Source organism: Cetorhinus maximus, chromosome 4, assembly GCF_964194155.1.
Source record: "Cetorhinus maximus chromosome 4, sCetMax3.hap1.1, whole genome shotgun sequence".
Lineage (NCBI taxonomy): Eukaryota > Metazoa > Chordata > Chondrichthyes > Lamniformes > Cetorhinidae > Cetorhinus > Cetorhinus maximus.
The window spans coordinates 127,359,612-127,631,982 of record NC_135882.1 but is presented as its reverse complement, the minus strand read 5'-3'; the positions used below and the strand labels follow the sequence as shown (position 1 = coordinate 127,631,982).

The 272,371-nt window shown below is 44.0% G+C and overlaps 2 protein-coding genes across 6 annotated transcripts; one reads left to right on the top strand and one right to left on the bottom strand.

Annotated features, from left to right (window-relative positions):
- Positions 1–9,117: 9,117 nt before the first annotated feature.
- Positions 9,118–10,732, top strand: gbp (glycogen synthase kinase binding protein). Its single transcript, XM_078540781.1, has one exon. It carries the CDS (start codon positions 9,400–9,402, stop codon positions 9,895–9,897), a length of 498 nt encoding a protein of 165 aa, XP_078396907.1. The 5' UTR covers positions 9,118–9,399; the 3' UTR covers positions 9,898–10,732.
- A 102,455-nt stretch (positions 10,733–113,187) lies between these two features.
- On the bottom strand, positions 113,188–242,642 carry esrp1 (epithelial splicing regulatory protein 1). 5 transcript variants are annotated; one of them, XM_078540777.1, is made up of 16 exons: positions 241,974–242,300; positions 241,692–241,820; positions 240,300–240,413; positions 239,812–239,926; positions 234,140–234,238; positions 234,007–234,061; positions 229,698–229,808; positions 220,740–220,872; positions 209,121–209,163; positions 207,931–208,232; positions 199,066–199,284; positions 195,462–195,660; positions 168,299–168,473; positions 140,486–140,627; positions 116,864–116,990; positions 115,025–115,156 (listed from the first exon to the last, which is right to left on the bottom strand). In XM_078540777.1, the coding sequence occupies exons 1-15, from the start codon at positions 242,103–242,105 to the stop codon at positions 116,901–116,903; spliced, it is 2,058 nt and encodes a 685-aa protein (XP_078396903.1). In that variant the 5' UTR covers positions 242,106–242,300; the 3' UTR covers positions 115,025–115,156; positions 116,864–116,900. The 5 variants fall into 5 exon arrangements, with proteins under 5 accessions (XP_078396905.1, XP_078396902.1, XP_078396901.1 ...); XM_078540779.1 differs by lacking the exons at positions 116,864–116,990; positions 241,974–242,300 and adding an exon at positions 242,534–242,642 and having other exon boundaries at positions 113,188–115,156; XM_078540776.1 differs by lacking the exon at positions 116,864–116,990 and having other exon boundaries at positions 113,188–115,156; positions 195,474–195,660; positions 241,974–242,302.
- Positions 242,643–272,371: the final 29,729 nt, after the last annotated feature.

The following is a 272,371-nucleotide window of genomic DNA, read 5'->3' as shown; positions in this document are numbered from 1 at the left end:
ACCCACCCCACCCCCACTAGGGCTATCTGTGCCTTGCTCGTCTTGCTTTCTACCCTTAATGTCACCATTAGCACATTTCTTAGCTAATATCACCACCATCAACACCTCTTTGTCCTTTTGTCTATGACATCTTTTGGCAATCTCCACCTATCACTGGCCCTCTATCCAGCTCTACCTGTGTCCCCCACCCCTTAAACCAGCTTATATTTCACCTCTTTTCTATTTTTCCTTAGCTTTGGTGAAGAGTCATACGGACTGGAAACGTTAACTATGTTCCTCTCCGCAGATGCTGTCAGACCTGCTGAGTTTTTCCACGTATTTTTGTTTTTGTTTCGGATTTCCAGCATCCGCAGTTTTTTTGCTTTTACTTCTTGTTATGAAAACCATTGAGGGGTGGAATCAATCACGCAAGAACAGTTTCCTGACTTGATTTTCCAAAACTGCTTTTTAACTTTTTTTGGAATAAACTTCATTGTGTATTTAACAGTAGTATTTCAGTCAAAATAAATCCACACAACTCATATTTAATTTATAATGTCTAAAGCCAATTTTCAAACATGTTTTCCTTTTCCTAAAATTGCTACCTTAACTCTCCCATATTCTGGTGCCACAATCCTAAATTTTTAATAGATTTCTTTCACAATATTTGTCTATTTTGAAAGGCTTGATATTAACTCTGTGTCCCCCTATACAATCTATTTTTTAAAAATTCTCAGAGGCAGTATCCAGCCATGACCTGCACCTGACCCACTGCATTCCAACAGAATTTTATCTGTATCCAGAGTAATCCATTTCCCATTTGGAATTTTCCAATATATAACCACAGCTTGGCCACATCATTTGTGGTTCTCTCTGCAGAGATGTGAGCAACATGGCACAACAGTTTACACCCTTTCTCAACAGAAAACTCTTGATTTTTCATTGTTTTAAACAACTCTTCTCCCTCCATCAGGAGCAAGAGCTCCCCAATTCCTTAATCAAATACAAATATTTCTGGATTCCCTCTTTTTCATACAACAATTCCACACCCACTTTTCTCATCTTTCCACCAAAATTGAGTCACAAACATCAACAATTTACAGATTGCCTTGAGTATTTTTTCTACATTAAAGGTCATATATAAATTGCATGTTGTTTTTAAATGTTATATAAAAGAATTAAGGAGCATGAGGGTGTTTCTCCTTTGCACTTGGGAAATTTCTGGTTAAGTAATATAGTGTTTATTTCCTTTAATATTTACTTGCAGTACATTAAATTCAACAGTGTAACTCAATCAAAATTGCAACATTTATGTCAGTTTTAAATAAATACTTCCAAGACTCTATCTCTTGCCTTATTCAAAATTCACTTTCTTTTGCTGGGCTCCACAGTCTTTCTCTCTCATGTGGCGAAGAAGAGCACTACCTGCCAGGGGCCCTCCAACAAGCGATCTGAACTTCCTTTTTTTTAATGAGGCTATAAATCTCAATACTTATGCATTTTAGTGTCTCTGGAAATCCCCAGATTATGAGTAAAATCTGTTTTATGTCTAAACCCACCTTGAGGTTAGTCATTCAGCCTCATTACCTATAACCAAGGATTTTTTATACCTCAGTTTTCACCACTTCCTAAATGTATAGCCAGTCAGTTTCCAATTTACTCTCTCTTTCTCTCCCTCTCTCTCTCTCTATATATATATATATATATATATATATATAATATATAAAACCAGCTGGAAAAATTGTTGTTCTCTCAACTCTAAACTGTATTACTTGATGATTTGAAGAAAGATCCTTTACCTGAAGTGTTAACTCTGCTTCTCTCTCCGCAGATGCTGTCAGACCTGCTGAGTATTTCCAGCATTTTCTGTTTTTATTTCAGATTTCCAGCATCTACAGTATTTTGCTTTTGTGTTACGTATTTGCTGTCCTGATTTTCACCTATTAGACTTTTTAAATTTAATTTTGAGACAGAGGGAAAAAAAGACTCAAAGATACAGTTGAAAATATTAGGAAACAGTGATGATGATTCCAAAAGAACAGACACTTGCAGGTGAAGTTTAATGCAGTGAAGTTGTGCATTTTGGAAGATAAATTAGGAGAGACAGCATAAACTAAATAATAAAATTTTAAGGGGGTGCATGGAGGGACTAAGTATGCATTCACATATCTTTAAAGTTGGTAGGACAAGTTGATAAATCTATTTTAAAAAATACAGGATCCTTGGCATTATAAATAAGAGACGTTGAGTACAAAAGCAAAGAAGTTATACTAAAACTCTATCAAACACTTGTTAGACCTCAACCTAAGTAATATGTACAATGAGCATCAAAACTTAGCAATTGTGTCCAGGCTAGGGGAGGCTGCATACAAGATTCACCAGAATAGAACCAAGGATAAGGGAATTTGGTTATGAGTAAGAACTAGAGACCATAAGACCATAAGACATAGGAGCAGAAATTAGGCCATTCGGCCCATCGAGTCTGCTCTGCCATTCAATCATGGCTGATAAGTTTCTCAACCCCATTCTCCCACCTTCTCCCCGTAACCTTTGATCCCCTTACCAATCAAGAACCTATCCATCTCGGTCTTAAATACACTCAATGACCTGGCCTCCACAGCCTTCTGTGGCAATGAATTCCATTGATTCACCACTCTCTGGCTAAAGAAGTTTCTCCTCATCTCTGTTCTAAAAGGTCTTCCCTTTACTCTGAGGCTGTGCCCTCGGGTCCTAGTCTCTCCTACTAATGGAAACATCTTCCCCACGTCCACTCTATCCAGGCCTTTCAGTATTCTGTAAGTTTCAATCAGATCCCCCCTCATCCTTCTAAACTCCATCGAGTATAGACCCAGAGTCCTCAAACGTTCCTCATATGTTAAGCCTTTCATCCCTGGGATCGTTCTCGTGAACCTCCTCTGGACCCTCTCCAGGGCCAGCACATCCTTTCTGAGATACGGGGCCCAAAATTGCTCACAATATTCTAAATGTGGTCTCACCAGAGCCTTATAAAGCCTCAGCAGCACATCCCTGCTTTTATATTCTAGTCCTCTCGAAATAAATGCCAACATTGCATTTGCCTTCCTAACTACCGCGTCAACTTGCAAGTTAACCTTAAGAGAATCCTGGACTAGGACTCCCAAGTCCCTTTTCACTCCAGATATATGAATTCTCTCCCCATTTAGAAAATAGTCTATGCCTCTATTCTTCCTACCAAAGTGCATGACCTCACACTTCCCCACGTTGTATTCCATCTGCCACTTCTTTGCCCATTCTCCTAACCTGTCCAAAGCCTTCTGCAGCCTTGCCGCCTCCTCAATACTACCTGTCCCTCCACCTATCTTTGTATTATCTGCAAACTTAGCCAGGATGCCCTCAGTTCCTTCATCTAGATCATTAATGTATAAAGTGAAAAGTTGTGGTCCCAACACTGACCCCTGCGGAACTCCACTAGTCACCGGCCGCCATCCTGAGAAGGACCCCCTTATCCCCACTCTCTGCCTCCTGCCAGACAGCCAATCTTCTATCCATGCTAGTACCTTGCCTCTAACACCATGGGCTCTTATCTTACTGAGCAACTTCCTGTGCGGCACCTTGTCAAAGGCCTTCTGGAAGTCCAAGTAGATAACATCCATTGGCTCTCCTTTGTCTAACCTACTCGTTACCTCCTCAAAGAATTCTAACAGATTTGTCAGGCATGACCTCCCCTTGATGAAACCATGCTGACTTTGCCCGATTTTACTATGCACTTCCAAGTTATCTGAAATCTCATCCTTAATAATGGACTCTAAAAACTTACCAACAACTGAGGTCAGGCTAATCGGCCTGTAATTTCCCATCTTTTGCCTCACTCCCTTCTTAAACAGGAGGGTTAAATTAGCGATTTTCCAGTCCTCTGGGACCCTCCCTGACTCCAGTGATTCCTGAAAGATCACCACTAATGCCTCCACTATCTCTTCAGCTATCTCCTTCAGAACTTTGGGGTGTAATCCATCTGGTCCAGGTGATTTATCCACCTTCAGACCTTTTAGTTTTCCTAGCACCTTCTCCTTGGTAATGGCCACCATACTCACCTCTGCCCCCCGACTCTCTTGAACTTTGGTGATGTCACTCGTGTCTTCCACTGTGAAGACTGACGCAAAATACCTATTCAGTTCCTCCACCATTTCTTTGTTCCCCACTACTACTTCTCCAACGTCATTTTCTAGCGGCCCAATGTCCACTTTTGCCTCTCTCTTACCCTTCATACATCTAAAAACTCTTACAATCTTCTTTTATATTACTGGCTAGTTTACCCTCATATTTAATCTTCTCCTTCCTTATTTCTTTTTTAGTTGTCCTCTGTTGGTCTTCCCAATCCCCTGGTTTCCCACTGCTCTTCGCCGCATTGTATGCTTTCTCTTTAGCTTTAATGCTATCCCTGACTTCCCTTGTCAGCCATGGTTGCCTCGTCCTCCCTTTAGTAAGCTTCTTCTTCCTAGGGATGAATTTTTGCTGTGTCTCCAAAATTACTCCCAGAAACTCCTGCCATTGCTGTTCCACTGTCTTTCCTGCTAGGCTCATCTCCCAGTCAATTCTGGCCAGCTCCTCCCTCATGCCTCTGTAGTTGCCTTTATTCAACTGTAATACCGTTACATCTGATTCCAGCTTTTTCCTCTCAAATTGCAGGGTAAATTCTATTATATTATGGTCACTTCCTCCTAAGGGTTCCTTCACCTTAAGCTCCCTTCTCAAATCTGCCTCATTACACATCACTAAATCTAGAATTGCCTGTTCCCTACTGGGCTCCACCACAAGCTGCTCCAAAAAGCCATCTCGTAGACATTCCACAAATTCCTTTTCTTGGGATCCACTACCAACCTGATTTTCCCATTCTACCTGCATATTGAAATCCCCCATGATCACTGTAACCTTGCCTTTCTTACACGCCTTTTCTATCTCCTGGTGTATCTTGTGCCCCACATCCTGACTACTGTTCGGAGGCCTGTACATAACTCCCATTATGGTTTTTTTACCTTTGTGGTTCCTCAACTCTACCCACACAGATTCTACATCATCTGACCCTACATCATTTTTTGCTATCGATTTAATTTCATTTCTTACTAACAAAGCAACCCCACCCCCTCTGCCAACCTGCCTATCTTTTCAATAGGATGTAAATCCTTGGATATTTAGCTCCCAGTCCCGATCCCCTTGCAGCCATGTCTCCGTAATGCCCACCACATCATACCTGCCAATTTCAATCTGCGCCACAAGCTCATTTACCTTATTTTGTATACTGCGTGTATTTAGATACAACACCTTCAGTCCTGTATTTCCCGTCCCCTTTCTCATTGTCGTCCCTTTATCTGATGTGCTTGAAGTTAGATTCCTAGCCCTTTCCAAACACTCTGTCCTATTTTGTGTTCTGAGGACTTTAATAGCCTCTCCTGGGCTCTCCTTTCTTTTCAGTTTTTTCATAATTTTCCATGAAGTTGAATCCACCCCCCCACACGCTAACCTGCTGCTTTGTTTCCCATTAGTCATACTTCTTGGAGTTTTACCCTTCCCCCCCCACTTTCTAGTTTAAAGTCCTGTTGACCACCCTATTTACCCTTTTCGCTAGAACATTGGTCCCAGATCGGTTCAGGTGGAGACCGTCCCAACGGTACAGATCCCTCCTGTTCCAATGCTGATGCCAGTGCCCCATGAAATGGAACCCCTCTTTCCCGCACCACTCCTTTAGCCACATGTTTACTTCCCTTATTCTCGCGTCCCTATGCCAATTTGCACGTGGCTCAGGTAGTAATCCGGAGATTATAACCCTTGAGGACCTGTTCTTTAATTTAGTTCCTAGTTCCTGATAATCCCCAAACAGGTCCTCTTTCCTAGTCTTATCTATGTTATTTGTCCCGACGTGGACCACAACAACTGGATCCTCCCCCTCCCTCTCCAATATCCTTTCAAGCCGGTCAGAGATGTCCCTCACCCTGGCACCGGGCAGGCAAGGTACCATGCGGGACTCTCGATCCTGCTTACAAAGTAAGCTATCAATTCCCCTAATTATAGAATCCCCTACAACTACCACTTGTCTTTTTTTTGCTCCCCCCTCTTGAATGGCCTCCTGTGCCACGGTGCCGTGATCAGCTGGGCCATCGTCCCTACAGCCCTCTTCCTCATCCACACAGGGAGCAAGTACCTCGTACCTGTTGGACAAGGTCAAGAGCTGAGGCTCCTCTGTTCCTGAACACAGGATCCCTCTAGCTGCCTCACTTGCAGTCACACCCTGCTGACCCTGACCACTGACCGGACTTGAGGTACTTAATCTACCGGGTGTGACCACCTCCTGATACAAAGCATCCAGGTAACTCTCCCCCTCCCGGATGTGCCGTAGCGTCCGGAGCTCGGACTCCAGCTCATCAATTCTGAGCCGGAGTTCCTCCAGCAACCAACACTTGCTGCAGATGTGGTCACTGCGGCTCACAATGGGATCTGCCAGCTCCCACATCATACAGCTACAGCACATAAACTGAGATTGAAGCTGAGGTTGGAGCTCAGAAGCTGAGATTGATCTCCTTAGAAAATGTTAAGAGGAGATTCAATAAATGTATGATGGGTTTTGATAGAGTAGATAGGGAGAAACTATTTTCACTGACAAGAAGTCTTGTAACCAGGGGACAAGGAGTTATGATAATTAGCAAAAAGCCAAAAGGGAGATGAGAAGAACTTTTTAAACTCAGCAAGTGTTATGATCTGTAGCGCACTGCCCGAAAGGAAGGTGCAAATGTAATAGTAACTTTCAAGAGGAATTTGGGTAGATGCTTAAAAAGAAAATAAATAGCGAAAGAGCAGGGAAGTGAGACCAAATGGGTAGTTCTTTCAGTCAGAACAGCCTCCTTCTGTGTTGTACGATTGATTATTGGACAAGGAAGTGAAACAAAAAGAAATAACACTTTGTGCACATATATGGTGTTTCCATGTATTAAAATAACCCAAGGCATTTTACCAAAGGGATTATCAAACAAAATTTGACAGCAAGCCACAGAGGAGATAATAGAATAAGTGACAAAGGGCTTGTCAAGGAGCTAGGTTTTAAGGAGTGTATTAAAGGAGGAGAGAGAAATAAAATAAAGTGTGGAGGTTTAGGGATGGAATTCCAGTTTAGGGCCTATATGAATGCGTGGCCACCAATGGCTGTGCAAAGAACATTGGGAATGCACAAGAAGCCCAAATTGACAGATCATGGAGGTTTAGGGCTGGAGGAGGTTACAGAGATAGCGAGGGATGAGGCCAGGGAGGGATTTGAAAAGAAAAATCAGAATTTTAAAACCGAGGTATTGTTTGGCCACAATTCAATGTAAGTCAGCAAGCACAGCAGTAATGGATGAACAGAGTTCTGAAATACAGCCAGTAGAATTAAGGATGAGCTGAAATCTATGGAGTTTACAAGCTGAGAATTCAGCCGGGAGAGCATTAGAATGAAAAAACAAAAACAGAATTACTTGGAAAAACTCAGCAGGTCTGGCAGCATTGGCGGAGAAGAGTTGACTTTTCAAGTCCTCATGACCCTTCAACAGAACTGAGTGATATTAGGAGAGGGGTGAAATATAAGCTGGTTTAAGGTGGGGGGGTGGGGGGGAGAGAAGTTGGGGGGGATGGTTGTAGGGACAAGCAAGCAGTGATAGGAGCAGATAATCAAAAGATGTCACAGACAAAGGAACAAAGAGGTGTTGAAGGTGGTGATATTATCTAAACGAATGTGCTAATTAAGAATGGATGGCAGGACACTCAAGGTACAGCTCTAGTGGGGGTGGGGTGGGGTGAGCATTAGAACGATCAAGTCTAGAGGTAACAAAAGCAAGGGTCAGCAAGACCAATGAAAAATGGAGGATAATCATATTTTCTTGATACCTCATACCACAACATTAATTTCCAAACATAGTGCAAATAAAATAGCAGTTGGGAATCTGTGTGCATGATTATATTTTTAAAGTTATATCTCTATATTATATTCTCTTGGCATTTCCTTTTTCCTCTCTTAAGATTTTGACCGTTCACTTGTGTACTTTTCTGATGAAACATTATTGACCCGAAATGTTATTTCCCTCCACAGATGCTGCCAGACCTGCTGAGCATTTTCTATTTTTATTTCAAATCCCAGATGCCCTTCAGTATTTTATCTATGTTTGAATCTGTTGCTAATTGTAATGGAAGAACAAAACGAGGAAGAAATTGGATTAAATGTAAAACAAGAAAGACTAGATTTTCTATTTTGTAAACATATTTTAAAAGTTGACAGTAAGCCCTCATATGGTGCTTTATTATTCATTCGAAAAACAGGAGGCATAGGCAGAAATTCATCATGACTAAGAAGAACCTCTGACTTGTTTATTTAGGTCGGTTATTTTATTGATAATTAGCAGTGCCTAGTTTCGATTTGAGTTATTCGTTGAACCACATAGGCCAATTACGGGAAGGTTAAAAAAAACCTTTAACCGATCGCTATCTATTTCTGACTAAGCCGCAGTTCCGTCTACTGACCATAAATATTGCATAAATTACTGGAGCAACAGTATTTATTTCTTGTATCTGTGTGCGCGTGCAAAACGCTTCCAAATTTTGTTTTCGTTCTCCTTTATACATGTTTGTGCCTTAGAGAGAGGAATAAACGCTTTTTCTGCACCCATACGCATATATTGGTGTTGCGCACACGTATGTGGATTCCAACGGTCCAAGTCTTCGAATAAATACAATCGCAGCCCATTCGTTGCAATTTCCCAATCATGCTCTCTGTGTTAGTAAGCTCAGTGCCAGACGCCTCCCCATGCTCTAGTGTAACATGTGGCACATTATTGTTTCAAACGTAGTGACGTAGGCTGCCATTCATTCTCTTCCACTGAGCCGAATCCACTATGGAGAGAGGGAGGGGGGGGGGGGGAAGCCTAGAGAGGTAATCGTTCAATTGCAAATAAGATCACAGACAGCACGAGCTCTCGTTAATTAAATGGCAAGTTGATCAAATTCATAATTTACATAAACAGTCCAATGTGAACAAACTCTACAGAATTAACAATTTATAAAGAGGGTGATATCTGGTTTCCCCCATGCTGAGGAATGGGTGTTTCTGAGTTGATGTCAGCCTTTGTTTACACCTGAAAGGCTGGGTGTGTGTGTGTGTGTTTGTGGGATCGGGACACGGAGCGAAGGCTGTCTTCCTGCTTAACATAAATACCGTCCTTCCGCAGCCTCAGTGCCTTCCTTTACAATTCGTTTTTTATTGAAATTGGCAATTTTATTTACCTACCCCACAAAAAAAACACCAATGTTTTCAGATACAGTATAAGCTAATGTGTTCGACTAGCTACTGTAAGAGAAACCGACAGAGAGAGAGAGAGAGGGCAATTACAACCGCCAGCAGCAGAGAAAAAACAAAGCACAGATAAGATGCCGCGACGGGGTGAAAGCTTCCTGCTCCTAGAACAGGCCGTCACCGTCGACTCGAAGGAGATCGACGCTCTGGTGGCTAAAATTGGGGAGACTTTGCAGTTCCAGCGGATCCCCAACGGCAGCAGCGGCGGAGGCGTGAAGCAGCAGCAGCAACAACAATATCAGCAGCAGTACCCACAACAACAACAACAGCAGCAGCAGGAGCCGCGTGTCTCGGCCAAATGTGGAATGTGCGGTATCGAGCGCTGGAAGGTTCCCAGCCGCAACAAACCGTACAGCGTTCCGAGCCGAGCCCGGGAACCGGCACCGCCAGCAAACAGCAAGAGCAAACAGCTCGTGAGGCCATCCCCAGAGTGCGCCCCACGATACCAACAGCACCCCCACCAGAAACTCGAACAGCTCCTGTCGTCCGGCAACCTGATCAAAGAGGCAGTGAGGCGCCTCCATACCCGACACCACTATGCACACATCTACTCCGAGAAGCTGACCCTGTAGCGGAGACGTTTCTTCACCAGAACACTGGAGATCGCAACGAAGATTTTTAAAAAAAAAGAGCGAAGAGAAAAAAGAAAGACCCCAATAATATCTTTATTAGTGTAGGTGGCTGACTGTGGGAAACCGTTGAAACGATCACCACTCCAATTGACGCAGGGCTACCGAACATCCCTGTGAAATTTAAAAGCATATTTTTTTGAAAAAAAGATGATTTGTTTTAACGCACTGTACGATATTCTTAGGAAGGTTAATAAAACCTGAGGGATCCACTTTTGCACCAGTTCTATGACTAACAGTTTTTTTTTCAAACAAACGATGCAAAAACAAAAGGTAATCTTTTGGATGTTGACTTTATTTTTTGAACGGGTATTCCTGAGGTTACACAACACACCATGTTTACAGCAGAGAATCGCACCGCCTGGTGCTTGTTTTTGAAGTCGGACACCACAAGGTCGCTATCACGTCGACCTTGATTTGTTTTTTCGTTTCTGTTTGGACTCCGTGTTTTGACTGACCCTTTCCACAAATGTTTGAATTCCCCAAACCGTTTTTTCAGCGGTGAACTGAATAACACATGGCAGCTGAGCCGAAACAACCCCGCATTCCAACTCTAGACACAGTACACCAGGAATTCCGCGAACTGTTTACAGTACGTGTCGTACCCCACTGGCTTTGGGACCTGGTTGAATGGAAAAGTAGGGTTAAGTTCGCCGTTATTTAATAGCCACATATATTTTAGCTACAATAAATACAAGTGTATACTTCGTAACGGAGTACTTTGTTGTTCCTGTTATCCAGGAATTGATGTGTTGAATAAAATAATTCAGTTAAACCACAGTTTTTATTTGTTTCCTTTAAATATAGTTTGCATTAGTTCTAATTTGCATGGGTTTCTTCAGTTACAACGGAAATATGTGGTTTGGTACATGATACCATACCACAGGGACTGATTTTCTAATGCTTTCTGTACTAATTAGGAAGTCGTGAATGAGTCGTGAGTGTGTAATATATATTCTGATGTGTGGAGCAGTCTTCAACCATTTGTATTTAGGTCAGGTCCACGCAGCATTGTTAACTAGTGAATATTTGCATGAAGAGGGGTCTTGAGGGAAGCCTCAGGCTTAAAAAAATGCAAGTTCTTTTAATGAACCACACACGTTCCTTTAAGTATTTAAATATTTTGCCATTTCTTGAAGCTTTCAGTGGATGTTGTGCATCACAATTTGCTGTAAATTTCTAGTGATGGCTATGGATTAGTAGAATTAGTGCTGGAATGGCTGAAACTTAATTTGTTATTGCACTTTAGGTAGATAAATCTACAATCTAGTGCAGATTACTGGAAGAGGAATTTACTAAAACAGCAAACTTCAATGCTCCTGATGTACTTTAAACATTAAAAATCATAACAAAATTAACTAGTATTAACAATTTTCTATGTGCTGTAATTACAAACATTGTGCAAATGGCCTATTGGAAAAAAGGCCAATCAAATATTCAAATTTCTCAGGAGTGCTATCAATGGGTTATATTATTGGTGTTTTGTTTGAATCTGCATAAGCCTACAATCAGGTTATTCTGAGTAAGTTACACAAATTAACTTATATCGAAGAAAAATTGTGTATTTGATAAATCATTTTTATCTTTGGAGAAGTTCCTTCTGTCTCAAAATTTGTCAAGAAATTAGCTCAAAAAAGCATTGAATTTAATAATTAGAGAGGAAACTATAGTCCAACTTTACATTGCTTCTAACTCTCTATGGCCTTTCAGTGCTATTTCAAAGACTGAAGTTGTTCACAAATCTGACTGGGTCTGCCATTTTGATGCAATAGTATGCAGTTGCCACTTTTCCAACACTCTAGTACAATTGAAATTGGTAAATTTAGTTAATGGGATACGTACAGTGAGAATAGTTTTGTCCTTTGTCCAATTCCCTGAAGTTTGTTTTCAGAAGTTAAATCATCAGTTTCAGGAAAAAGGAAGGAACTGAATTAGCATCGAGACCTTGAAAACATGGCCAGTTTCAGGATGGTCATGTAGTTATTCTTAGCTATTGAAAAACAGATAATGACTAATGGGTTACAGGAAGACACAAGAGAAATAGAAAGCATATATGAAGATTAGACAATAAATCAAATAAATGTAGAACAGGCTGGGGGATCATAAAGTCAGAAGAGAAAATAATGAGACAGACAAATGAAATTAAGTTATAGAATGAGTATTCAAAATTCAGACAGTATAGCAAAATTGAAGAGAGCAATGAGAAAACACAAGTGAAACAGGAACAAATAAAGTAAAAATAAATTTTATTTCATTGCCCCTATATTTTTGCCCCAGTCCTGCATTTCATATACTCACCTCTCAGGATTGAATAATGACTGTGGATAAATTGCTTCTACTTCAGGGCGTGGAGTTTAAGGTATCTAAGCCTTCCTGTGGGGGAGGAGTTTGTTGCCCCAAACATGTTCACATTTGTCAGTGTTTATATATCTTTATCGTATAAACTATACTACATTTAGTATATGTCTATTGTGTTTCAGGAAATAAGTTATTAATATATTGCAGGTTCTTGCATGCTGAATAATATGGTGCCTTGTCTTATCCCAGAGGTTTGTAGGGCAAAAGTATCATGACTGATTCAAATAACTACTCACCTATCAATCAAATGTACAAAATGTGAACATATAAACCCAATAGGGAACAAATAAACAAAAGACGAAACCTTCATCTGCTCATCCAATTAGATAACCAAGGGTGTAACAGGAAAACACCCTTTACCTGGACTGTAGCTCTGTGTGTTTTGCACATGTATTTCTTCAATCTCTATAAAGATAGACTGAGTAAACAGCAGAGCAAGCCTTGGTTTGAATTGTTAACCTTTTATTCTATGCCACGCCAATTTATGCAGGTCATCTGGCTTGGCTTAAACAGGAGGTCTTCTAACTATCCTCTAGCATTTTAAATTCCTTCCCTCAGTGAAGGCACTCACAGCATTTTCCTGAACTAAAGAAAATTTGACTGCCATTTCAGCTATCTTGTTTTAAAACTCTGTTTTACTTTCACATCTTTATCCTCACTCAAAGACAGACAAAAAATAAAAAGATGAGTGAGTGTGAGTGAATTACCCAGACATACTATTGAATTGCATCTTTTTAACTTATGATGAGCATTTTAATCAAATTCCATCTGACTACTAACATACATCCCATATGGGATGGTCCTTAGAAATTCCTTCAAAGCAAACCTTAACCTAAAAGCAAATTTTGAAAAATAAATCATATCTAGATCCTTTCTGTAGAAACAAATGGTCAAAAAGTCCAGAAACATAGTTGTAATAGCGTGCACTATGTCACATTACGCTTAGATTGAACAGGACCAGGGAGTTCCCATAGAGAAATTGTGTGAGAGAGAAATGTATCTTGGGAATTGTAGTTTTCCATTGCTAAATAACAACACCCAGGAATGTACTGAACATCAGATTTACACAAATAACAGCTGAAAAAAATAATAAGTAAAGGATTAATATAATTCTGTGTTTTAAGTAGTTTAGATGATTACATAAAAACCATGCGCTTGTTCGTGATGAGATTTGTTTTGCATTGTTAAAGAAAACAAGTGCTTGAGCTGAAGCTATAAAGTGTTGACAAAGTGGTTTGATGTTAACCTTGGACATTGCAGTCAGTAAGTCAACAAGACTCAGACTATAGAAAATTACTGCCTGTTCAGATGCCAATCATTGGAGACTCGGCTATGCAAACCACCGCCGTCACCCTCCTCTCTGTACTGCTACACCAACAAGAACTAGAAATTCTCCATGGGAGATAAAGAAAAGTGTAAATGTTTGTGTTGTAAATAATTGGGAATAAGATGGTTGGGGAAGAAAACAAGTTTACTATCATAAAGTTTGGTCTGAATATCAGTAATATATTTAATACATTTAACTCAAATCAGTGGTGTGATATATTCTTATTACTCTATTACAGTGATAGGCAAACAGCTGTTACATTTAGTCTGCAGCGAGACATGATAAAGGTCATAAGCCACACTCCAGGTCCCACACTGCTTGCTGCTTGTAAGCAATGCCATAGGAATAGGATTGCCAACTCTGAATGCATTCCTGAAGGTTCCATCTCATGACATCCTGCTTGCAATTGCCCAGCCTAATCAAACAGCCTTTTCCCCCAAATCACTAACGGTTTTAAAACTAAAAAGGTGAAAATGTTCAAAGAAAATGAAAAGAATTCTGCTATTATTTTCCTCCAAGGTTGCTTGCATCAGTGTCCTGGAGACTAATCTTTATCTTTTGGCTAGCACAGACACCATGGGCCAAATGGCTTCCCTCTGCACTGTAAATTTCCATGATTCCTGGAGATTCCAGGGCATACTTAGTAAAGTCGACAACTCCACGTGGGAAATCCAGTTGGATATTAAGCATTAATTACATGTTTTAACTAATGTTCCTTTTAATTATGTGAATCCTTCATTGTATGTTTTTGTCCTTTCTGATCTCACAATTGATTGAAAGAAGTATGTAGGTTATTTAACATCATGCAAATGAAGGTTATTGTTCAGATTGAAAAGAGCAATGCAGAGCAGTTTGTATGTCACCATGTTCTTCATTTCATTGGTAACACCTTTGCTGCTTTCTGGGCTTTTTAATATAATGTTTATGTGTGTTGTCAGGTGTGGTGTTCTATGAATTGGCTAAGGGGTTGCATCAAACCCTATGTGGCATGGCAGAGCAATTTAAACAGTTCAATCATCTGGTAATCCTGTGTGGCAGAATCAGTTTGTAAATGGAAATTATGGGAAAGGATAGCTTCTGGGGGAATGCTTTTGTTGCCTTCTTTATGATAACCAATTTTACAGCTGTCAAGCTTTTAAGCATTGCAGTAAGGGTGATCTTTTCTTAAGCAGTAGACGAAAAATACTACCCTAGACAGGATAATCTAATGCAGGGAAAGACCAAGGGTCTGTAAATTATTTTTGCGTGCTCATTGCCTTTTAAGAACATTTATCTAATGATTTAAACTCACTTTGTGTCATGTCTCCAATTCAGAGTGGTATTATTTATGACATAGAATTATAATGCTTGTAAAAGTCCTTGTTATTCTATAAATATATGGTACAACTAATAAAAATACTGTGGGTTAGAGGAGTGATACATTTGAATGTATAATATAGTCAATTTTACATGCCACATGGAGTCAATAACAAGTGAAGTCTTCAGGTGAAATAGGGTAGAGGGTAGGAGATTGCTGCACCAGGGAGTGAGGATATAATTTGACTCCCATTTTAAAGATACACAGGGGTTTCTTTTGGTGAAAGGGTAAAAGCAGGCTCTAAACAGGTGCTGTGCTAATAAGACATTCCTGTTTCAGGGATCAAGTGAAAGGGTGCACAAAACCTTGAATGCAGCACTCTGAGTCCAGGTGGAGGAGGTCCAGAGGAGGAGGGATGTCCTATACCTGCATGGGAGAGGGGAGGGAATTGTTTACTTCTCTCTTCCTGTCCTTCTCTCCTGCAGCAACTGATGTTTCTTTGCCTGGCCTCATCTCTTCTTCCCATGTCTCCTGCAGACCAAAGGGAACCCCTAGAAAGATGCAGTGACCCTTCCTCCTGATGATTCCGATGAAGTGTCCAATAAAGTAGAGTAGCACAGCACTATTTTTAGCTGAAGTCCTCGGAGAACTTCCAGAATAAATATTGACAGGCTGTTGATGAAGTCTTGACAAAGTGTCCCAGGAAGTCTCCAGCTGTGTTTGAAGGTACCCTTCAAGCCTCCAGCAATAACTGAGCAGCAAAAGTTGGATATACTTTTAGTACTTGAAATTCTCAGCAGTGACCTGTTTACTCAGCTCAGTTAGGAAATGTTCTTAAACGATGTACTCACAGTTAGGAAATGTTCTTAAATGATGTGCAGCCTCTTTAATGAGTTCTAGCAGAAAATTTACTTGTCTCTCAGCCTGTCTTCTTTACCAAGATGGCATCTTGCGCTAAACACTGGCTAAACCTGTGTTGCAGCTGAAGGGCACATTTTTGGTCACCTTTTTAACTCTTTAGCACCTAAAGTATTCGACCAAAATTGTCCGCACACTCTTTCTACTTCTACTGTTAATATCTACATTTCCAATAAAGCCAATTTGAAGGCCCTCAACTGCAATCCTGGCTGAAATCAGTTTAACCTAGTACAACACCTCATCAAAATCCAGACTTTCCACTCTATACGATGCTGTAAAATGACGCCTGTATGAAAAGTGCTATCAGGGAAGCATGGTTCATACATTTAAAAGCAAATAAACATGATTTCTCAAGTCATTCCAATGAATAAAAAAGCCTACACCTTAGATAACAGGTGGGTAAACTGAGTGACCTGGAAGCCTCTGCCCCAAAAAGCTGTTGAGGCTGGGTCAATTGAAAATTTCAAAATTGAGATTAACATATTTTCACTAGGTTAGGCTTGAGGGACTAAATGGCCTACTCCTGTTCCTATGCTCCTTGAGTATGTTTGATTCTTTTGCACTGTAAAAAGTCAGTATTTAATTAACAAGTTTAAAAGAGTAATAAACACAGCACTGCAGACACCATCTTGTCAGACCAAGGATAAACTAGATCATTGGCAGATTTAGCTTCCAGGCATCCAGTCCTATACCTAATTTGGGCAGACATGATGCATGTATTTCAATAACTCCCCACTCCTCTCCTGAAGATGTTGATTTGTGTTGGTGTATGGATACCTTCTGATTATCATGCATAATCCTACACAGTGAGTGTTGCAGCCATTTGAAGGTAGGGGGATCATAGCAGAGCCTAATCCCCTTCTTACACAATCTCTACATTGCACACAACACAGCAGGAGCCACTCTGGGAGTAGGACTCTGATTTCATTTTCCCTTCGTGATGCTGAGACAAATTTTAGCAGCCATATGGCTGCACTAGCTGAGATAAGATAATTCATCACAGGCTTGAACTTCAAAAAAATAGAAACAAATATAATGGTGGTATCAGTTGCACAGTAGATAGCTCTCAGATTTCCTGTTAGTCACCAATGATTAAAAATATCTGACAAACAACCTGATGCAGTCTGATATTAATCCAAGATCATATTACTAGAAAGATAAGTTACTATTAATTCAAATGTAATCTTCATACAGTGTTATTGTTATTGTTTATACCACAAGTGCAGCTATACAAATACCATAAACCAATAACTATAAAGGACAGAGAACATATTGCAAACTAACACAATTTTAGATGTGTTTGTTATAGCCAATGTCTTTTGATTTAATAAAGTAGAACCTTTAAGGCTAGTTAGAACAGATTGTAACTACAAAGGTTCATGTAAAATTCATCCTAACATTGAAAATGTTTAAAAGGTGGTTTGTGTAAATTTGATTTTTTTTCCCCCATAAAGTAGATCGCACATGCACAGACAGTTGATCATACTTTAGAACTTCACTTTCAGCTGACTCAGACTACTTCTGAGAAAACATGAGTTCTTGGTACAACTGTCTGTTGCATAGCTGGTGATAACTTACTAAACCATACAGGTCAGCTAGTTTAATCTTCAATCTATGCTGTTATCTAACTTTAGCTGGGGAGGGGTGGGAGTGTCTGGTGTGTACTGCGATTGGGCTTAGTCCTGGCGAATGAGAGGAATATTTAGCTATCATTACCACTCAGATCCCGAATGACATGTGTGAACATATATAGGCTCATCTAGGATTCTGGACAAGGTCCAAATCTGTTTGGACATTCAAGTTTGACATAGATACCTTCTTGGGTTCAGTGGCCTCAGTTGCTCCTGTAAATGGACTGAGTATCTTACCCTTATAGAAATTGGCTCACTCTACCCCACATATACTTGTATGATAACGTAACCTGGGATGTAGCAATAATATTCCCATGTGACCTGAACTGGATATTTGTGGCTTTTACACATGCACTGCTTCAATCTTTCCAAAGCGAACCAAGCAAACCAATACAAAAAGTACAACTTCTGTTTGAGTAATTAAAAAAAAGAAAGAATGCAACACATTTTCTCGCATCATTCGGACATGTTGCTTGGCTTATTCAAGTATTATTGCCCTCTCCACCCCCTATGGGCTGGTAAAATTCAGTCCAATGTTTCAGGACTATAATCTCCTACTTCAAATTCTTCCCCAGCCAAGAGGAGATATGCTTAACCCTGGCACCATAAGGAAACACAAACTTGAAACCCCTGGTTGAGGTTGCAGAGAACATTATCCCCTGGCTATATTGTCCCGTATCACTACCACATTGCATTTCACTCCGCCCACTTGTACGATCTCCTGTACCAGGATGCCATGGGTAATTTGATCATTCACCCTGCAGCCTTTGCCCTCTTTCATATAAGAAGCAAGAAGCTCATTAAGATTAACAGTTTTTAAGCAAGTACAGAACCAGGGAAAAGGAGAGGGGGAGAAAGAGGACAAAACTGAGAGCTCTGATAAGGTGAAGGGCAGGAATGATTAAATGACAAAAATGACAATGGTGCAAGGCAAAATGAGGTGATAATGAAACAAGTATACCTGGGAATCACCAAACACTGATCCACCCCTCCTCCATTCCCAGTGCTTCTGGTGCAGGTATTATGCATTACTAGCACCAGCTGTCTGAGAGAAAATGGGAGCAGAAGCTAAGATCTAAAGTTGTTAAATTCAATCTTAAGATCGAAAGGCTCTAACATGTCTAGTCAAAAGCTGAATGTTATTCCTCAAGGTTCATTGGAACAATGCAGTAGGTCAAGGACAGGGGTATCAGAGTGAGAATGGGATAAGAATTAAAGTGGCAAGTGACTGGAAATTCAGGGTCACGCTCATGGGCTGAATAGACGTATTCAGGAAAGTGTTCACCCAATCTGTGTTTGGTCTCCTCAATTGTCTCACCACATCATGAGCAGCATACTAAGTTTGAAGAAGCACAAATAAATCAATATGTACTCAACCTGCCTGTGCTTGTAAAGCTCAGAATATAGTGTCCGACATTGAATGTGCTTCTGCGATTGGACAGCATTTACCGAACAATCCAGGGTTTGCCAAGAGTTACACGAGCAACCAATTTAAGATTATCAATCGGGCTTGCAGTGTGGCTCACTTACACTTGCTAGTAACTACATACGCTGGGCTCTATCTCCGAAAGCAGAAAGAACATTGTGCCTTTTTCAACTAAACAAAAGCATGGGGGAACAACTGTTCCCTGGTGCATTCTCCATGGTAACTCCTCGACCAATCAAAATCCACTTGCCAACCAATCAGTACCCTCTTTCTCATGCAGAATAAATTGCTGTCCCCTTTAAAATTTGATATTATTGCACCTGATGAGTGCAAGACAAAAATCTTCAACAGCATGACTCTTTTTTCAGCAATACTCAAGTTCTGCACTACCAATGGCCTGAATTTTTCAGGCAGCGGACAGGCTCGGCGGGAACGGGTGGAGGCAGTCACGGAGCCGATCACCACCTGTGATCAGCTCCATGCTGCCATTTTATGTGGATGGGCCAATTAAGGCCCACCCAGCATAAGACACAACTGGTAGCACTCAGCGCTACCTGTGCGGGCGGGGGGAGGAGGGAGAGTCGGGGCCAGCGCTCTTTCGTGCATGCACGGAAAAGAGTGCTTCAATCTCCCTGAGGCAAGGAGCTGCCTCAGGGAGATTGAATTGATATGGAAAAAATTAAATAAATGGGTCAAAAATTTATTTAAACATGTCCCCTCATGTGACTGTGTCACTACCACATAGCTTTTCACTCCGCCCACTTGTACGATCTCCTGTATCTTGGGGATTATCATTGACCAGAAACTTAACTAGTGCAGCCATATAAATACTGTGGTTACAAGAGCAGGTCAAAGAGTGGGAATTCTGTGATGAGTTACACCTCTTGACTTTCCAAAGCCTGTCCACCATCTAGGTGCAAGTTAGGAATGTGGTGTAATACCCTCTGTGTCACATGAGATGGGACATATTTTTATATTTAGGTAAAATTTTTATTTATTAAATAAAAGCTTTTGGAAACCTCATCCCGCTCGTGGTTGAGGTTTCCTAAAAAACGCAAAGGCTGCTTGGACTTTTTGCCTGACCGCCAACCGTAAGGTTGGACGGGCAGCGTTAACAAGTACTTCAATTAATTTCCTAATGGCCTTAATAGGCCGTTTACATATTGGTGGGACACTTACTCAAAGTCATCGCGTGTCATTTTACACGTCGGCGTGTCAGGCCCACCTCCCGCACACCGACTGAAAAATCCTGCCCTATTTGTCCTGTTTTTCATTGTAAGAATTTTACCTGTATTTGTCTTATGATATGGTTAAATTTAATAAAAATAGTCAAGCAAAACTCTAAGGTGAGGCCTACAATGGGCTCATCCTCAAATATTTGTGAGGAAATATACCCATTTTGCATTTAATTTAAAAATAATTTCAAGTAAAAATTTAGGAAGTTCTTAATTGGCATGATTCAGTTGCAAAAGGAAATTGGTCCAGCCTGTCTATTGATAAACACCAACTCCCCTCCTCCACCAACAGTCATCCTGGGAGAGGGAAAATACATCTTGTGACAGTTTGCTAAACTGTTATCAGTAGCACCACGCACTACTAAAACTTCTGTAGGAAGGCTGCACAATTTAATCTATCAAAAATAGTATCATTGAATGGAGAGATTGTGTGTGACTTATAGTTGGTTCCATGGAACATAATAACAGGTTAGGGAGGGTGGTTTGGTTAGAGCATGAACCTTTGGCTTGTGAGGCAACAATCCAAGAGAACATTGTATTGAAATGCTTCCGGAACGTATTGTATGTGGTCAAAACTGAAAATATCATCAGCTTTAAGGCTGCTGCATCTAATAAGAAATATTATGGAACTAATGTATGGCATAAGGATGCTTTCTATCTGTGGCTGATAAATGTCATTTTGCTTTTTACAATGTACCTTCCCTTTCCCCTCCTCCAACATTACTCCTTTGTGGGCTCAGTGAATGATTATAGACAGACTATTCACTGTGATGTGGGGAAGGGTCAAAACTGAACTCGCCCAAAATACAGACACATAGCTGTTCAAGCAGCCATCAGCAGAAAGCAATGAGGAGTGGAAGCCCAGGATGATAACTTTCCTTCCTTAGTCGAGGGGCTTTGAATTCAATTCTAGCACCATAACTGCCAACCTGACAGTGACCATCTAACTCAGTGGAGACCAGGAGCTAAAACTGCAACCTTCTTCATTTGCACAGTTTAGTAACCAGCTTGTCCATAAAGGGAAAGATCCAGTAAGTGTTATTTCACCAAGTGAAATAAAGAGAAACCAAATAACATTAGGCCCATTATGTCCAGGGGCTGCCACTTCATTTTCAGCCACAAGTTTTTTTTTCAGTATCCTCTACATTGAATGTTTGGGTCTGATGCTTTATTTTTGTAGTAGGATGGAGTAGTTTACAATCTGAGACAAAGGGCTGAATAGTATGTTCCTAAATTTGGAGCGTTCCCCATCCACACCGACATATTATCAGGCGTGATGATGTTAGGTCGCATTCCCGATGTTATTACACCAGTTTTGAATAATATGGCAGGCGGGTGGGGTTAAAAATTGGGAGCCCGCTTGCATTATTCAAATTTTATTTAAGGAGATATTTAAGCTCATTAACGAGCTGATTGACTGGAATATATGTAGTGTCTGTAATAATATGCTTGCTGAGTCTGCTTGATGCCATGTGGGGTTCCCATTTTGTAAATGAGGCAGCTTGTTAGGGCAGATTTAAAAGGTTCAGCTGAGCCCTGTATCTCATCTTATCAGTTCAGAGGCATGATACTGTTGGGAGTGCTTTGTTCAAGTGGAGTTTCCACTTTAAACATATTAATTAGAAACCTTTTATCCTCCTGCTGAGTGCTCCATTTAGTTCCTGTCCATCTCCCCAGGCTTTAAAGTAACTGGAAAAAATGCGCATTGTGGTTCTTGGTGAGAGACACAACCTCCCGTGAGGATGTTGAGAAGGAGGAGGAAGACAATGAGAGGAAGAAAGACAGATCAGGATGTCCAGGATGCACTGGTGGTACATGAAGGGGCCAGAGCTGTGTCAGACCTGGGTGGGGGGGGTGGGGGGGCGAGCTAATGAATCTGTCATACATCCTCAGCGGAGGCGTAGAAGGATGCAGCCCCTTGAATATGCAGGCAGAGTTTGAGCTACCTGCAAATGTCAGAAACTCAATGCAAGAGAATGCTCAGGCTTTCAAGTCTCATTACGCTGTAACATGCTCACATGGGAGATCTCCTCCAACTGCTTTGGGGAGGGGATCATCTGATGCCTATAGCTCTGAAGGTCACTGTCCCTCTCAACAACTTTGCGACAGATTCCTTTCAGGCAGCATGTGGAGACCTCAGTGGCTTAACGCAGCCTGTTGCACACTGAGAAGAACAAGGGCAGCATATGCACAGGAACACCACAAACTGCATGTTTCCCTCCAAGACACACACCATCTTGACTTGGAACTGTATTATTTTTCCTTCACTGTCACCGGCTCCAAATTCTGGAACTCCTTTCTTAACATCACCGTGGGTGTACATACACCACATGGACTATAGCAGTTCAAGAAAGCGGTTCACCGCCATCTTCTCAATTAGGGATGGCAACAAATATTGGCCTACCCAGCACATGAAAGAATGAAAACAAGGCTTCAGTCCAACTTGTCTATGGCTTCCCTTTTGAAGAGGCAGAATGCCATTCTGAAGTTCCAACTGGTCAGCAGGGTGGGAGGCCCCATACTGCCTTCTAGTATGGGTCTCTACTTGTGATGGGTCAGAATCCTGGAACTCTCTTCCTAACAGCAGTACGGGTGTACCTATACCAAATAGATTGCAGCAGTTCAAGAAGGTGGCTCATCACCACCTTTTCAAGAGCAATTAGGGGTGGGCAACAAATGCTGGCTTAGTCAGCTCACATCCCAGGATGAGCACACTTGGAATTTGGAATGGGATCATGGCCAGGTAAACATTGCGCCCTGCTGCTTCTGGTGACGCTGTTGTAACACTGGAGTTTTGACCAACTAAGTTAAGTAGGTAATGATGGTGAAACTTTGGCTCAAAATTCTCTCAAGGGAAAAATTCAAGAAGAAATTGGGGTAGAATCTGTCTCTGCTGAGCTTCTAACCCTTGATAACAACAATTGCATGTCTGGTTTCTTCACCAGAAACTGTTCCAAATACATTGGCAAGGCAGTCAATAATATATGCAGCACTGCAGAAAGCAAACATCTGGGTCGCACATGGGCTCCATGATGTCAGGTATCAGTTGCCATTAGAATTGTGGGCCCGCCATCAAGGGAGATTCATGTAAGATTTTTATTGGAGTTTTGTTCTTGTTTTCATTTTGACACTCTCCCATGGGGCAGCAAGTATTCCTCCAAAATTCAGCCAGTTCTGCTAAATGGTTGTCTCTGTAGCCTTGCTACTGGCATCAGTGCCCACTCCTAACATGGTAATGCCTCAATTCCCAAGGCTTGGGACAGGATCATAATGTTATCCTTCCGGGATTAAATTGGCACCACCAGAATTTCCACCCTCCCACTACAGGCAAACTCTTCATCGCTTCTATTATAGAAATCATGCATCAGGCTTTCCACTATAATTTATTACATAGAACTGCAAAGCTGGGCATTCCCATATTGGTAAAACTGAAACCAAGTAGTGTGTGCCAGTGTTTGAAGCAAGTACGTTATTGCAACAGCTATCAGGAAAATATCACTCTTTCCAAACACGTGGAGGTTATATTGAACACACTAAAATCATTTAAATATCTGTCAAAGTTCTGTTGGGCACTTTTCAAGGAAACACATACACACATCCGGCCAAACAACAAGTTTAAAGCGCATTTTCTAAGAAGGCACCACATTAACCACATTCAGTACATAATCTTTAAAATTTTGTTTTCATCAGAAACAGAAAATAAATTGGGTTTGTTCTTGCGTGGTAATTTAGTTTTGGAATGAAGATGGGAGTCAGTGATCATTAACTTCTTTCTTATTTTAAATTCTTATTTTCCAAATGCTTGATGCATAATGCAGATGCCATGTTAGCTGATTAATGGGGAATTTCTATTTGTACTTGTGCCCAGTAAGAACTAGACTAAAATAACTCAAAGTTCATTTCATAACAAGAAGTCCCAGCAGCAAGAGATGGAATTATTTTCCTATCAACTGGAATGGATTTGAGCCCAGAGCAGAGTCAGCAAACAACCTCAGAACATGCATCACACCCAGACCTCAACTATTCAAACACACTCCTTTGTGGCCTCTTATCTTTCAAACTTCTTACACTCCAACTTGTCCAAAATTGTGCAATACACATTCTGTTCCACAGTAACTTCCCCTCGTCTATCAAGCATGTTGAAGCCTAAGTTTTCCATTCAATAATGCTGATGGCAATCCATTTAAAAAAAACACAGCAATCAAAAAATCTGTTTTGAGAATCAGTAAACTATTCAACAGTGCAGCATCATAGCTGACCATTATTTATCCTAACCCAGGGTACATTTAGTCACATTTTTTTCCACAAAGAGCCATTTTAAAATAACTAGAAGCAGGGTCTTTAGTTGATTCTCCAACTTACTCAAAATGCTGAAGCTACTTACAGCCCCACTATTACCACCCCAGTAGAAATCTGGTCACTTAACAGAGATCAGAGATTGACCCTGTATTTGAGCTGGTCGGCTCTGTAAGACATTATGTAGTGAATTTCCTCACTGAGCTTTCAGGGTGTTCTGAAACTATATTTGCTGGATTGCTAATTTGCTGGTGGTAATGTTGCAGTATTACTGATTTCACCAAAATGCTAAGTCATAAAAAAAGGTGAAGAAGAAAAATGACTCAACTCTTTCAATGAATGGAAGAAAATGGGTTAGAGATTGATTGTCAAACACATTATTCTGTGCAAAAAAACTGTTAAGGACTTTGGACTTGTCTGTCAGTAAGTTTATCAAATGAAAATCTGTTGGTTCACAACTTGATACAAATCAAGCTGTTGTGTTACTTAATTTGCAGGCTGAGAAATAGGAGTTTTTTCTTTCCTGAACACTAAAAGGAGGCTAATGGAAAATATTGGAGAATTACATTAAAAACATAATTATGGGTTCTTCATGGGCCACCCCCCAGCCTAAGTCCAAAGAATCCCCCATTGAATTCCACTGCTTCCTGTTTGGATACACCTTATTTAGTACACCGTGTCACCTGCCAACGCAAGATGGTCGTCTGTGCATGTGCACTGGATCGTGATTGCACAGAAATCAACTGACATCATTCTGCGGCGCCCAGACTGCCAGTATCGGTCTACCTCTGTGCATGTGTTATTAAAGGCTGTACGGTGTTGTGTCAGAAGGATTGCACATGCGCGAATTTCAAAATTCGGTGATTCCCAGGGAGTGTGCCAGTTGGCATAGGGCATCCATAGGGAATGTTAGGCAATGTTTATAGGGTCCTCATCCACTCCTCCTCACCCCCAACCCCTCCATCCTCTCCCTGGGCAAGCACTCTCGGGGAATCCCCCGTCAATGCTTGCTTATGTAATGACTATTGTGATCAAGTGCATGATGCCATATGTTTTCTCCAAGCTTTATGGATGGCAAACATTGTACAGTTTTCACAGTGAAACCCAGTGATTTACTATCACTTCTTGTTCCACAGGCAGCTCTGCAATTATTCCTTGAAAAATGTACTTTTATCAAGCTAACTAGTTGTATGAATTCTGGTTACAAGCAGCTGTGCTTCATTCCAGTATACTGGTATCTATGACAGTCAGAGTGCAGTGTCTTGCCTTAAATCTGCACCTTTCCTTTGGGTATTTTATAATTTAAATAACCCACAATGGACGACTACAAATTAATACAGTTTCACATTTCTTTCCGAGTGCCCGTTAAAAGGACACCGCCAGCCAGCTGTGATTTCAGCAGCGCCACCTTGGCCTTGGCCACTGCCCAATCGGGGGCTCTGAATGACGTCCCGGAGTAACATGTTTGAACTGTGCATGCTTGGAACATGCACAGTGTTGGCAGGAAACACAGCTATTTAGTACCATACCACAAAAAAAGCCTCCCCCACAAAACGGTTGTGACAGTTTTGACATTCCACCTTGAAATACTATCCACAATTTCATTGACCTTCAGCAGATAGGGAGTTTTTGATCTCCTATATCTAATGCCCACAGAACTATGATGCATACATTCATGATATTGGCAATACTTACTGCTGCAGGCATTTTTTTATTTGACACCATTTCTGTTCTGGTTTCAGACATTTCGATTTTCTATTTCAGGCAAGCACAGAAGCAAAGAATTATATAGTGAGTTTCCCAGAATAGTTTAGTTAACCTCCAGCCTTAATGAATAATTAATCCTGCAGTTAAGACAGCAAATGAAGGCAGATTACATTATCTCAGAATCATGGTTCCAGATGATGAAAGCAAAATGTACTGTTTGAAATGATCAACTTACCATCACTTTACAGTCAAAGCGATGTTGCTTACAGATTTACTATGCTGAGTATTTCAGTGTGCATATTAATCATGTGCTGACTATAGGTGGTACATGATGTTAGACATTCATCAAGGCTGACATCAGTATAGTTTGTAACAGTTTACTGATAAATATATACAGCATGCTACTGCTAGTCTATTTTCCAACCAAAAGAAGAGAATCTCATATAAACTAAATGAAAGCACTAAGATCGTTTGGGATATGCACTGGTCATTGTGGATTTCAACCACGGTGACCAGGAAGGTCCCAGGTTTAATCTGTTCTGTTAACTCAACGTGATATCAATTTCTGAATTTCACAGTCGGCGTGTGGGCTCGGAGGGAGTGGGCGGGGGCAGTCGGGAAGCTGACCGCCGCCTGCGATTGGCTCCGCAACCGCCATTTTACGCAGGTGGGCTAATTAAAACCCACCCAGCGTAAGACGCGACAGCAGCAACAGGGAGAAGGGTCGGGCGGGGGTGGGGGCGGGAGCTCAATGTCCACTGGGTCCAATGGCAACCCGGTGGCTGATTCAAAAGCGGCTGTGGCAGACATGTGAAGGCTGCCAGTGAAGCAGATGCACCTCGTCATGGAGCTCGTAAGTGCTGAATGCGGCAGGCGGGAGGGCAGGTCAGCAGGGCAGTCGGTCCCGTGTTTTTCCGATGAGTGTCCCTCTGCCCTCCTGGAGGAGGTGGCAGCACGCAGAGAGATCCTTGCCCCAGGGACGGGAGGAGGAGACCCCCCCACATCACCAAAAATGCCTGGGAGGAGGTGGCGTCCAGGGTCAGCTCCCATGATGTGGTGAGGCGCACATGGGTGCAGTGCCATAAGCGGTTCAATGATCTCCTGCAATTGGGAAGAGTGAGTATCATGTTGGCGTGAATCACTCAGCACAGCAGTTAGGAGCGGCCCCCATTCATCACCCCCCCTGTGCCCCCCCCCCAACCTGACCTCAGAGTTCTTAGAGTGTGAGTGACAAATGTCAATGAGGCAGCATCTGGTTAAGGGGGCGAGCCCTGGCTGCTTGGAATGAGTGTCTTGCGGCTCCTGGGTCACGAATTGGCTGAGTCGTGTGAGGTGTTCCTCAGGTGGGGTTGGCCAGGCTGCAATGGCAATGCAGGTACAGGGTGGACTAATCAATGCTCCTCTCTCCTTTCAGGAGAAGACAGACCATAACAATGCCGAGAGGTTGCAGACTGGCGGAGGACCATCCCACCTTTTAATCCTGTCCAGATATGAACAGGAGGCCGTGAAGCTGGAGAGGCGCCATGCGCCGAGGTCAACCGGCCACGGTGAGATTGGGGTGCCACAGGGAGGTAAGCGTGCAGTGCACTGAGGTCAGAATGTCTTTATAGCAACTATTCCACTGTTGTCTCTATATTGATGTGAGCCTCGAACATGGAATCCCTATTGATAATGGAAAGATGAGGGCACCATGATCCGGGTGCCAGGCATGCACAGTAATAGCGTAACAACTTCAACTAATGACATGTCCTTGTTCTTCCTTTCAGGCTCAGCAGAGGCCTATCAGCGTCAGGAGCCTGAAAGCCCACCACTGACCCCAGAGGACAGCAACCATGAAAACGCACCTGCGTCACACTCTGTCAGCCAAGCAGGCACCAGCACAGATACCAGCACCTCAGTGGCCATTAGATCGACGGATAGTATCTCAGTGCACAGTAGTAAGGCCATTTCACACTCGCTTGAGGCAGGACCCCGGCAGTCAGAGGGCTGCTGGAGACCAGGAAAATGCTCAGTCAGTGGCTGATGTTGAGCCTCTGGAGTCATCCCTGAGGCAGCAGACACTGGAAGTCCAGCAGAGTGTTGGAGAGGATCTGGCGGATATAAATGAGGGAATGCGTGCCATAGGCTCCATTGTGGAGGAGTCGTTGCGGAGCATGAGCAATGCAATGACCCTCATGGCCGAGTGCAATCCCTCCTCCGTGGAGAGAGTGGCGAGTCTCATGGAGATGTTGCCCCAGGAGCTGAATCAGGGCTTCCTGGGGATGCGATCGGACCTGCAAGCCCTCACAGTGGCAATGACCTCAGGTGGTCACTGTCAGTGTGGGAGATGGATTGGAAATCCAGTATCCTGGTTAGGTGTCCGTCCATCAATGGTGAGCAGGGAGGTCCAAAGTGACCTGACGTTGGCACATGAGCTACTTGTTGTCTCTGCGGGCTCCTTTCAGGGCGCTCCAGATGATGGCAGCAGCTCCTCCACCCCTCTGCCAGTGACCGTGGCATCCGATGAGGCTGCAGCGACTGGGGAGATGCCAGCCATGGCACTGGCCGCTGCCTCCCAGGTGGGACCAGCACAGGCTCTATGGGCCAGAGGACGCCCGCCAAGTCATCAAGGCCAACAGGACAGCAGAGTAAGCAGGCTGTATCCAATGCCGATGCCAGCAATAGGGGAGCACCTAGTCGTAGCACCCTCAAACGCAAACTTAAAACACCTTAAGCACAACACAGGTTTATCACTGGTGATATTTTTTCCCCCACTTTTACGTTAATTATTATTTGGTGTGATGGAGAACACCTTTCCATTTAATTTGTTTTATGTATGCCAGGCACCGCAGCATTAAATGTGTTTGTGTTCAACAAGCCTCTGGGTGTTTCATTAGTTCTGCAGGTGCAGGGTAACCCATGATGAGTGACTTGTTTGTCATTGAACTTTATTGAAATGGCACATAGTGTATGTTGTTCACCAAGCAAATGTTCATGTCAGGTATCGAGTATGGAGCCTGCAGCCCTGGCATGTGGTGGTGGTTCTTATTTGGTAGGCTAGCTGAAGGAGCATTGGATCAAAGCCTCCTGGGTGTCCCTGCCTCCCTGGAGGTTGCCAAGGTCAGCGTCTATCACCTCAGCGTTCTCCTCACCGTGCTCGTCCGCGGACTCGCTACTGGAATCATTGTCTGTTGCCAGAGCAGCTGCATTAACATCTTCTTCCTCCACTGCGTCCCCCCTTTCCAGTGCCAGATTGTGGAGAGCGCAGCATGCAACCACTATCATGGTTGATCTGGGGGGTACTGGAGTGCACCCCCTGAATGGTCCAGACATCTGAAGCGCATCTTGAGAAGACCAATGGGTTCTCTCTACCACAGCCCTTGTGGAGGCGTGGCTCCTATTGTACTCCTGCTCAGCCTCTGTTCTTCGATGGCGGAGAAGCGTCATCAGCCACCTTCTGAGGGGATAGCTCTTGTCACCCAGCAGCCATCCATCCAGCCGGGCTGGAGCACTGGATAGCCTCGGTACCTGGGAATGTCTGAGGATGTAGGCATCATGGGAGCTGCTTGGGTACCCTGCACAGATTGCCAGAATCTGCATCCTGTGATCACACACTATCTGCACGTTCATGGAGTGGAAGCCCTTCCTGTTGACGAAGGCACCAGGCTCACCTGCTGGCGCCTTGATAGCCACATGTGTACAGTCTATTACACCCTGGACACGGGGGAAGCCAACAATGGCCGCAAAGCCTCTGGCTCACTCTGCCTGGCTGGCCTCGTTCATGCCGTAGTGAATGAAAGTCAATGCACGTTTGTCACCAGCTTGACACAACTGCGGACAGCTGATTGGGAGGCTCCATAAAGATCACCCACCGACCCCTGGAAAGAGCCGGAGGCATAGAAGTTGAGGGCCACAGTGACTTTCAGTGCCACTGGCATGGGGTGCCCACGCACACAGTCGGAGCTGATCTCAGGGCCAATTATCTGACAGATGGAGGTCACTGTTTCCCTTGAGAGGCAGAGCCTCCTTTGACATTGCACCTCAGACATATTGAGATAGCTGCATCACCGCCTGTAAATCCTTGCAGCAGTAGCGTCTTCTGCGGCCCCTTCAGCCTTGGACATCCTGTTGGCCCTGTGCCCCTTGTGCCTACACTTGCCCTCCCACAGGTCACTCCCCTGGAGGATGAAAAGGGACACCTGGCCTCCTCCCCCTTCTGGCCCTCTCTTCCTCCTTAGAGAAGGTGCCTCTAGCGGAGACCACAATCCCCATTCCCAGGGTAAGGGAAGGCTGTCTGATACCTGGAAGGCTCCAAGTGGTATGACTCCTCCAGAGTCCTTCTTTCTGTCAAAGCAGCTCTGAAACGAAATGAAGTTGTTCTGTTCACACAAGCAAGCAGCATTAAGTTATAATCTAAAGCACTAACAACTCGCATTAGCGAGCCCACTCACCCCTCTTATCCCGCCTATGGATGAGGTTTTTGAAAATGTGGCCTACCTGCCTTCCCATTGCGCTCGTGCAACACCCTAAAAATCACACGGGCTGTGTAAAATCACAGACAATTGGTGCCTCAAGGGCCTTAACTGGCCCGTTAATTAATGGCGGGCGTGCCTCCGTTTTCATTGCATACCCACCTAGCGAAATATTGCGACGGTATGCGGTTACATTGGGACACACGCCCGACGTCATCATGCGTCATTTTACGTTCCAGCCCGTCGGGCGTGCGCCCAGATGCCCGAAGGTAAAATTCTGGCCCAAGAAACGGCTGAAGGCACTGGATACTGCAAAGCCCTGACAATATTCCAGCAATAGTACTGAAGATTTGTGCTCCAGAACTTGCCGTAACTCTAGCCAATCTGTTCCAATACAGTTACACCTTAACAGGGCTGGGACTAGTGTCCTTGCGGGGAGGTTTGCTAGTGCTGTTGGGGAGGGTTTAAACTAGATTGGCAGGGGGATGGGAACCTGGGGGGAATTCACACCTTTGACCACAAGTCCATCAGGCAGTGGTCAGCACGTAACGTCCTAGAGGCCCTGAGGGAAAAGGAGAGGGTGGACCCTGTGGGATGGTTCCCCGAGCAGACTGTCAAAGTCATTTGGCAGAATGCCTCATCGCCAGAACTTTCCAACAAGCACCAAGACGTAGCTTGGCTGGTGGTGAGAAAGGCCCTCCCCGTCAGATCCTTCCTACACGCCAGGAGGCTCACCCCCTCTGCACGTTGCCCTCGAGGTGGCTGTGGTGGGGAAGAGACCGTTGTTCACCTCCTTGTGGATTGTGCCTTTGCAAAGAAAGTCTGGAGAGAGATGCAGTGGTTGCTGTCGAGGTTCATTCCGAGCAGTTCTGTGACACAGGACTCTGTGCTCTACGGGCTGATCCCAGGGACACACACCGAGACAAACATCGACTGCAGCTGGAGGATCATCAACTCGGTGAAAGACGCGCTTTGGTCTGCCCGAAACTTGTTGGTCTTCCAGCGCAAAGAGTTGTCCCCGACCGATTGTTGCGGACTGGCACAATCCAAAGTCCAGGACTACATGCTGAGGGACGCACTAAAGCTTGGGGCAGCTGCCGCAAAGGCGCAATGGGGAAGGGTCGCTGTCTAAGACCTTTCTATCACAGCGCACCGAGAGACTGGGAACTGTTTAGAGCCCCTCGGGCTGTACAGATCAAAATGAAAGGCTGTAAATGACTGTAATATTGTTTGTACTGATGCACCTGGTGATACATTTTGTAAAAGTTTAACCTGGATTGTACCCTTGTAATGTTGTTTTTGAAATGGTTTTGAATGTGATTGAAGATATTTTATGAATAAAGTATATTTTTACAAAAAAAAACCTGGGGGGGAATTCAGAGTGCAGAGGAGAAAAACTGGCAGTGGGAGGTAGTGAAGTATCAACTGATAAGAAGGATATATCAGAGAGTTGCATCAAGGTAGATAGAATACTTGGAAAGTTTGGCAGAATTAGAGTAGGCAACAGTAAATCATTAGATGGGGTCAGAATAAGCGGGAAAGTAAAAAAGCCTAAATCAGGGCTAATGTGAATGTATGTGAATGCACGTGAATGTGATTAATGAGATTGGTGAACTGCAGGCACTGGTTGACAAATGGAATTTGATATTATTGCTACAAATATGGCTCAAAGAAGGGCAGGACTGGGCATTAAATATTCTTGGGTGCAAGGTGTTTAGGAGAGACAGGAAAGGAAGAAAAGTAGAGGGAGTGGCAATATTGGTTAAAGATGGCATTACAGTACTGGAGAGAGGGGATGTTCCAGAGGGGTTAAGGACAGAATCTCTCTGGCTAGAGGCAAGGAATGGGAAAGGTGCAATTACATTGATCAGTATAGTATATAGACCACCAGCTAGTGGAACGGATGTGGAGAAACAAATTTGCAAAGAAATTACGGAGCGGTGCAAGAGTTATAGAGTAATCATAATGGGGAACTTCAGTTATCCAAATATAGACTGGGATCGGAATAGTATAAAAGGACAAGAGGGGTGAGAGTTCCTGGAATGTGTTCAAGATAATTTTCTGCAGGAGTATGTTTCCAGTCCAACGAGAGGACAGGCACTTTTGGACCTGGTTTTGGGGAATGAGTTGGCCCAAGTGGATCAAATATCAGTGGGAGAGCCTCTCGGTGACAGTGATCATTGTACCATAAGGTTTAGGTAAATCATGGAAAAGGACAGAGAACAATCCAGAGCAGGGATAATTAATTGGGGAAAGCCAACTTCGTTGGAATGAGAATGCATCTGAGTCGAGTGAGTTGGAATCAAATATTGGCAGAAAAGAAAGTGGCTGAACAATGGGCCACCTTCAAAGAAAAAGTATTGCAGGCAATGTCAGGGCATATTCCCTTGAAGAAGAAAGGTAGGACAAATAAATCCAGAGTGCCCTAGATGATGAGAGAGAAAGAGGTAAAGATGAAAAGGAAAAAGTAGAATCAGGCTGAAGGACCAGAGGGCAAGTGAGAAATGCAAGGAGAGAGCATGGAAAGAGACTGGCAGCAAACATAAAAGGAAATCCCAAGGTTTTCTATAAGCATGTAAATAATAACAAGGTGGTGAAGGAAAGAGTAGGGCCGATTAGGGGCAAAAAAGGGGACTTGCATGTGGAGGCAGGAGAAATAGGGGAGGTGTTGAATGAATACTTTCCATCTGTCTTTACAAAGGAAGAACTTGCTACCCAGGCCCAGGTGAGAGAGGAGGTAACTGGTACAGTAGGCGAATTTACAATTGAGAGGAAGGAGGTGTTGGAAAGGCAATCTTTACTTAAAATAGATAAGGTACCAGGACCAGAAGAGATACATCCAAGGGTACTGAGGGAAGTAAGAGTGGAAATTGCAGAGGCACTAGTGATAATCTTCCAGTCTTCCTTAGACACCAGGGACACGTGCCAGAGGATTGGAGAACTGTGAATATTACACCCTTGTTCAAAAAGCGGTGCAGGGATAAGGCTGGCAACCACAGGCCAGTCAGTTTGACCTCAGTGGTAGGGAAACTTCTGGAAACTATAGTATGGGATAAAATCAATAATCACTTAGACAATTGCAGGATAATTAGGAAAGCCAGCATGGATTCATTAAGGGAAAATCATGTTTAACTAACTTGTTGGAGTTTTTTGAGGAGGTAACAGAGAAGGTTGATAAGGGAAACGCTGTTGATGTGGTATATCTGGGTCTTCAAAAGGAATTAGATACAGTGCCACACAACAGACTTGTGAGCAAAGTTCTAGGTCATGGAATAAAAGGGAAAGTAGGCATTGGGTAAGAAATTGGCTGAGTGACAGGAAACAGAGGATAGTGATAAATGGTTGTTTTTCAGATTGGAGGAAGGTTTGTAATGGAGTTCCCCAGGGGTCAGTGTTGAAACCCTTGTTCTTCCTGATATATATTAATGACCTAGACTGTGGTATGCAGGGCATGTTTTCAAAATTTGCAGATGATTTGAAAATTGGAAATGTTGTCAACTGTGATGGGGATAGTCTTCAACTTCAAAAAGACATAGACATGTTGGTGGATGGGGCAGACAAGTGGCAGATGAAGTTCAATGAGGAGAAGTGTGAAGTGATTCGATTTGACAGGAAAGATATGGTGAGACATTATAAAATAAAGGGAGATCCTCTAAAGGAGATGCAGGAACAGAAGGACCTTGGTGTAAATGTACACAGGTCATTGAAGATGGCAGGGCATGTTAAGAGAGCAGTTAATAAAGCATATAGTATCTTAGGCTTTATTAATAGGGTCATTGAGTACAAGAGTAAGGAGGTCATGTTGAACTTGTATAAGACACTAGTTAGGCCTCATCTGGAGTACTGTGTCCAGTTCTGGGCGCCATACTTGAGGAAGGACATGAAGGCATTGGAGAGAGCACAGAGGAGATTCACAAGAATGATAACCAGGATGACGAACTGTGGTTATGAGGATAGTTTGGAGAGGTTGGGACTGTTTTCCTTGGAGAAAAGAAGGTTGAGAGGAGACTTGATAGAGGTATACCTGAGGGGTATGGAAGGGTAAATAATGAGAAACTGTTCCCACTCAAGGGAACATCAAGAACTAGAGGGCACAGATTCAAAATAATTGGCAAAAGGAGTAAATGTGATGTGAGGAAATGTTTTTTTACCCAGAGGGTGGTTGGAGTCTGGAACAAACTTCCTGAAAGGCTGGTGGAGGCAGGTTCGATCGAGGTATTCAAAAGGGAATTGGATTGCTACCTGAAAAGAGAGATTGTGCAAGGTTACAGGCATAAGGCAGGGGATTGGGACTAGGTGGAATGCTCTTTCAGAGAGCCAATGCAGACTCGATGGGCCAAATGGCCTCCTGCTGCACAGTAAAGATACAATGATACTGATACTGCGAACACAGGCATATACCCAGCAATGTGAAAAATTAGTCAGGTATGACCTGTACACAAAAAGCAGGACAAATCCAACCTGGCCAATCAGTCTTCTCTTGATCATCAGGAAAATGATGGAAGGGGTCACCAACAGTGCTATCAAGTGGCACCTGCTTTGCAATAACCTGCTCACTGATGCTCAGTTTAGGTTCAACCAGGCCCACTCAGCTCCTGATCTCATGACAGCCTTGGTTCAAACATGGACAAAAGAGTTGAACTCCAGAGATGAGGTGAGAGTGACTGCCCTTGACATCAAGGCAGCATTTGACAGAATGTGGCATCAAGGAACCCTAGCAAAACTGGAGTCAATGGGAATCAGGGGGAAAACTCTCCGTTGGTTGGAGTCACACCTAGCACCAAGAAAGATGGTTGTGGTCATTGGAGGTCAATCATCTCAGCTCCAGGGCATCACTGCAGGAGTTCCTCAGGGTAGTATCCTAGGCCCAATGACCTTCCTTCCATCAGAAGGTCAGAAGTGAGGATATTCGCTGATGATTGCGTAATGTTCAGCACCATTCATGACTCCTCAGATACTGAAGCAGTCTATGTCCAAATGCAGCAAGACCTAGACAATATCCAGGCTTGGGCTGACAGGTGGCAAGTAACATTTGTGCCACACAAATGCCAGGCAATGACCATCTCCAACAAGAGATAATCCAACCGTCAACTCTTGATATTCAATGGCATTAACATCGCTGAATCCCCCACTATCAACATCTTTGGGGTTACCATTGACCAGAAACTGAACTGGACTAGCCATAAAAATACTGTGGCTACAAGAGCAGGCCAGACATTAGGAATCCTGCAGTGAATAACTCACCTCCTTACTCCCCAAAGCCTGTCCACCATCTACAAGGCACAAGTCAGGAATGTGATGGAATACTTTTCACTTTCCTGGATGAGTGTAGTACCAACAACATTCAAGAAGCTTGACACCATCTAGGACAAAGCATCCCACTTGATTTGCACCCCATCCACAAACATTCACTCCCTCCACCACCGATGCACAGTAGCAGAAGGGTGTACCATCTACAAGATGCACTGAAGGAATTCACTAAGCCTCCTTAGTCAACGACTTCCAAACCCACGATCGCTTTCATCTAGAATGACAAGGGCAGCAGATAGATGGGAACACCACCAATTGGAAGTTCCCCTCCAAGCCACTCACCATCCTGACTTGGAAATAGATTGCTGTTCCTTCACGGTTGCTGGGTCTAAATTTTTTTCTATTATACATTCACGGGATGTGGGCTTCGCTGGCTGGGCCAGCATTTATTGCCCATTCATAGCTGCCCTTGAGAAGGTGGTGAGCTGCCTTCTTGAACCGCTGCAGTCCATGTTCTGGAACTTTCTGCCTAACAGCACTGTGGGTGTACCTATACCACATGGACTGCAGCGGTTCAAGAAGGCAGCTCTCCACCACCTTCTCAAGGGCAATTAGGAATGGGCAATAAATGCTGGCCTAGCCAACAATGCCCTGACCCTATGAACAAATAATAAAAAAACTGACCTTGCCTGGGATCAGATCACTGAAGTTAGTCTTAGGGAAAATCAGCAAGTTGTCCATTCTGATCACTGACCAATAACCCCTGCTAAAATGTGTGAATTCAGATGTTGTGTGAGGACTAGGATGGACGTGACTGTATCATCTTCTAAAGGTACACTGTTCATGCCCAACCCAGACATTAATTGCTTTGACTTCAATGGAAAGCATAATTGGTCAGGCTGTTAAGTGATTCTGCCAATCCAACCTCATCAGTTTCCCAACAAGTGGCTTAGGTTAAAATCATTCCTTACTTAATCACTGCTGGGGATTGCTCCACAGTATAGGAATACACCTTCTTGGTGCTGAGTGATATCTACCTAAACGTGTGCTAGGCTGTGATTCCTTACCTTGCTAACAACAAGCAAAGAAAATAATAGCTTGGATCAGAAGGGTTTGCTAGGCCCAGTCATAACTTCAGGTTCTCTATCTGGAAGGTTGGAGGGTGAGACAGGACCAAAATATGTGCAGAGGTGTGCCTTGATGGCCATAGTTCTGCCAGCAGTCAGCTGCTAAAGTCAACTTGAGTTTTTTATATTTGTGTAAGATCAGGTATGTGTAGAGCAGGACAGTGAGTTGAGCTATTTTCATTCTGCAACAAGGCTGTCTCAGGGCCTCATTCTGTTCTTGTCCTGAAAGTGAATGACTCAAGTCAATGCTTCCAGGTTATATGAATGACTCCATTGCTGAATAGGTACAGTGGCAGACAACATTGTGCAGTGCCCTGTAGAGTAGCTCTGTGTTACAAGGGATAAACTTAATGGGTTGATTTGTATTGGATTTTGCAGCATTGTGCATTTCATTGAATGCCACTACTGCCACATCGTGAATGGTACTACAGTTGTATAGTGTTACATCATTACCTATACTGTAGTGTTCGCCAACTGAATACTATTGCTGTATGTATAGTTCCCCATTATTGAATGTTATTACACTTTGAATGGTGTCATGTGTTTTGTTGAACATAATTATAGTTTGTATAATGCCCCATCACTGAATGTTAGAACAGTTATATGTTATTGCATGTCATTAGTTTATAACATGGCCCAGAACTTCCGACCTCCAGAGGGTCGTACACCAGAGGTATTCCAGAAGATGCACTGGGGGATCCCCTGAAGTCCCCATGCAAGGACTGCATATGAATTGCCCGGGGAGTTTAAACTTCCGATGGATAATTACCCTGGACCTGGAATCATCCGATACTCTGATTTAAATTGGAGACTTCAGATGGTTCTGACTCCCTTATCAGAATAGTTACTCAGGAAAAGTTAGAAGGATTAAAGCCAATTCTAACTCCTGGGTAACTAGACTATTGACCCCCCCTCCCCCTGACCGCCCCACTGGACCCTCTAACTACACACCCACTGACCACCTTCCCAACCCACCAACTGCACGTTTCTCAGCAGGCCCTGGTCAGAAGTCTGGGCAAGAAATGTGTAGCTCCAGACTAAGGTAAGTAAAAAGGAGTGGAGTAGCAATCTGACGTGATTGCCACTCCATGGAAGTTCTGACCTATTATCAATAATGCCACTTCACAAAATGTTACTATTATTTTGTACCATTTTGTATTGTGCTGTAAGGTGTAGGCTTGGAGGGCCGAAGGGCCTGTTCCTGTGCTGTACTTTTCTTTGTTCTTTGTAACACCAAACATTTTACGGTCTAAATAGTGCCATTTTTTCTGAATGTTCTTGCAGCTTGTGCTGCAACATGTACTCTTATTATACTTTGTATAGTCTTACTTTGCTGACTATAGTACCACATAGAGTCATAGAGTTTTACAGCACAGAAAGAGGTCCTTCGGCCTGTCGTGTCCACGCCGGTCATCAAGCCCCTATCTACTCTTTCCAGCACTTGGCCCGTAACCTTGTGTGTTATGGCATTTCAAGTGTTCATCTAAATACTTCTTCGATGTTGTGAGGGTTCCCACCTCTATCACCCTTTCAGGCAGTGAGTTCCAGATACCCCCCCACCCTCTGGGTGAAAAGTGCTTTCCTCAATCCCCTCTAAACCTCTTGCCCTTTACCTTTAATCTACACCCCATGATTATTGACCACTCGACTAAGGGGAAAAGTTTCTTCCTATCTACCCTATCTGTGCCCCTCATAATTTTGTACACCTCAACCAGGTCCCCCCTCAGCCTTCTCTGCTCCAAGGAAAACAACCCCAGCCTTTCTATTCTCTCTTCATAGCTGAAACGCTCCAGCCCAGGCAGCATCCTGGTGAATCTCCTCTGCACTCTCTCTAGTGCAATCGTATCCCTCCTACAGTGTGGTGACCCAGAACTGCACATAGTTCTCCAGATGTGGCCTAACTAACATTTTAAAAAGTTCCATCATAACCTCCCTGCTCTTGTATTCAATGCCTCAATTAATAAAGGCAAGTATCCCATATGCCTTCTTAACCACCTTATCTACCTGTCTTGCTGCCTTCAAGGATCTATGGACGTGCACACCAAAATCCCTCTGATTCTCAGTACTTCCTAGGGTCCTACCATTCATTGCGTACCCCCTTGCCTTGTTAGTCCTCCCAAAATGCATCACCTCCCACTTTTCAGGATTGAATTCCATTTGCCACTGTTCTGCCCATTTGACCAGCCCGTCTATATCGTCTGTAGTCTAAGGTTTTCCTCCTCGCTATTCATCACACCACCAATTTTTGTGTCATCTGTGAACTTACTGATCATACCTCCTACATTCATATAAATATAAAAGCAAAAAACTGCAGATGCTGGAAATCCAAAACAAAAATATAAATACCTGGAAAAACACAGCAGGTCTGGGAGGGAAATCTGCGGAGAGGAACATGGTTAACGTTTCGAGTCCGTATGACTCTTCAACAGAACTAAGTAAAAATAGAAAAGAAGTGAAATATAAGCTGGTTTAAGGTGGGGGGGTGGTGGGACAGGTAGAACTGGATAAAGGGCCAGTGATAGGTGGAGATAGCCAAAATATGTCATAGACAAAAGGACAAAGAGGCGTTGAAGGTGGTGATATTATCTAAGGAATGTGCTAATTAAGGGTAGAAAGCAGGACAAGCAAGGTACAGATAGCCCTAGTGGGGGTGGGGTGGGGTGAAGGGAAGGGATTGAAATAGGCTAAAAGGTAGAGATAAAACAATGGATCGAAATACATTTAAAAATAATGGAAATAGGTGGGAAAAGAAACATCTATATAAATTATTGGAAAAAAAAGGGGGGGGATCGGAAAGGGAGTGGGGATGGAGGAGAGAGTTCATGATCTAAAATTGTTGAACTCAATATTCAGTCCGGAGGGCTGTAAAGTGCCTAGTCGGAAGATGAGGTGCTGTTCCTCCAGTTTGCATTGAGCTTCACTGGAACAATGCAGCAGGCCAAGAACGGACATATGGGCATGAGAGCAGAGTGGTGTGTTGAAATGGGAAGCGACAGGGAGGTCTGGGTCATGCTTGTGGACAGACTGAAGGTGTTCTGCAAAGCGGTCACCCAGTCTGCATTTGGTTTCTCCAATGTAGAGGAAACCACATTGGGAGCAACGAATGCAGTAGACTAAATTGAGGGAAGTGCAAGTGAAATTCTGCTTCACTTGAAAAGAGTGTTTGGGCCCTTGGAGGGTGAGGAGAGGGGAAGTAAAGGGACAGGTGTTGCAGCTCCTGCGGTTGCATGGGAAGGTGCCGTGGGAGGGGGTTGAGGTGTAGGGGGTGATGGAGGAGTGGACCAGGGTGTCCCGGATGGAACGACTCCTGTGGAATGCCGCCGGGGGGGTGAAGGGAAGATGTGTTTGGTGGTGGCATCATGCTGGAGTTGGCAGAAATGGCGGAGGATGATCCTTTGAATGCGGAGGCTGGTGGGGTGATAAGTGAGGACAAGGGGGACCCTATCATGGCTCTGGGAGGGAGAGGAAGGTGTGAGGGCGGATGCGCGGGAGATGGACCGGACACGGTTGAGGGCCCTGTCAACCACCATGGGTGGAAAACCTCAGTTAAGGAAGAAGGAAGACATGTCAGAGGAACTGTTTTTGAAAGTGGCATCATCAGAACAGATGCGATGGAGGCGAAGGAACTGAGAGAATGGGATGGAGTCCTTACAGGAAGCAGGATGTGAGAAGCTGTAGTCGAGGTAGCTGTGGGAGTCGGTAGGCTTGTAATGAATATTGGTGGACAGTCTATCACCAGAAATTGAGACAGAGAGGTCAAGGAAGGGAAGGGAAGTGTCAGAGATGGACCATGTGAAAATGATGGAGGGGTGGAAATTGGAAGCAAAATTATTAAATTTTTCCAGGTCTAGACGAGAGCATGAAGCAGCACCGAAGCAATTATCGATGTACCGGAGAAAGAGTTGTGGGAGAGGGCCGGAGTAGGACTGGAGCAAGGAATGTTCCACATACCCCATAAAGAGACAGGCATAACTGGGGCCCATATGGGTACCCATTGTCACACCTTTTATTTGGAGGAAGTGAGAGAAGTTTAAGGAGAAATTGTTCAGTGTGAGAACAGGTTCAGCCAGACGGTGGAGAGTAGTGGTGGATGGGGATTGTTCGGGCCTCTGTTCGAGGAAGAAGCGGAGAGCCATCAGACCATCCCAGTGGGGGATGGAGGTGTAGAGGGATTGGACGTACATGGTGAAGAGGAGGCAGTTGGGGTCAGGGAACTGGAAATTATTGATATGCTGTAGGGTGTCATAGGATTCACGGATGTAGGTCGGAAGGGACTGGACATTGGGAGAGAGAATGGAGTCAAGATAGTAAGAAATTAGTTCTGTGGGGCAGGAATAGGCTGACACGATCGGTCTGCCGGGACAATCCTGTTTGTGGATTTTGGGTAGGAGGTAGAAACGGGCCGTCCGAGGTTGGGAGACTATGAGGTTGGAAGCTGTGGAAGGAAGATCTCCAGAGGAGATGAGGTCAGTAACAGTCCTGGAAACAATGGCTTGATGTTCAGTGCTGGGGTCATGGTCCAGGGGGAGGTAGGAGGAAGTGTCTGCGAGTTGATGCTCAGCCTCTGCGAGGTAGAGGTCAGTGCACCAGACAATAACAGCACCACCCTTGTCAGCAGGTTTGATAACAATGTCAGGGTTGGACCTGAGAGAACAGAGTGCAGCAAGTTCAGAGAGAGACAGGTTAGAGTGGGTGAGAGGAGCAAAGAAATTGAGACGACTAATGTCACTCCGACAGTTCTCAATGAAAAGATCAAGAGAAGGTAAGAATCCAGAGGGAGGGGTCCAGCTGGAGGGAGAATATTGGAGGCGGGTAAAAGGATCTGTTGAACGGGGAGAGGACTCCTGCCCAAAGAAGTGAGCACGGAGACGAAGGCGGCGGAAGAAGAGTTCAGCATCATGCCGAGCCTGAAATTCATTGAGATGAGGGCGCAAGGGTATGAAACGAAGTCCTTTGCTGAGCACTGAACGTTCAGCATCGGAGTGGGGAAGGTCAGGGGGTATGGTGAATACACAGCCGAGGCTGGGATTGGAAGATGGGGTGGGGACGGAGGGACAGGCAGGGGTGGAGAGTCCTGGATGGGTGTTGGTGTCGATGAGTTGTTGGACCTTGCGTTCCTTTGCACCTGAAAGAAAGAGACAAAGTTTCTTGTTGAGGCGTCGGATGAGATGAAGAATAATATGAAACTGGGGGCATGCACAGCTTAGAAATAGGGTGCGGCGGCGCTGCTGGAGGGAGAGGTCGAGTGTGTTCATATGGTGGCGCATGGCACTGAGTGTGGATCTCAGAATGCAACGAGAAATGCAGTCCGAGGAGCTTTGTATGTCCCGGAGATACCTGTAATCCTGGGTGGGTTCGAAACATGAGGGATGGAACTTCAGTTGAAATCCATGTGGGTTGAGTCGGAGACGGAGACAGTCACTGAGAAAGGAAGTATGGCTGTGAAAGCGGGTTTTAGTAAACACCTTGTCAAACACCAGGAGAGAAATGGAAAGCAATGAAGGTGAAGAAGGCAAAAGAGAGATACGGAAATCCTGTCGGAGAGAAGAGCAATACTTCTTCAAGATGGGCATTCCTTGAAGAGAAGTGGCAGTCAATTAAACACTAAGATAAAATCAAAAAACTGCGGATGCTGGAAATCCAAAAGAAAAAGAAAAATACCTGGAAAAACACAGCAGGTCTGGCAGCATCTGCAGAAAGGAACACAGTTAACATTTCGAGTCTGTATGACTCTTCAACAGAACTAAGTAAAAATAGAAAAGAGGTGAAATATAAGCTGGTTTTAGCAGGGTGGGGGGAGGGGGGTGGTTGGTGGGACAGGTAGAGCTGGATAGAGGGCCGGATAGGTGGAGATTGCCAAAATATGTCAAAGACAAAAGGACAAAGAGGTGTTAAATATTATCTAAGGAATGTGCTAATTAAGGGTAGAAAGCAGGACAAGCAAGGTACAGATAGCCCTAGTAGGGGTGGGGTGGGGTGAAGGGAAGGGATTGAAATAGGCTAAAAGGTAGAGATAAAACAATTGATGGAAATACGTTTAAAAATAATGGAAATAGGTGGGAAAAGAAACATCTATATAAATTATTGGAAAAAAGGGGGATCGGAAAGGGGGTGGGGATGGAGGAGAGAGTTCATGATCTAAAATTGTTGAACTCAATGTTCAGTCCGGAAGGCTGTAAAGTGCCTAGTCGGAAGATGAGGTGCTGTTCCTCCAGTTTGTGTTGAGCTTCGCTGGAACAATGCAGCAGGCCAAGGACGGACATGTGGGCATGAGAGCAGAGTGGAGTGTTGAAATGGCAAGCGACAGGGAGGTCTGGATCATGCTTGCGGACAGACCGAAGGTGTTTTGCAATTCCTATATTCATGTCTAAATCATTAATGTACACTACAAACAGCAAGGAACCCAGCACCGAATCCTTCGCTATGCCACTGGACACAGGCTTCCAGTCACAAAAACAACCTTCGATCATCATCTTCTGCTTCCTGCCACTAAGCCAATTTTGGATCCAATTTGCCCTGAATCTCATGGGCTCTTACCTTCTTGACCAGTCTCCCCTGGGAGACCTTATCAAAAGCCTTACTGAAGTCCATATAGACTACATCAACTACACTACCCTCATCTACACATCTAGTCATCTCTTCAAAAAATTCAGTCAAATTTGTTAGACATGATCTCCCCCTGACAAAGCCATGCTAACTATCCTTGATTAATCCTTGCCTCTCCAAGCGGAGATTAATTCTGTCCCTCAGAATTTTTTCCAAAAGTTTCCCTACCACTGATGTTAGACTCACTGGCCTATAGTTCCCTGGTTTATCCCTACCATCCTTCTTGAATAACGGTACCACATTGGCTGTCCTCCAGTCCTCTGGCACCTCTCCTGTGGCCAGAGAGGATTTGAAAATTAATGTCAGGGCCCCTGCAATCTCCTCCTTTGCCTCCCACAGCAGCCTGGGATACATCTCTTCTGGGCTTGGGGATTTATCCACTTTTAAGCCTGCTAAAACCATTAATACACCCTCCCTCTCAATGTTAATTTGTTCAAGTATATCACAGACCCCCTCCCTGATTTCTATACCTACATCGTCCTTCTCTATAGTGAATACAGATGCAAAGTACTCATTTAAAACCTCACCTATGTCTTCCAGCTCCACACACAGATTGCCACTTTGGTCCCTAATGGGCCCTACTCTTTCCCTGGTTATCCTCTTGCCCTAATATACTTAAAAAACACCTTTGGATTTTCCTTTATTTTACCCACCAGTGTTTTCTCATATCCCCTCTTCACTCTCCTAATTTCTTTTTTAAGTAACCCCCAGCACTTTATATACTCCTCTAGGGTTTCTGCTGTTTTGAGCCCTCGGTATCTTTGAAGATTGTCACAGTTTGTTTAAGGGACTATCATTTCAGATTTCCAGTATCTGCAGTATTTTGCTTTTATGCTGTAAGTTGCATCCCACCATAATTTCCACTTCCCAGCTATTCCACTGCATTATACGATGACAATGCGCCAGTTCACTATGCACTACATCGTGACAGCACTGGAATGGGGGTGAGTTACCTGGCAGGTCTTTTAACATTACAAATTCTTTCATATTAACACCTACAACTGTAACAAGTACTGCATGTTGACACTTCTCATATCACAGGGGAGGCTGTCATTTCAGAATTTCCATTCATTTTGACTTGGGCCAGAATATTTAGTTCGTCAGGCGAGAGCGTGCCTGACCCGAATGAACGCAAAATGACGTGCGATGACGTTGGGTGAGCGTCCTGATGTCATCGCACACTCCCGTGATATTTCGGTGGGCGAGCTAGCGCAGGAGTTGGCAGCGCACCCGCCGACAATTAACAGGCCTATTAAGGCCATTACAACCCCAATCGAATTAAATTTTTCGCTGCCCATCCAAGTTTATGGTTGGCAGTCAGGCGAAAAGGCCAAGTGGCCTTTGGATTTTTTAGGAAACCTCACCCGCGGGTGGGATGAGGTTTCCGAAAGCTATTAAAAATAAAATAAAAATCTAAGCATTCCATTAATAACATGTCCCTGCTCATGTGACAAAGTCATATGAGGGGACATGTTTTTTAACAATTTAAAATTATTTACTTTTAATTCTTAAACTCTTCATCTCCTTGAGGCAGCTCTGTGCCTCAGGGAGCTTTTCTTGCGCACACCTTCATGCATGCTTGAAGCAGTTCCCTGCTTGTCCCCCACACCCCCCAACACCACCTCCCCCCCCCACCCCAACCACACACACACACACACACACAGGCAGCGCACATTTCATGCTGGGTGGACCTTAATTTGCCCACCAGTGTGAAATCCCAGTCGGGCCCCGATCGCAGACGGCGTTCGGCTTCCCAACCACCCCCGCTGAGCCCACTGGACGAGGACAAAATCATAGCCCTGGTTTTCTTCCACCAAGCTCCTGGGACATGGGAGAAAGCCGCCTTTGCTAGATTTTTTTGCTCCCATCTCCTTCAGCTGTTCTCCAGCAACCATTTACACCTCCTCTGGATCTACCTTTTGTTTCTAATCTTATATCATTATCACTTGTTTTTGTCTCACATCATCATCACTTTGTCATTTAATCACTTCTGCCCTCCACCCTCTCAGAGAATTCCCCCTTTTATTCTGTGCCTGCCCATCCTGGCTCTGTATTTGCTTAAAAACAGTTCATTTTTAACATCTTCAAGTTCTGATCAAAATGTGAAATGTTAACTGTTTCTCTCTCCACAGATGGTCTCCGACCTGCTGTTTGTTTCCAGCATTTTCTGTTTTTTATTTTAGACTCCAGCATCCACAGCATTTTGCTTTAGTTTTATTGATTGATTTTTTGATCTGAACAAAGGTGGCAACAAACAACCTCTCCAGACATGTCCAAACAAAGTACCTAATACAAAAAACTGCAATTTGCTTGCCAATATTAAATTGTGAACCAATTTTTGACAAGGACAAGAAAGTCTCCAATTGAAGATGTTAATTATGTTAAAAAACTATAGAAACATGAATATAAAAGAAACAGCTCAAAATATTTAGCACGTCTGGCAGCTTCTTTGGGGAGAGAACCAGAGTTAATGTTTCAAGTAGGACACTATTGAATCCTCTAGTATTGTGTTCAACACATTACACTTTGCAAAACATCCAACAGGATGACCATATCTTGCCATATGAAAGTTTATTTTAAGCAGTGTCTTATGACTAATGTTCATCTTGTCTTCTTCCAGGAGTCCAAGAGGAGAAGATGTAAGAAGTTAATATGCAGCCTAAATCAAACACTTCCTAACACCCTTCCTAACGCGTTATCCGTTCCTAGAATTGCAGGCACCAGCACAGATAGGAACAGGAGTAGGCCATTGAGCCTCTTGAGCCTATTCCAACATTCAGTGATATAAAAACAGAAAATGCTGGAAAAACTCAGCAAGTCTGGCAACATCTGTGGGGAGAGAAACAGAGTTAATGTTTTGGGTCCGTATGATTTCTTCTTCAATGAAATCATTGCTGATCTAAAATCTAACTCCATATTCCTGCCTTTTCCTCATATCACTCTATCAATCTCTGGCTCAAAAATTAACAATTGACCTAGCTTCTATTGACATTTGTGAAGAGTTCCAAATCTTTGTCACTCTTTGCATGTAGAAGTGTTTCCTAACTTAACTCTTATAAAATCATAGAATCATGGAATGGTTACAGGCCAACTGGGTCTTTGATCCTGTGGAAGGATCACCAGTGACCAATTAAGTGCCTGATTGTTTCTCTTGCCGGCTCTCTAGCTGGTCGGTGTGACCCCCATCGCCTCCAGTAAAAGCTGCTCAGTAAGTCTCCTGCTTCTCCACAACAGCTAAATGGAGATAATCTCAAAGCAGCACACAAGATTATTCTTTGAAAACAGAGATGCAAGGCAGGTGCAATACACTACTAAGAAGCTGTCAATAAAACTACAAGATATTTTGCAGCCTTTCTAACTGCCACAAAAGCAAAATTGCCATATTAATATCATCATTCTGATGGAATACAGTGTACAGCACAATTCTATTACATAAAGAAAACTTCAGTTATGTGAAGAAATTGGAGAAGTTTTCATTGTTCTTCACTGGATTAAGGAGATGTTGCTTCTTTATCATGAAATTGGTGGGAACTTGTGCTAAGTGAGGAGCACCCAAGGTGCCTGCCTGCTGAAGTGGTTGGAAAGTCAGAGGTGTCTAGTCAGGGGAAGGATGGGTTCCTTCAACTGATGCAAGTTAAACACCATCAGCAGAATTAATGGCCTCCCCCACAGTGAGTTTGTTGGCAGGGGGAGCAACTAGCAGGTGGGAGGGTGGCGAATGGGGCCTCATCTCCTTCCCACCGCTGCCCTGATTAAGTTCATGGTGAAAAGGCTATCCACTCTGCCACCATTTAGGCTGTTAAGTGGTCAATTAATGACCTGGCATGTTTGCTTGTGGACACCCGGGGGTGTGGGGGGGCAGGGCCAGGGTTGGAAGTGTCCCTTGTTGTCAGGCACTCAGTGCCAGGTGAGGACCTGGCATCAGCGAGCAGGGTGGCCCACTGAGAACCATCCCCAGCCCTTGCTGCAGACCAACCCTCCTCCACCATGACCCCCACCTGCGACCCCCTCTCCTGCCATCACTCACCTGTGCCTGGATCCATGGCAATCCTAGACCTGGGGTGGGTATAGTATCGACAGTAGCCACTGCCTCCCCGCTGGTGCTTCTGAGCAATGAAGCGTTGCCAGGCCCAGATTGGCCGGCAGCTCTTGACGGGCAGGGTGTCCACCCAACCCCCCTCCCTCGCACCCCCCTTCCCCCCACCACCACCCCTCCTCCTCCCCACACCCCTCCCACCGGGTCTTTGATCCTGTGGAAGTATCACCAGTGACCAATTAAGTGCCTGACTGTTTCTCTTGCCGGCTCTCTAGCTGGTCGGTGAGACCCTCATTGCCCCCAGTAAAAGCTGCTCAGTAAGTCTCCTGCTTCTCCACAACAGCTAAATGGAGATAATCTCAAAGCAGCACACAAGATTATTCTTTGAAAACAGAGATGCAAGGCAGGTGCAATACACCATTAAGAAGCTGTCAATAAAACTACAAGATATTTTGCAGCCTTTCTATCTGCCACAAAAGCAAAATTGTCATATTAATATCATCATTCTGATGGAATACAGTGTACAGCACAATTCTATTACATAAAGAAAACTTCAGTTATGTGAAGAAATTGGAGAAGTTTTCATTGTTCTTCTTAGAGTAGAAGAGGTTAAGGGGGGGATTTAATCCTCAAAATTATGAGGAGTTTTGGTGGAATAAATAATGATATACTGTTTCCATTGACAGGAAGGTCCATAACTAGAGAACATAGATTTAATGTACTTGGCATCAGAACCTGAAGGGAGATGAGGAGAAATTTTTAACATAGTGAGTTGTTATGTTCTGGAATGCACTGTCTGAAAGGGTGGTGGAAGGAAATTTCATAAAAGGTAAGTAGACACATAGTTGAATTGGAAAAACTTGCAGAGCTATGGGTAAAGAACAGGGAAACTCTTTCAAGTTATCAGCAGTCACAGATTGCAACCCTGTCGAGTACAATCACAGTTCTTGGTTTCCGGGAGTGGGACATGAACCCACAACCCTCTGATTCAAAGGCGAGGGTGCTATGAACTGAGCCACAGCTAACACAGTGGAACTAATTAGAAAGCTCTTTCAAAGGTCAATTGGCCACCGACTATATGGAAAAATGTTATGCTTTTATGAGCACACTTCATTTGTACCAACACTAGAGGTCAGTGGAGAGCTTCAGATCACAAAAGCAAAAAACTGAAGCTGCTGGAAATTGTGATAAAACAGATTTTTTTGTGTATTTATGGGGTGCGAGCATCGTGGGTGTAGCTAGCATCTATTGCCCATTCTTAATTTTCCTTGAGAAGGTGGTGGTGAGCTGCCTTCTTGAACCACTATAGTCTGTGGGTGAAGCACTTCCACAGTGCTGTTAGAGAGGGAGTTCCATGATACTGACAGCAATGATGAATGAACACCGATATATTTCCGAGTAGGAATGGTGTGTGATTGGACACAAACATGCAGGTGGTAATGTTCCCACGCGTCTGCTTCCCTTTTCCTTCTAGCTGATAGAGATTATGGGCAGAATTTTGCCCTTAACGGGCGGGCGGGCCCGACTGACTTGGCAGCAGGCAGGCAGCTGATCCCTGCCGCCGAAACAGGCCCCATTGCCATTTTAAGTGGGCAGGCCAATTAAGGCCCGCCCAGCGTGATGCCTGATGGGAAGCGCTTCCTGTGCGGGCGGAGTGGGGGGAGATTCCCCAAATGCGAGAGTGCTGCCTCAGGGAGATCGCTGAAAGTTTTTGAAACGTTAAAAATAGAACAATAAAAAAATCATTAACATGTCCCCCTCATGTGACAATGTCACACGAGATGGGACATGTTAATAAATATCACAAAATCTTTATTAAAGTTTTTTAAAACCGACATGAAACCTCATCCCACCGGTGGATTCATGTATTATCAGAAGCGCGCTGGGGCTCCTGGCCTTAAGGTTGGACGGGCAGGGCCTTTAAATCTTTTAACTACCCTGTCAATGGCCTCAATTGGCCATTGACAGGTCGGCGGGCGCACAGCTGATCTCGCTGCGCCCCCGCCTTCCTGAATATTTAAATGAGGCGGGATGACATCAGGGCTTCCGCCCAATGTCATCACGCCTCATTTTCACGTCGGTGAGCGGGTCCCGCCCCCAGCTCGACAACGGCAAAATTCTGCCCTATGTGTTCAGGAGGTGCTGTTGAAGGAGGCTTGGCAAGTTGCTTGTAGATGGTACACACTGCTGCCACTGTGTCACTGCTGGAGGGAATGAATATTTAAAGTGGTGGATGGGGTGCCAATCAAATGGATTGTTTTATCTTGGCTGGTGTTGAGTTTCTTGGGTGTTGTTGCAGCAGCACTCATCAACTGAGTGGAGAGTATCCCCCCTTCTGACTTGTGCCTTATGAATGATGGAAAGGCTTTGGGGAGTCAAGAGTTGAGACACGCAGAATACCCAGCCACAGAATACCCAGCCTCTGAACAGTTCTGGTAGCTACATTATTTATGAGGCTGTTGCAGTGAAGTTTCTGCTCAATGGTGATTCCAGGATGTTGATAGCCAAGGGGAGATTAGTTAGACTCTCACTTTTTGTAGATGTTCATTGCCTGGAACAACATGGCAAACATTTATTGTCACTTGTCAGCCCAAGCCTGAATGCTATCCAGGTCTTGCTGCATGTGAGCACGGATTAGTTTGTTATCTGAGGATTGTGATTGGAACAGATCACTGCGATCATCAGTGAGGACCCCCACTTCTGACCCTATAGTGAGAATTTTATTGTCCTGCACGAGGCAGGAACAAAACGGGGTGGCCGGTAAAATCAGGAGAACCACGGCAGGGAGGGTCCCCAATCATGTCCTGCTGTCGGAGAATTTTACCAATGCCGGCTAAGGGGTTGGAGAGCGTACCTGCCACGAGGAGCCGGAAAACCAATTTGAATACATAAAGTAAAGCAAAATACTGTGGGTGCTGGAGATCTGAAATAAAAACAAAAAGTGCTGGAAATACTCAGAAGGTCTGGCAGCATCTGTGGAGAGAGAAACAGAGTTAACATTTCAAATCAATAGGACTCTTCTTCGAATCTTTTTGTTTGAATATGTTAAGGCCCTATTGAGGGTCATTTTACCAGGCTATCGGCATTTTGCCGATCGCGGATCAACCCCCCCCACCACTTCCACCACCAGGTGGGGAGGCTGCCACCTAAATAGAGGCACCTTCCAGCGGCAGCCTGGATGGTGGGTGGGTGATGTTTTTCTAAGCAGGGAGCGGTTTGTGGGCAGGTAAGCCAGCCTCTACGGCCCTTGTACATTCCTTGGAGGGGTTCCCCCCTCCATCAGTGATGATTTTTAAAAAAAATTATCTTTGGCCTACCTTCTGTAGGGCTTCTTCTTTCTTCAGCAGTGACCATAGTTCCTGGTGGTGCTTCTGAGCTGCCAGCTGATCTGATTGGCCAACAGCTCACTGAGGCAGGACTTCCTCCTGAGTCCGGGTTGAAAATCTAATCTCCAGTCAGATTGTTAAATGGCTGTGGGTCTGCTGGCATCGGTGGGGATGCATACCCCATCGACTTTATCGGTGGCCAGGCAGGAAACCCCACCATCCAAAAAATCCCACCCTGTGATGGAAGCAAGGTCATTGATAAAGCAACTAAGGATGGTTGAGCCTAGGACAATGGCCCGAGGAACTCCTGCAGCCATGCCCTGGGGCAGTGATGATTGGCCCCCAACAACCATAACTCTCTTCCTTTGTGCTAGGTATGACTCCAGCCAGTGAAAAGTTTTCCACTGATTTCCATTGGCTTCAGTTTTGGTTGGGCTCCTTGATGCCATACTTGATCAAATGCTGCCTTGACATCAAGGGCAGTCACTCTTACCTCCCCTTTGGATTTCAGCTCTTTTGTCCACCTAGGACCAAGGCTGAGGTCTGGTGCCAACTGATTGAGGCAGAACCCAAACTGAGCATCAGTGATCAGGTCATTGTTAAGTAAGTGCTGCGTTACTGTGTCAACAGCACCTTCCATCTACTGATGATTCAGAGTGGACTGATGGGGCAACAATTAGCCAGATTGGATCTGTTTTCCTTTTTGAAGACAAATTTTACACTTTGTCGGTTAGCTCCATAAATTGCTGGAGACACTCAAAAGATTATTTTTGGGGGTGTGGGTCGGGGGTGGGTGGGTGTGGTTTATATCTGGGAGAAACTTATTTTCTGGACATAAAATAGAGAAAGAAGGGACAAACGCCTGTGATGTTGGATCTCCGCCCCTCCTATGTTGCCTCAGGATATCCTAGGGGACAAACTACTTGACATAAGTGCAGATTAAGTTTTACCATGACAATTAGACAGGAAGGGGAATTCTCAGCCCTCCTGCCTCACTTCCTCCCCTAACCCGAGACGGCTGTCTGGGGGTGGGGAGGTGATGGTGCTCAAAAGAAGTAGGTCTTAGATTGTTCTCAGTTTCTGTATGATTGGAGGATCAGAGAAGGACAGGCAGCAAAGTCCAGCAGAACCACAGTGATCCATTTTGCTCATCCAGGGACATGTAACAGAGCTAGATGTTATTAGGCTGTTATTTTTGGACATCGGCCATAAGGTCTTGCTGTTCCAGACCTCCCTTGCTTCCAGGCAGTAGGCCTTGCCAAGAGGTGGGACTGTGCTAAGGGAGTGTCGACTTGTGTAAGCATCCTGAACATGGAAATGCAGGTAGATTCATATCATTGCAGGTGGAGTGTACTTTGTGTGGGTAGGAGATAGGAATATTGGCCCTGCAAGCTTTTAAAATATCTGGTGTCACCTTATGCACATTCACAAATTTACAAGGTAAGTAAGGATTATCAAGAGCATTCAGGCCAGTTTAACTCATCCTTGCAGAAAGATCCTGCAATACCTCTTGCCCTGTCACAATATCCAATTTATTGTTAAATTATTCTAGCTTTTTTCATCTCCAACATTTGACCTGGAAGTTCCATTTTATTTGTTGATTTCTGTGTGAAGAAACTTCCTGATATCAGTCCTAATTGCATTTTGCTGATTGGAGCCAGTCCTCCCTGCTCCAACTCTCAGGGCTAGTTTGAAGTGATTTTCTGAAATTACCTTTATAATATCATTTACTTTCTTCTATAGGTCACATTCGAGTCACCTCCTGTTGAGGTTGGAAAGCACAAGTTTCCCTAGTTTCCTCATGTGTTACCTCACCTTTCTCATTAATTGCTACGAGATACCACCAATGCTGGCCATTTCGCCTTCATTAAATTCACACAATGATAAACATGACTTTAATTGGAAGTGATGAAAAATATAACAAAAGAACAGAATATAATAATACAAAGAATCAGAAGTAACAAGTCAACCAATGTGGCAGCGCACCTTCCTGAGCACATTTTCAGCTCCATCTGCCGAGGATTTGCTGGAAAACTGTACAGTGAAACCAGGATGCATAGGCCTTCTTTCATTTATCTGATGCTTCTTTCACCTGCTTTCAGGAAACCTCTTAAGATATTCTTCCCAATTTCCATTCTTTCCACTGAGCGATTGCAAAGGAAATCAAAGGGCAAGTCACCCTTCTGACCAACTGGTTCATGACCAATGTTGACTGAGGCATGGGACTGTATCCTGGTACTTCCTATTGATTAATAATTCCTTGTAACAATGACCTCTGAATTTTTACAAGCTCATTCCACAATGCTTTCAATTTAGGTCACAGCTAGTTTGCTTACTTTCAAGCAATCTGCAGTTACATTTAAGAGCGGGTTACTTTTTATTGTAATTCCTCCTTTTACAGGCAACACTGCATGCAGTTTAACTAAATTTTAATCTGCTCAATCTGAAACTTTGAAACTTTTCTTTCCCCTTTTGTTGTTCCAGAGCTGGCCCCATTACTCTGAGATCCGGTAAAGTTAGTTCCTCCTCCCCTTTCTTGTACATTCACTTTGTAGTCCTGTCCTGTGTTTTTATTCCATCTATGTATATCGTACTTTTCCACTAAAGTACGTGTTGCAGCTTGCAGGGTAGTTGTGAAATTACATTTGTTCATGTACTTTAACCATCTTAAAACTGTCACTTTAATCCTTTAAAATCATAACAATATGAGCAGGTGTCTTCATCTCTGCAACACTGATTATATTTCCTTCCTTATCCCACTTGCAAGAACTTCTTCAGAGGAGGAATAATCTTTAATACTTGTTTGCTGTGGAATTGTACATCAATGCTTCTAAAATGCTGACATTCTTTTCTTTATCTGAAAGTATGTAAACAAATTAGATGTAATTGCAGAATGTCAACCTTAATCCACTTTTACCACTAGAATAGAATTACATAGGGCTGAATTTTTCGCTGAGCGGGCGGGCACATGCCCAACCCGCTCGAGCGTAAGATGGCGCACGGTGACATTGGATGAGTGTCCTGATGTCATCGCGCAATATTTCGGTCAGCAGGCATGAGCGGAGGTCGGCAACGCGCCTGCCGAAAATTAACAGGCCTATTAAGGTCATTAAAGTATTCATTCAATTCAATTTTTCGCTGCCCGTCCAACCTTATGGTTGGCGAGCAGGCAAATCGGCAAAGCCGCCTTTGGATTTTTTATGAAACCTCATCCATGGGCGGGAAGAGGTTTCCAACAGGAATAAAAAAGTTCTTAAAATGTTGAAATGTCATTTATAACATGTACCTGCTCATATGACAGAGTCACATGAGGGGACATGTTTCTAACTTTTGTAAGTTTTTTATTTTTTATTTTAAAAATTTTCAGCTCCCTGAGGAAGCTCTGTAACTCTGGAAGCTTTCATTGCAAGTACCCACACACATGCACAAACTTCCATGTTCGCCTTCCTCCCAGTAGCGCTCAGCGTTGTAGTGCGTGTTTCATGCTGGCTGGCCGTTAATTGGCCAGACAGTGTGAAATCGATGTCGGGCCCCAATTGCGGGTGGTGGTCGGCTTCACGACCGCTCGTGGGCCTGCCCGCTTGACGAGGTAAAAATCCTGCCCAGAGAAATTGCAACACTAGAACATTTGGCCCAACCGATTCAAGCTCTGCACAAGCAGTAGTCCTAATGCCATGCGTCCACTTTGTTCTCATATCCCTTTATCCCCATTTCCTTCAACTATCTACCCAACCTATTCTTAAATGTTAAGATCCTGCCTCGATCACTGTTGGATGCCAGCCATCTCTCAGTGGCAGCATCATGAACTCTGAGTCCAAAGGTTATGGCTTCAGGTTCCACTCCAGAGACATGAGCACCTGGTATAGGCTGACACTCCAGTGCAGCACTGAGGGAATTTAGCACTGTCTGTGGGGCCATCTTTTGGATGAATTGAGGCCCTGTCTCATGTGGACATGAAAGATCTCATCATATTATTTTTGCAGAAGTACAGGGGAGTTCTCTCCCATGTCAATATTGATCTCTCAGCCAACACCACTAAAACAGATTATGACCTTGCTGTTTGTGGGACCTCACTACGCGCTTGCTGTGCTTCCCTACATTACAATAGCAACTTCACTTAAAAAAAATAGTCATTAAATGCTTTGGCACATCCTGAGGTCTTGAAAGGCACTATGTAAATGCAAGGTTCTGCTAATTCCGGTAGCCCACTCACAACATAAAAGAAGAAAAGATACAATCTCCAGTTGGGCGTTTTGGGGAGGATTCTAACCATTTTCAGTCTCTTAAAACAGAGTTAAGATTTTTTCTTTCCTCTCCTACTGAAACTGGGTGCCGTATTTAGCTCATTAGTGTCACTGGACTGTTACTGAAGTCGATTGCCGTCCTAGGGGTGCGCACTCTGCGTGCTGCCATCTGTTTCCATGCCTTCTCTGCAGTACATCATCTTCAAAACGGCGCTTGCCCAGGCAACCCCTCTGATTGCCATAAGCAACAGCTATTACGATGTCACACAGCCCAATGGCTGATTTGATGCCCATTCAGCAAATTTGGACCACACAGGTCCATTCAATGAATTCTCTGCCACGTACAAAAGATCAAGCATTCAGCTACAAGATGGTCTTTCCATGAGTGTTACTTAAAGGTCCAAGTACCCAACTCGTTAGGAAGGTAATTTTCAAGCACTTCTGTTATTGCAAAGTAAATGGAGGTATTCAGGAGTTTTGGAGGTGCTGTGATGAGTTCCTGGATTTGGGAAGAAGTGTTTCTGCATTCTGTAGTACCCCTATTTTTCAGGACGAGATTAGCTAACTTAGATAATGGAGGGAGTCAATTTAGGAATTTCCTGGGAAGCTTTGCAAAGTCAAATATGTGGGCCAGCACTCACCATCTGGGTTTGCACATGATGAAAGACCATGGGAAGAATTTTCTCCCTGTTGGGCGGGTGATTCGGGAGCCGCCCGCAATCGGCTGTGCGCCGCCATTCTGTGTGGGCGGGCCAATCAAGCCCCTTCCAGCATGATGCACACCCAGAAGCGCTGAGCGCTCCTTGTAAGGGCGGGGGGAGGAGGGAGAGTCGGGGCCTGCGCTCTTTCGCACATGCATGCGAAAGAGTGCAGAAATCACCCTGAAGCACAGAGCTGCCTCAGGGAATTTAATTTCATTGTGAAAACCTGAGAAAAAGGTTTGAAAAAATTAATCGGATATGTCCCCTCATATGACAGTGTCACATGAGCTGGGACATGTCTATGAATTTTATTTAAAAATTTTTGTTAAAGCTATAAAACCTTCATGAAGCCTCATCCTGCCCGTGGATGAGGTTCCATGAAAAATGTGAAGGCCACCTGGGCTCTTTGCCTGCCCAGCAACCTTATGGTTGACAGGCAGCCCTGAGAATCAGTTTAATTAGTTAATTAATGGCCTTAGTAGGCCTTTGACAGTTCGGTGGGCGCACAGCCAACTCAGCTGTGCACCCGCCAAACTGAGGATCGGAATCAGGCGCAGTGACGTCAGGGCTCACACCCGATGTCACCGTGCGTCATTTTACGCGTGGGTGAGCAGGGCCCGTCCCCACACGCCAACCTGAAGATTCAGGCCCATAGGTGAAGTCCTGTTGGGCTCCAGTGCAAATAACACAAAGGCCTAGAAACTGGACTGCAAACAAATTGGAGTGTCAATGTTTTCCCTTCATAAACTAGCTTTAATTACATGAGTTAATAGATGTTGCCACAAAACCCTAGTGACAATATTAGTACAAAATGCATACTATATAAATGCTGTTCATAATTTTAAAAGAATGTACTAATTCTCTTAGCTTTTCTGCGCACATCTAATGCAGCCACAGCAGCACCACACCAACCTGATTTGCCAGCTTCATTACTGTAGTACCAATCGGAGCTCCTGTTTCTCCTGGCTCTACTGATAGGTAAAGTATTTTTTTAAAAATGTACCTTTTTGGTAGTGTGGCTTCCATCACGTTCTGTGTTCAGGTCAAACCAATTTCTGGTTGGGCCCTAAAACAGGAGTTACACCACTTATTAGCATATTCAAGGTGCCAAATACTTGTTTTAGTCAGCTGCCAGGGTTGTCTCTACACAGTCTGGTCCAACATGGCACTAGGTGTGTTCCTGATGCAATATTTGGACACAGGTGTTTGGCCTCTTAAACTGGTCCCCTTTGCACCCATTTTGAGCAACTTCATCTCCAATGTGTCTGTTCAAGTAATCACCTCGAGGAAAAAGAGAAAAAGTTGAAGGAGTAAAAGAAGGCTACAAGTAAAGGAGCAGAAAATACTGGATTCGCATGAACAACTTTAAACTGCATTATTTACTGGAACAGTGTTTACCATATGTGTCAGCATCTATTCTGCAGAATTCTCCCTGTCTTCAGGGTTGTTGCAGACCAATTACTTCAGGACATTTCAGTCCATTAACTCACATGAATTAAAGATACAAAAAAAAGTTAAGATTCCTTATTTTAGTAAATATAATGCAGAGCTCAGTAACATGAAGATATCATGGCAATGATACTAATGGGGAGGACCACCCACTGAACCTGTACATCTGAGGGAGATGTATTTGGTTATGGGTTTGGTGCAGATGTTCAAGAAGAAATTAAAAGATAACTAACTGTCTGTAGGACTAAAACAATGTTTAGGCTGGTTAAAAAAAAGAACAAACAAAATAACTATGCCACAAGGAAAGGCATTACCTTTCTTACCCTGTGTTAATTGCTCTGCTTGTGGAAAAAACCTGTAGTTTTATTACCTGCACTAAGATAGTATACTCCTTCTATACTCAGTTCTGAAGAAGCGTCATATTGGATTCAAAATGTTAACCCTTTCTCTCTCCACAGACGCTGCTGGTCATGTTGAGTTTTGCTAGCACTCTCTGGCGGAATTTTCCCTTCCGGAGACTAAGTGCAGTGGCCAGCAGGTTTTGCAGCGCATTTCCCGCTGGGGTGGCGTGGTGGGAAATCGTGCCCAATTTCAGGCTTGGAAGCTCATTAATTATGCATCGGCGAGTTGCTCTCCAAATCACATGGCAGGGCGGGCACTGATTCATCCTCCCTGTCATCACCCAATGGGGTTGGGGGTCCGGGCACCATATTTAAATGCCACCCGTACACACACATTACTCTCCTGTAGGCCAGCTGTGTGCAGGAAACATCTTGAAATGGCTGCACCAAAGTAAAAAGCTGCTCACAGGTTCAGCAATGACCCCCTTGAGGCCCTCAGCCGTGGAGTCCTCCAGCAGTGGGGCGTCTTCTATCCGAGGGATGGCTCCAGGAGGCCCACCGGCCTCACTCACCTCGCCGGCTTGCGAGGTGGTTGCAAAGGAGGTCAGCTCATCGGGCAGCTGCCCGAGAAACGCCATCCAATGCAGGAACAGGGCGAATGATCTCATCCGCTCTGCCAGGGTGAGTCAACCTTCAGCTCACTCCAATCTCACACTCTCATAATGGCATCTTGCACTCAAAGGGTTGCACCGCTCAGGGGTCTCGCACAATTTTAGCGGGGGAGACATCTCTCACTGACACTTTAACATCACTAGCGTCTCATCTAAAACGCTGCACAAACTCCATCCTCAGCTCTTACTGGGGGAGGGCTCAGCACACACAGCAGGCATGCATGTTTCCCAACCTCTCCTCCATCTCTTCTCATCATACTCCATTCCATTAATCTTCATGCAGGCCAAGCTCGCTCACAACCGGAGGGTGATATTCCAGATGGGAGGAGGAATGGCAGACGTCCAGGAGCTGTCACACTTTGAGGAGGATGCTGCTGAGCTGACAGGCGAAGACAAAGCTGGCTCCTGTGAGGAAGGTGAGATCAGTCTGTCCCAGCAAGCCAGTACAATGAGCCCTCCATGAATTGACCACATCCTGACATTCACAGCATGCAATGTTGTATTATGCCTGCTTATGAACTAAATCTATCTTCTCTCTCTTACAGGCACCAGCAGGCCCAGACAGACCATCAGAGATAATGTAAGCCCCAGCCCCCAGCTCACCTCAGAGGAGGATGCTGAGGATGCATCAGAGGAAGAACAGCATTCACCTGCACCCTCCACCAATGTTCGGTCATGGATCTAGATTAGGCTCGGAGGTCACTATGTGGAGACCACCTCACTGACAAATCTCTGCAGCAGTTAGAGGCAGTGACAGCCCAGGTCTCTGGCACTCGGAGGTCTGCTGCAGCTCAGACCTGCTGTCAGATGATGAGCCTCTGCAAGAGGCCGCCTCTAACATGCTGGAAATGCAATGACAGGTGGTGGAAAATCAGGCAGAGTTGCAAGAGGCAGTCAACAGACCAGAGGGAAGGATGGAGGAGTCCATCTGCGTTCTGTCTGATGTCATGGCTCCGACATGCGAGCACCTCGAGCTCTCCATGGGTAGGGTGCCGGCTACGTTGGAGACCTTGGTTCAGCAGATTCTGCTGATATACGCCTGGACCTGCACTCCTATTGGCATTGGCGGGATCCATCAGTGACTAGGTAAGAGGGAGATGAGAAAATTCGACCTCACTCCAGGAGCCCCAGGGAGTCAGGCAGGGGCCCTCAGGCGCTCATAGGGAGGAGGACCAGCAGCTACAAACCCTGAGACCATCCACCCAGTTAACTCTGAGAGTGGTCCAGCCGATCCTAATTCTGTCTGCCTGTGACCCCATCACCTCCAGCTGCTAAAGTCATCAAAGAAAACAGGGCACACCAGTCAGCAGGCTGCCTCCACCTCTGCTGCGGATGTCGGGAATGCACCAATACATAGTGGTAGAGTTAGAAAAATTAAGAAATTTTGACATCACTTCTGGGTCACAGGTGTTCAATCACTGTTTATATCATGCACCATCGTAAATACATTTGCTGTTGATGAGAATGGCCTCATCATTTGAAAGTGTCATTCATGTGCATCTTATTGGGAGGCTGAAGAAGCTCCCTCTCCGTGATTACCTCCCTTTGTGAGCCTCACATTTATGTGATGTGTAGCTGAGTCCTGATAGTTACTTGACCCTCGTATATTGTCAGGGAGATGTGTTAAACTCTTTAATGGAAGTGTTTGCAAAAAGCATTAGTAATCTCTATTCCTTACAAGACAACATGGAGTTAGATGTGCTCAATAGCCTTGGAGGATTAGCTGCAATTGTTTTTCAAAATGAGATGGCTGTCTTCATTGGCAGTGCCAAAGCATAAAACCTGAAGCCATGGTGGTCTCTCCAACCCTGCAGGCATCTCAGTGTCTGCCAGAAGTTTCCCATTAAGGTGGTGATGACAGCATCAAGTCCTTTGCTGCGGCATTTGCACTGTTGTGCCGACTTTCACTTCCCAGAGCGCACGGATACAGGGCTCACCGCTGACCTTTGCAAAGATTAGGGCCTGGTGAATCATGAGGGTTGAAAGGACAAGTCTGAATGCTGAACTTGCTCTCGATGTTACTGGTTGTAAAGGCCTTTAAGTGCACTGGCATGGCATTTAGGGACAGAAGGAATGTGGCTGTGTCCCATTGCCTGCACCTTACTCCTCCCGGAATCTTATGGCTATCAGTGTGGCACGGGCAGGCCTTCCTTGTCGTGCTTCTTCAATGGCATCCTCACCTGGAAGCTGACCCTCATCTCCCTCTTCAGGTTCCTGCCCTTCCTGCTTTTCATCATCTGGAGAGCTCTCAACCTCCTCCATGTCTCCCTCTGGCAAGCGACCCCCACCCCACCATCCCCCTCAACTTTGAATCGCCAGGTTGTGAAGGGCACAACAGACTATGATTATGCAGGACACCCTCTGTGGAGAGTACTGCAGAGCCCACCTGAGCAGTCCAAACATTGAAAGCGCATCTTCAGGATGCTAACGGTCTGCTCGATGATGGATCATGTCAAGCTAGGCACATCATTGTATCTCTCCTTCAAGGCCCTCTGAGGATTACTCATGGGCATCATGAGCCATCGTTTGAATGGGCATCCCTTATTCCCACACAGGCAGCCCTGTAATCCATGAGGCCCTTTGAACAGTTGAGGCATCTGGGAGTGACTCAGAATATGTAAGATATGGGAACTCCCAGGGTACCTGGCACAAACGTGCATGATGTGCTTCTGATGACCACACACCAGTTGAACATTCAGGGAGTGAAACTCTTTCCTGTTAATGAACATCAGGGGCTGCTGCCATGGAGCTCTCAAAGCCACATGTGTGCAATCGATTGCACCCTGTACTCTAGGGAAGCCTGAGGTAGCTGCAAACCCCAGAAATCTAGCAGTCTGGCTAGCTTCATCCAGTGTGAACTTCACATAATGATGAGCCTTACTGCAGAGAGCATCTGTCACCTCCTTGATACATTTATGTGTTGACAGCTATGAGATGCCGCATTGATTCCCTGTGTACCCCCGGAATTATCTGCAGGCAAAAAAAAAGAGTGCAGCGGTGACCTACAGGGCCACTGGACTCCCAGTCCATGGGCGCTAGATCCTCCTGCTGAATGTGGCAGATATGATCTGCCGCATCTCTTGACAAGCAGCATTGTCTTTCGCTCATCTCCAGATAAGAGAGTCATCTTCAGTAAATTCTTGGTCATGCGAGTCGCCTCCATGGGATGAGCCCAACCTCCTCATCCTCTGGGTCTCGTTGGGGTTCCCCTGGACCATGGACCTAGGGCCGGGGTCTCCTCTTGAAGCTGTGCTCGGTGGCGCCAGGCCCTTCTCCTACTCAATCGGATCGTTGCCATCAAGAAGGCAGCATTGAGAACAGGCTCCATTATTCAATCCTCCTTCTCCCTATGGATTGATAGATGCAACAGACAAATGAATTCTGGGCAAGTATAGTAGACCTCCCACTTTCAAACAGAGAGCCACTGTCGTGCCCTAGAGCTGCATCAGTGCTACTAGCTTTTCGCTGATACAGCCTCGTAGCTGAGGTGCAAACTCACAAATCTAGGTCAACAAGACGCCAACCCTGAATTTTTTTAATTCATTCACGGTATGTGGGCTTCGCTGGCTGTGCCAGCATTTATTGTCCATACCTAGTTGCCCTTGAGATGGTGGTGGTGAGCTGCCTTCTTGAACCGCTGCAGTCCATGTGGTGTAGGTACACCCACAGTGCTGTTAGGAAGGGAGTTCCAGATTTTGACCTAGCGACAGTGAAGGAACGGCAATATATTTCCAAATCAGGATGGTGTGTGACTTGGAGAGGAACTTCCAGGTGATGGTGTCCCCATCTATCTGCTGCCCTTATCCTTCTAGGTGGAGTTGGTCATTGGTTTGGAAAGTGCCTTGGTGAACTCCTGCAGTGCATCTTGTAGATGGTACACACTGCTGCTACTGTGCGATGATGGTGGAGGGAGTGAATGTTTGTGGGTATAGTTTGTGGATCAAGCGGGCTGCTTTGTCCTGGACGGTGTCAAGCTTCTTGAGTGCTGTGGGAGCTGCATTCGTCCAGGCAAGTGGAATATTCCATCACACTCCTGACTTGTGCCTTGTAAATGGTGGACAAGCTTTGGGGAGTCAGGAGGTGAGTTACTCTGTAAGGTATGATGGATCTGTACCATTGGGATGGTCTCCACCTGAACCGATCTGGGACCAATGTTCTAGCAAAAAGGGTAAATAGGGTGGTCAACAGGACTTTAAACTAGAAAGTGGGGTGGGAGGGAAGGGTAAAACTCCAAGAAGTATGACTAATGGGAAACAAAGCAGCAGGTTAGCATGTGGGGGGGTGGATTCAACTTCATGGAAAATTATGAAAAAACTGAAAAGAAAGGAGAGCCCAGGAGAGGCTATTAAAGTCCCCAGAACACAAAATAGGACAGAGTTTTTGGAAAGGGCTCAGAATCTAACTTCAAGCACATCAGATAAAGGGACGACAATGAGAAAGGGGACTGGAAATACAGGACTGAAGGTGTTGTATCTGGATGCACGCAGTATACAAAATAAGGTAAACGAGCTTGTGGTGCAGATTGAAATTGGCAGGTATGATGTGGTGGGCATCACGGAGACATGGCTGCAAGGGGATCAGGACTGGGAGCTAAATATCCAAGGATATACATCCTATCGAACAGATAGGCAGGTTGGCAGAGGGGGTGGGGTTGCTTTGTTAGTAAGAAATGAAATTAAATCGATAACAAGAAATGACGTAGGGTCAGATGATGTAGAATCTGTGTGGGTAGAGTAGAGGAACCGCAAAGGTAAAAACACCATAATGGGAGTTAGGTACAGGCCTCTGAACAGTAGTCAGGATGTGGGGCACAAGATACACCAGGAGATCGAAAAGGCGTGTAAGAAAGGCAAGGTTACAGTGATCATGGGGGATTTCAATATGCAGGTAGACTTGAAAAATCAGGTTGGTAGTGGATCCCAAGAAAAGGAATTTGTAGAATGTCTACGAGATGGCTTTTTGGAGCAGCTTGTGGTGGAGCCCACTAGGGAACAGGCAATTCTAGATTTAGTTATGTGTAATGAGGTAGATTTGATAAGGGAGCTTAAGGTGAAGGAACCCTTAGGAGGAAGTGACCATAATATGATAGAATTTACCCTGCAATTTGAGAGGAAAAAGCTGGAATCAGATGTAACGGTATTACAGTTGAATAAAGGCAACTACAGAGGCATGAGGGAGGAGCTGGCCAGAATTGACTGGGAGATGAGCCTAGCAGGAAAGACAGTGGAACAGCAATGGCAGGAGTTTCTGGGAGTAATTTTGGAGACACAGCAAAAATTCATCCCTAGGAAGAAGAAGCATACTAAAGGGAGGACGAAGCAACCATGGCTGACAAGGGTAGTCAGGGACAGCATAAAAGCTAAAGAGAAAGCATACAATGCGGCGAAGAGCAGTGGGAAACCAGGGGATTGGGAAGCCTACAAAGACCAACAGAGGACAACTAAAAAAGAAATAAGGAGGGAGAAGATTAAACATGAGGGTAAACTAGCTAGTAATATAAAAGAAGATTGCAAGAGTTTTTTTTGATATATAAAGGGTAGGAGAGAGGCAAAAGTGGACATTGGGCCATTGGAAAATGACCCTGGAGAAGTAGTTGTGGGGAACAAAGAAATGGCGGAGGAACTGAATAGGTACTTTGCGTCAGTCTTCACAGTGGAAGACACGAGTAACATCCCCAAACTTCAAGAGAGTCGGGGGGAAGAGGTAAGTATGGTGGCCATTATCAAGGAGAAGGTGCTAGGAAAACTGAAAGGTCTGAAGGTGGATAAATCACCTGGACCAGATGGATTACACCCCAGAGTTCTGAAGGAGATAGCTGAAGAGATAGTGGAGGCGTTAGTGGTGATCTTTCAGGAATCACTGGAGTCAGGGAGGGTCCCAGAGGACTGGAAAATCGTTAATGTAACCCCCCCTGTTTAAGAAGGGAGTGAGGCAAAAGACGGGAAATTACAGGCCGATTAGCCTGACCTCAGTCATTGGTAAGATTTTAGAGTCCGTTATTAAGGATGAGATTTGAGAATACTTGGAAGTGCATGGTAAAATAGGGCAAAGTCAGCATGGTTTCATCAAGGGGAGGTCATGCCTGACAAATCTGTTAGAATTCTTTGAGGAGGTAACGAGTGGATTAGACAAAGGAGAGCCAATGGATTTTATCTACTTGGACTTCCAGAAGGCCTTTGACAAGGTGCCGCACAGGAGGCTGCTCAGTAAGATAAGAGTCCATGGTGTTAGAGGCAAGGTACTAGCATGGATAGAAGATTGGCTGTCTGGGCAGGAGGCAGAGAGTGGGGATAAGGGGGTCCTTCTCAGGATGGCGGCCGGTGAGTAGTGGAGTTCCGCAGGGGTCAGTGTTGGGATCACAACTTTTCACTTTATACATTAATGATCTAGATGAAGGAACTGAGGGCATCCTGGCTAAGTTTGCAAATGATACAAAGATAGGTAGAGGGACAGGTATTATTGAGGAGGCAGGGAGGCTGCAGAAGGATTTGGACAGGTTAGGAGAATAGGCAAAGAAGTGGCAGATGGAATACAATGTGGGGAAGTGTGAGGTCATGCATTTTGGTAGGAAGAATAGAGGCATAGACTATTTTCTAAATGGGGAGAGAATTCAGAAATCTGGAGTGCAAAGGGACTTGGGAGTCCTAGTCCAGGATTCTCTTAAGGTTAACTTGCAGGTTGAGTCGGTAGTTAGGAAGGCAAATGCAATGTTGGCATTTATTTTGAGAAGACTAGAATATGGGATAGGGATGTGCTGCTGAGGCTTTATAAGGCTCTGGTCAGACCACATTTAGAATATTGTGAGCAATTTTGGGCCCCGTATCTCAAGAAGGATGTTCTGGCCCTGGAGAGGGTCCAGAGGAGGTTCTCGAGAATGATCCCAGGAATGAAAGGCTTAACATATGAGGAACGTTTGAGGACTCTGGGTCTATACTCGATGGAGTTTAGAAGGATGAGAGGGGATCTGATTGAAACTTACAGAATACTGAAAGGCCTGGATAGAGTGGACGTGGGGAAGATGTTTCCATTAGTAGGAGAGACTAGGACCCGAGGGCACAGCCTCAGAGTAAAGGGAAGACCTTTTAGAACAGAGATGAGGAGAAACTTCTTTAGCCAGAGAGTGGTGAATCTATGGAATTCATTGCCACAGAAGGCTGTGGAGGCCAGGTCATTGAGTATATTTAAGACCAAGATAGATAGGTTCTTGATTGGTAAGGGGATCAAAGGTTACGGGGAGAAGGCAGGAGAATGGGGTTGAGAAACTTATCAGCCATGATTGAATGGCGGAGCAGACGCGATGGGCCGAATGGCCTAATTTCTGCTCCTATGTCTTATGGACTATGTCAGGCTGTTGCTTGACTAGTCTGTGAGACAGCTCTCCCAATTTTGGCATTAGCCCCCATGTGTTAGTAAGGAAGACTTTGCAGTGTCGACAGGGCTGAGATTGCCATTTCCTAGGTCGATGCTCGGTGGTCCGTCGGGTTTCATTCCTTTTTTGTGACTTTGTAGCAGTATGTTACAACTGAGTGGCTTGCTAGGCCATTTCAGAGGGCATTGCTGTGTGTCTCACGTATCGGCCAGACCAGGTAAGAACGACAGATTTCCTTCCCAAAGGGCATTAGTGAACTAAATGGGTTTTTACAACTTTTAATTCCAGATTTTTATTGAATTCAAATTCCACCAACTGCCATGCAAGATTCGAATCCAGGTCCCCAGAGCATTACCCTGGGTCTCTGGATTACTAGTCCAGCAACAATATCACTATGCCATCACCTCCAACATGTCTATCTAACAGAGGTTGGAAGAGGTTTGGATGCACTCATGAATTGTGTCACCTTACCAAAGGCACTCCCGCAATCTCTGATCTGGATGCTCTTTGGCCTGTTATCCAGGCCAACTGGAGAAAGCACATTAGAGGCTTTCATTGATGATCTGGCAGATATGCAGCAGCTGTGCTTCCTTAACGGATGCCTGCATTTTCCATTCTCACATTCCTCTCTGTTAATGCTCAAAATGGAGAAAATATATTGTGAAGCCAATGACTCCTGTAGGCTCTCATTAAAACACAGCAAAAGGCAGTGGCTCCAATTGGACATTCTCAAGGAAGTCTTCCTCTTTTCTCTCAGCTCTGACTCTATTTCAATGTTGTGACTCTAAGCAGTTTGAGGGTGCCCCCTGACAGGGCCCCTTAGTCCAACCGTGAGCTCCTCCCACACTGCCTCAGACCCCTCCCGTGCAAACTCTTTTCAGATTTGATTTTAAACTGCTAAAGAACTTTGAGGTTTCAAGATGGTGGTTCTGCATTTTTACTTTGAGGCCAGCTTCAACCCACCCCTGTCAGTGTTTGGGTCCTTCCAATTTTCCTAGAATCTCACAATGTGCGGGTAGGCCTCCAGTTATTCTCCATCCTCCCCCAGTAACCCTGGATCCCATTGTAATTGTGGTGGACATTCCAGCCCTCCCCCTGAACCCATCACTGTTGATGTCTCCACGTAGACCTCAGCTCTCCCCATCTCAAGGCTGTGTGCATGGTCACATACAGAGGTGAACGCCCCCTACCCCCGCAATAGAGCTTCGATTACTCCCCTTTATTATGTTTTCCCTGCAGATGCCTCCCCTAACCATGACCATCCCATCTACAGCCCAGTACTGAGCCAGACAACCCCATTGCTGCCGACTGTAAGATCATGAACACGCCCTGCACACCAATCCGTGTCTTATCCCAAATGAACATACAGGCCCCTCCCCTCCCTGGAGCGAGGCTATGATGCGTGTGTCATGCATAGCCCTGTAGCATGGCCTGCAAAGCCCCAGGACTGCCTTTAAACTGTCCCCCAGACTATGAGGTCCACAGAGGCCCCGGACTGTCTTCAATCTCTCACTCTGACCTCTTGGCCTCAGGCCAGGGACTATGACTGTCTATCAATGAGCTCTCCTATTCCTTCATGACTGATCACAACACAGTCTGCCTTCCCTGCCTCCTTCCATGAGTCTTAATGCAACCTATCCCTCATGTTCCCCACTAACACAACCTGCCCCTCAGATTCTGGAGTCTGTGTGTGTCCCCTCTCATTCATACAGTTCAATTCCTATTCACCCCTTTCTATGTCCACGTTCTAGTCTTCCATGTTGGGCTCCAGCTTCCCCTTTCTCAGTCTCCCCTCTGACTGCCATCATTCCCCCGCACTACCTCCAACCCCACCATACCCTATTGTCCCCCATATGTCTGGCATCCTTCCCCCACCTTTCCAATCCCACCATACAACATTGTCCCTTATGTGTCAGTCATCCTTCCCCTCTACGCCCCCACCCATGCCCAGTTGCAAAGCTGGTCTCTGTTTCAGAGTGCAGCACTGCCTGAGACCTGCAGCTCACACGGAATGCTGTCCTCCTGGAGCACGGAAGTAACCCACCATGAGGAGACTAATTCTACAGTGGAGGTACCCACCGTGAGGAGACCAACCCTACACCCCCAGTGTGGCGCCACACTAGCATTGCTGAGAACCTGGAGCAATGTTGTTGCAGCTAGGCTTTGAATGTTGCACTCACCTCAAAGTCATGAGTGAAGTGAGGGTGGAGAGCTGCACGCCACTAGTATCCGATTGTGATTTAGGCTGGTCTAATATCCCATTGGTGTGGTATGTAATAGGGAGGGGGAACGTGATTCCAGTAAGTGGTAAGTGTGGTGATTCATGCAAAAGGTGTTTCCGACATGGATAAGTGGGAAAGCCAACCCGCCATGAAAGTGGTGAAGTTAAAATTCCGATTTGATTTCCCACAAGAGAAATTCCAATTTTTGGCTCCTCACCAAATTTTCTGCTACCGCCTACCACGAAACCTGCCACTGGCAGGACCAGGAAATTCTGCCCTCTGTTTTTATTACTCCTTCTTTTGTTTTTCAGATTGTTGTCACTGCGATTGTACCCGCTAGTGTAAGAAGAAAATCTCGGTCTTAAGCTTTCCATTCTCTTCTCTAGTCCGACAAGCATAGTTTGACTTAATACTGGGAAATTAAGTAGGACAAATAACTGATGCAACAGTGAGAACAACTGGGAAATAGCAGCCAGCTTGGGCTGAATGTGAAAATAGAAAAGCATAATGAAGTCTCGAAGGCCTGGAAAAAAACAGGGCACTCAGGTTCTCCAGTGCCATGTCAGAGACCATAGTGCAGGCAGTGAATGGAAGGAGGGAGATCCTAATTCCCCCAGGAGGCAGGATGCCCTCTGGGCAACTTCTCAGCACCAGTGGGAAGAAGTTACAGAGGAGACTAATGTCAGGAAATTAGCTCCCAAGGTATAGCTGCAATGTTGGAAGAAGTTCAATGACCTTACCTGAGTAGTCAAAGTAAGAGTACTGCTCTCTTAATCTCTGCTCTTACCTCCAGCCTCAGTTCTCATGAAACTACACATCTGCTACTTCTCCACAATAACAACAGCACATTTTTCACACCTCCTTCTCCTTATAATCACACATTTTCCATTATCCAATCCTCACCTTACCACAATGACCATCTCCATCAATAGAGAATCTAACCATCTCCCCTTGACGATTCAACAGCATTACCATCACTGAATCCCTCACCATCAACATCCTGGGGTTTACCATTAACCAGAAACTTAACTGGAACCGCCATAATATAAATACTGTGGCTTTAAGAACAGGTCAGAAGCAGCGAGTAACTCATCTCCTGACTTCCCAAAACTGTTCCACCATTCATAAGGCACAAGTCAAGAGTGTTCTCGAATACTCTCCACTTGCCTGGATGAGTGCAGCTCCAGCAACACTCAAGAAGATTGATACCATCCAGGACAAAGCAGCCCACTTGATCCAACACCCGAAACATTCAATCCCTCCACCACCGTACAGTGGCAGCAGCGTGTACAATCTGCACAATGCACTGCAGCAACTTGTCAAGCCTCCTTTGACAGCACCTTCCAAACCCACGGCCTCTACCACCTAGAAGGACAAGGACAGCAGATGGGAACACCAGGAACACCTACAAATTCCCCATCAAGTCACTCACCATCCTGACTTGGAAATATATCACGGTTCCTTCACTCTCACAGGGTCAAAATCCTGGAACACCCTTCCTAACATCACTGTAGGCGTACCTACACCACATGGATGGCAGCAATTCAAGAAGATGGCTCATCACCACCTTCTCAAGGGCAATTTGGGATCGGCAATAAAACGCTGGCCTTATCACTGACACCCACATCCCAAGAAAGAATACAAGAAGTACTACAAACCAATGTTTGACCCTGACTAGCACATTCTCTAAACATCTCAGAAGATTGTGATGAACACTTTCTCTTCATTCTTGCAGGGGAAGGCCATGCATAACTCGGGTCAGGCTGCTACCTCTGGAGGAGGCTGAGCCTGACAACCTTCTCTCCCATTGGAGAAAATAATCCAGCCCCCATGGGCAGGGGGAGATCTGTGTTTGGCAAAACTGGAAGCAATGCCATGCATGATTTCTTTTCAAGTTATCTTCTTTCCTTTCTCACTTCTACCTCACCTTACACACTTTGGGCAGAATCTAATGAGGGTGGCGGGATGCCTGATGTCTGCCACTAAAACTGACAGCACCACTGCAAACTCGATCTCCAGGAGCCCCGAGGGAATTAAATCCCTAATTGGCAGTGGGAACCCTGCTGCCAGGGCTCTCAGCTCCACAGGAAATATTTAATTGTGGGACTTCTACCAGTAAACTGAAATCCCGCCCCCGAGATCCAAGAGCCAATCAGAAGATGGTATTTCTCCATTACCACCAGCGCCCCCAGTAGCAGTGCCTGCTGCTGGTAATTCACTTGGGCCTTTGCTAGGGTCTACCATGGGATGCCTGAAGAAAGGAAGTGACAGCGTGATGAGAGTTGCGGGGAGGGGGCACTGGCAAGGTGGGGAGCAGGGGTGGTCAGGGGAAAGGGCAGGAGGATGCTCTCAGTGGGCCCTGGCCTGCCTCGATCCAGATCCCTGCCCTGCCAGATCCCTCGATCTGGATTGCAGTAGTTCCAGAAGGCACTCATTACCATCTTCTCAAGGGCAATTAGGGATGGGCAACAAATGCTGGCCTAACCAGGAATGCTTACGTCCTGTGAAAGAAGTGTCTTTGAAGAAGGGACCCCTGCCCCTGCCACTAGACCGCAAGTGAACCTGACAGGGTTTGCTTGTGGGTCTTCCCACATGGCAAAGCCCCAGCCCAACCAGCGGCAGTGGATCACTTAATTGACCACTTAAGGGCCTCAACTGGCTTCTGGGTAGGAAGGCCCCCCTCCAAGCCCTACACCACGCCATTCTTCCTGCCCCGGACTTAATTAGGGTGAGGCGGGGAGGTGGCAAGATTCCCTAATTTAAATATTTTAATCAGCCTCTAACATGCATCCAGTGAGCTCCTGCGACATGAGGCAGCCCATTTCAATACAGTGGATAGCATATTTTTATCACATAATGATTGAGTGCACCCTGCCCACAAGCCTTCAATGTGCAAATTGTGCTGTGGAGCTGGTGGATAACCAACGTAGCAACTTTGTTGAAGAAGTGAACAAATGATAAATTAGGTAGCTATTGATCAGTGAGTCTAATTGTGGAATAATTCCTAGACTTGATAATTCAAGGCCAAATGAATAAGCATTGAGATGCATGTGGTGATCAAGAACATTTGGCAATGGAGTGATAGAGGTTTTGAACAGGTATAAGCTGATCAAAAAGTCAGCACGGAGAAGGAGTTGCAAAAAACGTACCTTCAATTGCGGTATTTAAGTCAACCTGATTTATAAGATGACCCCATTTATTCAGCTCCTAAAATCATATTTTTGCATGTACTCAGCATATAAGTCTTTCCATCCGCGACATGCTACACTTGCACTAGTAGCCGCCCTCAATTTTTCTCCCCACAAATGTATGTTTTACTTACTGGTACCTTATAACTGGGTACAAGGGATCAAGCAGGCTAGGCGGGCTGTGTTGTGAAAATGTGTGGGAGTTTAAGACATGCCCACCAAGAGCGACAAAAATGGCAACAACCCACATCCATACTGGCGACTCACTTTTGCACTTGGCGTCTAAGTCAACCCCCATTTTTTTGGAGGGTTTTTTCAAGGCTTTAAGTGTTGGCCTATACGCCACCATCTATGGTAAGCTTCCCTTCATCTATTTTTTTTAAAGACATAAATGAATGAACAAATTTGTAATATAGCAAAGATCATATAGCTTGCACTCCCCGTAAATGTCTACTTTTCTTCCTGTGAAATTAAAAAAACTCATTAAACTCTCATCATGGCTCAGTTATTAATTATGCTGCCATGTGGGCAATTAAGCAAAAACAGACCAGGAAAATCCTAACATTGATTGACAGTCTATGTTGAATTTACTGATCTTAACAGGCGGCACTACAGGTGTCATCAGGGTCCCTGAGATAAGGAGGGTTTTAAATGAGTGAACTAAGCAGCCATTTTCCTCTCCTGATCGCTATCCAGTGGTTCCTGATTGATTGATTAATGAATTGAAAAGAAAAAGGAACCTCTATTTTGAACTCAAACTAACATTTCCATGAATAACAGGGAAAATTTTACCTCCAGGTTTGGCTGTCAACATGCTTATTAATCTGCTGGTAATTCACTGTCAAGGCTTACAAATGAAGAATGGCCATTCATGTGGCCTGTGAGACTGCACTGTGGCATGAATCAGGCTTTCAGGAGCTGAAGGAAGAAAACTGAAGAATCTAATTCCAGAAAAATAGCCTCCTTTGTCCATGCACATTGCCTGGTCAAGAGACTAGGAAGGCAGACCTTGATTCTTTTCTAACATTAATCTTAGGGGTGCCAACCATGATTAAAGTATTCCTGGAGGCTTCACCACACGACTTGCCCACACACTCCAGCCACTCTGTTTCCCGCTCCAGCCACTCTGTTTCCCGCTCCAGCCACTCTGTTTCCCGCTCAGCCATTCTGTTTCCCGCTCCAGCCACTCTGTTTCCTGCTCCAGCCATTCTGTTTCCCGCTCCAGCCATTCTGTTTCCCGCTCCACAGATGCTGCCAGACCTGCTGAGTTTTTCCAGCATTTTCTGTTTTTATTTCACTCCAGCCTTTCGTTGGTTAACACATTCATCCTTGTGACGTATTGCCTTCCTGCGCCAATTGGAAAACAAAAAGACATTTGGATGATGCTTGACTGTCAGCCAAACAACCTTTTCCCCCTCCATTTTTAATATTTTTATATCTGGTAAGGAGAAATGTTCAAAGAAAATGACAAAAAAAAACAACCTTTTTTAATGTCCCGATGATTTTTCTCCAGGATTGCACAATTTCCGTGTCCTGGAGATTGATCTTCAATTCCTGGAGACTCCAGGCCAATCCTGGGGGGGTTGGCAACTCTAACTAATCTTGAACTGTCACTGACAGTTGGGTGAATGGCAGCTCAGGATGACTCACCCTCTATTTCTTTCCCACTCCATGGAAGGGAATGCTTGACAGCTCCTTCTGAGGTCACAAATACTGACAGGAACACACCCGTTTCACGAATCACAGTTGGTAACCACATATCCATCTGGATATAAAGAAGGTCATTCGGCCAATCATATTTATGCCACCTTGGAAGGATGCCACCTCCCAACCTCTCACCTTGAGGTTCTTTTATCCCCTGCCCCCCTTCCCCATCTCTGTACTTTCTTTAAAACCTGTTAATCTCTAATTTTTTCCAATTTTGGTGAAAGGTCATCGACCTGAAACATTAACTCTGCTTCTTTCCACAGATGCTGAGCTGCTGAATATTTCCTGCACTTTCTGCTGTTCATACTTGCAACATCCACAATGTTTTGCTTTTGTCCTAAGGCTTCTTATTAACATATTAACATTTCCCAAATAAACAAATATAGACTTGAAGCTCTTGTTACACAAGGATGTTAAGTTCTCCTTTAGGAGCGATAGAATAACAAGGAAAGGAGCTCCAGTGTGAACAAGTTCTGTCTCGTTACCAGTCAGATAATTCCTATTCACAGTATAGGGTGGATAGACAGGTTCTGTAGCATCCTGTTTAAAGTGGGACAGCAGGTTAATCCTGACTCACACAGGTTGCTTTCAGCAGCTTGGTTATGATTCTAATTGGGTCAGACCCTGATTCTGACTGACTCTCACTGTAATTTATTTTCAAATGGAGACTATGCATTGTGGCAGGGAATAGGTCCCGCTGTTGTTCAATAACTTTGCAACAGCTACGGAGAAAATCTCCCTTAAGTTAAGTTACCCATTTGTCGCTCTCCTGTTCAGCGAGAGTGACCTCTGCATCACTCTTCTGCATTGATGTTTAAAGCTGGGAGTTGAAGGCGCTGCACTCTGAAATGCAGGAGGGGGGAAGGGGGTGGAAGGGGGGAGAATGGGGGGGGGGAAGAAAAAGGGTGGAGGGGGGAGAAAAGCAGTGGAAGGAAGGGGGAAGAGGGGAGCGGGAATGGGAAGTGGGAAAAGGGGAGGGGGAGGAGGAAAGGGAGGGGGGAAAAGGGGAGAGGGAAAAAGGGAGAGGGGAAAGGGGGAGGGGGAAGGGGAGGGTGGAAAAAGGAGAGGGTGGAAAGGGGGAGGGGAAGGTGGAAAGGGGGAGGGGAAGGAAAAGGGGGAGGGGAAAGGGGAGAAGGAAGGGGAGGGTGGAAAAAGGGGAGGGTGGAAAGGGTAGAGGGGAAAGTGGAGCGGGGAAAGGGGGAGGGGGCAGGGGGGGTGCAGGGGGGGAGGGGAAGGGGGAGGGGGAGGGGGAGCGGGGAAAGTGGGGAGGGGAAAGGGAGGGGGAGGGGGAGAGGGGGAGGGGGAGGGGGCAGAGGGAGGGGGAGGGTGGAGTGGGAAATGGATGGCATGGGAGGGTTGGGAGAGGGGTTTGGGAGTGGGGAAGGGATGGGGAGGGGAGAGGAAGGTGGAGAAGGAGAGGGGGAGGAAGAAGGGGGAGGGGGAGGAAGAGGGGAAAGGGGAGAGGGAGGAAGAAGGGGAAAGGGGAGGGGGAAGGGGGATGGTGGAAAGGGGAGGGGGAAGTGGAGTGGGGAAAGGGGTGCCGGGAAAGCGGGTAGGGGAGGGGGAGAGAGGAGACCGGGGAGGGGGAGAGGGGAGATGGGTAGGGGGAGGGGGAGTGGGCAGGGGAAGGGGGAGAAGGGTGCGGGAGGGCGGAGTGGGAGAGGGAGGGGTGCAGAAGATTCAGCTGAGAGCCAGGGGAGTGGGGTGGGTTTGGTGCCTGGAGTCCTTCAGGCCGCCGGAGAGAAGTTCGAAGAGGAAAGCGCAGAAATGCTTAAACATCACAATAACTGGAAAAATGCCGTCCTGGCTCAAACAACCCCGGACACAGTGCAGCCCCCCAATTATGGGATGGTCCTGTAAAATCTTGGACGGCTGGTCACCTTGCCCCAATTGCTCCTGCTGTTTGTGCTCTGACAGGTAAAAGCAGTTTAAATGCTCAATCTCTTTGTTTCACTGTGAGTTAATGACATGAACCTGAATGAGGGTGCAAGTGAATAATCCCTGCAGTTAGATCCAGTTTGAATGTTGCATGACTGTTATTCTTTGTGATTTTGTGTGTTTCCATATATTGATGATTGCAACCTAAGCTATGTAAAGATTCATTCGTCACACAATTCCACTAGATTGTGAAGTCACATTTTATCTCTTACAATTAACAATGAGGCTTCAGCTCACCTAATAGCTCAGTGGTAAATGCATTACAGAGACACACCAGGAATGTTCCAGGTTTGATTTCTGTGCTGTAATTAATTAACTGATCTTGACCAAGGCTGCATTTTCAGGATTTGACAATGAACATCTATGTCCCTGAACTATGCAGGAGAAAAATTAGTGTTCTTGCTCCTGATTACTCTCTGATGACCCCTGTTTGAAAGTATATTTGCAAGCAAATGGGAGAAAGGTTCACTGAACAGTTTTTCATGAAAATGATGACCCTTTACAAAAAAGTATGTTACGATAATTCCATATCAAATGCATGATGAAATAACATACTTGCTTGAAAATCAAAATTTAAAAAGGTTATCTTTGCAACATGAGCAAAGACTAGAGCTTAGAAATTCAATGGTGTCACGTGCCTTTCTCAGGGACAAAATCGATGCCTAAGCATCACTATAAGGTGGGCAGGGTGTACATACTCATTATTTGGCAGAAGTGTGGTGCTCATCAAATTGGATATGGTTGCTCATAACAGGGCCAGGGAGAGAAATCATGGGCCCCAGTACTTCTCCTGTTTCTATGCCCTCAGGTGTCTCTGTGCAGCAGAACTTTTAAGGGGCTAGAGAACAAGACTGAAAGGTTCACAATTGTATCTGTTTTGTGATCAGCGGTCTGAAGACCCTGCTGATCGCTACTTCTCACTACAATATATTTTCAATATCTACTGCTCAACACAACTCACCATATTTCAATACCTCAAAAAAACTCATAAAAAGCACCAAGATAGAATTGGATAATAGATAAGTAGAAAAAAGGACAAGAATGCACTCAATGGAAAAGACTCTTGCAAATCATGTGCAGAGTAAAACAGTTTACTGATTCATAATGAGCCCATTACGCACTCCTGTCCTGGTGATCTCATCCCACAAAGCCCGCTCACAGTAAACTTTCATTAGCAACAAAGTAAACAGAACTCCAGCCATGATTCCACCTTCTGTTCATCAGATCATTATGGATGACAAAAGTCCATCTAGCCCAGTTCATCTCATCTATCCCAGAATGACATATAACCATACACATTAGGGGTAGGCCATTTGGGCCCTCGAGCCTGCTCCACTATTTGATAACATTACCGACTGTTATTAACAATGTAAAATGTTGCACCCCTAGCAAAGCTACAGCACTGGCATCTAGCCGGCAATGGGGAAAATTGCCCAGGTATGTCCTGTACACAAAAAGCAGGACAAATCAAATCTGGCCAATTACTGCCCCATCAGCCTTCTCTTGATCATCAGTAAAGTGATATAAGTGTTCGTTAACAGTGCTATCAAGTGGCACTTGCTTAGCAATAACCTGCCCACTGACACTCAACTTGGATTCTGTGAGGGCCACTCAGCTTCTGACCTCATTACAGCCTTGTTTCAAACATGGACAAAAGAACTGAACTCCCGAGGTGAGGTGAGAGTGGCTGTCCTTGACATCAAGGCCACATTTGACCGAATGTGACATCAAGCAACCCTAGCAAAACTGGAGTCAATGGGAATCAGGGGGAAAAGTCTCCGCTAGTTGGAGTCATACCTCGCACAAGGGAAAATGGTTGTGGTTGTTGGAGGTCAATCATCTCAGTTCCAGGATATCACTGCAGGAGTTCCTCAGGGTAGTGTCCTCGGCCCAACCATCTTCAGCTGCTTCATCAATGACCTTCCTTCCATCATAAGGTCATAAGGGATGTTCGCTGATGATTGCACAATGTTCAGCACCATTCGCGACTCCTCAGATACTGAAGCAGTCCATGTCCAAATGCAGCAAAACATGGACAATATCCAGGCTTGACCTGACATGGGGCAAGTAACATTCATGCCAGACAATGGCCATCTCCAACAAGAGAGAATCTAACCATTGCCCTTTGATGTTCAATGGCATTACCAGGCAGAATTTTCTGCCTGCCGGGCGGACAGGCCTGACCCAATCTCCGGCGGGCGGGGAGCCGATCCCCACCGGAGAAGCGGGCCCCCCCACTATTTTACATGGGTGGGCCAATTAAGGCCCACCTAGCGTGATGTCCGGTGGGAAGCGCTATGCGCTTCCTGTGCAGGCGGGGAGGGGTTTCCCCAAAAGCGAGAGTGCGCTCTTTCGCGCATGCGCACAAAAGAGCTCACATCTCCCTGCGGCTAAGTGCTGCCTCAGGGAGATCGCTTACACTTTAAAAAGATTAAAAATAGAAAAAAAAAATTCCCTAGCATGTTCATAAATAACAGTAAAACTTTATTAAACTTTTTAGAACCCTGCATGAAACCTCATCCCGCCGCTGGATGAGGTTTCATCTTTTTTCTATTCCCCGCCAGGTCTCCTGGCCTGCCCGCCAACCTTAAGGTTGGACGGGCAGGTCCTTTAATTGTTTAAATGATCCTGTCAATGGCCTCAATTGGCCATTGACAGGTCAGCGGGCGCACAGCTGATCTTACTGTGGGCCCGCCTTCCTGAAAATTTAAATGGGGCGGGATGACATCATGGGTTCTGCCCGATGTCATTTTATGCATTGGCAAGTGGACCCGGCCCCCTGCTCACTGACGGCAAAATTCTGCCCACCATTGCTGAATCCCCCACTATCAACATCCTGGGGGCTACTATTGACCAGAAACGGACTGGACTAGCTATATAAATACTGGGCCTATAAATGTAGGTCAAAGGCTAGGAATCCTGCAGCAAGTAACTCACTTCCTGGCTCCCCAAAGCCTGTTCATCGTCTACAAGGCACAAGTCATAAATGTGATGGAATACTCTCCACTTGCCTAGATGAGTACAGCTCCAACAACACTGAAGAAGCTTGACACCGTCCAGGACAAAGCAGCCCACTTGATGGCACCCCTTCCACAGACATTCACTCCCTCCACCACCAACGAATAGTGGCAGTAGTGTGTACCATCTACAAGATGCACTGCAGGAACTCACCAAGGTTCCTTAGCAGAATCTTCCAACCTCATGACCGCTATCATCCAGAAGGGATAGAGGCGAACACCACCTGGAAGTTCCCCTCCAAGCCACTCACCATCCTGACTTGGAAATATACCGCTCTTCCTTCACTGTCGCTGAGTCAAAATCCTGAAACTCCTTCCTTAACAGCACTGTGGGTGTACCTATACCACATGGACTGCAGCGGTTCAAGAAGGCAGCTCACTACTACCTTCTCAAGGGCAATTAGGGATGGGCAATAAATGTTGGCCTAGCCAGCAATGCCCACATCGTGTAAATGAATTAAAAATAATAATTTTTATGTTGAATATATATGTATCTGTGTGTTTTAAGAAAGGTAAGATGGTTTCAGTTTCATTTAGGTTGTTTGTGAGCCTTGGCACTTGGGAGTCTAGATAGAGTCCTGAATGAAAGGTCGGGTCTTTTAGGTTTGTTTGTACATATATGTATATTTTTTTAATGAGGTTTTACAACCCTGAAGTTAAAGAGATGGGTTAAAAGTTCAGTGATTGTGGGGAGGAAAACACAAAGTAGAAAAATCTTTACTGTTCTCTAGTGACAGTGGTCCAGGGACACAGATATAGAGAAAAGAGAGAAGAGAGAGTTCAGTGTGTGTCAGAGTGAAGACAGGGATTTTAAACTCTCTGAGAAGAAAACATTACAAGGCTATTTGGACAGTAGTTGACTGAATAGTCAGTTATAGAACTCAGTAAAGTGATCAGTCTAGCAGAGGTGCTACTGGAAGACTAAGTTTAGAATGCGTTTTTTTTGGTTGTCTTGGGGAGAGATACGAGTTGGGTGAAAAGCATTAAGTGAAAGCTCAGGAATTCACCAGAAGAAAACCGTTTGCAACTGTGCCAGTCCTAAGTGAGAAACCTTTGTATCAAGGTAATGGGTAACTCTCAAGGTAGTGGTTTATGTGTTTGTAAAGATATTGCTGGGGTGAAGGAATTGTGGGAATTTGAAGTGTGTTCTTGTGTTTGAATTGAGATCTTTCCAACCATTTTGTCAGGTGTAATATAGTTCATTTTTCTTGTTTAATAAATGTTTTATACTTTGTGTTAAAAGCTCATCAGACTCCTATGAACTTGTTCAGTAACTTTCCTCCACAGTTTCTAAAAAAAAAGTTAGGATCTATCAAGCCAGGTTTCACTCTGGGATCTGATTTGTCCAGTATTAAAATCAGTTGGGATCGTAATACTACATTATACCAGCAACTACAACTCAAAAGTAATTAATTGGCTGTAAAGTGATTTGGGACATTATGAAAGGCACTGTATAAATGTAGGTTTTGTCTTTCTTTCATTACACCTGCATGCAGTAGGCAGAGTGACTGTAGCAAATTGGAAGCCCAATGCCTAAGGATAATCAATCACAGAGCAATCAACTGATGTGAGGAAAGTGGCTACAACAAAATCACTACATTTACCGAAACAATTCAAACCTGTAGCCCCAAAGCTTCCCTCTAACCTCCCTCCAACCCTCCCCATCTTACCAACCACCACGCCAAACTCCCCCCATTCTCCCTCCAACCTCCCCCAACCTTCCCTTTAATGTCCCTCCAACCTCCCTCTAACCTCTCTCCAACCCCCCAACGTCCCTCAATCTCCACTCCAACCTCTCCCCATCCTTCCCTCCAACACGCTCTCCAACCTTCCCCCAACCCTCCTCCAGCATTCCCCCAAACCTCCTCTAATCTCCCTCCAACTTCCCAACCCCCATTCCAACCCCTCCAAAACCTCCCCTCCAACACCCCCTCCAAACTTTCCACCAATCCCCCTCAAAACTTCCCCTCCAATCCCTCCTCTAACCTCCCCCAACCATCAATCCAACCTCTCCCCAACCTCCCCTCTTATGCCCCCTCCAAACTTCTCACAACCCTCCCTCCAACCTTCCCCCTACAAACAGCCCTCCAATCTCCCTTCAACCCCCACAACCTCCCCTAACCCCCACTCTAACATCTCCCCAACCTCCCATCCAACCCCCTTCCAACCTTCCCCCCATCCTCCCTCCAACTGCCCCTCTAACATCCCCCAACTTTTCCCCCAACCTCCCCTCCTACAATCTTCCCCCCAATTGCCCCTCCAACCTTCCCCCAACTTTCACCCCAACCCCGTCCTCCAAACTTCTCCCAAACACCCCAAGACCCCTGACACAGCATCCAATTAGTTCTAAAATTACAGGGATTTGACTTACCATTTTTCAAACATAGAAACATAGAAAATAGGAGCAAATGTAGATCATTAGGCCCTTCGAGCCTGCTCTCCGTTCAGTATGATCATGGCTGATCTTCTATCCCAATGCTCTTTCCCCATACCCCTTGATGCCTTTAGAGTCTAGAAATCTATCTATTTCCTTCTTAAATATATTCAGTGACTTGGCCTCCACAACCTTCTGTGGTAGACAATTCCAAAGATTCAGCACCCTCTGAGAGTAGAAATTTCTCCTCATCTCAGTCCTAAATAGTCTGCCCCATATCCTGAGACTGTGACCCCTTGTTTTAGACCCCAGCCAAAGGAAACATCATCCCTGCATTCAGTCTCTCCCACCCTGTCAGAATTTTATATGTTTCAATGAGATCCCCTCTTATTCTTCTAAACTCCAATGAATACAGGCCTAGTCGACCAATCTCTCCTCATCCCAGGAATCAGTCTGGTGAACCTTCACTGTACTCCTTCTATGGTAAGTACATACTTTCTTTGGTAAGGAGACCAAAACTGCACACAATACTCCCGGTGTGGTCTCACCAAGGCCCTGCACAGCTGCAGTAAGACATCCTTGCTCCTGTACTCAAATCTCTTGCAATGAAGGCCGACATACCATTTGCTTGCTGCACCTGCATGCTTGCTTTCAGTGACTGGTGGATAAGGACACCCAAGTCCCTTTGTACATCAACATTTCCCAATCTATCAACATTTAAATAATACTCTGCCATTCTGTTTTTTCCACCGAAGTGGATAATTTCACACTTATCCGCGTTATACTGCATCTGCCATGTATTTAACCATTCACTCAACTTGTCTAAATCATCTTGAAGCCTCTTTACATCCTCCTCACCACTCACATTCCTACCTAGTTTTGTGTCATCAGCAAATTTGGAAATATTATATTTGGTTCCCTCATACAAATCATTGATATATATTGTGAATAGCTGGGGCCCAGGCACTGATCCCTGCCTGCCACTCCAAAAAAGACCCATTTATTCCTACTCTCTGTTTCCTGTGCATTAACCAATTCTCAATTCATGCCAATATAATACCTCTTATGTGCTTTAATCTTGCACACTAACCTCTTACGTGGGACTTTATCCTTTCTGAAAATCCCAACCCATTGGTTCTCCCTTATCTATTCTGCTAGTTACAACCTCAAAAAACTCCAGTAGGTTTGTCAAACATGATTTCCCTTTCACAAATCCATTTGTCTAATCCCATTAATATTTTCTAAGTGTCCTGTTATCACATCCTTTATAATAGACTCTAGCATTTTTCCTACTACTGATGTTAGGCTAACTGGTCTTTAATTCCCTGTTTTCTCCCTCCCTCCTTCCAAAATTCCCCTCCAATCCAGGAATACTCAGTTGGTGCTGCTGCTTCTTACCTTTAGGCCGATTCGTGGTTTGCTGGTGGGCTTTTCAAAAAAAAAATTGGCATTGTGAAGCTGCCCGAAGGTTGGAAGCGGAAGCGGAAGCAGCAGCTAGTGAAATTGACCTGACACTGACGGATTGGCTTAAAAAGTATCTGTTTTTTTTTTAAGTTGGTCTTTCAGTTCTACACATCTGGCTGCTCAGTATGGATGATGAGAAATTGTTTGAAACACCGAGACCCAGACTCCAGGCCCCCGTGTCTGACACCGTCTGCAGCCCTCTCGTCCAGGCCCTAGCTCATAGGCATCCAGGATCGCTGATTAAAATATTTAAATATGGATTTTACTCTTAGATCCTCTTATGATAATGGGCTGCCCTTGTGCCTGCCCCACTATTTGATAAATTTGGCCAGCAAGCCCACGATGCTAACAGGCAGGAGAAGCTTTTAGCAGCACTGTAAAGCAATAAGTGACTCATCCACTAAATCCAGGTTAAGAACATAAGAGCATAAGGATCAGGTGCAGGAGTAGACCATATGGCCTCTCGAGACTGCTGCCCCATTCAATACGGTTATGGCTGATATTTGGCCTCAACTCCACTAACTCGTCCATTCTCCTTATCCCTTCATTCCCTGAGAGACTAAAATCTGTCTATCTCAGCCTTAAATGTATTCAACAATGGAGCATCCACAGTACTCTGGGGCAGAGAATTCCAAAGATTCATAACCCATTGAGGAAAGAAAGTTCCCCTCATCTCAGTCCTAAATGGTTGGCCCCTTATCCTGAAGCCGTGCCTTCATGATTTAGATTCCCCAGCCAGGGGAAGCAACCTCACAGTGTTTACCCTGTCAAGCCCCTTCAGAATCTTGTATGTTTCAATTAAATCACCTCTCGTTCTCCAGAACTCCGGAGAGTATAGACCCAATTTACTCAGCCTCTCAGGACAACCCCCTCATCCCAGGTGCCAACCAGCTTTGTTACTGGCTTGTCCTTTGAGGCTACTGGTTAACCTTTATGTGTTCTTTGGCCAGTTTCTGACCTATAAACATTAATTCAGACTGCTGGATTCATAGGTCCCTAAAGCCAGTTATGCTGTACCATAATTGTCTGCTTTCACAACAGTTGTACTGCCATCATGAGTGATCCGTTAGGGCTGCCTTTAGGGCTGGAAAATGAGAGGAAGATAGAAGAGAGCAAGAGCAGGGCACTGTGCAAAAAGCCAAACCCACAGAGTCTTCAGGGAGTTAATCTCCGAGCTCAACTGCGCTGAGGAGCAATATCTGTGGTGCCTTCGCTTCACTGAGCCCATGTCCACTGGTGTAGCTACAACTCAAGCTGTGCACCAGGGCATGGACCACTGCCTCTAATAGTCAAGGTCACCATGGCCCTTAATTTATGTACAGTAGGCTCCTTCTGGATGGCATTTGCTTACATCAGCGACATCTCACAGTTTTCAGTCCATCGCTGTATCAGGGAGATCACCGAGGCTTTCTGTGCTAGAAGCACCATCTACATTGCTTACCCCATGGACAGAGTGAAGCAGCCTTTGCTCACATAGCAGGCTTCCTCAGAGTGCAAGGTGCCATTGACTGTTATATTCCAGAAAGCCAGGTGGTGAAGGATAAAACTAGGACCAATCTTTCTACATTTACATAACCATTTATCACAAACATACACCTCTGAACCCCAGCCACAATTTCGGTCTGTTCCTATTTATAGGGGCATAAGGGCATCCCCAGTTAAAGCCCACCACCTACATACAATTAAATATAATTAATATTCAATTATAACACTGGTTGCATCCAAATTGCCTTGGCTGCTTACCATTACCAGCTTAGCATCTTTATTAATCGAAAAGGATACCACAGCTTCATAGTGCAGTTGGTTTTTGATGACAGGCAGTGCAACATGTATACGCCCAGTTTTCGACCACCAGTTATGATTTACTAGTGTACTTTAGAGAAGGAAATCTGTCGTCCTTACCTGGCCTGGCCTACACCTGACTCCAGACCCACAGGTATGTGGTTGACTCTTAAAATGCCCTCTGAAATGGCATAGCAAACCACTCAGTTGTAACAAACCGCTACAAAGGCACGGACGTACCACCTGGCATCGACCTAGCACCGGAAACGACAACGGCAATCTCAGCCCTGTCGACCCTGCAAATCCTGCTTACTAACATCTGTCAAAATTGGGAGAGCTGTCTCACAGACTTGTCAAGCAACAGCCTGACATAGGCATCCTCACGGAATCATACCTTACAGAACATGTCCCAGACACCACCATCCCTGGGTATATCCTGTCCCATCTACAGGAGAGGCTCAGCCGAGGTGACGGCACAGTGTTATACAGTCAGGAGGGAGGTGCACTGGGAGTCCTCAACATTGACACTGGACCCCATGAAGTCTCATGGCATCAGGTCAAACATGAGCAACGAAACCTCCTGCTGATTACCACGTACTGCCCTCCCTCAGCTGATGAATCAATACTCCTCCATTGGAGGAAGCACTGAGGGTGGCAAGAGCGCAGAATGTGCTATGGGTGGAGGACTTCAATGTCCATCACCAAGAGTGGCTCGTTGCACCACTACTGACTGAGCTGGCTGAGTCCTAAATGACATAGCTACTAGGCTGGGTCTGCGGCAGGTGGTGAGGGAACCAACAAGAGGGTAAAACATATTTGACCTCACCATCGCCAACCTACCTACCGCAGATGCACCTGTCCATGACAGTATCAGTAGGAGTGGCCACTGCACAGTCATTGTGGAGACGAAGTCCCGCCTTCACATCGAGCAGACCCTCCATCGTGTTGTGTAGCACTACCACTGTGCTAAATGGGATAGATTTCGAACAAATCTAGCAACTCAAGACTCGGCATCCATGAGGCGCTGTGGGCCATCAGCAGCAGCAGAATTGCACTCGATCGCAATCTGTAACCTCATGGCCCAGCATATCCCCCTCTCTACCATTACCATCAAGCCAGGGGATAAACCCTGGTTCAATGAAGAGTGCAGGGAGAGCATGCCAGGAGCAGCACCAGGCATACCTAAAAATGAGGTGTCAACCTGGTGAAGCTATGACACAGGACTACTTGCGTGCCAAACAGCATAAGCAGCAAGTGATAGACAGGTCTAAGCAATCCCGCAACCAATGGATCAGATCTAAGCTCTGCAGTCCTGCCACATCCAATCGTGATTGGTGGTAGAAATTAAACAACTCACTGGAGGAGGAGTATCCACAAATATCCCCACCCTCAATGATGGAGGAGCCCAGCACATCAGTGCAAAAGATAAGGCTGAAGCATTTGCTACAATCTTCAGCCAGAAGTGCCGAGCGGATGATCCATCTCAGCCTCCTCCGGGGGTCCCCAGTATCACAGATGCCTGTCTTCAGCCAATTCGATTCATTCCGTGTGACACCAAGAAACGGCTGAAGGCACTGGCTAGTGTAAAAGCTATGGGCACTGACAATATTCCAGCAATAGTACTGAAGGCTTGTGCTCCAGGACTTGCTGTGCCCCTAGCCAAGCTGTTCCAGTACAGCTACAACACTGGCATCTACCCCGCTATGAGGAAAATTGCCCAGGTATGTCCTGTACACAAAAAGCAAGCCAAATCCAACCCAGCCAATTACCACCCCATCAGTCTACTCTCGATCATCAGTGAAGTAATGGAAGGGGTCATCAACAGTGCTATCAAGCTTAGCAATAACCTACTCACTGACGCCCAGTTTGGATTCCCCAAGGGCATCTCAGCTCCTAACCTCATTACAGCCTTGGTTCAAACATGGACAAAAGAACTGAACTCCAGAGGTGAGGTGAGAGTGACTGCCCTTGACATCAAGGCCGCAGTTGACCGTGTGTGGCATCAAGGAGCCCTAGCAAAACTGGAGTAAATGGGAATCAGGGGGAAAACTCTACACTGGTTGGAGTCAAGCCTAGCACAAAGGAAGATGGTTGTTGTTGGAGGTCAGTCATCTCAGCTCCAGGACATCACCGCAGGAGTTCCTCAGGGTAGTGTCCTCAGCCCAACCATCTTCAGCTGCTTCACCAATGACCTTCCTTCCATATCAGATCAGAAGTGGGGATGTTCGCTGATGATTGCACAATGTTCAGCACCATTCGCGACTCCTCAGATACAGAAGCAGTCCATGTCCAAATGCAGTAAGATCTGGATAATATCCAAGCTTGGGCTGACAAGTGGCAAGTAACATTCGCACCACACAAGTGTCAGGCAATTACCATCTCCAACAAGAGAGAATCCAACCATCACCCTTTGATGTTCAATGGCATAACCATCACTGAATCCCCCACTATCAACATCCTGGGGGTTACCATTGGCCAGCAACTGAACTGGACTAGCCATATAAACACTGTGACTAAAGAGGTCAGGGGCTAGGAATCATGCATTGAGTAACTCACTTCTTGGCTCCCCAAAGCCTGTCCACCATCTATAAGGCACAAGTCAGGAGTGTGATGGAATACTCCCCACTTGCCTGGATGAGTGAAGCTCCCTCAACACTCAAGAAGCTTGACACCATCCAGGACAAAGCAATCCACTTGATTGGCACCACATCCACCAACATTCACTCCATCCACCACCAACGCACAGTAGCAGTGGTGTGTACCATCTACAAGATGCACTGCAGGGATTCACCAAGGCTCCTTAGACAGCACCTTCCAAACCCACGACCACTACCATCTAGAAGGATAAGGGCAGCAGATAGATAGGAACACCATTACCTTTAAGTTCCCCTCCAAGTCACTCACCATCCTGACTTGGAAATATATCACCGTTCCTTCCTTGTCGCTGGGTCAAAATCCTGGAACTCCCTTCCTAATAGCACTGTGGGTGTACCTACACCACATGGACTGCAGCGGTTCAAGAAGGCAGCTCACCACCACCTTCTCAAGGCAACGAGGGACGGGCAATAAATACTGGCCCAGCCAGCGAAGCCCACATCCCGAGAATGAATAAAAAAAAATTCAGAGTCTTCTCGATTGGATCTCTCTTGTAAGCAATGGCAGCGGATTGTTTGGCATCAATGATAGGCTCTATTGCAGCGATGTTAACCTCAAACCAGTCAGCGTTTTTCCACTCTTGCCTCCCATTTGTTGAGGCTACGGCATTGTAAATGGTATCTCGAAGTATGTAGCACTTTTCTCCTGTATACTGTGTGGGAATGCCGCAGGGCACCTGTTCAATTGAGTTGAGGAATTGTTGATTCTTATCTAGGTAGGCAGTATGGCTGATGTTTACACGAGGATGGCTTTTCTGCTTTGAATGAGAAAGCTTCAAGTGTTGCATCCTAATCCTGGTGCATTCTGGAAAATGATCTGTATCAGTCAGCTCTGTGGTAGCTATGCGTGTTGAGCAGAGAGCCAAGCTTAAAGATGATCAGATACAGCTGGTGCCAATGCTTGACCTTTGATGTCTCCAGGACACCTTGTTGGCATAGTTTGTTCTGAAAGAATGTGTGAGCTATACAAAGCTCATGGTAGCAGCAAAGCTCAAGTAGTCTCTGTCCATTTTCATTTATCTTTCCCAGGCCATGATGTCCGAGACAGGAGGGCCATGTCTCATGATCCACACCCCACTCATGTTGAAATCCCTCAATAGCTAAGAATGTCTGTCATAGGGATTCTGCTGATAGCGGTGTCAAGCTCTTCGTAGAGCTGGTCCTTTGTCTCTGTAGTGGAGTACAACTTCAAGCGCCAACTCTAAATGGGAAACTTACCCAAGAACATTTCAAACAACTGCTCCTGCCCTGTGCTACTCAGCAGCTGAATATGCCTGCCCTGTTTGAGAACGTTCTCCACATGCCAAGAAGTTGGATCTCATCCCCAATACAGCTTGCAGAGCTATTACTGGCTGCCTGAAGCCCACTAAATCGGACGATCTGTACCTGCTTGCTGGCATTGCTCCACATGCCATAAGGAGGCAAGTTATATCAAGGGTAGAAAGGACAAAGTAGACTAGTGACCCTTATAACCCTCTCTTCCGAAAAGAGCCAGCAACAAACTGGATTAAGTTAAGCGGCAGCTTCTTGCATACTGTCCAGTCTGTAGACAGTAACCCCCACAGCAACCACCTTGCTGATTGGTCAACACATCTAAAGACAAAGGCACACAAGTTGTCTAATGATCCAGAGGAATCTGTCCCATAAGGGGACGGCGAAACATGGCCCACTTTGCTCTGTCTCAATTGCCTCAGGGCTGGTGTCGGCCACTGCATGGCCCTTGTGCCGAAGTAAGGATACAGCCAAATGAATTCTGTTGATTGTCACTGTGGAGAGGCATTCCAAGCAATGGAACATCTCCTAAAATGCCCTCTACTACTAGATCCACATAGCCCGGAAGATCTGAAGGTCTTCAAATCTCGAGCTAGAACCTGAGTAGAACAGTGGCATGGAAAGGTGTAGCGACATAACAAGAAGAAAAAGTGGAACACAGTGTTGGAGCTTTGATACTCATGATTTTAATTGGATCTGTTTGAGTTGAGCGGTGGATAGAGAGAACACATCTGTGGTGGGTTCTATCATTGAGAGCAGCAAGTTCCTTTCAGTGAAGTTTATACCCTGCTCATGTGTTTCTTCCAAACCCTTCCCTGCTAGCTGAGCATGTAATGTTTTTCTTTCTGTAATCCACTCTCAGCCAGCCTCGTCCCTTATAGGGAAGCTATGTCAATATTCATCCTATCAAGTTCCATGTCGCTCACAGCTGTGTTGTGCATGTTATCAACCGATCGCAAGTTGTCTGTCAGCCCTGTGCATATGGTCTTGACGGTCCAGCTTGCCAATCAAAGATTTGGCATCTTTTTTTCTTTTTGTTTATTTTGTTTGTTTGCCTGGTACGATGGATTTGGTCGACTTATTGAGCAGAGACTCTAAGTTCCAAGCACCCAATGAAGCAGGTGGACTGTGGTGGGTCAACACCTTAATAGTTGGGGACTGCTCAACTTAAAATGGGGGTTGGTTGGCCAATGGGACAGAATGGCCCCTCCCACCATCAAAGACATCCATTCTCCAAGTTATTCAAATTGGGCTTATCGCTTGTAACTGTTGTCTCCATGATGTGTTAACATCTGCGGCAAAACTGGAATGTCCTTTACAGAGCGCAAGCCTGTGCAAAATTTATGAGGACCGTGGGTTGCCCAAATGTCAGGGTCCCCCTCTTGGCTTCACCCTTTGGATTACTGGGTCCTGCTTGCCTGCTTGGCCCCAGCACAGTAAAAAGAAAATCTTACCTGGCCTTTGACGGTGTCTCAACAAGGAGGCATCCTCTTCTTCTCCATGCGGCCTCCGCAGTGGCTACCTCTATCAATGAGGTAGGTGAGGCTGTTGAGCTGCCGCACCTCTGATTCAGCAGCAGCTCTGAGAGATGGGCTGCCATCCGCAACTGGATGACATTGGCTGCCACCGATAAAATCCCACTCAGGGTCTCACCATTCGCCCACACAGGCTTGGAACCTGTGATGGCAGGACTATGAAGCTTTTGGAAAATTCCAGCTCTATGTTGCACTTTTCTATTTGTCTTTGTATCCTTCTCTAAATCTGTGGGTTAAGTTTTATCCATTTTCTCACCTATTCCTCAGCTGTGTTTATTGCTCTTCTGGGTATTCACGTGTCACTGTTTTATAAATGTGTTTAATTTCCTTAATACTTCTTTAGTTGCTTGATTGTGACAATCTTTTAAATAATTGAACAATTATTGCACCTGTACTTTTTTTGGTTGTTTTCTCCTTCACTCCCCCTTTTTCCTGATTCTATCAACATTCCTTTTCCGGTATTCATTTTTCAGAAATGAAAACTAACCATCTGTTAATTCCACAGATGCTGACTGACTTGTTTTGTGGTTTCAGGCTATGCTTTTTATTAACTGACTCCAAATAGGAAGGATTCTATTTGCCTTTTTTTTAATGGCTTATCTATTGTCCCGCCCCTTTAATGGCCTGTGCATCTGCCTCTCCACTTCATTTAAAATCTTATCATTTAAGCTCAGTGCTCGAAGAAGGTCGAGGAAAGAAAGTTACCCATTCAAGTGCAAAAGCAGGTTCACCTTAACACCAGCATCTCCTCCAAGGCATCCCAAACTCCTTTGTGAACAATATTTTCAAGCATATCATGAGTTACTCTTCCTGCCTAGCCTGTTACAGCAAATGCTCAACTATCATCTCGAGCGGGATCCAGACCAACGTCCACTTGCTGTTACTTGGGGGGGTTGGCCAGGGATACCATGTCAGAAGGGACAAGGATGTGACCAAGTAAGCTGGCACCAAGCATAACTCCAGGGAGTACTGGAAAAAACATACCAGGTGTTTTTCCAGGTAGTGCAATTGCTCAGTGAGCCTTGGGGGCAGTTGGTTTCCTGTTTTTTAAAATTTCTTTGTCCTGCATTTTCCCTATATCACACAATGAAGTATGCTTATTTCACACATAATTTGCACTTGCATGATGTCTACATAATTTCACAATGCTATCTGTTAAATTCTGTGCATATAACTTTCAAATCTGCCATCACCTCTCCTCATAACCTACTCTTGATCCTTGCAAACTACCACCACATCTCCAACCTTCCTTTCCTCTCCAAGGTTCTTGAATGTATTGTCACTGCCCAAATCTGTGGACAGATTCCCGGAACTTCATGTTTGAAGTTCCCTAATCAGGCTCCAACCCATACGAGCATATGAATTGGGAACAAAAGTAGGCCATTTGGCCTCTCAAGCCTGCTCCACCATTTGATAAGATCATGGCTAATCTGATTGTGGCCTCCAATTCCACATTCCGCCTACCCACTATAGCCTTTGACTCCCTTGTTAGTCAAGAATCTATCTACCTCATCCCAGGAATCAGTTGAGTGACCGTTCTTCTAATGCAGTTATGTCCTTTCCTAAATAAGGAGACCAGTACTCTAGATGTGGTCTTACCAATGCACTGTACAACTGTATCAAAACATTCCTACTTTTATATTCCATTCCCCTTGCAATAAACACAATAATCATCGTTGTGAGTCTTAGTTTAGGTTGTCCTCGATAAAGACTGCTAGAGATAAACTTTAACTTTTATTAAACATTCTTCTAACTATGTACAGGATAAAGCTTAGCACAAGGCTTCTGTTTTCAGCATACTCTATTGTCATGTGATCTTACATCACTGATGATGTAGACTGTCTATTTACATTAAATCTTTACACTACATCTCTCCCCAAGTCTCTGACTCTATCAAATGCATTACTAATATTATCCTGCACCTTCCCTCAAAGTCTCAGCCTTCACCCTGGTTCACAGAGATAGTCTTTGTAGTGTTTTCACCAATGTACTCTGCGTGGGGTACTTCAATGTCCATCACTAAGAGTGGCTCAGTATCACCACTACTGACTGAGCTGGCCAAGTCCTAAAGGACATAACTACTAGACTGGGGGTCTGCGGCAGGTGACGAGAGAACCAAGAGGGAAAAACCTACTTAACCTCATCCTCACCAATCTACCTGTCGCAGCTGCATCTTTCATGGCAGTATTGGTAGGAGTGATCACCACACAGTCTTTGTGGAGACGAAGTCCCATCTTCACATTGAGGGAGGCCTCCATCCTGTTACATGGCACTACCACCATGCTAAATGGGATCGATTTTGAACAAATCTAGCAACTCAAAACTGGGCATCCTTGAGGTGCTGTGGGCCATCATCAGCAGCAGAATTGTACTCGACCACAATCTGTAACCTCATGGCCTGGCATATCCCCCACTCTACCATTACCATAAAGCCAGGGGATCAACCCTGGTTCAATGAAGAGTACAGGAGGGCATGCCAGGGACAGCACCAGGCATACCTAAAAATTAGGTGTCAACCTGGTGAAGCTATAACACAGGCTACTTGAGTGCCAAACAGCATAAGCAGCATGTGATAGACTGAGCTAAGCGATCCCACAACCAACGGATCAGATCTAAGCTCTGTAGTCTGCCAGATCCAGTCGTGATTGGTGGTGGACAATTAAACAACTCACTGGAGGAGCAGGCTCCACAAATATCCCCATCCTCAATGATTGGGGAGCCCAGCACATCAGTGCAAAAGACAAGGCTGGAGAATTTGCAACAATATTTAGCCAGAAGTGCCGAGCAGATGATCCATCTCAGCTTCCTCCTGAGGTCCCCAGCATCATAGGTGCTAGTCTTCAGCCAATTCAATTTACTCCACGTGAAATCAAGAAACAGCTGAAGGCACTGAATACTGCAAAGGCTATAGAGCTGACAACAATCTGACAATCCGAAGGCCAGAACTAGCTACATCCTTAGCGAAGGTGTTCTAGTACGGCTACAACACTGGCATCTATAACTGCCCAGATACATTCTGAAAACTAAAAGAAGGACACATCCAACGTGGCCAATTACCGCTTCATCAGTATACTCTCAATCATCAGCAAAATGATAGAAGGTGTTATCGACAGTGCTACCAAGCAGCACTTACTAAGAAATAACCTGCTCACTGATGCTCAACTTGGGTTCCACCAGGGCCACTCACCTCCTGACCTTATTACAGTCTTAGTCCAAACATGGACAAAAGAGCTGAACTCAAGAGGTGAAGTGAGAATGATTGCCCTTGACATTAAGGCAGCATTTGACCTAGTGTGGCATCAAGGAACCCTGGCAAAACTGGAGTCAATGGGAATCAGGGGGAAAACTCTCCACTGGTTGAAGTCATACCTAGCAAAATGGAAGATAGTTGCGGTTTTTGGAAGTCAATTATCTCAATCCCAGGACATTGTTGCAGGAGTTCCTCAGGGTAGTGTCCTAGGCCCAAACATCTTCAAACATCAATGATCTTCCTTCCATCATAAGGTCAGAAGTGGGGATGTTCACTGATGATTGTACAATGTTCTGCACGATTTGTGACTCCTCAGATACTGAAGCATTCCATGTCCAAGTGTACAAAACCTGGACAACATTCAAGCTTGGGCTGATAAATGGCGAATAATATTCACGCCACATAAGTGCAAGGCAATGACCATCCCCTATAAGAGAGAATTCAAGCATCTCCCTTGACATTCGGTGGCATGGCCATTGCTGAATCCCACACTATCAACATCCTGGGGACTACCATTGACCAGAAATTGAACTGGGCCAGCCATATAAATACTGTAGCTACAAGCGCAGGTCAGAGGCTGGGAATTCTACGGCGAGTAACTCACTTCCTGGCTCCCCAAAGCCTGTCCACCATCTAGAATGTACAAGCCAGGAGAATAATGAAATACTCTCCACTTGTCTGGATATGTGCAGCTCCAACAATACTCAAGAAGCCCAACACCAGCCAGGAGAGAGCAACCTGTTTGACTGGCACTTCATCCATCACCTTCAACATCCTCTCCCTCCACCAGACGCACAGTGGCAGCAGTGTGTACCACCTACAAGATGAACTGCAGCAACTCACTAAGGCTCCTTCTTCAGCACCTTCCAAACCCGTGACCTCTACCAACTAGAAGGACAAGGGCAGCAGATGCATAGGAACACCACCATCTGCAAGTTCCTCTCCGAGCCACACATCATCCTGACTTGAAACTATATCACCATTCCTTCACTGTCACTGGGTCAAAATCCTGGAACTCCCTCTCTAACAGCACTGTGAGTGCACCTACACCACAGGGACTGCAGCGGTTCAAGAAGTTGGCTCACCACCACCTCCTCAAGGGCAATTCGGGATGGACAATATAAATGCTGGCCTAGCCAACAATGCCCATATCCCGTGAAAGAATAAAAAAAAAATCCCCGGCCTCGTTTTCAGCTCACTCAGAGGGTGTATAGGATTCAAACTGTCCATGTTTTCTGTTGAACTCGGTAGAGTAGTATGTGAATCATCAGAGACTACCAGCTTGCTGTTCAGGCCATCTTCCTGATGTTCTAGGTTACTGTTCCATTCCATTGAATACCTTCTTCTTGTAGATACAAGTGCACTTCTGCTTCTTCTTGCTATTCCATTTTAAGTCTCTGCAAAATAAGATCGCGGATGTAGTGTTTTTTCCAAAACCTGGTCTTTGCGATTTTGGTCAGGTGTCCATACTGACTCCCCTGCCCGGAGTTCTGGTAAGTTATGCACTCTGTTGCAATGATTATAGTTTCTGGTTTGATTTGCATGATACTCATCCTCCTTCTCCCTTTCTCTATATCTGTTGCTTTGAGGCATGGCATAGGTATGTGTGGAAGAACAGAATGTTGAGTCTGCAGTTGTCTTCCCATTAGAGGTTCAGATGGAGTCAGACCACACTGGAGTGGTGTGGAATGGTAGCTCAACAGTGCCATGTTGATATCATCATTTTTCTTCAACAAAGCCTTCACCATCCTTACTCCTCGTTCAGCCTCCCCATTAGCTTCTGGGTATCTAGGTGAGCTAGTCGTGTGGACAAACCCATAAGCTCCTGTGAACTGCTTAAAAAATTCATTGGCAAACTGCGAGACATTGTCTTAAATGACTAGGTCTGGAATGCCATGTGTGGCAAAAATTTCTATTCGTAACGTAATGACAGCTTCTGAGGTGGGACTTTGTGGCATGAACCGAAGACAATAGCTTCAGTCTTCCCAATAATTCATTGGAGGAAATTTCTGCTCATCCAGTGCTGAATGTCAGTCAAGCAGTGTGACAAATTAAAGACAGGGGAGGAGCCGCACCAAGTCTTGTTCAGCTCTGTGGTGGCTGCTGTAAACTGGCTTCTGGTCTGGTAAAGCATCAATTTTAAAATTCTCATCCTTGCTTCCAAATTCTACCCTGGCTGAATTGTCCTTACCTATCTCTGTAATCTCCTCCAGTTCGACATCCCTCTGAGATAACTGCATGCCTCAAGTTCTGGTATCTTGTACATCCCCAATTTTAATTGCCTCACCATTGGTGGCTGTGCCTTCAGCTGCCTAGGCCCTTGTTCTAGAATTGCATTCCTAAACCTCTCTGCCCCTCTACCTCTCTCTCTTCCTTTAAGGCAGTTATTAAAATCTACCTCTTTGACTAAGTTTCTGGCCATCTGCCCTAATATCTCCCATTATGAATGTGAGATTTTACAAGAGGGTTATGTTTTAAAATGTCTCCTTTAAGTTAAGGTGAAAATGGAATGTCCTGGAGAGAAGGGGATGGTGATCATACTAACTCTACCTGGAGTCAGGTCCATAGGATCTGTAATTGAAACTTTTTGAAAGTCAAGTGACAGGTTTCACGCCTGGAACACGGAGACACAGAAATATGAAGAGAGGAGACAGAAAAAGCTGCTGCTGTGAAGAAAATAGGAAAAGACTGTTTTGTGTCAGCAACAGCAAGATGCTGTTGAAAACTGGTTCTCCATTTGAAAAGCTGGGACTTGAAGTATTTAAGGAACAAGGAGTCTCTGGAGTGGGCCTTGTTACTAGAAGTCAGTTCGAGAATATTCAGAAGACTGAGTGCAATGATTTTTGAAGTACACTGGAAGATTTAACCTGGCGTGGCAGGGAGAAGGGAGACTGTTAAACAGCCGGGTGGAGCTTGGAACTTAATCTTTAAGGCTACATATCTGCTGGATTCTTAGTATAAAGTGAACACATGTCATAAAGTATATTTCGGTTGTGTTAGTTAATGGGGAAGTACCTTTTTCTTTAGTTTGGTGCATTAGTGGCCTGTTAAATAATGTTTAGTTTATGGTGATTTTAATTTGTTTGTTACAGTAAAAGTCTTAAAATGTGAAATCTTGTGCGTCAGCTATTTCCCTTGGTCACTGGGGAATTCGTCTCTTTTTAAAAGTTATCAATGTCTTTGGGGATTGTAACACTCCTTATGTGGCTTGCTGTCAATTTTTGTTTGATAACGTTTGTCTGAAGTGCCACAGGATGTTTGACTAAAAGATGCCATATAAATACAAGTTGTTGTTTAAATGAGAAAATACCCACTTAGTGGACGCTTCCAATTACAGGCATCAACTTCTGATTTTTTGATTAACGTCTGTACACAGGAAGTTGACAATAAGTGGTTAAAACAATGTTGATTTTAAAGGCTCGAAACGTTAACTGATTTCTTCTCCGCTGATGCTGCCAGACCTGCTGAGTTTTTCCAGGTAATTCTGTTTTTGTTTTTGATTTTAATGTACTATTGAAATGGTAGCACAGGCCTGAAAGGGTTAAAAGATATTTAGCTAACAACTCTATTTAACTAAAAAGCTCTGTTTTTCTTTAATGTTAATTTCTACCACCTGTAGCCTCAAGGTGCTTAGGAACACAGTTGGACCTGTTTTTGAGGTGGGACACTGTGTTCTCTTGGAATTTTCCCATTTTCAAGAGAATCAGCGTCAATCAACATTTGAAGTTTTCTTGAGGTGAGTAGATATGCATTAAATAAACAGAATTAGGTGCTGGATGACTACATCTAATACCTGAATACAGTCATCTTTCAGTTTGTGTCATTCCATTCCATTCCACAATTGTGGAAAACTTTGCATGTCAACTTTCACATATAAAACTATGGTTGCATAATGGAACGGAGAAGGGAATAGCTGTTTTGAGATAAACATATTCAAGTTGCCTTTGAATGCAATCCAACATCACAAATCCAAAAGCCAGTATTTCAAACAGACCAGTAATCTAACATTCCCATGTTAATCAACTTTATGGCCTTTTGTACATGCAATCACAGTATTGTGCACATATTTACAATCTACAGTTAACTGGCACTATATATAAATATATATCTTTTAAACAATAAAAATATTTTTTATGTATATGAGGTGCACAAATATTTTTGATTTGTCTTCCAAATGAATCACTAGTCCACACGGTGTTTGGTTCCAGCCAATTAAAATTTATGGCATTGTACTCTGTTCTGAGTTTATTGCCTAGAAATGGTACAATAAGTAGAGATTAAAAAGAAAACAAAAATAAATGCTACAAATTTGAAATACTAATCAGGACATTTTCAATTCTAAGATTGATAGATTTTTAGTAGATATAAAGTGAAGGCGAATGAATAGAGTTGAGGGACAGATTGGCTGTGAACTAATTGAATAGTTAAATAGGCTTGAAGGACTGAATGGCATACTGCCATTCCTCTGTTTCCAACATTCACACATGCACTCTCAGTAAGGCTTATTAGGCAGTGATCAGGAGCAATCCTGACTGATAGTTCCCTCTTTAGATTAGATAAACAATTGATGGCATGAGAAGAAAATGTATGAATTAGGATTAGAGTAAGAAACTCTGATATGGAACTAGCATGAGGTCAGGAACAATGGGTCAAAACATATCCTTCTTTGCTAACAGTTGAATGATTCAAGCTCACGGATGTTGCTTTAGCTAAAATGAGCTAATTCACAATAGAACACTGATGAAACTTGTAAGTCTCTGTTTTGAGCGGCTCATTGTCACAGCATTTTGTAAATTTATCTACTAAGGTTTGCTAACTGATCTCAGTCAAGATTTTGGACAGCACCATTGCACCGCATAGTCTAAGTAGAGTGAAAGGCAAACCTGCAGCATAACACTGTGTATTTCACTCATTGGCAGTATTTACCACCTGTACCAGAACAAGAATACAAAACAGAAAGGCACTCCCTCCAACCTAGACAAAAAGTAAACACGACCAATTCCTTTCAACACCGACTGAACTTACACAGGATCCTTGTTGATTTGCTGTGAAGACTTTCAGTAATATATCTAACAGTCTGTTCAAACAAATGTTTCAGACTGAAGTAACACTACTGCCAATAAGAACAGCTGTTTTAATATTTCATGTAATTAATATGATCTCTCATTACTGTAGCCTTCTGGCAATGTAGATCACATTTAGTAGCTACACAAAGGCTTTATCAAAATTATATATTTTTAAAGAACCAACCAACAAAAGGCATTATCACTATCTCACTATATGAAGGCCGTTTAGTTGAGAACAATGGGCATGATGTAAGTACCTGTATATAGCATTTTCAGAAGAGGGAAAAATCTATACATACAACTAATGCTTGTAGGGAATTGTTTTATCATGCTATGGGAAAATTATTTTTCACATCGGCAGTGCACACCAAGGCAAATCATGAGATGCCAGATAGTTCCCTGTCATGGGGGAATGTTATTGCCCTCATATTATAGATGCATATTTAATCTGACCACAGATATAACAATAACCCAACCTTCAGTGTTCTCTGGGGAAGGGAATTCCAAAGATTGACGACCCTGAGAGAAGAAATTCCTCCTCGTCTCTGTCTTAAATGAGAGAACCCTTATTCTAAAACCATGCCCCATGGTTCACGAGGGGAAACATCCTCTCAGCACCAACCCTGTTAAGTCCCCTCAGAATTTTATGGCCGAGATTTTCCAGCCTGTCGCGGGTAGGACCGGCCACAGGCAAGGCAGCGCCCCAGCCTGAAGTCCATTGCCTTGCAGCAGGACTGGAAGATCGCAGTGGTTGGTGGGTGCGGAATATCCCACTGTATATGTTTCAAAAAGATCATTCTTCTAAACTCCAATGAATATAGGCCCAATCTGCACCAGCTTTCCTCATAAAACAACCCTTTCATCCCAAGAATCAGCCTGGTGAGTCTTTTCTGTACTGCTTTCAATGCAAGTATGCCCCTCCTTTAGTAAGGACACCCAAATTGTACACGGTACTCTAGGTGTGTGTTATGTATTGAATGTCTTGTTTAGCTTGCCGTACTTTGAAAGCTAGTGCATTATGGGATCACAGAATCCATGTTGTTTTTGTTAGTTCTGTTACTGCAGGAGAATAAACGAGAGCTGCAATGTTCAATCACCTCCATGCCTCTGTGAGTATTGATTAGACTTTAAAAAGTTATTGGCCGTACCAATATTAAAACGTAACAGTGTGGTCTCACCATTGCCTTGTACAGTTTTAGCAAGATTTCCCTTTTATGCGGCATCCCTCTTGCAATAAAGGCCAACATTCTGTTTGCATTCTTAATTACTTGCTGTATCTGCATGCTGACCTTTTGTGATTCATGTACAAAGGCAACCATGTTCCTCTGTACTGCAACATTCTGCAATCTCTCTTCATTTAAATAATATTTTCCTTTTCTATTCTTCCTGTCAAAGTGGACAACCCCACATCTTCCCATATTATGCTCCATCTGCCAGATTTTATCCAACCCACTTAACCTCTCTATATTCCTTTGCAGTCTATTTGTATCCTCCTCACAACCTGTTTCCCTACCCATCTTTGTATTGTCAGAAAATTCAGCAACAATACTGTCAGTCCCTTCATCCAAGTCATTCACATAGATCATAAATAGTTGAGGCCTCAGCACTGATCTCTGCAGCACTCCACTAGTTACAGATTGCCACCTGGAAATCACCCATTTATTCCAACTTTCTAGTTAGCCAGTCCTCTAAGCATGCTAATTTATCACCGCCAACACCACATGCTCTTATCTTGTGTAGTAACCTTTTATGTGGCACGTTATCGAATGCCTTTTGAAAATCCAAATACATTGATTGCATCTAGTGGTTCCTCTTTATCCACCCTCTTTGTAACATCCTCAAAGAACTCTAATAAATTTGTCAAACACAACTTTCCTTTCGCAAAACCATGTCGACTCTGTCTGATTGTATTATGATTTTCTAAATGTCTTGCTACTACCTCTTTAATAGTGGATTATAGCATTTTCCCAATGATAGATATTACTCTAACTGGCCTATAGATTCCTGCTTTCTGTCTCCCTCGTTTCCTGAACAACAGTATTACATTAGCAGCTGTCCAAACTGCTGCGACTATTCCAGAATCTAGGTAATTTTGGAAGATTACAGTTGATGCATCCACTATCTCTTTTAGTATTCATTATCCATTTCTTTTAAGACCCTAGGATGCAGGCTATGAGTTCTTATGGACTTGTCAGCCTTAAGTTCCATTAGTTTTCCTATCACATTTTCTCTAGTCATTATGATTGTTCTAACTTCCTCCCTTCCTTTTGCCTCTTGATTTTCAACTATTCTTGGGATGCTTTTTGGGTCTTCTACCATGAAGACAGATACAAAATACTTGTTCAAAGTCTCTGCTATTTCCTTGTTTCCCATTATTAATTTATGTTATGACCAGGATGGGAGGAGTGTGCAGTTGATCTAGCCCCACGACTCCACAGGTCATACCATTAGTTTAAAAGTTTAATTTACTCACCAACGTGGCCAATTGTTTATCTTCACTACTGGTACCCAGAATAAAAGAGGCTTTAACCAGGCTTCTTTCTTGCATTTCCCTACACCTTGGGCAGAATCTTCTGCTCTCGCTGGTGGTGAGCTTGGAGGCGGGAAGGGCATGTAATTAGGGGGGATGGTAGTGTACCGCAACCTCACCACCTTCCCACCACCGCCAGAATCACCTTCTGTGCAGGAAGTCTCATGGTTGATCTTCCCACTCTGCCGCCTATTGAAGCACTTAAGTGGCCAATTAATGACCACTTAAGGGTCCTGTCCTACTGCTGTTGGTATTAATCCAGCTGGGCCTGTCACTATGCGGTGTGCATGGCGGCTAAGACTGTGCGGCCAGATTGACACCCCTTGGGCAATGAGGAGATGGTCCATTGATCAAAGGCACTCCCCCTTACACCCCTCTCCCCGTGACCCCCACCCTGTGAAACCACACCCCCTGCCACCCCCACCCCCTCCTCCTCCTCCTCCACCTCCTCCTCCACCATTATTTACCTGAGGCCTGGGTTGCTCTGCAATTCTGGAACTCCGGTAGCTGTTTTACCTGCAGCAGCCACTGCCTCCCTGGTGGTGCTGCTGAGCACAAGGGCTGCTTGCCTCTGATTGGCTGGCAGTTCTTAATTGGTGAGATTTCTTCCCCCGGGGTCTTGATTCCAGAAGAAGGTCCACTGGTGATCTTGCCACTGCCTGATTGGCTTGTGGTTCAGAAGGCCTTCCTGAAAAGAGGCAGCATGGGTCTCTTGCCAGCTCTCCAGCTGGCAGGTGAGACCCCCAACGCCTCAACAAGATTCAGCCCCTCTTTTCCCCAGGACACCATCCCAGCACTGATAGTTGGCTCCTATCCTTGCATTGAAGTCCCCATCACAATAAGCTTGTCCTTCTGTAGAGTATTTGCAATAGCTCTGAAGTTGTCCTTGAGATCTTCAGGATTAGTCATTGTTGGAGCATATGCACTGATGATAGTCACATGCTTGCTGTTCTCAAAAGGTAGGCATAGAGTCATGAGGCAATTGTTTATGCACCAGGGACAGTATCCATCCTTCTTGCAATATAATGCCTGGCATTACACCAGCACTGAAATTCATCCACACAATTGAACAATACTGTGTTAGGCAGAATGTCTTTTCAGATTGACAGCAGTTAGTGGAAAGTACCACTCAGTGCCTTCTGGCTGAAGATGTTTGTAAATGCTTCAGCCTTGTCTTTTGCACTGATACGCCCTGTTGCATCATCATTGAGGTTGGGATGTTTATGGAGCCTCCTCCTCCTGTTAGTTGTTTAATTGACCACCAACATTCATGACTGGTTGTCACAGGGCTGCAGAGCCTTGATCTGATCCATTGTGGGATTTCTTGGCTCTGCTTCTTTCACTGTTCAGCATGCATGTAGTCCTGTTGGCATGATCTCTGCTTCAAACACTCAGCCTAGTAGTGCATTTCACAGCCTCACAACTCTCTGTGTATAAGTTTCTCTTGTTCTCTAAGATAAGAGCAAAATACTGCAATTGGTGGAAATCTGAAATAAAAACAGAAAATGTTGAAAAAACTCAGCAGGTCTGTCAGCATCTGTGGAGAGAGAAACAGAGTTAATGTTTTGAGCTCTGAAGGAGTCATACGGACTTGAAACGTTAACTCTGTTTCTCTCCCCACAGATGCTGACAGACCTGCTGATTTTTTCCATTATTTTCTGTTTTTATTTCTCTTGTCCTCTATTTTTTTTAATTCATTCATGGGATGTGGGCTTCGCTGGCTGGGCCAGCATTTATTGCCCATCCCTAATTGCCCTTGAGAAGGTGGTGGTGAGCTGCCTTCTTGAACCGTTGCAGTCCATGTGGTGTAGGTACACCCACAGTGCTATTAGGAAGGGGGTACCAGGATTTTGACCTAGCGACAGTGAAGGAACAGTGATATATTTCCAAGTCAGGATGGTGATTGACCTGGAGGGGAATTTCCAGGTGGTGGTTTTTCCATCTATCTGCTGCCCTTGTCCTTCTAGATGGTAGTGGTCATGGGTTTGGAAGGTGCTGTCGAAGGAGCCTTGGTGAATTACTGCAGTGCATTTTGTAGATGGTAAACACTGCTGCTACTGTGCGTTGGAGGTGGAGGGAGTGAATGTTTGTGGATGTGGTGCCAATAAAGCATGCTGCTTTGTCCTGGATGGTGTCAAGCTTCTTGGGTGTTGTGGGAGCTGCACTCAACCAGGCAAGTGGAGAGTATTCCATCACACTCCTGACTTATGCCCTGTAGATGTGGACAGGCTTTGGGGAGTCAGGAGGTGAGATACTTGTCACACTATTCCTAGCCTCTGACCTGCTCTTTGAGCCACAAAACTTATATGGCTAGTCCAATTCAGTTTCTGGTCAATGGTAACCCCCAGGATGTTGATAGTGGGGGATTAAGTGATGGTAATGTCATTGAACATCAAGGGGCGATGATTGGATTCTCTCTTGTTGGACATGGTCATTGCCTGACACTTGTGTGGTGTCAATGTTACTTGCCACTTGTCAGCCCAAGCCTGGATACTATCCAGGTCTTGCTGCATTTGGACATGGATTGCTTCTTAGTATCTTAGGAGTCGTGAGTGGTGCTGAACATTGTGGAATCATCAGCGAACATCTCGCCGTTCTGACCTTATGACGGAAGGAAGGTCATTGATGAAGCAGCTGAAGATGGTTGGGCTGAAGACACCACCCTGAAGAACTCCTGTAGTGATGTCCTGGAGCTCAGATGACTGACCTCCAACAACCACAACCATCTTCCTTTGTGCGAGGTATGACTCCAACCAGTGGAGACTTTTCCCCCTGATTCCCATTAACTCCAGTTTTGCTAGGGCTCATTGATGCCACAATCAGTTAAATGCTGCCTTAATGTCAAGGGCAGCCACTCTCACCTCACCTTGGAAGTTCAGCTCTTTTGTCCATGTTTGAACCAAGGCTGTAATGAGATCAGGAGCTGAGTGGCCCTGGCGGAACCCAAACTGGATGTCAGTGAGCAGGTTATTGCTAAGCAAGTGCTGCTTGAAAGCACTGTTGATGACCCCTTCCATTACTTCACTGATGATGGAGAGTAGTCTGATGGGGTGGTAATTGGCCGGGTTGGATATGTCCTGCTTTATGTGTACAGGACATACCTGGGCAATTTTCTAAATAGCCGGGTAGATACCAGTGTTGTAGCTGTACTAGAACAGCTTGGCTAGGGGCGCAAGTCTTCAGTACTATTGCCAGAACATTGTCAGGGCCCAAAGCCTTTGCAGTATCCAATGCCTTCAGCCATTTCTTGATATCAGGTGGAGTGAATCAAATTGGCTGAAGACAGGAATCTGTGATACTGGGGACCTCCGGAGCAGGCCGAGATGGATCATCTGCTCGGCACTTCTTGCTGAAGATTGTAGCAAATGCTTCAGCCTTATCTTTTGCATTGATGTGCTGGACTTCTCCATCATTGAGGGTGGGGATATTTGTGGAGCCTGCTCCTCCAGTGAGTTGTTTAATTGTCCACCACCATTCACGACTGGATGTGGCAGGACTGCAGAGCTTAGATCTGATCTGTTGGTTGTGGGATCGCTTAGCCCTGTCTATCACTTGCTGCTAATGCTGTTTGGCACGCAAGTAGTCCTGTGTTATAGCTTCACCAGGTTGATACCTCATTTTTAGGTATGCTTGGTGCTGCTCCTGGCATGCCCTCCTGCACTCTTCTTTGAACCAGGGTTGATCCCCTTGCTTGTTGGTAATGGTAGAGAGGGAAAATGCCAGGCATGAGGTTACAGATTGTGTTTGAGTACAATTCTGTTGCTGCTGATGGCACACAGCGCCTCAAGGATGCCCAGTCTTGAGTTTCTAGATCTGTTTGAAATATATCCAATTTAGCATGGTGGTAGTGCCATGCAACACAATGAAGGGTATCCTCAATGTGAAGGCAGGACTTCACCTCCACAACGACTGTGCGGTGGTCACTCCTACTGATACTGTCATGGACAGATGCATCTGCAGCAATAGATTGTTGAGGATGAGTTCATGTATATTTTTCGCTCTTGTTGGTTCCCTCCCCACCTGCCGCAGCCATGTCCTTTAGGACTCGGTCAGTAGTGGTGCTACCGAGCCACTCTTGGTGATGGACATTGAAGTCCCCCACCCAGAGTACATTCTGCACCCTTGCCACCTTCAGTACTTCCTCCAAGTGATTTTCAATGTGGAGGAGCACTGATTCATCAGCTGAGGGCGGTACGTGGTAATCAGCAGGAGGTTTCCTTGTCCATGTTTGACCTGATGCCATGAGACTTCATGTGGTGCGGAGTCGATGTTGAGGACTCCCTGGGCAACTCCCTCCCGACTGTATTCCACTGTGCCGCCACCACTGCTGGGCCTGTCCTACCGGTGGGACAAGGATGGTGATGGTGGTATCTGTAAGGTATGATTCCGTGAGAATGACTATGTCAGGCTGTTGCTTGACTAGTCTGTGAGACAGCTGTCCTAATTTTGGCACTAGCCCCCCAGATGTTAACAAGATGGACTTTGCAGGGTTGACAGGGCTGAGAATTGCCGTTGTCGTTTCCGGTGCCTGGTTTGATGCCGGGTGGTCTTTCCAGTTTCATTCCCTTTCTGTGACTGTGTAGCAGTTTGTTACAACTAAGTACCTTGCTAGGCCATTTGAGAGGGCATTTAAGAGTGAACCACATTGCTGTGGGTCTGGAGTCACGTGTAGGCCAGACCAGGTAAGGACAATAGATTTCCTTCCCTAAAGGGCATTAATGAACCAGATTCTTACTGAATTCAAATTCCACCATTTGCCGTGGTGGGATTCGAACCTGGGGCCCCAGGGAATTATCCTGGGTCTTTGGATCATTAGTCCAGTGACAATACCGTTGCATCATTGCCTCACCTATCTCTTTAATGTTATATCCATGTCTCCTTAACCTAGATTTTTTATTCACTGGAAACAGTCTGTTTGATATACTGTGTGCCAACCCATCAGCATTTTAAGCTCCTCCAGCAAAGCACTCCAAAATTTCATCTGTTATAATGAAAATAACCCTGTGCTCTGAAAGAAAGATTTTCACATACTTTGGACAGCCATCTTCGCCCTCAGGAGAGCTTCTGACCTCCCTTTATTCAGCCAGATCTACTTTCTAACCATGCTGCTACATTTGTTCTTGTACCATTTCCCTGAATTTTAATAAATTTCTTGTAAAGCACCTTATTGAATGCCTTTCAAAAACTGATAGATACATCTTCTGGAATTTCTATCTCTTCAATTTGTCACCTTTAAAAAGCTATATTAAATGTCAAAAAATGACTTTCAGGGTCTGTGAGGAGGTCTCATTAGAATTCCATTTTCAATGTAGTAACATTCTGGAACTTCCTCAGCCTCAGTTTCAGTTTGAGCTGATTGTACCATCTTACTTAACTCCGGATCAGCTTGTTGAGCATCAACTAGAGAAGATTTACTAAACATCTCTTTTGAATTATCTAAGTATTTAAAGAAACTAACAGCTAACCAAATATCTGTTTGTGGTATCATTTTGGCTTCCGATGATGGATTTTGCTTAGTCATTGCTCGGGTCATCACACATGAAGGAAAAGTTTCCAGAACCTTTTCCTGTATCTGCTCCATCTCTTTAACCTCACATGGGCTTTCCATAATTATGGGAGAATCTACTACCTTTGCTCCAGCTGAATCATTTCCCAAAAGTAAGTCAACTCCATCTACAATTAACTTCTGAACAATCTCTACTGTCGCTATCCCAGACATTAGGTCACACTCCAAGTGCACCTGGTACAAAGATATGGGTACATACTCCCCACCAATACAATTTATTAAAACTTTGGTTTTGAATGCGCTTTCTGGTGGAAGTTAAGCCTTTCCCCAGCAAAAGTATTTGAGTGGCTCCCGTGTCTCTACATATGATTATAGGTTTAGCTGTCTCATTTGCGGGATAACCTTTCCTCTCAATAAGAATTCTTTATAACCCTCACGTATCTTATTCACCTCTCCTGAACTCTCAGTAGTGTTCACATTCAGTTTCACAGCTGCAGTTGGCGCTACAACTTGATCTGTTGTATTTTCAGGCAGGGTTCCTTTTCCTGAATCACCCTTACATACCCCAATAAGTCCCTTGGATTTCTCATGCAACTTCCAGCAATCTGCATGAACATGTCCCGCCTTGTTACAATGGAAACGCTGAGGCCTTCAAATATCACTTCCACCCTCAGCACCTTCCTTTCAGGTCTGAGGAGGAGTTTCCAGGGAATTCCCAGCTGCCCCTTCTCTTTCCTGGCTACTTGTGCTCCTTTCACCTTCCCACCTTCTATCCTTCTCAGGTTTGTGGGGGTGACGGAAAAAGGGTTTAGGTTTATGGGCCAGCTCATAATCGTCAACCATCTCCACTGCCTGTTTAGGTGCTGCAACCCTTTGCTCTTCAACATGGATTCAAACTACTGGGGGGACTAAATTTTTAAGTTCTTCCAGGAGAATTATTTCCACAAGAGTTTCATACATTGTATCTACCTTTAATGCCCATATCCAACGGTCAAAATTACTTTGCTTTACCCTCTCAAATTCAAAAAAGGTCTGCCCAGGCTGTTTCCTTACATTTAGAAAGTTCTGCCTGCATGCCTCAGGGACCAACTCAAATGAACTAAGAATAGCCTTTATTACCGCATCATAATTCACAGAAAGCTCTTCTGAAAGTGATGCATAAAGCTCGAGCTCTGCCCACCAATCTACTCCATAGGAGCATTGTCCAAGTTTCTTTTGGCCACTTAATTTGCTTAGCTATCTTCTTAAATAGAATGAAGAATGCCTGTACCTCCCTTTACTGAAATTTTGCAGGGGCTTGTACAAATTTAAACGTCTCCCACTGGGCTTTGGGTTGGGGGTGGTTTTTTCGTCGTCAGAACCTTCCTCAGCACCTGAGACCTCTTTTTTAAAATTCCAACATTATAAGCTGGTATACCCTTACTTGTTCCTTCTCTCTCACTCCTTTGCCTCACTCTCTTTATCCTTCTGCCTTTCCTCCCTTGCCAACTTCTCTCTCTAGAGGTCGTTTCCACATTTCTAAATCTTTTTCAAGCTTTTTCTTTCTCTTTCTTTCCCTTTCTCTTTTGCCTCCAAGTCTTTTCGGCTCTTCTTCGTGTTCAAACTGCTTCATTTGCAACTGAATCTTAGCTAACTCAATTGACTCATCCCCTGGAGAATGTGGTCTCTCTTGTATCCCTTCCAATTTCAAATACTGCACTATTGCCTCACTATATCCACTTTCCTCGCCCCCTATGTTTAATTCCAATTACAACTTATCCGCCAATGCCATTAACTTAGTCTTGGTTACTTTTTGTAAACCAGTCTTCTGTACTAACTGCTTTAAGGAATGTAGTGACTGTAGCTTTAAGACTTACTGCACTGTGTAGGATCATATGACAGTGTGAACGAATCAGCCTGAAGCGCGGGGAACTTAGGGGTGGAGTTCGTGTCTGGTTGTGGTTCTTGATTGAAGTATGCAACTGCTGCTGAAGCCCTGTAAATAAAGTTCACTGTTTCTTATGAGAAACCTGTCTGGAAAATCAAGTCTGTAACACTAGTGACAAGGAGAAATTGGTTCCGGCTCTGTCCCTCGCCCAGTGAATGTGAGTATCTTGTTTTAAACAGAAGAATGGGAAAATATATTCTGGTCAGATCACCACATTGACTCCTCCACAGACGTTTGGAGTCAATATATAGAATGCCTCGGTTTCATTTTCCAAGCAAACGGAATTATGGTGGAGGGAAAAAGGAATCGAGTGTGGGAGTAAAGTTTATAATTTAATCTGTAGTTTGACAGCCCTGAATGCTCCCGATTTGAAGAGCTTCAGCGAACTGGTAGACCTTGTAAAAGGTCATTTCCAAGCTAAACCCTCCATAACCATGCAGAGGTTCAAATTTAATTTGACAGAAAGAGTCCCAGGGGAGAGCATAGCAACATACATAGTGAAGTTGAAACAGCTAACTGAACATTGTGACTTCGGGGAGACCCTAAGCGATATGTTAAGGGATCGTTTGGTCTGCGGTGTGCACGATGATGCCATTCAACAACGGTTGTCAGCTGAAGTAAATATCGATTTTAAAAGAGCATTGGAAGTAGCGCTTGCAATGGAAAGGGCAAAGCGGGATTCGCAGGCCTTACAGGGTGTACAAAATGGCGCCATTTTCCAGTTGGGGCGGAAACAGACTGCCGGACGTGATGCGAAAACCAAGGAGTCAGCCGCAAAGCGGGAGGCAGTCCCAGCTACCCGAAGATTTTAAAAAATATACAGGAGACAGCTCGGCAGCAAATCTGAAAATGAACTGTTATCGAAGTAGAAGTAACCATATCCCTGAAACTTGGTGGAGTGCCATTATTGTCATAAAAGAGGGCACATACTGAAGCAATGTAAAGCAAGATTGAGACAGACTCCCAGGCAGCAAACTAAACTGATTGAAGTACATAATATGGAAGAACCCGAAACCACTAATTCCGATGTTTATTCTCTATTAAATGTGAAAGTAAGGAAAACAGAGCCAATCACTGTTACTCTGCAGGCCAATGGAAAACTTCTGATTATGGAAGTGGATACCAATGCATCAGACACTGTAGTGTGGGAGCATATACTGGTGAAGCCATACAAGTGAAAGGTATTACCACTGTACCTGTTTATTACAAGCATCCAGACAGCACAGCTCCCTGTGATTGTAGTGGAAGGTGAAGGGCCAAGCCTTCTAGGTCATGGTTGGTTGAGGGAAATTAACCTTGATTGGCCAGTGAGATTTCAAAAGGAAGCCGGAAGAGTTCCTGTTTCGGAAAAGGAACAAGGCTTCAGAAAGAGCCTGGAGAGTTCAAGGACCTTAACAGGATGCAAAAGGAATGTGTAGCCAATCAGCAACCTGAGGAAATGAAGCCCGTCTTAAACAGCAGCATGGAAGAACAGCAGAAGAAACTGAAAGAGACTCTGCTGAATTACAGAATTCAAAATGAAGCAAGTGAGCTTCGCAAAGAAAAGGAAAACCTGTAGAAAGATCTTCACACACTACAAGGACCCCTCAGGTCAAAGTTTGTACCTCTAGAATATTACGAAGAGAAGCAGAATGAATTTAACTTCACCCTGAACAAACTGAAGAACCAGTTGGCAGAGAAAACACAGCAATGTTCAAGGCTCCAGGAGGAAGTCAGAGGATACAAGAAGGAGACAGAAGAGCTGTAGAATCAGCTGAGTGAAACAAAAGAGGCATCAGAAGGAAATGTCATGGAACATTCCAAAATGCAAGTGGATGATGAAGCCATGGCAGCTCAACTCCTGAACTGAACCAAGTTGAGATTTCGCCTGAGAGAAGTCTGGCCGGCTGTGAAGTCAAAATGAAGGACAAGACCAAACTCTGTGATAGACATAAGACAAGATGGAAGATGGTTCAGAAAAGACAATGAATGAGCCCCCCACACTACTACAGGTTCAACACCTTCAGAATTACTTATGAAGCGCCATCTTTGTACGAGATTAGACCTGGTACTTGCAAATTTGGAGGGGAAGGTAGAGAACAGTCAATGACTTGGATTCAGGGATAGAAGGTACTATAGCTAAATTTGCAAATGACGCCAAAATAGGTGGGGAAGTAAGTTACAATGAAGAAATAAGAAATTTACAAATGGATATGGACAGGTTAGGTGAATGGGCCAAAATTTGGCAGATGGAGTTTAACGTGGATAAGTGTGAGGTTATCCATTTTGGTCGGAAGAATATAAAGCTGACTTATTATTTAAATGGAGAGAAACTTCAGAATGCTTCAATGCAGAGGGATCTGGGTGTCCTCATGCATGAATCGCTGAAAGCTAGTATGCAGGTACAGTAGGTAATAAGGAAGGCAAATGGAATTTTGGCATTTATGGATAAAGGAATAGAGTATAAAAATAGAGAAGTGTTGTAACTGTACAAGGCATTGGTGAGACCATGCCTGGAGTACTGTGCACAGTTTTGGTCCCCTTACTTGAGGAAGGATGTAGTTGCACTGGAGGCGGTTCAGAGGAGGTTCACTAGATCGATTCCAGAGATGCGGGGCTTGTCTTATGAGGAGAGATTGAGCAGTTTAGGTCTATACTCGCTAGAGTTTAGAAGGATGAGAGGAGATCTAATTGAGGTATATAAGATGCTAAAGGGGATAGACAAAGTAGACATGGAGCGGATGTTTCCCCTTCTGGGGCATTCTAGAACGAGAGGCCATAGTTTTAGGCTAAGGGGTGGTAGATTTAAATCAGAGATGAGGAGGAGTTACTTTTCTCAAAGGGTTGTGAATCTGTGGAATTCACTACCTCAGAGTGCAGTGGATGCCGGGACCCTGAATAAATTTAAGGAGGAGAAAGATAGATTTTTAATTAGTAATGGGTTGAAAGGTTATGGGGAGGGGGCGGGAAATTGGAGTTGAGGCCGAAATGAGATCAGCCATGATCGTAATGAATGGCGGGGCAGGCTCGAGGGGCTGAATTGCCTACTCCTGCTCCTAGTTCTTATGTAAGGGAATCAAAACGTGACTCATGATTTGCATAGTCGAGAGCGAGAATTTACTGTCAGGGAAACAGTATTTATATGAAATTTCGGTGGCGGATTGAGTCGGTTTCCTGGTGTAATAGTTTCTGTGACAGGATCGTTGTTGTACCACGTAGAAGTGGTGGCTCAGATCACCGAAAACACATGGATCATTTGAGAGGAAGGGAGACACCCCAACAAACTGATGTTCCACCTGTAACCATTGTAGAACCTGTGGTCCCTATTGTGATTGATCAACCAAGGATAGACATACCAGATGTCTCTGTCAGAGTGGATAACATTGAACTGCCTGTGCCTAAGGAGGTACCTGATGTTGCTGCCATGCCAGAAAATGAAGAGTCAGTAAGAGGTTCTAAAGTCGTGGAGCTACAATGTTCCACCCAGATCAGGGAACCACCTGAGACACTTATAATTTCATAACCTGTGTATATATTTGTAATGTCACGAGTGTAGTTGTTATTGTAAATACAAATTGTTAAAAAAATTTAAAGGGGGAGGACTGTAGCTTTAAGACGGACTGTACTGTGTAGTATCACGTGACAGTGTGAACATATCAGCCTGAAGCGAAGGGGTGGAGTTTGTGTCGAGTTACGGTTCTTGATGGAAGCCCTGTAAATAAAGTTCACTGTTTCTTATGACAAACCTGAAAATCAAGTCTATAACATTTTCCATCTCTAGAAATGTCTTAGCATCTTCCAAAGCCATTTTGGTTTACGAATGTATAAGAAACCTGGTCTCAGTCCTTTTATCCTTTTTTACCAATTATTATTAGACAGTTGGTGATTGGATGCAGAGTGTGTTTCAAGTCCTGCAAGAGCCCCCAATCTATGTTATCACAGGGATGGAGGAGTGTGCATTATGACTAACCCCACTACTCCACAGGTTGCACCATTAGTTTAAGTTTGACTCACTCATCAAAATGACCAAATGTTTACCTTCACTACCGTTACCCAGAATAAAAAACTTTAACCAAAGTTCTTTCAGTAAACAAGAAACTTATTAGGTTATTATAAAACCAGTCTTGTCAAATAGAAAGGCAAAGCTCTTAACATACAGTATGAAATATGAAAGTTTACCAATTACTGTTGCGAGATACCCTAAGTTTCATGTACTCCCACACACACAGTACGTCTACCAAAAGTTAAATGGTTCACAATGGTTCAAGGGAAGAAGAAAGATGATGGAGTACTTGAAGTGGCATCTGGGTTATGCGGTTGTTCTCTCAGCATTGATCTGCGAAACAATCGATGACTCTTGCACTACTTTTCAGGTGGACTCAAGGAACACCTGCAGGTACTCAATTCCAGCAATTAAACAACTTAGGAGCAGCTTATATTCATTTCTGCTGCGGACTGGCTCTTGACCACAAAAAGGCTGTTATCTTCCTTCACAAGCAGTTAGTCCTTCTTCCCAAAGCAAAACCAAAACCAATTTTTAGACAATTCCAGGCATTTTTTTTTTCCCCCAGAGCCATAAACTACCATATGACCCCTTTGTAAATAGTCCACCAGGGCCAAGAGATTCCCAGCTTCTTCACAACTGCTCGATTATCTTTTCTTTTAAATGGATGTCTCTCCCGAGGAAAGCAGAGTTCTTGCAGTAACCCTTTAAGGAACTGTGGGCGGAATTGTCCCAGGTTTGCACCAAATGCGGTACGTGGGTAAAACGTTTTACCCGCCAACTGTGATGGCGGGTTTTCACGCCTTTTCGTCCCAAACCTACCACATTATTTATGCATTCCCGAGAAACATGCTGTTTCCATGGTGGGCGGGCTCCGATTCGCCTGCTATGCCTCCACATTGCCGCTTCATCACACTAGACACCATGTTTAAAGTACCGTTGCGCTCAGTGCTTCTAGCCCAGGACTGCAGCAAAGAAGACATGGCCCCGAAAGGCAAGATGACTGCAGCTCTTGAGATGCCATGGAGACCTACTGTGATGTCCTCTACCCCGGCTCTGGCTGCAGGATGGGCAGCAACATTACCACTACGGCTTGGTAGGCGATGGCAGTGGTGATCAGTGCCAATGCTGCATAGAAGAGGTTGGGCATCCACTACTGATGGAGGATGAATGATCTTATCCGTGCAGCCAGGGTATGGCAACCATCTCAGCACTCTAAACTCACACACTCAAGCTCATCACACATTCACCGGCATCTCACTCACTGCCAGCTCAAGGGACATCACCACCCATTCTCACACACACACCTTACATGGCCTCATCTGCTCTGGACACTGCCTCCTCAGGCATCACCATCTTGAGGCCTTTTGCACAGATCAACGTGTCCCCCACACACTCACTGGGTTACCCTCCTTCCTCAGTGCAGCCCTCTTCCCTTGCCTGAGGCCACTTCTCTCCCTTTGCCAAGCAAGCCCTAGCCCTGCAACCATTGAAAAGCCACCACATATGGCTGATCTGGTAGACAGAAACCTGCCGTGAGCACCCCCCCCCCCCCCAAAAAGTGATGTGGTGTTGTCTGTGAAGCCTGGCACTGATGATTGTGAGTGCTGACCGAAGCAAGGTAAGCAAACCTTGAAGTCCCAAGTGAAGTGCAGCCCGCCAAGTGCATGTCGCTTATTTGCTCTTGTGAAACATGTGGGCTACATGGGCGGACGATCCAGCGGGGGGGGGAAATGATGATTCCAGCAGGCCGGCCTAATAATGATATGCTGATGTATTACAATGAGCTTCCTGATGTCCGATGGCGGAGAACGCGGCCCGCCATCGGCAGGCTGAGCAGATGATCGTGAACTGGTTTCACGCCATTGTGAAACTGATTGCACCATATTGTCCGCTCCCGCCACCGAAAACACCCGACGCCAGCGGGCATGGAAAATCCCAACAATTATTACATCCCCATGATCTGATTCAAGTCCAGTAACCTCACATTAAACTTAATTTGACTTCTAAGCCTACATTGATTAAAAATAGACCAGGAACCACTGGAAATATACTCAGTATTTTATTTAACACTGAATTTAATATACAAATGTACAGACAAATATATAATTGCCTGCTTATACAGTATTTCTTTAAAAAAAATCATTCCTTTGACATTTCATGGATTCAAACATTAGGATAACAGTTGCACATAATGTAACTCAGAATTGTCCTCAAGTATTGCACTCCTTGAGCTAACTCTTGCCACATAAAACGATATATCCTCCATTTTAGTGCTCACAGACATGAATCTCTAATATTTTATATCAAAGTTATCTGCTACAATCAAACTGGTAGTATTTGATTTACAATATTTTTATGTTATATTTAACAGTTAAAGCCTAGAGATTTATAAACTAACATGCATATACAGTTTGAGTCATTTGCAGATTTATCAGTTGAAATAATTATGTTTATCTTCTGTCTTTGGCCTGTTTGTCTGCACTGACACTAGTGTTCAGATTTGACAGTAACTAGGAATAATATTCCAGCTAAATAAGCGTGAACATTATTATATAAAATTTTGGCCACTATAGTCTAAAAACATAAAAGGCACACTGGAATTTTAGTCTATGCTTGATATTGATTATTTTAGGAGGCATACAGTTTGAATAGTGCTTGCCATGGTTGTAAACAATTTATACATATAAAATTTATATTTGTGATTTCCATTTTAATTAAAAGATACATTTGTGAACCTTAGTAAAGAAAGCAATAGTCTTTAGAGTAAATATTTTAAATGTTAAATAGCAGAATAAATAAACTCGCAACTGCAGAAAACCACAGAAAGGATTGGCATGGAATAGTGCTGTGTTACAGCAACAACTAACAGATGTGAGGTTCGTATGGCTCTTGGATTATAGTAATGATAAAGCAGTGTCTGATAAATGTCATCCAGTAGAATTATGATATTCAGGAAAGCATCCTGTACATGCATTATTGAAGCCAAGGAATCTTGTGCAGGTATGAAACAGCAATGATTTAAATAAATGAGCCTTTTTTAAAAAATGTGGAAGAACCCTGTACAAGTGTGATATCACAATAAGTGACAATGAAGAGGCTTTTACAGAAGTGTTAAAGTATTTTTATTAAAGTAGAAGTTCTCTGTACATTATTATGTTAATGTTTGATATAGATGAGTGCTGTTCAGATGTGTTACTATAATGAGTAACACAGAAGATTCCTATAAACGTATGTTATAGCAATTGCTGGCATGGAAGTTCCCTGTACAGGTGTGTTACACTAAATAAACAGCTCTTTGCAAGCAAGATATAGTAATGATTGGCATTGAAGATCCCTGTACAGGTGTGTAATGATTGGAGTGAAGATGACCTGTAAAAAAAAATTCATGTTACAATGAGTGGCATGAAGAAAGCCCTTGTTACAGTAATGGTTAGTGAAGAAGTGCTCTGTACAAGTGTATCACTGTAATGTTTGTCATGGAAGAGACCTGCATTGATGCGTTACAATAATGAGTGACGTGGATCAATGTTATATATGTCATCTCTTACAATGAAGATTGACGTGGAAAACCCTATGCACAAGTGTTACATTAGTATCCAAGTTTTAGTGTTCATATAAAAACTTGACCATTGCAGTTTGTGCTAATTAAACTAAATTACTATTTGATGATAACGTATACATTCTTTTAATGTCCAGCTTCACATATCCTCTAAGATAGAATGAAAATGGCATCATTCTCATTTTGTTAGTGGGATAGTTTATCTTAAGAAACATCTTCATTCTGAATTGTTATGGATGTTATTACTTTTGCATAAACATGCTTGTTACCTATGTTTCCATACTGAGTAACACAGAATATTTTACAACAAGTAAAGATCCACATAGCGACTGCCAATGTGTTGGTGGTTCTTCTCTACCACAGCTTGCTTGGCAGTGTCCAATGATGGGAATATCACAAAAGCATCGCCACTGGATTGTCCATACAAGTTGGACATGATCAGCACAGACTCAGGGGGAATCTGCATCAAGTAAATAAAAACAGTAATGTAATAACAGATAACTGGAGATATATCCCACAGCACCATGCTCCATTCCACAGATAAGACCCAGCACCAGGCAGGTTTCTTTTATTCAGATACTTGCAATTCCCATCACCTTATTTTGCTAATGTCCATATCGAAGTGTTGCTAACTTAGAACACATCAGTAAACCCTACTCTATTTCAAAGTGCTGCTGCACCTACGTTTCCATATGGATAAGTATCTGTAAGATATACAGAAAATCAACAATGGTGTTCCAGAATGAAACTCAAGTCATAGTCAGAAGATGAGAGAGAGAGAGAAAAACTCAAAACAGTTTTCACAGTCACATCCCCAAGACCAAGCTACGGCTTCAATCTTGCTGGCAATAATGGAGGCCTCTGTTAATGCTGCTCAATACCATCCCACAAAGAGAGCAGCCCAGTATGACTTACTCTCCCCTCGTTGAAGGAAATTGCCTGGTATCTTTTGCTGCTCCCTACTGTACCATGGATGAGATGAGGAATTCTCAATGTAGGAGATTGTGCATGGACCTGTGTCTTGTGATGCAGGCCAATGTCTCCTACAATAATCATAATTTTTGTAGTAACTGCTGTGATTGAACTATACATCTCACATTTAGAACCTCAAGTCTGAATTACATGAGAATATGCCAGAAAAGACTAACTAGATTACAAGGTCAGAAAAATATACAGATGAAAAAACACAGGTCTGCAACAAAATTACTTTTTTAAATTTAATGAGTATCAAGTAATGAAGACAGGGTGGGGAAGTAAACAAATGACTGCTGTATGTAGCATTTCTGTACTATATACTAGTACTGTACTTATTTTTATCTTAGACAGCTATTCTTTAAATAATGAAGACTTTTGCATGTCATATTGCTGATCCTAGAATACGGTTATGAGAAGCTGTTGAATGAAAGCAAGATTTGTCACTTATCTAGAGAGAGGCAAAAGGTGGGTAAGCTGCCTGTGCAATCTTGGAGCTGGCAAAGGTCTTGAAGCAATCCATTTGCCTACCTTTCAATCCAGTATTTGCAAAGATAGAGAGGACTTCTATTACATAAACTCTGGACATGCAAATCATTTTATAGCCAACAACTTCTGAAGTGTAGTCACTGTTGTAATGTTAGGGAAATGCAGCAGCCAATTTCCACTCAGCGAAGTCCCACTATCAGCAATCAGGTAATGACTATTTGATTTTGGTGATGTTGATTGAGGAATAAATATCAGAACACAGGGACAATTCCTCAGTTCTCCTTCAAGTAGTGTCCCAGGATACATTGACTTTATTTTAAAAAGGATTCTAACTTATTTTCCCACTACCTGTAAAATTGACCACACCCAATGTATGCAAGATTATTTTGCTGATGGTTTCCTTTTTATTCCTTTGCATTTTACTTCATAATGGCCAATATTAATTTAGGAACATCTAAAAGACATACTAAAAGCAAACTGTATACATTTTGAAACAGATACTTAGACACATGTCCTAAGGCAGTGCAGCAACGTAAATGTAGTTGAAAAACCTTAACCCCATAGAAATTGAAGAATAAAGCTGACATCTGATCCACAATGCTTTGCACACATGTACACCATCAGTTTTCCCAACACCACATGATTTGTGAAAGCATCCTTAATATAGGTCGAGTGACCCAGTTAGGTGGACATAGCACTTCCTTACCTGCCTTCTCTTACAAGAGGTCTAGCTCATGAGCCATTTAAATACAGACCCATTCTTTGGGATGTGTGAACACTGTCCTGGCTTGGTCATGCGCATGCACAAGTCCTTGGCATTCCTCAGCTGGATACTGATGCAAGGTTGAACATATATAAGAAATCTATTAAACTCACACCATCTCTGTCTCATCAAATAAAAAACACATGCTGTTTGATGTTGGCTCTTCGATTTCTTTCAAAAGTTTACCTTTAAGTTATACTTTAATTCTTAATTCCCAAACAGTGACTCGAGTGGAGATACAACATTAGGCAAGATGCCATTCAAAGTAGTTAACTGGTTTGACTTCTAAACAATATTCCATAACCCCATATTCTGCTGCTGTCGAGCACTCTGTCCAGAAGCTGAACATTGTAAAGTTACATAGTGAGGTTAAATTCATTCAAATAGCAGCCAAGACTTTGGATTTACATCTGTTGCACATTCTATTGCTTTCGTTTTTATACAGATATTATAGTTCCCCCGAATAATAAGCGACATTACTTACTTTGAGACAATTTCAAGATATGAAATGCACCCTCCAAAAACAAAAAGCACAAGTTTCTTAACTAGATTTTAAAAATGCATTCTTGGGATGTGGGCATCATGCTAAGGCCAGCATTTATCGCTCATCCCTAATCAGCATAAAATGGTGGTGAGCCATCATCTTGAGTTACTGGTGGTGGTTTGACACAACCAAGTAACTTGCTAGGCCACTTCAGAGAACATATAAGAACCAATCACACTGGTGTAGGGCTGGAGCCACACATAGGGCAGACCAGACCAGGCAAGCATAGTTAGTTTCCTTCCCTAAAGGACATTAGTGCATCAGTTGAGTTTTTATTAAAATCCAGTTGCTTAATGGTCACTTTTATTGATAATCCCCACACAATTTCCCCTAGTCCCTCTAGACTTCAGAGTCAGGTAAGTATTTTCTATAATACTTTTTTTTTGAGAGGAGCCTCTAGATCACTGGTTAAGCCATATGTAAACTGAAAGCAGCCAGTCCAGCAGTGTTCAGCGCAGCCCAACATTGGGGAGGAGTCATAGACCTCTTGCACATGCGAAGGATCTTAAAGCTATTTCAGGCACATATCCTGGATATCTTAATTAGGCATTTGCATCTGAGGCAGGCATGAAAAAGTCTCAACTGACCTCAGTTTAATAATATGGAGAAGGTGAAGGGGTCAGCAGGTAATGACAGAATAGTGGAGGAGGCTGTTTATTGAAACAGCAGCTCCTTTCCCTGCAGGCCAGAGCCACTGCCATGGAATTCCTAGCAACAACAATCGGAGGTGAGTAGTGCAAGGCCGTTCAGATAAGTATTGATTATTTGCAGCCTAAGATCCCATTATGACTAGAATATTTCAGCACTGCCAAGAGTTGAACAAACAGAACAGGCCACATAAATAAGGAATAAATGATAACTTTCAGATCATGGTGAATGAACAGATGTACAGAGAAATTTTGGCTTTTAAAAACCTAAGCAGCAAGTTGTCCTTACTTGAATACACTGAATAACATATGCATTTGCAATAAAAATCACTTTGTAGAAAAGTGCACACATTCCTGTTATTTGTAACAGTATAAATGACTGGTAAATCAGGAAGCACAGATTATAAGGTTGGGAGTGGAATTCCACAGGAAGGGTTTATTGTCATAGTAACAAGCTTCCTTAGCCAGGCATGTATTGTTATGCGTCATCTGTGAAAAATATCACAAGCTGCTACTGAAATTAACTATTCAATAGAAATATCATGTCCAATTGATTTGCATTTATATTGATCCTGAAAATTGATGGGAGAAAAAATGGAAAATAATGCACCTGGAGCATAGACATTTCTAGAATTCCTAGCATACAAAACAGGTTGATGTATGTAGGTGGGTGGAGGTGCATATGCAATGATACATAGAGCTATCCACATTGGGAGATGTTTTAAAATGGCATTTATGATTATAATAATCATATTTTTCGAACCAAATTGAGTGAATCTCCTCTCCCGAATGTGACTTAGAAAATCTAGCAAAATAACATCAGAATTGCACAGATTGGTCACACCCAGCTGAAAGAAGGAACACTGCAGGTGGACAGCCTAAAGTTTTCAGTGTTATGTTTACATACAAGAAAAACTTATCAATTGGATTTACCTCTCCTCAATATGGTGATGCTTACATAAGTACAGTTCAATAGGTCTTACCACCTTTGGATCAATTTTGCCCGATTTACCAGAATACATGCATGAGTGCAGACAGTCTATTTGCTGGGGACTGCAGAGGATCTCAGAGCTGAATATAATCCTATCCTTGCCAGACATTCCCACATAATAAATTCCAACACAGTCACTGAATAGCAGTCAGCAATTTGAAACGCTGGCAAGGTTTCCCTTCTAGCCTAAGAACATTTAAGACTTTTACTTTACACTCAGTGGACAGGAGGTGGATAAGTGAGCTTTAAAAAAAAAATGCCTTCTGAAGTTTTATGGAATTTTGTTTAGTTCATACAAGGTGCACCAAGAGGATTGTATTACTGGAAGTTAAGCATTCCTTCATCCATCAATTCAATTTTTGGTGTTCCAGATGAACAACCACAAAAGTAGTCATTGGTTAAATTTTGGAAAAGGCACATTTACGGCTAATCACAAGGCAGTAATTTCTTCAATGATATGGCAGTGTGCTCTGCAAAACAATGGCACTCTGAAGTTAAAAAACAAGGTATTTGGGGAAAAAAGTACATCAGGGCACAGTGCCCTGCCTTTAATGAATTAGCTTGAACAGGAACATATGACCTGGAACAACAACTAAGCTGCCCAGGCCAAACTGATTAACCTGTGTGAAAGACAAATTTGCTTAAGTTGAAGATGAAAAGGTAACCAATATTCTATCTTTTCCATGTTATATGTGTCTAAACTGCACCCTTAACCAGTAAACGTGGGTTTCATAGGGCTACTAATCAGTTGGCTGTTGAAGTTTATTATCTTCCAGCGCATGGCATCATCTGGCACAAGCACAGTTGAGAAAAATTAAAGTTTATAGTGATAACAATAGAAAATTAATCACTGTGTTTTCACGAGTGATTATTTTTAATTCCATACTTGCTGATACACATTTCATACCATGGAAAGGGCCAGAAGCAGAGTTTAATTTCACTTGAGTCAGGTGCTAATTTCTAATTGTTTGTAATTCTATTTGTAATTTCAAACTGCTTAATCTCCTGCATACAGATTCTCTCCTTCCCATAGCTGGTATGGGAGAGCAAACCAAAAAAATCTAACTCCATCACAACTGACTGTTCCAATGCCAGTAAGCACTCAGCTGTCAAAAGTGTATTTGCTGCTGTGTGAGACAGTTAATACATCCTAGAGAGGAAATGTGCCTCTTACAATAGGCATTCCACTTTGGGTTCTAGGTGAGACCACGTGAAAAGCTGGGGTCAGTGGGACTGATGCCCTGGGTGGTTTGATCAAATCGCTCCCCCTTTGTTCATTGAGATTTCAGGAATGAATAATTGTTGGGCTCCTCTGACATGGCTTCCCAAACACCTCAACATGAATGGCACCCCTTTCAACCCATAATGGCTGAGAAATGATCAGTCCTGAAAACAAAGCGAAATTCCAGACGCTGGATAGACATCTTTTGTTGACGTCACTGTGGTGAAGGAAGGTTACATGACTCAAGACTCTGGTCTTTTGAACAGTTTATTTCTGCGCTGTGCAACCAGTCTGCTGTTTAATATCCAACTGGCAGGCGACACAGAAGCAAGCTCTGTCCAGGTTGGACCACTGGTTCATCTAACCTGACACTATGGGAAGATTTTGTATCATCACCTACAGAACTGATGCCATCTCTGCATGCCTACTTCATCTTGTGACATTAACGCCACCTGAAAAAGCTAACCTTACAACACCAGTCACCAGCCAGCTGACCATCGAATGCCTACATGAAAGGCTTCCTTATTAGGCTCTGACTTTGGGACTCTGGAATTCACGTGAACCAATATATTCAGTTTTACTGTGGTCTTTGTACTGTGAACCTCCTTTTCTCTATCCCCCTTCACTGTGTGAATCCAGAATGGGAAATTGTGAACACTCCTTTTCGTGGGTTTTTGAATGTGCAAAAATGAGCTAACTTTGAGTTAATCCTAACTTGAGTTTGTTGTGGGGCTATTAGTAAAATTGGATCACACAAAAACTGAGGGCTTAAAAAAAAATGCCACCACTTATTCTTTAAAACAAACTAATTCAAAACATCCTCTGTCCACGGACAGGTGATGAGGAAAACAGTGCTGTTTGAACTGACCTCCTCCTGTCCATGGCAGAAATGAGAGAGATTTTGTATGAAGGTCTTTTCAAAAATTAAATACACAGCTGAATTTTTCCCAAAAATATTCAAGATAATTGTAAAATTGTAAGATTTTGTTCAGAGTATTCCTTTGACTAACAATCATGGCTATAGGAAGCCAGCTTTCTAACTGTTGTATTACTGGAATATTCAAGTTCAGAGAGCTCTAAGAGGTCCTTACTACTCCACAATTGTAATTATGATCATGCATGTGATTATTCTGCACAGATGAGGAGAGACTAAATTATATTGTTAGCAATACTGACACTGAGTTCCACTGAAAACAGAGTGCTAATGACATCAAGAAGATCTAGCTTTACTGGGTGTGACAGCGTGAGGAACACAATTACTTTTGAAAATACATGATCACTCAAATAGTAGATTAGTGACTGTTGGCATATTTTGGAAAAACTATGCAGTAAACCTTGCTGTCTGCCAAAGTCAGTCAGGGGCTCCACTCAAACTAATATTTTAGACCCTTCAGTTAGACCTGGATTTGCATATTTAAGTTTGTTTCCAATTATATTTGAATGTTGCTATAATATTTTATTGGCAGTCAGGGTCAGTGTAGTCATCAGACTCAGCAACCACTGCAATTCTTCTCCACTATGTACAATCTGTCAAACCTTTTCTAGAGGGAGTGGAGTTATTCTTTATGTAATATACTGGCAGGCATGGCTTGTAAAAAAGGCAGGTTTGAGCTAGATTTAAGAACCCTGTGGTACCAGCACTGGAAAGTTGAGACTGAATGGTGCTTCCTGTTGCCCTGTCCTAATGTGCCTCAACTGCCATGAAAGTTTTTGCAGTCGCACATCATAAAATAGCTAACCGAAGGAGGCTAATGCAGTCATTAAATGAGATGATACACAATCTACAACCAAAAGTCTATTAGCCGCTTGGATTAGATTTTCTTCCAGGTAAGTTCCTGCCTGAATACCATAAATTCAGTGATTCTGTGCTCTTAGCAGGAAGCAGTGCTTGAAAGCAACATTGGTTAGAGTAAAAATGACAACTGTATGGCACTGAATCTCCACCCTTAACTCCTGGGTGCAAGGGATCAATGAATTTACCATAATTTACGTAATTGTTACTAGATGAGCCTATGTGGCCTGGTGAATATGGGGAATGGGGGCCCTAATCAAATTGCACTGAAATCCACGTGCCTGGTTTAACACCTTAAAACAAATGACAGAGTGGCTAGCAAAATGCAGGTGGGAAGATGTTCTCTGGTTGAGGAGATGAAATCCATGGACATCTATGGACACTGGAAGGTTTGTCCTTGCGTGGCCGAGGGAAGGGATCGCTGGAGTGAGTCATGCTGTTGGGGATCAGTTTGGGATTTCTCAGAAGACAGACGGAAAGGACCTGTGACAGTCAGTGGCCATAATGACTCAGCAAAATGAGGAGAAGCAAGTCATTTGGAAGCAACTTTGGACTGGTTTCTGTAAACAGTACAATGCTGTGGAGAGCTCGGAGTTTGTGTGTTAAAATACTGGTAAGGGATTTTTTTTCTGCAGTTATGTGCATTAGTTGTCTAAGTAATGTTTAGTCTTGGTTGATTTTAGTTTGTTACACTAAAAGTTTTGAAACTTGAAATCTTGTCATGTGATCCTTTGAGTTGGCCACTGGGAATTCAAATTTCATTTTAAACGTTATTGGTTTCTAAAGTAACTATAACAAAGTGGGGGCTCTTGCGGGATATGAATCTAGAGGCTGGGAATAAGTACACTGCAATTTGCCAGTTTAAACAAACAAGATTTCACAGTTACTTTTGCTATATTCATTGAACAGTCGGCTTGGCTACATGTATTGCTCAGGCTTTTTGGAGTGAGAGGATCTATGAATGCTTTGCAACAATTAACAAAGGTTAATTTGAAGGTGGTGACAGAGAAATTACAAACAGATTTAAAAGTAGGAGTTAAAAGGGCAGATTGTTAAAGTATTAGCTCAACACCTGAACCTTGAGGGAGAGAAAAGTAATTCCAAAGCTGCAGGTCAAGTTTGCTAGGATTCAGTTGCAAATGAAACCTGCCTTCCACAGATGAATCTGTCCATGATAGTATTGGTAGGAGTGACCACAGGACAGTCCTTGTGGAGATAAAGATCCATCTTCACGTTGAGGATACCCTCCATTGTGTTGTGTGGCACTATCACTGTGCTAAATGGGATAGATTTTGAACAGATCTAGCAATTCAAATCTGGGCATCCCTGAGGCACTGTGGGCCATCAGCAGTAGCAGAATTGTACTCAACCACAATTTGTAACCTCATTGTCTGGCATATCCCCCACTCTGCCATTACCACTAAGCCAGGTTCAACACTGGTTCAGTGAAGACTGCAGGAGGGCATGCCAGGAGCAGCACTAGGGACACCTAAGAACAAGATGTCAACCTGGTGAAGCTACAACACAGGACTACTTGCATGCCAAACAGCAAGTGATAGGCAGAGCTAAGTGATCCTACAACCAACTGAGCAGATCCAAGCTCTGCAGTCTTGCCGCATCCAGTCGTGAATGGTGGTAGACAATGAAACAACTCATGGGAGGAGGCTGTTTCACAAATATCCCCATCCTTAAATGATGGGGGAGACCAGCACATCAGTGCAAAACATAAGGCTGAAGCATTCGCAACAATCTTCAGCCAGAAGTGCTGAGTGGATGATGCATCTCGCCTCCTCCGGGGGTCCCCAGCATCACATATGCCTGTCTTCAGCCAATTCGATTTACTCCACGTGATATCAAGAAATGGCTGAAGGCACTGGATGCTGCAAAGGCTATGGGCCCTGACAATATTCCAGCAATAGTACTGAAGACTTGCGTTCCAGAACTTACCGCGCCCCTAGCCAAGCTGTTCCAGTACAGCTACAACACTCGCATCTACCCAGCAATGTGGTAAATTGTCCAGGTGTGTACTGCACACAAAAGGCAGGGCACATCCAACCCGGCCGATTAACGCTCCATCAGTCCACTCTCAATATTTAGTAAGGTTATGGAAGGGGTCATCAACAGTAGTATCAAGCAATAACCTGCTCACTGACGCTCAGTTTGGGTTCTGCCATGGTCATTCAGCTTCTGACCTCATTACAGCCTTGATTCAAACATGAACTAAACAGCTCAACTCCAGAGATGAGGTGACTGTGACTGCCCTCGACATCAAGTCAGCGCTTGTCAGAGTGTGGCATCAAGGAGCCCTAGCAAAACTGGAGTCAATGGGAATCAGGGGAAAACTTTCCACTGGTAGGAGAAAGATGGTTGTAGTTTTTGTAGGTTAATCATCTCATTTCCAGGACATCACTGCAGGAGTTCCTTAGGGTAGTGTCCTTGGCCCAACCATCTTCTGCTGCTTCATCATTGACCTTCCTTCCATCATAAGGTCAGAAGTGGGGATGTTCGCTGATGATTGTACAATTTTCAGCACCATTCGCGACGTCTCAAATACTGAAGCAGTCCATGTCCAAATGCAGCAAGGCCTGGACAATATCCAGGCTTGGGTTTCAAGTGGCAAGTAACATTCACGCCACACAAGTACCAGGCAATGACCATCTCCAACAAGAGAGAACCTAACCATCGCCCCATGACATTCAGTGGCATTAGCATCACTGAATCCCCCACTATCAACATCCTGGGGGTTACCATTGACCAGGAACTGGACTGGACTAGCCATATAAATACAGTGGTTACAAGAGCAGGTCGGAGGCTAGGAATCCTGCAGCGAGTAACTCTCCTCTTGATTCCCCAAAGCCTGTCCACCATCTAAAAGTCAGGAGTATGATGGAATACTCTCCAATTGCCTATGAGTGCAGCTCCCACAACACTCAAGAAGCTTGCCACCATCCAGGACAAAGCTGACCACTTGATTGGCACCCCATCCACAAGCATCCACTTCCTCCACCACGAATGCACAGTGGCAACAGAATGTACCATCTACAAGTTGCACTGCAGAAACTCATCAAGCCTCCTCAGACAGCACCTTCCAAACCCACGACCGCTACCATCTAGAAGGACAAGGGCAGCAGACACTTGGGAACACCACCACCTGGAAGTTCCCATTCAAGCCACTCACCATCCTGACTTGGAAATACATCACCATTCCTTCACTGTCGCTGGGTCAAAATCCTGGAACTCCCTCTCTAACAGCACTGTGGGTGTACCTACATCACATGAACTGCAACGGTCAAGGAAGCAGCTCACTACCACCTTCTTAAGGGCTATTAGGGATGGGCAATAAAAGCTGGCCTAGCCCGTGATGCCCACAACCCGTAAATGAATTTAAAAAGTGAAACGACTGGAATTCGAAAAAAAGAAATGAAAAAAAGCTTGGGGCAGAATTTTACGTCCCATGGACAGGCTTGCGCCCGACCCGATTGGGTGTAAAATTGCACGAGGTGATGTCAGGCGAGTGTCCCAATGTCATTGCGCATTCGCGCAATATTTCGCTCGGCAGGCATACACAAAAGTCGGAAGGTGCCCGGTGACAATTAAGTCGGCAATTAAACCCATTAATAGCACAATTGTCTGTGATTTTTCGATGCCCTTCTAGCCTTATGGTTGGCAGACAGGCGAATTGGCCAGACGGCCTTTACATTTTTCATCAAACCTCATCGAAAGGTGGGATGAAATTTCGGTTAGGAATTATTATAATAAAAATAAAGATCTGGGGACAGCATTTTTATGAGATATGCCTCAGATGCTTGATTGCGATGCATGAACATTTTTTGCAGCTTTATTTCATTATTTGCAGGTCTGCAGCTCCCCGAGGCAGCTGTCTGCCTTCAGGGAGCTCTCTCGCAGCGCTCACTCGCGCCCGCAGTTGTATCGTTGCCTGCCCCCACCCCATGAGCGCTGACCTTTTCAGCACGTCTTTCACGCTGGCTGGCCAATTAACAATTGGGGGCCGATCATGGTCGGAGGCCCGTTTCCTGGCCGCTCCCGGGCCCACCAATTGCACGCGCCCAACAACCGAAAAATTCGGGCCTTGAATTCCAAAGGGAAATATAGGGAAAAGATAAAAAAGTGAAATGCAAAAACCTGAACTTGTATTCAAATAGCAGGAAAACCTAGAGTTCCAAAGAGAAAAAGAAACAGAAAAGGAAAAATTAGAAAGTGAAGAGCTTGAAATCCAGAGAAAAAAAGTGAGGAAATTTGATTCCGGCAAAGAAAAGGTTAGATTACATGAGCAGGGAATGGCAAGAAAGCTTGATGATGACTCAAATTTAACACCTGGTTTTGATTTGACAAATATTTACCTGGTGCCCAAGTTCAGTGAGGAAAGAATTGAAATGTATTTTGTGTCGCTGAGAAAATTGCTGCAATGTTGCAACAGCTACAAGGAAGTTGGATGGTTTTATTGCAAGGTGTGTTTGTGGGGAAAGCATTAGATGTATACTCATCTCTTTCAGATATACTGTACAGTCTAGTGATTGTGAAGACTGCTGTTCTCAATGCTTGAGTTAGTTCTGGAAACTTATAGGCAAAAGTTTAGAAATTTAAGAAACAGGATCAGACTTTTGTGGAATTTGCTAAAGCAAAAGGAAATTATATTTGATAGGTGGTACAGATCAATGAAAATTGAACAAGATTTTGAAAACCTTAAAGAGGTAATGCTTACAGAAGAATTTAAAAATAGTATCCTTTAGGAATCAGGTCCCACATAGGGGACCATAAAGTTTCCTAGATAAAGGCAGCTGCAATATTGGATGATTATGAATTATTTCACAAACATGTGACTAGTAGCAGATTTTTGTTTGCAAACCATACAGAAGCTGGAGACATAGATCAGATAGCAGACTGTAAAAGCTTCTACAGGTACTGAATCTCAATGCGGGTTTAGGCCATCAAGAGGCATGGCCAACATGATTTTTACAGCTCGCCAACGACAGGAAAAGTGTTGTGAACAACATCCACCTCCCTACATAGCGTTTTCTGACTTAACAAAGGCCTTCGACTCTAAATCATGAGGCACTCTGGAAGATTCTGACGTATGGATGTCCTCAAATTGATTACCATCCTCCCCTAATTCATTATGAGTGGTGATCCTTAACAAAGGATGCATTACAGACCCTTTTGAGGTTAAAACAGGAGTTAAACAAGGTTGCGTCATGGCTCGAAATCTTTTTTTGATCTTCCTTGTTGCAATGCTCCATCTGACTAGAGAGAAGCTCCCTGTTGGTGTGCAGCTTATTTATCGAATGGATGGTAAATTATTTAATCTCAGACAACGCTGATCAAAAATTAAGATCATCCCGACCTGTGTTGGAAACGGATCACCAGAGAATTGTCAACATATTTACTGAGGCATGTGAGAAGGTATGACTTACACTCAACATTCAGAAGACCAAACTCCTCCATCAGCACATTCCAGCCCCATTGATTAGGTTTCATGATGAGTGCCTGGAAAATGTGAACAATTCCAGTACCTTGTAAGTTCTCTTTCACACTGACAGGCTGACATTGACGAAGAAATCCAGCATCACCTAAAATCTGCTGGTGCAGCCTTTGGCCACCTGAGAAAGTGGGTGTTTGAAGATCGTGACATCAAAACTGAAATCAAGCATTGTGGTTGTGATCCCTTCCTTACTGTTCGGGGCCAAAACATGGACAACATATAGAAGACACCTAAAAGCACTGGAGTCATACCATCAATGCTGCCTGTGGAAGATCTTGCGTATTAAGTGGGAGGACAGATGCACCAACATCAGTGTACTCTCACAAACAGGCACCACAAGCACTGAGGCAATGGTCATCACCATCAGTAAGGGTTGGTCATATAGTTCGGATATCAGATATCAGGCTCCCAAAGCAGGTGGTCTTCTCCCAGCTCAGTCAGGGCAGACGCACCAGAGGAAGACAGAACATACAAACAGACAAAATAGGAGAAGTAGACCATTTGGCCCCTTGAACCTGCTCCGCCATTCAATAAGATCATGCTGATTTGTTTGTATTTTGAATTCTACATTCCCATCTACCCCGGATAATCTTTGATTCCCTTGCCTAACAAGAATCCATCTAATTTGAAGAAGCGCTTCAAGGCCAATATGAAGAAGTGAAACATTGACTTCAACTTCTGGGAGACCATCGTCGAACCAGATGGTGGCAGACTGTAGGGGAAGGATCCCAGCATTTTGAGACCCAATGACGACAAAAAGAAGAGGAAAAGCGAAAGCAGTGAAATGAACACCCCACGACCTGAACTGAGAACACAACCAGGCATCCCACATGACAACAAATACCCTAACCTGTCAATGTCTGCAGATCTTGAATTGGTCTCATCAGCCATTTTCAGACTCATGGAAGACAATCATCCTTGCTGGTGAGGGATGGTCAATAATAACAATATTGGAGGTTGTTTAACCGCTGTGTTGCGTAAAGTTAATTTAAAATGCGGTTTAATTTCCAGTATTATAGCTGTGGGGGTATTGTGTCTAAATTAACTAAAAGATGTTAATTTTATATTAGGAAATGATTTGGCTGCAGGTAAGGTATTGCTAACTCCAGTGGTTCCAGAAAAGACCAATAAAAGCTGTTAAAACTGAAAATGTACAAGGGAAATCAAATGATGTACAGAAATCCATTACTTTATGTAATCCTGCTGTGGATATTACTGTTTCAACTAAAGGTGTGTCTGAAGAGTGAAAAGCTCAGACTGCTGATGGTAAAGACTGTAAACATAGGGTTAATGGCAGTTGGAATCAAGTTGAAGCTGCCTGAATTAAACATAATGTAGAATGTGAGCAAGAGGTGTCAAAGCAGATAGCAGCAGTCCTCCAAGTTAATGGTGAAACAAAGGAAAGCATTGCTTTGACACAGAAAGACTCAGCTACAAACAAACATACCACCATGGAGCTGTAGGAGGATTTGTGTTCTTGAACGTAAATTAAAACTTTAAAATGATGAAGCGTGAGAGGGGAGGTCTCGGAGACAGACAGCAGCACCTAAAGGAGTTATCCAATCCGTGGCTCCAAAATGAACCAACTGCTTTCTGAGAAAAATCAAAGCACAAGATCACAGAAAAACAGGTAGTTGATTGGTTGGTGAACATTTTTCTCATTTATCTTTCAAAACTCAGGTAATTTTAACAATTGTAAGGTTTTATTACTATTGATAAGGTTTACTCATAGTAGTAAAGCTCATTAGGTTGGCTGGTGAGTGTTTTCTATTTATCTAAACTAGGGAATTTCATTCGGGGCAAGTGGAACATATATTGCAATAACAATATAAAGCATAGGCAGGAGTAGAGACATTAATTAAAACATAATCAGTAAAATAATTAATTAAATGCCATAAAGATGGCAGGCCATTAAAGTTGAGGGAGTTAATAGGAATGTAGTGGTAGTATGGGACAATATAGTCAGTGGGGTAGACAAAGTTCTCTGCAGCAGAAAGCGCGAGTCCAAACAGTTGTGTTGCCTGTCTGGTGTCAGGGTTCGGCAAATCTGCTCTGGGCTGGAGAGGAACTTGCAGTGGGAGGGGTGGGATCCAATTGTCGTGATCCACGTAGGTGGTAGCTAATTTTGCCAATTACATCAAGATAGGTATGAAACTAAGTTGTCAAGATGAGTTAGAGAGTCTGCAAAGGGATATAGATAAGTTAAGTGACTGGGCAAAAATTTGGCAGATGATAGAGTTTAAAGTGGGAAATATCCACTTTGGCAGGAGGAATAGAAAAGCAGCATACTATTTAAATGGAGAGAGATTGCAGAGCTGTGTAGAGACATCTGGGTGTCCTGGTACATGAATGACAAAATGTTAGTATGCAGGTACAGCAAGTGATTAGGAAAGCAAATTGAATGTTGGCATGTATTGCAAGGGGAACGGAAAATAAAAGTAGTGAAGTCCTACTGCAGCTGCGCAGGGCCTTGTTGAGACCACATCTGAAGTACTGTGTACAGTTTTGGTCTCCTTATTTGAAAATCGATATAATTGCATTAGAAGCAGTTCAGAGAAGGTTCACTCAACTCATTCCTGGGATGAAGAGCTCCTCTTGTGAAGAAAGGTTGGACAGGTTGGGCCTATACTCACTGGAATTTAGAAGAAGTGATCTTATTGAAACATATATGATCCTGAGAGGACTTGACAGGGTCGATAGTGAGATGATATTTCCTCTTGTTGGGGGCGACTAGAACTACGGGACACAGTTTAAGAATAAGAGGTCTTCCTTTTAAGACGGAGATGAGGAATTTTTTTTTCTCTTAACGGGTTGTTAGGATGTAAAATTCTCTTCCTCAGAAAGCAGGTCTGATTCATTGAATTTGTTCAAGGCTGAGTTAAATAGATTTTTGATAGACAAGAGGGTTATGGAGGGGCAGACAGGCAAGTGGAGTTGAGACCACAATCAGATTTTACCGATTGGAGGAGCAGGCTCGAAGGGCTGATTGGTCTACTCCTGCTCCTAAGTCCTATGTTTCTAAGCACTAATGACATAGGTAGGAAAGAGGCTCTGGTTAGAGAGTATGAGCAGCTAGGGACTAAATTAAAAAGCAGAACTTCAAAAGGTAATACTCTCTGGATTAATCAAATTAGGGTAGGGTAACTAAGATGAGTGTGTTAAATGAGTGGCTCAAAGATTGTTGTGGGAGAAATGCGTTTCAATTCATGGGGCACTGGCACAGTATTGGGGAAAGTGAGAGCTGTACCATTGGGACGGTCTTCATTTGAACTGCGCTGGGATGAGTGTTCTGGTGAGTCATATAACCAGGACGGTAGAGAGGGCATTAAACTAAATAGTGGGGGTAAGGGATTAAGTGAGGATGTGATAAATTAAAGGGAGAGGATAAGACAAGACAGCAAGGTAGGGATCAGGGAATTGATAAGCTGAGTGTGGCAGGAAGGGATAGGGCACATAAACTTTTAAAAGTACGGCAGCAGATAAGGCTAGAGGTTGTGAATATAATAAAAAAATACAGAATTAAAGGCATAATATCTGAATGCACACAGCATTCGCAACAAGGTAGATGAATTGACAGCACACATATGGAAGTAACAGCTATGAACTAATTGCCATTATGGAGGCATGGCTGCAGGATGACCAAGGCTGGGAACTGAATGTTCAAGTGCATTCGATAAGGAAGGATAGGCAAAAAGGAAAAGTGAGGTAGCACTGTTAATAATGGAGGAGGTCAGTTCACTAGTGAGAGAGGATCTTAGATCAGAAGATCAAGATGCAGAATCAGTTTGGATGGAGCTAAGAAACAACAAAGGGCAAAAAATATTGGTGGGATTTATTTATAGACTTATTTATAAATTGTATAGATTTATTTATAAATTGTAGGAGGTAATGTAGGGCAAAGTATGAATCAGGAAATTAGAGGTGCATGCAACAAGGGTAATAAAGTAATCATGGGGACTTCAATCGACATATACACTGGGTAAAACTAATTGGCACTAATGCTATGGAGGATGAATTCCTGGAATGTATGAGATTGTTTTCTAGAACAGTATGTCAAGGTACCAACTAGAGAATGGACCAAAAATAAAAATAAAAATAGCTGGAAAAACTCAGCAGGCCTGACAGCATTTGCGGAGGGGAATACAGTTAACGTTCCGAGTCCGTATGACTCTTCATCAGAACTGAGGAAATATAGAAATGAGGTGAAATATAAGCTGGTTGAGGGGTGTGGGAGAGGTAGAGCTGGATAGAGGGCCAGTGATAGGTGGAGGCAAAGAAGAGATTGCCAAAGATGTCATAGACAAAAGGACAAAGGGGTGTTGATGGTGGTGATATTGGCTAAGGAATGTGCTAATGATGACATTAAGGATAGAAAGCAGGACAAGCAAGTGACAGATAGCCCTAGTGGGGATGGGGTGGGGGGAAGGGATCGAAACAGGCTAAAAGGTGGAGATGAAATAATGGATGGAAATACATTTTAAAATAATGGAAATGGGTGGGAAAAGAATATATTTTAAAAAATTATTGGAAAAAGGGGGATCAGAAAGGGGGTGGGGATGGAGGAGAGAGTTCATGATCTGAAGTTGTTGAACTCAATGTTAAGTCCGGCAGGCTGTAAAGTGCCTAGTTGGAAGATGAGGTGCTGTTCCTCCAGTTTGTGTAGAGAATGGACCATTCTAGATCCAGAATAGTTCAATGAGAAAGGGCAAAGAAATAATCTCGTTGTAAAGGAGCCTTTAGAATAGAGTGACCATAATATGATGGAATTTTACATTAAGTTTAAAAGCAACATAGTTCAATCCCAAACTGGGCTCTTAAATCTAAACAAAGGAAATTATGAAGGTATGATGGGAAAATTGGCTGTGGTAGATTGGGAAACTACATCAAAAGATATGATGGTGGACAGGCAATGGCTAGCATTTAAAGAATTAATACATAGTTTACATAAATATACATTCCTTTGAGGCACAAAAACCCAACAGCAAAGGTGCTCCAACCATGGCTTGAGGGTGTATTGAAAGGAAGAGGCTTATAAAGTTGCCAAAAAAGTAGCAAGCCTGAGGCCTGGGAGCATTTTAGAATTCAGCAAAACAGGGCCAATAAACTGATAAAGAAAAATAAACTAAAATATGAAAGCAAGCTAGCGAGAAACACAAATGGACTGGAGAAGTTTCTATAGGTGTATGTAAAAAGGAAAAGATTAGCAAAGACAAATGTGGGCCCATTACAGACAGAGACAAGAGAATATATAATGGGGAAAAGGGAGATGGCAGAGAAACTAAACAAATATTTTGGCCAGGATTTTCAGCTTGGCATGCAGGCACTTGCCCGACACGCCCGAGGGTGAAATAGCACATGACGATTTCGGGCAAGTGTCCCAACATCATCACGCACTTGCACGATATTTCAGTCGGCGGGCGCGCGCAAGAGTAGGCAGCCCTCCCACCGACAATTAAGAGGCCTATTAAGGCCCTAATGCAGCTAATTAAGCAGAATTTTTCACTGCCTGTCTAACCTTACAGTTGGCGGGTGGGTGAATAGGCCAGGCGGCCTTTGCATTTTTAGCGAAACCTCATCCACGGGGCGGGATGAGGTTTCCAACAATGAATAAAAAAATAAATTTTTAAAAATTCAATTTTAACATGCCTCTCTTCATGTAACTGAGTCACATGTGGGGACATGTTTACATTGATTGTAGATTCTTCTTTTCTCATTTAAAAAATCTTCAGCTCCTTGAGGCAACCTTGTGCCTTCAGGGAGCTTTCAGTGAGCGCAACCCCGCACATGCACAAACTTCAATGCTTGCATTCCTCCCGCCCCCACCCCGACAGTGCTGAGGATCTCAGCACGTGCGGCCAGCCAGCGTGAAATTGTGGTCGGGGCTCGATCGCAGGGAGTGGACTGTTTTGTGGCTGCTCCCGGGCCCGCCCACCATGTCCGCCTATATGGGGAAAATCCTGCCCATTGTGTCTGTCTTCATGGAGGAAGATGCAAAAAAAAACACAGGAATACTAGAGAACCAGAGAACTAGTGAGAATAAGGAACTGAAAATTGATAAATCCCCTTGATGATCCACATCCCAGAGTGTTGAAAGAGATGGCTGTAGAGATAGCGGATGCGTTGATGGTCATCTTCCAAAATTCTATAGATTATGGATTGTTCCTGAAGATTGGAAAACAGCAAATGTAACCCCACTATTTAAGAAAGGAGGAAGAGAGAAAATGGGGAACGAGAGACCCATGAGCCTGATATCAGTAGTAAAGAAAATGCTTGAATCTATTATAAAGGATGTGATAACAGGACATTTAGGCAGTTATGAAAGGGAAATCAAGTTTGACAAACCTGTTAAGAGTTTTTTTCGAGGATGTAGCTAGCAGAATATATAAGGAAATTAATGGATATGTTGTATTTAGATTTTCAGAAGGCTTTCAATAAGGTCCTAGACAGGAGGTTAGCAAACAAAACTAGCGCATATGGAATTGGGGGTAATATACTGGCAAGGATTGAGAATTAGTTATTGGACAGAATAGAGACTGGAATAAACAGGTAATTCTCAGGTTGGCAGGAATGACTAGTAGGGTACCAGAAGGATCAGTGCTTGGACCCCAGCTATTCACAATCTATATCAATGATTTGGATGTGGGGACCAAATGTAACATTTACAAGTTTGCTGATGACACAAAACTAAGTGGGAATGAGAGTTATGAGGAGGATACAAAGAGGCCTCAAGGGGACTTAGACAAGCTAAGTAAGTGGGCAAGAACATGACAGATGGAATATAATGGAGAAAAATGTGAAGTTATTCACTTTGGTAGAAAACAGAGATGTAAAGTATTTCTTAAATGGCGAGAGAATGAGAAATGTAGATGTCCAAAGGGACCTGGATATCCTTGTTCATAAGTCACTGAAAGCTAACATGCGGTGCAGCAAGCAATTAGCAAGGCAAATGATACATTGGCCTTTCTTGCAAGAGGATTTGAGTATAGGAATAAAAAAAGTCTTGCTGCAATTGCATAAAGCCTTAGTGAGACCGCACCTTGAGTACTGTTTATAGTTTTTGTCTCCTTACCTAAGGATATTTTTTCCACAAAGAGATTGCAACAGAGGTTCACCAGACTGATCCCTGGGATGCCAGGATTGTCCTATGAGAAGAGATTGCAGAGACTGGACCAAATTCTCTGGAGTATAGAAGAATGAGAGGTGATCTAATTGAAGCATACAAAATTCTTACAGGGCTCGACAGGGTAGATGCAAGGAGGATGTTTCCCCTGACTGAGCGGGGGGTGGGGGGTGGGGGGGGGGGGTCTAGAAACAGGAAATACAATCTCAGAATAAGAGGTAGGCCATTTCGGGCTGAAATGAGGAGGAATTTCTTCACTCACAGGGTGGTGAATCTTTGGAATTCTCTACCCCAGAGGGCTGTGGAGGCTCAGTCATTCAGCAAATTCAAGACAGAGATTGACAATGTCTTTAATATCTAGAAATCTAAGTGATCGGGATAGCGCTGAAAAATGGTGTTGAGCCAGGTGATCAGCCATGATCTAGTTGAATGGAAGAGCAAGCTCGAGAGGCCGAATGGCCTACTCCTGCTCGTATTTCCTATGTTCCCATGTTTTGCAAGAAAAGAATTGGACAGAACTTGTGCTGAGTGGAAGACTAATTCAAAAAGAATTTAAAAGCATTTGTGAACTAACTAAAAATAAGCATCAAAATTTCTTGTCTGATCATTGACATAATCTTAAAATTCTTAAAGCAGCTACAGAGGATTTTAACATCAAAAAATGAACTGCTTGCACAAGAGGCAGTGTTCAATCTGCGTCTCCTGGAAAAGAACACTGAAAGTTTAAACCATGGAAACGGACTTAAAGATAAAAGTAATCCTAAATTTAAACAGGAGGATGATAATTCACATGTTTGGCTGGTTGAGACTCTCTTTACAGACTTGACATTAAAAAAGCTGCAAACATGGAAGAGAATGGAGATCAGGAGTTAAAACCTGAACAGGGTGGCTCAAAGACTGTGTTAAAAGGTCAATACCTGATGACACCGTGTCTGGTTTTAAAGAAAAACAAAGGGAATTACAGAATGCAGAGGGTAAGAAGCATTAAGAGATAGCATTTCTTCTGAGTTTACAATTCACACCTGCCAGTACCAGAAAACCCAAGGGATTATCAGAAATCAGCAATGTGGTTCTTGACAAAGTTAGGAAGATTAAATCAAATATACAATTTTCAAACCCAGGGCATGGAAAAGCTATTAAACTACTCAAAATGAGATTTGCTATGACAAGTGACAGAAAGTGATGCCACCAGTAGTGAAATGAACTCTTGTTTGCAAGAGAGTTGGAATTCTAAGAATTCATACAAACTTAACTTTACTGGGTGTGACAGGTTAAGCCTTATAATGTTGCCAAGACAGACTTCTTAATGGTGAAATGTGATAACAGGGAAAAATAATCTGCACTGTATCATCATGTGTGCACTGCCTGAAGGAAGTTCTTGGCTTTAAGTCTTCTCCATGTGTCTCTCTCTCTTGTGCCAGTCTTTTCATTTTTCTAATAACTTCCTTAAATTTTCAAGCCATCTAGCACAGATATTCTCTTCCTTCCTCTTTTTCCTTGAAATCTTCCCTCCATAATGTCTCTTAATAGTCTGTTTCCTCTTAAGATATGCTCTGCCCGGTCTCTCTGCCTTTTCCTATTTATGTTCAGGAAATGTCTTTTTGTTTGTTCACTTTCCTCAGTGCTTTATCATTTGTTATTTTTTCTGTTTGGCTGATCCTTTCCATCTGCCTCCAAATCTACATTTCAAAGCCATTTAGCAAGTTGGTCTCCTCTTTCCTTAAAGTCCAAGTCTCACATCCATACAGAATAACACTTCAAATCAAGCTCTTTACAAGTCAATTCTTGTGTTTATTCAGCTTTCCAGTTAGCAACTGTCTCTTCTTATTAAATACAGCCTTTCCCATTGCTATCCTTGTTCTTATTTGTTTGTTGCATCGTCTATCTGCGGATATTATACTTCCTAAATACCTGAATTCTTGCACCTGTTCTAGTTCTTTTCTTTCTATAAATATATGGTATTCATGGAGATATGCATCATTTTGGTTTTTCTGATGTTCACTTTCATTCCAAAGTTCATGTCTGCTGTTACTAGCCTATCTATTAGTTCTTGTAGTCCTCTTTTCAGGCTTGCTGCAAGTGCTTCGTCATCTGCAAATCTAACTGATGCTATTATTTGTCCCAATCTTAATGCCAGTTCCGTGTCTTCAAATGCTTCTTTAATCATTGCTTCAGCATAGATATTGAAGAGGACTGTTGATAAACAGCACCCTTGATGATCAGATTGCGAGGTTTTATAAGATGGTCATGTTTTAAACTGTCTCTTTTAATTCAAGGCAAAATGGCATAATGAAAATGGACATGTGACTTTCTATTAGTTCTGCCCTATGATAAGCCTATGTGACCTGGTTACCACGGGGACAGGGGGCCCCCGGTCAAGTGCTATTGAAATCTACATGCCAATTTAACACCTGACAACAAGGGTCAGAATAGTTGGCTTTGTCACAGATCGACCTAGTGACAACTCAGGCAGTCCCTGGACAGAGCACGAGCGAGCATGTTCTGAAGAGAGAGAGAGAGCGCGCAAAAGAGAGATACCAGGACGGCACCTGCTGTGGTCAGAGGAAACAGCCCATTTCTCTATTGGTTACCAGAGAGACACACCCATAGACATTTAATGACACTGGAAGATTCATCCTTGTGTGGCTGGGGAAGGAATCATAGGAGTGAGATGGGAGCTGCTGGAGATTTCTCAGAGGACTGAAGGAAAGGACCTCAACAGTCACTGGCCATATTGACTCAGCGAAACAAGGAGAAAAGAGCCTGTTGAAAGCTGGGAGTAACTTTGGTTCCTGGAAAGACTGCAATTCTGCGGAGAGCGTGCTCACATATAAATGCAACACTAATCAGGGATGTTTCTTGTGTAGTTTGTGTATAAGTTGCCTAAAAAGGAATGTTTAGTCTAAATTGATTTTAGCTTGTTTGTTACAGCAAGGCCCTTAAAAACTCAAAATCCTGTTGTGCGATTTCTTTATATCACTGGGAGTTCAAGTCTCCTCTTAAAAGTTATTGGTCTCTACGGGAATTGTAACAATGCATTCACTTATTTTATCTTCACAATAGCGCTCTTATACAAGATTAACACTGCAGCATAGCAACAAATCATGTGTCACTGACACTGATCCCAATTCACACAAGCAACACTTTGTAAAGAAGGATATTCTCTGGAACACTAAGATCAGTAAAATGATTTGAAAATCTCAGAGCAGTGGTATTGCCAGTTTTGCCAGCCTCCAGGTTGAAACATGTTGCAACATACATCTTTCCCAAAGACCCCAAAATCGACTTTGCAGAGCCATTGGTATAAAGAGAAGTAAACAGTCAAGAGTAAGGAGACTCAGAAGTTTGTTGCTACAATCTTATATCTTAAATAGCTGCATAAAATGAAAGTCATCAAAAAAATACAAATAATTTTACATTCTATTGTCAACCAACCCAATGCAGAGGCAATATGGCTGACACTGCTCTCCTCTTTTTTTTAAATTATTCATTCGTGGGATGTGAGTGTTGCTGACAAGGTCAGCATTTGTTGTCCACTCCTAATTACCTTTGAACTGAGAGGCCTGCTAGGCCACCTCAAAGGCTGCTAAGAGACAACCACATTGCTGTGGGTCTGGAGTCGCATGTAGGTTAGACCAGGTAAGCACAACAGATTTCCTTCTCTAAAAGATATTAGTAAACCAGATGGGTTTTTATAACTACCAACGCAAGCTTCATGGTCACCATTACTGACACTAGCTTTCAATTCCAGATTTTATTAATTGAATTTAAATTCCACCAGCTGTCTTGGCTGGATCTGAACCGGTGTCCCCAGAGCATTAGCTTGGGCCTCTGGATTATAGTGCCGAGACATTACCATTACATCACTGTCTCTCCCTAAAATGAGTATGTTATAATTCTTCCCAGGTACATAATGGGGTGTCATCATTGAGGGATTTCAAAACGCTTTATCCTGCTTAATGATGGTGGATGCAATGACACAATCAGCAACACAAACAGTGATCAAATGCACTTTGTAGAGTGGCATTGTATAATACACACTAGAAAGGATCTAGGTTCAATCTCTAGTTTGAACTAGATCAGTTGATCTGTATAGATTAATAGGGATTGGTCTTAAAAGTGCTCAAACCAGGGAACAATCAGCAGATGTTCCTACTTCCAGTTACATTTCCAATAAGAGTCACTGGAAAGTATGTTTGAATAACAAACTTTGGCAACTGATATTATCAGGTCCAGTAGTCAACATCTGCTGTTTAGATAAGCACATGAAAGAATGGCTACTTAGACTAGTAGCAGTAGTTGATAATCTTATGGTTACTTCAAATAAATTGTGGGTCAAGGAGGCAGTGTACGGTAATTACCCTCTGCAAACATTTCCCATTGTTAGTTAGGAGCAATGGTAGGGCAAATACAATGCAGCCTGAGGATCCCACCTTTTTTTAATAAAAAGACAAACATAATGCCTAAAGTCATACTGCTGTAAGTCTTCAGTTGGCTAGTGCTCCAGTAGTGTTATGCGCTGTAAATATGAAATTATATGACTGATGGAAAATATTAATTTCGCTATCATATTTCTGTAAATAGGCTAAAAGGGATGGTATTACAACTGTTATTGTTGACTGAAGTTCACACATGCTGATGTAACATATACCACAGGTCATTAGAAATTTAAGTGAATATGAGCATCGTGACAGGTAATCTCTGATCATCCTTTGTATATCCACTGATGCCATAATTATGTTTCTTGTTCTGTTCCAATTCAAATGCATATTGTATTTCTAAAAACTAGTTAAAAAAATCAAATGAATAGCATTTATAAAATGGGCAAATTCGCAGTGTATGGAACTCAATCCTATTGTCACCGATCTACATTCAAGTTATGTCAAGTTTTTTGATGAATTTGAACAATTCATAAATGGGGAAATACATTTTTTTTTACTGTAGTCTGGCTGCAGTACAACTCATTTTTGGTCATCAGTTTGATATTGGCAAGCTGCAGAATTTATTTTTTAGAATACCTGGCTTATGCAAGAATACAGAAAACTTAACAGCAAACATTTGCCACTAACAAAATCTGTTGATTAGTTTAGCAACTAGTTTCCAAAATTTGTTGACAGATGGCAATAAAGACTTTGTGTTTTCAATCAAATCTGAGCCAGAATTTTGAAATCTGTGAACGGAGCTCCTCAGTGAATAAACCTGTCATTGCATCACTATCAATCCAATGAACTATCCATTAAAATGTAAATATTATTCAACAACTCTTTCTCCTTCCATTTTCCCTTCCTGTTCTTAAGGATGACTATTAATATATGTTCCCCAAGTGCTGGGAACCCTCCAATATCCCACCCAACTGGACATTCATCATGAATAAGCCAGGACTGAGTGTGTCAGCAGGCCAATCAACAGTGCAGATATCACAATCAAGCTGAATTGCAGAGAACCCCAGATTGTGATCCTTGCACAGGCACAGGGGCCATCTGTGATGTCTTATCGCATACTGTAGTCAGCTGAGATCAGTTAACTCAACACAAACAGAGGATCAAACATGCAACATTCCTGAAAACCAATAATATTTTTTTCAGCACAATTTATACAAGTAGCTAAACTGGAATTATGGATCCAAATATGACGGAGATTCTGGGTGTTCTGCAAATTGGTTCTTTGCAGAAGAAATTAAATTTATCCTTGCATAACTGGCTGCAAGTTCCACAATCTGACTTAAATTGCTTTTCAGTAAGCTACTGACCTGATAGCCACTGAAGAAATTAAGGATTTCCTTGACTCCTGTGTTGTAAGCTAGTCCTTGCATCCTGACAATGGTGCCAGGCTGGGTTGGAACAGCGGCAGGTGTTGGGAAATAGCCAATGCTGGTCGGGGACCCAGAAGGGCTAGAATTAAAGAGACCACAATAAAAGATGTCTCGTGAGAGTATCTGAAGCATACATTTAGTACACAATCACAGAATCTTTACAAATACTGGGCTGCATCTCACGCAGGTCAACATCGCAAAGATAGGTTAATGTTTCATGAGAACAGATAGGCAATAAGTTTATTTTTCTATGTTTATCCCTTTGATGTTTATGTCAGTTCCAATTAAAGATTACATCTGAAATGCTAAACTTTCTTTTCCTTTCAGATGCTGCCAATTCTAGCATTTTCTATTTTTATTTCAAGTTCGTAGCATTCATAGTTTGCCTTTTACTTCACAATGTTGGTGGATGATTACTTTTATAAATCACAGAGCATTTCCAGAGCATAAACTGCAGAGGATTCACCAGACACATCCAGCAGCCCTGCTAAAAATCTCAACTATCCATCCAGCGAGACATAGCTTTTTCAAGAATCAATAGTTTAACCACTTCGAAACCTAGAAATACTTAACTTCTTGAATAGTGGTTCTTTCAAGTAGGTTTCTCGTTTTTAATAATGTAACAGTACCTCCACCAATCTGGTTTTCAACCAAGCAGTTTGGAAAGTTTCTTAATTATAAACACACACCAAAAGTTGTGTTTTTAAAATAGCAACTTGCTTTACCCATGATGTCAGATATTCATGGCACTAGATTACAATTTGAGAGACAGGCTCCACCTGATATTCTACAGTGCTGCAGGTGGTAACGGGCTTGCACAGATTTGAAACCTGAGGGCGTAGTTGCACTTTGCATCATCCTTTTAAACTTCTCTTTGTGCCAGTAAAAGAGAGACGGCCTGCATTTGGGGGTCCTGTCAAATAACTGAATTTGTAAATGGTGGAAACATGAGGTGAATGTGCTTATCTCTACGTCACTATAGCTTGCTCTGTACCTCAGAAAACTGCTCGACTGTGGTCTAATACAAGGGGCAGGGCCAATTGAACCACTAGGCAAACTAGGCGGTCGTCTAGAATAGCAAAATTTGGGAGGGGTTGCAAAAAAACTGAATGAACTATTTATTCCCTAACTTAGTTACCAGTTTATAAGTCAGTAGAGATGCAGTAGCAGACATTTAAGGAGATACAGTCAAATCCCGTCATTTGTGGGGATTACACTCCTGTGGAATCTCAAAGGCTGAAACTGTGAACGATGAACTTGCGCATGCACACATGTAGTGTGCACTTTCTGTGCGGGAAAGACATGGGAAACGTACAAGTTTAGTTTTCTAAATTGCACGAGTGACGTTTTGGGGTCACGAGCCGCAATTTGGTGTACATGCATATTTGCACGAGTAAACAAATTTGTGATAGAGGGGGTCGCGAATGATGAGAGTTGACTGTACTTCGTAACACTCAGCAAAGATACATTCCAGTGAGAAGGAAAGTCTCTATGGGAAGGATGCACCATCTGTGGCTACCTAAGGAAGTTAAAGGTAGTACCAAATTAAAAAAGCATACAATTCTGTGAAGATTAGTGGCAGGTTAGAAGATTGGGCAGAATATCAAAAAAGCAATGAATGGCAAAAAAAATTAATAATGAGGAAGAAATTAAAGTTCAAGAGAAAGCTGGCTGGAAATATAAAAACAGACAGTAAGAGTTTGGATTGGTATTTAAAAAGGAAAAGCGTAAGTAAAGTGGAGGCTGGTCCTATACGGGGGAAATCTAGGGAATTAATATTGGAAAATAAGTAAATGGCAGATGAATTGAACAGATATTTTGCATCTGTCTTCAGTGTAGAGAATTGTACATCAAGAGATGAAAGGGAAGTTAAAACAATTACAATTACCAGGGAAAGGGTACTGAGAAAATTATTAGAACTAAAAGCTGATAAGCCCCTAAGTCCTGATGGACTACAAAAGAAGTGGCTGTTAAGATGGCAGATGCATTGGTTTTAATTTTCCAAAACTGCCTAGATTCTAGAAAGGTCCCATCAGATTGGAAAGTAGCAAATGTAACTCCTCTATTTAAGATAGGGGGTAGACAGGAAGCAGGAAACCACAGGCCATTTAGTTTAACATCTATCATAGGGAAATTGCTGGAATCTTTTATTAAGGAGATTATAGAGGGGCATTTAGAAAATCTCAATGTAATCAGAGGCAACATGATTTTGTGAAAGGAAAATCACATTTGACTAATTTATTAGGAAGTTCTTTGAGAAAGTAACAAGTAATGTGAATAAAGGGGAACCTGCGGATGTGCTGTACTTAGGTTTCCCGAAGGCATTTGACAGCGTGCCACATCAAAGGTTACTATACAAAATAAGAGCTCATGGTGTAGGGGGTAACACATTAGCATGGATAGAGTATTGGTTAGCTAACAGGAAACAAAGTAGGCATAAATGGGTCATTTTCAGGTTGGCAAGATGTAACAAGTGAGTGCCACAGGGACCAGTGCTGGGCCTCAACTATTTACAACCTATATTAATGACGTGGATGACCGGACCGAATGTATGGTTGCTAAATTTGCAGATGACACAAATAATTAGAAGAGTAAGTTGTGAAGTGGACATAATCTATCTATATCCCTTTGCAGACTTAAGTGAGGGGGCAGAAAATTGGCAGATAGAGTATAATGTGGGAAAATGTGAACTTGCCCACTTTGGCAGGAAGGACAAAGAGCAGCATATTATTTAATTAGAGAGAGATTGCAGAACTCTGAAGTACAGAGGGATCTGGGTGGCCTGGTAAATGAATCACAAAAAGTTAGTATGCAGGTACAGCAAGTGGTTAGGAAGGCAAATGGAATGTTGGTGTTTATTGCAAGGGGAATGGAATATAAGAGTAGGGATGTTTTGCTGTAGTTGAATAGGGTATTGGTGAGACCACATGTGGGGTATTGTGCACAGTTTTGGTCTCCCTATTTAAGAAAGGGGACAATTGCATTAGAATCAGTTCAGAGAACGTTCTCTTGAATGATTCCTGGGATGAGGGGGTTATCTTTTCAGGAAAGGTTGGACAAGTTGGCCCTGTATCCATTGGAGTTTAGAAGAATTAGAGGTGATCTTATTGAAACATAAGATCCTGAGGGGACTTGACAGGGTGCATGCTGACAGGATGTTTCCCCTTCAGGGAGATTCTAGAACTTGGGGACATATTTTAAAAATAAGGGGTTTCCCTATTTAAGACGGAGATGAGGAGAATTTTTTTCTTTCAGAGGATCATGAGTCTGCAGAGGTCTCTTTCCTGGAGAGCACTGGAGGTAGGATCAGTGGATGTTTTTAAGGCTGAATTAGATAGATTCTTCATTGACAAGAGAGTCAAAGGGTATAGGGGGTAGGAAGCAAAGTGGAGTTGAGGCCACAATCAGATCAGCTACAATCATATTGAATGACGGAGCAGCCTCGAAGGGCAGAATGGCCTACTCCTGCTCCTAATTTGTATGTATGAATCTACATATGCAAGCAAACAGGCTTCAGCAATGGAAATGAAAGGTCCAGATCTACTGATGATATCCATGTTATATTAACATGCATATAGATTTCCACGCATTAACATTGCAGTATTTGGGGAGAGTGCGAGAGGACCACTCTGGGACAGGCAGTCAGCAGCAGAGGAGTGCGCGAACGGAGGACCCTGGGACAGGCAGTCAGCAGCACCTAGAGGAGGAGTGTGCGAGAGGAGGATCCTGGGACTTACCTGGCAGGGGAGACACCATGATCCTGCCAAGGCAAGGTCGGGAAGCAAAGGCTATAACCAATCGAAATCCATACCATGGGTTACCTATCACCGTCCGAGTCACGGTGAACGACAGCGAAGGAGGATCACCTATGGATCGGGTCTTCTTCGCCAGGAGGATCCTGTTGAAGGCGTGTGGCTTCGAAGCTCCGGAGATCGTATCCCTGCAGGACTTCCCCAAAGCTGGTTTTTTCAACGTAACGTTCAAGTGGGTGGCAGACTGCGTCAAGCTCCTGAAGGTGTTCGAGGAGAAAAGAGACCTGCCGGAGATGAAGATCCTGACGGCAGAGCCGCTCTTTTCTCTGCCGTTGCAACGGGAACGTGTGGTGATGGTGCGTCTGTACAACCCCTTCGTCCCTGTCGCCGACGTGGTCACCTTCCTCACCAGGTACTTCGATAAGGTGGGGAGCGGCACCGAGATTCGAGACGAGTTGGGGATCTGGACAGGCAAACGCCAGTTTAAGGTCACGCTCAAGACCGATGGTAAGGGAGCCATTTTCCACCCTCCTTCCAGATTCGCTATCGGGGGAAACCGTGGCTACCTGGTCTACGCTGGGCAACCCAAGCATTGTCGCTCATGCGGCAAGGCTGGTCATGTGGCGGCCAACTGCAGCGCCTCCCTCTGCAAGATCTGCAAACAGGAAGGGCACCAGACAAAAGACTGCAAACAGGCCAAGTGCTGCAACCTGTGTGGCGAGGCAGGTCACCTCTACAGGACCTGCCCCAAACGCTGCCGTACTTACGCACAGGCAGCCAAAGCCAACGAGGGGGAAGCAGAAGAAATGCTTCGTGTCACTCCAACCACCAAGGCCCCCAGGGAGCTCAACGGGACAAAGGAGGACACAGAGAGAGACAAGGTGGAGGAAGAGATTGAGGCAGCAGATGGCCAATCAGCAGCACTACCCCCTGAACCTCCCAGTCCTCAGGACAGCGAATCAATGGAGGAGGAGGCAGCAGTGGAAAAGCAGCAGGGGGAGTGGCAGACGGTGAAGAACGCCAAAAGGAAGAAGGAGCGAAGAAGAAACAAAGCCATTTCCCAGAAAAGCGGCAAGCGGCGTCTCCCATCCGACATGGATGACAAAGGCAGCAGCTCTTCGGATGAAGAAGTGCCAGGGCGGCACCGACAGAAGAGGCGGCAAAGCTCCAGGGCGTTGGAGGACGAGACACCCGAGCTCCAGAACATTGGAGACAACAAGGAGACCAGCGCACCCCAACTTTGCCTGCAATCTGAGGAGGCCAGTGCACCACAGCCCCTGGAATCTGGGAGCAGTGAGGCAATCATCGCACCCCAGCTCCAGGAAGCCGGGAACAGCAACACCCCAGAGGGGGTGAGTTTTGGAGAAGCTTCTCCAGCAAAGGTCATCTCAAAACCCGCTCTCTACGCGAACCTCCAGATGCCACCTGAGCAGAACACTGCCAAGGAGATCTACCTCAGCCCATCCAAAGTGAAGGAATTTGAGCTCACAACGGGTATGAAGGAGCAGACTAAAGGTCTGGGACTCTCAGAGACAGTGGGTTTGGTAGGAGAATAAATGCTTTAAAATGGGTTTAAAGATTGTATCCATAAATGTGCGTAGCATTAAATCTACTACGCGATGTGTTGCGACCTTGGACTACCTTGCCAAGGTCAAAGCTGACCTGTTGTTTCTGCAGGAGTGTGCGATACCGCACCTCAGCTCCTACAGGCAATGGTCACGATGGTGGTCCCATGGGCCATCGATCTGGTCGGGCGGAAACGACTCTCGTTCCTCCGGCCTGGGTATTCTGCTGCGGGGAGGCAACTTCACCATCTCCGAGGTTAAGGAGGTGGTGGGCGGGCGACTCCTCGTAGCAGACATAATGTACAAGAACGCTCCACTCCGGTTAATTAACGTGTATGGCGCGTCACAAGGGGCTGAGCGGCTGGAGGTTTTTCAGCAGCTCCCACTGATGCTGGCGACCTCCAGGCCGGTCATTCTGGGCGGTGACTTCAACTGCATCATCGATGCGGCTGGACGATCCAGCAGGGCCGACAGCAGATTGGACGCTACGTCCAGATCCCTGATGGAAACAGTTAAGGATGCCAAGCTGCACGACGTCTTCAGCAACCCTGCAGACGGAGCGCAGCGTAGATACACCTGGTCGCGGCCAGACGGGTCCATTCGTTCCAGGATAGACTTCCTGTTTGTGTCCCGTGCATTCACAGTCAGATCCACCGACGTCAAGCCGGTGTTTTTCTCTGACCACTGCCTCCTACTGGCGGACTGCCACTTGGAGAAGGACCTGAGGGTGGGCAGGGGGGCATGGAAGCTAAATGTGCAACTGCTGACCCCAGAGAACATTGAGGAGCTCAAGAGGGATTACAAAGGTTGGAGAACCGTGAAACCCCTCTTTGAGTCCCTGACACACTGGTGGGAAGCGATCAAGGGAAACATCAAGAGGTTTTTCATCCTCAAAGGCACCCAGAAAGCTAGAAAGGAACAGAGGAAAATGTCCCGACTCCAGAAAAACATGCAGAATCTGCTCCGGCTGCAGTCGATGGGGGTCGATGTCAAGGAGGAGCTCCAAGAGGTGAAGAGCCAGCAAGCCTCGCACTTTGCCTCGGAGGCCTCCAAGATCATCTTCCGTTCCAGAGTCCGCTCCGTGGAGCAGGATGAGACGTGCTCACGTTTCTTCTTCCAAAAGGTACACAGAGAGAGCTCTGTGATCAGCAGCCTGAAGGAAGAAGACGGCTCAGTAAAGTCATCACGGTCCGACATTTTGAGGATCAGCAAATCCTTTTATGCCGGATTGTATGACGTGAAGCCCACGGACAGCACGGCCTCCCAGTCCTTCCTGTCCTCTATCACGGAGGTCTTAGATGACAGTACACGGGAGAGCCTGGAAAAACCGCTAACTCCTGACGAACTGACTAAGGCCCTTGAGTCCTTCGAGAAGAGTAAAACTCCCGGAAGCGACAGCTTGCCGGCGGAGTTGTATTCGGCTCTGTGGGACTGGATCGGCCCAGACCTGCTAGAAGTGTACGAGAGTATGCTCCTGGCCGGCAGTATGTCAGAATCCATGAGGAAAGGCATTATCACCCTCATCTACAAGCACAAGGGGGGAAGGGAGGAAATTAGAAATTGGCGACCCATTTCACTGTTGAATGTGGTCTATAAGATTCTGTCCAAGGTCATCGCCAATCGGGTCAAATCCACTCTGGAATTGGTGATCCACCCTGACCAGACCTGAGCTGTGCCGGGCAGGAAGATCTCTGACAGCCTCGCGCTGCTCAGGGATACGATTGCATATGTACAGGACAGGGGTGTGGACACGTGGCTCATCAGCTTGGATCAGGAGAAGGCCTTTGACAGAATATCGCACACCTACATGGTGGATGTGCTGTCCAAAATGGGGTTTGGGGAGGGAATTCGAAATTGGATCCAACTGCTCTACACTAACATCAGTAGCGCAGTCTCAATCAATAGGTGGGAAACAGGTAGCTTTCCGATTAAATCTGGAGTCAGGCAGGGCTGTCCTCTCTCGCCTGTTCTTTTCGTGTGTTGCATAGAACCCTTTGCTGAGTCCATCAGGAAGGATCCGGGCATAAGAGGAGTGACGATCCCAGGCAGTGGAGGCACTCAGGTCAAAGCCTCCCTGTACATGGATGATGTCGCCGTCTTCTGCTCGGATCCGCTGTCGGTGCGCAGACTGATCCACATCTGCGACCAGTTCGAACTGGCCTCGGGAGCCAAGGTAAATCGTGGGAAGAGCGAGGCCATGTTCTTTGGGAACTGGGCTGACCGATCCTTTGTCGCCTTCACTGTCAGGGCTGACGGCCTGAAGGTGCTGGGGATATGGTTCGGAGGGACCAGGGCATGCGTTAGAAACTGGAAGGAGCGAGTGTCTATGGTGAAAAGGAAACTGGGCATGTAGGAGCAACGCTCCCTCTCCATTGCGGGTAAGAACCTGGTCATCAGGTGTGAGGCACTCTCGCTGTTGCTGTACGTGGCACAGGTCTGCCCCATTCCACACTCCTGCGTGGTGGCGATCACTCGAGCCATCTTCCGTTTTGTCTGGAGATCAAAAATGGATCGTGTCCGCAGGGACGCGATGTACAAGCCTGTAGATAAAGGGGGAAAAAACGTGCCCAACATCGCCCTCATACTGATGGCCACCTTTGTGTGTGGCTGCATCAAGCGGTGCGTAGACCCTCAGTACGCAAACACCAAGTGTAACTACGTGCTGAGGTTCTACCTGTCCCCGGTGTTGCGAAGGATGGGTCTGGCCACGCTGCCGCGGAACGCTCCAAGTAGTTGGACCGTGCCGTACCACCTGTCCCTCGTGGAAAAATTTATGCAGAGAAACACCTCTGACCACAAGTCCATCAGGCAGTGGTCGGCACGTAACGTCTTAGAGGCCCTGAGGGAAAAGGAGAGGGTGGATCCTGTGGGATGGTACCCCGAGCAGACTGTCAAAGTCATTTGGCAGAATGCCTCATCGCCAGAACTTTCCAACAAGCACCAAGACGTGGCTTGGCTGGTGGTGAGAATGGCCCTCCCCGTCAGATCCTTCCTACACGCCAGGAGTCTCACCCCCTCGGCACGTTGCCCTCGAGATGGCTGTGGTGGGGAAGAGACCGTTGTTCACCTCGTTGTAGATTGTGCCTTTGCAAAGAAGGTCTGGAGAGAGATGCAGTGGTTGCTGTCGAGGTTCATCCCGAGCAGTTCTTTGACACAGGACTCTGTGCTCTACGGGCTGTTCCCAGGGACACACACCGAGACAAACATCAACTGCAGCTTGAGGATCATCAGCTCGGTGAAAGACGCTCTTTGGTCTGCCCGAAACTTGTTGGTCTTCCAGCGCAAAGAGTTGTCCCCGACCGAGTGTTGCAGACTGGCACATTCCAAAGTCCAGGACTACGTGTTGAGGGACGCACTAAAGCTTGGGGCAGCCGCTGCAAAGGCGCAATGGGGAAGGGTCGCTGTCTAAGACCTTTCTGCCATAGTGCACCGAGGGGCTGGGAAAGGTATAGACCCCTCGGGCTGTACGGCTCACAATGAATGTATGCATTGAATAGTAATATAATTGTATTGCAGCACCTCAGAGTGCAACATGATGTATGTTGATAACTCCAACACCATTGCACTGTCTGACTGTCTGTAATGACCATATTGAAATGATTGTAATATTCATTGATTGTATTGAAGCACCTCTTGATCCATGTGTAAAAGTTGCATTTGATTGCACTTTTTGTAATGGTGATTTAGAAATGTTTTGTAATGTTCTTCCAGATATTTTATGAATAAAGTATATTTTTCAAAAAAAATATATCAAGTAGGAGTAAAGGCAAAATAAAAGCAAGGGTCCATATTCTATTTAGTTAACGAAAACAAGAAATGTTGGAAAAACTCAGCAGGTCTGAGCAGCTGTGGAGAGAGAGACAGAGATAATGTTTTGAGTCCGTATGACTCTTCTTCAGCATCCGCAGTATTTTGCCTTTATTCTATTTAGTTAAGATATGTCTGGGGAGCTCAGTCGCATGATTTGCACATCCTACGCTATGTGTGAAATCCTACACATTCCTGCCGGTCTGGATGACCATGTGTGCAGGAGTTGCCTCCGACTGGAGCAACTGAAGCTCCGGGTTTTGGAGCTTGACTGATAGCTGGGGGCACTTTGGTGCATTCACGAGGCTGAGGGGTTCATGGATAGCACATTTCAGGATGTGGTCACCCCGCAGCTTAAGGAAGTGCAAGCAGAGAGGAAATTGGGGACTGCCAGACAGAAGAAGGGGACCAGGCAGGTAGTGAGGGAATCCCCTGAGTGCATCTCGCTTGCAAACCATTTGTCGGCCTTGAAAAATGGTGACAGTGACGATTCCTCTGTGGAGGCCTACTAGAGCTAAGGCTATGGCACTATGGGTGGTCCAGCTGTTCGGGGTTGGGGGGGGCGAGAGGAAGAAGCGTGGAAGGGCAATAGCAGTAGGGGATTCGTTAGTGAGGGGAGTAGGCAGATGCTTCTACAGCTGTAGATGTGACTCCAAGATGGTATGTTGCCTCCCGGGTGCCAGGGCCAAGGATGTCACAGAGCAGCTGCAGGGCATTCTGAAGGGGGAGGGTGAACAGCCAGAGGTCATGGTCCGTGTTGGGACCACTGACATGGAGAAAAGAGAAATGAGATCCTCCAAGCAGACTTCAGGGAGTTAGGTAGAAAATTGAAAAGCAGGACTTCAATGGTAGTAATCTCCGGATTGCTCCTGGTGCCACACAGTAGAGTGTATAGAAACAGAACGATAGAGCAGATGAATGCGTAGCTGGATAGATGGTGCAGGAGGGAGGGCGTTAGATTCCTGAGGCATTGGGACTGTTTCTGGGGGAGATGGGACCTGTACAAGTTGGACGGGTTACATCTGAACAGGAACGGGACCAGCATCCTCGCGGGGAGACTTGCAAATGCTTTCGGGGTGGATTTAAAATAAATCGGCAGGGGAATGGGATACTGAAAAGTAGATCAGAGGGGAGAAAAGCTGAAATGGAATTAGAAGTTCAACTGCTAGTGAGTGAATCTGGAAGACAGAGGAAACCTAGGCTAGATAAGAAAGAAGTGAGTTTAGCAAGGCTAAATGGGATATATTTTAATGCAAGGAGCCTGAGGAACAAGCCAGATGAGCTGAGGGCACAGATAAGCAAGTGGGAGTATGATATCATAGCTATGACTGAGACTTGGCTAAAAGGGCAGGATTGGCAGCTCAATATTCCTGGTTATAGAGTATTCAGATGGGATAGAAGAGGAATAAAAGGGTGGGGGGTTGCAATATTGATCAAGGAATCAATTATAGCAGTGAGGAGGGATGCTACCTTGGAAGGGTCATCAAATAAGGCCATATGGGTGGAAGTAAAAAACACAAAAGGGGAAAGCATGCTGTTGGGTGTATACTATAGGCCCCCAAACAGTCAGGGAGAAATAGAGGATTAAATATGTAATCAAATTTCAGAGAGGTGCAAGAACAATAAGGCAGTAATAGCAGGGGATTTTAACTACCCAAATATTAGCTGGGAATGTTTTAGTATGCAAGGTAGGGAGGGAGCAAAATTCTCAAGTTGCATCCAGGAGAACTTTTTCAGCCAGTAAGTAGAAAGCCCAACTAGGGAGGGGACAGTTGTGGACCTATTATTCAGAAAAGAGCTCAGGCAGGTGGAGGGCGTATCAGTAGGGGAGCACTTTGGAGATAGTGACCATAACTCAGTTAGATTTAGGATAGTTATGGAAAAGGATAAGGTTGGGCTGGGAATAAAAGTTCTAAACTGGGGAAAAGCTAATTTTACTAAGATGAGATACAATTTGGCCCAAGTGGACTGGGAGCAGCTACTTGCAGATAAAACTGTGTCAGAGCAGTGGGAGGCATTCAAAGAGAAAATAGCGAGAGTACAGGGCAAATATGTTCCTGTAAAGACAAAGGTGGGGAACCAAGTCCGGAGAACCCTGGATGTCATGAGACAAAGGTTAGGATTAAGGAAAAAAGAGAAGCTTATGGCAGATACTAAGGGCTCAATACGGCGGAGTCCCTAGAGGAGTATAAAAAGTGCAAGGGGGGAAACTTAAAAAGGAAATTAGGAAAGCTAAGAGTGCATGAGATAGCATGGTGGGTGGAATAAAGGTAAGCCCAAAGCGGTTTTCTCAATATATCAAGAGCAAGAGAATAACTAGGGAAAGAGTAGGGCCAATAAGGGGCCATAGAGGTAATGTGTGTGTAGGCCCGGAAGACGTGGGTATAGTCCTCAATGAATACTTTGCATCAGTCTTCACAATGGAAAAGGATGATGCAGGTATATATATCAGGGTGGTGGGCTGTGAAATATTAGAGGAAATTAAGAGACACACAGAGAGAGAGAGAGAGAGAGAGGAATGCTAACGTTGTCCCATTATTAAAAAAAGGAGGAAGGGATAGATCAGGAAATTACAGGCCAGTGAGTCTAACCTTGGTGGTGGGGAAGTTGTTTTTTCACTTGTTCATGGGATGTGGGCATCACGGGCTGGGCCAGCATTTATTGCCCATCCTTGTTCAGAGGGCATGAGCGTCAACCACATTGTTGTGGGTCTGACCAGACCAGGTAAGGACAGCAGATTTCCTTCACATTAGTGAACCACATGGGTTTTTACGAGAATCAACAATGGTTTCATGGTCATCATCAGACTGTTAATTCCAGATTGAAAAAAAAATTGATTTCTAGTTCCTGCTGTGGTGGGATTCAAACCCGGGTCCCCAGAGTATTGCCCTGGGTCTTTGGATTACCAGTGCAGTGACAATACCACTATGCCACCAACTCCCTGAGAGACAGTATATCTGCACTTGGAGAGACACAGATTAATCAAGGATAGTCAGCATGGATTCGTTAAGGGAAGGTCGTGTTTGACAAATTTGATTGAATTTTTTGAGGAGGTAACCAGGAGTGTTACGTAATGCATTTGATGTGGTCTACATGGACTTTAGCAAGGCTTTTGATAAGGTCCCTCATGTCAGACTGGTGAAGAAAGTAAGAGCCCATGGGATCCAAGGCAAAGTGGCACGTTGGATCCAAAATTGGCTGTGAAGCGGGAAGCAGAGGGTGATGGTAGAGGGATGTTTCTGTGACCGGAAGTCTGTTTCCAGTGGGGTTCCACAGGGCTTGGTGCTGGGGCCCTTGCCATTTATGGTGTACATAAATGATTTGGACCTAAACGTAGGGGGTATGATCAAGAAGTTCGCGGATGGCCCGAAAATTGGTAGGGTGGTAAATCGTGAGGAGGATAGCCGTAAACTGCAGGAGGATATCAATAGACTGGTCAGGTGGGCAGAGCAGCGGCAAATGGAATTCAACCTGGAAAAGTGTGAGGTAATGCACTTGTGGAGGGCTAACAAGGCAAGGGATTACACTGTGAATGGTAGGGCCCTGGAAAGCATTGAAGATCAGAGAGACTTTGGTGTGCATATCCACAGATCCTTGAAGGTGGCAGGGCAGGTAGATAAAGTGGTTAAGAAGGCATATGGGCTACTTGCCTTTATTAGGTGAGCTGTAGAATACAAGAGCAGGGAGGTTATGCTGGAACAGTATAAAATGCTGGTTAGGCCACAACTGGAGTACTGCGTGCAGTTCTGGTCATCACATTATAGTAAGGATGTGATTGCACTGGAGAGGGTGCAGAGGATATTTACCAGGATGCTGCCTGGGCTGGAGGGTCTGAGCTATGAGGAAAGATTGGATAGGCTGGGGTTGTTTTCCTTGGAGCAGTGAAGGTTGAGAGGGGACCTGATAAAGGTGTATAGGATTATGAGGGGCATAGATAGGGCGGATAGGAAGGCACTTTTCCCACTTCTACCTCTTACCTTAAATCTATGCCCCCTGGTTATTGCAGGGGTCAATAACCAGGGGGCATAGATTTAAGGTAAGAGGTAGAAGGCTAAGAGGGGAGTTGATGAAAAACTTTTTCACCCAGAGGGTGGTGGGAGTCTGGAACTCACTGCCTGAAAGGGTGGCTGAGTCAGAAACTCTCATAACATTTAAAAAGTATTTAGATATTCACTTGCATTGCCATAGCCTCCAAGGCTATGGGGTAAGTGCTGGAAAATGGGATCACTGTAGTCAGATGTTTGTTGACTGGTGTGGACATGATGGGCCGAATGCCCTCCTTCTGTGCTGTAAACATCTATGAGTCTGAGTATTTCTCAAAATTTCATATTATATTCCTCATTTTGCCTATGACAGTTTCACAAATTTGTACATCTACGTGACTATTCCAAAACTGTGAACCAGTAGTAAATAATATCAAAGAATATAATTTAATCTCGACCACTCTATCATAAATGATTATTGTAAATTGCACATAAAATCATCTGGTAACTATTTCAGGAACACGTGAGCCATATTACACATTATAATGTGCATTTCTTCCAGTACGCATCCTGATAAAAGTGTGGAACAAAGAGAATGCACAATCAGTACAGCATTCTTTTTCATATAAAAAATCCAATTATAAATGCAGAATTTTTATTCATACTAATGCACAACATTCATTTTCAAAAGTTAATGGGGTGGGGGCAGGGAGGGGAAAGGCCCTGTGTGCACAAGGTTGAAGGTTCGCCTAGGTCTCCTAATATTCTTGCACAGGCCTTGGTAATGGGGAGGGAGGGGACTCAAGAATACATCATGTAAATAGAAGTAGCAATCTCAGATTAATGCTGTAAAGCAACAGGCTGATCTGATTGTGGCCTGAACTCCACTTTGCTTCCTACCCCTCATACCCTTTGACTCTCATATCAATCAAGAATCTATCTAATTCAGCCTTAAAAATATTCACTGATCCTGCCTCCACTGCTCTCTGGGGAAGAGAGCCCCACAGTCTCATGATCCTCAGAAAAAAATTCTCCTCACCTCCGTCTTAAATGGGCGTGGTTTCACCAGTACAGTGCCAGATTCAGCCATGAAAGTTGGCAAGTAAGTATATAGAAAGCTATTCTTTTCTTTGATTACTGCTAGTTAACTGTTAGTTATTGTTACAACTAGGTATTGAGTTTGAACTATAATGAATTGGAATTTATTCAGGCAAGATATCACAGTGGAAATGTCAGAACAGTATATAACTTGAAGAGTTCACAGGGTTTCCATTATAATTAACCACTAGGGTCTTCTCAGGGGTGGATCGGCCATTGTTCATTGACTGCCTACATTATTTTATTATAGACCAAAATCTGTGCTATTACCAAGTTGCCATTCTAGAAAAAGAGAAATCCCAAGCTCTAATAGCTAATCACTGAACTTGGATTTCAATAAGAGGTCATTTTGCAGTTCCTCAAGTTAGTAGTGAGGAAGTTTAATTATAATCAAAATTACTAAAGAATAAGCTGATCATGTTGAAGAGTTGAGGAAGTAACCTTGGTGAGTGAAGCAGGGCACAAATGCATCAAAACTCAGCTGATGTCTACAAACAGACTTCCAATGGGAAGTGATCATGAGTGTAAACCTCATGTCAGCTCTGAAGAGTCATACAGACTCAAAGCGTTAACTTTGTTTCTCTCTCCACAGACGCTGCTAGATCGACAGTTTTTCCAGCATTTTCTGTTTTTATTTTATATTATATGAATGAAAACCTTACTGATTTTCCCATTTCTATCTTGGTTTAATGTTTCATTCTTTGGAAAATTTCTCAAGTATTTTATTAGGTTTCAAAATACACCTACTGACTGAACCAGAAAACACTGGAAAGAGACAGAGAATTGTGTTAAACTATAAAACACTAGGCCTCAGCTGCAATTTTATGTTCCATTTTGGGCACCACACTTAGGAAGAATGTCAAGGCCTTGGAGATATACTAGAATGGTACCAGAGGTTAGGGACTTCAGTTATTTGGAATGACTGCAGATACTAGTGTTTTGCTCCTTCAAGCACACAAGGTTAATAGGAGATTTGACAGAGATGCTCAAAATCATTCATGTCAGTAAATAAGGAGAAACTGTTTCTACTGGATGAAGGGTCAGTAACCAAAGGACACAGATTTAAGATGACTGACAAAAGCACCAGAGGCGACATGAACTTTAAAAAAAAACACAGCAATGTATGTTCTGAAAGACATTGCCTGAAAGGATGGTGAAAACAAATTCAATAGTAATATTCAAAAGTGAATTGGTAAGAATTAAGAGAAAAAGTAAAGGGCTATAGAGAAAGAGCAAGGAAGTGGGACTAATTGAATAGCTACACCAAATAGCCTGCACAGGCCCAATGGGTCAAATGACCTCTTTTCACACTATATCATTTTATGATTCTAAGTCAGTTAGCCTCCGTGAGAAGAAAAGATAGGTCAACAGTTTAGATGTAACCGTTTTCCAGATCAGATCTATTTGTTAGGATGGAGGCCACATCAAAGACAATGCTGCTAGCTTGGAGTGGGTGTCCTTGCCAACTGTAATTTAAAATTGCAATTGGCCAAATCAGATCGGGAAAGTAAATTGCAAATCTGTTGCTCCTCTTTTGCAACATCCCCGCCCTGGCTTGGTCTTGAATAGACAAATCAGTTAAAATTGAGAACTGGGTTTCAGAATGGGAAGGATTTAATTCCCCAACACTAACATTCTGCATTTTGATGAGCCTAATTTTTTAAAAAATAAGAGCGATGAGGTATATTTCTCTGTTTACAAGGATGGGATAAAACTATAAGACTAATCTGCACATGGTGATTTTCTTGATCAAAAAACAAATCATATGTGGACTTCTCAAGCTAGGCATTTTGCCATACTTGTAACTTATCTATTTCTAGATGGTATTCATTATTTTCTCTTCTTCCCTGTATTGATCGACTTCCAAACATAATTTCCTGGGAATTGAGGATCTGTTCCAGACTGGTCTGGTTCAATTACTGGCCTCTAGACAGTGCAGTTCTGGAATTTCTCCCTACTTACCCACAGTGATTCATCTGCTTCCATTGGATGCTTCCCAACGCCAACATAACAGAGGTCACTTTTTAGGAAAACACAGGCATAGACCTGTATCGTAGCGTTCTACATCAGGTTTACTGAAGCTCTATATTATATCAAAGTCAAGGTCTTTCTACTTAAACCAACAGTTCTCTGTGCAAACAATTTTGAGGAAAGCTGTTTGTCTGTTTGCATTGCTTTGGGGTTTAGGATTATCTGAATGATTGCTCAGTAATAGCTGACCTTGTAAGCATAAACCAAGAAGTTTACAACTGTATGACGGGTCAAAATATTCTTGACATTACGATAAAGTTAAAACGGCTAGTTTATTGGTTGCAGTTTAGTCATTAACTCTATTTTTATAAATATTTTTATTGCTTTTCCAGGCTCATGAATTTTAAGATCGCAGCTTAAGATAATGGTGACCATTAATTGGTTCAGCCAGAGGCTGAGTCAGTTAACTGGTTGTTTTCTTAATTTGTATTGCTGCACGGTGTGCTAATTTAATAGGCGTGTCACAGTAAATTAATTATATAATAGAGTAAGTCTTAGGCTTAATAGTAGCATCCCCACCTCTAAATCAGAAGATGCAGGCAGGGGTTGAATTTTGCTCCAATAAGTCCGGCAAGTAAAGACTGGGGCTTAGACTCTGAATTGCACGCACATACAAAGATACGTACATACTTAGGAAGATAGGAGTTAGGAGCAGGAGTAGGCAAACAAATAGAATAATACTCAATAATAATATAATAACAACAATATTGTTAAATCAATTGTTTTAAGTTCAGGTTTAGAATATAAATCATTCTGTATCTTCACATTCTTCTCAACATATAGAAGATTTCAAATCCATCCCAAGCCAATTAGAACAACAAACTCTTCTATCCACTGGTTGAAGGGACCCATGTAAAATGAGTGTGATGAGTCTCGTTTCAGTTCACAGTGGGCACTGGTCTGCAGCATCAAACTTTCTAATTTGACAATAATTAGCATGCCCACTCCTAGAGACCACAAGTTGGCTGAAGTGAAAAAACATCTCACTGGTTCAGTACAGGGTGCTTTAATGACGAAGAGTCATACGGGCTCGAAACGTTATCTCTGTCTCTCTCTCCACAGATGCTGTCAGACCTGCTGAGTCTTTCCAGCATTTTTTGTTTTCGTTTCAGATTTCCAGCATCCGCAGTATTTTGCCTTTAGTTTAGTGCTTTAATGAAGTTGGGGCCAAGGTAAGAAAAAGCTTGAATGTGCATTTAACCATGGTCTATCTGATCCAATAATGCTTGATGTGGAGATCAAGCGCCAAATTTTCATGCCTTCATCAATGTCTGAACATTGGTGGGCGGGCTTTTAAAATGATGGGGGTGATCTGATTCCAGGATTCCCACCCCCAATGCTGTCACCAGCATTTTTAGTGGCACGGAATAAGGCGTGGGTGGTGAGTCCACACGCAGCACTCCTGATCTTGTTGGATCCATTGCAAGGGTGGGAATTTTAGCCTCCCCCCGCCCCCAACTAGTTTCATGTCGTCAGGCCTGTTTTGGTAGGCGACATGATTCACAGCATCTCAGGGCGGTTGTGAACCATGAGGAACACACTAGTCTGGAGTCGGGAGCTTTTTAAAGGTAAATTCAAAAGGTGTTGCCAACTTTACATGCCACAATGCAATATGCAATGCAATACGTTTCGAATTCAGTGAATTTTGATAGGGCTTTGTTTAGAAAAGGTAAATGACCATTATTGTGAAAGTGGAAAAGACTTCAGGTGCACTAGAATAAATTATAATAAATTAAGTTCTCTTCCATATTAAAGAGTGTTGAGATTCATATTTTACTATGTCAGTTGCACCCTATGCTTTGATCTTTTCATTGATTGACAGTTCAGCCATCTGTTCAGATTTTGAAGCAGTGGAACAGATTGCTATCTGTCTCATCACTTCAAATACTACAATGTATTCAGCTGTAGAGGCTTTGCTGACACAACTGTGCAATTGAATCTTGTCATGAATGCTTGGCTGAGCTTCAAACCCCACTAATGGATTGCACCCAGGACGGGTTGTTGATAAAGCTGTCAAGGGGACAGTGAGGTTTGTTTTGATCGACAGTTTTATGCGCTCTCAAGATTATTATTCTTTTTAAATAAGTTTTTGAATAGCAGTTTAATTTGACAGTTTTATGACCACTTAATAGAATTAAGATTTCTTTTTTCTTGTCAAGTTTGAATGCATGTGTTTGATTGAGTTTTGAGCTCCTGAGAGGTTTTAAAGTTTTCCCCCCCAAATGGAGGTTGAATGAATGTTTATTTATTTATTTGACAGTTTCATGAGCATCTCAAAGATTTTCCCAATCTTATTATCGGGTTCATGAGTTCTATCCAGAGTGGATACTGGTGGGTAGGCATGGGGAGTATGGAGGGAGCATGAGGAGGTGAGGGCTCAAGTGCCAAGCACTCATGTAAAGAACTGGGCTGATGTCCCATGGAACCAAGGTCTTCTAACCTGCTTGTTTTAGTTTCTGCCTCTGCGTGTTCCATTCACCAATACTAGAATCTTTCATGCTAGCAATGCAAAAAATATTTTAAAAAAACCTCAAAAGTTCGCAACTCTGTAGGCCTGAGTTGAAAATAACATTTATTCAGCTTATTCAACATTTTCAACTTGCAATCACAAAGGTTTTTAAAAACATATAATTTGTACTCAAATACATCTTGGGTGAATTTTTCCCAGAATTGCATGAAGTGCGGTAACGGGCCGTTAAAATGGAGTCCGACCCACCGATGAAAATGATTGGTTTTCATGCTGTATCGTCCTGAGCCTGCCTCATTATTTATTCACTCCCACAAAAAATGCTGTTTCCATGGCGAGTGGGCTTTCATTCGCATGCTCGCCGTCACCCTGCTGTTGCATCACACCTGCTGCCACCTTTAAAAGGCAGCTGCCAGCAAAGCGCTCATCGCCACCAGCTCACCACTGCTGCCTGGAAGACATGGCCGACAAAGGAAAAAAGATTGCAACCCCTCCACTTTAACAACAGGTCCCTCGAGCGACTACTGGGTGCCGTGGAGGCCCGCCAGGATGTGCTCTACCCCCACTCTGGCCGCAGGATGGGCAGCAAAGTCACCAACCTGGCTTGGGAGGTGGTGGCAGCGGTGGTCAGTGCAAACGATCTTTAGAGAGGGACAGCCACCCAGTGCCACAAAAGGATGAATGATCTCCTTCGTTCCGCTAGGGTAAGTCACTCTTTTCATCACTCCCAACTTTCTGACTCTCAAACCCATCACACAACCACAGGGCCCTCAATCACTGCCAGAGCAAGGGACATCACCATTCGCTCTCTCACACACACACCATCATTGTCCTCATCCTGTTCATGGGACCACTCACCACCCACATCTGGCCTGGTAGGTATCCTGATACACTCTCCCCATCTCTATCCATGCAGGATAAACTGGCTCACAACAGGAGGGAAAGGTCGTAGACAGGTGGAGGGGTGCCGGAGATTAAAGTTCTGACAGAATTCAAAAACAGAGCTATCTAGCTATCCAGCAATGACCAGGACTGGTCCTGTGCTGACCGTGAAGTTGGTGCTGCTCTACCAAGTGAGGATCTAGCAGTGCAACATCTATCAGACAACCATGCCGTGAGTGATGTGTCCTCTTTCATAGACCACTGCCATGCACTAATTATTTCGCTTTGCTTTTGTAGGCACATCTGCCAAACAATCGACAGAGTCCATGACCCAGGGCCTCCAATCAAGCTCTGAAGAAACCTCTGAAGAGGAATCTGGAGGCACCCTCCCTGAAGTCCCTTCACAGCACTTACCCATACCCTCCACCAGCACAGAGATGCACACCTTGGTGGAACCTAGTTTTAGATTAGCCTCAGGATCACAATCTGGTGAGCACATCGCACTTTCTGAACCACAGCAGACGGAGGCAGGGACTTCCCAGGTCTGCTGGAGGCCAGAATGTTGCTGAGTCCGAGTCAGATGACCAGCCTCTGGACTTCGGTCATGTCACAGTTGCTGGAGCTGCAAAGGCAAGCTAAGGAATATTAGGAAGGGATGTCCACTGCACTCCTCAGATTGCATGGCACAGCGGAGGAGTCCGTCCGTCTTCAGGCTAAGATGATAATGCTGGCATTACAACACACTGAGGTCAACACTGGCAGGATGGTGGCCATGGAGACCTTGGACCAGGATGTCACTCCTGCACTGCTATGCAGGCTTAACTTCATCGATGATGCTGTAGTTGGCCTCCAACAGTGTGTACACGAGAGGGGGGGTGCTGCGTAGCTTGATCTCACTCCAGCTACCCCTTCCGCTTACTGCGTCAGCCAGGGGCCCTCAGGCACCCATAGGGAGGCAGATCAGCAAGTGCACACTCCATGGTCATCCACCCACATGACTCTTGGGGTGACCAGCCCATCCAAATCCCCTCTTCCTGTAACCTCCACAACTCCAACTTCACAGGCCGAGGAAGGCGCCACTGCCACACAGCAGGACCCCGAAAACAGGCTGGGGCCCTCCAGAGGACACCCGCCAAAGTCATTACAAACAGGCTGCCTCCATCTCTGCTGTGGATGTCCAGGGAGCACCGAGACGTAGCGGCAGGGTTAGGAAAGCTAGGTAGAAGTAGTTGCACAGCCTGGCCACGAGTGTTGATCACTTGTAAATACTGTTCACTATTGTCAATAAACTCCTAAGCATGCCTCCCTGCCTGTGGCTCCTTGTTCTGATGAGCAGTGTTCTTGTCACTCAGATGTGAAACCTTTCTGCACAAGATAAAAGGTGGGTGTCTCAGTCCAGGGCTTCTTCCCTGTGCTTTGTGCAGCCTTCGGACCACAGTGATGGTTCAGCCTCATGCTCCCTGGAAACATTACTGATGCCTGCACCTTGGCAGTGCTGGTCATTGCTGCCAGAATGTAGTGGGCAGGCGCCACAGAGTTCTCTCATTCTCTGTGTGTTCTCAGCATCCTTAAGGTGTGGCTGGCTCTCAACACACCAGCATCTGCGACCAGTGATGCTGTGCACCAGCTCGTGAAGGGCTGAGGTGCTGAAGGCGGACATAGCATCAGATGCGTCTAAAGTTTCATGGCTGCGTCTCTGAGATGGCCCTGATCATAGAACACAAGTGAGCTGCCCTCGGCTAGACAGGAGTCAGATATTCTTAGAGGCTATGTGAAGATCTATGGAGTGTCCTCACTGCATGTTGTCATCATCCTCCTGCGATCGTCCTGACCCCCACCTTGATTGCCTATGCACAGGATGCAGCGCCAGGGCAACACTTGACCGCACCCGCCCCCTCCATCCCCCGCCTCAGCAGTTGCCTCCGAGGCTGGCCAACACTTGCCCCCAGAAACCATGTTCCCCCTGCTTTCAGCAGTCACCTCCGAGGCTGGCCAGCACTTGCCCCCGCCCCCCAGCACCCGAGGCCTGTGAACAGGACGCTGCTACTCACTCACCTCAGTTCCCCTAAAGTGAAGTCCGCCAAGTGCATGTCGCCTGTGTGTTGTGGAACACGTCAGCATGCTTTCCCGCCGACGTGGATGGACAATACGGCGGGGTTCAAAGAGCCTGGCAGGATGGCCTTTTAATTATATGCTGATGTATTACAATTAGCTCCACATCGACCAATGGCGGGAAACGCAGCCTGCCATCGGCTCGCTGAGCGGACAATTGCAACCTACCTTCGTGCCGTCGTGAAGCAGGTTGCACCATATTTTCCGTGCAAGCCACCTATCACTCCCACTGCCAGCAGGCTCAGAAAATTCCACCCATTGAGACACACATTGTGGAAGGGAACATCTCATTTATTTCACCAAATATCAACACTAAACATCCTCAGATTAAATGTAATGTTGGTTGAAACCAGAGTAAATATACTCTGCATAATAACAGACCACTAATCAAAGCTCAGGATTGAGGCGACAGGAGTTCTCATTATAGCTGCAATCAGTTGTTTGCCACAGTAATGTTACCCATTGTACAGAAGAAAAAGCACCACCTACTGCGCCTCTGAATTTATCCATTCCTTATCCTCAACCATAATAAGCAAGATAGGCAAATTTTCCAATAAGCCTGAACCAACTCAACAGACTGTCCAATTATTTCACGTAAACTGCTGCAGGCATGGGCACAGATTGCATCAGTGTGGATTAGATTCAAACCCAGGTGTTGGAGGCAAAATAAAAACAATTTGTTTTCTAACTGAGTGTCACTACCCCTCTGCACCACCACACCGCATCCCCACCCCCCCACCACTCCCCCACCCACCAAATGTCGTGTGACATAAACAAAGATTTCTGTCTGGTGTTGCTGTGATGGCTTTCCCCTTTCGGACTCCCTCATTGTACAGTATCAATGAGACTAACTGTCAAATAAAGCCAAAGTCCTGCAAGTGGCATGTCCAGATATAATGGTGCAATGCTTATTACAATGTCCTTTTTAAAAGTCTTAGATAGAATTTACAGCATCAAACAGGCCAAGTGGTCAGTGCTCCACTGGTCAGTGCTCCAGTATTTATGCTCCACAGAAGTCTTCCTCCATTTTACAAAAGCAAAATACTACAGGTGCTGGAAATCTGAAATAAAATAGAAAATTACTGGAAATACTCAGTTTCAAGTTATGTCTTTTCATCAGGACTGTGCTGATGAAAGGTCATCAACCTGAGATATTAACTCTGTTTCTCTCTCTCCACAGATGCTGCCAGGCCTGATTGGTATTTCCAGCTTCTTTCATTCTACTTGATCTAACTCAATCTGCATATCCTTCAAAGTGCTGCAATTCAAATCTCAGGACCATGAAGAAACAAAAGTTCTTATTATAGATGCAAGCAGTTGCATCCTATGGTAATGAGGGGGTTGGTCACATCACTTTAAAATAGAGAGATTCTATCAAAAAACGTAGGGGGAACAGAATCCATTGATAACTTTTAAAGTTAAATGGATAAACATGTTCAAAAGTGAAAAGGGACCAAGGAATTGTTTTTTCAGAGAGACATTATAAATGCGATGGGCTGAATAGCCTCCTCTGTGCTATAAAATATCTATAATTCTTTGGTCCATCTTGCATTAATTGACAAACATCTCCTTCTGTGCTGTAATAACTCCATGGCTAGTCCTAATCTAGATACTTCTGCTGGAAAGTGAGCACAGGATCAAGGTTGGTTCTGATGTCACTATGGTCAAGTAGCCTGCTGCTGACGGGCAAGGTCAAGGATCTTCCCCTCCCTTCCGGAACCTTGATAGAGCTCCTCTTGACTTCACTTTCCACCCAACCAGCCTCCATATTCAAATGATCATCCTCTGCCATTTCCACCAACTCCAGCATGATACCACCAAACACAACTTCCCCTCATCTCCCGTCAGCATTTCAGAGGGCCTGTTCTCTCCATTACACCCTGGTCCACGCCTCTAACACCCCCAACACCTCATCCCCTTCCCATGCCATCATAGGTGATGTAACCTGCTCATTTACCTCCTTACCATCCAAGGCCCCAAACACTCCTTCCAGGTGAAGCAGTGATTTACTTGAATTTCTTTCGATTTAGTCTACAGTATTCCCTGCTCACAATGCTGTCTCCTCTACAATTGGGAGACCAAACGCAGACTGGGTGACTGCTTTGCAGAACACCTTTGCTCAGGCAGCAAGCATGACCCTGACCTTCCTGTCGCTTGCCACTTCAATCCACCATCCTGTTCTCATGCTCACATTTTTGTCCTCGACCTGCTACAACATTCCAGTGAATTGCCCAATGCAAGATGGAGGAACAGAACATCATCCGATTAGGCACTTTACAGCCTTCAGGGCTTAACATTGAGTTCCACAACTTCAGACCATGAACTCTGTCCACCGGTTTGATTCCCCCCCCAACCCAATCAAGTGCCAGTCTATATCTTGTTCTTACGTTTTTTTGCTTTCAGACAGGGCTGACTTTTTTTCTGCTATTAACGCCTACTTTGGGGCAAAGCTTTAGTCTGTAATACTATCATTACCACTCCTTTTGTCTTGTGTTTCATGACAACTTTGTCATTTTATCTTCCCTACCCTCTAACTTATCCCTGACCTTTCATTTTGCTCCATCTGCTCCTCTCCCCTTTTTCAATAGCATAAAACACACACTCTACCTCTCCCCAGATCCGAAGAAGAGCCGTATTGGACTCGAAACATTAACTTGGTTGCTGTCTCCACATATGCTGCCAAGCCTAATGAGTTTTTCCAGCACAGTTTTTACTTCAGATTTCCTGCATCTGCAGTATTTTGCTTTTATTTTAATGTCAAGTATCACATTTGAAGAATAAAAACTTGAGTGGGGTAACATCTGCAGAATCAGAGCATGGAAGTTATTGGCCCAGATTTTGCTATTTACCTCACTGATAACTGCCCAAAGACCCCTTTTGGGTTTATCAGGAAAAATTTCCTCTAAATGGATGTCTTCCAGCACGGCAGACTTTACAGAGAGTCTGTGGCATCTGAACAGGGCAAGTAACAGTGAGACTCTTCAACTAGATTGAAGCACCCTCACAGACATGCAGAGTCCAAAGCATGAAGCAAAAAGCAGGAAGTATAAATTAGATTTAAACAAATGTACAAAAAGCAAAATAAAGACTGGGAAATACGAATGGAATTGAGGAGAGGAATGAGAGACTAAGACCTGGATTTTCATCACTGAGGTGGGCAGGAGTTTGGAAAATTTGCCAGCACAGTTTGCCTACCTTGGGAGAATGCACAAAGGTGGGTGGGGGGCATAGCTTGGCATAGGGGACATGAAGAGGACCTTTTGAACTCACCGTTTAAGAGGTCCCCTCAAGCAGACGGTGGTTCACGGCGCTTCCGAGGTGTCATAAGACCATAAGACATAGGAGCAGAAATTAGGACATTCGGCCCATTGAGTCTGCTCATGAACCATGACTCTTTAAAAACCGGCCTGACTCCATGAAAATTTCTGAGTAGCAAGACATGCCCATCTCTGCAATGGAGCCAGCCAGGTTGGGTGTATTGGGTGCAGGCTCACGACCCAGACCAGCCCTTAAAAGGCACTCCTGAAAAATTGCACAGCCTGGGAGCTGGGTCGGGAATCCTGGAATTGGGACCCACCCACCATTTTTAAAAGGGCTCCCGAGTCACCCTGACTTGGTGAAAATCCAGGCCCCAGACTGAAAACTTTATTTTTTTTTTCAATCTCCAACACAGATTTTCTTCTGCGGGAGACTTATGAGACTTCAAAATTGTAAAATTAATTTATCAAGGCTAGATAGTTCAGCAATAATTATCACACCATTAAAAATTCACTTATTGCAGAATGCACCAACCCTAACTTTTTCAGCTGCTTTTCGTGTGGAACTAGCAGGCAAGTCACCAATGTTCATGCTATTGCAGACATTTCAATGCCCAATCAATCAATCAGAAAGGACCACAACAGTGCACCTTGTGGAAAAGTAGATTGTTATCTCTGACAGCAATATCTGGATTTCACATTAAACTGCGCATGTGTATACTCCAGACATTGCTGTCAGATTTCCTCCATTATATGGTGAGCGCTGATAGCCTCACTATTGTTCTTAACCCAAATTCCAGACCAATGTGCAAGAAAATTGGGGATGTTTGTTCAAAGGACTGAATGACCTACTTTGTTCCTATGGAATTCCTAAACTTGGTGGGAGAGCGCTAAATGAACATACAGATTGAAAAGCAAAGAAAATCACAAATACTCCCACTCTACTTTCTCCAATTAGGTCAATGCAACTATTTTATACCCTACTTAGATCGTGGTTTTAGTTACAATGAAAACTGCTTTGCTGTAACGAACCAGTTCCCTCTGTGTCATGGGATGGATCTGGCACCCCGAAACAACTGAATTGCACACACGCAGTTGGTGAGGAATCATGCCTATAGCTTTCCAATTAATGAAGAGAGATGTAAAGAGTTTTGGTGGGTTGGGAACTCAAAGCCAGAATAAAATAATAGATGCTGCCTTAGATAGCTATTTACTTTCATACCACTTTTGTGTCAGAGAATACAAGGGAGGCAGCACACGGGGTTTAAACTCCTGTGTATAGTGCCTCATTTGCAACTGTAAATGTATTGGGCCATTATTTTCTATGGCTGTCTGCTGTTAGACTTGCCCTTGCACATTTAGATTTTAAAATTTTTTGCATGGTGAGCTGTTAAATGTTGCAGCAAAGGAAAGAGAGCCCGAGTGAACAGGGCAATGCATCTCCTTAACAAATCAGATTGAAGGACTGTGAGGGTAGTAGCTCAAGGACGAAGAAGGAAATGTAAATTATTGTGGGCAAATTCAGTGCCAAATCTGTTATAGAAGGGAACCAGAAAAAAGAAAGATTGGACTAAAAGAAAGGGAAAGACAGGCAGAAAGAAAAAGAAATGTTTTTCATTTTAACTTTTGCATTTTTAAAATGTCCAACAATTAAAACCTGTTGGAATGAAACTGTTCACTTGTAATAATTATTTTTTCAATGCTAGAGAGGTTGACTGGCAATAATTAACACTTATCATTGTTAAAAAAGGGACTTGTACTGAAATTTAAAAAACCCAACTTGTTGCAGCAAACTTAGTTTGCATCTACCATGAAAATAAAGCAACTTCATACTATTCAATGCATTTTAATGGTGTAACAGATGTCAAGTAGTTTTCATGAAACTAATGATGGATAGGCACAACTCAGTCAGCAACTTTGCATTTGAGGTTAACCACACATCTACCCTTTGTTTGAACATACTATACTATTGAACATAACTAATACGGACACCAATTGCGTCACCGTTATTTTGGTAGTAAGTTAGGGCCCAATGTATCATGCTCCCCTGTCAGATTTCCCCACTGATCCCAGAAGCACTTATCACTGAACAAAAGTTATTTAGAAATAGTAGAGAAGAAAAGGAACAAAGACTATTAAACCAATTCATGTTTTGTTTTGTGACTGTAGCTATGACAAAACTTCTCTTCAAAAAGGTTCTTTTATAAATTATGGGAGATAAGTGCTAGATGGGGCTATTTAAAAGGGATGTAAGAAATATCTTGCTTTTATCTAACACTTTCCATGAATTCATGATATTCCAAAGTGCTTTACAGCCATTGAAAGACTTCTGAAGTACAGTCACTGTTGTAATCAATGAAACGTGGCAGCCAATTCGCACATAGCAAGGTCTCATAAACAGCAATGAAATAAATGTCCAGATCATTTGTTAGCTGAGAGATAAATATCAGCTCTTTTTTGAGTAGTGTTGTGGAATTTTTTTTTACATCAATCTAAGGGGCCAAAGGATGACAACTCCAACATTGTAGTTCTTCCTTAGTACTGCACTGAAGTACAAGCTTAGATTTTGTTCACATGTCTGTGGAATGTCACTTGAACCCACATAACGCCGACACAAGAGATTGCTTTGACTGAGCCAAACTAACAGCTTTTATGGATAGGTTGTGACACCGAAGAAACACCTTACTTTTTTCTGGTCTCTCAATAGCCATCCAACAGTACATGATTAAATGACCAGTATTAATTTGACATTGTACCCTTCGTTATTATCACAAGCTTCTAGATACGAATTCTCACCTCGGATAGAATGCAGAATAGTTCATGTAGAACTGGGCACCAGCTGGGTAGTATGCCGTTGAAGGTGGGAGAGTCCGGGGACTGAGAAACACAGGTTGTTGATAGAGAGCTGCAGATTCAGCTGAAATAACAGTTGCCTGTGTTGGAAACGTATTGTATGGTGAGGGAGACAAGCCTAGATAATAAAACAAAGAGAAATCATAATATTTGCTTGTGTGGAAAGCTGTAGAAGTACCCAAGGAGATCTCCTTGTCCATAATTTATAGTTACTTAACTATCATAGGAGATTTGATCATATTAAATTATCATAGGAGCAATTCTTTTCTCCACACCACTACCCATAGCAGTAGGGTCCACAGGCAACAAAACTCCCCTGGTACTTTAACTCATTGGCTATTTTTTTATGCAAGAGTCTAGATTCAAAATTCTCATCCTTGTGTTCAAATCCCTTCATGACCTCACCCTTCTCTATCACTTAACGTCTCCAGCCCTACAATTCTTCGAGGACTCTAACATTTCTCCAATTCTGGCCTCTGGTATAAACTCTTTCCTTCACCCCACTATTGAAAGCTAAGCCTTCGGCAATCTAGGCCCCAAGCTCTGGAAATTCCTCCCTAGACCTCTTCAACTTCTCATTCTTGAAGACCGTCCTTAAAACCTAATACTTTGACCAAACTGTCAGTCACCTGTCCTAATAACCAACATCCTTACTTGGCTTTTTGTTAAATTTTGTTCCTGTGAATTGAGGTGTTTTACTACATTAAAGGTGCTATATAAAAGTAAGTTGTTGTTTTAGATAGTGGAAATGAATGACCTATTTGGCCAAAACAGATATCATAGTTGAGCCCAATCCTGTAGTCATATAGCGTCCCTCAATTGTCTTCCAATGATCTGCTGATGAGAATGTGCAATCAGAATAAGGACTTTGAGGGAAACATTTCTCTTCAGTGACACTGAGGCTGCCCCAATGATAAATTCCCAAATGAGCAAAGGCCAGGGGTTAATGCTAAATTCTTCTGGATTTAAATAACTCAATGCAACAATAGGTGGATCCATTACCAAGAAAAAAACCTTTCAATGGTTATAGATACTTAGAGTGTACTATGGTGTACTTTTGTCCTGTACATTGGTTACGTTCTACATGATTTTTTAAAAAGCACTTTTTATTCATAAAGTATCTTTCTAATACCATTTTTAAAACTCTCACAAATATGTTTGAAATATTTTTTGTATATCGTGAAAGCCTCAAGGCGTGTTGAGCACTCAGAGTTAAACTGTACATCTGTTTAATCGTCGCTATTGAGCAAGCAAATACAAACAGCCAAACTCAAAGCTGTATCAATCATTTTCAGGATACAGTGCCTAATCTCGTGAAAATCAGGCAAGGTGCGTTCTAAGCATTGTGTTGCTTCATGAAGGCAACACATTTCAGTACTTGTTTAACACAGTTCCTATTTACACCATATATAAAGCACTCTGGAGATAGTCACGTCACTCTGAATCACAACCAAAAGGATACATCATATTGAGACAGTTCACAATTGTGTGAAATAAGTCACAAATTTAGGTTCTTTTTCCCCAGAATTTTATCAGCATAACCACACCACAACTAATGACAAAAGACAAGTGCTTTGTGATAAATAGGGAAGTCAAAAGGGCATTGAGAGAATTATACTAGGTGGTACATTCTTATTAAAGGCAGACAGAAACCTTTTTGGAAAAAACATGATTGGGTGTTGTATAAAACTACTGCTTCCTATAAGTAATGGGGGGAACAAGCATGTTGGATGAGGAGTTGGAATGTCTATCGGTAGGAAAATGAAGCTCAAAGTAGATACTATTGGAGTAGCTCAAGGGTTAACAGTGGAGGCAGTCTCATTGGCAGTGGGTGTCATGATGGGTGGGGGGGGTACAATTCAGCAGGAGGAGCAGAAATCGGTTTCACACTGTCGTGAAACTAGCTTGCTCCATTAGTCATTGGTGGGCCACATTTCCTGCAGCAGCATAGACTGAAGAAAGTACACAAGACATGCTGGGGTGGGGTGGAAAAGAGGGAAGCAGCCACACACTTGGAAAAGCTGGTCAAAAAAGTGAGCATTCTTCCGTAGCTGAGACCGTTCAGCAGAATCTTCATTGACATTTTTGGAATCAGGCCTCTGAAGCTTTTCTGCCCACCGAAGCAACACAAAAAGCATGAAAATGCCACCTAATCCTCCAGGACATTTCACCACTTGGGCGCAGACTGCAAATTAATGTGCATTTTAGGGGGCAGCAGAACAATTGGCCGACTGGACAAGTTGTACAATCAGCTTACGAAAGGTGGCCATGGCACAGTCACTGGTAGAGGCACTCACAGCCTCTTGCGATGTCTTTATTAAGGTTTGGACCAGTATCCATCATGGTTCAAGCTAACAGCATAGCCTTGCAGTGCAGGTTAAGAGAATGCCTGCGCCCAAGCTGAGAGCACAGCATGCAGTCCAGTGGCTGAAGCTGCCGCCAATCGGTCAAGTGGAGTGGGTCGGAAGTGGCTGGTGTTTTGGACAGCCATGGAGTGCACTACACACTGGCCATCCAAATGGTGGCCAACACTCTCACTTGCGTGAAGGGGCCTTCAGACTTAACCAAGAGAGAGGTTCTTACGATACGCATGCTAACCCACAAATCTCTCTTTGATCCTGCAGGAAGAGAACATCAGGATCATGGAATCTGGTGCTTTAGCAGTGTGCCTCATGGCTTACAGGGAGCAAAGAGGAGAGCAGCGGGGGTGCCTGGATCTGCAAAGGGAGGAGCACCTCCCTCAAGATGAAGGGGTGATGGGGCCTCCTGCACATGCAGCTGAAGATCCACAGATAGCCATCGCTTTTAGGCACTTTGCTAGGCCCAGGGTCTATATACGGCATTTGTCATTCCTGAAGATGACTGAGAACCAGCGTCGCCGAAGACAGCACACGTCTAGGAAACTGGTCAGTCACATATACCTCCTGCTGCAGGGTTTGGCGACATGGGGACATGGAGGGCATCCACTGTCAGTGGCCGTGAAAGTGATCGTAGCACTCAATTTTTATGCCAGTGGCTCCATCCAGGGCTCCACAGGTGACCTGTGCGCAATCTCACAAGCCTCTACATACAGGTGTATCTAGGAGGCCACGGACACCATTTTTGCAAAGGCAAAGAACTTTGTGCATTTTGACCAGGGTCAGGAAAGCCAGAAAGCAAGACCACTGGAATTTGTGCAGGTCTCTGGTTTTCCACAGGTGGAGGGTGCCATCGGCAGCACTCACGTGATGCTTAGATCTCCGTGGCAACAAGCAGTCAACTACGTCAACCGCAAAGGTTTCCACTCACCCAATGTTCAGCTGGTGCGTGACCATCACAAACACATCCTGCAAGTCTGCGCACAATTCCCAGGGAACATCTACATCCTTAGCAGGTCTCAGATCTGTGACATCTTCCAGGGTGCAGAAAGGCTGCAGGGCTGGCTCCTCAGGGACAAGGGCTACAGAGGATGTGGCTGATGATGCCTGTGCAGCGGCCTCAGACTGCAGCCGAGACAGAATATAATGAGGCTCAAGTGGCGAGGCACCAAAGTGCAGGTCGCCAGGTCCGGTGCACATTGCAATGCAGTGCATGAGGTTGTCGCGTATCATTGTTGCTTGCTGCATGCTACACAACCTGGCGCTGCAAAGGAGGCGGAAGGATCTGGCTGAGGAGGAGATGAATGAGCTGCACATCTCCTTCAATGAAGAGGATGTTGAAGGGGTGACGGTAATGAAGCCTTCGGAGGTGAGGATGCTGGCGATGAGGCCATTGCACTGGCCAGATGAGGCAGGAGCATTTGGGAGACCCTCATAACCGCAAGATTCGTGCAGGATGATGACAAGATGCAGTGGGGACAGTCCTGACATCCTCACATTGCATCTGTGAACATTTGATTCCTGTGTGGTTGATGGCAGCGAAGGCCCTAATAGTCTCTAGATTCCAGGAGGGTGACGACGACATGCAGTGAGGCCAATTCATAGATCTTCACATTGTCTCTGTGAAGGTCTGACTCCTGTGTGGCTGAGGGCAGCTCGCTTGCGTTCTCTGATCAGGTTCATATCATGGAGTCACAGCCATGAACCTTTAAATGCACCTGATCCTTTGTCAGCCTTTATCGCCTGCCCCTTCAGGAGCACACCAACACCAGACACAGCTGCTGAAGAGATGGGGGGGGGGGGCCAGCCCCACCTCAAAAGGTGTCGAGAGCTCAAAGAGAATGACGGAACACTGTGGCGCTTTCCCACGACATTCTGGCAGCAATGACAAGCACCACCGAGGTGCAGGCATCATTGATTTGTTCAGTGTGTGTGAAGCCGGACCAGCACTTTGATCTGAAAGTTACACACTGCACAGGGAAGAGAACCTGGACTGCATTACCTGCCTTTATCTTGTGCAGGAACCAAGGTTTCACATCTGAGTGACACGAACACTGCTCATCATAACAAGGAGCCATAGGCAAGGAGACATTCTTGGGAGTTTATTGACAAGAGTGAACATTATGTACAAGTGATTAACACCCATGCCCAGGCTGTGCGACAGAGCGAGCCCAGACTGTGAAAGCCATCTACTGCCAGAAGTGTTCAGCAGCTTTGTCCAGCATTAGCCGGATTCACCAGAAATATACATCTTCTTGAGCCTTCGTGACTCTTTGCAGGCATTGCCCATCTTTTACCAGGACATGATCAAAGTTTGGAACGTGGTTGCCTTGTGACGCAACTCTCCGCCGTCAGGAGTAGCAGCCATCATAAAAGAGCCGCTGCTCAGGAATCTGTCCCTCTGGCCTTTTCAGTGGTTGGCAGAGAGGAGTGTGGCCGATGGGGTGCCCAGGATCGGGGACATGCTGGGTGGTGGAGTAGGCTAGATGCTACCACAGGAGTTGTTGCATCGCGTGTCTGTGGATGTCCGGCTCGTGGCCGTTGCCATTCAAGACCTTAGGACGGTCGTGCTCGGCCCTGACGTTATACTGGGTCTCGAGGTGGCGCAGGTGTGTGGTGGTCTTCCATCTGAGCGTTCCCCTGTTCGGACGGAATTCCACATTGGCCCCAAGCCTCGAACCCTCCCTCGGGAGCCGATGCCCCGCAAAAATATGAACCGCCTCGGGGAAATGCCCTTTGTGCCATTTGGCATGGCGCGGAGGAGCTTTCTGTATGGACTGCTGCTGCACACCTTCCATTTTCTCGCCCTCGCCCGCCGCCCGGACACGCCCTGGCGTGCCTTGTTGCCGTCCGGCGATGGAGGCCCCTTTAGGAGGCCCTCTACGGAGGTGTCCTCCCGCTTTCCGTCAGGGACCTAGGTTGGAGGGTGTTGCACGCAGCAGTCCCCTACAACCGTAGAATGTGTAGGTTCACGGACTCCCAGGACACCTGCCCTTTTTGTGGTCTTGTGGAGTCCATGGACCATGCTTATATAGGGTGTGGTAGGCTGCACTCCCTTTTCAGTTATTTAAAAAACCTTTTATTACTGTTTTGTTTGCACTTCAGTCCCACACTCCTGATCTACGGACACCCGGTGCGGAGGGGGGCCGGGAAGGAGGAGGACCTCCTCGTGAACCTGCTCCTGGGCCTGGCCAAGTCGGCCATTAACAAGTCCAGGCAGCGGGCGATCGAGGGGGTCGACCCGCCTGATTGTTTGTCCCTTTTCCGCGGCTACATTCGCGGCCGGGTGTCCCTGGAGAGGGAGCACGCGGTGTCTGCCAGCACCCTCGAGGCCTTCCGTGCCCGATGGGCACCGGGGGAACTGGGGTGCTTTATTAAACCCTTTAATCACATTTTGGTTTAATGTTTGTAAGTTTCCTTTAATCTTTGTCCTTAGTTTTACAACGGACCTGACTTAGGGGCTGTGTTTATTTTATCCCTTATTTTGTTAATTTAGTTTAATTGTTTAACTCCAAGAGAGTTACATCTTCTTGGGCCTTCGTGACTCTTTGCAGGCATTGCCCATCTTTTACCAGGACATGATCAAAGTTTGGAATGTGGTTGCCTTGCGACGCAAATCTCTGCCTTCAGGAGTAGCAGTTATCATAAAAGAGCCGCTGCTCAGGAATCTGTCCCTCTGACCTTTTCAGTGGTTGGCAGAGAGGAGTGTGGCTGACGGGGTGACCAGGATTGGGGCTATGCTGGTTGGTGGAGTAGGCTGGATGCTAACACAGGAGTTGTTGCATCGCGTGTCTGTGGATGTCCAGCTCGCGGCCGATGCCATTCAAGACCTTAGGACGGTCGTGCTCGGCCCTGACGTTATACTGGGTCTCGAGGTGGCGCAGGTGTGTGGTGGTCTTCCGCCGGAGCGTTCCCATGTTCGGACGGAATTCCACATTGGCCCCAAGCCTCGAACCCTCCCTCGAGAGCCAATGCCCCGCAAAAATATGAGCCGCCTCGGGGAAATGCCCTCTGTATCATTTAGCACAGCGTGGAGGAGTTTCCTGTATGGACTGCTGCTGCACACCCTTCACTTCCTTGCCCTCGCCCACCGCCCGGACACGCCCTGGCGTGCCTTGTTGCTGTCCGGCGGCGGAGGTCCCCATTGGGAGGCCCTCTACTCAGGTGTCCTCCCGCTTTCCATCGGGGACCTGGGGTGGAAGGTGTTGCACACAGCAGTCCCCTATAATCGTAGAATGTGTCGGTTCACAGACTCCCAAGACACCTGCCCTTTTTGCGGTCTTGTGGAGTCTGTGGACCACGTTTATGTTAATTGTTGTAGGCTGCACTCCATTTTCAGTTATTTAAAGAACCTTTTATTACTGTTTTGTTTGCACTTCAGTCCCATGCTCCTAATCTATGGACACCCGGTGTGGAGGGGGGCCGGGAAGGAGGAGTGAACGTGCTCCTGGGCTTGGCCAAGTTAGCCATTAACAGGCAGCGGGCGATCGAGGGGGTTGTCCCACCCGACTGCTTGCCCCTCTTCCGCGGCTACGTTCGCGGCCGGGTGTCTCTGGAGAGGGAGCACGCGGTGTCTGCCGGCACCATCGAGGCCTTCCGTGCCTGGTGGGCACCGCAGGGGTTGGGGTGCTTTATCGACCCTCTTAATCACATTTTGGTTTGATGTTGTTTCCTTTAAATTTTGTCTTTGGTTTTGCAGTGACCCTAACTTAGGGGCTGCGTTTTATTTTATCCTTCATTTTGTTAATTTGGTTAATTTGGTTGGCTTTAAAAGAGCTACATCTTCTTGGGCCTTTGTGACTCTTTGCAGGCATTGCCCATCTTTTACCAGGACAGGATCAAAGTTTGGAATGTGGTTGCCTTGCGATGCAACTCTCCGCCATCAGGAGTAGCAGTTATCATAAAAGAGCCGCTGCTCAGGAATTTGTCCCTCAGGCCTTTTCAGTGGTTGGCAGAGAGGAGTGTGGCTGATGGGGTGACCAGGATCGGGGACGTGCTGGGTGGTGGAGTGGGCTGGATGCTACCACAGGAGTTGTTGCATCGTGTGTCTGTGGACATCTGGCTCGTGGCCAATACCATTCAAGACCTTAGGATGGTCATGCTCGGCCCGGACATCATTCTGGGCCTCGAGGTGGCGCAGGTGCGCGGTGGTCTTCTGTCTGAGTGCACCCCTGTTCGGATGGAATTCCACGTTGGCCCCAAGCCCCGAACTCCCCCTCAGGATCTGGTGCCCCGCAACCCGAGTTGCCTTGCGGAAATGCCCTCCGTATCCTTTAGCACAGCATGGAGAGGTTTCCTGTTATGAGCTGCTACTGCACACCCTTCACGCCCTTGCCCTCGCCCGCTGCTTGGACACACCCTGGCATGCCTTGTTGCCGTCTGGTGGCGGAGGTCCCCAGTGGGGTCCCTCTACAGAGGTGCCCTCCCCTTTTCCATCGGGGACCTGGGATGGAGGATGTTGCATGCAGCAGTCCTATACAATCGTAGGAAGTGTCGGTTCACGGACTCCCAAGATGCCTGCATCTTTTGCAGCCTTGTAGAGTCCATGGATCATGTATATTTTGGTTGTTGTAGGCTGCAGTCCCTTTTCAGTTATTTGAAAAGCCTTTTACTGTTGTTTTGTTTGCACGTCAGTCCCACGTTCCTGACCTACGGGCACCCGGTGCGGAGGGGGGCTAGGAGGGAGGAGACCTCCTCGTGAACCTGCTCCTGGGCCTGGCCAAGTTGGCCATCAACAGATCCAGGCATGGGTGATCGAGGGGGTCATCCGACCCGAATGTCTGCCCCTCTTTCATGGCTATGTTTGCGGCCGGGTGTCCTTGGAGAGTTCCTGGGTGTCCGCCGGCACCGTTGAGGCCTTCCGTGCTCGGTGGGCACCACAGGGACTGGGGTGTTTTATCGACCCCTTTAATCACATTTTGATTTGATGTTTGTAAGTTTCCTTTAAATTTTGTCTTTTGTTTTTGCAGTTTCCCTTTAAGGGCCTGCCTTTTACTTTGTCCCTGATTTTGTTAATTTAGTTTATTTGGTTTGACTTAAAAGAATTACATCTTCTTAACCTTCCTAACCCTGCCGCTACGTCTTGGTGCTTCCCCGAGATCCATAGCAGAGGTGGCGGCAGCCTGCTGACTGCGATGCCCTGTCTGTGATGACCTTGGCGGGCATCCTCGGGAGGGCGGAGTCCTGGAGGGCTCCAGCCTGCTTTGGGTGTCCTGCTATGAGCCAGCTGAACCCTCATCAGCCTGTTGAGCTGGAGCTGCAGGGATCACAAGAAGGGGTATGGATCAGCCGGACAGTCACGGAGTCACCTGGCACCAGGATGTCAAGCTGCTGGTCCTCCTCCCTTTGGGTGCCTGACGGCCCCTGGCTGACTCCTTAAGAAGGGGAAGCAGGAGTGAGATCAAGCTGCCCCACACCCCTCTCACATGGACACTTTTGGAGGCCAACTATGGCGTTAACGATGGAGTTGAGCCTGCGCAGCAGTGCAGGACCGATGCCCTGGACCAAGTACCTCATGGCGACCTCCATCCTACCAGTGTTGACCTTGGTGCATTTGGCATGCTGGCACTATCACCTCAGACTGAAGGCAGATGGACTCCTCCATTGTGCCTTGCAATCTGAGGGGTGCAGCGGGCATCCCTTCCAGATGTTCCCGAGCTTGCCATTGCAGCTCCGGCAACTGTAACGTGACCGAGTCCAGAGGCTCGTCATCTGACTCGGACTCAGCAATTTTCTGGCCTCCAGCAGTTCTGAGTGCCGGACACCTGCGAAGTCCCTACCGCTGCCTGCTGTGGATCAGACAGTGCAACCGAGGCTACTCTAGAACTCGGTCCCACTGAGATGTGCGTCTCTGCGCTGGTGGAGGGTGTGGGTGAGAGATGTGACGAATCTTCAATTAGGGTGTCATCAGGTTCTTCTTCCGAGGTGTCTTTGGGGCTTGAGTCCAGGACCTGACTCGTGGAGCCCCTCAGCTGCTTCCCAGTGTGCCTGCGAAAGCATTAGTGCACGGCAGGGGACTGCGGAATTGGGGAAATCACTCACAGCATGGTTGTCCAATGGATGTTGCACAGCTGGATCCTCACTTGGTTGAGCACCGCCGACCTCACCTTCAGCACAGAAATGATCCAAATCGTAATGGGTCAGCTGGATGACTCTGTTCTCAAAGTCTGTGAGGACTTTGATGTCGGGCTTTCCTCCACCAGTCTGCGACCTCTCCCTTTTGTTGTGTGCCAGCTTGTCCTGCATGAATACAGATAGTGTGTGTAACCAGGGTGCCAGCCAGGCCAGATGAGGAGGAAGCATGTGTGGGTGCTGAGTGATGCCATGGACAGGATAAGGACACGGTCTGCAGGGCAGATGAAGGTGTGAGACACACAGTGAATGGTGATGTCTCTTGAACTGGCAGTGTGAGATCCCTGTGGATGTGTGATGTGTTTGAGAGTTGAGAGTGATAAGAGGAGTGGTTTACCCTAACAGAATGGAGATGATCATGCATCCCCTGTCCTCTTTTGCAGGGCGCTGGCACGGACCACCGGTGCCACCGCCTCCCATGCTGGATTGATGACCTTGCTTGCCAGTCTTCACCCAGACCGAGGGTAGAGGACTTCACAGCGGGCCTCCACTGCGTCCAGGGGGGCATCACTAAATTTGGGGGCAGCATGTTTCCTCCCTTTAGCAGCCATGACTTTACAGCAGCTTCTGATCCCTTAAAGAGCGAGCTCTGTGCCCTTTAAATATGTCACCCAGAATATGAAGACCTGAGGTGACAGCGGGGCGGGCGAATCAGAGGCCTTGTCTTCCCAGGTGGTAAAGGTCATTAGCTTGGAGGTGCTGTTGAAGGAGGCTTGATGAGTTGCCACAGTACAAATTGTATATAGTATACCCTGCTGCTACTATGTTCTGGTGCTGGAGAGTGTGAATGTTGAAGGTAGTGGATGGGGTACCTATCAAGCAAGTTGTTTGATCTTGATGGTGTTGAGTTTCAAGTGTTGTTGGCGTTGCATTCATTCAGGCAAATAGACAGTATTCCATCATGCTAGAATAAAAGCAAAAAACTGCAGATGCTGGAAATCCAAAACAAAAACAAAAATACCTGGAAAAATTCAGCAGGTCTGGCAGCATCTGCGGAGAGGAACACAGTTAACGTTGGACTCGAAACGTTAACTGTGTTCCTCTCCACAGATGCTGCCAGACCTGCTGAGTTTTTCCAGGTATTTTTGTTTTTGTTTAGTATTCCATCATGCTCCTGACTTGTGCCATGTAGATGGTGGACAGGCTTTGCGGAATCAGATGGTGAGTTACATCCCAGCCTCTGACCTGCTCTTGTAGTTACAGGTCCAGTTAGGTTTCTGGTGAACGATAACCCTCCAGGATATTGATAGTGGCGATTCAGCAATGGTAATGCTTTTGAAAATCAAGGGGAAATGATTAATTCTCTGGTTGGAGATGGTCATTGCCTGGCATAAATGTTACTTGCCACTTATCAGCCCAATGCCTCAATGTTGTCCAGGTCCTGTTGCATATGGTCACACACTGCTTCAGTATGAGTCGTCGCAATTGGTGCTGAACCATGTGCTATCATCAGCGAACACCCCCATTTATGACCTTACGATGGAGGGAAGGTCATTGATGAAGCAGCTGAAGATAGTTAGGCTTAGACACCAAGGAATTCCTGCAACAATGTCCTGGGACTGAGATGACTGACCTTCAACAACCACAATCAACTTCCTTTGTGCTAGGTATGACTCCAACCAATGGAGAGTTTTCCCCCTATTTCCATTGACTTCAATTTTGCTCTGGCTTCTTGATGCCACACCTGGTCAAACGCAGCCTTCAGGTCAAGGACAGTCTCCCTAACCTCACCTTTTTTGTCCATGCTTGGATCAAGGCCATATTGAGATCTGGAATGAAGTGTCCCTGGTGGAGCTCAAAGTGAGCATCGGTGACCAGCTTATTGCTGTTTTAGTGTCGTATGAAAGCACAGTAAAGTGATCAAAGATATAATTGACAGATGATCGAGTAAACTGATGGGGCGGTAGTTGGACTGGTTGGATTTGTCCTGTTTTTTTATGGACAGGACATACCTGGGAAATTTCCCATATTGTTGGGTAGATGCCAATGTTGCAACTGTTCTGGAACAGTTGGGTTAGAGGCCTGGCTAGTTTTGGAGCACAAGTCTTCAGTACTAGAGCTGGGATGCTGCCAGAGTCCATGGCCTTTGCTGTATCCAGTGCCTTCAGCCATTTTTTGACATCATGTGCAGTGAATCAAATTGGCTTAAGCCTAGCATCTATGATGCTGGGGACCTCAGGAGGCGGCCGAGGTGGAACATTCACTTGGTACTTCTGGCTAAAGGTGGTTGCACATGTTTCAGCCTCGCCTTTAGCACTGATGTGCTGGGCTCCACCATCATTGAGGATGGAGATGTGCATGGAGCATCCTCCTCTGGTTAATTGTTTGTCCACTACCATTCACGACTGGATGTGGCAGTACTGCAGAGCTTTGATCTGATCCATTGGTCGTGGGATTGCTTTGCACTGTCCACTGTTTGCTGCTTCCACTGTTCAACATGCATGTCGGCATTCTATTGTCATTTACCAGGTAGCCACATAATTTTTATGTATGTCTAGTGCTGCTTCTCACACGCTCTCCTGCACTCATTGTACCAGGATTGGTCCTCTGGCTTAATCAATGGTAGAGTGAGGGATATTCCAGGCCATGAGACTACACATTGTGGCTGAATACAATTCTGCTGCTGCTAATGGCCCACAGGGTTTCATTGATGCCCAGTTTTGAGCTGCTCAATTGGTTCCGAATCTATCCCTTTTTGCACAGTGATATTACCGCACAACATGGTGGAAGGAGTACTCAGTGTGAAAACAGGACTGTGTCTCCACAAGGACTGTGCGGTGGTCACTCGTACCAATATTGTCGTGGCTCAATGCATCTGCAACAAATAGATTGGTGAAGACATAGCCTAGGGTTATTCCCTCTTGTTGGTTCACTCGTCATCTGGTACAGGCCCCATCCGGCAGATCTGTCCTTCAGAACTCACACTACTGCTGACCGAGCTGGCCATCAAGCCACACTCAATAATGGACAATGTAGTTGCAACCCAGAATACATTCTGTGCTCTTGTTATCCTCAATGCTTCCTCCAAGTGATGTTCAACATGAAGAAGTGCTAATTCAACAGCTGATGGTTTTCAGCAGTTGGTGGTTTTCTTGTCCATGCTTGAACTGATGCCATGAGACTTCATGGGGTTCAGAGTCAACATTGAGGTCATCTCCCTCCCAACTAAATGTCCTGTCCCACTGGCAGGACAGCTCCAGCAATGGTGATGGAGGAGCCTTGGACATTGGCTGTAAGGTATGACTCAATGAGTATGACTATGTCCGGTTGTTTCTGGTCTGTGGGGACAGCTCTCCCAATTCTGACACAAGCGCCCAGGTGTTAGCAAGGAGGACTTTGCAGGGTCAAATGGACAGGGTATGCCTTCATCATCTCCAGTGTCTAGGTCAATGCTGGATGTTCCATCTGGTTTTATTCTTTTTCAGTTTTTCTGTAGCGTTTGACACATCTAAGTGGCTTGATAGACCATTTCAGAGGACAATTTAGGGTCAACCACATTACTGCTATGAGTCTGGAATCAGACCGGGTAAGGATGGCAGATTTCCTCCTTAGTGAACCAGATAGATTTTTAAGACAATCCGGTAGTTTTGTGGTCACTGTTACTGAGACTAGTTTTAATTTAATTGAATTTATATTCCAGCAGCTGCCATGGCAGTATTTGAACTCGTGCCTACACAGCATTAGTAATCCAGTGGCAATACTACTGTGCTCTTGTGCCCACAGACCAATAAATCCAACATCTGTTGTTGACAAATTATTGGTTCTGAAAGATCATTGACCCAAAATGTTAATTCTGTTTTGCTCTCCACAGATGCTACCTGACCTGAGTATTATCATCCAAACTAGGACTGTATTCCGTAGAAGGTTAAGAGCTAATTTGTTTGAAAATTCCAAGGTATTAAAGAGAACAGATAGGGTCGATAGAGAGAAACTATTTACGCTTATTGGAGGATCTAGGACTAGGAGGTATAGTCAGAAAATTAGAGCCTGTCCTTTCAAGAATGAAATTCAGTTATACTTTTACACGCAGAAGAGTGCTGGAAGTTTGGAACTCTCTTGCCCATATGGCAAATTAATGCTAGGTCAATTGTTAATTTTAAATGACAGATTGATTAATTTTTGTTAGCCTAAGGTATTAAGAGAGAGATGGGTGTATGGAGTCAGCTCACAAATCAGTGACAATCTGACAATGGCACAGCAGGCTTGAGGGGTTAAATGGCCTGCTCCTATGTTCTTCTAAATCTTTCAGACCTACATTATAAAAGGTTGGTTTGCAGAGAATGTCACTGTTACTTATTTTAACTGCTTTCTGTGCAATTACATTGTATATGATAGTTTGTTTAGATTTACATATTATGAAAAAGGATGGGTGGTTCTGCTAATGATATCAGTGATTTCATGGAAACAAACCACACAATGATACTGTTTATTTTGGTAGCAATTCTAATTTTTCTTCCCACATCTGAAGCTGGGATATAGTTTTACAATGGCACCAGCCATTCCTGATTTTAGAACCTCGTTTGCAAGTGCCAACAGGTCTTTCCTCCACTGTGGGCATCACAACAAAGCCGAATTCTGATACCTGTTACTGCTTATTTCCAGATCATTTGTCCTCTTTTTTTGCACCCCCTCCCCTCTTCCTCCAACACAGGGCAGCAGTGGCTAACTGTACATCTTTACTGTTGCCCATCATGCTTTCCTAACTGGAAGCAGAGTAGAGGCAGGTCAGGAGCTGGGAGCAGCATAAATAGAGCCCAGGGAGCGGAACGCAGTCTTTCCTACCTGGGACCAGAGCAGAGTAGGTCGGGAGCCAGGAGCATTTCAGCTTCTGAAGAAACTCAGTGAGAAAAAACTGTGACAACACAGGAAACTGGTAAGTTGACTGGCTGGTAAGTGCTTGGTGTAAGGGACAGTGCGTTAAAAGCCAGCTTAAGATACAGGGGTTAAGGTAGGTCTATAAATAATGGAGCAAAATTTTAAAATAAAAAATTAAATTATTAAAATAAAATAATTAAAATAAAGACCTAAAACAGATACCAGTGTAATTAAGAAACGTATAACTTTTAGTTGTAATTGTGGTTGGTACTGTGTAGTGTACATAGGAATTATTCCAAACTAATTAAGAAAATAAAACTAATTTATTCTAATTTATAAATAAATACTGTAGTAAATGCTTTACATAAAGTTTAAGGCGTGGCAGCGCAGGTCAGCCATGTGGAATGTACATCTTGTGAGATGTGGGAAGTCGTGCAGGCACAAAGTGCCCTCGATGACAACAAGTGCAGGAAATGTCGCCAGCTGCAGAAGCTTGAGCTCTGAGTTGCGGAGCTTGAAAGGCGGCTGGAGTCACTGTGGTGCATCTACAAAAGCCGAGGATTACGTGGATAGCACGTTTAGAGAGGTGGTTACACCATAGGTAAGAAGTACACAGGCAGAGAGGAAATGAGTGGCCAGAGTATCCAAGAGAAAGAGTCAGGTAGTGCAGGATTCCCCGAGGTTATCTCGCTCTCTAATCACTTTCCCATTTTGGATACTGGTGAGTGAGATGGCTCCACAGAGGACTATAGCACGAACCAAGTTCGTGGCACCACAGGAGGCTCAGCTGCACAGGAGGGGAGGAGGAAGAGTGGAAGTACTATAGTAGTAGGGGATTCCATAGTTAGGGGACCAGACAGGCATTTCTGTGGCTGTAGATGTGAATCCAGAATGGTATGTTGCCTCCCTGGTGCCAGGGTCAAGGATGTCACAGAACGGCTGCAAGACATTCTTTTGGAGGAGGTCGTGGTCCATATTGGGACCAATGACATAGGTAGGAAAAGGAATGAGGTCCTGAAAGCAGATTTTAGGGAGTTAGGAAGGGAATTAAAAAGCAGGTGCTCAAGAGCAGTAATCTCAGGATTACTCCCAGTGCCAAGTGAGCATAAGGATAGGAAGATTGAGCAGTTTAACATGTGGCTGGAGAAATGGAGTAGAAGGGAGGGCTTTAGATTTCTGAGGCATTAGGATCGGTTCTGGGGCAGGTGGGACCTGTACAAGAAGGACGTGTTACACATTAACAGGACTGGGGCGAATGTCCTCGCAGGGAGGTTTGCTAGTGCTGTTGGGGTGGGTTTCACTAGATTGGCAGGGGGATGGGAACCTGATGGAGTTAAAAAAAAAATTTTTATTCATTCACGGGATGTGGGCTTCACTGGCTGGGCCAGCATTTATTGCCCATTGGCAATATTGATTAAAGATGGCATTACAGTATTGGGGGATGTTCCAGAGGGGTCAAGGACGGAATCTCTCTGGCTAGAGGTAAGGAATGAAAAAAGTGCAATTACATTGATTGTTGTAGCATATAGACCGCAAACTAGTTGAAGGGATGTGAGGGAACAAAATTTGCTAAGAAATTATGGAGAGCTGCAAGAATTAGAGTAATCATAATGGGGATCTTCAATTATCCAAATATAGACTGGGATAGGAATAGTACAGAGGGACAAGAGGGGCGAGAGTTCCTGAAATGAACTCAAGATAATTTTCTGCAGCTGTATGTTTCCACTCCAATGAAAGGAAATGCACTTTTGGACCTGGTTCTGGTGAATGAGTTGACCAAAGTGGATCAAGTATCAATGGGAGAGCCTCTAGGAGATAGTGACCACTGTATCATAAAGTTTAGGTTAATCATGGAAAAGGACAAGGAACGATCCAGAGCAGGGATAATTGGGGGAAAGCCAACTTTGATGGGCTGAGAAAGCATCTGAGTCGAATGAGTTGGACTCGAATGTCGGCAGAAAAGACGATGGCTGAACAATGAGTCACCTGCAAAGAAAAAGTATTGCAGGCAATGTCAAGGTATATTCACTTGAAGGTGAAAGGCAAAACAAATAAATTCAGAGCACCCTGGACGACGAGAGAGAGGGTAAAGATGAAAAGGAAGAAGTGCATATACGACAGATGTCAGGTAGAAAATACGATGGAGAATCAGGCTGTAAATAGGACCAGTGGGGAAGGGAAGAAACTAATGAGAAAAGCAAAAGAGGGCATGAAAAGAGGCTGGTGGCGAACATAAAAGGGAATTTCAAGGTCTTCTATAAGCATGTAAATAATAAAAGGATGGTAAAAGAAAGAATAGGGCCAATTAGGAACAAAAAAAAAAGAGACTTGCTTGTGGAGGCTGGAAAAATAGCACAGGTGTTGAACGAGTACTTCGCATCTGTCTTTACAAAGAAAGGGCTTGCTACCCAGGCTGAGATGAGAGAGGAAGTAACCAATACACTAGAGCTTACAATTGAGAGGAAGGTGGTGTTGGAAAGACTATCTTTACTTAAGGTATATAAGGTACCAGACTGGAGGAGATGTATCCAAGGGTAATGAAGGAAGAGAGCGAGAGAGAGAGAGCGAGCGAGCGAGAGCGAGGAAATTGCAGAAGTACTAGTGATAATCTGTCAGTCTTCCTTAGACACAGGGAGGTGCCAGAGGACTGGAGAATTGTGAATGTTACACCCTTGTTCAAAAAGGGGTGCAAGGATAAAGCTGGTAACTACAGATCAGTCAGTTTGACCTCAGTGGTAGGGAAGCTTCTGGAAACTATAGTATGGGATAAAATCAATAGTCACTTAGACAAGTGCAGGATAATTAAGGAAAGGCAGCATGGATTCATTAAGGGAAAATCATGTTTAACTAATTTGGAGTTTTTTGAGGAGGTAACAAAGAAGGTTGACAAGGGAAATGCTGTTGATGTGGTGTATATGGATTTTCAAAAGGCATCTGATACAGTGCCACACAACAGACTTGAGAGCAAAATCCTAAGTCATGGAATAAAAGGAAAAGTAGGGGCACTTGGGTAAGAATTTGGCTGAGTAACAGGAAACAAAGAGTAGTGATAAATGATTGTTTTTCAGATTGGAGGAAGGTTTGTAGTAGAGTTCCCCAGGGATCAGTGTTGGGACCCTTGCTCTTCCTGATATATATGACCTAGACTGCAGTGTGCAGGGCATGATTTCAAAATTTGCAGATGATTCGAAGATTGGAAATGTTGTCAACTGTGATGGGGATAGTCTTGAACTTCAAAAGGACATAGACATGTTGGTGGATGGGGCAGACAAGTGGCAGAGAAATGTGAGGTGATTCGTTTTGGCAGGGAATATATGGTGAGACAGTACAAAATAAAGGGAGAGCCTCTAAAGGACGTGCAAGAACAGAGGGGCCTCAGTGTTTATGTACATAGATCATTGAAGATGGTAGGGCATGTTGAGAGAGCAGTTAATAAAGCATATATTATCAGGCTTTATTAATAGGGCCATTGAGTACAAGAGTAAGGAGGCCATATTGAACTTGTATAAGTCACCAGTTAGGCCTCATCTGGACTACTGCGTCCAAATCTGGGTGCCATACTTGAGGAAGGACGTGAAGGCATTGAGGGGACTACAGAGGAGATTCACAAGAATGATCCCAGGGATAAAGAACTGTGGCTATGAGGATAGATTGGAGGGGTTGAAACTGTTTTCCTTGGAGAAAAGAAGGCTGAGAGGAGACTTGATAGAGGTATTCAAGATCCTGAGGGGTATGAACAGGGTAAATAGTTAGAAACTATTCCCACTCAAGGGAACATCAAGAACTAGAGGGCACAGATTCAAAATAATTGGCAAAAGGAGTAAATGTGAGTAGGAAAATTTTGTTCACCCAGAGGGTGGTTGGAGTCTCGCACAAACTTCCTGGAAGGGTGGTGGAGTCAGGTACGATCGAGGTATTCAAAAGGAAATTGGATTGCTACCTGAAAAGAGAGTGCGCGCAAGGTGACAGGGACAAGGCAGGGGAGTGGGACTAGGTGGAGCGCTCTTTCAGAGAGCCAGTGCAGACTAGATGGGCCGAATGGCCTCCTTCTGCACTATAAAGATACTGTGATATCAGATCACCAACTCAGCATAGACCAAGGATCAAAAATTAGACCATCCTGCTCTATGTGGCTCAAGATAGCATGGGTATATTGATTTCTCAATTACGTGGGGTTAGTTGTTATGTCCTCTGTTTTCCCTCAATACACCAGATATGTGGAATTCCCAAATGCTAGCTGACATAACAATTTTCATTTACATAGCAGTGTTAATGTAGAAAACATGTCAAATTATTTCCAAGAAATGAGGTAACGAAAGGCTGGTTTTAAGGCGGGTTTTACAGGGGGAGTAGAGGGGTAAAGGGTACAGGGAGTAAATGGTACAGCATGGGACAAAGCAGCTGAAGATGCAGCCTCCAATTGTACAGCGAAGGAAGGGGGATGCACAAGATGCTGGAATCAGAGGAATAGAAAGTGAGGATGAAAGATTCAGAGTTAGCAGAGGCCATAGAGAATTTTAAACACAAGGATGAGAAATTTAAATGAGGCCCTGGAGAATAGGGAGCCAAAAGATGCCATGATTTGAACAAGCAGGATTTGGCACACAGTAGGATATGGGCAACAGAGTTTTGAATGAATCAAAGTTTATAAAAAGTGAAGGATGAGAGATCAGTCATTAATTGGATTGGTTGGGTTCGGAGGTAACAAAGGCAGGTACAAGGACATCAACATCAGATTGGTCAAGGTCGGGAAGGAGGTGTGCAATGTTAGAGGTGGATGTAGAAAGTCTTTTTCATTGATGGTTGGGAGTAGAAATTCAGTTAAAGATTAATCAGAATGTCAACATTGTAGTCTAGTTCAACTGAGGCAACAGCCAGCAAGGGGAATGGAGTCAGGAAGGGCATTTGAGTTTATGATAGAGACTTAAGGCAATGGTCTTAACGTTTAGCTGGTGAAAGTTATAGTTCAACTAAATTTGAATACCATAAGAGTAGTCTAAAAGCATAGAAACAGTGGAGATGTCTATGATTGCTGGAGAAGTAGATGATGGCCTAATGTCTTGGGATAATGTAACCAAGGGAAAGAATGTTGATGAAGAAGAGGATTGGGCCAACAATTTTCTTTTTGAAGATTCCAAAAGATGAAGAAATTTGAATGGGAACACATTGCTGAAAATGTTCTATTTAGATGGCAATAATAGAAAAAAGTGAGGGCACTCCACCAAACTGGAAAACGGAGTAGAGGAATTGAAGGCAGCTGGTATGATCAACTGTTTCAAAAGGTGTAGAGAAGTCAAGGATGACAAGGGTGCTTAACGCATTTTGGTCATAGACAGAGAATGGAGTTTGTAACTTTGGCTGAGGCCATGTCTGTTCTACAGTTGGAAACTTGACTGAAGGGATTCAAACTAGTTAACAAAAATATTAGAATTCCCATTCATGAAGTGGTTTTAATCCAATTGGACTTCATAAAACAACTTATATTGATATAGCACCATTAACTTAATAAAAGGTCTTAAGGTGCTTCAGAGGAGGAGTATAAAATGAAGTATTACACTGAGCCACATATAAGATGATTTAGGTCAGATGACCAAAAGCTTGGTCAGAAAGGTAGGTCTTAAGAAGTGTCTTAAAGGACGCAAGTGAGATAGGGAGGTGTACGGAGAGCATTCCAGAGCTTGGGGCCAGGGCAACTGAAGGCACGGTCACCAATGGTGGAGCAATTTAAATTAGAGATGGTCTAGAGACCAGAATTAGAGGAGCACAGACAGCTGGGAGGATTGTGAGGCTGCAGGAGATCACACAGATAGGGAGGGAAAAGCCTTGGAGGGATTTGAAAACAACCGACAATTTTAAAGTCAAAATGTTGCGTGATCTGGAGCCAAAGTCAGTCAGCAGGACTTGCTGCAAGTTAAGACATGGGCAGCTGAATTTTGGAGGACCTCAAGTTTATCGAAGGTAGAAGGTGGAGATCATCCAGGACTGCACTGGAATAGTTGAATCTGGAGGTAACAAAGGCATCAATGAGCTGAGACGGGGGCAAAGTCAGGCAATATTATGAAGGTGTAAATAGGCAAGCTTAGTGATGGCATGAATGAAGTCAGAAGCTCATCTTGGGATCAAATGTGCCACTCAGATTGCGATCAGACTCGTTTGATCACAGACTGTTACCAGGGAGAGGGGAATCGTCTGTAGCTGGGGAACAGAATTTGGAGGATAGAAAATAATGGCTTCAGCATTCCCAATATTTAATTGGAGAAAATTTCTGCTCATCTAGTACAAAATGTTGAATGAGCAGTCTGATAATTTAGCAACAGTGGAGGAATTAAAAAAGGTGTTGAGTGACGTAGAGCCGGGTGCCGTCTGCATACATGGGAAAACTTAGAAAATAGGAGGAGTAAGTTATTTGGCCCTTTGAGCCTTCTCTGCCATTCAACATGATCATGGCTGATCCTCTACCTCAACGCCATATTCCTGCACTCTCCCCATACCCCTTGATGCCTTTCGAGTCTAGAAATCTATTTCCTTCTTAAATATATTCAGTGACTTGGCCTCCACAGCCTTCATAGGTTCACCGCCCTCTGATTGAAGAGATTTCTCCTCATCTCAGTCCTAAATGGTCTACCCTGTATCCTGAGACTGTGGCCCCTTGTTCTAGACCCTCCCAGCCAGAGGAAATATCCTCCCTGCAGCTAGTCTGTCCTGCCCTGTCAAAATGTTATATGTTTCAATGAGATCCCCTCTCATTCTTCTAAACTCCAGTGAGTACCGGCCTAGTTGGCCCAATCTCTCCTCATATGACAATCCTGGAATCCCAGGAATCAGTCTGGTGAACCTAAGCTGCACTCCCTCAATGGCAAATATATATTTTTTTTAGGAAAGGAGGCCAAAACTGTATACAATACGCCAGGTGTGGTTTCGCCTAGGCCCTGTACAGCTACAGTAAGACATCCTTGCTCCTACACTCAAGTCCTCTTGCAATGAAGGCCAACATACTATTTGCCTTCTTAAGTGCTTGCTGCACCTGCATGCTTACTTACTTTCAGTGATTGGTGTACAAGGACACCCAGGTCCCTTTGTACATCAACATTTCCCAATCTATCACCATTTAAATAATACTCTGCCATTTGGTTTTTTCTACCAAAGCGGATAACTTCACACTTATTCATGTTATACTGCAGCTGCCATGTATTTGCCCACTCACTCAACCTATCTAAATCACCATAAGACATAGGAGCAGAAGTAGACCATCGAGTCTGCTCCGCTTTTCAATGAGATCATGGCTGATCTGATAATCCTCAACTCCACTTTCCTGCCTTGTCCCCACAACCCTTGATTCCCTAACTGATTAAAAATCTGTCCATCTCAGTCTTGAATACTTTACCACAGAGGACTGTAGAGGCTAGGTCGTTAAGAATTCCACAGATTCACTATCCTCCAAGAGAAGAAATTCCTCCTCATCTCGGTCTTAAATGGGTGACCCCTTACTCTGAGATTATGCTCTCTGGTCCTAGACTCTCCGACAAGGGGGAACAATCTCTCAGCATCTACCCTGTCAAGCTCCCCAAGAATCTTATATGTTTCAATAAGGTTGCCTTTCATTCTTCTAAACGCCAATGAGTCCAGGCCCAGTCTACTCAACCTCTCCTCATAAGAAAATCCCTCCATACCCGGGACCAACCAAGTGAACCTTTTCTGGGCTGCCAACAAATGCCAGTAAATCTTTCCTTAGATAAGGGGACCAAAACTGTTCACAGTGTTTTAGGTGTGTTCTAACTAGTGCCTTGTATAGTTTTGGCAAGGCTTCGCTATTTTTATACTCTATTCACTTTGTCTTCCCTATTACCTGTTGAACTTGTATGTTAGCTTTATGGGATTCAAGCACAAGAACTCCCAAATCCCTCTGTGCTGCAGCCTTCTTCCGTCTTTCTTCATTTAAATAATATTCAGCTCCTCTATTCTTCCTGCCAAAGTGCATAACCTCACATTTTCCCACATTTTATTCCATCTGCCAAGTTTTTGCCCTGTCTATATCCCTCTGTAGACTCGTTGTGTCATCCTCACCACCTGCCTTCCCAATTACCTTGAAGCCTCTTAACACCCTCCTCATCGCTCACATTCCCACCAAGTTTCGTGTCGTCAGCAAACTTGGAAATATTACATTTGGTTCCCTCATCCAAATCATTGATATATATTGTGAAGAGCTGGGGCCCAAGCACTGACCCCTGCAGTACCCTACTAGTAACCGCCTGCCACTCCAAAAAAGACCCATTTATTCCTACTCTGTTTCCTGTCTGCTAGCCAATTCTCAATCCATGCCAATATATAACCCCCAATCCCATGTGCTTTAATTCCACACACTAGCCTCTTACGTGGGACTTTATCAAAAGCTTTCTGAAAATCCAAATACACCAGATCCACTGGTTCTCCCTTATCTATTCTTCTAGTTATGTCCTCAAAGAACTCCAGTAGGTTTCTCAGACATGATTTGCCTTTCATAAATCCATGCTGATTTTGTCTAATCCTGATGATATTTTCTAAGTGTCCTGTTATCACATCCTTTTCATAGACTAGCATTTTCCCCAATACTGAGGTTAGGCTATGCGAACTGTAATTTGTTGTTTTCTCCCTCCCTCCTTTCTTAAATAGTGGGGTTACATTTGCCACCCTCCAATCTGCCAGGACTGTTCCAGAATCTAAAGAATTTTGGAAGATGACAACCAATGCATCCACTATTTTCATAGCTACCTCCTTTGGTACCCTGAGATGTAGATTATTGAACCCTGGGAATTTATTGGCTTTCAGTTCCATTAATTTCTCCAGCAATACTAATTTCCTTCAATTCCTCCTTCTCATTAGACCCTTGGTTCCCTAGTATTTCTGGGAAATTATTTGTGCCTTCCTCCGTGAAGACAGAACTAAAGCATTTGTTTAATTGCTCTGTCATTTCCTTATTTTCTATCCTAAATTCTCCCATTGCACTCTGGAAGGGAATTACATTTGTCTTCACTAGCCTTTTTCTTTTCTTTTTATATGCTTATATATGCTTATAGAAGCTTTTACAGTCTGGTTTTATGTTCTTTGCAAGTTTACTCTCATACACTATTTTTCCCCTCTTAACCAATCTCTTGGTCCTCCTTTGCAGGATTCTAAACTGCTCCCAATCCTCAGACTTTCTACTTTTTCTAGCAACTTTATATGATTCCCCTTTGGATCTAATAATATCCTTAATTTCTTTTGTAAGCCATAGCTGGGCCACTTTTCCTGTTGTGTTTTTGCACCAGAAAGGAATGTATAACTGCTGCAATGCATACATTTGTTTGTTAAATATTAGCCATTGTCTACCCACCTTTTAGTGAAGTTCCCCAATCTATCTTAGCCAACTCACACCTCATACCTTCAAAGTTTCCTTTGTTAAAATTTAGGACCCTAGTTTTAGATCGGACTACTTCACTTTCCATCCTAATGAAGAATTCTGTCATGTCACTGCTCCGTAAAGGACCCCGCACAACAAGATTATTAATTAAACCCTGCTCATTACACAATATCAAATCTGGGATAGCCAGTTCCCTCGTCGGTTCCTTGACATACTCGTCTAAAAAACCATCTCGTACACACTCCAGGAATTCATTCGCCACAGTATTATTGCTCATTTGGTTTGCCCAGTGTATATGTAGATTAAAGTCACCCATGATTACAGCAGGACCCTTGTTACATGTATCTCTAATTTCATGTTTAATGCTGTCCCCTACCTTACCACTACTGTTTGGAGGCCTATAGACAACTCCCACTAATGTTTTCCGCCCTTTGTTGCTTGGTTCTTAGCTCCACCAAGACTGATTCTACATTTATATTTTCTGAGCCAATATCCTCTCTCACTGCCACACTGATTTCATCCTTAATTAACAGTGCCACATCACCTCCTTTTCCTTTCTGCCTACCTGCCTTAAATATCAAGTACCCTTGGACATTCAGTTCCCAGCCTTGGCCATCCTCATACCCATTTACATCTATTTGCGCTGTTAATTCATCTACCTTATTGCGAATGCTCCATGCATTCAGATATAGTGCCTTTAGACTTGTCTTTATAACATTATTACACTTTTTTTTGTACCATGGCCCTATTTGCTGCTAGCCCTTATTTCCTCTGCCTTCCACTTTTGCTTTCTACTTTTCTGTCTTTCATTCCTATCTTTGTTTGGATCTTTTGTGTCCCTGCTCAGGTTCCCATCTCCCTGTCAAACTAGTTTAAACCCTTCCCCATAGTACTAGCAAATACCCATGCGGAATACCCCTGGGAAAACTATTGCTTTCGGATGATATAGCCTAGGGGTGTCATGTAGGTAATAATTAGGATTAAGTAGGTAAGAAGTAACATTACCAATCTCATATTTTATTGATTGCGATTTCTTTTAACATTGGTAATTTCATGGATGAGTTTACTACTAAAATCACATGGGTGAGATACCTGTAAGTCCTTCAATGCCGATAGACCCACAGTGAGGAATATGTCTCACCTACACCAAACTCACCCAACAAAACACTTAATTCATGCTGTTTCACAAACAGCTGCCCAGCCTAACCCTCTCCACAATCATCACCTCAGAAAATTACCCTGGTTCTGAAAAGGGAATTGCAAGAGCCGAGTAAGAAGTAAAAGATATAAAAGTTATAGGTTTGCCATGGGATTAAAACATGAGTGTCTGTAAACTTAAATTAAGATCATTTTGGAAGTTAAAGTATAACTGTTACAAATCTCACCAAGGAAATGTAAAGTTTTCTTAGAAATATAAAAAATCCCATTCAAGTAGAACAGCCATTTATGCATGAGACTGCTGAATAAAAAACAAGGCAATTATAGGGGAGATGCTTGTTACCAAAAGATCCTCAGTGCTGGTTTTATATTCACCATTAACCTCTGGCAGTAGGGTGCAAATAACAATATTTTAGTATTTTATGTTTGTATTGCTGGCATGTTGCTGCTCTATTGGCCCACCTACAGTACTCAATATTAGAGATTTATAATTAGTTGCAGTTAAGTCTGACATCATTTCCTTCTCTATTTCACATCTAAAAACAATAGAATAAATGTGGAACTAGTATCATTAAGGATAGAAGGTATTTAAACCTGCTTTCCCTCCTCCCTCACCACAATCTCCACCTTATCTGGCTGCACTTGGTGCTGCAACACCATTTTAATGGCAGTTTAATCATAAAAGCAGCACCTGGAAACTGGGTGGCTCAGCTGATTGGAGCACCATCCATACACCTCTGTGTTGAATTTCAATCCAGATCCCAAACTAATGCAATGAATGTCCTGCATAAAATGAGTTTGGGTGATGTCAACTAACTTGGCAAGTCCACAGCACCAAACTACCTGTATGCAAACTGTAGGTCAAAGTGATTTAAAAAAAAGTTACATTCTCCATCTCAGAGATTGCTCATACTGATGAATATTAAAAGCTGTAAAATAAAAATTAGTGCCCCAAAACCATTTTGACAGTTGTTATTAAGGCATTAACTGCAAAATATTACTCTGCCTGCTCCCTCAGAATGCAGCAGAAATAATGACTATGATTTCTGCCATCGAAAAAAAATGGGCTCTGCCCCTTTACCATGGTAATTTATAAGCTCCAGGCCCAACGATTAATCTTAATTATGCACTATTGCTATAATGAATGGGTGTATGCATTACCTTGCAAGCTTAATGATACCAAGTTTAAGTATAATTAACTCCTCTTTAGGGCAAGCAGGATTTTCCAATAAAACTTGTTCTTCAAGGTGCAGTATCCTCTAGCAAAATATGTACCAATGTCGTTGGTATACTAAATGAAGGCATGCACAAATGGTGCAATCAGTTCTGAGATAGGCCAGATATCAAGCCCACATTAAAAGAAAATCTTGTGCTCTGTTCAACTTACCATCCAAAAATCATTAGCTTATTAATCTAATCATGTTGCTATGCGAATGGAAAGGCACAGAAACACATTGTGCTCCTTCATTCATTGCCTTCTTAAATCTAAAAGCTTTGTGGAGAACAGAGACATGGGGAAAAAAAACTAAAATGGCCAAGTTAAAAATAGATATAGGAATGTGTCTTCTTGAATTGAGTACATTTTCATTGTCAACTATACCTTGCAACATCCCCCCCACCCCCTTTCCCTGAAGGCACCAACTCACATTCACTAGCTTCCATCTGGTACTTCCCCAAGAGGTCATCTTCATGTATGAGTTTAGCCTGTTAAAGCATCAGGGTTTCATCTGTGGAAAATCATGTAATCTTCCTTACCCCAAGGCATTAAGGACAGTTGCAGTAACCAACTGCCATCTTGGCTGAGACCAACTTTCTCAGCACAATTCTGCCGTTAAATCAGGGGCCTTCTGGTAAATGCAATGCTTGCACATGAACTTTTCTTTGGCTGAAAGCACTTGTTTTTATTCAGCACTCTGCATTGTTTCTAGTTTTTTCTATCATACTTATATTTTCATGGAGGCAGCTACCAATCTAAATAAGGTTATTCATTGAATCAAACCTTAACAATTGTATTTTAAAATCAACTTGAAGGACATATTTACCACCATTTTTGTCAAGTTATGTCTAATTCCATGGATAGCCTATATCAATAGTATTTTCTGAAATTTAGCCAACCACAACCAAAGGCACAATAAACCAGTACAAGCTAGACCACTCAGAACATGGTGCCAAACCTTCTGAATCAAAGAACCAGGAGTATAAAGAGTCAAAAGCTCCAGCACCTACCAGCGAGCAGCGTAGAGCACCATCAAAAGCCAAGCAAACTTACATGGTAACTTACATGGCGGTGGAGACAAGCCATTTCTATTTAAAATGCCACCCATTAATACAAAGTTCATTTCCTCAGCAGAACACTGGAATACTTCAACATATCTATCCTTCATTGTTCTTTTGTGACGCTTATGAGAAGTCAGGAATGCTCGATCTGATGATTTCATTTGGATAAAAGCATCGCCTGAAGGACGGCCCTAAAAGGTAATTGTGCACATGATGCCATTAATAAGGAAGCAAGTATTGCAAGATTTCCATTACTGTACCATTTAAACATTTGTGTAATTTATCATTTCCCAGAAAGAAATCCCATCTCTAGTCTGCTTTAACACATAACAAACGAATTGAAGAAATTTAATAACGTCAGAGCTATTTTCTAACATACTATTTGCCCAATCTCTGCTGGGCAAAAAATTAGTTTTCATGGAAGTTGCTCTTTTGGCAAATTTGTCAGTCTGCATTTTCTATCTAAGGTTTGCTCAGGTGGGAGACATGTTCTGTAGGACCATAGGAACAGGAGCAAGCCATTCGGACCATCGAGCCTGTTCCGCCATTCAATTAGATCATTGCTGATCATCCAACTCTACGCCACTGTCTTGTGCTATCCCCGTATCCCTTGATGTCATTAGTATCCAGGTATCAATTTCTGTCTCCAATGTGCTCAGTGATTGAGCTTCCACAGCCCTCTGGGGTAGAGAAGTCTCCAACCTCTGAGTGAAGAAAGTCCTCCTCAGTCTTAAATGGCTTACCCCTTATTCTGAGATAGTCCCCCTTGGTTCTAGACTCACCAGTCAGGGGAAACATCCCATCTACATCTGCCCCGTCACATCCTATTAGAATTTTTATCAATTTCAGTGAGATCAACTCTAATTCTTCAAAACTTTGGAGAATACAGGCCCAGTTTCCTCAATCTGTCCTGATAAGACAATCCCGTCATTCCAGGGCTTAGTCTGGTGAACTTCCATTACACTCCCTCTACGCAAGTATATCCTTTTTAGGTAAGGAGATCAAAACTGTACACAATACTCCCGGTGCTGTCTCACCAAGGCTCTATACAAATGCAGCAAGACATCTTTACTCCTGTACTCAAATCCTCTTGCAATTAAGGCCAACATACCATTTCACTTCCTAATTGCTTGCTGCGCCTGCATGCTAGCTTTTAGTGACTCATGAACAAGGATGCCCAGGTCCCTTCAACACTTCCCAACCTCTCACCATTTAACAAATACTCTGCCTTTCTGTTTTTCTACCAAAGTGGATAACTTCCCACTTACTCACATTATATTCCATTTGTCATGTTCTTAGCCATTTACTTAGCCTGCCTAAGCCCCTTGAAGCCTCCTTGCAGCCTCCTTGCATCCCCCTCACAACTTATATTCACATCTAGTTTTGTGTCATCAGCAAACTTGAAAATATTACATTTGGTCCCACATCCAAATCATTTATATAGATTATGAACAGCTGTAGCCACAGCACTGATCCTTGCGGTACCACTAGTAACAGCCGGCTATCCTGAGGATAATCCATTATTCCTACTCTGTTTGTCTGTTAACCAATTCTCAATCCATACCAGTATATTACCCCCAATCCCATGTGCTCTAATTTTATTTACTAACCTCCTGCATGGGACCTTATCAAAAGCGTTCTGAAAAGCTAAATACGCCACATCCACCTACTCACATTTATCTATACTACAAGTAACTTCCTCAAAAAGCTCCAACAGGTTTGTCAAACATGATTTCCCTTTCATAAATTCATGTAGATTCTGCTCAATTTTACCATAAAGGGTCCAGTTATTACATCTATATAATAGATTCTAACATTTTCCCTACTACTGACATCAAACTAGCAGGTCTGTAGTTCTCTGTTTTCTCTCTCCCTCCCTTCTTAAATAGTGGGATTACATTTGCTACCTTCCATTCTGCAGGAACCTTTCCAGAACCTATAGAATTTTGAAAGATAACCACCAATGCATCCACTATTCTCTAAAGCCATCTCCCTCAACGCTTTGGTATGTAGCTCATCTGGTCCAGGGGATTTACCAACTTTCAATCCAATTAATTTTGAGTACTGAATTTTCATTAATACTAATTTATTTTATTTCCTAGTCGTCCACAGCGTCCCCCCTTTCCAGCGCAAGATTGTGGAGACCGCAGCGTGCAACCACTACAACTGACACACGATCTGTGGGGTGCGCCCTGAGTGGTCCAGGCATCAGAAGCGCACCTTGAGAACACCGATGGCTCTCTCCACCACAGCCCTTCTGGGGGCATGGCTCCTATTGTACTGCTGCTCAGCTTCTGTTCTTGGATGGCGGAGAGGTGTCATGAGCCACCTTCTGAAGGCATAGCCCTCGTCACCCAGCAGCCATCCATCAAGCTGGGCTGGAGCACTGAAGAGCCCGGCACCTGAGAGTGTCTGAGGATGTAGGCGTCGTGGAAGCTGCCTGCGTACCTTGCACAGACTTGAAGAATCAGCATCCTGTGGTCTCACACTATCTGCACGTTCATGGAGTGGAAGCCCTTCCTGTTGACAAAGGCACCGGGCTCACCTGCTGGCGCCTTGATGGCCACATGTGTGCAGTCTATTACACCCTGGACACGGAGGAAGCCAGCAATGGCCGTGAAGCCTCTGGCTCGCTGTGTCTGGCTTGCCTGGTCCCAACTGTAGTGGATGAAGGTCAATGTATGCCTGAACAGAGCATCTGTAACCTACTTGACAAGTGTGGACAGCTGATTGGGAGACACCGCAAAGATCACCCACCAACCCCTGGAAGGAGCCAGTGGCATAGAAGTTGAGGGCAGCTGTGACCTTCAGAGCCACTAGCATGGGGTGTCAACCCACACAGTTTGCGGAGATCTCAGGCCCAATCATCTGACATATATAGTTGACTGTCTCCCTTGAAAGACGGAGCCTCCTTCGGTACTGCACCTCAGACATAGAGGTAGCTGCTTCGCCACCTGTACACTCTGGCAGCAGGATAGTGGTGTCTTCTGCGGCCCCTTCCGCCTTGGACTACCTCTTGGCCCTGCACCCCTTGTGCTTGCACCTGTCCTCCCAAAGGTGGTTCCCCTGGAGGATGAATGTGCACTCCTGGCCTCCTCCCCCTTCTCGCCCTCCCTTCCTCCTCAGAGGAGGTGCCCCCAGTGGAGAGTTCTAGATAGAAATATTGGATAATCTGTTATCTTAAGCCAATTTACTTTTCATGCCTGAGAATCAGCATTTGTGATATGAGCATATGGACGTTGTGCACATTGGTAAGGCGCCTCTTTGTCACTACTTTAATTTAGGCATTAAAACTGTTGTAAATAAATGAGTTAATGCCTCTAAAACAATGTATGGAAGAATATCAACCAATATGCCCTTTCAAATAACAGAATAATTTTCAGGCAAAAAGCATATTCAATAAATTAATAAACCAAAACAAGCCAACTTGGTAACGAATGTTAAATCATATTTTCAGAAGCAATCCTAGGATATTAATGTCATTTTAATTTGGAACATATTTCTCTCTTAACTTACATAGCACATTTAACAGTTAATACTACTGACATTCTAAAACAGATTAGAGATTCTTGAGAAAATTTGATTTACTCTCTTACCTGCTGATTTAACACCATGTGCACTCCATGAGGTCGTATATCGCAAGTAAATTCACCCAAGAACTCTAGAATGTCCTCGATCGTGGCAGCATAAGGTAGGCCTCGCAAACGGATGCAGTCTCGCAAATTAGTAGAAGGCACAAATGGTTGAGGGAGCATAGGAATGACAGGAGCGGGTGCTATGGGCATGAGGGGAGTGGATGTATACCTGTTAAGAACCTGTAGAGAATTTGAACATCCAGAAAGAAAGATACTTTAAGTTTCTCCAGCAAACACATTCCTTAACCTAAGAAAACTGCCTTAGATTTCAAACTTCTAAAACTAGAACTAGTAACTCAATAACTTGAGGTATGTCTTGCTCTTTAAATTAAAATATTACTAACCTGCACAAATAAATTCACAGTTTGCATTATGCCTCCTATTAAACAAAACATGTTAATTAATGATAAATGCTTACACTGTCTTGTTAAAGATAAGTGATTCTGTATAATTTATAATTTAATTTACACTATAAAAAAGGGACATTTAGCATAATGGGTCTATTCTAACTCTCTTAACCTGTTCAGCATATCCTTCAATGCCATCTTCCCCTGACGTGTTAATATAGCTTCCTCTTGAGTGCATCTATGCTACTCAATTCTATTACTCCCTGTGGTAACAGATTTCACATTCTTACCACTGTTTGAATAAAGAAGCTTTGTCTATATTGCCCATTAGATTTCTTAATTTATATCTTATATTTGTGGCCTCTAGTTTTGGTGATGTTCACCAATATTTCTTATTTGCAGAAGATATATTGGGCAGAATTGTCCCACATTTGCACTAAGTGCGGTAAAATGACATTCTACCAGCTGGACACAATGGTGGCTTCTCACACCATATCGTCTCAAACCCACAACACTGATTATGCATTCCTGGGAAACACATCTCATTTGCCCGCCACGCCATCACTAAGCCACTTCATCGCGCCGGGCACCATATTTAAAGTGTAGCCGCAGGCACATATCTCAGTGTTTCCAGCCCAGGACTGCTGCACGGAAGACAGGAGTGTCGTGGAGGCCTGCCGTGATGTCCACTACCCCTGTTCTGGCTGCAGGATGGGCAGCTGCATCAGCATGGGAGATGGTGGCAGTGCCAATGCCAATCAAACCGCTGCAAAGTCTCAAAAAAGGAATGAAACCAGACGGACCATCCGGCATCGAACTAGGCACTGGAAACAACAACAGCAAACTCAGCCCGGTCAGCACTGCAAAGTCCTCCTTACTAACATCTGGGGTTTATTGCCAAAATTGGGAGAGCTGTCTCACAGACCAGTCAAGCAACAGCCTGACATGGTCATCCTTACTGAATCATATCTTACAGATAATGTCCCAAACACCACCATCACCATCCCTGGGTATGTCCTGTCCCACTGGCAGGACAGACCCAGCAGAAGTGGTGGCACAGTGGTATACAGTTGGGAGGGAGTTGCCCTGGGAGTCCTCAACATCGACTCCGGATCCCATCAAGTCTCATGGCATCAGGTCAAACATGGGCTGCTGATTACCATGTACCGCCCTCCCTCAGCTGATGAATCAGTGCTCCTCCATGTTGAACACCACTTAGAGGAAGCACTGAGACACAGAATGTGCTCTGGGTGAGGGACTTCAATGTCCATCACCAAGAGTGGCTACTGACTGAGCCCTAAAGGACATAGCTGCTAATCTGGGTCTGTAGCAGGTGGTGAGGGAACCAAGAGGGAAAAACATACTTGACCTCATCCTCACCAACCTGCCTGCTGCAGATGCATCAGCCCATGATAGTATAGGTACAACTGACCACTGCACCGTCATTGTGGAGACAAAGCCCTGCCTTCACATTGAGGATACCCTCCACTGTGTTGTGTGGCACTACTACTGTGCTAAATGGGATAGATTTCGAGCAGATCTAGCATCTCAAGACTGGACATCCATGAGGTGCTGTGGGCCACCAGCAGCAGCAGAATTATACTCAGACACAATCAATAACCTCATGGCCCGGCATATCCCCCACTCCACTATTACCATCAAGACAGGGGATCAACTCTGGTTCAATGAAGAGTGCAGGGTGGCATGCTAGGAGCAGCACCATGCATACCAAAAAATGAGGTGTCAATCTGGTGAAGCTATAACATAGGACTACTTGCGTGCCAAACATCATAAGCAGCAAGTGATAGACAGGTTTAAGTGATCCCACAACTAACGGATCAGATCTAAGCTCTGCAGTCCTGCCACATCCAGTCGTGACTCGTGGTGGACAATAAAACAACTCACTAGCTCCACAAATATTCCCATCCTCAATGATAGGGGAGCCCAGCACAACAGTGCAAAAGATAAGGCAGAAGCATTTGCTACAATCTTTAGCCAGAAGTGCTGAGTGGATGATCCATCTCAGCCTCCTCTGGAGGTCCCCAGCATCACAGATGCCAGTCTTCAGCAAATTCGATTCACTCCACGTGATATCAAGAAGCAGCTGAAGGCACTGGACACTGCAAAGACTATGGACCCTGACAATACTCAGCAACAGTACTGAAGGCTTGAGCTCCAGAACTTGCTGCGCCCCTAACCAAGCTGTCCCAGTACAGCTACAACACTGGCATCTACCCGGCTATGTGGAAAATTGCCCAAGTATGTCCCGTACACAAAAAGCAGGACAAGTCCAGCCCGGCCAACTACCATGCCAACTACCATGTTCTGCTGAAGGGTCATGAGCACTCGAAACGTCAACTCTTTTCTTCTCTGCCAATGCTGCCAGACCTGCTGAGTTTTTCCAGGTAATTCTGTTTTTGTTTTACCATGCCATCAGTCTATTCTCAATCATCAGTAAAGTAATGGAAGGGGTCACCGACAGTGTTACCAAGTGGTACTTGCTGAGCAATAACCTGCTCACTGACACCCAGTTTGGGTTCCACCAGGACTACTCAGCTCTCGACCTCATTACAGCCTTGGGTGAAACATGGACAAAAAAGAGCTGACCTCCCAAGGTGATATGAGAGTTACTGCCCTTGACATCAAGGCCACATTTGACCTAGTGTGGCATCAAGGAGCCCTAGCAAAACTGGAGTCAATGGGGATCAGGGGGAAAACTCTCCGCTGGTTAGAGTCATACCCAGTACAAAGAAAGATGGTTGTGGTTGTTGGACGTCAGTCATCTCAGCTCCAAGACATCACTGCAGGGTTCCTCAGGGTAGTGTCCTCAGCCCAACCATCTTCAGCTGCTTCATCAATGACCTTCCTTCTATCATAAGGTCAGAAGTGGGGTTGTTCGCTGATGATTGCACAATTTTTGGCGCCATTCATAGCTCCTCAGATACTGAAGCAGTCCATGTCCAAATGCAGCAAGACCTGAACAATATCCAGGCTTGGGCCGACAAGTGGCAAGTAACATTCATGCCACATAAGTGCCAAACAATGACTATTTCCAATGAAAGTATATCTAACCATCACCCCTTGACATTCAATGGCATTACCATCACTGAATCCCCCATTATTAACATCCTGGGGGTTACCATTGGCCAGAAATTGAACTGGACTAGCCATATAAATACTGTGGCTACAAAAGCAGGTCAGAGGCTAGGAATCCTATGGCGAGTAATTCACCCCCTGATTCCCCAAAACCTGTCCACCATCTACAAGGCACAAGTCAGGAGTGTGATGGAATACTCCCCACTCGCCTGGATGAGTGCAGCTCCCACAACACTCAGGAAGCTTGACACCATCCAGGACAAAGCAATCCGCTTGATTGGCACCACATCCACAAACATTCACTCCCTCCACCACCGATGCACAGTAGTAGCAGTGTGTACCATCTACAAAATGCCCTGCAGGAATTCACCAAGGCTCCTTAGACAGCACCTTCCAAACCCACGACCACTACAATCTTGAAAGACAAGGGCAGCAGATAGATGGGAACACCACCACCTGGAAGTTTCCCACCAAGTCACTCATCATCCTGACTTGGAAATATATCCCCGTTCCTTCACTGTCACTGGGTCAAAATCCTGGAACTCCCTAACAGCACTGTGGGTGTACCTACACCACATGGACTGCAACGGTTCAAGGCGGCAGCTCACCACCACCTTCTCAAGGGCAACTAGGGATGAGCAATAAATGCTGGCCCAGCCAGCGAAGCCAACATCCCATGAATGAATAAAAAGCAACAGGACAACCACCGAGTGCCACTACAGAATGAATGGTCTCCTCCGTTCCACCAGGATAACTCTGTTCTCATCAGTCTCTCACTCACAAACCCATCACACATCCACAGGGATCTGACATGTCAAGGATCAACACCACTAACACTCTCTCACCCTCACATCTCCATCAGGCTCATATCATCTAGATCTCACATCCTCATCCTATCCATGGCTCCGCTCACCAATCATTCCACGCAGTGCCATGTGGCCTGCTCACACTCTCTCCATCTGTTTCCATGCAGGAGAAGCCTGCTCACATCAGCAGGAAGAGGTCCCAGATCGGTGGGGGTGGAGTGGCCCACATCAGGCCCCTCACTCACTTTGAGGCGTGTGCCATCAACGCTGACTGCTGAGGACATGGACCATGCCTGCGGTGATGGTAAGGCCAGCGGTGAACACCCTCTTGAGGATCCTGCACCAAATCATCCCTCTCTCAAAGCAACTGTGAGTGCTCTCTCTCCTGCTTTTGACTCTGCTGACATGCGCTAATTATCTCTACTTTGGTTCACAGGGAGATCTGCCAAGCGACCAACACCCTCAGCCAGCCAGTCCCTCAGCTCCATCCAGGTCCTCACCTCCAGCCAAGAGGACATCTCCTCCATTGGACAGCTGGAAATAAGCAGCCTGGAAGACCCGTCACAGCGCTTACCCACACCCTGCACCAGCACAGAGATGCACAGCTCGGTGGGGCCTAGATCTCGAGCAGGCTCGGGTTCACAATCTGGTGGTCATTGCATGGAACATGTCCGCAGCAGAAGGAAGCAGGTTTGGCTGAGCTCCCTGGCACGCGGCGGACTGCTGGGGAAGAGGCATCAGTGAGATCAGAGTCAGAAACAAGCCTCTGGATATGGCCTTCCAACTCATCCTAGAGAGTCAGCAGAAGGCATGGTAACATCTCACAGTGCTGCTCAAAGCCCTCAATAGAGTGGCACGTGAGTCAGAGGACTGCGTCCACCTGCTCTCGGATGAAGTGGTGCCCACATGTGCATGTATGGAAGTCTCCCTGGGGAGGATGGTGGACACCATGGAGACCCTGGTCCAGCAGTGTACAGACCTGCTCTCCATCATGGCAACGCGAGGGGGAAACGGGGCACCTCGACATCCCTCCAGGAGCTCCTTCCCCTCAAGGGGTCAAGCCAGGGGCCCCCGGGCACCAGAAAGGAGGAGTGGCAGCTGGACACCCTGGGTCATATACTCAGGAATCTCAGACTGTCCTCTCCCTCCAAGTCCCCTTTGCCTGCGAGCCCCTCATCCTCAGTCACCACAGAGGGAGCAGTTGGCCAATAAGTGCTTCTGGGGAGAGAGAGAGAGAGAGAGAGACAGAGTGTGAGTGTGAGAGTGTGTGCGCGCTCGCCTAATGCAAGCATTCTCCCAGGCACACAGATCCTTCCCCCATCACACTCATTTCAACGTCCTGAGCATTTTCAATGCTGCCTGCTGGGGTTCGCTTTCAGTTGTCCATATGAGCTGACCTGCATCTCAACCCACCCAACGATCACACTCCCATGCAGCACCTGATCTCGCCCACCACAACTGTCATTTCACCCTTGATTTAGACAGCATAGTCTTGATACAGTTTTTCACGCACTCCCCTGTCTTTTCCCGTCCCCCAGTCACCTATTTCCTTTCCCCCATCACTGTTGACCCCCATGGCATCTCCTTCCACCTCCCCTCCGTGACCTACCAGCCACAACCCTTTTCCTTTTGAGATGTCCAGGTGAACCTGCACATTCCCATCCTTCCTGAAAATTCCACCCCCATTCACCTCCCCGACCTCCTCCTCCTCACCCCAGGGTCTGTGTCTGCCTCAGAGTCCCTACCAACTGCCCTCACCATCCCTTCTACCGCTACCGTTGAACCCTGAACCCTCACCCTATGCCTCACTCTGCCCTCAGTTTGCTCCCTAGCAGACAGTCATGGACTTGGAGCCCTCCCTTGCACATTCACCTGGACCACCCGCCCCCCCCCCCCCCCCCCCCCCCACCCTCCCCGCACCCCCCTCCTCTCCAGAGTCCCTTCTCCACCCAGCTCTGCACGACTCCCTTCCTTACACTCCCCTTGCCATCTTCTCCCTTATTACCCCATCCTCCCCGTATTCCCTCCTCACTCCCAACCTCCCCCACAACACCTTCATACCCCCCTCCCAAACTCACCCCATCTTGACACCTTCATACCCCCCATCCCAAACTCATCCCATCCTGACACCTCATTTGCTCCCAGTTGATCTTAGACCTTCCTCTCCCAAATACAGCTGGACCTTCCTCTCCACCCCCTCGACCATCATCCATTGTGAGCAGACCCTCAAAAGTGATTTTCTACCTTCAGTGAGCTGCTTCGTGGCAGAGCCATGTCCATGAGAATCCACCCGGCATGCCATGGATATTCCTCCAGCGTACTGTTGCTGTCAGGTTCCAGCATCTTCTGCTCCTTGGATGTCTGTGAAGTGAGACAGGCCCTAGTGTTCTGCACTGGTGTGTGATCACGCCGATGTGGATGGACAATCCAGCGGCGGGGGAATGATTCCGGCTGGCTGGCCTTACAGTGATTCGCAGATGTATTACAATGAGGTTCCCGATGTCTGGTGAGGAAAACGGCCTGCCATTGACGAGTTGAGCGGACAATCGCAAACTGGTTTCACGAAGTTCTGAAACCAATTTCCAGCCTTCTCGCCATATTGTCCACTCACATCACCAAGCATGCCTGACACCAGCAGGATGGAAAATTCCGCCTATTGTTCCAGTTGTGAAAGGGGCGAGTTGGACACTGCAGGGGTCTGTTGGTGTGGAAAGAAGCTTAGTGGATCGATGGGGAAGCATTTTTGCTCCTCCTGGCTCACCAGCAGTGCTGTAAAGATACTTACCCGATGGATTCAGCCCTTCATGTCTCCTTTCAGTTGCTGTATTTCCGAAGGCGTTAAAAGTAAAAGTTATGATAAATTGGAGGCAGTCTCTAAAATGTTTGAGGGACACCCACCTCCTGAAAGTAGTTTGGTCACCCGCACCCACACTCCTCATCCAGTAAAATTAGAAGTTGGCGTGTTGCCCATTTTAAAAAGACCTTAAGCCCATAACCATCCTGGGAGGTTAAAATACCCTAAAGTATCTAAACTCTCTTGAAGTCACCACACTGGTGTTTATCCATTACTGTTAAATTACTAAATCCACTGGCAAGATCTTTGAAGAAAATCTTAATTAACATAGCATTGTGTTATAAAGTTATAATGCAATCCGTCGTTATCAGTAACTATTATTTGAATTACCACTGTAAAAAGCACCAATAAAATATAACTGATACAAATCTTACTTCAATGACTATAAATTCTTGGGCATAGGATTTAATACAACTAATTTGTATTAACTTATTCTAATTTTATTACAGCAGGAAGCAGTAATGCACTGCAATATCCCCATTATATTCTGGGATTGCAATGTGCCAAAGTTCCTTTGCATCTACATTTTCCCCTCTATTAGCTTATGTTCCTATGCAAGATGACAAAGTAGGTAATATTGTCGCTAGGCTTATTTATTGGACTGTTACTATAACAGTGCAGGAAGTATCATTCTTAAGTTATTGGGTTTCTTGTAATTAATCACTACAAATGTATTCTGCTGCTGATAGTTCAAAGCTTCTTTTGCAACAGTGGCTGGCAGTTTTTTTCAAAATTCACATAGCCGGGGAAGCAGTTATAGTTTGATATCGAGGTTAACAATCCATTCAATCCATTCATAATAAACCAGCAGTGAAATAAGTACTGGGAAAACAATTACTTGATGGCTCTGCTCATGAACAACGTCAATTATCTGATACTTTAAATAAATGGCCATTCTTATTACGTAATGTTTGGACAGCAAGACCAAGAAATTGGATCACGGAGCACAAGATGAAGGATCCAACATAGTATGTGGCATGCCCATTTCCTTTCAGATCAGGGGGCTTAACTCCTATTTCAGGCCAATTCCTGAAATCAGTTGGTGCCTGGTCACGCTGTGGTTAGTTTTCTCAGGCAGAGCACCCAAACTAGGAGCCAGAAAGGTAAGTTAAACCTTACCCGGAAGTGGAGTCAGAAGGAACCTTAGGTTTTCCCAATTGCATTACCGACAGTAACCCAGTTCATTTTAAGTGCATTACCAGTGTTACAAACAGAAACTAAGCTAGAGTACAATATGATATCTCTGAACTATGGAAGTGGCCAGATGGACCATAACAACTTCCCCAATCCCGTATATTCCTAACACTATACATATTCATGAAACCACATGTACACTAGGTATGGACATTTACAAAAATATATTAAAACAATGAAAAAGGCTTTTTCTCATTTGTACTTTCTCTTAATGAAAACAGGGAATACAGTCAAATTACATGAAAAGGCAAATGATTTCAAAGAAACATCAAAATAAAGCATGCATCTTCCCCAAGGTTTCCTGTTCCACTTCATTGTGGTGCTCCAAATAACAGAGGAAAAGTTAGTACCAGTGTGAAGCAGGCCTGACATTCAACACAACTTTGAGGGGAAGTAACTATCTGAGCTGTGGGCAACATTTAAATAAGAGTATTATGAAAAAGTAAAGATTAAAAGAGATGCTGTCATAGCATTTTCATTTCATGACTTGAATTATCGACGTGAACTTCAAAAGTATTACAGTACTAACCTGTTGTACTTCAGCTGCTGTACTCCTGAATAGTTCAATGTATCTTTTTCCCAACATATCCTTGTGTTTCTTGAGTGCATTTTGGGCATATTCCTCACAGGTAAACAATACAAAAGCATCACCCGTTGGCCTCTCATCAGGATACTTGACAAAAAGGATTCCCTCTTTTCCACCTGTTACTGGGCAGTTTGATCCAAAAAATGTCAAGACTTCCTCTGCTGTAGCTGTGAATGGAAGCCCACGCATACGAATAATAACCTGATTCTCCTTCGATAAGAACTGAGCTACTTCATTGGAGGTACCTAGAAAGATAAAATGTGAGATTAAGGCATAATAATAGAAAGACAATAATAAACTAGCGCCCAAATAAAACACATCATGTGAGGGTCAAATTATATGTGACTATAGGACCAAAAATTAGCCAAATGAATTACATGAGCTACAGAATCTAAAATGGATACTGATACTTTGGTGGATGTCTGCAATTAGTACACTTTTCACTCTTTCTGCGTGCAATGATTTTCAAGGTATAAACTCTCCTTCCTTGAATGTAAATTGGGGCAATAGATCAGTGACCCGTCACCAGCCTATATCCACAGCCCCACACATGCACACATGAGGATGAATGTGGGATCAAGATGGCACTGTGAAGTCCTGATGATTTTCTCACCTAACAACACTCATTTGGTGCATGCAAAGAGAAAATTGAGAATGGCAGATGCCTGTGAAACTGTACCCTAGTCAACTTCACCAGGAGGGCAGGGAAAAATGAAGAAGGATTTAAAAAAAAAGGATATATATCACTTGGTAGTTTATCAAAATCAAACAACTGATTGGCTACCAGCTATACTTCCAATTAAATCCTAAAATCTGTGTTTTAGTTTTGATGACTGGTAGGTTGTCAAATCCAAATAACCCAATTGAAATTCAAACCAGAACTACCCATTCAGATTTCATTACAGTACTTATTTTTCCATACCTTTTAATTCTTCACAGTTCAGCATTAAATTTCTGCATTCAGATGTTGTACCAATGCATTGGCTCATCTTGACTTATGCAAGATGTCAATTTTTCCCCCCATGCTACGAGCATATCTTGTTCATCTTGAGTAATAAAATGTGAATTTCTACATATTGGTTTGCAAAGTAATATCAACATAGGAGAAATATATGCTTCATCAGCTACTTTACCTCCTGCAATTTTCAGAAAATCTTCCCCTGTTGCCTTGTACACCTGTAAAAGATTTAACAATGAGGATAATGTACAAATTAACTGTTGTGTTTCCTATATTACAACAGTGGCTTTACTTCAAAAGTACTTCATTGGCTGTAAAGTGCTTTGGAACATTCAGGGGTTGGCAAAGGCAATACTTAAATGCAAGCTTTTTTTTCTTTCAATGATGCACAAAGGTTTTATAGGCCTGAGATTTACCTTTGGCGGGTGCACCCAATTGGCAGGCCCGGGAATGGTCAGGAAACAAACCGCCGACGACAATCGGCTCCGAACGTGATTTCATGCTGTCTGGCCAGCATGAAATGCACACCGAAATGCTCAGCGCTGCTGGGATGGGGGTGGGGAGAGGGCGAACAATGACATTACTGCGGGCACGGGTGAACACTGCGAGAAAGCTCCCTAAAGGCAGACAGCTGCATCAGGGAGCTGGAGACCTGAAAAAGCTAAAATAAAGGTTTTAAAAGCTGAGAAATGTGTCAAGGAATCATAATCAATCATCTGAAAATATAGTTGATAAAACTGCTGTCCACAGAAATTTGTGTGTGTTTTATTTCATCACAGAAATTTCATTCCACCCTTAAGAATATAAGAAATGGGAGGAGTAGGCCATTCGGCCCCTCAAGCCTGCCCCACCATTCAATAAGATCGTGGCTGATCTACCGCAGGCCTCAGCTCCTCTTTCGTGCCAGCTCCTCATAGCCCTCAACTCCGATATTTCAAAAATCTATCTACCTCCTCTTTAAATACTTTGTGATCTAGCCTCCACAACTCTCTGGGGTAGAGAATTCCAGACATTTACTACCCCCGAAAGAAGAAATTCCTTCGCATCTCAGATTTAAATGAGTGTCCCCTTATTCTGTAACTATGTCCCCTAGTTCGAGATTCCCCCACTAGTGGAAATATCTTCTCAACATCTACCCTGTCAAGCCGCCTCAAAATCTTGTACGTTTCAATAAGATCACCCCTCACTCTTCTAAACTCTAATGAATAAAGGCCTAACCTGTTTAGCCGTTCTTGATAAGTCAACCCTTTCATCCCAGGAATCAGCCAAGTGAATCTCTTTTGAACTGCCTCCAATGCCAATATATCCTTTCTTAAATACGGGGACCAAAACCGTACAGAGTCCTCCAGGTTCGGCCTCCCCAACCCCCTGTACAGTTGTAACAAGACTTCCCTATTTTTAAACTCCAACCCCCTAGCAATACAGGCCAAAATTCCATTTGCCTTCTTATGTACTTGCTGCACCTGCATGCTAACTTTGTGTGTTTCATGCACAAAAACACCTAGATCCCACAATGCTGCACTTTTTTTGGAGTCTCTCTCCATTTAAATAATAGTCTGCCTTTTGATTCTTCCTACTAAAGTGCGTGACCTCACACTTTCCTACATTAAACTTCATCTGCCAAGTTTTTTTCTCCACTCTCAACTTATCTATATCCCCTTATGTCCTCATCACAACATGCCTTCCCACCTATTTTTGTATCATCAGCAAGTTTGGATACATTACACTCTGCCATCTCCTCCCAGTCATTAATATAGATAGTAAATAATTGAGGACCTAAGACTGATCCTTGTGGCACTTCACTAGTTACGTCTTTCCAACCTGTAAAAGACCCATTAATCCCGACTCTGTCTTGTGTGTGTTAACCAATCCTCAATCCTTGCTAATGCATTACCTCCAATACAATGAGCTCTTAACTTGTGCAATAACCTTTCCTGTGGCACCTTTTCCAATGCCTTCTGGAAATCCAAATACACTACATCTACTGGTTCCCCTTTACCAGTTTTGCTTGTTATATCCTCAAAGAACTCTAGCAAATTTGTCAAACATGATTTCCCTTCCACAAAACCATGTTGATTCTGTTTGATTGTGTTAAGCTTTTCTAAATGTCCTGCTATTTCTTCCTTAATAATGGACTCTAGCATTTTCCCAACGACAGATGTTAGGCTGACTGGCCTATAGTTTCCTGCTTTTTGTCTCCCTCCCTTCTTGGGCAGGGGCATCACATTACCAATTTTCTAATCCGTTGGGATCATCCCAGAATTCAGTGAGTTCTGGATCATTTCAACCAATGCCTGCACTATCTTTGCAGCCACTTCCTTTAAAGCCCTTGGATGCAGGCCATCAGGTCCTGGTGACTTGTCTGCCTTTAGTCCCATTAGTTTGTCAACTACTTTGTCCTTCGTGATGGAGGCTGTTACAAGATCTTTCCTCCAATTAGCTCCTTGCTTATCTGATATCTTTGGGATGTTTATAGTGTTCTCCACTGTGAAGACCGATGCAAAATATTGGTTTAAGTTATTTGCCGTTTCCCTGTTCCCATTTATCAATTCTCCAGTCGCATTCTCCAAGGGTCCCACGCTTATTTAGCTACTCTCTTTTTATATATCCATAGAAGCTCTTGCTGTTTGTTTTTATATTTTTTGCCAATTTACTTTCACAATCAATTTTCTCCCTCTTTATTAGCTTTTTAGTCATCCACTGCTGGTTCGTAAAAAAATCCCAATCCTTTGGCCTACCACTAGCTTTCGCCGCTTTGTATGCCTTAGTTTTGGATTGGATACTTTCCTTAATTGCATTTGTTAACCACGGATAGTTCATCCTTCTCATTGAGGCCCTCTTTTTGACTGGGATAAATTTTTGCTGAGCTTTATGAAATATCTGCTCAAAAGTCTGCCACTGACTTTTCCCTTAGTCTATTTTCCCAGTCCGCTATAGACAACTCTTTCTTCATATCTCTGCAATTGCCCTTATTTAAGATGAGGACACTGGTTTGAGACACGAGTTGCTCACCCTCAAACTGAATTTGAAATTGTACCATGTACCCATCTTGGATGAGGTTCGATGAAAAATGCAAAGGCTGCCTGGCTGATTCACCCATCCACCGACCGTAAGGTTGGACAGGCAATGAAAAATCGGAGTCAATTGCGCCGTTAATCGGCTTAATTGTCCTTTCAAATGTCGGCAGGCGCGCTTCCGACTTTTGCACACGCCCGCCGAACGAAATATTGCGAGAGTGCGCAACGACGATTTGACACTCGCCTGACATCTTCTGGCGCAATATTACACCCAATTGGGTCAGGGGCGTCCCCGAGACGTAAAACTCTGCCCATAGGTTTTAGAGCAATTAAAGGTTCAATATTCAAGTGCAAATTTACTTACCACATGGAGTGCACTCTATTTGCTACATTCAAAATATATTAAATGCAAAATAGCAGAGCTGAGAGGCCGCATGCCAGAGTGAGAGCGGGCACCAGAGCTATAGCGCGTACTAAAGCAACAGCGTGAGAGAGATGACATGGCTAGAAAGTAGAGAGCAGGGGCCACTTGTGCCCTTTTAACACTTGGGTGTAAAATACTGAAAATCAGGAAGGATAGACTGCACACCCTAACAGAACCCAGTGATTTTCAATAGTTAACAAGATAATTGGCCCATCTTACTTCTTGCATTTAGAACGTCACCCCATTGCAGCATCTAATGTTTCTTAAATAATACCAGTGTTTCCATCTCCACTGTTCTATCTAGAAGTCCATTCTACATTGATCACTATGTGAAGAGTAACTTCCCAACATCAGTGGTAAAATTATCTCCAACCAGTTAAATTTGTGACCAATGTTATGGCTCACCCAGAGTCCAGCAGTTCAGATAAAGATTGATGAACTATGACTCTATCACAGAGTATGTGCAAGGTAAGTAATCAAACAACACTAGACACTGTCATGAACACCATCAGAAGGAGCCAAGCAAGAGGATTTACACTTCATCGAGGGGGCTGAAGCAGATACATCCTTAAATCACTTACCACTTACCAGCTACGGCAAAAATTGTAGGAAACAAAACAAGCCCAGCGAGGAAATGAAAAACGTCTCAAAGTCCAAGGATATTGTCTTGGAAGAATGGCCAAACTATATCCCCACTAATCCAATGCTATGGCAGTACTTTGAACAGCACAGGCACCTCACAGTCAATGACAACTTACTAGTCTTCAATGACAGAATAGTTGCACCAAGAACTCCTCGGCTTTATGTTCTTTAAAGACTTTACCAAGGTCATCTAGGAATAGCAAAATGTCATGCGAAAGCACAGCAGTTTGGTGGCTAGTCATTACTCACTATAGAAGAAATGATTTCTAACTATCTTACTTGTGAAGTACCTTTTACTTTTCCATCAAGGCCGTGGGAGCACCTGGAAATGGGTTTATTTGAATTTAGGGGGAAATTCTTCCTTATTGTCATTGATTGCTACTCATGATAGATTGAAGCAAACAGGTTACATAGTATCACAGCAGCAACAACAGTCATCATCTTCCTCAAGAAAATTTATCCCACACTTAGCATCCCAGGCATAGTAGTGTTTAATAATGGGCCAATTCGCTAATGAGATATTCTACAATTTCGCAAACGAACATGGCTTTGATCACCTCTCTATCCTCAGGCAAATTGAGAAGCTGAGAGATTTATTGAAGAGAAAGGAAGAAGTGTTAGAATCATTTCTCTCAAGACTGAAGTTTTCTTCTACAAAATGGAAGGACATGGCATGATCTGGACATTTGGACGTTAACCTGAATTTTTTTTTTATATAAAAAAGATCATAAGTTCACCTTTGAACTGTCAGCAAACAGGCCTCTTCCAAGAAGTCACCTGACACTTATGGTACTTGAAGATCTGTTTTTGTGTTTTAAACTGCAATCATTTTAATTGATGGAGAAAAATAAACTGAAAAGGAAGGTTGATAACTTGCTGGAAATCATGTAGGAAAAAAAAACCTTAAATTGTGAACCTTCTTGTTTTGAGGGCAGTCTTGTCAGAGAATGAGCTGAGAAAGGAAGGCTCCCTCTCTCTACTTTGCCAAAAATTGTGTGTGGTTATCAACCTGTAGCTAGAGAACCCTCATCTGAGTATAATGAGTCTGCATTTGGACCTGTAAAGCTGGACTAGTTGGTGAGAACTTCCAGGCATCTACCAGAACCAGCGGCCCATCTGAACACGAGAGAATTCCAGGCCAATAGAATCGAGACCCTGCGGACTCTATCCTTTATTTTATCATGCCCATCTTCCAAAACCCATCTCTGCAGAGAGACTCTGTTTGTCCTTTGTTTGTGTGTCTGTGTGCTGGGGGAATTCTTTAGGAAGAGATAGATAGTTATACTTTCCGATTACAATTGTGTGTCAACCAGTACTTGCAACTTGTTAAAAGAAATTTTGTTTTAAAAATAAATTAAGCATTGAGATTTTTGAAAGAAGCCTAGTCAAAGCCGCTCTTCTTCTAGGTACAAGAGGTATAGGTACACAATTGGCCATTTCAGTGAGAAAATTAAACATTTAAGTTAATGGTACGGCCTGCAGAGTAACAGGGCTTCATAATTTGTGCACTCCTCCTATCCCGGTCATAACAGAAGACCTTAATCTAGCTCTTCTGACTTATCAAACCTCACCACTACAAAATGTGTTCTCACTATCCGAGTTACTAATGGGTAGGAGATTGAAAACACAGTTTCCATCTCTAGAAACTCAAACCCAATATCACCACGATCGACAAGAGGGTAAAATAGTACGAGGAAGGACAGAGAAACAATCAGGCTCGGACCTTTAATTACAGGCACACAGCACACGAGTTATCAGTGCTGAAGCCTAGTGAAGTATAGGCTTGAGACTAACAGAAGGAAGGTGCAATCATTGTAAAAATTCCATAAAGATCATACAGGATTGAGACATCCCAGGAGGAACCATGAGGAGAAACTGTGATGCCTTAATATCCTTGGTAAGAAAGCCAATAGAAACTAGGGTTTACTACTCAGATCCTGAAGAAGAAGAAAGGCTTACCACAAGCTCTACAGCCAGCCAGGAGAAGAATACTCACCAACAGAAGGCAGAATACAGAATATCTTTGACCTCAAAAAAAGAGATGAGAATGAGATCAGGGAGATTGGACGAGGCAGCTCAGAGACTAACCCTGTTAAGTTTGAGATTTTGGGAGTGGGGGGTTGGCGAGATGTAGGAGGATGTAAATGATTAAGGGAAAAGACTTGGGGGGAGATGTAGACTAAAGCGTCATCAGAAGCATACACGATGCTAATGTAATAATGATATCAGATCACATGACCGAGAGAGAGAGATTGATCTGGAAGGAAAAGCTCCAACCTTGTGTGTTCCAATGTACAAATACTTGCTGTATATAAAGAGTAATAGTTTTGAGAATCTACAGACTCAAGTAGCACATTTTGGGAGAATATACAATCCCCCAAACCCCCGTCCAGATGCCACCCACACAACAAAACAGATATATGTTTATCACCAAGTGCAGTTAAACTTTTAGGTCTCTTTCCACTTCATTCCTAGCTTTTTCAACACCAGTTACAGTACATTGTTGCCCTTTTGGAAATCCATATCCCAGAACTTCACAAGTTAAGGTCAACTTGGGTTGTGACTTTCTGAAAGAAGTCAGAGGTTGGTCAGGCAGACTGTTCCTCTTCTGAAGCTATGCTGACTGCTGTTTACTAGATTAGTTTTGTACAGATAATGCTCAAATTTACTTCTGATAACTGACTTGATTATTTTGTGAGGAATGTTGGAATGTGTTAAGGTTAATAAGTCTGCAATTGTCTGGACAAGTTTTGCCACCAACTCAGTATTTAAGTTAGTTTGAAAGCACTGATATGGCCCAGTAGCCCTTTCTTCATCCCATCCAGATGCCAAGAATGAAAATCTACTCCAGGAGCATATTGGATTACCAAAATAGCAGTTCCTGATCTGGTCCAGGAAATCTGTTGGGACTCCACATACATAAAATATGTGGACTTGGGGGTAGAGGTGTTAGGAAACCCGAAAATACTTACCCAAATCGGGAGTTCAGAGTTTGGGAACTAGAGCTCCTGTCAGGCCTAAGAACTTCTTGCATGTGTCCATCGGGAAAGGGCAACACATGCACAGTTGGCATCTATCATGTCTTCAGTCCAGGAACTGGCCCTGCGCACATGCGCAAAATAAAAAAAAGTGTGAAATTGTAGGTCAGATGACCAGAAGAGAAGCACCATTAAAGATGTGTCCCAGGGAGCAGGGCACAGGGAGTGGGGCAAAAACAGATTCCAGAAGACAATCCTAGGTAACGGACAAGTACGGAGATCAGAAATAGATCTTGTTAAACAAAGTTGAGAGAAGGCATCAGAGTAATTGACTCTGAATTAAAGAGAGAATGCCGTGGGGAGCAGACTTGAAGCAAATCTGAGAAGCCCTGAAGATCAGGGGGGGGCAGCCGAAGGTTGGTGACTCTGTGCTGCAGGCTGTAAGGCCAAAGGTACCCTTTTGGAGCAGTGGTGTTCTGCTTGGCACAGCCAAAAATCTGAAAGTGTTCTTGGAAGGTGAACTTGAGTGTACTCGGAGGTCCAGGGAAAAGGAATCTCAGAAGGAGAGACTGAAACCCTGGAGACAGATCCTTGTTGAAGCTATCTGAGTAGGAGCGATGTTTGGAGAGAATTCCAAGGCAAGTTCTTCAAATCTGGAGATCATAAACCTTCGTGAGAAAGGCAATTTCAGTGAGACTGGTTGGCTCACAGTGTAACAAGCACTTGGGTGGGTTGCTGAGAAATCCATAGGCCGGAATTTTCCAGCCCCTCACACCGATGTGAATGGGGATTTCAATGGCTTGCCAGTCCCGCCACGGGGAACACGCTGTTGGGCGGCTGGAAGATTCCAGCCATAGAATCTACCTTGGTTGCATATCATTTACAGTGGAGTGTGGTATGTCTGTCCAGTTCGCCAGTTGGTTCACATATACTGCATATTTTACCTTGAATATTAGAGTATAACATAGATATGGTAAATTATTCTATCTTTCCAACTTTGTTTGTCTATAAAAAGATAGCTAGGTTGAAGGAATAATGAATATTTGAATCATTTTCTTGCGTTTGTATTGAGATCTTTCCAACCTTTTTGTCTGGTGTAATATAGTTCATTTTTCTTGTTTAATAAATGTTTTATTGTGTGTGTTAAAAGTTCATCAGCAGACTCTGTGAACTTGTTCAGTAACTTACCTCCACGGCATCTAAAAAAAAGTTAGGATCTATCAAGCCAGGTTCCACTCTGGGATCTGACTTGTTCAGCATTATCAGCTGGGATCATAACAGAGGCAATAATAATAAATTTTTATGAATTTTAAGCGCTTGAGATTACCTCTACATTGAAGACACTATATAAATGCAAGCTGTTAATGACAATTAGACACAATGACAAAGAATGCATAGACTGCAAGAAAATATAAACAGGTTATGAGAGTTGGTCCCATAGATGTGGAATGCAGATAAATGTGAAGTAACCAATTTTAGGAAAAATATAAAACTGCTCCCAAAATGATGAATTCATCAACGGAGTAGAGAAATTAAATGATCAGGAGTAAATATGGACTGATCTTTAAAAGCAGGAATGCAGGTGGAAAAAGGCCACAAAAATTATAAATGCTTTCTGAATTTTATACATTTAGGCACGGTTTTTTCTAAAAAATTATGGATGATGAATTTATACTAACGGCTACTCAGGCTGCAGCTGAAGTGTGTCGTATCTGGACACAATTATAGAAAGGATATTGAAATCATGGGAATAAGGCAGCAAATTCACTGGAACGATACCAGTGATAAGAGGGTATGATAGAAAAAACAGTGCTGCATTTACTGGAGCAGAGAATGTTGGGAGAGAGAATCTAATACAAAAGTATAAAATTATGAAAAGGTTTGATAGGATAAATAATTACTTTCACTAACTGGTAAATTGTTAAAGTGGCATTAACTTTAGATTAGTACATAAAGGAGCATAAACTTTTGATTTGTATGGAAGGGTGGGTGAAAGCAAATTTTCACACAACTAATAATGGTAATAAATGGCACTGAAGCCCAATCTTAAAAATTGAGAAGATTATGTAAACACTTGAAGAAAAATATTAAAGGTATAGGGTACCGAGCAGGGAAATAGCAGGCAGGAATATTACATTCACATCACACAAGTGCCAGGGAATGATCATCTCCAACAAGAGAGAATCTAACCATCGCCCCTTGACATTACCATCACTGAATACCCCATTATCAACATCCTGGGGTCACCAGTGATCAGAAACTGAACTGGACCAGCCACATAAATACTGTGGCTACAAGAGCAGGTCAGATTCTGGGAACTCTGCAATGAATAACTAACCTCCTGGCTCGCCAAAGCCTGTCCACCATCTACAAGGCACAAGTCAGGACTGTGATGGAAAAATCTCCACTTACCTGGATGAGTGCAGCTCCAACAGGACTCAAGAAGTTCGACACTATCCAGGACAAAGCAGCCCACTTGATTGGCACTCCATCCACTACAGTAAATATTCACTCCCTCCACTAGCAATGTAGTGGCAGTGTGTACCATCTACAAGATGCACTGCACCAACTCACCAAGGCTCCTTCAACAGCACCTTCCAAACCTGCGACCTCTACCACCAAGAAGGACAAGGGCAGCAGATGCATAGGAACAACGCCACCTACAAGTTGTTCTCCAAGCCACACACCATCCTGACTCAGGACTATATTGCTGTACCTTCACTGACGCTGGGTCAAAATCCAGGAACTCACTCCCTAACAGCACTGTGGGTGTACCTACACCACATGGACTACAGCGGTTAAAGGTGGCGGCTTACAAACACCTTCTCAAGGTCAATTAGGGTTAGACAATAAATGCTGGCATAGTCAGTGATGCCCACATCCCATGAAAGAATGAAAAAAAGAACCTTAAAACACTTCAAACAAAGTTTAAGAGGTTACCTAGGGAAAAGTTGGGCCTATTAAGGACCCAAAGGGAAATCTTCAAATAGAGGCAGAGGGCATAGCTAAAATATTAAATGAGTATTTTGCTTTTGTCTTCAAAGAGTAAGTGTATGATGTAAAGTTTACACTAAAAAGAGGGGGAAGTTATGGACAGGATAGTAATAGGTGAATAAAACATACCAACTTTCAAAATGCTAATCATTTTGGTAAGTCACCTGGTTTGGAATGCATCCTAGGTTGACAAAAGAAGCAAGAAAGCGTAGATAGATGAGGCCTTGACTGAAGTATTTTAATTATCATTAAATACAAGAGTAGTGCAAAAGGACTGGAGGTTTACTTATGCTCCACCATTATTAATAGAAAATGGAAAGGGATGTTGTCATCATGACTTGATGAAGTTTTGCTCATTCGGAGTGAATAGAGATAGTTTTTCTTGAAACTATTTATCAAAAACTATTTACAAAGACCACATGGTAAGTACATGATTTTCTGGACACAGTCTAATCTGTGCCTTGCTCTCTTGGAGCCTCTTGGTCATCCGATTCTTGATGGCATGCTTACATCATCATTGTCTTGTAGTTTTGGGTTTATCCTTGTAGAGTAAAGGATTAATGGTTATGTTAATAAGACAATCAGTTTAACATCACTGGTGGGAAAGTTATTTAAAAATTCTCATCAGGGACAAAATAAACTTCTGTAAAGGCATGGGTTAACCGAGAAGATCCACCATGGATTTGTTAAATGCAAATTGCGTTTGACAAACTTGAGTGAATTCTTTGATGAGGTAAAGGAGAAGCTTGATCAAGGTGATACAAAATAAACTGCACGTATGAACTTTCAGAAGGCATTTAACAAAGTGTCACACAGGTTCGTAAAGGAGATAGAAGCCTATGGAATCAAGGAGAAAATGATTATGTGAATGCAGAACTGGATCAGTGATAGGAAACAGGATGGTGGATAGGTGTTTTTCAGGCTGGGAGATGGTTTGCAGTTCCCCAAGGGTCAGTTTTGTGTTCATTACTCTTTGTTATTTTCATAAATGACCTGAGAGCAGCACGATAAAGTTTGTAGATGAAACAAAACTTGACAACGTAGTATGTGGAAATGAAGATAGCTGTAGACTTGATGATGGACAGGATGGTGAAATGGACAGAAGCCTGGTAGATGGAGCTCAATGCAGACAAGTATGAAGTGATGCTCTTTGGGAGGACTAATATGGAATTACAGTATGCTACAAATGACACGATTTTGAAAAGTGTAACTTTTCCCTTGATTGTTGTCCTATTCTAAAAACCATTAATCCTCACTTAAATCTAGAGTTCTACAGATGTAGACTGTGTACCCACTTAAAACTAATATTTCCTATTCTTTACCTACAAAAACACTATTATTCATCAAGTAGTTCATTTCAATACTTGAATATACTCTAGCTGATGTAAAAGCTTCATATCTGAACTGCTTCAGCTGTCTAACATTGCGCTTTTATTATAAATTGAAAAGCTGTCAGCATTATTGAGAATGAATCAGCATGCACTAATATAAATACTCCTCATAACTGTATACATTGGCTAAAGGCATCAATAAAAGGGAAATATATAATTTGAAATGTATGCAATATAAACAGCTACAAGTAAATGTAACAGACAGATATCTTCAAAGTATAATATTCAAATATTATAGCGCAGGGAGGCTTTGGGAATTTTTAGGGATTTAACCGAGATGCCAATGTACAAATGTACAGTTTTTCCATAGCCCAGCAACTCTAGATTCGAGGAATGCACAATATATACCTCAATATATCGGTTTCCCATGTGATGTTTGTGTCTTTGTAGTGCCAGGTCTCTGTGTTCATCATTAATGAATCTCACAAGAGCTTCTCCATTCCTTCTTCCCTGAGAGTTTAGGCATAGTGCAGCCCCACCCCTTTAAATACAAAAAGCATCATTCATATCTTTAAGGGCTGTAAAACAACAATTACACAAATGCCTCTACAGATTTTAGAATTTGAAGTGAATAAATTTTATCTCAAAGGAAGTGCCCAATATAAGCACTTAAAGAGCCTCCATTTAGTTAAGTGTAAAAATTGCAATAGTTCTAATGCTTTTCATTTTTAGTTATTGATCAAAAATCAATTCTCAATGTTTACAGATATGACTTAAATAACTTGCACTTGTGTAAATTTTAGCCTAAGTGTAAATTTTATTAAAATAATCAAGGTGAAAATTCTCTATCCTTACAGTACTATTCATTTCCTCAAATAAAGTTCCCTTAGAACCAACACTGCATTAGCCTAAAATGGTTATTCACACATCACACTGCAAATTAGAACACCACAAAACTATTTCATGTATATTTTTGAAAGCTAAATTCAGTTCAAAACATTACAGAGGGATATAAAAGGCAAAGGATTTTTTATTGTGAATTTAACAGAATTCAAACTGAATATAAACAATGTAACTGCTGCTATGAATCTCTCAATTAAGGATATGGGATATTGTTAATCATATCTTCCAAGACTGCATTTTCCTTTCAAAAAAAGTGGAATTATCTAGACATTTGAATGCTGACCTGGAGTTCTCTTTTTAAAAAAAGGGTCATAAGTTCACCTTGGAACTGTAAACAACCAGGCCTCTTCCAAGAAATCACCTGACCTGATGGTACTGGAAGAAGATCTGTTTGTTTGTTTTGAACTGCAATTACTTTAATTCATGGGGAAAAAACTGAAGAAAGGCAAAAGCTGGTAACTTGCTGCAAAGCACATTTCAGAGAGAAGTAAAAAACTTAAGTTTTGGACCTGCTGATTTTGAAGTCAGTCTTGTTGGGGAATAAGCTGAGACAGGAAAACTACCCGAACTGGCTCTCCCTCTTTCTCTGCCTTGCCTGAAATTGTTTCGCTATCCACCTGTAGCCAGAGAATCCTCATCCAAGTGTAACTGGTCTGCATTTTGGACCTGCAAAGCTGAGGCAGGAAGAATTGATTCAGCCATGTTGTGGCCTTCCAGACATCCACCAGGACCAGCAGCCAGTCTTCATGCAAGGGAACTCCAGATCAACAGCATAAAGACTCTGCGAACCTTATCCTTTATTTTATAATGTCTGTCCTCCAAAGCCCATCTATGCAGAGATACCCTATTTATTTGTACTTTGTGTGTGTACGCGCGCCGGGGAAATTTCTTTGGGAGAGATAGATGATTATACTTCCAGATTACAACTGTGTGTTAACCAGTACTTACAACTTGTTAAAAAGTTTTGTTTGATAATAAACAATCATTCTGTGTTTATTGAAAGAGCCTGGTTAAAGTCTCTTTTCTGAGTATCATTGTGGAGGTGAATAATTGGTCATTTTGGTGAGGAAATTAAACTTTTTAGTTAATGGTATGGCCTGCGGAGTAGTGGAGCTCAATAATACGTGCACTCCTCCCATCTCTGTTGTAACAATATTTCCAATAATTTACTGGATGGTCATCCAACAGCACACTTCAGAGAGCAATAATTGCAAGAATTCAGTTCAAGTAGCTTATCTTTGTCATGTGAACATTGGGATTAGATTACAATTTTATTGCAGATATCTAATTATAATAATGAATAAGTCATTTATTAACACAAGTATTTTTGAAGCTATGTTGTGTGTTTTCCTTTAATTTGTAATTTTAATTAGTTACATTTTCAATGATCATGGCCAGAATCTTCTGGTTGGCGTGCTCCGCTAGCTGAAGCATAAAATGACGCACGATGATGTCGGGTGTGCATCCTGACATCACTGTACATCATTCCGATTTTCAGTTCGGCGGGCATGCACTGGAGTCATCTGCGCGCCTGCAGAACTGTCAAAGGCCTATTAAAGGCACTTAAAAACTAATTAAAACAAACAACAGAGCTGCCTGTCCAACCTTAAGGTTTATCATGAAATCTCATCCACGGGTGGGTTGAGGTTTCATGAAGGATTTATAAATCCAATAAATTTTTTAATCGAAATTCACTGACATGTCTCAGCTCATGTGGCACTGTCACGAGGGGACAATGTCTGAAAAATGTTTTTTCTTTATTTAGATTTTGAGAAATGAAATTAAACTCTGAGGCAGCTCCATGCCTTGGAGATTTCTGCGCACATGTGCGAAAGAGCGCAGGCCCCAATTCAGCCTACACCCCTTGCCTGCACAGGGAGCACTCAGCCTTAATTGGCCCGCCTACATAAAATGGCATGGCGCAGCCAATCACGGGCCGCTCCTGCTCAGCCCCCCCACCCCGGACGGGAAGAAAATTCTCCCCCATGAGACCACGTTATTTGGGATCTCCAAGAATATCATGCCTCGAGGGATACTTAATCTGTCATGACAGGATTCAGGGAGTATCATTTGTACGTAGAAATACAAGCAATAATAGTTTTGCGCATGGAGCCTCATGCATTATTTGCATATTTTTCGTAATAAATTACAGAAAAATTAAACTTACTCTCCATTTTAAACTGGGTATAGACCTTAATGCAAGTGCAAAAACCAAAGGCTTAATTCTTTGCAAACATACTACTTAAATGGAGAAATCTGAGCATAAATACAACAATGACCCAATCTTCACTGTTCTCTGGGGTAGAGAATTCTAAAGACTAACAGCCTTCCGAGAAAAGAAATTCCTCCTCATCTCCGTCTTAGACGGGAGATCCCTTATTTTTAAATTGTGCCCCCTAGTTCTAGATTCCCCCACAAGGGGAAACATCCTCTCAGCATCCATCCTCTAAAGCCCCCTCAGAATCTTATAGGTTTCTATAAGATCACCTCTCATTCTTCTAAACTCCAGTGAGTATAAGTCCAAGCTGATGAATCTTTCCTCATAAAACAACTCTTCAGCCCAGGAAGCAGCCTAGCAAACCTTCTCTGAATTGCCTCCAATGCAAATATATTCTTCCTTAAGTAAGGAGACCAAAACTGCACACAATACTCTAGGTGTGGTCTCACCAATACCCTGTACAGTTGTAACAAAGACTTCCCTACTTCTATACTCCATTCCCCTTGCAATAAAGGCCAATCTCCCATTTACCTTCCTAATTACTTGCTGTACCTGCATGCTAATGTTCCGCATTTCGCCTACAAGGACACCTAGATACCTCTGTGCTGCAGCATTCTGCAGTCTTTCTCAGTTTAAATAATATTCTGCTTTTCGATTCTTCCTGCAAAGTGGACAATTTCACATTTTCCCACATTATACTCCGACTGCCAATTTTTTTCCGGATCACTTAACGTATCTATATCCCTTTGTAGACTCTTTGTATCTTCCTCACAATACGTTTTGTACCTATTTTTGTATTGTCAGCAAATTTGGCTACAATGCAATCACTTCACAGTCATTAATATAAATTATATATAATCTATATTGTATAGATTCCTGTGGCACTCCACTAGTTACAGTTTGTCATGTTGAAAGTGATCCATTTATCACAACTTTCTCTTTCCTGTTAGTTAGCCAATCCTACATCCACGCAAATATATCACCCCAATAGATGAGCTCTTACCCTGTGTAAAAAAATTTCTACGTGACACCTTATCAAATGCCTTTTGGGAATCCAAATACACTACATCTCCTGGTTCCTCCAACCTAATTGTTACATCCTCAAAGAACTCTAATAAATTTGTCAAACACTATTTCCCTCTCAAAACCACGTTGACTCTACCGGAATGATTTTCTAAATTGTCTGGCTACTACTTCCTAATTAATGGATTCTACCATTTTCCCAATGAAAGATATTAGGCTAATTGGCCTATAGTTTCCTGCTTTGTTTCCTTCCTTTCTTGGATAGGTGTTACATTTGTGGTTTTCCAATCTTTTGGGACTTTTCCAGAATGTCAGGAATTTTGGAAGAATACTACATACTGCATCCACCATCTCCACAGACACTTCTAAAAATGCTGGGATGCAGGCCACCAGGTCCAGGCGACTTGTCAACCTTTAGTTTACTTCCCCTGTACATATGCTCTAGCGATAGTAATTGTTTTCAGTTCTTCCCTTCTTTTTGCCTCTTGATTTTCTCCTATTATTGGGATGCCTTGTGCCCTCCACTGCGAAGACAGGTACAAAATATTTGTTCAAAGTTTCTGCCACTTCCTTGTTTCCCATTATTAATTCCCCAGTCTTACCCTCTAGGGGACCAACAACTAACCAAAGACTAAATTATTTGCTTCAATTTAACAAGAACAATTGAGATACTAAATAAGGAACCTAACTATTTGATATCTAGATACATAATACAAATACTTAGGTTCTGTGGGCTTAGGTTCCTTGGGTTCTGAAAAGGAACTGAAAACAATCACTATCGCTAGAGAATATGTACAGGGAAAGTAAACTAAAGGTTGACAAGTCACCTGGACCTGGTGGCCTGCATCCCAGCAGTTTAGAAGTGTCTGTGGAGATAGTGGATGCAGTATGTTGTATTCTTCCAAAATTCCTGACATTCTGGAAAGGTTCCTCTACCCTAATTGTTACATCCTCAAAGAACTCTAATAAATTTGTCAAACTTTCACTTTTTAGAAACATGTAGAAACTTTTACTATCTGTCTGTTTTAATATTTCTTGCAAGTTTTCTCACATACTCTGACTTTTCCCTCTATTATGCTTTTAAGTCATCCTTTGCTGATTTCCCAAAATTTCCCAATCTTCTGGCCAACCTCTAATCTTTGCCTCATTGTAGCTTTTTCTTTCAATTTGATACTATCTTTAATTTCCTTAGTTAACTATAGATGGTGCATCCTTCTCAGGGAATTTCTTTCGGGATGGAATATATCTTTGAGAGAGTTATGAATCATCTCCTTAAATGTCTGCCACTGCTTATATAGCATGTTATGTTTTAACCTATTTTCCCAGTCCATTTTTAGCTAATTCTGTCTTCATACCCTTGTAATGGCCTGTATTTAAGTTTAAAATGCTAGTTTTAGACCCACATTACTCATCCTCAAACTAAATGTGAAATTATCATGTTTTGATTGCTCTTGCCTAGAGAATCCTCAAAGGAGTAGGGCCACAGAACCCAAGGAACCTAAGCCCACACAACCTAAGTATTTGTATTATGTATCTAGATATCAAATAGTTAGTATTTATTTAGTATCTCAATTGTTCTTGTTAAGTTGAAGCAAATAATTTAGTCTTTGGTTAGTTTGTTTTGATGAGTGAATAGAAAAATGGTGTAGCTTAGTCCTGGTGAACTACAACTAGATAAGTTATCACCTTAAATCCAAAGAGTTTATTTTATGTTTCTAATTAGTTATGAAGGGACAGCTGTGACCCGAAGTTCCCTTGTGGTGCAGTGTGTCCTGGAGGCTTTGCAGAAAGTGCCACCAGCTGCTTGAACTCACACTGGGATTTCTGAGCTTGAGAAGCAGATGGATTCAGTGCAATGTGTAAATCCTTATTTACACAATTATGCATGTCAACTGTACATCGTCAGGAATAATTGTGTCCTTTTCCTGAATTTTGTGATGGTTGAAAGTTTCCTGGACTGTGGGTTGCAGGAGGTAGTCAGCTCAGCCAGAAAGCATTCAGAGTAGTAAGTGGGTGGTAAGCTGGAATGGTAGGAAGATACTGGCAGGTTAATGCCTGGCTAGAGGCATGGGGTAGAATCTTACCTATGGCGGGTGGGCTGGGGAGGGCGTGGAGCAGATCGCTGCCCGCGATCAGCTGTGCGCCGCTATTTTACGCACACGGGCCAATTAAGACCCACCCAGCGTGACGCGCAGTCGGTAGCGGTCAGCGCTACCTGTGCAGGTGGGGGGAGGAGGGAGTCGGGGGCCTGTGCTCTTTTGCACATGCGCACAAAAGAGCGCAGCAATCTCCCTGAGGCATGGAGCTGCCTCAGGGAGATTAAGTAGATAATAAAAGTTTTCAAAATATAAAGTAAAAAATTATTTAAACATGTCCCCTCATGTGACAGTGTCACATGAGCTGGGACATGTTTGTGAAGTTTACAAAATTTATTTATTAATTTTATAAAACCTTCAGGAAACCTCATCCCGCCTGTGGATGAGGTTTCCTGGAAAACACGAAGGCCGCTTGGGCTCTTCGCCTGCCCACCAACCTTAAGGTTGAACGGGCAGCGTTGTGAATAAGATAAATTGCTTTCTTCATGGCCTTAATAGGCCGTTGACATTTCGGTGGGCGCACACCCGCGAATGCAATATCGAAATGACGCGCGATGGCGTCGGGATGTACGCTTGACATTATCTTGTGTCATTTTACACGTCGGCGTGTCAAGCCTACCCCCACACGCCAGCAGCGATATTCTGCCCATAGTGCAGAAGTGAGGGATTCAGATTTCTGGGACATTGGGATCAGTTCTATGGTCGAGGAACCTGTTCAAGATGTACTGTTTGTATATGAACTGAGTCGGGACCGATATGCTTATGGGCAAGTTAACAAGTGCTGTTTAATCTAATTTGGCAGAGGGAGAGCACCAAGATTTAGTATTAGAAAGTACAAACCAAGGTATAGAGAGGGTAGGGAAACAGTTAAGAGTTATAAATAATAGAATTAGGTAGAATCATAAAGTACAAAAATAGAGGTCTAGGTTATGTTTGGAGTGCATCTGTTAAATTGTATAAAGAATGGTTGATAAAGTTTGTGAGCTGCAATTGTAAATAAGCACTTGGAAATAGGATTTAGTTGTTATAACTGGGACCAGAGTCATAAATAGATTGGATTCAATGGTCAATGTTCCTGGATACAAGGTATTCAGCAAAGATAGGGAAGGAAAATATTAGAGACAGCAAGGGAGAATAAGAAGTCAAAGACTCTATTTGGAGGCAAAAATTAAACAAAAGAGTATTATGCTACTTGGTGTTTTATACAAGGCACGGAATAGTGAGAAGGATGTAGAAGAGCATATTCACAAAGGCCAGAAACTTACCTGCGTTGGGTGGGATGGGCGGGAGCAGGCATGGAGCCGATCGCCACCCACAATCGGCTGCGTGCCACCATTTTACATGAGCGGGCCAATTAAGGCCCGCCCAGCGTGACGCACACACATTAAAAATCAAAGGTTGCCAGAGCAGCAGTGCAGTTGACTCAGAACAAAAGAGAGATATTTTAGTAAGGTAGAAGGCATGGTTAAAGTAATCAGTACTTTGTTCTGGTGTTTAGAAAGGGAGGGTAGGGAGTTTGTGCTTAAATTTTTGAAGGTGGCAAGGCTGGTCAACAAAGCAATTACTAAAGCTTATGGGACCTTGGGCTTTTAAATTGAGGCAGAGTAATCTACTCTGCAAGGAACTTATTCCTTTTAAAAAAAAAATCATACGTACGATGTGTGTGTCACTGGCAAGGCCAGAATTTATTATTGATCCCTAACTAATCCCTAATGGTCCTGAGCCACCTTCTTAAAACATTGCAGTTCTTCCTGGTGGTTTTTAATACAACAGAGTAGCATTCTCAGTCATTTCAAAGGACAATTAAGAGTCAACTATATTGCTATGGGTCTGGATTCACACAGGCAAGAAAGGGCAAGGACAGCAGGTTTCCTTCTTGAACAACGAACCAGTAGGAGTTTTACTCAACAATCCAGTAGCTCACCATTACTGACTGTAGCTTTTTGTTTTACATTTATTTAATTCACTGAACAGTGGTGGGATGTGAACTGATGTCTCTGGATTAATAGTCCAGGCCTTTGAATTACTAGTTCATTAACATAACCAGTACACTATCATAAAGCCAAAACTATGTAAAATAACTATTCGGTCCAGCTGAAATTTGGATCTAATTCTGGGCACCACACATTCAGAAAGATGTGAAGGCTTTGAAGAGGGTACGGAAGAGATTTACAAGAATGGTTCTAGGGATGAGGAATTAAAGTTACATGAAGCTGGGGTTATTCTCCTTAGAGCACAGAGGCCAACAGCAGATTTGATAGAGGGGTTTAAAATCAGGAACAATTTACCGAGTAAATATAGAGAAACTGTTTCCAAAGGCAGAAGGGTCAATAACCAGAAGGCACAGATTTAAAACATGATTGTCAAAAGAACCAGGGGCAACATGAGGAAAATCTTTTTATTTTTAAATGCACCAACTGATAGGGTGGTTTCAAAAAAATCAATAGTAGCCTTCAAAAAGGAATTGGGTAAATTTTTGAAGGAGAAAAATATTGCAGGGATACGGGGAAAGCACAGGGAGTGGGACTAACTACATTGCTCAAGAGCCAGTGCAGATTTGATGGCCAAATGGTCTCTTCCTATGCTGTACTACTCAATGATTCTAATATAAATGCATGATGAGAGAAAGGTGAGACAATCTGGAACTATATAGATTTGCATCACAATTTTTAATAATGATCTCAACCATGCCATTACACTGAGGTGCTGAGCAGAGACTAGAAATATTTCCTTGATAAAGGGGGAAGCCTAAAAGTCAAAAGAGGAGTCTATGCTCCCAATTATCCTATTCATTTAGGATCAGAGGACCAGAAGACAAATGCAATTTCTGCATTTTGATCTTACATCCTACTGATTTTTTCTTACACCCTTCAATTTCTTTTTTTAAAAAAACTATCCAACTCTCACCTAATTAAAAATTATGGAGTTGGTGGCATTGGTGGTGTGGAGACAGGTTTTTGTGTGCCTGTCCACTTAATAAGGGAGGAGATGAAACTTGCCAGGCAAGAGAAGAACCATCTGAACAAAATTACAAATATAATTTCAAAAACAATAATCAGAGTAATTCTTTGGAAATTCTGAAATAGTGTATATTATTGTAATTTTTTTTTCTATTAAAATACTAACTTAGCTATGTTGAGACCCCTGAAGAATCTAGCAATATCTTGGTCAGATGACTGCCAGGGTAGCCCTCTCGCTCTGATTACCGTATTATCATCAATGATCTCCATCTTGCTGCTGTTAGTAGGAAAAGATAAGAAAATAGTTAAATAATTGTAAATTTTAAAAAAGTACTCTTGTGAAGCCTCATTATCCAATCAACCAGCACAAAATTAGCCAATCATCTCTTATGTAATAAAATCAGAAAATGCTGGAACTACTCAGGACAGGCAGCATGCATTGAGAGAAAACAGTTAATGTTCCAACTCTTTCTCACTCCCCAGATGCTTCCTGGCCTACTGAGTATTTCCAGCATTTTCTGTTTTTGCTTCAGATCTCCACCATCTGCAGTTTTTAGCTTTTGCATTAATGATCTCTCACACTTGGTTTAGGTTTGGAATACATTCTACAATAAAATAATCACTACCAGGTAAGGTAAATAGCATTTTTTTCATAAATGGAATATTAAATAATCCTAACAGGATAGTTCATGTTGAGAGTGGTAACAGCTGCTATTGTGTTTTTGATTTCAAAAGGCGATAGAAATAATTCCAATCATTAAATTCATGAATGTTGTCTGGTCGCTAAGGGGATGAAAGATTTGAAAACAAAACTTCATTTTGAAATTGAGTTGTCAAGTATTAGCATATAAAAAGTTTCACGTTTGTAGGAAAATCTTTATTTCAATCTTTTTAATTGAGGCTTCTTTAATCCATTTAAAACATGCCCAAGTCTTCATTAAAATAGCAAAACATTTTACTACATTTATTGTGTTCTAATGTTCAGACTATATTTTGAGGCACTTGCACCCAACAGATAGAGAATCATTTTATTTTCCTCTACACCACTTTCTAGGGAGTAGGGGTAGGGGAACAGCAGGTGACAATAAATAAAATTGTATTTAAATGCAATGATCATGGCAGTCTGCATTTGCTCAGCAGACATTTACATCTAACTGACACACATACAGTACATCTCTTCATTTACTCAAATAATTAGAAACCAAATCCTAAGGGTGCACATTATACACTCAATACATTAACTAGAACAACAATTTGCATGTCAAAAATTATTCCAAGACATTTTGTAGAGCAGTAAGGGAAAACAGACACAAAGCCCAAAAAAGGTGAAAATAGAAAAAGCAACCACAAGTTTGGCTAGAGCTGGGTTTTAACAAAGAGTCTTAAAGTAAGAGAGGGAGATGGAGAAGCAGTGGGGTTTTGTAGGAGAGTTCCAAAGCATGGGGCCTAGGTGCAGGAAAAAACATAAGGGGAAAATCAGGAGATTTTCCTGCTGCCCTGTGAATGGTTCCAGAAGGTAGTATTATCAGTGTTCCCTTTCTCTGTGGGAATTCTGAAGAATCCAGCTCATTTCAGTCAGATCTGCTGAGCTACCAACAGTGGGATGAAGGGAGTGGAGAACTCAAGAGGACTGGGTCAGAGGCAAAGGAGAATTTTGAGGCAGAGGAGGTTGTAGGCATTAGGAGATTAGCGATAGGAAGGGATGAAACCATGGAGAGATTTAAACACAAGGATGAGAATTTTAATCTGGAGGCATTGGAGAACGGGAATTTAGGTAAAAAAAAAGGCTTTCATTTATATAGCATTTTTTATGACCACTGGACTTCTCAAAACACTTTGGAACCATTGAAGTACTTTTTGAACTGTAGTCACTGTTATAATGTAGGAAATATGGCAACCAATATGTGCACAACAAACTCCCACAAACAGTAATATAATAATGATCAGATAATCTGTTTGTGTTATGTTGATTGCAGAATAAACATTGGCCAAAACACTGGGGATAACAGCCTTGCTCCTCAGAATCTTTTATATTCACCCGAGCAGACAGCTGGGGCCTCAGTTTAAATTCTCATCTGAAAGATGACATTCCTGACAGTACTGCACTGAAGTGTCAGCCTTTTTTTGTTTTTTTGCATTCAAGCCCTGGAGTGGGACTTGAACCTGAAACCTTGTGGCAGAACTTCAAACAGGACTGGACAGATACAGGCAAGCAGAGGTTTGGATGAGCTCAGGTCTTTGAAGGATGGCAAATGGGAAGTCAGTAGGAAGAGCATTGGAGTAATTAATCATACCTTTATTACTTCAGACTTAAAAGATTTCAGCAACAGATGCATTGGAGAGTGTAGGCAGGCAAAGTTATGTAGATGGAAGTGGGCAGCCTTTATGGAGGATATAAGATCAGAAATTCAGCTAGAGGGTAAACAGTATTTTGAAATTGTGAAATACCTGGTTAAACCACAAATAGCAGCTAGAAAGGGGGATGGAGATTGTGGCAAGGGTATGGAATCTGGTGGAGCTATAGGCAATGTTTGGAGATAATTCATTGTAGGCGGAATTAAAGCCTGGAATTCAAACCATGATCTTCTTGTGAAATGGTAAATGGATACAGCCTCAGTGTAATACGGTGACTGTTTTGAACTTGCATAATATCTTGGATTGGTGTATTTTGACTTTGGATTCAAATGCCCACAAAGCAAGTTTCCAATCTTTGCAGTGGGAGAAATGTGGAGTGTCTATTAAATGCTTCTCCAAGTGGAGGGAAGGAAATTTTTTTAAAAGGGCATATCAGTCATCTTCAATCATGTCCTAGCAGCAGCGTAGCCTCTGCTGGAAAATGCATACGTAAGCAACTGGTAAGCACAGAAATTGAGTCAATTGTGATCGACCTCCATCACCACTGTGTGCAGAAGCTAATTGACTGGAAGGTAAATTTAATAAATATCACCTGGAGGACACTAATACCTTGGGAGTGTACCATAGCAATAAGTCAACACATTCAAAAAGGAAAATAAGATCAGAAGTAGGCTCTTCAGCCCCTTGAACATGTTCTACCATTTAATTAGGTCATTGCCACTGTGCATCTTAACTCCATCTACCTGCCTTGGCTCTATAATCAATAACACCCTTGCATAACATATTCATCAATCTTAGTTTTGAAATTTTCAATTGCTCTAGCCTCAGCTTTTTAGGGGAGCCAGAGTTTCAGATTTTCATTTTCTTGTGTGAAGGAGGATCTGACATTAATTTTAAGGTTATGTGCTGTTGTTTTGGATTCCACCACCCTATTCAAGGATATAGTTTCTCTTCAGCTACCATGTCATATTGCTTTAATGATCTTAATCGCCTCAATTACATGACCGACTTATTTTCTATACTCAAAGAAATACAAGCCTAATGTACGCAACCTGTCCTCATAACTGAGCCTTTTAGTCCCAGGATCATTCTGGTGATTCTGCTCTGAGCTCTCTCCAAGGCCTCCTGGTGTGTGTTACCCAGAACTGAATTCAATACTTAAATGGAGTCTAACCAGAACTTTATGTATTTGTAACACAGCTTCTATCTATTTATTTCAGCCCTCAAGATAAAGGTCAACATTTCAGTAGCCATTGCAATTGTTTTGTGTAGCTAACCTCTGGTTCTTAGTGATTTCCATATTTGGACCCCTAAGCCTCTCTGCCCTTCCACAGTTGCTAGTTTCTCACCATTGTGAAAATATTCTGACCTCTCATTCTTGGGTCTAAAGCGGATGATCTCACATGTTCCCAGGTTGAACTCCACCCATCACAATGTTGCCCAGTCAATCACTCAATGGTCACCTTGCAGAGGGTTGTGAATGCTCCATTTTTGAATATATTGAGATAGACAGAGTTTTGGTCTCAGAGAATCAAGAGATAGCAGAACAGGCACACAGTGGAATTGAAGTCAAAGATCAGTAGTGATCATACTGAATGGTGAGGGAGGTTCAACTCCACTTGCCAACCAATCAGGACTCTCTTCTCATACAGTGTAAAGTTGTTTTCTCTGACATTAGCGTTCTTACGATTGTCTGATCAGTGAAAGGTGAAAAGCTTCAACAAAATGTTGCTTTTCAGTACTACTCAAGTTCTGTACTACTAAATGACTATTAAAAACTACTTAACTTGGATAGAAGGCTCTTAATTCTTTTAGTTATTTATAAAAATCATGACAAGCTGAGCACCAGTACAGATCACGGGAGGACACCACTAGAAACATACTGCCAATTGGAAATATGCCCATTAACCCTCCTCTATCACCTACCTGCCAATTCCCTACCCCTGTCAATAAATTGTCTCCAATTTCAAGTGTTCTCATTTTTGTTAACAGTCTTGTGTAGACGGGGATAAAAATTTGGCAGAGAAAATAAAGACTAAACAAATGATAAATGAGTATCAGCCCCACTGTTATTGTTAAATGTCACTGAGCTTTATGACATTTAGATTAAGACGACTTACCAGGTCCCCGTTTCAAATTTATGATTCACTCTTTCAGGAGCTGTAAACCTGTGATCTAAACAGATTAATGTATTACAAACTCAGCTCATTCACATTAAAACAAACAGAATTCTTCTGAATTGTTGTTACTCACTATGGGGTTCAGATATAATGGTTAATATAATGTCATTTGCAGTCATAATATCTGAAACACCAAACTGGTAGGTGGCTGATTCGTCTTCAAGATGTAGATCTGCAGGAACTCATCAAGGAAAGAAATGTTTAAAGTGGTAGGCCTGAATTTTCCTCGCGATCGGCTCTGCACTGCCATTTTACACGGGCAGGCCAATTAAGACCCACCCAGCGTAATATGCAAGCGGTAGTGCTCAACGCTACCTGTGCAGACTGGGGGGAGAAGAAGGGAGAGTAGGGGCCAGTGCTCTTTTGCGCGTGTGCGCGGAAGAGCACTTCAATCTCCCTGAGGCATGGAGCTGCCTCAGGAAGATTGAAGCGCTTTTGAAATAAATAAATAAAAAGGAATAAAAATTGAATGAAACACATCCCCTCATGTGCCTGTGTCACATGAGATGGGGCATGTTTTTATATTTCAGAATTTAAAAAAAAAAAATTCAATTTGTTAAAGCTTTAGGAAACCTCATCCCACTCGTGGATGAGGTTTCCTAAAAAACAAAAGCCGCTTGGCCTTTTCGCCTGCCTGCCAACCGTTATGCTGCCCATCCAACCTAAGTTTGAAATTAATTAGTTCCTTAATGGCCTTAATAGACCTTGTAATTATCGGCGGACGCACAGCTGGCTCTGACGCGCACCTGCTGAACGAAACATCGCGAGACAGCGTGATGATGTTGGGCACATGCCCGATGTCATCGCACGTCATTTTATGCGCCGGCGTGTTGGGTCCACACCCGCACGCCGAATGAAAAATCCTGGCCATAAAGATGATAATTGTAACAGTATACTAATAGTATGAAGTGAATTTTACATTATTGCACTATTAGATATCTGAGAATTCTTAATGTCAAGTTTTAATGAAAAAACAACAAATTTTAAGGTTGTAATGAGAAAACCTGATTGTGAACTTTTGTATGACCGATCTGATCTACAGCAAACCATGAATTTACTGTTAAATTGGATAACATAGGTAGATACAAATTTCAACTTGTAATACATGCAGTCCTACCTCTTCTCCTTACTCCTACTACTTGAACATAGTGATGCACTGCCAGATCTCGTACTGAGTCAGTCAGCATAGAGAGTTTTTATCTTTAATCTGTATTGCATTAGCTCAGGCCACAGAGAATTTGGTGGCTTAAATATCCTGAGCTAATAAGTGCAAAAATATCTGCCAGAATTCCTGCTCCAATTACTATTGAGTGACCCTTAGCGCACATGTTTGGACTTCAGGTTGAAAACAACTAATACCCCTCTTGCATGCCGACACCCATAGCCTATGTTCACTCTTCAAAAGCTACTTGAATGAAGCTAACAGAAAATGGCCAATATTGTGACACCATTATCAGGCCATATATCACCACCTTCAGAGAAGAAAAAGGGGGCGTGGCAGGGGGGAAAAAAAAGGAAAATTTGGTGCTGGGGGTTGTGGTGGTGGTGTGACAGTGAAATGTTCTGTGTACCGCAGTCCCGTGGTTATCCCAAAATTACTCTTGTTAAAGGTGTACTCTCTTTGAACAAGTGTTTGACAATTGTTTTCCCCTTTGTGGAGACAGAAAAGCAGTATTTATGTTTCCAATATAATATACTCCACAACTGATCCTATTATGTATTAATAGAGGATATCATCGTTTGTTTGTTTTTTCGAAGCAGAGCAATGCGGGTGCCATTAAGCAAAGAAATTTTTTTTTTGTCAATTTGAACACCAAGATATGTTGGTACTTGCTCTCAAATGTATTACTTATCATATCATTTTTCTAGTAAAACATTCCTTTTTTAGATGAAGTGAAATCTATTTGGAGCATCACAGAAAATAATTGGTTCACTGATTCATAATAATAAAATGCAACTGCATAATTAAGGGGTATCTACTTCGCACAAAAAAAATTGTTAACTTACAAAACTTAATGAGAGCTTTGCTTGAAGCATCAAGAAAAGTGCATACCTTTTGGCTTCAGCAGCAATACAAAGACATTGTTTTGCAACAAAAGAGAAGATAAACTTAAAAAATGATCAGAGCAGGACTGATATGTGAACTTAAACAACAGGGCAATAAGCTGAAAAATCGTTTTTGTCCCATCGTGGGATTAATGTGCCCCTTTACCTCGACAAACTTAAAACTACCCCTTGGAGGAAAATATTTTTCTTCATCAACAGCTTCGTAAATTAGATAAATCATGTTCCTCTCGCAATTGGTAGCTAAATTCATTGTGAGCAGTTAGCTGATTGATCTGCTAAATGGTTAACAGCAAAATAGCTGAATGCATCCCTAGCATGAAGAAAGCTTGGGCATTTGAAAAATTGTGTGCCACCCAATGATCTCCTCTGAAGGTTAACCTCACACCTACCGCTCCCAGAGTCAGATGTGTGGTGCAAAGAGAAACAGATTCTACCTGAGGATCACCTGAGAACTTTCAAAACCAATGTTGATTTCCAAGTAGCTGTTCATAGTTGATCCAATGATTTAGTGGATGCTCCATTGTTGAATACATTTAAGGTTGGAACCCTGTCTAGGGTTTAGTGTCTCAGGGAATCAAGGGATATGGAGAATGGGTAGGAAAGTGGAATTGAAGCCCAAGATCAACCATAATCGTTTGCAAAGACAAAACAGGCTCGATGGGCCATATGGTCTACTCCTGCTCCTACTACTTGTGTAGTTGAAAGAAATGCACTGCACGACATGGAATTGAGTCATGTAAACCAGATCCATTATTTGTGCTAAGTTAATTGAGCTCAGCTGTGGTGTGCATTACATTTAGTCAGCAACTCCCTTGGCTGGGGAAGGGTAGATTAAAAGTCAATAGTCCTGCTCTTGATCCAGTAATACCTGGTTGTTGAAATGTGGATATGCTGACTTTAAATGAGGACAAGATGCTGCCACAATCAAACAGTTTTTTTTTTTATTCGTTCATGCCATGTGGGCATCGCTGGCCAGGCCAGCATTTATTACCTATCCCTAGTTGCCCTATTCAGAGGGAATTTGAGAGTCAACCACATTGCTGTGGGTCTGGAGTCACATGTAGGCCACACTAGGTAAGGACAGCAGATTTCCTTCCCTAAAGGGCATTAGTGAACTAGATGGGTTTTTACAACAATCGACAATGGTTTCATGGTCATCATTAGACTTTTAATCCAGATTCTGCTGTGGTGGAATTCGACCCCGTTCCCCAGAGCATTACCCTGGGTCTCTGGATTACTAGTCCAGCAACAATACCACTACACCATCGCTTTGCTGAAACTCAAGTGACTTGCCTCATGCTCATTACAACTGTAAACTTAAAATGTATCTACAGAACTGCAATTTTGGTTGGTGCATCTGTGAACTGCATCCGAATATAAGTTATTGTCTTCAGAAAAGAACTAAACAAAGGAACACAAAATGTAAAACTGAATCCTACCAGTGCTGCTCATATAAGATCACAGGTGCATACCCTTATCGTCTTACCCATCTTCTTAATGTGGGAAGGTGTTCAGCAGAAGTTAATCATATTTGTGCACTGACTTAAAGAAAAATTATGAATAATTTATATTTTTTTCCTTCTTTGCTAACTTGCAATGGGATATGGTTGCTTCCATGAGGGCTGGCCACTCTCTGACCTTTGGAAACACCTCAGCATCAGGTTACTTTGCATATCAGATCTTGTCTTCTTCCGTTGAGTACTTCTGTGTTACTAAAATGTTTTTCTACTCTTTTCCTGAAGCTGTTGATTCTTGCTAGGCTACAGTTCCACAGATACTGATCTCTCTTCCAGTGCTTCACTGTAGTGGTCATCCTTGTGTGTGAACTTAGACAGTGACTTTAAACAGGAGATTTGATGGTGAAGAGCACCATTGATGACTTTAGTCCGGGTCTCATTACAATATTCACACAACTGAAATTTCCAGCAAAGGTCACCGAACAGCAGTCAGCATTGGGGACCCCAGTTGATTTGCCATCTTCCCAGCCAAGGAATACAGAATAATTACAGAAGCCCTGGCTCACATCAGAAAATTCAACACAGATGAATGGGATTTAAACCTGTAGCAGCCCAAGATGATGCCTTTAACCACTGGACCATTGAGGATGCCTTCACGTGTCCAGTCTTCATATTTAAGATTAGACAATGTGTGTTGACAGACTTGGTGACTGTGGAAACATCATAGCCAAACTTCATTTTATCTTCACCCAAAGTTGATACAAGCACATTTTCTAGCACAAGTCACTTCAACCACCTGTATTTTTAATGAGTACCTTTAACACAATAAAACGTTCCAAAGCACTTCATAGGGATATTATAAAATAAGAGATGACATCAAGCCACAAAGAAATATTCTGGCAAATGGTCAAAGCCTGATCAGAGGTGGGTTTTAAGAGCGTCTTAAAAGTGAGTTAGTGATGTTGAACAGTGGAGAGATTTAGGGAGGGAATTCCAGAGCTTAGGACCTAGACTGCTGAATATGCAGCCACCAATAGTGGAGCAATTACAATCAGGGATGCTCAAGTGGCCAAAATTAGAGGGCCTCATATCTTGAAGAATTCTGGGGATGGAAGAGATTATAGAGATAGGTAAGCAGCAAGGTTATGGAGGGATCTGGAAACAAGATGATTTTTTTTTAAATTAAGGGGTTGCTTAACTAGGAACCAATGTGAGCTGGCCAGCACAAGGGTCATGGGTGAATGGGACTTAGCATAAGTTAGGGCACAGGCAGAGTTTTGGGTGACCTCAGGTTTACAGGTGATAGAAGGCAGAAGGCTGGCCAGGAGTGCAGTAGAGTCATCTTTGCTGATTTTTCTTCTCTTAGACCAAAGGTGATGGGGCCATTGCAGTACATGTCTCACTGCAGTGAACTGGCTGAAGTCAGATGCCTCAGCACAGAACGGAGAATCATTTTGGTCGGTAAGACTCAGTGCTTCACTAGCAAGGGCACTTACATGCAGCCATCATGGATCCTTTAAGAGTTCTAAGTTATCTCTTTATTTGCTTGCTTACTTGATGGATATTTGTTAAACAGTTATTGTTTCAGTGGTGAGTTTGGGCAGATTAATCAAAAAATCTTAATGAAAAATTATTACAGCGCTGCAACATGTGCCAACCAAGAAAGTTTTCGCTGTCCTCAAAATTTTACATGGTGTGCTTTATATCATTGCCTTCATGTTCATTAAGCATCATCATATACTTCTCTATTTTGTAACATGCTATATTGTCTTCCAGGAAACTTAAATTTTCAACAACAGTAGACAATTAGAATAAAGAGGACTTTGTTTTGGGGAAGTCAGCCCAGGAGGTTATAACCAGAGGGTTATTTTTCTCACTGTCACATTACCCACAGTAAATGATCAGTGATGTGTTGCTTTGCATGATTGCATTCTTTGTTTGTAAACAAAGCAATAAAAGTTTTACCAGGCACGGTGTCTAGTTTCCAGCAATACAGAATTTTGACATGTTTAGAATCACAGCTATCACCACAGATAATATTAAAAAAAACCTGCACGGCATTGTCGGATGCAAGTGTTCCAGATTTTGAGTGACTTTGAATCATAAGCTGTCGGGAGACATTCGAGAAATTCAATTCCGCGTGAGAGGAAACACAAACTGCCACCTTCTGTGATTGATGGGATGGGGTGGGAGGAAGAAAAAAAAAATTGACAAAGGATACGTTTGGCCATAACACTGAGATCGAGTTCGTGGAGATCAGAGGCATCTGGGCAGCATTTCTTAAACTCTTTTTGCAGATCAAAAAAGGAATAGAAGCATTCTGGTAACATGACATTCTGTCAGGGGAAGCAAGAATAAAATGTAAATCACAGCCATTTGTTTGGAAACAGTGGTTACAAATGTAAAGCTATTTGTTTGGAAACAGAGGTACACAACAATAAATTGCTAGTATTCCCTTGATATTCGCGTCTAAGTTGCAAGGGGAAGCAACATTTCTAACACACCTGCATCGATCGTGGTAAAATTATTTGGGACAATTGGCTGCCTTACAGAGCTGCTAAATATATAAGGCAGTTTAACATGTTCTAAAACATGTTTAAAATACAAATCAAAAATTATACTTGGTCAAATTATGACACATTTAGAACAGTCATCAGAACCATCTACTGTAATTTGAAAGCGTATTTATAAACGTAATTTAGTACAGACCTTGTTAGAAGCTTCAGGGTGGAAGACTTGGCGTATTAGCAGTTGACTATCTGTACAAAGACAGAATGAAGTGCCCACTCCAATATTCAACTCATTGCTCACAGATCGATTGAACTATGTGAGAATAACAGATGATGAATTCCGTAATCTCAAAGAGCGATAAAATAATGAAATAGTCACACCGGGCCTAACTTGACATTTGTTTCACACGGAACGGGGTGTAACTTCAATACAACTTATATTTACATAGCGCCGTAATAAAACGTCCCAAGGCCCTTCACTGGAGCATTATAAAACAACTATGATTCGGTGTCATATTTTTACAGTGGAAAGTTAAGCCCTTTTTTGTTTACTAAAGGAATATCGCTTTTGATTTCAGCATACCTATGTATTATTTAAAATGTCAACATAACATTACGATTTATTGCGCTGGTATTATTGTGCTAAATCACTGCTGCTCAAATGATTCAATGAATAAAACAAAGCTGTGTTCAATATGGCATTAAATACATTTAATCCATGTTTTGAATCTTGTGATCCCAAGCCTGTTGATTTTGCCGCGTCGATTTAGAATAAATTGACGCTCATCTTGTTACCAGGGCCAGCAGAAAGGATAGGTAGTTTCCCATGTGCTCACTGGAATTTGCATAGCTGCTTTGCTTCAGGCCTCTAAAGCCGTTTGTTATGATGTTAATAATACAGGCTAACAGTGCAATTCAGCTGTGTTTTGGGTAGACAGGTCGTTGCACACAATTCAACAGATTGCAAGTCTGTATCTATCCGCTGCAAACACTTAACTGTTCAGTCCCCGAACAGTATTTAGACACAACTATTTGCATTTCAATGATAATGCCGCACCACATCGACCAAAACACTTCAATCATACTTTAAAGAATATTTACTTTATATTATTTCATTATAAAGCGTATTCTTTTGGGGCACACAAGTTTCATTGACGTCATTTAGACGTTAATTCTCCAATCTGGTTAATGCTGTAGAGATAATTGAACACATTGCATTTGTTTTTGCCTGATGTTGGCAACTTAATAACTAGATCCCATTTGTCTTGTACAGACAAATTCAGTTTTTATTAACAATTGAGTCTAAAATAACTTCACCGTAGATTGAATTAAATGTAACTCGTATAACGATGTTGATACGTTGACGGTCCTGTACTTGGGAGGTCGAATCACTGTCAAACCACCTTTTCTTCCCACCCACAAAAAATGAAGTTTCCTAAAATCAAACCATTTGTCAAGTAGAGCGATTTAAAAAAAAACAGAAATAGTCCAAGTGGCAAGGAGGGGGATAAAGTGCCAATCAGGCCCAATTCCACCTCCCATTTGAAGAAGTTCGATAAAATTAGTCTTACACCGAAGGCGGTACATTCACCTGTTGAAGAACTTGATCCAGAGGTTCTGCTGCGCTCAGGTTTTCCACCGTAACGCCAGTGTGCTCGGTGCATTGCTCTGTTAGTTCCAAGTTATTCGGTTTTACAAATACTTTGTGCACTTTCCCAGCCTAGATAAAAAAACAAAAACAATTGAATGGAGATCTTGGACGAATTGTTTAAATTTCGCGACTGGGGAGACAGGTATTCTCTCTGCAATAGTAACGACCCCACCCCCCCAAACTTTTCATAACGAGAGTGTAAGCAATATAATAATGTCGTACCTTTTCGTTTGCCAAATCCACCACTTGCCAAAACAAAAGCACCAGCTCCTTCTCATCAGATCCCAGCTTTTTCCCATGTGCCCCGGCTGTTGCCCCAAATAAAACCACCAAATAATCAAGAGACGCCGTCATGCTTACAAAGAGACACTAACAATACATTAAACTAAACTAAATCCCCGAAAAGCGACCCCAAATAAATCGCTCACCTCCCCCCCAGTGAAAAGGAAAGGAGAAAGCCACCCTACACCAGGAACACCCTACAATCGTCTAAACCAGGGCGGCCCAAGGAACGAAGTCGCTTTTCTTTTTTTTGCTTGCGTGAGAACCCATGCAAATGAGCTGGTCCTCCTCCTTTAATGGGCTCACTTTTTTTTGCATTTACCTGCCCACAACCACGTGAGTTGAGAAAAATACCTGGCTCCCACAGAACAAGAGCCATTGGCTGCTTTCTTGCAGGTACGTGGCACAGTGACGGAGCATAACAACAGCAGCATTCTACCTTTGATATTTCAAAGCCCAATTGCTCAGTTAGGAAGGGGGAAACGAGGAGGCAAACTCACCCGCCACAGCGCGAGTTCACATCATTACACGGGAGGGCAAACTAATAGATATTAAAATTTCAGATCTAAAAGGAATTAAACATATACCCAAAGAGTCCGAGTTCATTCAGTTGTGGCAAAAGTTGATCACTGTTTTCGTTTTAACCCATGTTATCACATTAAACAATTGGGAGCACCCTTTTAAATGGAGAAATGGAGTTGGATCTTATGGGATCTAACTTGCTTGTCTATTGCATGAAGCTAAGTTCCTGGAGTTGTTTTGAAATCTGAATTGGATCGGGGTAAAGATTCGAGAGCAGATTTATAGGCGGAAGGAATCCCAAAATCAAGGTGAATGAATATGTAGCTGGCAAATGAGTCGGCTGATAGGTAACTGGGAGGCTGGCGTAACCAGCTGCTTCTTTTCCTCGCTGGATCCTGTGGGAGGGTGTGTCTACAGTACACCTTTACCAACCGCCTCAAGGTCAGGAGAATACGAGCAGATCTTAGTTCATCAAAGTCACAGAGAACCAAAAGACAAGAATGCATGAATCCTTGGTTTAAATGTACAGAATAGTCATGTTAGCAAACTCGGTGCGTTTGTAACTCCTGTTAATTCCTGCCCAACCGGAAGTATCGGAGTAAGGAAGAAAAAAAATCGTTCATTTTAAATACTCAAATTTGGAACATGTCCAATTCCACGCTACGCAACTTCGCGGACATCGCCCCGGAACATTTGGCTATCTCTAAAGCTTCTCATTGCAAAACAAATAATAAAGAGAATAGCAGCTTCTGTATTACACAAAATCCAAGAGTATAGCCGCAAAATCATTACTTACAACTTCAAAATATGCTAGAGCTGGACACACTATGTACTGTACTATGGACACTGAAAACGAATATTAAAATCGTGGGGGGCGCGGGTTTACAGAATGGGGAAAGACAGAATGAATCATGAACATGGTGGATGTTTTTAATGTTTTAATTAACGAAGTTTTGGTTTAGAAAAAAACTTTGCTATTTTGGGCCGGCAACAATGCGTGGCTTTGCTGGTTGTCCTAATTATCAGAAATTTACAAAATAAATTTAAAAAACAATACAAATATACAATTAACAAGACCTTTCCAGTATTCCACTCAACTCGAGCATAACAATGAACTAAAGTAGAGAAGGCTTTAAACATTTGTTTCAATGCGAGAAGTATAACAGGCAAGGCAGATGAGCTTAGAGCTTGGATTAGTACTTGGGACTATGATGTTATTGCTATTACAGAGACTTGATTGATGGATGGACAGGATTGGCAGATAAACGTTCCAGGATTTAGATGTTTCAGACAGGATAGAGAGGGATGTAGAAGAGGTGGGGAAGTTGCACTGCTGGTTAAGGAGAATATCACAGCTGTAGGACAGGAGGACACCTCAGAGGGCTCATGCAGCGAGGCAATATGGGTAGAGCTCCGGAATAGGAAGGGTGGAGTCACAATGTTGGGGGTTTACTATAGGCCTCCCAATTGCAGGTGGGAGATTGAGGAACAGTTATGTAGGCAGATTTTGGAAAGATGTAAAAGCAGTAGGGCTGTTGTGGTGGGTGATTTTAACTTTCCTTATATTGACTGGGAATCACTTAGGGGTTTGGATGGTGCAGAATTTGTAAGGTGCATCCAGGAGGGCTTCCAGAGACAATATGTAGATAGTCCAACTAGTGAAGGGGCAATACTGGACCTGGTATTAGGGAATGAACCCAGCCAGGTGGTCGAAGTTTCAATAGGGGAGCATTTCGGGAAAAGTGACCATAATTCAGTAAGTTTCAAGGTATTGGTGGATAAGGATAACAGGAGTCCTCGGGTTAAGATGCTTAATTGGGGGAAGGCTAATTATAACAATATTAGGCAGGAACTGAGGAATCTAGACTGGAGGCGGATGTTTGAGGGCAAATCAACAACTGACATGTGGGGGGTTTTCAAACGTCAGTTGATAAGAATTCAGGACCAGCATGTTCCTGCTAGGATGAAGGATAAGTATGGCAAGTTTCAGGAACCTTGGATAACGAAGGATATTGTGAGATTAGTCAAAAAGAAAAGGGAAACATTCATAAGGGCTAGAAGGCTGGGAACAGATGAAGCCCGTGGAGAATATAAAGAAAATAGGAAGAAACTTAAGCAAGGAGTCAGGAGGGCTAAAAGGGGTCATGAAAAGTCATTGGCAACCAGGATTAAGGAAAATCCCAAGGCCTTTTATACATATGTAAAAAGCAAGATGGTAGCCAGGGAAAGGGTAGGCCCACTCAGGGACAGAGGTGGGAATCTGTGTGTGGAGCCAGAAGAAATGGGAGAGATACTAAATGAGTACTTCTCATCAGTATTCACCAAAGAGAAAGACTTAGCGGTCGATTTGTCTAGGGAAGAGTGTGTAGATAGCCTGGATCATGTTGAGATCAAAAAAGAGGTGTTAGGCGTCTTGAAGACTATTAAGGTGGATAAGTCCCCAGGGCCAGATGGGATCTACCCCAGAGTACCGAGGGAGGCAAGGGAGGAGATTGCTGGGGCCTTAACAGAAATCTTTGTATCCTCACTGGCTACGGGTGAGGTCCCAGAGGACTGGAGAATGGCCAATGTTGTTCCATTGTTTAAGAAGGGTAGCAGGGATAATCCAGGAAATTACAGGGCGGTGAGCCTTACGTCAGTGGTAGGGAAATTATTGGAGAAGATTCTTCGTGACAGGATTTACTACCATTTGGAAGCAAATGGGCATGTTAGTGAGAGGCAGCATGGTTTTGTGAAGGAGACATCGTGTCTCACTAACTTGATCGAGTTTTTCGAGGAAGTGACAAAGATGATCGACGATGGAAGGGCAGTGGATGTTATCTACATGGATTTCAGTAAGGCTTTTAACAAGGTCCCTCATGGCAGACTGGTACAGAAGGTAAAGTCGCACGGGATCAGAGGTGAGCTGGCAAGATGGATACAGAATTGGCTTGGTCATAGAAGACAGAGGGTAGCAGTGGAAGGGTGCTTTTCTGAATGGAGAGCTGTAACTAGTGGTGTTCCGCAGGGATCAGTGCTGGGACCTTTGCTGTTTGTAGTATACGTAAATGATTTGGAGGAAAATGTAACTGGGCTAATTAGTAAATTTGCAGATGACACTAAGGTTGGAGGAGTTGCAGATAGTGAAGAAGATTGTCAAAGGATACAACGGGATATAAATCGGTTGGAGACTTGGGTGGAGAAATGGCAGATGGAGTTTAATAAGGACAAATGTGAGGTAATGCATTTTGGAAGGTCTAATACAGGTAAGAATTATACAGTAAATGGCAGAACCCTTAAGTGCATCGACGGGCAGAGGGATCTGGGTGTACAGGTCCACAGGTCCATGAAAGTGGCAACCCAGGTGGATAAGGTAGTCAGGAAGGCATATGGCATGCTTGCCTTCATTGGTAGGAGTATTGAGTATAAAAGCTGGGAAGTCATGCTGCAGCTGTATAGAACCTTGGTTAGGCCACACTTGGAATATTGCGTGCAATTCTGGTCACCACATTACCAGAAGGATATGGAGGCATTGGAGAGGGTGCAGAGGAGGTTTACCAGGATGCTGCCTGGTCTGGAGATTATTAGCTATGAGGAGAGGTTGGAGAAACTCAGATTGTTCTCACTAGAGTGACGGAGATTGAGGAGCGACTTGATAGAAGTTTACAAAATTATGAGTGGCATGGACAGAGTAGATAGTCAGAAGCTTTTTCTCAGGGTGGAAGAGTCAATTACTAGGGGACATAGATTTAAGGTGAGAGGAGAAAACTTTAGAGGAGATGTGCGGGGCAAGTTTTTTACGCAGAGAGTAGTGAGTGTCTGGAATTTGCTGCCAGAGGAGGTGATGGAAGCAGGTACGATAGTGGTGTTTAAGAGGCAGCTTGACAAATACATGAATAGGATGGGAATAGAGGGATATGGACCCCGGAAGTGCAAAATGTTTTAGTTTGACAGGCAATGTGATCGGCGCATGCTTGGAGGACCAAAGGGCCTGTTCCTGTGCTGTACTTTTCTTTGTTCTTTGTTCTAAATAGAGGGGGTGAGGGTTCTGGAAAGGGGATACATAGGCTTACAAAGCAAATAGGACATGGCGGCATTGCAGGGCAGCTACTTGGGTGATGAAAGCCAGAGTGTGACAGGAAGGGATAGAGTGTACAAACATTAAAAAAAAGTAGCAAACAGGGTCAAAGGAGGAAAAAATGCAAAATTAATGGCTCTTTACTTAAATGCATGTAATATTCGGAACAAAATAAATGAATTAAAGGCACAAATAGGGATTAATGGGTATCATCTTACAGCCATTACAGAGACATGGTTACAAGGAGGTCAAAGCTGGGAACTAAATATTCAGGGGTATGTGTCTTTTCAAAAGGACATGCAGGAAGGAAAGGGTGGTGGGGTAGTTTTGTTAGTATAAGATGGAATAAGTACGATGGCAAGAAAGGATCTTGGATCGGAAGATGTGGAATCCATATGGGTGGGGGTAAGAAATAACAAGGGGAAGAAGACACTGGTGGGAGTAGTCTATAGGCCCCCTAACAGTAGCTATGCTGTCAGACAGAGAATAAATCAGGAAATAATGAGGGCATGTAAAAAAGGCAGTATATTAATCATGGGTGACTTTAATCTCCATGTAGATTGGGAAAATCAAATTGGCAGAGGTAGCCACGAGCAAGAGTTCATCGAGTGTATTCGGGACAGTTTCTGAAAACAATATGTTGTGGATCCAACCAGGGATCTGGCTATTTAGGATCTGGTAATGTGTAACGAGGCAGGTTTAATAAATGATCTCAGAGTAAATGATCTCCTAGGAAACAGTGACCAGAACATGGTAGATTTTAGCATTCAGTTTGAGAGTGAGAAACTTAGTTCGGAAACATCTGTGCTAAACTTAAATAAGAGTAATTACAAAGAAATGAGGGCAGAGTGGCTGGAGTGGACTGGGAAAGGAGTTTAGCGAAAATATGGTTGATGAACAATGGCAGATGTTTAAGAAAATAGTTCATGACTCACAACGAAGATATATCCCAGTGAGGAAGAAGTGTTGTAGGAGGGACATAAACCAACCTTGGTTAGCCAAGGAAGTTAAGGATAGTATCAAAGTGAAAGAAAAAGCATACAATGTGGCAAAGATTAGTGGTAAGCCAGAGGATTGGGAAAGTTTTAAAAACCAACAGAAGATGACCAAAAAAATAATAAAGAGGGATAAAATAAACTTTGAGGGTAAACTACCAAGTAATATAAAAACGGACAGTAAGAGCTCCTTTAAATATATAAAAAGGAAGAGAGTGACCAAAGTCAATATAGGCCCCTTAGAGAATGAGGCTGGGGAAATAATAATGGGGAACCAGGAAATGGCAGAGGAGTTGAAGAAATACTTTGTATCAATCTTCACGGTAGAAGACACTAATAGCATACCAAAAATACTAAATAATCACAGGGCAAAAAGGGGGGAGGAAATAAATACAATAACTATCACTAGAGAAAAAGTACTAGGGAAACTAATGGGGCTAAAGGCCGATAAGTCACTTGGACCTGATGGGTTGCATCCTAGGATATTAAAGGAAATAGCTGCAGAGATAGTGGATGCACTGGTAGTAATCTTTCAAGAGTCTTTAGATTCTGAAAAAATCCCAGGGGATTGGAAAACTGCCAATTCAAAAAGGGAGGGAAACAAAAAACAGGTAACTATAGGCCAGTTAGCTTAACATCTGTCATTGGGAAAATGTTGGCGTCTATTATAAAGGATGTAATAGCAGAACATTTAGAAATAGATGATCTAATCAAGTGGAGTCAGCATGGCTTCATGAAGGGGAAATCATGCCTGACAAATTTATTAGAATTTTTTGAGGTGGTGCCAAGCAGGATAGATAAAGGGGAACCAGTAGATGTAATATATTCCAAAAGGCGTTCGATAAGGTACCACACATAAGAGCCCATGGTGTTGGGGGTAGTATATTAGCATGGATAGAGGACTGCCTAACTAATAGACGACAGAGAGTTGGGATACAGGGGGCATTTTTAGGATGGCAACCTGTAACTCGTGGAGTGCCACAGGGATCAGTGCTGGGGCCACAATTATTTACAATATATATTAATGACTTGGATGAGGGAAATGAACGTACTATTGCCAAGTTTGCAGATTACACAAAAATAGGTGGGAAGGCAAGTGGTGAGGATGATACAAAGAGTCTACAGGTTAAGTGAGTGGACAAAAATGGGGCAGATGGAATATAATGTGAGAAAGTGTGAGGTTATGCACTTTGGCAGGAAGAATAGAGGAGCTGAATATTATTTAAATAGAGAAAGACTGAAGAAAGCTGCAGCACAGAGGGATTTGGGGGTCCTCGTGCATGAATTCTAAAAAGCTGGCATACAAGTTCAGCAGGAAATTGGTAAGGCAAATGGAATGTTGGCCTTTATTTCAAAGGGAATGCAGTATAAAAATAGGGAAGTCTTGCTAAAACTATACATGACACTAGTTAGACCACACCTAGAATACTGTGAAATTTTGGTTCCCTTATCTAAGGAAAGATAAACTGGCATTGGAGGCAGTCCAGAGAAGGTTCACTAGACTGATCCCAGGGATGGAGGGATTTTCTTATGAGGAGAGGTTGAGTCGGTTGGGCCTGGACTCATTGGCATTTAGAAGAATGAGAGGCGACCTTATTGAAACATATAAGATTCTTAGGGGGCTTGACACAGTAGATGCTGAGAGATTGTTTCCCCTTGTGGGAGAGTCTAGGACCAGAGGGCATAATCTCAGAGTAAGGGGGTGCCCATTTAAAACAGAGATGAGGAGGAATTTCTTCTCTCAGAAGGTAGTGAATCTGTGGAATTCTTTACTGCAGAAGGCTGTAGAGACTGGGTTGTTAAGTATATTCAAGGCTGAGATAGACAAATTTTTAAGCAGTAAGGGAATCAAAGGTTTTGGGGAAAAGGCAGGAAAGTGAAGTTGAGGATTATCAGATCAGCCATGATCTCATTGAATGGCGGAGCAGACTCAATGGGCCGAATGGCCTACTTCTGCTCCTACGTCTTATGGTCTTATGGCTTGACATTCCAGTGCAATGCTGGAGGATGTTTGCATTGACAACCTGCCATCTTTCAAATGATATATTAAACCATGGCCCCATCTACCTTTTCAGCTGGACCTAAAAGATTCCATGACATTATTTTGAAGAAGAGCAGGGGAGTTATCCTTGGTGTCCTGTCCAATGTTTACCCTTCCATCAACATCACAAAACAGATTACCTGGCCATTATCACATTGCTGTTTGTGGGAGCTTGCTGTGTGCAAATTAACTGTTATGTTCCCTAAATTATAACAGTGACTACACTTCAAAATACATTCAATACACTTCAATAGAGGCTGCAAAGCACTTTGGGAGGTCTCAAGGGTTGTGAAAGACACTAGGGCCATAATTTCCGAGCTCCCCAGCATTGGATTGGGAAGGTACCCCAAAGAAGCACTGGGGAATCCCCCTTCGGAAGTTCACAGGTAAGCTTTATATGGCAATTGCCCAGAAGTGCAAACTTCTCCTGGGGAATTGTCTTGCACTGGGAACCATCCGAATGTGTGATTTAAACCTTTCTCAATGTATCAATAGTTACCTAGAAAAAGTTAGAAAAATTAAAACCACTTCTGGGTAACTATTATTCGGACCCAGACTGACCCCATGGGACTCCCCCGACCCCCCAGGGGTCTCCCTTCAACACCGACTACCCCACCCAAGGGACTCCACACAGGGGTTTCTCACCCCCCCAACCCCATTACTATTCCACCCATGGGGGTCTCCCAACCCCCCGGATTCCCTAGGAGTTTCCCACTATTCCCCCCACGGGATTTCCTCCACCCACACAGGACTTCTCCCCACCCCCTGGCCCAACATCAATCCCGCCACACCCCTGCAGGCCTGGCCCGACCCAACCTGAGGTCTAACCTCCTCCCGCTGCCAGGTCCGACACCTCCTGCCCTAAGGCTCGACACCCCCTCAAGGCCCAACACCTGCTGGACCTCCGGCCCCTTCTCTGAGACCCGACACCAAACTCCCCCCCCAAGGTCTGACACACCCCCCTGGACTTTCGATGCCCCCCGACTTCCAACCCCGCCCCCCCCGACCTCCAATCCCCTCCCAGACCTCCAATCCCTCACACCTGACCTCCAATCCCACACCCCCAAAATCCTATCCACTTGCCTTAGACACTTACCTTCTCCTTGGCCTGTCAAGGACCTTTAAAATTACCTGTTTTACAGCAGCTAGTGCCGTAAAGAAGGGGGCGTGGCCTCCTTCACCGACTCTCCTGCAGTTCAACGCTGAGCCCCGGGGATGCGCTGCACTGCCTGGATCTTGCCTGGCCTGAGTTGGAAGGCCGGGCAAGACAGGCTGAGAAAAAAATTAACGTAAGCAATTGAGCCCAGAGTGGCAATCCGTTGCTGATTGCCACTCCAAGGAAGTTCAGGCCCTATATAAATGTAAGTCTTCCTTTTTTTCTTTCTTGTCCTAACTGTTGGATACCCCAAATACTCTTCCAGCTGAAAGAGATTTACTTGTACTTCTTTCAATTTCATGACTGGAAATTGCAACATTTGTGAGCACCTTGGGTGAACACAGGATACAGTGCTGCAAGCACTTCCACGACTTTCTGCGGTCTGGCATGGTGAGTGAGTCCTTCTGTAGAGCGCACATATACATTAAAGATCACTAAACAACATGCCAGTGTAGGTGGGCCATATATGGCACATGAGTATCTGTAACTAGGAGGACTATGTGGACATGAGACAATCGGAAGGGAGACCACTCATGTTGTAAAATGTGTATGACCTCTGTCAGTTCAAGCCACATTGTGTGCAATGTCTTTCACACCTCTCCCTCTTGTCCTCACAGGAAAAGAGGGCACATAATCCCAGGGAGATGGGCTGGACCAGTGGTGGGATACCGCAGCTGAAACCAATGTGGGCATGGAGGAGAGGGCCATGGAGATAGCGTGCGTGCCATGTCACCAGAGCATCGGAGGTGAGTATACCATTCCAGGTAAAATTGGTCATGGATGAGTCATACAACAGCATGTTTTCATTGGTTAGGGTGATGGTCAAGTGCCGGGAGAGGGATCTGCTGGAGATGATGGTGGCAAGGGGAGGAAGTGGATTGGGGGCCAGCAGAATGGGTTGACATATAGGGGGGGGTTTCACGCAACTCATTGTTGTATCACTGCATGCTCAGCACTGGGTGTTGTGGATTGTATAGCCATTAGGATGTCAAAGGATAACTTTCATTACCACCTCTTGTGTCTCACACTGGTCCTAGCCGTGTGCATCCAACCCCACAAGCCAAATCATCCCTCGGGCCTCAAGAGGAGGAAGAGATATCCAAGGTGCAGTATCACATCAGATGAGCAGACCATCCCCCACCCCAGATACACATAAGTGTTTTTTTTGCACACAATCAGATTTGGGGGTGATCACACAATACCAGAGTGCAGGAGGAGGTGTCAGAGCCAGGGGCATTCGTGGTTAGATCCCTTTGGAGGAGGGAGGTCATTCACAATGATGCTCCGGCATGCACGGAGTTAGGGCCTGAGGAGTCATTGTTTGGGGCTCAGTACTTGGAACAGCAACAGCGGTTATGGGGATATCTGGTGGAGTTCCCTATGGCAATGCAAGCTCATGCTCTGTGAGTGGAGGAGTCTATGACACAGATGAGCTCACTCAAGATGAGCTCATGGAGAATCACATGCAGCAGCACCTGGAGTGCATGCTTGAGCAGAGTGAGATTCTGCACAGGGTAGATGGCACACTCAGTAGCGTTAACCAGTTCATTCATAACATGAGGGATGACCTCCATGGAGTACGTGAGGAATTTTGGACCCAAAACAGGACACGTGCTGGTGGCACAACAATGGCTGGAGGGGACAGCAGCCACGCCCCAGCCTACCCAGGGCTGAGGAGATAAAGGAGGACAATGAGGGTCCCAAGCCTCCCATCTCCCACGGCTTCCCTTGCACCTCCATCAGAGCCAGCATCCACTGTACACGTTCAAGTGACCATGGCTGCCCCTGCAAAGGTGCAGCAAGGAGCGTAGACACAGGAGGGACCCTAACAGATGCCTTCATGCTGAGGCTAGCCAGCCACCACATTCCTCACCGAGACACAGCCAGAGATGAGCAGCCTGCCTCTACCTCCTCTGAAGCAACACAGGAAGCATCTCAGTGCCATGAGCACTAAATGGGTCACTGTGGTGTTAGATAGCTGTTCAATGAAATTGTAATTTTTGACAGATACTGTAAATAAATGCACTATCTGCTCTAATGGTTGTCTATATTTGTTCATTTAGCAGGTTCTTACCAGTTCCGATTTAGACTGTATACTGTCGTCCACCTCACAGTGACGGTAGCAATGTGAAGGATGTTGGCATGGATGTCTCCACTTGAAGGTTCAGGGTTCATTCCTCACCATGCACTTGCTGGGCTGTGAGCTCCTCATGGATGCTCAGGTGAATCACTGCCATATCAGGAGGTCCCTGACAACAATGGCATCCAGGCATGCGATCCTTCCCTTATCACCCTCTGCTTCTGATGGCTCACCTTCTGATTTCCCTGGTGATTTCTCTTCCTCCTATTCCTCCTTCAACGACATGGGCCCTTACTCGGCATCTGCCCCATCAAGGTGCACCCCACTTCTCTGTAGGATGCGGCAGACAACCTCCATCATGGAGACCCTGGCAATGAACAGTGCAGGGCTGCTCTGGAGCGGTCAGGGCACCAAAAGCGCAACTTCAAAAGCCTGACTGCCTGTTTAATGATGGTCCATGTTCGAATATGGCTTGTGTTATAATACAGTTGGAAATCATCACCGTCTCAAGGGCAATTAGGGATGGGCAATAAATACTGGCCTAGCCTGCGATGCCCACATCCTGTGAAAGAATAAAAAAAAGGACCTCATTATGTAAGGTTCTCAGAGGAGTCAGGAGCCTTAAAGGGTATCCCTTGTCACCAAGTAGCCAGCCAGCACCTGGGGAATGGGGTGGAATAACTGAGGCAGGCATAACTCCTACAGGATGAAGGCATCATGACAATTGTCTGGGAATCAGGTGCACGCATGCAGGAATCTCTTCTTGTGGCCGCACACCACCTGTATGCTGATAGAATGGAACACCTTCTGATTTATAAATCTCTCCAGGCCTGTTGGTCGGTGCCCTGTTGGCCACAAGTGTGCAATCAATTACTCCTTGCACCTGGCAGAAGTCAGCTATCATGGTGAAGCCTGTTGCCCACTGTGCCTGAGACTCCGCATCCCTGGAAAAGATGATGAGTCTGCCACCGACATAAACAGGAAATCAGTAATTGTGGTTATGCAGTGGGTAGACTGCCGCTTTTGAAATGCTGCACAGGTCTGCAGCAGACCCCTGGAATGAACCCGTCGCAAAAATATTTAGGGCTATTGTAAACCTGACTGCTACTGGCAGAGCCTGTTGGCTGTTGGTTTGAGGCACCAGTTATTCTTGTATCTTGGCACAGATGTCCGTGACCATCTGTCTGGAGATTCTCAGCCTTCTCCTACACTGGCACTCTGAAATGTTCAGAAAGCTGCATCTTAACAAGATACACCCTGCACTCAGGGTAATAGCGTGTCCTCCTTATTGGCTGTGCCTTTTGAGGTTCTGCCTCCTGCTGCTCGGGGACCCTTACTCTTCCAGCATGCACCCACCGCTGGCCTGCCTTGATAGCCTGGATGTATGAAGGAGCTGCATCCATTTCATAATTGGAGGCCACCTTCAGAGGTACAATTTCTCTGACTGCCTGTTGCTCACTTTGTTGCTAGTTATTATTGCAACACCTGAGGTGACCTGGCATTATTCCCTACCTCTTCCCCCTTTCATGACTCTAAGGCTGGGATTTTGAACAGTGATGTCCAGGTGACTGAAACAAACTACAGTTTGGGTTAGCTTTGAATAAAGTTTCCCCACCTTCAGTCTGCTCTCCAATAGCTACATGACTCCTTGCTAAGGATGTCTTCTGAAGTCCTTCACTGCAGCATTGGGAACGATGAAAATGGGGTCTGAAAACTTTTTCCACTACAAGTAATGGCCCCTCCAATGTATCTCCAAACCTGCATGCAAAACATGGTCTACCCCTTTTCCCATGTTGACAAAAACACGTAGAGATGGAAATGGGACTTCTGCATTTGTGTCCCAATCCAGTCCATTGGGAAGATCAAAGTCATTGTCTTTGGCCACCACCAAAACTGTTACTTAACCACAGATTCCATTCCCTCCCTGGCCACTGGCTCAGGCTGAACCAGACACTTGCAAACTTGACATTCTATCTGACCACGAGCTGAGGTTCTGATCTTCATATCCTCTCTAATACAAATATTGGCTACTTCCACTCAGGTTCATAGAAACATTACAGCACAGAAGGAGGCCATTTGCCCGTCTTCTGCATGCTGGCTCTCTGCAAATGCTAACCAGCTAGTCACACTCGCCAGCCCTGCAAATTTTTTTTCTTCATGTGCTAATCCAATCCAATTTTGAAATCCATGATTGAAGCCACCACAGTATCAAGCAGTGTATTCCATATCCTAACACTTTAGTGATATCACCAGTCCTTTCCTCCGCCTCAGCCTATTTGTTCTTTTTATTCATTGATGGGGTGTGGGCGTCACTGGATAAGCCAGCATTTATTGCCCATCTCTAATTGCCCTTGAGAAGCTGGTGGTGGGCTGCCTTCTTGAACGGCTGCAGTCCATGTGCTGTGGGTACACCCACAATGCTGTCAGGGAGGGAGTTCCAGGATTTTGACCCAGCGACAGTGAAGGAATGGCAATATATTTCCAAGTCAGGATGGTGAATGGCTTGGAGAGGAACTTGCAGCTGGTGGTGTTCCCAAGAGTCCGCTGCTCTTGTCCTTCTAGATGGTAGTGGTCATGGGTTTGGAAGGTGCTGTCTAAGGAGCCTTGGTGAGTTTCTGCAGTACATCTTGTAGATGGTACACACTGCTGCCACTGTGTATCGGTGGTGGAGGGCGTGAATGTTTCTGGATGGGTGCCAATAAAGCGGGCTGCTTTGTCCTGGATAGTGTCATGTTTCTTGAGTGTTGTTGGAGCTGCACTCATCCAGGCAGGGGGAGAGTATTCCATCACACTCCTGACTTTTGCCCTGTAGATGGTGGACAGGCTTTGGGGAGTCAAGAGGTGAGTTACTCGCCGCAGGATTCCTCACCTCTGACCTGCTCTTGTAGCCACAGTATTTATATGGCTAGTCCAGTTCAGTTTCTGGTCAACAGTAACCCCCAGGGTGTTGATAGTAGGGGATTCAGCAATAGTAATGCCTTTGAATGTCAAGTTGGCTAGATTCTCTCTTGGTAGAGATGGTAATTGCCTGGCACTTGTGCAGCACGAATGTTACTTGCCACTTGTCAGCCCACCCCTGGATATTGTCCAGATCTTGCTGCATTTGGACATGGACTGCTTCAGTATCTGAGGAGTTCTGAATGGTGCTGAACATTGTGCAATCATCAGCGAACATCCCCACTTCTGACCTTATGATGGAGAGAAGGTCATTGATGAAGCAGCTGAAGATGGTTGGGCATAGGGCACTACCCTGAGGAACTCCTGCATTGATGTCCTGGAGCTGAGATGATTGACCTCCAACAACCACAACCATCTTCCTTTGTGCTAGGTATGACTCCAACCAACTGAGAGTTTCCCCCCATTCCCATTGATTCCAGGGAAAGAATTTTCAGGTTGGCAATCAGGCGCGATTGGCGGGTCCGGGAGTGGCCATGAAACAGACAGCAGACCACGAACGGTCCCCGACTGCAATTTCACGCTGGCTGGCCAATTAACGGCCAGCCAGCGTGAAGCGCATGCTGAAATGCTCAGTGCTGCTGGGGTGGGGGCGGGCGCTGCTGTAAGTGCAGGAGAGCACGGAATGAAAGCTCCCTGAAGGCAGAGAGCTGCCTCAGGGAGTTGAAGACTTCAAAAGTATTAAATAAAGATTTTAAAATCAGAACAAAAATGTGCAAGCATCACAGTCACCTGAACATATACATTATAAAAATTCTGTCCATAGATTTTAAAAAATTTAATAATAGAAACCTCATCCCGCCACTGGATGAGGTTTCATGAAAAATGCAAAGGCCACCTGGTCAATTCGCCTGTGAGGTTGGAAGGACCATGAAAAATCGGGCTTAATTGTCCTCTTAATTTTTGGCAGGCGTGCCCGCAAACCGAAATATCACACGAGCGTAGGATTACATCAGGATGCTCGCCCGACGTTATCACGTGCTATTTTATGCTCAAGCGGGTCAGCTGCATGCCCGCACATCAATCTGAAAATTCTGTTCCAGTTTTGCTAGGGCTCGTGATGCCACCCTCGGTCAAATGTGGCCTTAGTGTCAAGGGAGGGCAGTCACTCTCACCTTGCTGCTGGAATTCAGCTCTTTTGCTCATGTTTGAACCAAGGCTGTAATGGTAGTTTTTGAAAAGATAAATGTGAGCTTTTGAAATTTCAACACATCACAGGATCATACAACACAGGAGGCTCTTGTGTCTGTGTCAGCTCTTTAAAGAGCTATTCATTTTTTCTCACTCACTTTTTCTTTCCTCGTAGCCCTGCAATTTTCTCATTTTCAAGTATATATCTAATACCCATCTGAAAATTACATGTGGAAGTTATACTACAGAAAAATCAAATGCAATACACTTTGACAAATATATACTGTACTGTAAGTTCAAATGTATGGAGACACAGAGTTGTTAACCTTGGAGAAAGAACACTCATGTGGCATTTCATTAAGAATAATATTGCATTCAAATTATACAATTTCATTTCACAACGTGATGATGTGTTTCAATGTCAGGTGTATTACTGCATTGAAATGTTTGACAGCCACTCAAAGGGAGCTTGCAAACAACTTTTTAGGAAAGGGAGTGCATCTTTTATGTAAAAGATAATTTATTTTCTTCCACCCTATGTAAAAACTGCTGGACAAGTATACTGTAAAATATCAGGGATTGCCTTGGCAAGTTTCTAGTGCTGCAGAGCAACCATCCAAACATGAACTTATAAACAAACTGAAGATAGAATGCACTAAGTAGTATAACATAAAGGGAGGAAGATGTGTCAGGCACAAGCAAACAGCCTTTAATGTAGTACTTGGAGCCTCTTCAGAAGAAACAAGAGCTGCTTGAAAGGGAATTTATGATATAGCTTGTTGTGAAGGCATTCGGGTCACGAAGCACAAGAATCAGGGTCAGTGGGTTATGTTAATCTCCAGCAGTGCACAAGCACAAAAAAAATCCTAAACTATTTTTCCAGTGGGTCGTCATTTACGATCAAAAGAGGCTCTCTGGGCAAATGAAATGGTTGTCAAGTCCATACTCTCCAATAATCTCATGAGGATACAGTGTCTTCAGTGTTTTTAAATAGCATTACACTAAGTTGCCATCTGACTTGACAGACTGTAGCAAGGATCCATCTGAGTAGATGGTGGAATAACAAATGGAGTGTGCTACACAGATTTCAAACTGTGTCTTTAATTTAGGCACACTTAGCTGTTTGGTGCCTCACGAAGAAGTCTGGAGGCTTGTATGGTTGAGCATTAAGTGTTTATTAAACCTCATAACTATATGCATATCTAAGGTACAGCCCTGCATGGGCGCTGTATTCATGCAGACTCCTTCCAGGCTCTACTCCACACAGACTAAATTGTGTGACTCTCTACATCATACCGTGGGTGGTACTATTCTCCAGTCCCACACCGAACACCGTTATAATACAGTTCTATGCAAACCGCTGGAATCTGCAACACAGAAACAAGCCATTCTGCTCAATGGTCTATGCAAGTGATTATGCCCCAACACAAGCCTCCTCCCACCTCTCTTCTTTTATCCCTATTGGCATACTCTTGTATTTCTTTCTCCCTCATGTGCTTATTTTATCTTTCCCTTAAATGCATCAATGCTATCTGCTTCAGATAGCCCTTCTGTTAGCTTGTTTCACATTGTTATCACTCATTGGGTAAAGACGTGGTGGTGAGCCGCCTGCAGGCCATGTGGTGTAGATACACCCACAGTGCTGTTAGGGAGTTCCAGGATTTTGACTCAGTGACAGTGAAGGAATGACAATATATTTCCAAGTCAGGATGGTGTGTGGCTTGGAGGGGAACTTGCAGGTGCTAATGTTCCCATGTGTCTGCTACTACCCATGTCCTTCGAGGTGCTAGAGGTCACGGGTTTGGAAGGTGCTGTCAAAGGAGCCTTGTCAAGTTGCTGCAGTGCATCTTGTAGATGGTACACACAGCTGCCACCGTGCATTGGTGGTGGAGGGAGTGAATGTTTAAGGTGGTGGATGGTTAGTGACTATCTTATTTGATTAGTGGGTGATTAGTGACTATCTTATATTTAGTTTTGATCTCCCCCACAATTGGAAAAATCTTCACTACGTCCACTGCATCAAACCATTTATTTATCTTAAACATTTTTATCTTAAACCTTTTGCAGAGAAAAAAGCCTTAGCCTGTTCAGTTTTTCGTAATAGTTGTAACCTCTCAGTTCTGGTATTACTCTTGTAAATCTTTTTTGCACTTTCTCCAACTCCTTTTCCTTTTTATAATTTGGAGGCCAGAACGGTGCACGGTAAGTGAAGAAAGAAACTAGCAAGCAAGACCTCAAATGTAGTAACCTCTGGATTACGCCAGTGATAGCGAGTATAAAAAGTTGGAGCAGATGAACGTGTGACTGGAGAGATTGTGCAGTTGGGAGGTCTTTAGATTCTTGGGACATTGGGATCAGTTCTGGGGGAGATATGACCTGCACATGCTGGAGGGGTTGGACCTGATCAAAGCTGACACCTCGTGGAGCAGTTTGCTAGGACTATTGGGGAGGGTTTAAACTAAATTGGTGGGAGATGGGAACCAGGGTGTAACAGTAGAGAGGAAAAATGAGGTTCAAAAACAACTAGGAGAGACAGATAGCACTCGAGTATAAGAGGAAATGCAGTAAGGTCTAAACTGTATGTGAATACACGGAGCGTGGTAAATAGAACGTTGAGCTACAAGTACAGATACCATGTAGGAATATGATATTGTAGTGATAACAGAGGCCTGGCTCAAAAATGGACAGGAATTGGTACTAAACATTCCTGGGTACAAGAGGTTCAGGAAAGACAAGGAAAGAAAGAGGAGGGGTGGCAGTATTGATTAAGGAGGGTATTACAGTGCTGTAGAAAGTGGATGTTCTAGAAGGGTCAAGGATGAAGTCTATTTGGTTAGAGCTAAGAACCAACAGAGGTACCATTATGCTAAGGTTACATTCTGTAGGGGACCAACTAATGGGAAAGAAATAGAGAAACACATTTGCAATGAAATTACAGAAAGGTACAAAAACTACAGAGTAGTTATAATGGAGGACTTTAATTATCCTGGTTTAGTCGTAGGCCCAGATTTTCGTCCCAGGTTGGGTTTGTAGAGTCGGGAGATTTCCTGGCTTGGCAAACCAAACTATTAAAATTGTCCGCCTGCGGGCTGGATTTTTGATCAGAGGAAACAGGCTGAAATAGTAGTTGGAGCGGGTGACCCAGAAAGGATGCGCAGGCTGCCAGGTGTGGAGGCTGGCTGGGCGTAAGGCCTGCCTTTGTACTTTGGCACTGTGTTTAAGTAAATAAAAAATAAGTTAAAAAATCCCTACAGCCCTCACCTATCCACACACTGTCTATCCCACATACATGCCAACCTATGCCAACCCATACCCTTCCACCCACCCCCATGGCCCCCTTGCCAACTTAATGCCTCTCTACCCACCCCATGCCTACTTATTGCCAACTCATGCCAATCCATGCCCACCACCACTCTTTGCCCTTAGCCCCTCCATGCCAACTCATCTAGTATTGTTGGATAGTTCCTTGACTGATTTGACACTTCCTGTATAGCTTTGACAGCTGGACAGTTCCTTGACAATTGGACAGCTCCTATCAGTTCCTAGACAGTTGGATAGTTCTTTGACAGCTGGACAGCTCTTTAGCAGTTCCTTGATAGCTTGACAGTTTCTTGACAACCGGACAGCTCTTTTAACAGTTTATTGACAGCTCGTCAGCTCTTTGACAGCTTGACAGTTCCAATGATTTTGTGCATAAAAAGTGCATAATCATGTTCATTTTTAACAATTCCAAAGGGTGCCTTACCTCTCCCAAGGATGCCCTAGCACCCTATCTAAAGGGGTACCTTACTTCTCCAAAGGTGTACCCTGGCTATCCAAATGCATCCACCAAGTTCAGACCTCCTCTTACCTGTTCTAATCTGCACAATCCAGATTCCACACTCCTTTTAGTCCAAAACCCACTTCAGTGGAGGCAACCGGTGATTTAAATGGCCAGCTGCCTCCACAAATTGTGCATGCACGAACCCTGGCCCGACTCCAGTCCCTCCCCCATGATGATGGGAAATGCCAAGTTTGGGGGCGGGACTTAGAATTTTCAGCTATTTCCAGGATATTCGCCATGATGGAGGCCTCCCCGTCATAGCTAAAATCCGGGCCATAGTGTGCAGGGCGGAGAGGGGAAAGATTTTCTATGGTGTGTTCCAGACAATCTTCTAGATCATTATGTTTCCAGTCCAACAAGGAAGGAGGCACTGCTGGATCTGGTTCTGGTGAATGAGGTGGGACAAGGTCAAGTGTCAGTAGGGGAACATTCAGAAGACAGTAATCATTGTGTCTTAAAGTTTAGGTTAGCAATGGAAAAGAACAAGGAGCAATCCAGAATAAAAATGGTTAATTGGGGGAAGGTGAGAACGGATCTGGCCTAGGTAAATTGGAATCAAAGATTGGCAGGCAAAACTACATGAATAATGGGCTGCCTTTAAAGAGAAAATAGTTTGGATACAAAGAAAAGTACATTCCTCCAAAGGGGAAAGGTAGAACAAAAAAAGTCAGATCTCCCTTGATGACTAAAGAGATAGAGAGTAAGATGAAGCAGAAAAAAGGTGTGTAAGATAGATGTTAGAATGATAATACAAGTAAGAACCAGGCTAAACATAGAAAGTTTACAGCGAAAGTGAAAAAAGATATGTGGTAAAGAGAGAACATGAGAAGAGACTGCCAGCCAACATAAAAGTGAACCGAAAAGCCTTTTATAGGCATATAAAGAATAAAAGGGTGGTAAAAGGAGTAGGGCCTAATGGGGTCCAAAGAGGGAATTTATGCATGGAGGGTGCTGCTGAGGTACTAAATGAGTAATTTTCAGCTGTTCTTATCAAGGAAGAAGATGCTGCTTAAGTCACAGTGAAAGAAGAGATACTGGATGAGCTAAAAATTGATAAAGAAGTGCTACAAAGGCTGGCTGCACTTACATTTGATAAGCCACCAGAACCCAATGGGATGCATCTGAGAATATTGAGAAGAGTAAAGGAAATTGTGGAGGCACTGGCCAATCCTCCTTAGATACGGATGGTGATAGAGGATTGAGAATGGTAAATGTGACACCCTTGTTCGAAAAAGTGTGTAAGGATAAGTCTAGCAACCACAGGCCAGTCTGTTTGAAATGTTGATCAAGATAAAATTAACAATCAATTGGACAGATGTGATTAATTAAGGAAAGTCAGCATGGGTTTGGTAAGGGCAAATCATATTTAATTCATTTGATTGAACTTTTTGATGAGGTAACAGAGAGGGTTGATGAGGGTAGTGCTATTGTTATGGTGTACATAGACTTCCAAAAGGCATTTGATAAAATGTCACATGGCAGGCTTGTCAGCAAAGTTGAAGCCCACGTAATAAAAGGGTCAGATGCAGCTAACTAGAAACAGAGGTTAGTGATGAATGAAAACAGAAAATGCTGAAAAACTCAGCAGGTCTAACAGCATCTGTGGAGAGAAAGCAGAGTTAACGTTTCAAGTCCTTATGACTCTTCGTCAGAGCAATGAATGGTGCTGAACGGTTGTTTTTCGGACTGAAGAACAGTATGAAGTAAAGTTCTCTAGGGATCAGTATTAGGACCGCCAATCCTACAATAATGGCCTTGACCTGGGTGTGTAGAACAGAAATTAAAAATTTGCAGATGACACAAAACCTGGAAGTATTGTGAACTGTGAGGAGGATAGTGATAGACTTCAAGAGGGTATATAGGCTAGTGGAATGGGTGGCATGTGGCAGCTGAAATTTAATGCAGAGAAGTGGGAAGTGATACATTTCAGTTGAAAGAACGAGGAAAGGTAATATAAAGGATACAATTCTAAAGGGAGAGCAGGTGCAGAGGGACCTGGGGTATATGTGGGACACAAATCGTTGAAGGTGGAAAGACAGGTTGAGAAAGTGGTTAATAAAGCGCACGGGATCCTGGGCTTTATAAACAGAGGCATAGAGTACAAAAGCAAGGAAGTTATGGTGGACCTTTATAAAGCATTGGTTCAGCATCAACTAGAATATTGTCTCCAATTCAGGGCACCAAAGTTTAGGAAGGATGTGAAGACATTGGAAAGGGTACTGAAAGGATTTACGAAAATGATTCCAGGGATGAGGGACTTCAGTTACAGGTATAGATTAGAGAAGCTGGGGTTATTCTCCTCAGCAAGAGATTTGTTTAAGCTGTTCAAAATCATGAGGGGTGTGGACAGAATAGATAGGGAGAAACTGTTCCCATTGCTGGATGGATCAAGGACCTGAGGATAGTGATTTAAAATGATTGGCAAAAGAACCAGAGGTGATATGAAAACTTTTTTACATAGAGATTGGTTAGGATCTGGAATGCACTGTCTGAGTGTGGTGAGGCAGATACAATAGTGATTTTCAAAAGGGAATTGGATAATTATCTGGAGAAAAAAAATGCAGGGCCATGGGTAAATGGCAGGGTAATTGAATGCACTGAGTTGCTCTTAAAGAGAGCCAGTATCAACACGATGGGCCAAATGGCCACCTCTGTGCTGTAGCCATTCTATGATAATCTAAGTGTGCTCCACCAAGGTTCTATACAAGTTTAAGATGATTTCACTGCTTTTCAATTCAATCCTTTAGAAATAAAAACATACTTTCTTTTAATCACATTAAGTGTCACTACCTTCATGGTTTGTGTTTCTCTACCCTTTGTCTCTTTGCTCTTGTTATTGTTATTATCCAAGTGGCACAGGGCCTCTTTATTCTTCCTTTCAAAATACAATTTATTTGCCCATTAAATGCTAAATTATTTGCTTTTTATCACATTCTTCCTGGGAAGAGTGTCCTGCAGTCAGCATCGTGCCTTCTTCATTAAGCGAATCCTTTTGGAGTTGTGTGGATTTGAAGCCATGGAGATCTACTGCCTGCAGGACTTCCCCAGCACTGGATACTTCGATGTGACCTTCAAGGATGTTGCTGCCTGCGTCAAGTTCCTGAAGGTATTCAAGGAGAAGAGAGACCAGCCGCAGATGAGGATCCTGATGGTGAAGCCACTCTTTGCTCTGCCATTGCAACGGGACCGTGCGGCGATTGTGCATCTCTACAACCCACACGTCCCCGTCACTGATGTGCTCACCTTCCTCGGCAGGTTCGTCAACAAAGTTGGGAACTGCACCGAGGTTAAAGATGCCTTCGGGATTTGGACCAGCAAACGCCAGGTCAAGGTCACGCTCAAGGCGGATGGTAAGGGAGCCATCCTCCACCCTCCTTCCAGCTTCGCTATCGGGGGAAGCCATGGCTACCTTGTCTATGCTGGGCAGTCCAAACTTTGTCACTCATGCGGCAAGTCTGGTCATGTGGCGGCCAACTGCAGCATCATCCTCTGCAAGAATTGCAAGCAGGAAGGGCACCAGACAAAGGACTGCAAACAGACTAAGTGCTGCAACCTGTGTGGCGAGGCAGGCCACCTCTACAGGGCCTGCCCCAAACGCTGCCTCACTTCTGCACAGGCGGCCAAAATCAACAAGGGGGAAACAGATGAAATGCTTAGTGTCACTACTAACAAGGACACTTGCAACCCTCCGACCGCCAAGGCCTCCAGCGAGCACAATGGGACAAAGGAGGACACGAAAAGAGACAAGATGAAGGAAAAGGTTGAGCAGCAGACAGCCAATCAATTGCGCTGCCCCCTGAACCTCCCACTCCTCAGCAGAGCGAATCAATGGAGGAGGAACCAGCAGAAAATCATCAGGGGGAGTGGCAGCTGGTGAAGAGGACCAAAAAGAAGGGGCTAAGATGGGATCAAGCCACTTCCCAGATGAGTGGCAAGAGGCATCTCCGATCTGACACGGATGACAAGGGCTGCTGCTCTTTGGACGAAGAAGGGCAAGGGCAGCACCAACAGAAGAAGCACCAAAGCTCGAGGGAGTTGGAGGACGAGGCACCCGAGCTCCAGAACATTGGAGACAATGAGGAGACCTGCGCACCCCAACTTTGCCCATAACTTGAAGTGGCCAGTGCACCCCAGCCCCAGGAATCTGGGAGCAGTGAAGCACGCAGCGCACCCCAGTTCTGGGAAGCCAGGAGCACCAGCGCCCCAGAGGGGGAGCGGATCAGAGAGACTTCTCCAACAGAGAACAATTCAAAGCTCGTTACTTGCATGAACCCCCATGGGGTGGTTCAGGATAGTTTCCTCAGCCCATCCAAAGTGAGACAATTTGTGAACACTATTGTTTTGCAGGAGCAGACCAAAGGTCTGGAACTCTCAAAGACAACAGGTTTGTTAAGCGACAAGATGCTTTAAAAATGGGGATAAAGATTGTATCCATAAATGTGCGTAGCATTAAATCTACTACGCGATGTGTTGCGACCTTTGATTATCTTGCTAAGGTCAAAGTTGACTTGCTGTTTCTGCATGAGTGTGCAATACCGCACCTCAGCTCCTACAGGCAATGGTCACGATGGTGGTCTCATGGGCCATCAATCTGGTCGGGAGGAAACGACTCACGTTCCTCCGGCCTGAGTATTCTGCCTCGGGGAGGCAACTTCACCGTCTCTGAGATTAAGGAGGTGGTGGGCGTGCGCCTGCTCGTAGCAGACGTAATGTACAAAAATGCTCCACTCTGGTTAATTAACGTCTATACCCTGGCTCAAAAGAGCGAGTGGCTGGCGGTCTTTCAGCAGCTCCTACTGCTGCTGGCAACCTCCAGGCCGGTTATTCTGGGCGGTGACTTCAACTGCATCATCGGTGTGGCTGGACAATCCGGCAGGGCTGACAGCAGATTGGACGCCACATCCACGTCCCTGATGGAAACAGTAAAGGATGCCAAGCTGCATGGCGTCTTCAGCAACCCTGCAGACGGAGCGCAGCATAGATACACCTGGTCGCGGCCAGATGGGTCCATCCGTTCCAGGATAGACTTCCTGTTTGTGTCCCATGCGTTCACAGTCAGATCCACCGACGTCAAGCTGGTGTTCTTCTCTGACCACTGCCTCCTACTGGCTGACTGTCAATTACAGGAAGACCACAGGGCTGGCAGGGGGACATGGAAGCTGAATGTGCAACTGCTGACCCCAGAGAACATTGAGGAACTCAAGAGGGATTACAAAGGTTGGAGAACCGTGAAACGCCTCCTTGAATCCCTGCCACACTGGTGGGAAGTGATCAAGGAAAACATCAAGAGGTTTTTCATCCTCTATGGCGTCCAGAAAGCTAGAAAGGAACAGAGGGAAATGTCCTGACTCCAGAAAAACATGCAGAACCTGCTCCAGCTGCGGTCGATGTCAAAGAGGAACTCCAAGAGGTGAAGAGCCAGCAAGCCTCACTCTTTGCCTCGGAGTCCTCCAAGATCATCTTCCGGTCCAAGGTCCGCTCCGTGGAGCAGGATGAGATGTGCTCACGTTTCTTCTTCCAAAAGGTACACAGAGAGAGCTCTGTGATCAGCAGCCTGAAGGAAGAAGACGGCTCAGTAAAGTCATCGCAGTCTGACATTTTCAGAATCAGCAAATCCTTTTATGCCAGATTGTATGAAGTGAAGCCCACAGACAGCGTGGCCTCCCAGTCCTTCCTTTCTTCTATCACGGAGGTCTTAGATGACAGTACACAGGAGAATCTGGACAAACCACTAACTCCTGACGAACTGACTAAGGCCCTTGAATCCTTCGAGAACAGTAAGATTCCTGGAAGCAACGGTGTACCGGCTGAATTGTATTCGGCTCTGTGGGACTGGATCGGCCCAGACCTGCTAGATGTGTACGACAGTATGCATCTGGCTGGCAGCATGTCAGAATCCATGAGAAAGGGTATCATTACCCTGATCTACAAGCGTAATGGGGAAAGGGGGGAAATTAGAAATTGGCGACCCATTTCACTGCTGAATGTGGACTCTAAGGTTCTGTCCAAGGTCATCGCCAATCGGGTCAAGTCTGCTTTGGAGTTGGTGATCCACCCTGACCAGACCTGCGCTGTGCCCAGCAGGAAGATCTCTGACAGCCTTGCACTACTCATGGATATGATTGCCTATGTACAGGACAGGGGTGTGGACACTTGCCTCATCAGCCTGGATCAGGAGAAGGCCTTTGACAGAATATCGCACATCTACATGGTGGGTGTGCTCCCAAAATGGGGTTTGGGGAGGGAACTGGATCCAACTGCTCTACACTAACATCAATAGCGCAGATTCAATCAATGGGTGGGAATCAGATAGCTTTCCAATTAAATCTGGAGTCAGGCATGGCTGCCCTCTTCCCCCTGTCCTGTTTGTGTGTTGCATAGAACCCTTTGCTGTGTCCATCAGGAAGGATCCAGGCATGAGGAGTAACAATTCCAGGCAGTGGAGGCACTCAGGTCAAAGCTTCCCTATACATGGACGATGTCGCCATCTTCTGCTCGGATCCGCTGTCGGTGCGCAGACTGATCAACATCTGCGACCAGTTGGAACTGGCCTCGGGAGCCAAGGTAAATCGTGGCAAGAGTGAGACCATGTTCTTTGGGAACTGGGTTGACCGATCCTTTGTCCCCCTCACCGTCAGGTAAGACAGCCTGAAGGTGCTGGGGATATGGTTCAGAGGAACCAGGGCATGCGTTAGAAACTGGAAGGAGTGAGTGGCTATGGTGGAAAGAAAACTGGGGATTTGGGAGCGACGCTCCCTCTCCATTGTGGGTAAGAACCTGATCATCAGGTGTGACGCTCTCTTGGTGTTGTACGTGGCGCAGGTCTGGCCCATTCCTCACTCCTGCACAGTGGCGATCACCCAAGCCATCTTTCACTTTATCTGGAAGTCGAAAATGGATTGTGTTCACAGGGACGCGATGTACAAGCCTCTAGAGGGGAAAAAACATGCCCAACATCACCCTCATCCTGATGGCTACCTTTGTGTGCAGCTGCATCAAGCTGTGCGTAGACCCTCGGTACGCAAAAACTAAGTGTCACTACGTGCTGAGGTTCTACCTGTCTCCGTGTTGCGAAGGATGCGTCTGGCCACGCTGCCATGGAATGCTCCAAGGAGTTGGACCATGCCGTACCACCTGTCCCTCGTGGAAAAATTTATGCAGAAACACCTTTGACCACAAGTCTATCAGGCAGTGGTTGGCATTTAACCTCCTAGAGGCCCTGCGGGAAAAGGAGATGGTGGATCCTGCCGGATGGTTCCCCAAGCAGACTGTCAAAGTCATTTGGCAGAATGCCTCATCGCCAGAACTTTCCAACAAGCACCAAGATGTAACTTGGCTGGTGGTGAGAAAGGCCCTCCCCGTCAGATCCTTCCGACATGCCAGGAGTCTCACCCCCTCTGCACGTTGCCCTCGAGGTGGCTGTCGTGGGGAAGAGGCCGTTGTTCAACTCCTTGTGGAATGTGCCTTTGCAAAGGTCTGGAGGGAGGTGCGGTGGTTTTTGTCGAGGTTCATCCCGAGCAGTGCTGTGATGCAGCACTCTGTGCTCTATGGGCTGTTCCCAGGGACACACACCGAGACAAACATCAACTGCAGCTGGAGGATCATCAACTCAGTGAAAGATGCTCTTTGGTCTGCTCGAAATTTGTTGGTGTTTCAGTGCGATGAGTTGACCCCAACCGAATGTTGCAGACTGCCAAGGTCCAGGACTACGTGCTGAGGGATGCACTACAGCTTGGGGCAGCCACCGCAAAGGCGAAATGGGGAAAGGTCACTGTCTAAGAGCTTTCTTCCATAGTGCACCGAGGGGCTGGCAATTGTATAGACCCCTCGTGCTGTACAAATCACAAAAGATTGTATGAATACTAAATGTATCATAATTGTATTGAAGCACCTCAGACTGTAAGATGATGTATGCCGATAACTCCAATTCCATTACACTGTCTGACTGTCTGTAATGATCATATTGAAATTACTGTAATATTCATTGATTGTATTGCAGCACCTCGTGATCCATGTGTAAAAGTTGAATATGATTGCCCCTTTTGTGAAGGCCATTTTGAAATGTTTTGTAATGTTCTTTCAGATATTTTATGAATAAAGTATATTTTTCCAAAAAAAAAGTCTGGGAAGAGTGTCCTGCAGTCAGCATCATGGTGAAGCAGTCTGGGAAGAGTGTCCTGCAGTCAGCATCACGGTGAAGCAGTCTGGGAAGAGTGTCCTGCAGTCAGCATCGCAGTGAAGATGGGGAAAGGTCGCTGTCTCTGTCTAACACCTCTCTGCCTTAGTGCACCGAGGGGCTGGGAAAGGTATAGACCCCTCGGGCTGTATGACTCACAATAAATGTACGTAGTGAATACTAAATGTATCATAATTGTATTGAAGCACTACAGAGTGCAACATGATGTATGTCGATAACTCAAATACCATTGCACTGTTTGACTGTCTGTAATGACCATATTGAAATAACTGTAATATTAATTGATTGTATTGAAGCACCTCGTGATCCATGTGTAAAAGTTGAATCTAATTGCATTTTTTTTATGGCCATTTAGAAATTTTGTAATGTTCTTTCAGTTGTTTTATGAATAAAGTATATTTTTCCAAAAAAAAAGTCTGGGAAGAGTGTCCTGCAGTCAGCATTGCGGTGAAGCAGATTGGGAAGTGTCCTGCAGTCAGCATTGCTGTGAAGCAGTCTGGGAAGAGTGTCCTGCAATCAGTTCTTGTTGAAAATAACAAGAGTGACATCACGAGAGAGCGGCGGAGAGATCAGAATCAGCACGAGTGCGGGAAAGCTTCAAAAAGTGATGTTAGCACAAAGGTGAGAGCTGATTGGACAGTAGTGGATAGGTTTTTTCCCCCAGTTTAAAATAGATTAAGCTAAGGAAAGGTAAGGGTTCTAGTTTTTATTTAAAGTACATAAAAAATTTAACATTTTTACTGTATGTAACTTGAAGTATGGTTTTTTTTTCAGCTAGAGGCATGGCAGGGCAGCTCAGTCCCGTGTTATGTACCGCCTGCAACATGTGGGAAGTCCTATTTGGCTCCTTGCGCTCTGACCGACCACATGTGCAGGAAGTGCCACCAGCTGCAGCTATCTGAGCTCCAAGTTTCGGAGCAGTTTTTGAGCAGCAGCTGGAGGCACTGAGGTGCATCTGCGAGGCTGAGAGTTTCGTGGATAGCACGATTTTAGACGTGGTCACCCCACAGCTTACGGAAGTGCAGACAGAGGGAATGGGTGACCATCAGTCAGAAGGAAGGTGTCAGGCAGGTAGTCAGGAAAATCCCAAGGGTGCATCTCGCTCAAGAACCGTTTTTCTGTGTTGGAAAAAGGTGAGAGTGACGGTTCCTCTGGGGAGTGCAGCCACGCTCATATTACTGTGAGTGACTCAACTGCACAGGGGGGGGAGGAAAAAGAGGCCAAGAGCAATAGTGGTAGGAGACTCAATAGTAAGGGGAACAGACAGACATTTCTGTGGCCGTAGATGTGACTCCAGGATGATATGTTGCCTCCCTGGTGCCAGGGTCAAGGATGTCACTGAATGGCTCCAGGGCATTCTAAAGGTGGAGGGCAAACAGACAGAGATCGTGGCACACATTGGTACCAACAACATAGGTAGAAAGAGGGATGAGGTCCTGCAAGCAGAATTTAGGGAGCTAGGGAACAGATTAAAAAATAGGACCTCAAAGGTAGTAATCTCTGGATTACTTCTGGTGCCACGCACTAGAGAGTATAGAAATAGGGGGTTTGTCCAGATGAATGAGTGGCTGGAGAGATGGTGCAGGAGGGAGGGCTTTAGGTTTCTGGGACATTAGGACCATTTCTGGGGGCGGTGGGACCTGTACAAGGCGGACAGGTTGCACCTGAACTGGAATGGGCCCAACATCCTTGCGGGGAGGTTTGCGAGTGCTGTTGGGGAGGATTTAAAATAATGTGGCAGGGGGATGGGACTGAGAGGAGGTTCAACAGGGGGAGATGCACAGCCAAAATTAGAAGAGAGAGCAAGTGAGTCTGGAAGGCATAGACATTATAGGCCAGTTAAGGCACAAGGGAGTTTGGCAAGGTTGGATGGTATTTATTTTAATGCAAGGAGTCTGACGAATAAGGCAGATGAGTTGAGGGCACAAATTAACACATGGAGGTATGATGTCATTGCTGTCACAGAGACATAGTTGAGAGGGGCAGGATTGGCAGCTCAATATTCCAGGATATAGGGTCTTCAGGCGAGAAAGGGGAGGTAAAAGAGGAGGGGGTATTGCAATATTGATCAAGGAATCAATTAAAGCAGTAAGGAGGGATGACATCTTAGAAGGCTCCTCGAATTTAGCCATATGGGTAGAACTAGAAAACAAAAAAGGAGCAATCACATTGCTGAGAGTGTACTATAGGCCCCCAAACAGTCAGAGAGAAATAGAAGAGCAGATATGTAGGCAAATTTCAGAGAAGTGTAAAAATAATAGGGTAGTAATAGTGGGGGATTTCAACTTCCCCAACATTAACTGGGTAAGTCATAGTGTGATAGGTTTAGAGGGAGTGGAATTCTTAAAATGCATCTAGGAGAGCTTTTTAAACCTTTACGTCGAAGGTCCTACAAGAGAGAGGGCGGTCCTGGACTTAATTTTAGGGAATGAAGCCGGGCAAGTGGTAGAGGTATCAGCGGGGGAGAATTTTGCAGATAGTGATCATAACTCCGTTAGATTCAAGGTTGTTTTGGAAAAGGACAAGGATGGGCCAGAAATCAGAGTTCTAAATTGGGGGAAGGCCAATTTTAATAAGATCAGATATGATTTGGCTGGAGTGGACTGGGAGCAAATAACTTTAGGTAAATCTGCATCAGAGCAGTGGGACTCATTCAAGAAAGAAACAGGGAGAGTACAGGGTCAACATATTCCAGTAAAGACAAAGGGTGGGACCAACAAATCCAGGGAACCCTGGATGTTGAGGGATGTATAGGATTGGATAAAGAGAAATAGGGAGGCTTATGGCAGATACCAAGGGCTCAAAACAGCGGAAGCCCGAGAGGAGTATAGAATGTGTAGGGGGGAACTTAAAAAGGAAGTTAGGAGAACAAAAATGGGGTATGATAAAACATTGGCAGGTAAAATAAAGGAAAATCCAAAGTTATTTTACAAGTACATTAAGAGTAAGAGGATAACTAGAGAAAGAGTAGGGCCCATTAAGGACCATAGTGGTAATTTGTGTGTGGAGCCGGAAGATGTAGGTAGGGTGCTAAATGAATACTTTGTGTTGATGTTCACAAGTGACAGGGACAACGTGGGTATGGAAATCGGGCAGAAGGACTGTGATATAATTAAAGAAATTAGCATAGAAAGGGAGGAGGTTCTAAGTGGTCTGGCAGGCTTAAAAGTAGATAAATCTCCAGGCTTGGATGAAATGTATCCCAGGCTGTTGAGTGAGGCAAGGGAGGAGATAGCAGGGGCGCTGGCAATATTTTTCAATACCTCTCCAGCCACAGGAGAGGTGCCAGAGGACTGGAGGACAACCAATGTGGTACCTTTATTCAAGAAGGGAGGAAGGGATAAACCAGGGAACTACAGGCCAGTCAGTCTAACCTCAGTG

Excerpts from the sequence above, each read along its gene's own strand:
- gbp (XM_078540781.1), top strand. The coding sequence starts at position 9,400 with ATGCCGCGACGGGGTGAAAGCTTCCTGCTCCTAGAACAGGCCGTCACC.
- esrp1 (XM_078540775.1), bottom strand. The coding sequence starts at position 242,105 with ATGACGGCGTCTCTTGATTATTTGGTGGTTTTATTTGGGGCAACAGCC. Across the intron at positions 168,474-195,461 it reads ACCGCCATGTAAGTTACCAT|GCTTGTCTCCCTCACCATAC; the intron begins GTAAGTTTGCTT and ends TTTATTATCTAG. Across the intron at positions 115,157-140,485 it reads ATTTCTTCAGTGGCTATCAG|ATTCCCCCTGAGTCTGTGCT; the intron begins GTCAGTAGCTTA and ends TACTTGATGCAG.